General features: G+C 42.2%; 2 protein-coding genes across 5 annotated transcripts; both read left to right on the plus strand.

The window, feature by feature from the left end:
- The first annotated feature begins 25615 nt into the window (after nt 1-25615).
- Nucleotides 25616-186811, plus strand: RAPGEF5 (Rap guanine nucleotide exchange factor 5). Of its 2 annotated transcripts, XM_064444448.1 has the most exons (26): nt 25616-26069; nt 54732-54782; nt 55936-56042; nt 57069-57190; nt 58544-58712; nt 64266-64332; nt 71870-71918; nt 87730-87806; nt 93474-93599; nt 120172-120278; nt 120618-120706; nt 149604-149682; nt 151782-151926; nt 153633-153730; nt 154489-154519; nt 155472-155550; nt 158606-158755; nt 161421-161518; nt 163309-163431; nt 164659-164837; nt 168156-168246; nt 170648-170698; nt 171809-171896; nt 175164-175228; nt 179678-179732; nt 183078-186811. In XM_064444448.1, exons 1-26 carry the CDS (start codon nt 25863-25865, stop codon nt 183194-183196), a joined length of 2622 nt encoding a protein of 873 aa, XP_064300518.1. In that variant the 5' UTR covers nt 25616-25862; the 3' UTR covers nt 183197-186811. The 2 variants fall into 2 exon arrangements, with proteins under 2 accessions (XP_064300518.1, XP_064300519.1); XM_064444449.1 differs by lacking the exon at nt 93474-93599.
- Nucleotides 186812-243105: 56294 nt separating this feature from the next.
- Nucleotides 243106-263160, plus strand: CDCA7L (cell division cycle associated 7 like). 3 transcript variants are annotated; one of them, XM_064444452.1, is made up of 9 exons: nt 243106-243216; nt 253214-253351; nt 253795-254154; nt 256030-256104; nt 257576-257761; nt 259222-259356; nt 260203-260352; nt 261705-261841; nt 262196-263160. In XM_064444452.1, exons 1-9 carry the CDS (start codon nt 243112-243114, stop codon nt 262224-262226), a joined length of 1317 nt encoding a protein of 438 aa, XP_064300522.1. In that variant the 5' UTR covers nt 243106-243111; the 3' UTR covers nt 262227-263160. The 3 variants fall into 3 exon arrangements, with proteins under 3 accessions (XP_064300522.1, XP_064300521.1, XP_064300520.1); XM_064444451.1 differs by lacking the exon at nt 243106-243216 and adding an exon at nt 249742-249852 and having other exon boundaries at nt 259225-259356; XM_064444450.1 differs by lacking the exon at nt 243106-243216 and adding an exon at nt 249746-249852.
- Nucleotides 263161-288358: the final 25198 nt, after the last annotated feature.

The raw sequence follows: 288358 nt of genomic DNA on the forward strand, positions 1-288358 counted from the left end.
TCTTGAACGATCTGTTCCTTCACAACAGGAGGAAGCGATTGCTTTGACTGCTGTAAAAAAATATATCTGGTGCAAAGTATTTTGGGGGTAGCATTTTGATTAGAGACAACCAAAATGGATGAACTGGTTTAAAAATGAAAGTGGCGGATGTAGGTGTAATTACTTCTCCCTTTTCTTTGATGTGAAGATATTTAAATGTATATCTCATCCAGCTGGAACTGACCTGGGGACGTTCAGATGAGGGTTACTAATGTAGTGCTGCCTCTTTTAAGTCTAGCAATACCTGTAGTGACACAGCCATGGCTCAGCATCAGCATTCTCTCTTTAAACACGCCTGTTTTCAGGTATTTATGTAACTGCTGCTGGAATTTCCTCCTGACTGGTTGACGCTTGTCAGATCTGTTGAAACCATTTCAGCAAATCAGGAGAAAAAATGTTTTCTGTTGCCTAGAATGGAAAAGTCTTTTTTAAGTCTTTTTTTTTGTTGTTTGTTTAAGAGGAAAATTGAGAACCGTTATGACTGAAAAGGTTGCCCAGAGAAGCTGCGGAATCTCTGTCACTGATGGTTTTTAAGACCTGGATGGGCAAAACCATAAGAAACCTCAACAGGAGGTTGTCTAGGTGCCTCCCAAGGTCTCTTCCAGCCTCAGTGGTTCTGTAATTTATGAACTGTGAATCTTGGCCATTGATGGCAATGTGCTTTTGCAAACTTATTTTAAAAATACAGCACTGGGGATAATGATGCCTGCTCCAGATTGGCCGTATGCAAATGCTTGAGGTGAGATGGGATATTTATTTGCAACGGCCACTCCCTGTTGAAAGGAGCTGGGTCTTGATGGCAGTGCTGTACATCTGTCAAAGAAATACCACCATGCTGTTTACTGTGAGTACATAGTGCACGTGTACATTGCAGTACACCTCTACAATACAGACTCATAAAGCATGCTCTTAGGAGAGTAATGTTCCTTTAGGCATTATCTGATCTCATACCAATTTGATAAACTCTGTGAGATCTTCTCCCCATCCCTCCAGCAGAGCCTGCAGAGTGCCACAGAAGTGGCCGGGAAATTTTCTCAATGGGCAAAGTTCTACTTTTTCAGAAGTGTATCCGTGTTTGCCACGATTCAATTTGTCAAAAGCTGTAATAAACACTAAATGGCATGGTGGCTATTTACTAGGTAGTATGCAGAGCGAGATAGTGAAAGCCATGCACACAAAAGGAGAAGGCTGCTGTTCAAGCCAGTATGTAGCTGCATATGTACCAAGTGTCAATGCTGAGGTTAGTGGTTTGGCGTCAAATCTTAGTTACCTCATCTCCCTCTCAAACACCTTCCTCCCAGAGTGATGTTTGACTGTCCACCAGGAATAAGTAGTATGGAGGAAAAGCTTGTGTTTCTCTGTGCCCATGTTCCCATTGCAGGGTATCCTACTGGCTTCTTGGCTCCAGCTTCTTTGGAAAGGTGTCATCTTTCTAGTGATGGCTGCCACCTGCTAGTGATTGCTGCTGGAACAGTCGCTCTCCGAGCACCCCTGCAACCAAGATTTCATTTTGATGCATGTTCCTGCCATGTCTGCCTATGATTAAAGCTGAGCAGCCAGTTAGAGGATCAGCAAAAGCCGGTGAATGCCAGTGCTGTAATATTCATTTGCCTGCATTAAATAATACAATAATTTTGGATAGGTGAACCTTCTCCCGTTTACTTGACACAGCATCAGTATTGGCTCAGTTCTGCTGTTGTCACCTTCCAATGTGATTCTGTGCCATGAGAAATTATGCAGTCAGGTCCGCAGAGTATGGCCTCAGCAACAGATATTTGCAAGACTGGGTCCAAACTAAACTATATAAATTCTCTTCTGTTTCTTCACTTCCTCTCTCAAACGCCTTTCCCACCACTACTTCTTCCTATGTGTACCTTTATTAAGACAGCCAATGTTTTCTCCCATATTGTGGTATTCTAATATTTCTTTATTCTATTCTGGTTCTTATGCCGCCCACATCAGTATGGTGTCTAACTATCACATACAGATCTGAGGGGAAAAGATTGGAAAAAAAAAAAGAGAGAGAGAAACAGCCCTGGTAATTAACATTCCTCTAGTGATGGAAGGGAGAGAAATTGTTCTGTTAGCATTCAATTTTTGAAAAGCACTCAGTGTAAAGGTTTTGGGAGGAACTTTCTAAATACTTTGCTTAATAAAGTGGCAATTATGTGAAAATGAGAATAGACAATGATTGCAGAGACAATGGAAAGTGATTTCTGGAAAAAAATAACAACCTACTGTGCAAACTCAAGTCCTCTAACATCAAAGAGAGAATGGCATCGATGCAGCATTGATAAACTACACTCAAGGAAGGTAAAATACTAGGTAATGGCCATCTGCTAGTCACTGTAGATTAAAAGATACATTTTTGTTGTCTTTTGAAGTTGGAACAGAAATAAAGAGGTTTTACTGAACAAGATTATAGGAAAGGACATTCCAGATAGTGAGCCCTTAATCTGGTAGATATGGAAATCAAAAGACATATGGGGGGCTATCCATCTATCTGCCTATATGTATGGTAGTCATTACTCAGCTCTGCAGTTGGAGTTTGGGGTAAATTGGCATGAGAAGATGAGAATGGAGGATGACTGTGGGAAGCAGCTATGGCATGTAGCTGCCCAAAATGCTATCCAAAATCCGCCAACAAAGGCAGTTCTTCGTTGTTAATTTTCAGAGAAGGAAATGAGATTGCAGTGATTGGATAGTAGCTGGTAACCATGTAGACGAGATTAAAACAAATTGTAATTCAAGATATTCAGTGCCATTTCTAATGGCTTTTCTTGTGTCTTATTGTAATATTCCAAATAAACATAGACAGAAAAAAAGGGAGGAAACATCTTTTTTCTCAATACAAACTTCTCCTACAACTCCTACAATTATCAGCAGCAAAACAAATATTTCAGTAGCACCTAGAAAGCATGAATAAACTTTGAGCTTAGCTCTGTATTTCAGTACAGCCTTCACAAGAACATCCAGTACTGATACACTTTACCATTTACTTCTGAACACAGAGAAACAGGCTAAAATAAAATAGGATACAGAATGTATAAAGACAGCACAGGCAGAAATGTAGCATACTGCAACACGATGTTGAAAATATTTTTATCGTAGCTCTACCTCTAGGTCTTTAAAAAAACCACCAAACCCTCTAGTGCATTTTTTTTCCTTAAATTTGTATTTAAAAAACTGATTAGAGTCAATGACTTCTGGTTCAGACAAAAGGAACTGGAAGAGAAAAACCATCATACATAAAAGAATATGGGGTATTACCTTTTCAGTTTTAATAACCTCACTGGCAGCTGCAAGAAGCAATGACAAAAAATTATTCTAAGTGCAATTTATATCTCATATCTGATGCCAGGTAAAAACAAAGCAACAACTGAGACAGTAAAACACGCCAGGTTAAAGTATAAGGAAATGAGGGCTTTTCCCTGCTCTACCCTTGAGTCTATAATTGGAGTTTATACCTAAATGATACAATGAATGGTGCATTAGAGGTAGCATGGGTATTTAGAAAACTCAAAAACATGTAGGGAAGAATTCCACACTGGAAGTGTACAGTAAAGCAAGATCTGACTGAACAGAGCCAGGCTTGCCTGCACAGAGATAAAAACAAATATTTGGATGATGGTACTGCAGCTTTTGCATTATTAAACATACCTACCATTTAGAAAAAAAAAATCTCTTCCATGTTGGAGGAGTCTGTTCTTCCTAGGGAATCCAGCTGAGATTACTTCAATGTCTTCCTTGAATCTTGTTAGGGCAGATTTTTCTGTTACTATTGTTTGCAGTGAGCATGGGATGTTATGCTGTGGAGGGGGTAGACGTATCCTTTGAAGCCTCCTTTTTTGTTGTTTTTGGGCTTGAGGGGGTTGCTTTGAAGACTGGTGCTAATACGTCTCTGAGCACGCACCCTTGTGAGCTGCATTGATCCAAGTTAGTCTTGCCTGGGCTATATGAATGTCAACAACTTAAGAAAAGAATGAAGCAATTCTTTCAACCCTCAGACCTCTGCACAAGGGTGAGGAACTGCAGAGATGCCTCCTATGGTATAGAAGATATTGTGCAAGAGGGAGGATTTGGGGGAACAAGGTAGTACTTGTAATATCCTCTGCCTCATGGTTAGTGGAGGGGTCCTGTGCTGGCAACAAAGTGGCTGGAGAGAAGCAAGACAGCTGAGTAAGAAAAGAGCATGCCTGACATCAGAGAATCCACGTCTCCGTGGCTGGGCAAATTGGTGCATGTCCATGAACTATCTCATGTCAAAATCCCCACATGTCATTGAGCATGAGATGAGTACACTGGAGGGCTGAGGGAAGGCCAGGGAGCGCTCATCTGAGGAAGACAGTCGTACCTTCCCAGGGGCACTTCCACGTGCTCCCTGTGGGAGAGTGCTGGCATGCAGCTGCGTCCCTGGGCAACCCAGTGATGTTGACCTTGGCTACCCTGGCTGGCTTACTTCCCACCTTGGCTTGAGATTTGGATTGCTTAACTATCCCCATGCTACCACATGCCTGCTGCAGGTCAGGCGACATAGCGTGGGCATAAGAACTCTACAGGGACTATGTATAGGGGCCTTATGGATCTCAAGAGCTCCATGTTTTCTACCCTTACAGGCCTGTAGGGACCTTCAGGTCCTGTGGTCCATGAGGAGACAGCATAAAAACACTAACACCAATTCTCTTTCCCTTCTGTATTTCATCCCCCGCATATCCAGCCCAAACACCAGGTGCAGCAGGGAGCACTCTGCCCTAACTGCAGAATTATTTCCTTCTGCCATTAAAAGAAATTTTAATGCACAGCAAGCTCCATTGAAGTGCAAGTGAAGGGCCCATTTCATAAAAGATTTAGGCACTGTCTCGGTGCATACTTTTGATTTGTACAGCAGGGAGCTTGCACTTGGGAAGAAAAAGGGTTGGGGGTAGGACTTTTCTTTAAATGACAGCTTTTTTTTTTCTCATTCATTTTGAATTCAAAAGCCCAAATATATTTTCTCTCTCTCTAGCCTTGATTTATGACCTTATAAAAATGAGATAGAATCAGCCCAGAAAGAAACAAAGGTTAGGTCTTCCCAGAGCCTGAAGCCTTTGTGTAAGTCCCTGAAGAGCAGCTGTGCAAATTACATTTGCTGCTATCAGATGAAGTGGAGACAGAGAGTAGTTTTTCTAGCAGGATCTGGACAAGATTCCATTTTATTTTGTCATTTTGAATGCAGGTTTGATTTTGTTTGCTGGTAATCACCGCCTTTAATGTTACCTTGCTAAAAATGGCTATTGCAGGAGAACTTACATCAATATGATATCAGTTACAAGCAGAAAGAGAAACATCCTGTTTATGTGAATGTCCCTAACAAAAGGAGTCAAGATCTAAACAGATAGAAGAGAATGCCGGTAACCATGAAACAAGCTACATGCCAGATGTTAGTCATGTTGCTTAGAGCACTACTAGAAGTTGATCAGATATTATGTTGATGAGTGCAGCTTGTGAACCTGTAGAGAAGGAAAGCAGTAGCTGTCATTTGCATGATTAAAGGCTCATGTCGTACTTCTACATTAAATTATAAATAATTTCATTTTACCTGATTGTATTAATTAAAAGGTTACATTTTAAGGCATTCACTTTCCTTTCTTTACAAATTCATACAAAGCATTTTAAAGAGTCACAGAATCACAAAAAAATTTAGGATGAAAGGGACTTCTGGGGGTTGTCTGATCCTAGCTCCAGCTCAGAGCAGGACCAGGTTCAAAGTTATATCAAGTTGTTCAGAGCCTTGTCTAGTTAATTTTGGGTATCTTTATGGAGACCACACATTTTTTCCAGACAACATCTTCCACCGCTTAACCACCTTCACAGTGCAGTTGTTTTCCTTCCATGTGGCCAGAAATTCCCTTAATGAAACTTGTGTCTATTGCCTCTTTTCCCTTTGCTGTGCACCTCTGAAAAGAATCTGGCCCCATCTTCTCTGCAATCCCTCAAAGGCCCTGGCAGGCTGCTCTTAGGTCCCACGGAAGCCGTCTCTTTTCCAGTCTGAGCAAGGCCCATTCCCTCGGCCTTGCCTCACTGGGCAAGTGCTCCAGCCTCAGTCATCTTGGTGACCCTCTGCTCAGCTCACTCCTGTTTTTTGATCTCATTGCTGTACAGGGAGATGTATAACTGGACACAGTGGCTCCACAAACACCAAGGAGAAAAAACTGTTTTCATTCCACATGCTGACTATATTGGTTTGACCTGTGCATTTGCTGAGAGTGCCCTCCATCCCACCATCCGGATTGCTGATGAAGATATTTAACAGTGCCAGCATAGGTATCACATTCATAACCAGATGTTAATTATATTGACTGTTGAACATTGTCTTTTGAACCCGATGGTCCAGATTCTCATCCATCTTGTATCAGTTATTTCTGAACTACACATAAATTCTGCTGCTGCTTCTCTCTCCTATGATGGAGATAATTTGGAGCAGAATATTCAGGACTTGCAGAATTTAACCAGCTGTCTGAATAAAATTAAATTCTGATTATTCAGCCTGCTTTCCATTGTAAGACTCTTTCGAAAGTAGCTGTGTTTCTCAAAGACTGATAGGAGTTTATTTTTCTTGTTTAAATCTCCTTTGGCTTTCCAGAAATCTTTGAGGAAGTGGAGTGTGGGAAAGACTAAGGCCTAAAGTGAAGGGACTGAAGCCAAGACAGCAAAGTATGGATTTGTACAGGGATAGGGCCTGTATTGTCACAAATGTATTTGTAGCTAGTAGTTGTGTGGTCTAAATGAAAAAATTTTATTCTGTGAACCCCAAATTTAAAAAACAGTGTTTCATGGGAGCTTTTGGAATGTCAGTTTTCTGTTTCAAGTAGCTTTATAACTTTCTGAAACTGCTGAGAGCTGAGATGGACCACATGCTTCCAAGGTTCACAGTTCATGACATGGTGAGATTTCACTGTTTTGACCAGCCCAAGGTAACGGATGTGTCTTATGCCTCACTGCTCGAAGCAGCATTGATGGGTAGTTCTTAATCCCTGTTTTTTAATGTACTGTGATCTCATAATAATAATGAACAGCTCTTTGGGCTCTTTATTGCCTGGCATGTAACAGTGGAAATTTCCAAACTATACCAAGGTGACAGTTAAGCCTGTACTAAGACGTGGCGAGGACAGTAAGTTGTAGTAGCCACATTGCATCCTATTGACTGTTTGAGGGTGCGGGCACCTTCATGGTGGTTTAAACTAACACATTTTACTTTGCAATTGGGGCATGCCAAGAACATGCACATAGTCAGTTACTGTGATTCAGCTAATGGACTGCCTGTGCCATGGGAACTCGGTTGTTTTTAGCCTAGTGCCTCTGTCCATACCATTTTTTATATAAAGCTTTGCCCTGGAGAGCCTTTAATAAAAATGCTTATCATGGAGATTAATTGATGCTAATGACATAACCTGGGTTGATGCATATGTAAAAGGTAGTGTGTTTATATAGTCTGTAGACATTTTGTAGGGCCAGTAACGGGTAGACTGCTCAATGATTTAGAGATATCACTGCAAAAGTTACTTTCTTAATACGATTGCAGATGTGTATAGAGGTGTGTATATGAATTTATATAAAGGGACATGCCAAAAAGAGCCAAGTAAGAGTAAATAAAATCTAAGACACTTCGAGGTGCATATGTTGTGTGCGTACATCTGTGCATTACTAGTGTGTTTATTGCACATTTTTCTCAGAAACTTCAGCCTCAAGAGCAAAGGTAAGGTGACATTGTAGTCCAGCATGCTTTTCTAAATGTCTGTCAATGGAGGGTTAGATTTTAACTCTTTGCCCTCTTCAGATTCTTTTGAATACAAACCAGTTCCTGGTTGGGCTGTTTAAAATATGCATTAAAAAGTCACGTTCATTTTGGTGATTCATTTGTAAAACTTCAGGTGAAGGAAACAACAGCCTGTAAAGATTTTCCCCCAAGAAAGTTTATGTGACGGGTTAGAAAACTATTTCCTGTATCGACCAAAGCCTTCTGCATGGCTGAGTGCGAAAATTGCAGCAGGCACACTGCGCTGAATCCCGCACTGGCGTTTTACTACTGCCCCTATATTCACTAGAGCAGGCAAATGGAGAACACCGTGAACTGGGTTTTTGAAATGTAGAATTCAATCTTTCAGAAAGCAAAACACCACCAACAAAAGACAGTGATTTTGCTTTATGCCACCTAGGAGCAGAGAGTGAGCATAGGCTCAATCATTCAGAAAGCCAAGGCAGCCCCGCATTGTTCTGCTCCTGATTTTGTCAGTGAGATGTGAAACAGTCATATTGTCGTTGATACAGAAAAAAATTAAGTAGTCTATCCATAATGACCTTGAGGGCCTGCTCTGCTGCTGAAATAGTCTGTCCAGTCTGTTGTTTCTTCTCCTGAGCCTCATGCTGGAATAAGACAGGAGAATGACGAGGGTGTGGGATGAGGGGACACAGTCATTGCCAGCAGCGTGGGAGTCTCAGCAGCTTTTGAGTGCCTCCTGGGCCCCTGCCTACACCAGCACAAACCAGTGTTGCACGGCTGTGAGAAGAGAGTGGCATCACATTTCTGGAGAGCAGCCTGTAGAGTTGCCCCAAAGTTGTACAGCATTGGATATGCTGGAAAACGGCTACAAAGAAGAACACAGCCTGAGTTTTATGACTGAAGGACTAGCCACTGAAGTCAGTAGATGGTGAACATGAGGCAAATCTTTTGTAATGCTGAATTTTGCCGTGGGACAGGAGAAAAGAAATGAAGCATGGGGAGATATGTTTGTTTTTGTCCAGAACTCCTGGTTATTTGTTTACACCTTATCAGAAATAAAAGAGAAACTCCAGTAAAAGCAAATCAAATGAAGCCACTTGAAACATTTGCCTTGGAGGACAAGTTGTCGGAGAAATAGGGAAGACGGTTGTGATGATTCCAAATGTTCCATGAAATGAACAATACTCAGGAAATCAGAGAAGCTGGAATCCCTCACACAGATGCGTGCCAGAGACAAAAGCATTGTTATAACAGCTGAAATCTGTTTCTACAGGCCCCACTGAGTGGGGCATAAGTATGTACTTAAGCATATCCCAAGCCAGCAAGGCACAGAAGGGTGGGCTGAAGTTCCAGCTGTGCTGCTGATTGCGTGTTGCAGTGTTACCATTCTCACTACATCCACAAACAGATTTGCTCTGCTTCAATGTTCCTCTGCTATATCAAAAGTAATTATGTGAAGGTGACAAACCTGAACTTGAACATGGCTCTAGGTTATCTTAAACTAACAAAGGCAAAGACAGATATTCACACTGTCTGATTCTATGCATCTATTTAAATGCCCTGAGAGATGTACTAGTATCCATATCTTTTCCTTTGGACATGCACGGAAGTCGGGCTCTCAGCCTTACCTGTTCTGAATCACATTTTAATTAGATGACTCAAATGCTTGTTATAAATGTCTTTCTAAAGAGCAAAGTTTTAACTGTGAGCATCATAATGTGTTGGAATCCATTTCAAAAGTAATTTCAATTTGTCAACACTTGCAGTCTTTCAGCTGAGCGTGGATGTTCGTAAATACATATGTTCCCCCTCCGCTTATGCGGGGTTCTTACACTGCAAACTGCCTTGCACATTCTCGCAATGTGCTGAGCAAATTGAGTCGTGTCCATGGTTATGTGTGCTCCTCCTGAGCACCCCTCTCCTGATGAAAAGGTAAGTACCTGCACGAGGTGTGCACAGGTTGATGACATGTTACATCAGGTGGCCGAACTGCAGGAGCTGAGGCAGAGATAGACAGGTGGTTTCAGAATCATGTTCCTGTGGCAGACATCTCTGAGAATGAGGCACTGTGGACCCTGGTGACTCACGGAAGCAGGATTCCACATCAGCCTGCACCCTCCACCATCACAATCAGAAACAGATATGAAGACTTAACGACCGACGACACCCATGAGCAAGGTCTGCAAAGTCCCCTGCAAGGGGAAACCATACCAGCAACATACAGTGGACATCGTAAAAAGAAACGACAAGTGCTTGTGGTGGGTGACTCTCTGTTGAAGGGTACTGAGGCACCCATCTGCCGACCTGACAGGGAGTCACAAGAGGTATGCTGCCTTCCAGGAGCCAAGGTTCGAGACGTGGCCAAGAGGGTGCCACAACTTATCAGTAGAACAGACTACTATCCACTACTACTATTTCATGTAGGCATGAATGACACTGAGAGCCGTAACCTGGGTAAAATCAAGGAAGACTTTGGAGCCCTGGGGGAGCAAGTGAAAAACATTGGTGCCCAAATGATCTTCTTTTCCATTTTGCCAGCTCGAGGGAAGGGAGCATCCAGAAACAGGCGCATAATGTATATCAACTCCTGACTACGTGGCTGGTGCCGCTGTGAGGGGTTTGGCTTTTATGACAGCGGGGTGTTCTTCAATGACTACAACATGCTAGGGAGGGATGGAATCCACCTGTCTAAAAGGGGTAAGGGAATCTTCACCAGTAAGCTGGCTAACTCGGTGAGGTGGGCTTTAAACTGAAGGACTTGGGGGGTGGGATCAGTTGCGAAAATGCTCACACCAGCATGTCCAACGGGGGAGTAAGTCAGGCCAAGTAGTGTGGTGACAAATGTTCCTTAGCTGTCTCCCAAGAGGTGAAACAGAAGAGTAATCACCTCAAGTGTATGTATACAAATGCACACATTCTAGGTAACAAACAGGAGGAAGTGGAGCTCCATGCCCACTCAGAAAGGTATGACATCATAGGAGTAACTGAAACATGGTGGGACAACTCAGATGACTGTGGAATCACAATGAACAGTTACAGGCTCTTTCATAAGGACAAGCAGGGTAGAAAAGGCGGAGGAGTTGCACTGTACATTAAGGAAAACCTTGAATGTATCGAAGTCAGCTACAGTGATTGCAACTGCTCCTATCGAATGCCTCTGGGTTAAAGTCAAAGGGATCATCTGCAAGCAGGACCTCACTGTGGGCATCTGCTATCGACCTCCTAAACACAATGATGATGCCGCTGAAGCGATACTTGGGGCACTAAAGCAAGCTTCTGGCCAACAGACCCTGGTCCTGATGGGCGACTTCAACTACGCAGACATCTGCTAGAAGAACAATCCGGCAGCTCGCATGTCATCCACCAAGTTCCTGGAATGTATAGAGGATTGTTTCCTGATACAAATGTTAGATGTGCCAACCAGGAATGAGGCACTGCTGGACTTGCTATTCACAAACCGAGAAAACCTGCTCTGTAATAGCTCGGTTAGTGATAGCCTTGACTGCAGTGACTACAATATTGTGGAGTTGGGGATCCTGCTGAGTGTGCTGAAGGTCAGCTCTAAGACAAGGGTTCTGGATTTTAGAAGAGCAAACTTCAGTTCACTCAGGACTCAATTGGGAGGAATTAGATGGGAAGCTTCCATGGAAGACAAAGGAGCTAGTGAGTGCTGGGAGTTCTTCAAGAACTCTCTATTGGAAGCACAAAGCCAATTTATCCCCTACAAAGGAAAGGGAAGTAAGCAGAGCAAGAGGCCCCCATGGCTCAACCATGACCTCCTGAGTCTACTCAAATCCAAAAGGGAAGCACACCAGAGATGGAGAAGTGGAGGATTATCCATCAAGAGCTACAAAGGCATTACCAGAGCATGCAAAGATGCAGTTAGAAAAGCAAAAGCCCAGCTCAAATTGAAACTGGCTGTAGACATAAAAAATAACAAGAAAGGGTTCTTCAGGTATGTCAACCATAAGCAGAAAAAGAAGGAAGACATAGGCCCACTGTTAAATGGAAAAGAAGAATCAATCACCAATGATGCAGAAAAGGCAGAGGTCCTCAACACTTTCTTCACCTCTGTCTTTATCAGCACTGTAGGGTCCCAGGCTTTGGGAACGAAATTGCCGATTGATCCAAACACCAAACCACCATCAGTGAAGGAAGATTTAGTACATGAATTACTACAGGAGCTTGACCCCCACAAATCAATGGGCCCTGACGCCATCCACCCGAGGGTGTTGACAGAGCTGGCTGACATCATCGCAGGGCCACTCTCCATAATCTTTGAGAAGTCATGGAGAACGGGGGATGTCCCAGAGGACTGGAGGAAGGCAAATGTTACCCCTAGCTACAAGAAGGGCTCGAGGGAGGATCCAGGTAACTATAGGCCCATCGCTCTTACTTCAATCCCTGGGAAAGTTACGGAACGAATCCTCCTGGGGGCCATCACAAGTCAAATGAAGCACGTGATTGAGAAAAGCCAACATGGCTTCACTTAGGGCAGATCGTGCATGACAAACCTGGTGGCCTTCTATGACAGAGTGACTTGCCTGGTTGACATGGGGCGGGTGGTGGACATTGTCTACCTGGACTTCTCCAAGGCCTTTGATACAGTCCCCCACAGTCTCCTCCTGGAGAAATTGATGCGTTATGGCCTAGACAAGTGGTCTGTGCAGCGCGTGGGGAACTGGCTGACAGGCTGCACCCAAAGGGTGGTGGTAAATAGCTCCTTTTCCAAGTGGCAACCTGTCACTAGTGGAGTCCCTCAGGGATCAACATTGGGCCCAATGTTATTCAATATCTTTAAAAGTGATCTGGATAACGGGATCAAGTGTAGCCTGATGAAGTTTGCAGGTGACACCAAATTCAGTGGGGAAGTAGACACCCCAGAAGGGAGAGCTGCTCTGCAGGGAGATCTGGATAGGCTGGAAGAGTTGGCCAGCAAGAACCTTATGAAGTACAACAAGAACAAGTGTAAGATCATGCACCTGGGAAAACATAATCCGGGAGTGCAGCACAGACTGGGATCCACCTGGCTGGAGAGCAGCTCTGTGGAAAGGGACCTGGGGGTCCTGGTGGACAGAAATCTCAACATGAGCGAACAGTGTGCTGCTGCGGCCAAGAAGGCCAACAGGATGCTGGGTTGCATCAAAAAGGGCATTGCCAGCAGAGAGAAAGAAGACATTATCCCACTCTACTCAGCGCTTGCCAGGCCACACCTGGAGTACTGTGTACAGTTCTGGTCCCTGCTATACAAAAAGGATGTGGACAGGCTGGAAGGGGTCCAGAGAAGGGCCGCCAAGATGATCAAAGGACGGGGAAGCTGCCATATGAGGATAGGCTGGGAGAACTGGGTTTGTTCAGCCTTGAGAAAAGGAGGCTCAGAGGGGATCTCATCACATGTGCCAGTACTTAAGGGGTAGCTACAAAGAAGATGGAGACTCCCTTTTTACAAGGAGTCACATGGAGAGGACAAGGGGGAATGGACACAAATTGCTCTTGGGGAGATTCCAATTGGACACAAGCGGAAAATTTTTCACATTGAGGAGAGTCAACCATTGGAATAATCTCCCCAGGAAAGTGGTTAACCTGGACACGTTGGACACCTTCAGGAGTCGTCTGGTCACGGTGCTGGGCCATCTTGTTTAGACTGCACTCTTCCTAGAAAGGTTGGACTAGATGATCCCTGAGGTCCCTTCCAACCTGTGATTCTGTGACTGTGTGCAAAAGGGTGGCTTCTTGTGGTAGCAAAGTTTGGCATGCTTGTGATAGCCTGCATTTCTGAGAAGATACTTGGCAGTATTTTACAGTAATTGCAATTTCCTGCCAACATATACTGGATGCTATAGTCAGATGAGGGATGATCATGAGGGATGATCAAGGCATGATTTACTAAAACCAGATTCTAATCTACCAGGGACAAGTTTCCTAGACAGCCAGGAATGACTGTTAGATGATGTTATGCACGGTCTTGATTTCAGAAAGGTCATACAAGTGACTTTCCAAGTAACAACTTGGACCTTAAGTCCTGGTTTTCCAACGGCTATATTGAGTGATTGCTTGTAGATGTTGAAAAAGAGCTGTGTGAAAGTTTGTGATAAAGCTGCAGTTTTCGCTCATTACTTTTTGAGTGCCCTGCTGCAGAAAGAGGTCAGACCATTTCATATTGTTACCCTGGACCTTGTGTTTCCTCTCAGGAAAAGGAACCGCATCCCCGAGACAGCATGAAATGCTTTAGGCAGTTCCAGGGGAGTGAATAAGGTTGTTTTCTGTCTAGCCACTGACTAGAGAAGATTTTGCATCTACTAAAGTGCTTTTGCATCCGAGTCCTGGATCTGAATACAGACATTAAGCTTCAATTATACAAGGCTACACTTCATCTTTGGTTATTTTATTTGTGAGCTTACTTAGGAATAGAGAGGACAAGTGTTGACCATAGTCAATAGCAGGCTGTTGTTACCCATGCATTTGAGACACTTTGAATGCCAAATTGTGTCTTTGAAGATGAGAGCCTTCTCCTGTGGGTTCCGTGTCAGCTATTTTTGTCAAGTGGCACCTGCTTACCATGATGGAGGAAAAGCAACTGTTGTATTCAGAGCTCTTCGTTCCTGACCCCTCCTCAGCATGTAAAACTTTGTGCTGGTTGAAGGTAATGGGCACTGGCAGCCTTGGTGAACTGCTGGGTACAGTGGTCTTCTTTTACGGTGCCTTGCATTTCTGGTGCTTGTTTGATCACAAGATCTATCTGTTCAGAACTGATTAAATCATCTGTGAATCACAGGAAGGCTTGGGGTGAGATTTGGCAGGATCAGTGGAGGAAAGTGGGCAGGAAGGTTTTGTGGGAGTGTGGGACAGCCTCAGCTTTTATTTTCTGCCACTTGGCACTCATGTTTCATGCCTCTGACAGGGGAACACATGCGGTGCCAGAAAGCTAGGGAGGCATGTGTGGGTGATAGGAAGACAGGGCCATATGGTAGTCAGTGTGCTGACTGTCAGTGGTGTCAGTAGTAATATCCCACAAGCCCCTCACGTTTTCCTCCAGGGAAGAGGACATTTGCATTTTAGCAAACCTTGGTGGTTGTTGAAGTATCTGTAGTCAAGTCAGAGGCTCTGGACTTACAGCTGATGTCCTAATGAAATGATGGTCTGTCAATGCGATGGTTGTGATCTCCATAATATTGATAGCTGGGCTGGCAGGCAGCACCTGACTAGCTACTTGGCCAGACATTATCCGCTGCTTCTCTCCCCCGTTGTGCTTACTCACTGCGAGCAGCTGGAAAACGTGGTGAGTCCAACCAGCATCCTCAGACTAAGCACTGTTTATTCATCCACAGGAACACAGCCTCCAGAGAACAGGTTGAACAACAAATGGCCTGTTTGTATATGGCGTTTCTGAAAGTTAGTGTTTTCCCTATAACTTAGCTAGGACAAAGGTTTCAGCCCCAGAGATTGTTTTGCAGACCCTACCAAACAGATTTACAGTCAGGTATATATAATTTTCTTGTGATGCACCAAAAGATAAAGCCTGTTTATTTAATTAAGGCATGTAATTGATATCCAACACAATGAACGTGTAAGGCATGTATAGTATATGTTTACCTGAGAGGTTCGTTAACATTGGCTGAAGTTATTCAAACACTTTTTTTTTTTTTGCATAAACAAGCCAACAACTGATATACTGATAAACTGCCAGTCACAGGTATTGTGCAATGTATACGAGATCAATACACTCTTGTTAGATATAACAAACTTCTTTGCATATGGATTTGTATTATGGAATGCTAAGTGACAGTGGATTTTGGACTTTGCAAAGAAAAAAGATAAATCAACCAGCAATATAGATGGATTCTGCTCTTAACATAAATCTGTGCAGCTTTTGGTAAGAATTTAATGACAGGTGGAGCAGGCCTATAAAGTCCACTTTTTAAATTCCTTGTACTGTATGTGATCAATCTGCATTGCTGTGGATAATGTAAATGTTCCCTCCTGGCTTAGTTACATTTTATGCCCATTTTGCGGAAGTGTGAATGAAAACCCAGTGCAAAATTTAGGTGTCTGCAGTGCAGCTGCCTAGCTTTCAGCTGCTAGCCTTAATTCACTTTATAGTCAGTGGAGAAAAAATATAATTTTTATGACATGTTTCATCCAAAACACAGTGATTGAATCCAAATCTACAAACTCCCATTTTTCTCTATTGCAGGAAAGAGGGGGCTGGGTGATCGGTTAACATGTAGGTAACTGTAGATAAACAAAACCCAAAGGTAAAGAATCTATGTGAGAAATGTGTTTCATTCCACTTTTGTCCACTTTGAAATGCATTTGTTTGGTCTTTAATGAGATCCGGTGTGCTTTGAAGTTCTCAGAGTAAGAAGTTCTCAGGCATCCTCCAAATTGGCTCAGTTTTTTCAGTGGAGCTCACAGGACAAATTGTCTGATTTTACATGATCCATTTAGTTGTAATAACTTCCCATTCAAAGAGCATTCTTACTTGCCGAAATAGAATTTTTCATTAATTAATCAGTATCAGTACTTACCGACTGGCAGCACCAGTGAAGGCTAATAGGAAGATGTTCTTAGTTTGTAATACAAGTCTAATATAAGCTTAGAGGGACTTACTATATTTCATCCTATTTTCATCAGCCTTCTCCAGCCACTTACATTCCCCTTTTCCCAGGTGCCTTTCATTATCTTGTTGAAAAAGTGTGGGAAGGGAGACAATTGAACCTTTCAAAGATTCACAAGAGATATTTAGTCTCCTTTTCTAACAAGTCAGAAGCACAAAACAATACTAGAAATAGAGTCACTGCAAGCCAGTAGAAGTAGCTTACTAGTCCATTAGTTTATTATTATCAGAAAGCTGCCTAGGTCTTAATGAAAAAGGAAGTCAGCCTCCCTGAGATAAATGCAGTTTGGCAAGAATTGGGAAGCAGAAACTCAAATATATGATTAAGTATTTTTCTGTTTCCTTCTTTAATATCTGTTGAGGTTTTTTTTAGAATCGCTGCTGAGGACGATGTTTAGAAATAAGTGCCTAGCCATAAACATCTGACTATGTTGAGGCAGTCACATATAAGGTTGGGGCAATGATGTATGTCTTTATTATTACCTTAAAGGTTTGACTGTTAATTGCAATGTGGGATGCTGGGCTGGCTTTCAAGTTATGTTCTTCACAAATTGTGCTGCAAATGAGTAAAAATACTGGAAGAAAAGGGAAGAATTGCTATTGTCTAACCACAACAGTCTAGGCAGGCTGCCATAAGAGTATTACTGAAGCTCTAATTCAAAAATTAGTCTCAGCTACGAATGTATGAGTTTAGCCAAGTCCTCTAGTTGGCAGAATGTCTGTCTTAGATTTCCTTTGATACATGCTGTTGTTTGGGCTGTTAGCTTAATACATCATTAGATACTTTAGGAATTGCTTGTCTGTAAGTTAATATGTTCAATACCAACTTGTTAATTAGATTAATTTGGTTTGGCATTTTGTTAGAAATAGTGTAACGTTTATCTGACCTTATAATTTTATTTCATTACAGTTACAGATATAACATTGTTATACATGGTAGTGTACCCAAGTCTCAGAAAACACTGTAAATGTCTTGCAGGCAGAGTACAAAAAAGGTCTTTTTCCAGGGCTTCAGTGAGGGGGAACAGTTTTTTCTCATGGGCAAGTAAAATTCATCTTATGCCTTTCTCATGCGTAGGTCCAGAAGAATGCTGTGCACTTTCTGGGACCCTTCTCCGGCAGGTTTTGCATAGCTGCTGATGCAACTTGTCAGGGGACTGGAACATGGGTGACATGGGTGTCCTGCTTTACAGTGCTGGGTGCTCCCAGGTGACCTAAACACATTTCAGACAGCTAAATGCATGCACACCGCAGAGCTAGTACTGTTCTCTCATACAAGTACACCTGGCAAGATCAAAAATCATAAACATTTTCCATCTCTAGAGGTAGCCAAGGGTCTCACTGAAACCCACCCCTTTTTACAAGCCAGCATCCATCACCTTCCATAGATGGTGTCTACTGGACCCACCAGTTTACACCCTACAGTAAACTGGTCTGCTCTCCCAATTTCTTTAACTCCCCAACTCCTGTTGCCTTTCAGAAGTCTCCAGGGATGTCTGTAAGCAGTTAGAGGAGGCTGAAGGGGGAAGAGATTGGGGTAGGCAGGACACAGCCAATTTCTTCTATCCTCCAGGTGTGCCGGTTATCTCAGCACAGGGAAAGCTGTTTTGGTGAGCCCTCTCCTTCCCTGCCCCTGCTGTCTACTAGTTCCTTGAATGGGTCATTACAAAAATAATGCCAATATTGCTTTGATCATGTCTTTCCACAGACCCTTTGAACAGTTGTCCCAGAGGACAACTGAACAGTCTGGAATCCCAGGAGGGCTGCTGGAGTGAGACTTGAGAGCTCATCAAGCTGTAACTGTGGACACAGAGTTGAAAATGCCCTTGTGTCGGTCCATTCAAAAGCCATTTACTAGATCATAGTCACATGTTCACTTCAAGAGCATTTGGCCTTCCTGCAGTGACAGATGTGGAAGACAACATCTCTCCCTGGCCTTTGGCTTATGCCAGAAGACTTGCTGGAGTGACCCCTCCCTGCTCTACCAATGCCCCAAAGTAGAGGACAAACCCATCTGGATTTCTCTACAGCCTTATTACCTCTGCTGGTGCTAATCTGGCTGTACTTGACTACCTCTGCCAGGAGATGTTATCCTTAACAAAACCAGAGAAACCTATCTAGTCACTGAGCAAACCCTGCACCATCCCTCATACAGCGGAGACTCTCTTCTGAACCCCCGATCAGACGTGATTTTCTCTTCCAGTCATCTGCCTCGCTGTTCCTGTTCAACAGCTGTGGTGCTTTTATTCAGCAGGACAAATCAGGCACATTTAAAACAAAACAAAAGCCAGAACACAATACAAACAAACCAAATTAAAGAAAATGTTTTAAAGCATTTCATTACTCACAAGATGTTGTGAGATGGTTTTATGTTTAAAATGGTAATATTATTTCTGGCAATCGGTCTCATGCTATTCTTTTGTTGATTTTTCCAACCTCTCAAGAAATTGGAATGAAAATATTTTACTGGGTTTACTATCCCTGGGAAAAGCTTGTCAACATGGATCCAGGTTCATGCTGAAAACTCAAAATATTTGGCATGTGGTTTTGTATTTTCCCTTCATCAAAGAGAATATGTGGGGCTAAGGCCTGTTCCCATGGAGGCAGCAAGAGATACTGAGGCTGTACTTAAAACAAAAGGAGACCTTGCACAATTGTGTGCATATATATGCAAATATCTCTTTTTGCAAATGTACTATAATCATATTAGAAAGCCATTACTGTTACATTATAGTAGCTTGGTCATATGAAAGCTGAGTGGATGCTGTAGGGATGTATATGCTATAGAAACATGTATGGGTGTGTAATATATCACAGTTCTGTAGTGGTTCTGTGAGCAGGGGGATCAATGAAGCCTGATTTTCTATGGATTTGTGTCTTGAGGTTGAGACCCTATCTGGATTTTATAAGGTCTCATATGAAATGCTGCACTTTTTACCTTGGTGAAGCATTAACCACAGCTTTTAACTGGCTGCCTATTTTCAGAATACTTTTAAGGACTTAATAGTTTTTGGATTTCAATACCTCTGTCAAATGTGCTTGACAAGCTTAAGTGTTTGAAGTTACACAGAGAGGTCTCGGATGTACAAAGCGGGACTACAGTGTCTTAAACCCAGTTTCTACAAAATCAGGCTAAAGCATCCTCACACTTACACATATGGAGAAGAAACATAAAATATGAATTAAAACAGAAAACATGAATTTAAACATAAATACAGAATTTAACAGCTAAGAAAGAAATTATAATTATGCAGAAAAACCATCAATCACAGAGGGGAGATTTTCCATTGACTTTCAGCGAGAATTTAGCACCTAATTCCAATTTGTCTCTTTCAAAATCTCTTACACAATCTCTTCTGTACATGTATATGTACAGAACATGTACATGTTCTCACACTGAACATTTAAAAAAAAAAAATCATGCGTATGCCCATGTGCCTGGTGGAAAAGGAACTTGAATTTTGGTTGCAGCTGTCAGAAAAACTTCCTGATTCCATGGGTCCATTTATGTGTTTCTTTTTTAATTTTTAATTAAAAGATATTGATTTGTCATTTTGAGATTCGTGTTTAGTTAAAGAAAGAAAGAAAAAAAAAAGAAATACTGAACAAACTCCACTGAAGATCTTATTGGCTTTGGAGTTTAATTTTGGCCTGTAAGAGAAAGAGCAATAGCTCAATGACAACATTGTTTTGACAGAAAAGGCCAGACATGAGACCTTTAAGAGTTTTAATTTCCCTGAGGGGTCATAAGGTCCCCTGCTTCTAAGTATCTTAAAAAGACAAATCAAACTGAAGAGTTGAGTCGGGTTCATTAGCTCTGGCAAATCACAATTGCCACAGCAAATGCATTCTTCCTTGGATTTGTATTAAAGCGAAAGTTTTGCCAAGCACCAAACAATGCTTTTGGCTGTATTTACATTAGTTTTGCCCCTGTCGTCATGGCCCAGTGAGTCTTAAAAAGGACCAAATGACAAAAGGAAATGCAAAAAGAGATCCATCTAGGATTACAAACCTCCCACTAAACACACCCCCCTCCCACCCATCCTCTGACCAGTGCCCCAGTTCCGCTTCAGACAACAGCAGGAGCAAAACCAGTGGCTCAGGATGCTCCTGAGCTCTGTCATCTCTGAGTGCTGCAGAGTCAAAAGCAGGGACCATGTCCTGATTCCCTGGCAGGACATGGGCTGAGTGGCCCATTTGAAAATGCCTTGATTTCTGAAGCCTGGAAGAGGTGCTGGGGGCAGAGGGGCAGGTGGCTGTTGGCATGACGCAGGGGCAGAAAGGGTCAGTGCTAAAGTGAAGATGTTCACAGGCCATCAACAGAATACTGGGGGTTGAATTAATAAAGGTGGCTTCAGCCATTCCAGCTGAGTCACACAAATCATGAAACTACTTGAAATATTTCACCTACTCATATATCTCCTTTATCTTTCACCTCTTCCCTCTTTTTTGTAGTTATTCTTCTGTTCCACTGTCTTTCAAGTCACACCCTGCGCTGATCTCCTGCTTCCCTGTGCCCTGTTCCCATTTTGGTATCTTTCTGCTACATTTTGTAGGCCTTTCACATCTCGGGAATGCTGCAAGCAGCGCTTCTGAGCTTAAGTCACTGAATATTTGTTCTGTGTGATGACACAATACTAAACCAGCTGGAAATTTTTCTTGCAAAAAGAAAAAGACGTGAGAAACTAAATCAATGACTTTAAAAAAAAGTATGCGTGACCCACATATATCCTCTGGATGTATGTGGCACTGATAATCAATTTACACTATTTATATCTGCAGCCAGTTGGTGATCTCCAACATTTAAAATGCAACTGAGATCCCATTCTTTGATCAGGTGGAAGGGAGCTAACAATTCAAAAGCCTAAAGCCAGTAATTCAGTCAAACGATCCCTAGCAGCTCTGAGGGTGAACAGATTGGTTTTGTTTTGAAGTTGGATGAACCGAAGATGACTTTCCAGAGCAGAAGAAGGTGAGAGCTGCCCAGACTTCTGCAGTGTGCGTCTCCAGCCACAACATGGTGCTTGGATGGTCACCTGACACATTTGCGTTGTGGCTAAAGTGACAAGGGGCATGCATGTCCCTTCTCGGAACTGGGGAAATGTGCCCCAAAACTCCTTTGAAACACCAAAGTGGCAGGATGAAGCAAAGCTTTCCCCCAGCCCTTCTAATTTACTGCATGTGGTGCATTTAAAGCCAGAAATAAAAATCTGCCAGGCCAGTCTATCCCATGTCAGGGGCCTGAGAACTGGCAGGGTCTCAGAGCATGACAGAGACAGTCTGTGATTTGTATGCGTTGGGCCTGGAGTAACATTTGGCAAAGTTTGCAGGATACGATTCTTGTGAGAGCACAGGGTAAGTGCTGCAGAAGGGGACCTCCTTTGAGGTTCATCCAGATGTGGTACAGGGAGACGGGCAGCGCACAGCTTGCCTCCTCCTGCATGGGAGAAGAGGTATTATGAAGAAAAACCTGCTTGCTTGCTTCCTGAAGAGATGGGATGAAATAAATCCGTTCAGTTTCTGAAAGCGTAGAAAAGCATCGCCCTGCTCCCCGTCCCCACTCCAGCAGGACTGCCTGGGGAAGGGGAAGTGATGTTTGACTGGTTGTACAGCAGGTGTTGGTGCTTTGGAAAAAACGTGCTTTCTTCTGACCGCCTTCTGCCAGGTCAGGGAGAGCAAATATTCAAAAAGGACTGCTGCAAGCAGCTGGCTTGGGATCGCTGCCTGCTGATGGCTTCCTCACATCTGGCTCCTGCACCCCAGTACTCCCCAGATCTGCCCCTGCACTACCTATCTTTTCTTCATGCAGGGAAATCCAAAGCGGCATCTATCAGTTATTCTGAAAGTAAAGAACTCCTAATACTTTAAGTCCAAAATGAGCGTTTATTATGCTTTGTCAGGAAATGTCTGATGCCAGATAACTTTTTTTTGCAATGATCTACTTAAAAACTGATATGAAACACATACAGGCATGAAACAACTTGTATTGGTTTTACTGCATTTCTTTTGGTTGTGCTACACCACATAAGAAAAACAAACACATTCAAAAAAGCAGACACTCCCAGGCCCCACATCTATAAAGTTGCAGTAAAGTTGCTTAGGTCTCCAGACTCCATCCTGTACCCATTTAAACATACGTTTCCTATACTTTTAAACATACGTGTTCCTATATTTAGATGAAGTCTCTTGCAAGCGAGAGAATAAACCCTTGTCCAGACTCTACACTGGCAAGCATATGCAAACCTAGATTTCTTGGTAGAAGCACTGGAGGGAGTTATCTCCTTGGATTTGCTTTATATCGGAACAAATTAAAAGTATATAGTCTGGAGAACTAGAAGTTCCCCTGTGCCTGCACATGGTCAGTGGATCTGATATCCCTTCTGCATTACTGCTGGTGCCTGCAAAGGGCAGGAATCTGCAGTCAGCTGGGGGCCAAACCTGCCGTGAATAGGGACCCCGTTCCTGTAGAGCCTCGCTCTCCCTTCAGAGATGGTTCGCTGAAAGCAAGATACTCTGCCCACAACATTTTGGGCGGAACACACGGTTGTTTTTTTTTAATAAAAGTGTTTTGCCAACCACTTTCTGACCAGATCTAATTTTGCTCTCCTCCCCGCCCCCTTCCTGTGAGGAAAAAGAACAGGTATCAGGCTCATTCACCAAGCTGAACCTTCTGTGACTTCACAAAAAACAACCAATGTAAGAATTTTAAACAATTCCTATCACTATCTTCCTCCAAACTGGAATGATCCAAACTATAACTAGAAAGACCTAACTACTACCTACTCCATTTTCTTGACAATTGTTAGTCCAAATTATGTTATCTGGCAGCTGATTATTTTTAAACACACTGCAGAGCTTATTTATTTCTCTTTCAACACTGTTCACAAATTATACTCTGTTAAAAAAACAAACAAGAAATTCTGAGCACTGGCATAATTTTACCCTTTCTTAACATAATCAAAGTACTTCTGGTTAAACCCCAGCCTGTCATACAAAGTCACACTTTATTGAGTTGTCTTACTGCTGTTCGTATTGTAGCAGCGCCTAAAGACTCGGACAAAGAACATGGTCCTTTTGTAAAGCCCGTAGACTAAGGATCCATTATTCTTTTGGGTGCAGATATACCTTTCCTCATAATTACATCCTGAGCTGTGACAAAGTGGCTGCCAGGCAACACAGCTGTCAAAACCACATTGCAGGGCAGTCGGAGAGCACAAATCAAGTGAAATAATGGAGATGTTTGGGACACGAGGCATTGCACAGAACAGCCAGTGCTCTTCGTGTTCCTCATGTCTGATTATGCAGCATAGCCTTGGCTAAAGCATCTTTATGGCATAATCCCACTTGCCCTTGCAAAAGGGCTGGTGGTGATGTTGCCAACATGGGCCCACATATCTCCCTGGTGTTTTGGGGTTGAGGGGTCTGCAGCACACTTTTCCTCTGAGTTAGGACTGTCACATTCCCATCACTTTTGTGTCTTTTGTGTCAGCAATAGGCATCATGCGATTGGCCATATCGTTCCACTAAAACAGCTGATTCTTAACACTTGACTTTTCAGATTTGGCTCATGTAATGGGCAATGATTGTTGGTACCAGCAGGAAGGATGTGGCTGGAGCAAACCCTGTGCTTTTCACGGGTACCTGGGTTGGGCCCAGCTTGCGCTGCTCATGAAGTCACGCGTACAGGATGCAGTTAGGCTGATTTAATGACAGATGACTGCTGAAAGGAGCAGTTCTGCTTTCCCTCACTTCCAGCCTTCCTCACTTCCTCACTTACGGCCTTCCTCGATCCTGCGGCTGTGTGGTCACAAGGCAGATCAATTCAGCTGCCTGGCCAATGGAAAATCAATTATTTTTTGAGGTGTTATTTTTCCACCAGTTTGATCAGCTGACTAACGTCAGATGGTTACCAGATCCCACGTAAGGGGTGTGAAGGGAGTACATTTCCATGGCTCGTAGGCAGGATCACCATTTTGCAACAGCCTGCTGTCAGGTCAGTGTAGCTGAAACGCCAGGCTACTGCTGCTACATGCAGGGGACAGATAACCCAATGTCACACTGATGCTGGAAGGGCCCGTTCTGCATTTTGGCACCCCGCCACAGATCGGGCGCCTATGCCACCTCCCTCTCACTGAGGGTGCCTCTGTGATTCCAGAGAAGTTGGTTTAGGGAGGATATCAGTGAGGAAAAATTTGTTCACTTTTTTGCAAGGTTAGTTTCACGGTGAAGCCAGTTGCCTGCAGGGCTGGATGAGTACTAGGGTCAGTCCCTGAAACCAACGGGACCTCTTGGTTGAGACAGGGTAACAGCTTTCCAAAATGTGCCTGTGAGATTGGCTTAACTTACAATGTCATTTACCAAGACATTTAGGCACTGGTGAATTTAACTGGGAAGAGCAGGCCAGCCTTATCTGTAGCTTGAGGCAGAAGATGTATGTCAGGGGAGACACACCTTACATCCAGTTCTCTGATTCAAACAGATGAGATGAGTCTGGCAGAGAGGAAGCAATGCCTGCACCACTGAGGTAGAAAAGCCAGACTCCAGGGACTCAAGGCCCCCGTAATTCAAGGTACTTAATTCTAGACACGTGCCTTGTCCTTCTTCCTTACATAAAGAGTAAATCCTTACATAAAGAGTAAAGGAACTGGTTTCTGGCATTGAGGGTTCACCTCCAGGGATTACCAGAATGACTGGAAGCAAGTCATTCACCTGAGATGAACTGCTCAGGGTCAATGCTGATAGGGAGAACAAAACACCTCACTGTGTCGAGAATCTGCTGGGAAGGGCGCACGGAAGCTCTTCTTCCCGTTGAGCCATAAACAAGCCCTGGGGATCACAGGGTGTCGCGGGCAGGGGGGGACCCTGGGAAGCCCCCAGCCCAGGCAGCCTCAGCTCGGGGACTCTTCCAGCCTGGCCTTGACAACCCCCAGGCGCGGGCAGAGGCCGCCCAGCCCCCGGAGGAGCCTGACCTCCTCTCGCCTCAGCTCGGACCCGCCGCCTCTTTCCCGCGTCCCCCCCGCGGGTGCGGGGTCCGTGCTGGGCGCAGCCCACCGGCAGAGGTGGGGACAGCGCTCGGGCGGCGGTCCCCGAGCGCAAAGGAGTTAACAGGACTTTCTGCCTCTTCCCGCCCGCGCCTCCTCCACCCTCCTCATTACCTGCACTTTATCACTGCCGGAGCCGCGGGGCGGGAGAGGTGGAGGGGCCGGCGGGGCTTCCTGCGCCGCCCGGGGCTGCCCGCGGCGGCGGGGCCGCGGCGTGCGGGGGCCGGGGAAGGTGTGCGAGCGGTGTGTGCGAGCGCCCGCCGCCCTCTGCCTCCTGCCTGCGTGCGCTGCCTGCTGCCTGCCTGCCTGCCTGTGGGTGGGAGCGGGGCTGGGGCGACGCGAGGGGAAGGCGGGCGGGCAGAGCGGGCGAGCGCGTGTGCGCGCCGCAGCCCGGCAGGGATGCGGCATGGCCGTGGGCTCCGTGAAGATGCCGTCGCCGTGTGAGGGCGCGGAGCTGGCCCGCAGCTGGAGTCCCGGCGGCGGAGCCCACGAGCCGCCGCCGCCGGTGCAGCTGCGGCAGAAGCTGCGGGAGCTGCCGGCGCTGCTGCGGAGCGGGCTGACCCTGCGGAGGAAGAGCGCTGCTGCCGCCGCCGCCGCCGCCGCCGGCGGCCGGGTGAGTGAGGAGTGAGTGAGCCGGCGGGCGGCCCGGGGCAGCGCCCCCCCCCCTCCGGGGCCGCCCCCGCCCTGCCCGCCCGGCGGCGGTGCCCGGGGCAGGCGGAGCGACTCCGGCCGGGCCGCGGTGGAGGGGGTGTGTGGGGGGGCGGGCCGCGGGGTCCCGGCGCAGGCCCCCCGCGGGGGGCGGGAGGGCGGCGGGGCGGCACCTCGGCGGCACCAGGGGCGGGGGTGCCCGCAGGCCGGCCCCGGGCTCGGCCCGCCTCTGCCACCTCCGGTAAAAAATGAAATCCCAGCCCGGGTGAGCGGGCGTCCCCCTCCCCGTCTCTGGGTTCCTCCTGTGGCTCCGCTCATCCCTCCTTTCCCCCCCTCCATGTGGCAGAACTTGTGTGGGCCAGTGCATGCTCTCGTCTGTCAGGAGATGCTGCGCAGGTGTGCTCCGACGCTTGTGCCAACGCGTGTTAAAGCCGTGAGCTTCAACGTGCACCCATGTCTTTGAAGCTAAGAGGCCTTTCTGGGCGTGCTGTAACCCCCAGTCTTGCGGGCCTCCAGAGACTGAGGCTGTGGGGTCACGCGGGTGTCGTGGAGATCCCTAGCCAAATTTCACTCAGGTTCACTCATTTTTGGAAAGGCTGGTGGCACAGGGGTGGTTTGGTAGGAAGCAGCACCCTGGCAAAGCACGGTGTGATGCTGCTGCAGCTGGGAACCGCAGTGGTGAGCGGCTGCTCATGCCTTCAATGTCTCCCAGTTGTGACTGGAGCCGTATCCTGGGGGTGGGACTGATGTCAGGTCGTGGCAAAATTTACTTGCAGGCCAAAACTGGACTGACACCCATCATCTGAGTAGTTGAAATGAAGGAGCTGGGTTTACCTACGCGGAGTTGGGTTTGTCTACGTGGAGAATCAAGCGAGCTGCCTTGTGGTTTTGGTGCACTGGTAAATGCCTGTGTAGGGAGTCAGTGCGGAGCAATCGGCATGATGTGTGTTTGTACCCTCATCAACTTTGCAGTACTTTACCCGTGTAAATGAATGAATTCTCTGCACGGGGAAGTTCTGGTTAAATACAGTAGGGTGTGAATTTAAAACCAGACTTCCTGGGTGAATGGTCTGTTCTAAGATACGTGTGCAAAGAAGATAAACAGGATTTAGTATATGAATTTACAGCAGAAGAGCTATTTCTGAGTAACATTTTGATTCAAAGTTCTGTTCTAGATAAGCTTATTTCCTCAAGTGAACTTAACCCACTGAATAAAGACTAGTCTGTATGGAGGTGCCTAATGATTTTTATTGTTCAGGTGAAATTGTAATCCACTTGACAAGTGTCCATAAGAAAACAGACCTAAGAGGATTCGTACGATTTAAAATAGCCAAGTCCTGCTCTGCCCTAACAGAATGTTTACAACAGATATTTATCTCCCAGTGAAGATTAGGCCTTTTCTGAATTTAGTTTAATTTGTTCCACTTTAAAAGCATACTAGAAGTATGCTTTGGAGTTCCGCTCCAAAGAAGTGGAGTAAGTGAGGAGTGTCGAGGTAAGAAGCAGTGCAAAACCGCTGCCGGTGACAATGCTGGTTTGTAGGCGGGTCTGAAGTACTGTTCTAGCACAACAAATTCATGATGATTCAGGGAGACACCATGCAGAGCAGGCTCAGGTTTATCCTCACGGTTATTCCTCGCTGCTGCTGAAAGCATTTGACAAGTGAGTGGTACAACAGTTACTCTGTAAATGTTTGGAGTGGGTGAATTAACACCTGGGTGAGAAGCCTGGGTAGCTCCTGGGTCATGCAGCTCCTCAGTTGTGCTTGCTGAAGCCTTGGTCCCGTCTTGCTTCATGCAGTCCCAGCTGAGGCTCTGCCTGTCTTTACTGATGTGCCGCACTACGGCCCAGCAAACGCAGCGTGACAGATTTAGTGGCGATGTCATCTTCGGCTTCGCCTTCCAATTCCCTGTGGGTCATCCTGCAAAGTTTTTCTTGAACTGTCTGTCCTGGTAGGAAGAAGGCTGGAGGGAGGATGGTGAGTTTATAAGTTTGGAGTCAATGCAGCAGATCTTGTGGGTGATGCTGCGCGGAGATCCTGTATGGCTCCAGCAAGACCTTCTGGCTGGTCACTTGGTCCTGTGTGGAGAATGGGACTGCTGTGCTCTGCTGCCGCTGGGTTTGCAGGGATTCTCCTGCAGCTGGAATTATTCAGCAGTGCAGGTGCCTAGTGGGGTGTTCTGAGGCGCAAGTCATGCTAGGAGTCCAGTAGTGGTGTTAATGTCACTTGTTCCCTTTGGAAACAAAGTGGACGCTTGGGGTGAATGGAGGGTCTCTCCCACATGTGTGATTCTCCAGGGAGCAGTCTGGCTCAGTTAGTAGTGCCCCGTGTTGATTCCTGTCCACTCCGTGCATGTGCCTTTTCCCCCCAGAAATGGAATTTTAGGGGCATGACCCTTTTCACATATTTCTATTTAATGTGGCAAATAACTTCAACCCTGAAAATGACAGTATTTGGGGGAGAGAGAAGGGTTGTGTTAGAATAATGAAATGCAGCATTTTTTAATACTTTCCCTTTTAACATGACTCTTAAATTTAAAAAAGCCTTAAAATAAGGTTGGAGGAAGGTCGAGTAACACAAATATGAAACACTCATTCCTTTGTTTCACCTCAACAAAACATTTCAAGTTAAACCAAAGTTAATTTTTGGAGGGTTTTGCTTGCTTATGAAATCTCCATTCCCTCTATTCCTTTGTAAAAAAAATTTAGTCTGATCTTCCTCTCCAGTGACTTTTGCTTTGTGCTTTTTTGTTTGTTCAAATGCCAAGCCAAGAGTCTTATTTGTCCAGCTGGTTTCATCAGGAATGTTGCTCACTTAGGTGAGCTGTTTTCAAGTAAATGTTGACCAGCTGAAATTCTGGCTTGTTTCATTTCCTAGAAAAATACTATGACCCCTGAGCAGGGGGCTTGTCTCTGATGCTGACTTGCTGAGAGACCGCCTGTAGTGCATTTTGCTTCCTCATCTATAAACCAGGGGTAATCTGTGTGCATGCATGATTGGGGACTATGGATAATAAAATATAACGCGTTAAGGGTGTTATAATTGTTTTAAGGATGTACTTCACTGCATGCTGTTCAAATACTTCCTGTGGTGTGGCGGGGAGGAAAGCATTGCATAGTAGAGCGTAGTATACAAAAAATGGAATAAATTCTGCAAACCAGTACAGGGTGGAATAATTTTTTTTAAATTGGTTTGGGCTTCTCAGTCCTTGGCCCTTGGCACTAGACTGTTTGATATCAGATAAAACTAACCTCCACTTCCTTTGCTAGGGAAGCCCAATGTTGTTTTTTTTTTTTTTAAAGCTCCTGAACTTTGAACTGGATGTTGGCCTTGTCCCTGATGGTGGTTTTTCTTAAATTCAGTCTTAGGGCAGGTGCAGCACAGATGTCTGAGACGGCACTGGGGGTTAAGCTGCAGTTGCACAGTAAGCTGTGAGGTGTGGGTTTTACTCCTCATCATCTGCTCAGTGCTTCTTTGTTTCTGCTGGATAAAGCAGCAGAAAATGTTCCAATCTTTTGCTGTGGTAGTTGTGTGTGTATCTGTGTGTGTGTGTCAGAGCTTGTGCAGAGGCAGAGGAGGGATCTGTTGTGGTGGATTGCTGTACCCTGTGGAACTGTTCCCCTCTGCCATGGGCTTTATCAAAATCTTTGGAAAGTGGGACCCTTCTGTTTCCTAGTTTGCCTCCTTGAGGTATGTTAAGTGCACATGTAGTAGGCATGAGTATTTTCGTTATGAAGTATCTTTGCTGTTCTTCCTGGTGCTTGCCAAAGATGCCTTTCTTTTCTCCCCTTTTTCTTGTAATTAGTGGTGAAATACGGGTCCCTGCCCCTGGAAGCAACAGGAACAGCGGTGGCAAGCTCCTGCACGCACATCAGTGCAGCAGTCACTCCATCATGCCAAAAATCCTTTTCACAACACTCGGTTGGACTCAATGGAGCTAATGCCCCTCCTGGCAGAGCAGGTGAAGCTCTGAGAAGTTGGAGGAGGAATTACTTTGCACACATACACAGACACATAGACATTTTTAATGACCTTCTCTGCTTTGTAGGTTCACAAAGTACCGTTGTTATACGTGAGCATGGATGTTGCTCTTTGTCACAGTAGTGGAGCTGGAAAACCTTTTGGACATCATGGTGTCAAACCCTATTACTCTGATATTATGAAAGATCTTGATGGCCTGTACCAACCTTCACCATGGGACATGCCTTTGGCTTGCTGGAGGTTGAAGAGATACCATGACTATTTTCTTTTCTGAGACTCTGTAATGACTTGTGCGGTTTCTAGAGGTTTTTGGCCAGACAAATGTTCTCAGACTGTCTTTTCCTTAGCTCTGTTTTGAGTGACAACTTTGCTGTATGTGTATGTCAGGGTGTAAACTGACTGTAGGATTATAGGTAGAAAATAAATCATGGGAGTTAAGATATGGACACTAAAAGTTTACATGATTTCAGAGTGAGACTGGAGAAGTTCATAGAAGAGAAATATATTGAACATACATAATCCTCATCAGGCACAGAAGGTTCCTGAGCTGAAAATAGCTGGAGGGTTGGAGCATATTAGAGATATCTATCATATATTCTGGCAGTGGCAGTTGTCATGCTGTTGGAGACAACTTTTGTTTGGCACAGGGAAAAAAATAAAATTATATGCAATCTGTTTTAATTAAACGAAGCATCCGAACCTCTCAATCTATGTTTTGCTGAACTTTTATTCATTTCGTGTAAGAAGCTTTCAGTTGCTTATGTCATTCAAGTTACTTTCCTCTACTCAGTTAATCCTGGGATAGGGGAAGCCATACTGTTGTAGATGAGGTTTTGCCAGGACATTAGAAGTTCGTTGCTGGAAATACTCAGAATTTCCAGTGCTTCTTTCCATGGCTACATTATGTTGGTAGCTAATAGATACATTTTGTTTGAGCCGAGCATATAGATCTACCTTTTAGTCAGGTGATCTTCTTACCAACGGCTGACATTTATAGCAGTCTGTATTCTTGTTGGCAGCTCCTCATCTTAGTAGTGCCTGAATGACCTTGTCTTTCATGCTGCTGGATTACACTTTTTTCCTAATATTCTAGTCCTCGAAGTCACCTAATCTTCCTGTAGACCATTCTGTTTACATTTGTTGTGACAATGCCATCAACATGTTTCATTAGGACCTTTATGTTCATTTGACCAGTGTTGGTAAAGACAAGAGAAGAAAAAAGTCAAGAGAACAATTGCTCTGGTACCTTTGTTTATATATACTATAGAGGCTTTAATTTTGGTGTTTCTCCTGCATTAAAAAGATGCAGCGTTGTGTTACGTAGATGCTGTACTGGCTGAAATCAGCGCACAAAAATGCTGGATTGGCTCAGTGAAACAAAAGTTTTGCTGTCAGAAGTATTATCAAGTAGGCTGATTGATATTGGTGACATTTTGCTTTAAAGCCTGCTGTGGAGGTTCTACTCAGTAACTTAATACTGCCATCACTTTGGCAGTTATTATGTGACTAGAAATAGTCATGGTAAGTAGTCTTGAATTTTTCCTATTGTAATCAGGCTTATTATGTATTCCTGTTAAATGTATTTGATTAAGATAATTGTCTTTCACAGTATCCTTTAACTTGTCAGGTCTGTGACTGGTGACACATGAAATGTTGAGTAATGAGTAAAATAGCTTAGCGACAGTGACCACGGTAGCTGATGGGGAATTTCATTGTCTCTTGTGTTTATTTGCATAATAATTTGTTTCATAGTCAGTGTTCAGTGAATTACTAAATTGAGAATACTTAATTAGCCCATGCGTTATGACATCTGAGAAATTATGCCTGGGTTTGATTAGCTACAGTTGAATGAAATGGAAGGCTAAGGCTAACCCATTCTTCTGCCCTAGGAAGTAACCTAATAACTTTTGCAGAATGCAGAGTTATTTTTCTCCCCGAGGCTGGGGATTAGTCTGATTGCCAGGGTGATGCCCACTGCCTGTGGTCTTACGCTGGCACTGGGTGTGAGGCTGGCAATGCCTGGACTGACATCTCAGCTGCTTGCTAGCATCCCTGGGAAAGCCCAGGTGCAACACTAGCAGGTGCTGCTGGCAACGCATGGGGAAGAGGTGCCATCATGTGGCTCGTGCTCATGGAAGCTGCATAAAATAGACATCGACCCTGTGACACAGAAAATGCAGTAACTTGCGCTAAGCTATGGGACAGGTTCTGCATTTCCTTTGTCTATTTTGGCCAGAGTGTATCCTGATAAATCCCGCTTTGACCTACAGTCAGCTGCTAAGAAACATGGTCTTGTCTTTAATCCCTTGCCCACACTGCAAACGAAGCTGAAAACTTGAGTTAATTTTGCCCACTCTCAGTCTTTAAATGCTGCTTTTCTTGTGTTAGTAATAACACCTTCATTTAGGGACTCCGAAAGAAAATATCGATCAGCCCTGCACGTTTTTGTAATTCTGGTTGAACAAGAATCTCACTACTTTCACTTTTGGCTTTGCTCCTATTTCTAAGGGACATAGCCTGCAGAGCCTCAGATGTGGTGCTGCCGTGTGTGGCTTGGAAACCTATCAAGGAAATCTACGTAGGAAATAATATCAACGCCATAGTAATTAAAAGGAATGTATCTCAGTATTTGCAAAATTTCTGCTAGTGTTACATCTTGATCAAAGGCTCCATTTAAATGTGAGCTGATTGTCCCCTTAGTTGTGTATTTAAAGTGGAATAAACAAAATTCACTTTGTGGAATTGTATATATAAATTTGCTTGGTTGCAAACCTGCATTATTGGTTAATTCACGCTAGATTTCCCAGCCGCTAGGATGAATGAACAAGCACTGCACTGTACAATTATGACAGACTCCTTTAAGGTTTGTATTCAGCTGTTGCTACTCGTGTGGCCCCAGTGGTGTGAATTCCATTTGTGCCATGAGGAAATTGCAAAACAAGCTGTGCATTTTTATGCTGATGAAAACGCTGAAAATAGGAGGCGATAGGTTTTTAAAGGCAAGCAGGATATGCCATCTTTTCAACTTACTACAATAACTTTCCATTAATTAAAACAGATGTTTTATCCTAAATATGTAACAATTAATTCACATATGGGAAAGGAAGTTGCTTTTTCTTTATACTTATACTATGTAACTTATTGAATATAACTTTATAGCGATAACTGAATAAGCAAGCTATATAGTACAGCTGAAGTGCTCCTGTCCACCCATGGTTTCCGACCTCTTCCCAGGCGGGTTATGGGTGTAACATCCAGTGCATGAAGCGATGGGGTTCAGCAAACTGACTTTTGGTCTGGCTCTGTTCAACTACTCAAGATCCCAGACGGGTCTTACAGCGATCCTGTGCCTGATCACCAGGCACCCAGGTCTGGTCACACAGTTGTGTCTTTGGGAAGTGAGCCATCTTCTATTAGGCGTCCATGTTAATGCTTAGAAAAAGAGCCTTAGTGTTGGTTGGGGCTCAGTATGGTGCTGCAGGACTGAAAATAAAATGGGATGCCTTTTAATTCTGGACAGAGTGAGAGTGCTCTGTTCTTCTGTAGACTCTCAGGGCTGGCTTAGCTGGGCCATCTGTACATTGCTGTGCTCTTTGTGCACAAATTCTGAAACCTCTTTTTCCCCAAGTCAAGCTGCCTGGCAGATCCTGTAGGGTACATCTACATGCATCCATTTCAGTGGAATATTTTAGGTTGCTTTTCGGTATCTGCTGTATAAACTCCATCCATATGACACCTTTTGATTTAAACATTTTTCATTATGTCTGTGCTTTTGGCAAAAGTTTAAGGATAAAAATGAAGTCATTGGGCTGTAAAGTTGAAAGCCATGGAAGCAGGATCTGGATTTTTTCAAGTTCCAGGTGTAAAAGGCAGTAGCTATTCATAACTGACACGATGTCTTTTATCTCAGTTAACTTATGGTTTGACTTGGGTTAGTCTGACCTTGTAAAATGATCTGCTTATGGCTGTTGTATTAAGCTAGGGTAAATTATTAATATTTAAATACTATTGTATACAGTTTATTCTGATTAATTCCTTTTTCACAAGATATTTTCCTGGAGAGGACACAGCAGGCTAACTGATTAAAAGTCAAGATACTTTTTATACTGCAAAAAGAAAATATTCTGCTGATTGAGGGGAAGAAAACTCTTCAGTCTATATAAATACCAGTAGAGCTGTATTCATAGCATCAGTAATAATTTTTTGCCTTCAGTTTTAGAACTGAATTAAACCATTAAATCTTAAAATGATGGATGATTTTTTTGTTTGCCTTTTTTAAAAGATTAATTGTGCAGAATGCAACTTTCTTTTTCTCCTTGATTTAGGGGGTGTGTGGGATGTGTCACATTTCTTTCCTTGCTTCCTGAAACGCATACCTAAGTATTTATATGGCTGAGATACACATGGGCTACGTGAGCAGTAAGGAAAGAAATAGAAGAGGCTCTCCAACAGTCTTGTTGCTTAATTATGGAGTAGGTTTTATATGTGTGTGCTTTATTGTGATCTGCTTGTAACTTTTCCCGCAGCTGGCCCTTCTGAGCATCTCTGCAGGTTGCGTGTCAGCATCATCACTGGGAGTAGCCCCAAGCAAGGGCCTGTGGCTGCTTGCAGTGATACTACAGGCCAAAGCAATGTATGTCAAACCATGCCCTTCATGTTACAGTAGACGGTATGCCATCTGCAGGTCAGTACTGAGGAGCAGTAAGCCAGAGAAGTCCTGCATTTTAGATTAAGTTGTGTCATGTCTGTCCCATCCATCGTTGTGTGTGTCCCCCCCAAAAAAACCCCAAAAACAAAAAAACCCACAACCAAACAAAAAAGAAAACCAACCAAAAAAAAACCCTCCAACAGAAAACTGAGGTCCAGACCACTTGTGAGCATCAAGAATTTATGATATTGGCTGGGGTAAGGAGCGGGAGGGAGAGCAGGTGTTTGGGTTTTATTTGTGTTTTGTTTGTTTGTTTTTTTTTAAGATGATAAGCATTTCATTGTGGTTTTCTGGCCAAGTTCTGGCCGAGAGATTTAGACTCAGTGATCCTAAACCACTTTGTAATTTCAGATGCATGTGGTAATCACTTGCTGTCATAGACTGCTACTGCACACTGTCAAGCAGATGCTCCATTTCATCCCATAGGTGAATGCGCTTCAGTGACGCATAAATTGATTTTTAAAATATGGAAAGAAGGGGAGAAAAACAAAGCACATGCATGCTTAGCTCTGAAAGTCGCAAAGCTGTTGTTTACTGGATGGCAGAAAGAATGAGCTAAAAGAATCCCTTAGATATGGTCTGGGTCCCAGCTTGTGTACAATCCAGCGCTTTGTTGCGGTTTGTCGTTTCTGCAGTGCCCGAAGCCTCTTGGCAGTGAAAGCAAATCTGGGGGTGTGGGCTGCGAGTCTGCTGCTGAATCTGTGTTGCAGGATGAGCTGAGATTTGTGGCGTTTGTTAAGGAAGGCCAAACTCATGGGAGAGGCAAGTTCTAAAGGAACAAAAGTGGAATCTAGTAGTTAGCTGCTAAAGAAGAAAGGTGAGGACGCAGCACATCCCAAGCTTAAGTGTGTTTTGGCTTAAGAAGGATAAATTGAAACATCTGTCAGTGCTAGTATGGACTTATGCAGGGGAATTCTCTGAAGTAGTCTTCCTCAGCATTTGGTGGGAAAAAAATTAGTTAGGATAAAAAATTCTAATAATCCTGCTAGATTAATTGAAAACTTAACCAGATTTTAACTTCTGTTCACAAAGAATGGCATAATCATGTCCAAAAATGAAACACGGATACTTAAAAAACTTACACCACACATGCCGGCACACACACACATAAGACGGCATGTCACTGGAAGACTGTTTACAAATGATTAGCAGACCCATTCTTTTTATTCCTCAGTATCCACATGTATGAAAGAGATTGATAAAACTGGTCAGCCTGTTAGAGCATAGTTATTAATAAATATTGTCTTTCTAATTGTCTTTGACAGCAATTGCTGGAATAAAATACATAAAATGCCAAAATAATAATGGTAGTTAAATTGATGCCTCTTTATTTATATTTTTATTATTGTGTTGAAGGATACAAAGAGGAACATTCAGCAGATATTTAATTTCTTGTTTTATCTCATTAAACAGACAGTCTCCAAACAAACGAGTTTCAGATTAGTTTTACCAAAGCTATTTATCTAATTATGGCTTTTACTGCACTTGAATGAATGGCTGCAAATCAATAGGTCTCTTAGGTTGCCAGGACATGCATTAAAACTGGTGAGCCTCCAAGCTCACCATTTTTTTTTCCATTGAGGTATCTGTCCTCAGTTTGTACAGTGTATGCATAAACTGAGAATTTATCCGAAGTCCTGTTTAAAAAGTCCCATTTTTGAGTTGATAATTTGCAATTCATTGCGGCAATAAATATTTACATTATACTGGTAGAGGTTTTATTAAGAAAAAACAAAAACATTTTTTCAGGGGAAGCTAATGTAGATACAAATCATGTTGTAGTGGGTCAAGATTATGGTTCATCTAGTCCTATATCTATAAGTTTTAAGGCTGATCTAACAGGTAACTGTTTTAGCCACAGATATCAAGTTTCTTGTGCTTTCAAGAGAGTGTGTGGGCAAATGTTGTATAGTCTGCCTTCCACTCTGTTTTTTTTTTTTCTGGTTTCAAATAGCCAGAGATACCTTATACTCTGATGCTTGGAGATTGTTACCGTCAATCATTGCAGTTATAGCTTTTCATGTTGCTCATATACAAATACAGCCTTTTAATGATTCTGGCTAGTATTTTGGCTTCAGACTAATTTTGGAACTCACGTTTACAGAGCTTGTGTGTGGGGCTTGGTGATAATGACTTTACAAGAGAAGGAAAAATATGTCTTGGTTTATTCTGTTGTTAATTAAAGCATTCCTTTTTGATCAGTTTTGAATATCCCACCTTTAATTTCAGTGACCCTTCTGTTGTTCTTACGAGGCAGGGAACTTCCATCTTCTGTACAGTTAGTTTTTATGTATTCTTTTATACAGCTGTTTTTTAAAGCAAGCAATCCCAGTCTCTCTAGATGACTCTTTCCATGCTGTAATTATTTTTGTTACCTTGTTTTGAACTCTATCTGGTTTTGCAGTGTCCCTTTGAACTTGTGATGGCTTGTGCCGAATGTAATATTCTAGATGAGACTGCACTGCTGATTTATATAAATCATGCAATTTCCTCCCTCTCTCCATCATGTAGGCTTTTCATCCTAGCAATTTGCTATCTTTTTAGAGTTCCTGGTGGCACAGATTAGTTCTTCACTGAAATGTCTTCACAGCCATTCAGGTTGCTTTCTTTAAGTTGATGTAGTTAATTTAAAACCATGTTAAGTTGTCAGCATTTTTTCCTTCCAATGGGTGTTACTTTGCATTTGACATGGATAAACATAGTTTAACATGGAGTTGTCCACTCACCTACCTTGACTAGGTCCATCTGAAGTTGTTATAGATTTCTGATTATGACTAACCAAAATCGTATATGGAAAATTTGCTTGTCTTGATACTGACATCACAAATATGTTTTATTAAACAGCAATCATCCTAGGATATAACGTTGGGACATCTTCGTATTTTCGTTGTCTTAATGGGAACAGCCTATTTAACCCTCTTCTTGTCCTTCATCACTTTGCTATTGCTTGATCATTTACAGAGTTTTTCCTCTCCAAGAAAGACTGCTTTAGCTTCTTTAGAGGAGTTCTGTGTGTTAGGGTGAGTCTGTGCTATGTCTGTTGAAGTTGGAGGTACAACTGTAGAGTATTGCTGCGTGGATGGTCTCTGAACATACAGGAAAACCGGCTAAAACCATGCCAGTCTTGACCTTGTTACAGCATACTGTGTCAAAGGCTTTCCTGTTCTTGTAAGAAATATAAGAATAATCCTGACTGGTGAAGCTCCTGTTCAGTAGGTGGGCATTGTTTGGAAAGCTCTACACAGACTAGTCACCAACAGCTTTGTCAAATAATCTCTGAGCAGGGCTTTGCAAGAGTATCACTTGGCTCTGCTACTATCAGTTTTTTATTTAAAAACAGCAGTGATAGAGTATGTTTGTTAAGAAGTAGCTACCTGTCCAATACATCAAAGAAGAAAGACCAGTGAGGGGAAGAGAGTCTTTTGTTCTTATTTATTTATTTATTTTAATTAAAAAAAAAAAATCTGCTTATGCAACTTTACAGCAGAACTGCTGCTAGGAACAAAACTATCTACAGGCATATCACCAAAGATTTTTGAAGAATGTCACGTTACAGACAACTGCTCTCTGATTTTGTAAAGCTCTTTATTAAAGACAGGGACAGAAAATGTCCCTGTAGTGGACTTCTGTGTTTAAACACCAAAGTGTAGCCAGCAGAGCAACACTACCATTAAATCAAAGTTGTGGTCTTATTAAAAACCGTTAAAAAATTCAAACTTATGCTCTTTGAGAATCCATTTATTGTGACTGTAGAAAAGGACTATTTCAGTTGCTTATTAATAGCAAAGCATGTTACAGGAAATTTATGGCAGGTTGGTGGGAGTGGGTAAGGCAACATTACATTCTTCCATTCTGTAAATAAAAATAATTCCAAAGAAGCTATCCAGGGACAATAATATTTTTTTTTAATAAACCTGAGTTGAAAACGGTCCCCTCCCACTGAAGAGCTAATGGTAAATTTTGTGAGACCTCCCAAACTAGAAACCTGATTTTTGATTTTTTAATTTGAGTTGAGTAAGAAAACAGATTGAATCTTCATCCCTTGCTTTAGCATTTCTTGGTGTTATCTGACTTTTAGAAACAAAGCCAAATACTGAGGGTCTGTGAGTCATCTTCTTTTCAGACTGAGCCAACTCCAGTTTCAGTATGTGTATGCTTGTTTCCTTATACTGTGACTTTTTGCCTCCTAAGTTAGTCATTGTTATCTCTTGGCACAAGTGGAGAAGCTAAAAACATCAACAAGCATGAGGCACGCTAGAAACATGCAAACAAACCTCCAATGGAATCTTCCAAACCCCAGAGCGTTCCCGTCGCCATTGCTTTGCTGTCCATGAACCCATCTGATCTTTTGATCATATCCTGGTGGAGGGAGCAGGGAGGTCAATTCCAAGGCAAGGGTTTACTGTCAAGGATGGGTGTCCTAGAGGCCCTGTCCAGCTAATCTCTGCTCGTGTGGCCAGTGCCCACAAGACATTATGTCATTGCATAGATAAAAGGCAGCATATATGTAGAGGTGAAAAAACTTCTGTTAACCTTTTTGCGAGCTTTGCTTTTTGAAAGTCTCTGTGTATCTGTGTACCAAGAAGGTGGTGAAAGTCTGCTTAATTTTGCTACAGTTATTTTTGGCACTTGAGAGGTGACCAAATAGATATGTTACCCCATAGGCTTAGGCTGGCTTAGGTGAAATTGGTGAAGCCTATGTGGTTGGTTTGTGGTAGTGGTTCCACTGAGACAAGGGCTGTTTTGAAGTAATCTCTAAAAAGCTGGCATTGGAAAGGATGGAGCAGTAAGCAAGTTGATTGGGGTGAGAATCAGCTGGTTTTTGGAGACAGTGTATCTCAAAATGAAGGTCTCTTACTGTAAGTGGCAATTTGCCATCAATCTGCCCTAGTGCCAGAGTTCAACTGATGGTTCGGGTGTCCCTGCTGCAGAATGGGTTATCAAGCACGAGGGGCTTTTGAGACTGTCATGGCAAAGGGGTTGGAAGAGTCTGAACAGGTATTACCTACTTTGATAGGGCATCCAGGCTGGCCTAGGCTTCCGTGGTGAATTGATGAGGGCAGACTGAGCATCACAGCGGACTGCTAGGAGGTCACCGACATCTTGCTCTCCGTTAGTGTTTATAGAAACACAGGTGGAGTATCTCTGTAGTGTCTGACAGATCAGTCACTGCAGTGAGGAATACTGCAGTATATTAATCTTTTATATAATTTTTCTTCCCTGATTTCAGCCTAAATTCTCTTATTAATTACCATCTTCCATGGGCATATTGCTTGAACCAGCTTTTAAAGGCAGCAGTTCCCCATCTCTCCCCCGCTTTCCTTGCTCTCTCCTGCCTCCTGCTTTGTGTAGGTCAGAAAACATTTGCTGACTGAAAACTATATTTATTACTGACTTTTAAATCTGGGTGGGTTGGTAACCAGGATACAGTGGGCAAGTGGAAGGAGGATAACAGCATGTTGAAGTGATCAGTGTTGCAAGCATTGTCTATGATGCAGAATATTAAAGAGGAAGAAAGTTAATTCTCTTTGCCCCTCGACCTGAAAAAATGTGGTCAGTCTTCACCTCAGGTGCTTTTTTTCCCATGGGACAAAACAGCCCTTCAAGGATCTTGGGGTGAAGACTCAATCTGGTGAAGCAGAAGAAGGTAGCTCAGTTCTACGTTGCTGCTTTATGTGGATATGTACTGGAGGATCTTGGAAGAGCACTGGACAGTGGTGTGTCTGGTAGGGCAAGGAGAATGCAGCTCTAAGCACAGGGAATGTGTGAGCTGCTGCTCAGTCTGATGGTCAGGTGTACCTCAAATGTACTTCTCTTAGCACCGGCTGCCAGGCCTGACTGTCCTCAGGTGGTGGAAATGTGACCCTGTAGAAAGTCAGTGGTGTGTGAGTCCTTTCCTCTGATTGTACTACGGCATCAGCAGACCGTTCTGCTGGCTCTTGGAGGTTTGAGGATATGCTCAGCTGTACTTCGGCTGTGAGTAATGCAGAGGCTATTCTACTTTTCTTTTACACGCCCTGGTTCCCACAACTGATAAGCGTGCTTATGTTCACATTGTGTTTTTCTGCTTCTCTCTTATGTGTTCTAATGAGTATTTCCTTTAAAAGTTATAGTGCTACCACTGCTGTCTTCAGTGAGGGATAAAATACTCGTCTGAGTGCAGTCTATGGTTTTTGCCTCATGTACGTTTGAAACAGCCTTAGAAAGTTCATCCACCATTATGGCTGAGCACTTAGCATGAGCTTCTGACATACATTTTCTGGACTATCTCCATACCCAGTGGATGTCTGGCCCATTACACAGTACGATAAGTAAGCCCTCAACAGTTCCTCTGGAGGAGTAATCTTCCTTACAGCACCTGATGTACACAGATCTTGTTGAAATCACGGAGAACTCAGTCTCTTTGTCAAGATGCATCTGACACAGGCATGTATGTTCAACTTCGTAACACACAATTCATCTCAGATCCCTGCAGTGCTGTAATACTATGGACTTCTTTTTTCCACTGCACAAGTTTTTCATGCTAATTTAGACTCTAGTACTATTTTTTTTCTAATGTGCTTTGGAATATGGGAATGAGATTGACTAGGATATAGACATCATATGGTGGGACTTCTGTTGGGATGCAGAACTAGATAATAGTTGCAAATGCAATTAAAGGTTAATTAATTCAGATAATTTAATCAGATGTAAAAATAGAAAAATCTAATCCTTTCGCTCTCAAATTGTGGCTTTTTTTCCCTGTTTAAAGAATAGTACATTTCTTGTAAAGGGAAAAAAAAAAAGTGTCTTTATATTGGTTTAAAAGACTTCTAATGCATATAAGGAATGAAGCAAAGGGATAAAAACTTTATGCTTTAAATACCAGGTCTAGTTTTGCTGGAGGGTCTTTTTTTGAGGGCTGGGAAATTACAAGGATTAATGACTTCATGTGGGACAAGAGACTGATGTGGGACCAACTGAAGGAAGGTTGGTTGGTTGGTTGGTTGGTTTGTTTATTTAGTTAGTTAGGCTGCCTAAAATAGTTTTTTCAACTATACTTTATCAATAAAAAGTTTAGTGCAACACAGTTTAATATTTCCCTTTTCTATGAATTTGAGTAGGGTGTCATCACAGAGGGAGTTAATCTCACAAGAGTAGCTTGTCAAATTTTGTGGCTTTTTGCTTAAACTGACTTTGGTTGAACATCTGATTCTAAGCCTGAGGAGAGGTGCAGGGATCACCTGTGCAGGCCTTGTCTGATCTCAGCCATCCTGTCTTAAAAATAAATTATGAATGTGGAGAACCTTTATAAGGACCAGTACTATTCATGATGTTTTCAAATGTCTCTTGCTGGAGCAAGGTCCTACCCTTCAAAACTGTAGATCAAAATGAGAAAACTCCCTGGTACCAGCTGGAAAATACCAAGAGAGAAAGAAATCCTCAGCCCTCACACAGAGGAATCAAACTTCCACAGCAGTAGGAAAAAGGACTTGTAGACTTAACTGAATTTAGATGGGGTAAATCTACAGCAGATAAATTCAGAATAATGCAGCATAGACATGATGTGACATATCCATCTGCTTTAATAGTAACTGTGTTCACACAATTGTTACGAATAAAGAATGGAAATAAAGATATATATCCGAAGAAAGGCAGGTAATTAAAATTAAGGGTGAAGAATTTCAGTAAAGAAATCTGCCTCTTTAGGGCAGAAGTCTTGCTTAACTTCAAAGGCTGTGGTGTTCTTTTCTTGAACCTATGTCCACGAGGGAGGTTCCCATCTAAAGATGCCTGAACTGTTTCTATGACATTATGGCAGTGCACATCTTTTACTTTCTTAATAGCTTAATCTGCATAAAGTATGTCATTTATATTATTTGTTTAAGATGCTATCTTACTAAGTAAGACTTCTATCTGTTAGATACTTGGCACTTGGGCTGTTTTCCCATGTCCAAAGATTTACAAGACTCATCTGTGTCTTGCATCTGTGATATTTTCTGATTCTGTAACTTCTCAGTCTAGTGAAAGCTAAATTTACCTAAGCTGTTTTAGTGGTTGTTTGTATATGTTAAACTCCTGTTTGTATTCTAATCCTATTCCATATCTAATGGTTATTGCTCACTACCTTGCATGTTACTCTGCTCAGTCATCAGGATTGAACAATAGACGTGCAGGGGTTTCTGGCACACCGGCAGAGACTTCTGAACTGCCTTGTTTTTCTAAGACCCTCCCTATCTCAGAGGTAACAAACCTCCCTTTGCAGATGGAGTGCACTTCAGTTTTCATTTGTTCCTGCTTCAACAGCCAGACCAAAGGTTTTCAAGCACAAAGAAGATGTTATCAGGGTTAGTGTGATCCCGTTCTGCAGGCTGTTTGAAGGTGTTGGTAGTGGAGCTCCAAGTAGTGCTGAGGCTCTGCTGAGAGCAGGTGAGGAGTTCCTGGATCTACTTTGCTGAGGAATTGCTTGTGTGATCAAGGGAACAATTTTTTTCTTTCCTTGCATATTGAGTGCCTTTTAAGCTCTCGGTACAGTGAGGCCTTGACTGCTTCATGAAACTAAAATAGTTAAACTTCAATATTTTTTTTTTTCTATAAAAAAGTAAATTACAGCTCTTCTTCTGGAAGTGGTTAAGAACTCCCACTATTCAGTCCGTAGTAGGTTGGCACAGGCTTGTGCCAAGAGCTACTGTCAATGAACTTAATAGTGTTCCCAAGAGAGCACGTAACGGAGTGCTGCCAACACAAACAACGGTGCTGTGGATTCTCAAACTGTTAAGGCTGTAATGCAAGCTTCTTTAAACAGAGCTTGTTCACCTAGCTTGGAGGCTGCTCCTGCTCTCTGGAAACCTCAGAAGCAAGAAAAGCACAAGTCAGCAGTTTATGATTTGCTTTGTTTTAAATGTGCTATAGGTATTTGAACTTAGAGTGGGGCTACCCTGGCTATATGGCTTGCGTGCTTCTAGCCCTTAGCTGATATCTGGTCTTTTCCAGTAAGTCTCAAAGTGCTTTGCAGAGCAGAGTGGCCATCATTGTTCCTATTGTGCCAGAAGGGAAATGACCTGCTGAAGGGAAATGACTTGCTGAAGGTTGTGACCGCACCGGGTTCAGGACTAAAACTAAGGTACAGTGAACAGACTGGTGTTTGTTCCGTGTGTCAGTTGGTCTCTGCAAAATCAGAAAATCAGTTTCTCAGAAAGAAAGTGTAAAGAATTTCAACATCTTGCACTTGAAAAGAGTAACTGTGCTCTAATTCTAGGAATAAGGTTTGAGAAATTACTGGATGACCTACCTTTTGTGCAGACAGTGGTAAAAGTGGAGCTCTCTGAGAGCAAGGACATTAAAGAAAAGGGGCATTAAAAACATACCTTTGCACACTTGTAAAGCAATTAATGGACTATTTGTGTTCAGCTCATGCAAAAAAAAAAAGTTGCCAGAAATATAGGCATTTTTCAAACAGTAAACTAAACTGATGCAATTTACTGCAAGGTATTCTCATAAATCATAATCAAAGCATTGAATTTTAAGTTTGTCTTTTTGTACTTGAAACACTAAATATACTTTTGTTATTGAAATCTATAAAACTGGTGCTTTATTTGCAAATCGCTTCTGAATAAATTAAGATTTGAATGGATTTTCTTGTTCAATAATATGTATACTTTGTATTGACATTTTTAGCTACTTATTGTCAGCATCCTTCACAGGCTATTTGCTGAATATTTGCTAATATTTGAAATTTTGTTCCTGCCATCTGTGTTCACTGAAATAGTTGCAGCAATATTGGATATTTTTTCCCTTCTGCTGCTTGTTACAATTCTTGTGGCAGAGGTGAGCATCCTTGCAGGAGGGTCATGGGGACAGCTCACAAGAAGGCTTCTGAGCCTGTACTGGCTGTACCAGTATTATCTGCAGTAATGTTGACAGCAGAGGTACCTCAGCTCCTCAGCAGTTGAGACCTGGCACGTTGGGTAATGTGATGGGGAGAAGTTTTGGTGAAAGGCTAACATGAAAATGTGGGGTTTTAAGAGCTTTAAGAGCCTTTTTTAAACACAGGATGCATCTATGCTCTGCAGCTTCGCAGACTTTTTTCCCATGCCTGATGCAGCTGGTTGGAGGAGCCGGATTGTGTCTGGGAATGATGGAGCAGGAGAGAATTACGGAATAATTTGGGTTTGAAGGGACCTCCTGGAGGTTGTCTGATCCAGCTCCTGGTCTGAGCAGGGCTAACTTCAAAGACAGAGCAGTTGTGCAGGGTCTTGTCTGGTCAAGTTCTGAAAACTCCGGGAAGGAGACTGCACAGCCTGGGCATTAGTTCTTGTGCTTGACACACAATTTCCCTGTGAAATTCAGTTTTACTAATGCATGCTTGTGCATCAAGCTACTTGGCTTGCAGAATGTCTTTGCCAAGTTGATGTGCCATCCTGCTTGCTTTTTTTTTTTTTTATTTGGAAATGTGTTGTGAGAAGGTATTTTGCTGGCAACACAAGAAATGTGCCAACAGGGGTGCTTTGAAAAGCTTTTAATGAAGCAGACACTCCGCATTTTCCTACTCCTGATCTCTCTTTTCACTGTTTTGTTGATGTCTTCATTTAGATCTATCAGAAGAGAAATGGCAACCTGTCACTGGGAACATCTTTTTAATTATAGTGTGAAATATCCAGTGCTCATTCTTTTGAAAGCTCCAAATAATATATTATTAAATTAAGACTTGCATCATTAGAAATATTAATTGTTGCATAAAATTTTAATAATCACCAAAAAACCCCACCCACCTGCTCTTGTGTGCTACCCTCCAGATCAAAACCAAACCAGATGCTGACGGCCAGGAACACAACGGTATATTACAAAGACCATCTACTGTATTTATTAGGTGCTGAGTTTTAAAGATAAATAAATGCAGAGGTATTGTTACATTTTTACTGTGACGGTCTGTACAGTGCCTATGTTGTACTGAAAAAAAAAAAGGAGGATTCTGCTTTCCTGTGAAATGTTGCTGACAGCCAGGAAGATTTTAAGGTAGCATTAGGAAAGGTACGGCTGAAACGGCAAACTAGAGCACAAATGTTGCAGTAAAGTTAGGTTAATGAAGGAACATGAATAGTCAATTAAGTGTACACTGCATGTTTTTGTTACATAAAGCGTGATAAAAAGCAGTAAAATTCTGTTTCTTTCCTCTTCATATTTAATGACCTCTCATAGCAAACATTATATTAGCGTGAGTTTAAAATGTCCATAACGTTTTTGTAAAAAAGAGAATACTTGTTTAAGCTCTGTTTCTATATTGTAAACTATGGCTGTAGCCCATGCAGTCTACAATTGATCTATGGATTTAAATGAGATGGGATTTCTGGTTCACTTAAACTGATGCACTTACGTGGAGGTGGGAGGTGAAGTTCCTCATTACTGACACCTTTGAATTTTGTCTGGTCACTTTTTTGTGGGCCTTGTTAACTTCATTTTTATGTTGACAGAGCAGAGACGCTGAGGATTTATGCCATCATTCCTTGGATACTTTTAATTCAGCATAAATAAGTGCTTCCTCTGAGCACAGCTGTCCCTTCCTGCCTCCCTCCCTCCACATTCCACTGTTTTTGCCTGTGCCCCTGCTGCCCGCTTTGCTAGCGATCATGTTTGTATGGCTCCCCAGGGACCTGGTGGAGGGAAATAATCTGGGTTAAAATGAATTGGTGTTTAATGAGACAGTTTGATGCTATCAGTCCTTCAGCTTGGTTCAGGACGTGGCTTCACAGACACGCGTGGAAGCACAAAGCAGAAGGGTGGTGCGGATGGGAAGGTGAAGCAGGAGGCGTAGGGAGGACACCACCTGCTTGTCAGCAGCCTCCTTTTACAGTACTTTATTCTAGTTGTGGAAATGCATCAGCAGCAGCAAAGTGGCCGTCTCCTTTTTTCCTAAGAAAGATAAAGTTTCTCTAACCCAGGCATCCCTGTCTGCCAATTCACCACTCCTCCCTTTCTCCCGAACTGAGTTGGCTTCCATGTCAGGGTGCTGCAGCCTTATTTGAGGCACAGGATACAGACAGAGGAGGTTCAGGCCTGAGTTGGTGCCTTCCTGAAGCTGGATTTATCCAGGGCTTTTCTGCCATGGTAGGACTGGGAAGAGGGAGGAGAGCAACCACCCAGTCCTGCCATGTTGCCTTCTGTGATACTCTTTTCTACTCTTAACTTCTTTTGGGTAAAGAAAAGGCCATTGCAAACAAAATCCGCTTTTGCACACTAAATTATGCTCCTTGTTAAGCTATGGAGACTTCCAAAATGGCTGGCTTATGCCAGATTAACTAAAAAAGAATTTTGTTTGAAGCATAACCCCATTCAGCCATATTTAGTTTGGTAAGGTACTGGAAGATACAGAAGTATTTCTAAACCTATTGCTTTCCTGACTGTTGTAATCTCAGAAATAAGTCTTTAAACATAAAGAGCGCTGCTTTTCTTTATAAAAAGCAACCCTTTTCTTCACAGATCCCTTTTTCTTTTTTTGGGGGTGGTGAGAACGAACCATGAGTTGTTATTTCACAAAAGGGAAAACCACTTGTTCAGATTCATTGCATGTTCTTTTTATACAGACAACAGGTGAGAAGACACTTTTCTGTTTCCTTTCACTAATGACCCATCTGGGTTTCACCAGAAAGAGACCAGGCTCACCTGGGAACCCTGCATTGCAAGCTCTGCTGAATCCAGATTTATCTTTTTACAGCTTTTGACCTTTTTATGCTACACCTAAGTATATGAGGTTTAAGATGATCAGGGGAAGATCTTTCCCTTATAAAGAAGATCCTTTATAAGGACTTTTATATTTAATCTTAAATGAATATTAATGGGGAGAACTGTTCCATTGGTTGTTCTTTGTTACCCATGAATTCTGACAGCAGGTTTCAAGAGGAGCAGTGGGGGGAGGTAGTTTGTTATGAATATTATTTGGCAAAAAGTCAGGCCTATTCTATGGTTTCATATGAATGATATCTGCTGAAAGTCAGCTAGCTTCCCAACCAACTCTGCTTGCTGTGCCTTAGCAACCACAAGGAAAAATCTGCTGCCACATGGAAACGGATTGGGATTCATGACAACACTCCCTATATCCAGCCGCCCTCAAACAGCGGTAGCATTTCAGCTAGTAAGCACAGCACCCATGTCTTATTTCTGCTTAAAACTCCTGTAATTTAGACAGCAGCAAGCGATGACAAATACAAAAAATTCAAAGGCAGCAAGGTGATAAGCTAAATTGTTCAGTAATTTTCTCTCCCTTCCCCCATGCCTTGCCTGGCATGAGCAAGGTCTGGGAATAAATGAGTATTTACTCCTGCAGAAATTGCTGCCTTCTTGTGTTGCAGGTTGAGGAGGGTGTGTCGGGCAGGTACAGCCCAGCTTTGTTCCAGGATTCATGTTCAGATCAGTGCTGGAGTGGAAACTCTCTAATTACTATAGCTGCTGGCTTTTACCAACTCTGGCAAATCTTTTTGAAGGAAAAACGCACAGGGTTCCATCAGTTGTAACAGTTGCAGTAGTTTCTATTGCTGTTATGGCATTATCATTGTCATGGTTCCTAATGAGAGAAAGAAATCTGTCTAGGAAAAAAAATATAATTACTTTTTGATTTGTGCGTGGAGTGGGAGAGAAGCTGGAGGGAAATTAAGTAAATACCCCTGGTGGATTTTTTTTTTTTTTAATTTTTCCTGAGCCGCAGTGTGGTTAGAGTTGAATGATTAGTAAAGAGAGAAAAGCACAAACAGGTGATTGTTTTTGAGAGTGAATTTCGATTCAGCTTTATCTGTGATCGTTTTCCATACGCTGCCTCTCATGGTTAGAACATGAGAAGTTTCCAGCACAAATACTTGTGAAAGTGTATTTTAGGCTTGGATGCTTAAATGCTTGTTGGAAATCTGTCTGAATATATAATTTCCTTTGTGGTCACATTAGCCAATTTAGGATTCAGGTGTTGAGTAGTTGCAGAAATCCCCCTGTCAGTGAATAGAAACAATCTCATTACCAGGTATCTGTGCTACACCATGTGCATTTCAAAATGAGATATTTTTTTTTCAGGCTATTTATATTTAGGGAATAAATATAGATAGATATTTATATTGCACCTGATAGAGTGCAACACTGAAGCGTTTGCTTAATTTTAAATATACTGAGTAATCCAATTAGGAATGCACAAGCGCTATACTGAATTCATTAGGGACATAGCGGTAGTGCCCTGCAACTATGAACAATTGTTTTCTTATTTTGAACACAAAATAGTTCCTAGAACTGCTCAGCAGTGTGGAGTTGAGCATGGGCATGTTTGCAAATTAAGCCCTGATCAAACAGACAAATATTGATTAGTGCGTTGTAAACTGAAAACAGATAAAGTTTGATTGTGCATTGCAAACTCTTATTGTGGCATTATGCTTAGTTTTTGGTAATGCAACCAGTTAAAAACGTCGTTATTTGAAAAACCTGAAGTGGGAGCTTAAAGAATTTGCTGGGGGGGAAGAGCCCGAATTCTGTCTTTTTTCTTTTAGTTTTAATAGAAATCCCGCTGTAAAAGATTTAGAAAAAGAAATAATCTTGATTAACAAAAAAAATTCTTCCCTATTTTTGTCAAAGATTATTTTTTTCTTTCTAACTGCACAGCAATATCAGAAGACCTTAGAAGAAAGGCAAAACACTTGTGTCCCCTATTTGAAATGATTATTTTCCTACAATTTCTATGGCCTCTTCTGTAGCGTTACAGCATGACTTCTAGTGCAGACAGGTTGCTGGCTGCTACCACTGTACTAAATCCCAGCTGAGGAAAGCACTTCAACTGGAACTCCAAGCACTCTTGCTTTGTTTCTTTCTGAGCATGATGGTGATTAAATTGCTAGCAGATGTATGGAGCATTGCTGATGCTACCGCAACTGCAGTGCTGGCAATGGCAGAAATATCAGCAGTTGTTGGAACAGCTTGGGCAGGAGGCAAAGCACAAGCAACTTGTAGGCAAGTCATCCTCTGAAGTTGAGATGAGGCCAAAGCAAAATCCCAGATCTAAAAATGAGGAGAAAATTCAAATGTCTCTCTAAAAGGTGTGACTGAAAGCATGCTCTACAGTACCTTTAGCCCTTGGTTAGAACATAAACCAGGTTGTAGTAAATGTATAGGGACTTGCTATATTGGAGCTGAGTAAGAACTAAGCATCTTACAGTAAGATACAGCTTGATTTTTCCAATGAAGACCAAAATGTGCCTTCATTAGACATTTTACTTGTGTAGTATGTCATGGGGGAGTTCCATTCCAAACTTCTCAAAAATCAGTTTGTGCTCATATTTTAATATATTACCATCAATATCTTTGCATGCTTAGCTTTAAATAATGGCAGAGATTCTCAACTTGTTAAAAATAATTGTCCAGTTGAAGCAATACTAATTTAAACCCAGATATAGACCTTGCATAGTAGTATCAGTCGTTGAATTAGCTACTGCTTTTAGAAATCTAGCTGGAATATTTGATTCTTTGGCTAATAATTCCATGAGCTGGTCATATGGATTGTAAAGAAGTTTTTTTGTTGTGGTTGTTTTAAATGACTTGCTGGTCACTTTATTCTAATTCTTCTGTTCTTTTAACACAATTGCTCTACTCCCTGCATTTCTATTGGTTTAAATACATACCACAGCAAACTCCTTTATGATTTTTCCCAATTGCAGACTAAATTACTGGTGGTTTATTCAGATTTGGATCCTACCAGTCCTATTCCAGAACCTTCTGGGCCACCTGTCCCAACTGTCCTCTCCTGTCACATGCAAGTTGTGTCCCCAAGCTAGGATGCCATCCCTGTGCCACGTTGCTGATCGCAGAGCCCAAGGCACCAGCTCCCTGCCTGTTTTTTTTTCCTGCATCCCCAGCAGGGAAGCTGAAGCCAGCTATGCACACCTACTCATGTACAATGGGAGAGCCCTCCTGGAGGACACCCAGTGCTCTGGATCTGTTCCACGTATGGTCTTCTGTCCTAGGATCATATGTGCTGCCACATCCTCATCTCTTCCCTAAAACGTGGCTTGGCAAAGCTTCTCTTCCAGCTGGTGAAGGGGGACACTGAGGTGGCGGTGCCTGGAAAGCGGCACTTGGCGTGGGCAGCAATAGCTGTTCCAAGATAGTTTTCATGAGAAATGAGTTGTTTGCCTGATGGCTAATGAATTTACTTTAAAAGAACATTTTGGCTCATTCTAAGAGTTATTTGCAAATGTATTTTGAATTGGGGGTGTGTGTGTCAAAATAATTTTGGAGGAGCAGCCCGTATTTACCAAATACCTTCAGTGAGGAGTGGTGCTTTTCCCACACAGCAGCCCGAATGTTGGGGTTGTCAAAGCCTGGACGCCCGACCCACTCCCTCTTCTTCCTCTCTCTGGAAGAGGACTGCCCAGTTTGTCCCCAACAGCCAGAGTCGAGTCTGCTGAACAGAGGCGTGCTCAGTAGCACAAGACTAAGGGATTTTGTGCTAGGTAAATATTTATTGAGACAAGTTTAAAAAAAAAAAAAAAGGAAGGAAAAGAAAAGAGAATCTAGCTTGGTAGCTAGGACATAGACTCCTAAAATTTGATATGAATCTCAGCCTAACTGCAGTGAGTGTTTCAACATTACACAGGCTGCACTAGCATCAACAGGAAAGATAATTTTTTTTTCTATTCTAGAATGCCACTTCCACTTTTTTTATTTTCTCCTATGCAATTGCCATTTTCTTATATTTGTAGAAGTTTCCTTTGTGTAGGTTCCTGCATAGCAGGCTAAATGTACTCTCCTGGGCTCTCCATTGTTTTATGCTATCCAAGCTGATATGGTTTCAGGCTGCCACCAACAGAAGCTGTTGTCCTGTCTTCCCTTCTCTCATTTCAGGGCTGTGAATTGCTTCTTTCTCCCCTGCACCAGAGCTAGCACTGTGTGGTTTGAAGATAAACTAGAAGATCATTTTTTTTTTTTCTTCCACTAGTTTTCAGCCTCAGTCACCTTTTGCAGACTTCTTGGAATTCCTTCCTAATATCTAATCTAAATCTACCCTCTTTCAGTTTAAAACCATTACTCCTCATCCTATCACTACATTCCCTGATAAAGAGTTCCTCCCCATCTTTCCTGTAGGCCCTCTTTATGTACTGGAAGGCTGCTCTAAGGTCTCCTCTGAGCCTTCTCTTCTCCAGGCTGAATGACTCCAACTCTCACAGCCTGTTGTCATAGGGGAGGAACTCCAGCCCTTGATCATCTTCGTTGCCCTCCTCTGGACCCACTCGAGCAGGTCCACATCTTTCTTATGCCGGAGGCCCCAGAGATGGATTCAGTACCCCAGGTGGGGTCTCACCAGAGCTGAGCAGAGGGGGAGAATCGCCTCCCTCATCCTGCTGGCCACACTTGATTTGATGCAGCCCAGGGTGCAATTGGCTGTTTGCACTGTGCCAGCTCATATTCAGTTTTTCATCCACCAGTACCCCCAAGTCCTTCTATGCAGGGCTGCTGTCAGTCCACTCATCACCCAGCCTGTATCTATGTTTGGGATTGCCCTGACCCAGGTGCAGGACTTTACACTTGGCCTTGTTGAACTTCATGAGGTTTGCATGGGCCCACCTCTCAAGCCTGTCAAGATCCTTCTGAGTGGCATCCCGTTCTTCTAGAGTATCAGTTATACCACTCAGGTTGGTGTCGTCTGCAAACTTACTGAGGGTGCACTCAATCCGATTTGTCCATGTCCCCGACAAAGATGATAAATAATACTGGTCCCAGACCCCTGAGGAATGCCACTTGTCACTGGTCTCCACCTGGACATCAAGCTGTTGACTTTAACTCTTTGACTGCGACCATCCAGCCAATTCCTTATCCACTGAGTGATCTATCTGTCAAATCCATGTGCCTCCATTTTAGACACAAGGACGTGTGTGGGACAGTATGAAATGCTTTGTACAAGTCCAGCTAAATGACATCAGTCGCTCATCCCTTATCCACCAATGCTATAATCTCATTGTAGAAGGCCACCAAATTTGTCCTTTTTGTTGAGTTTGGTCTTATGCTGTCATGTAACTGTACCCTGCGGTAGCAGTATTTTCTCTGGCTGAGGCTTAGCCATCTTCTGAATGGTGGGGACCGGGCCAGTATAATGTGAGGGGCTGCAGTTCCCACCAGTATTGCTGGAATTAGCTCACTGATGATAATGTTGTTATTGCCAGCCTGGGAGTGGAGCGGGGAGGGGGAAAATCAATGTATGAGCTTTGACCATGCTGCTGCAGTGAGTGAGGCTTGCTGAATGAAAGACTTGGACAGAAACCAAGTGAAGTGGTGGTATGTAGGGCTGCTGCAGAATTGAGGTGTTAGTGGCATGCCAGCTAGGAGGAGTAAGTAGGATCTGAGGCAATGTTGCACTCTTATGGCATCTTTGTTGGGTATAGAAGAGGGGAATTAAGCTTTTATGTTACAGTATTTCCATATGGAGCTAGTGTTACCCATGAAACTACACTAACATTTGTGATGAGCGTGGAAGTACCCTACACCCAGGAAGTACAGCGTTAGATGCTTCTGTGGTTCCTTGTCATTTCCGTTTCTAAAAATACAGTAACAAGAATATAAGGGGGGGAAAAAGCAGGTGGCATTACTGAAATATGGGTTCTGTAATTCTTACAGGGTATGAAGGGTGATTTTTTTTTTTTTTTATGATTACAATATACCAACTGTGCATTGGATCCTTCCCAAAGTCAAGGAATTAATTATGCTGCCTACAAGTTGGAATATGTGAGGGAGCACCACACAGTCCTCCCATTGTGCTGCCAGTGCACCTGCACAACATCTTCTGTTCTGCTTCCAGACTTCTTTTAGGCAATGTTTATTTTTGCCTTGTGTGGCTTGTAGTAAGGCAGAAGTTGCTGGTAAGCATCGGAGTAGACAACGTCTTGTCTTTTAACACTGGCAAGATATGGAAGTATCATGGTGACTAAAGGTGGGGTAACCTGACTCTTGTAGAGGTGTTTATCCTGTCTCTGTTTGCCTTCCAGAGTTCTTGTTCATTATTTATTTTATAACTAGATCCCCAATCTTTATTTAGCAGCGATAAGGTTTTGGCATTTGCATTTCTCTGCTGTGAAGAGTTATGTGTCATTTTCCTTTCTACCTCCTCAAATATGAATCCTCTCTAATTTCATGAGTGATCGGTTATTCTCATGTTACATAAAACAGAGCACAGAAAGTCTGTCTTTTCTCTGTGCCATTTCATTGTTTTGTGTAATTGCATTACGTCTCCTGTAATCTCTTCTTTGTAAGGTAAATAGTCACAGTCTTTTCTGTCTCTTCTCATATTAAAATTTATCCAAATCCTTTATTATTCCTGCTACTATTATTGTCTGATTGCCCTTTAACACTGGAGGATCCAATTTTTGATATGCTGTCACCAGTGCAGCATGTGGCACAGCAGAGATAATGCTGATCTACATTACAGCAATGTACTTGCCTCCCTGCTAAACACCATTTTATTCCTCATTTATCCTAATATTTTTTTAACTATGGTTAAGAATTTAATTTAGAAGAGTGGTCTTCCTTGAGAAGTGTTCTGTGACCTTGAGGTGTCTTTATTGAATTGATAAAGTTTGCTTTAAGAGGTCTTAGAGCATGTGTAATTACATTTTCTCCCTCTAACACAAGCTGCTTTTAATGTTGAGCTCATCATGATACTGTCTTTTCACCTAACTTTTTTTAGGTCTATCTTGAAATTCTTCACTGTCATATCTGGTCTCTCCTCACCCAAATAATTGTGTGTTTTCTACAGACTTTGCCACCTCATTGTTCATCTTTTCCAGATCAAGAATAAATATAGTAAGCAGCACAGATGTGAAAAAAAAATTGTTTGGAGACTTTAGTTAGACTACTCAGATGATTTGATAAATTCTTTTAGTTTTGTTCTGTTTTGTTTGGTTGTTTTTTTTTTTAAACAAAAGCTCTACCAAATTCTCTTACAGACCCTGTCCAGAAGAATTTCAAATCCATATTTGGAAGCTCCTTCGAACAAGGTACTTGTCAAGCTTCTTTTTTAATTCCATGTCATTAAACAACATATTAAGAATCTTTTTGCTTTAGTTCAACCTGTTAATCATTGCTCTGAAAATACTTGTGAATGTGGCCTGCAGTTAAATCCAGTTAACAAGTTATAATTTATGTGTGTTAGAAATTGTCTACTTCTGTTACTGAATTTGTAAACTGAATTGTTGTGAATTCTGATGTCCACGTGCTTCCCAACCATTGAAATGATTGAAACTGTTCAGCTTGCTTTTGCAATATTTGAGAGCTGTTTTTGCATCTCACAAGACTTTCCTGTCTCAGGACTATTTTATGTTCCTTGACAGATTCCTAAACATAGGAAACAAGCAAACAAAAAAAGGTGAAACCACAGCATTGTTTTTCTTTCAAGTTAGTTATTCGTGTTACTGATGTGTTTTGTTGGGACAGTGAGGAAAGATCACAACAGAAGCCTGAGTTAAATTCATCAGTAACAAGTGGTATACGGAGTCCAGGTGGAACATGGTTTTATGGAAAATGGAGTCGGGTCTTGTTTTGATAGACATATCTGCAGCCTTGAGGTGCAAAGTAGAAATCAGGTGTGGGGGAAGTCAGAGGGGTGTTCGTTCTGAGAGACCACATCCTTCTGGCAAGGTATGGATGAAACGACCTGTAGCTATCATAGGATTACCTCCAAAGTTTCTAAACAAAAAGAAAAAAAAAAAAAGCCTATGAAATGGTGTTTCCATGTGTATGTTAGACTTGTATTAAATTATTAAACCCAAATACATATGGAATAATGCTTAATTTTAATGGTATTTGTGCAGTTTTGCAATGGTTAATATAGCCTTTTTGCTTTGCTAGGATAACACTTGTTTTCATTTGAACTTGTCTGTTGTTCAAAGGTAAAGCTGACAGTAAAACCTCTGCTTTTCTATGGCAGCAAATGTAAAAGTAGTCCAGCTCATGGGGGCATCTGCAACCCAGGATACAACTGGGTATGGCAGAAGTTGGGGTGCATTTCCTATGAGGCTTTGACTGCTTGCTTGTCATTTAGCTGGGGGGAAGGCATTGCTCAGAGGGAGGGAGCGGACAGTGGCAAGGCAATTTACTAGAGCAGGAGTAAATCCCTGTTTGTCACAGTTTTCAATTTCTCTTTTCATTCAGATTTATGGAGAAAGTTCTTCCTGTGCTGGGAGAGCTCTCAGGAATATTTTTACTCTACAAGCATCTGACCTGATTAAAGACAGGGTATACCTTACTGGCATTTGCAGGTAACCTGAGATCATTCATTTTAATCAACTGGACGGGCTTTATTTGCATTTGTCTCTGGCCTGATTTGACAAGAGAGTAAATCCTGAGAGTGAGATTTTGTGTGTTACTAAGAATAGAAAATATTAATTAAAAAAAAAATCTTTAAAATCTCATGTATTTTAATATCTTTCCTTATGTTACTTTGTCAGTTGTCAGAAAGCAGCGGTGGCCGGATTGTATGTCTGTTAATTTAATTGCTTATGATTTCATATACAATGTGATTGTCTGTTATTTTGTTGAAAAGAAAGAGTATTAAATTCAGCCCTGGTCTGGAGTTATAAAAGAGATTAATTGGATTCCTAAGATTTAGTTACACAGTGATTTTTGCATGTAATTTGTGGAATATTTTTGTAATGAAGCGATTTGCTATTTGTGTTGCATTACAGCATAAATACTTCCTCCTATCTTCAATTATGCCAGAATGTGCAGATCTCTATTATAGCACTATTCATTCGTATCCGTATTTAAGAAAAAGCCACAAGTTCTTTTTTTTTTTTTAAGATTTAAAAAGATAAGTTTACCAATAATGTGAAAGATGAAGTCCATCCTAGAGCAGCGCTCAAGATCTTACACATATATTGTGTAGCTGCATTGCTTATGCCTATGCTCAGAAAGGAAATAAAATCCTGAGGCTAAAAGCTGGATTTTATTTAGCTCTTGTACATCTTTGGATGACTGTCTGTGTGCAGCACAAGCTGATAAAAATATTATGTATTGTAAAATGTGCCACATGAGTTAGGTATGTAAGGGAACTTACTCATCTAACAGGAGTTCCCTTGTTGTAACTAGTGTCGTCCCTTGACACTTGCCAGAATAATTTCTTCCCTTGAAATGAATAAGATTACAAAAATTAGTGATTGAGACAAAGGGTTTGCCCTGCTGAACAAAAGGATTCACTTTTAATAGCTTAAAAAATAGCTCTTTATTATAAAAGAGCATTTTTAACATTCCTGTAGTGCAAGAAATGATGTCTTGCTTATTTTCAGGAGGAGCTGTGTTGGATCGGAACTGGTAGACTGGCTTTTGGAGCAGTGCCCTTTTGTTAAGTGCAGATCTACAGCAGTTGGAGTGTGGCAGCTCCTCCTGGATATGGGCATTATATTATCAGGTCAGTTGTGATAGTACTACTAGTGTGAGGAAGGCTATCAGTTTCTTCTGCATAGCATAAGATGCATGTTTTTGATGGGAGGGGAAGGAGGGAAAGAAAAAAAATGCAGACTGATCCATTTTTCTTGACAGATGTTTATTTTACTATCTCTTTGGTAGGGTCGCCTCCGTGACCTTTCATTTCATAAATACCAAAGATGAATCTCTCTTTTTTTAGGCAATTCCTTCCTTTTGCTTTTGCAAATGTAATTGCCTGTTGCCAAGTTGCAGACAGCGTGCGTGTCTTTTCCAGCCTATTTTTTTTCTTCTGAAGCTCTTTTAGGTTTTTCACAAGACAGCAGCTGCTTAGTCAGTGCAGATCGTGGCTTTGCCAGATGTCTTCTCTAGCTGTTAGTGATTTTTCCCTTCCTCTCTCTGTTTTTCATAGTTTTAGATTACAACAGACAGAGAGGATTCAGATCCTTGAGATGGTGGTGATGCCAGGTTCTATCTGGCTGTCCTCACCTTCCCCACCAAATTCAGGGGTTTGGTCCAGCTAATGTGGTTGGCAATAATAACACTGGTAACCAACCTCTGGAAATCTGATGGACTTTACTTTGTAGCTCAGACTACTTGGGTAGCTCAACTCGGAGCGTACCCCGCCCTGGGGTTTGTGCTAGACACTTAACTTTCCCCCTTGTGAAAAGGTGAGGCATTATGGAAGGCTTCTGCTTATGTACACTGACAGTATACCTAAAGGTTTTTTTCTGCTCCAGTTGCACTGACAGTATGTCTGATCATGCAGCCTCAACAAGGGCTGAATGACTCTTTTGGCTTTGGACCTCATCCTTGGATGCCAGTTCAATCCTGGTTATTCCAGGGAAGATGACAGCTGTTGTACTGGCACATCATTTTACCCAGGTCTAGACTACAAATCCAGTAGCTCTGAACTTGAGGAGAAGCTGGGATTAGAATGGGATGCATCCCCATTATTGAAATTTGCTTACTAGTGCCTGGCCATTAGTGAGAACAGATTAGAAGTTAATAGAAGTCAAGGCTCAGAAATCTGATAAGTGGAAGGTTTTTATCCCCTAATTCTGAACAGATTCCAGAATTGATTAAATACTCAGCAGTCTTAATGCTTGAATTTCAGGAGCCTGGAGATCTTCAAATTGAGGGTTTGGGGTTGTCCTGTTTAGGTGCACTGAGTTAATATGAGAGGGCAGGATTGCTTCTATGCTGAGTTTGTGAGCCTTTTGCCCTGTGTGGTGGTGCAACTCAGCATTAGTCAGGTGCAATACAGAATGTGGTGGGGAGACAGAACCTTTACATGGTGAAGGTTTAAAGTCTATCTAATGTTGTTTTTTTCTAACAGTGGACAGACAACTCTATTTTCGAGACACTTATGCTTTCTACCAGTTCTCAGCGGATGAATGTACTTACCTTTTCTGTGAATTTGAGAAAGAAGAAGGATGGAAGAATGGAGTAAAGCTTCTGCTTCAACTACTGCCATTGTCTCCTCCCAGGATTGACATGTGTAATCTGTAAGTGTGCGTATACAGCTGTTTGAAACTTCTGCTCACTCCTTTGTAAGTGGGTGGCTTATAATGACACTGTTTCCACCCAAATCACTGTGCAAATGAGCCAGCTTTCTTTTCAGGGTTGACAAGCTTTGTAGAGGTGGGCTTTTCATCTGACAAAGTCAGCGTGGGTAGATAATGGAAGGCACTCGACTTGGGGTTTTTGTTGTATTGTAGTTCTTATGCACTAGCTTGCTGACTCTGGTGACTCTGGCTTGCTATGCTACCTGAGCAAATGGCTTTATTATTTTTTTGGTCTCCTCTTACATTTGGAGGTTTGGAATGAATTTGGCAGCAGGCGCGGTGTCGCGGTGTGGAGCTAATTGACTAGCAGATCAGATGCCCTTGTGCTGTGTCAGGATCAGCTATCAGATGGATAGAGAGGATGGGTAGAAATGTCGTGGCTTCAGTCTTCAGATTTTAGTTTGCTACTTACTGCATGTTTGCCAGAGCTCTGTAGTCTCATGTTATTATTCCTTTTTCAGAATATGCCTTTTAAGAGTTTTGCTTCCTATATGTGTCCTCTTTCACCTGACTACTGGATGTTATCATACCCTCTGCACTGATACAGCTGTGCTCTAAACGTTGCCTATTGAGAGCAGCTAGAAGAAAACCATAGTTATTTGTGGCACAGTGAGAAGCTAAAATATAGGAAAAAGGTGTCAGTGAGAGGTCTGGAGGCTCGTGACCCCTCGTGCCTTAGCAAATCTGCAGGAGCTGGCCTGGACAGACAAGTTGGGTTAAATCCTTTCATTGTCCTTAGCATGATGAGTCCTCAAACCTGATACTTACATTGTGGAGAACTATTACTCTGCAGTACTAGGATTTATTCTCTTTGGTGTCAAAGACAAAACTTTCTTCTATAATTACTTTCCTTCTCTACATATTAGATTTCAAAACCACTTTCTCTCAAATAAATGACCAATGGAAGTATTTTAAAGGAGCACAAAGCAAAAAGTCCCTCTAAGTTGTCTCAAGCCCAGCTTCTTAAATTCAGACACGTTGAGCTGGTAGACAAAGATCTCAGTAATTTCTCTACATGGCTCAGGGCAGAAACTTGATTCCTTCCCCTGTTGCTGACTGCCCTCGCCAACTAGAAATTGGGAGTTCTGAAGTGGGGATTCCCTTGAAAATGCATTTATTTGGTCAGCCTGAGTGAGCGTAGCCAGGTGACAAGGACCCCAAACTAGCTAGAGCAGGGGACTGAATGTGATCATCTAAGCAGATTATTTATGTGAGAGAACACCTTTGAATATTTTTGCAAATAAGAAATACTTGTCTTCTAGCCTACTCTGGTGCTAAGCAGTTTGGCTATCCCTTAGTATCAGGGTGGTTTCATCTTGATTTCAGTGGGAATTGGGGTTTTCCTCATTATCTCTGCAAATCAGGCCACTTTTCATGGTTCATGACTACTTGAACAAAGGCTTTGAATCAAAAGCAGATAGGTCATATTGATGTGTTACGTGAAGGAGGCTGGGTAGGAAAATGGATTGAAGACTTCTTAGGTTCAAGTTAAAAATGCGTCCTGCATGCTAACCTTGGCCGGAGAGTGCCACTATTTTACAGTCTGCTTTGCGGTTTTATCATTCCAGTGCAACTGTCACTTCTAGCGGAGGATGATCCCTGTCATATGAATGGAACGATTATTCATTAATGTACATTTCCAGCTCCTTCCTGCTCACATTATTCAAATTTTAGTTGAAGCTGGATTCCTTTTGGGAATATTGTCACTGAAGAATTATTTTCTGGAGGTTTTACCTGTCAGATTGTGAGGGTGCTTTTTGAAAAAAAAAATATATTGAAGGAATCAAATTTTAAATAATGGTATATGCTCGAGGGATTGTGATATTAAAGGGAAAGGAGGCTTTTCCAGGTTCAAAATTCTCCATGCTTGATGCAAATAATACACTGCTAAAACACAATCTGAAAGGGAACAGATGTGATGAGGTGTTTGTTAAAGTTATCTGACCAGGTTAATTAAACCCATATATTCTTTTTCATGAAGAAAGGGGGCAATTCTAAAAAGTCTTCCCTGCAGTGAGTGTTTCTTTTCTTAAATATATAAGCTCTTTTGCATACCATTAGAATCATAGTCTTTCTTGTAATTTAATATTTTTATGTTTATTTTTCTTAGTTTTTCTCATAGTTTGCATTAATTCTGTACGTACACCAGGTTAAAGTCTTACCTTATGAATTAGATTCCTTGCTTTTGATGAAATCAGAAGCAACTGCCTACTTGTCCGATGTTGCCTTCTGCTGCATGTCTCCTGGTGGTCCCAGGAGCCAGATGGGCTCTGTCTCCTCCGCAGATGGTGGGCAGCAGCCTTGCACTTGCCTGGACTTCTGGGTCCATCAGTGGGTCTCTATGGAGCACCATGGATCTGCTCTCCCAGAAGAAGTCAGTAGACCTGAGCAGACAGAACAGCTCTGGGGACCTTCTTCTGCAGTTCTTGGGGAAAACCCTATTAAATAAATGTGGCCCAGTCTCGACTTGCTGTACAGATTTTTTGATGGCTTGTATTTGTTTCTGGTCAGTATTAGCAGTGTTTCCAAATAACACCATAGTAAGTTCTACACAGAACACTATCTTCAGAAGCCTGAGCTGTGCTTACGGCTCCTGAATAAATGCTTCCTGCTGCATTTTGACCTTGGCAAATTCCCTACATTAAACATAACATTGGTGGGAGTCTATCATGGAAAACAAGATGGAACATGGCAGGTTTTTAGCAGCTCACACTAAATTGAAGGTGTATGTTATGTGTATTCCACAGGACCGAGCCCCTGTAAATGTTGTCCAATGGGATGGGACTGATGCAGAGGCCTCTTGGGGTCATTAAACACACTATGTTAATCACAACCAATTCTACCTGAATAGAAAAGAAGTGAATATTGCAATAGCCTGGGAACAAAAGATCTGTATTGAAAGCTGTGCCATGGACTTCCTTACAGCCTTGAGCAATCATTTAGGCTCTCATCCAATGCCTCCTGAATTGTTTTCCAGTGACTGCAATGGCTTTGTATCAGGTGTTTAATCTTTGTGTGATTCTATTTCCTTCTTTATAAATGGGGGTGATTATAACAACATCTAATTCCCAGAACCACTGGGTAGATTCAGTGAACATTTCAAGAATGCATTGGGTACCTTAGACTATTGAACTGTATCCCATAATATTTTTTTAATTACTTGAAAAGATATTAACGGGTTTTTTTTTCTTTATCTCATGTTGCTTGTTATTTTCTTCTCAGAAGCGTTACACTATGTTCTGTATCTTCTGTCCTGAAATAATTTACATTTTATTAATTTCAGAAAAGTAACCATTCTTAAAAGTAATTTGTTTTGAATGCAAATAGCCAGGGTGGGATATTCATTTAGTTACTGCTTTATGGAGTCCCTGGGAAGCTTTTGTAAAAATCAAGCAGCTCTCAGGTATCCATGGGTCTTCTATTGGCATTGTAGGTGGATTGTAAAGCCAGCGTAGAGACATATGTAATGGCTCTACATTGGCCAGCTGAGGTCCAGGCCGAGGGCCATGGATGTATCATATTCTTTCCTCCCTCAGTGGGTTGGGAAGCACTGTAGTTGCTTTCATGTGGTGTACAGTAATAATTATGCTGGACCTGACTTGCCTGCATGCAGATCGAGGGCAAGCATCCCTGCATCTCGCTCTGCTTAACACACTGCTGACCCCGTGGACCACAGAGCTGCATAAGCGTTAGGCGTGTTTGCCTGGGCTTTGTAGCTCCTGTTTGGTACCAGCCCTACTCGGTCTTAGCTGACCCCTTTTGAAAAAAATAAGGTGATATCTGTCCTGAATCGGTTCCTCAGTATCCATTATGTCTTACTTTTTTTCCATTAGCCTGGGTATCATACTCTTCCTTTCTGATTCTGGAGAGCTGACTATAATTTTTAGTATATTGTTGGTTTCAGGAGTACTTGATGCTCATATGCAGATGAATACCGGGAATATTTTAAAATAGAAGATGAAGTGATAAAGGTCCAAGATGGAAATAGCTATGCTATATGCTGTTCTGGCTTTATTGATTGCATCTGTGGCTGTGTCTACCAAGCTGCTATCTTTTGTCTCCAGTTTAGAAGAATCAGGTCCTAGCCTGGTTCTGAGAGATCAGATGTGTAGGGAAACGTAGACATCTAAAATGGTCAATCATTTTAACCTCATTCCAAATTATAAAGAGAAAGACTCAGTAAATCAGTCTTTGTAAATGAAACTACATTCATTTGTTTCTTTTGGGCTGTTTATAACACATAAAACGTTAAATCACATTTTTCTTTGAATAGGAAAGGCAGTTGTGAAAATAATTGCGATTTCTAATATGAATTACCATTTTGGTTTGAAATTGCTTGCCCCAGGATGAATGCATGTGTCATTCCGTGCTTTCTGACCCTAATTTTTTAATCAGGGAAAGAAATTTTTGGACATGGGATGTAGAATCACAATATACCAGCTGCATATTCCAGACATGTTGTCAGCTCTCTCCCTAAACACATTAAGGTATATGAGCAATTAAATAATTTTGTCAAAGACAGAAGCTTCTAATAATACCTGGGATTTATGTTTATTACAGCAGCTGGAGTTTTGCGTATCTGCTCGGTTTGCTGGCATGCCACACTTCTTCAATACCATGAAAAGTAAAGATCTCAAGGGAATTTTCTTGTTTTTCCTCTCATAGTAATAACCCTATTATATTGGTATCTTTCTTCTGATTATCAATAAACCTGCCAGAAGGCTTGCAGATGTTTTGGTTATGGGAATTAGACTGTTTTAAAGAAAAACACAGTCCCAACCCACGCTGTCCACAGCAGCTTTTGCGTGGCGTTTTCCACATGGGCCAGACTTCTGTGACAGTTACCAGAAGGGTTCTTCCTGCACTGCCCTGCTTTTGCAAAGACTCATTAGGTGTCTCTGTCTTGTGAGTAACTGTCAAGACAACCTAACAGTGTTCTTGGCCATTGCTTTAGTTTGCTAATTTATGGCTTCTTACATGTATTATTTTCATTTTCACCTATTTTTTTAAAATATCAAACTTCATGTATCACATAAAGATTTTGATGTTGTCTGCTTTTATCTATGTGAGTTTGCATTTCCTGGGTGTTGTTCCACACCTTAGCAAAGCTGGGTGGTGGGCAGATGGAAAACTCTTTGCTCTGTTGATGGAGTATGTTTTTAGCAGAGCAAAATACGCATTCAGATAAGCAACTCTGAGCTACAAGGGTCCTGCATTCTTCAGTTCTTCATGATATTTTTATAGCTGAAGAATTCTCTCACTGTTTTACATTAGTCCAATCAAAAGACTTCTTGACAGCAAGGGGCAAAGGGGTGTACTCTGTTGTTACTGACACAATTAATTATTGACATGTTGCAGTCATCGTTTTGATGTGGAATCTCAAAAGCCCTTTTACATTAGTGCCTGTGGCTACACAGTTCCTTGCTTTCAAGGAATCAAAAGATGTTGAAACAGAATGAAAGAAATAATAAAATCTTATTTTTATTTTTTAAGGCCTGATCAAAAAATAGAAGATACGGCGGAAACCAATGCTGAAATTCTTGCTCGTCTCACTTCTGCGGTAAGGTCACTGCATCAAAGTTTGTATTGATCATGTTTGAAATGTTGTCGTGTTTTGGATCCTTTCAAATTGAAGACTTAGTGAACAGGTGTTTGTAATGCAAAGTACTTTTTTTGTCTCTGAAAGGAGGAGGCTTTACTGAGGTCTTAGTGTGCAATTCCAAAGCGGTTAAAACCAGATGGATTAAAACCAAACAGACAGGACTTCAGAAGGTTAAGCTAGATTCACTTGATCTAATGTAATCTGTACGATGGTACAGAGTGCACCCTCAGCAACGTTGCATATGATGCAAAACTGGGAGGAATGGTTGATACACCAGATGGGTGTGCTGCCATTCAGAGGGACCTTGACAGGTTGAAGAGATGGGTCAACAGGAATCTCACAAAGCTCAACAAAGGGCAATGCAAGGTCCTGCATCTGGGAGAAATAACTTCATGCACCTCTACAGCCTGGGAACTGACTGACTGAAAAGCAGCTTTGCAGAAAAGGACCTGTGGGTCCTGGTGGACAGCAGGTTGAACATGAGTCAGAAACATGCCCTTGTGGCAAAGAAAGCCAACTGCTTCCTGGGCTGCATTAGTAAGAGTGTTACCCTCAGGCTAAGGGAGGTGATCGTTCCCCTCTACTCAGCAGTGATGTGACACATCTGGAGTATTGGGTCCAGTTCTGAACTCCCAGTACAAGAGGTACATGGTCGTACAGGCACGTATGCGAATGACCCTGAAGATGATCAGGAGAGTAGAGTATCTGACTTACAAGGAGAGGCTCCAAGAACTGGGAGTTGAGCTTGGAGAACCGAAGGCTATGGGAAGATGTTATCGATGTGTATAAATACATGATGGAAGGGAATAAAGGAGACAGAGCCAGGCTTTTCTTGGTGACAGGTTAAGAACCAGTGGCACAAACTGAAATTCAAAAATTCTACTTAAATATAAGAAAAAAACTTATTTACCATGAGGGTGATCAAACAGGAGAACAGGTTACCTGGGGAGGTGGTGGAGTCTCTATCCTTGGAGATGTTCAGAAGTCAGCTGGACATGGGCCTGAGCAACCTGCTCTAGCTGACCCTGCTTTTCAGCAGGGGTTTGGATCAGATGACCTCCAGAGGTGCCTTCCTACCTCAACCATTCTGTGAATGTATGGTTCTGTGAACATCACACCTAAATCATGGTATCAGCAAAACATGGAATTATCCTAGTTCTGTTTCGGATATGAGAAAGTACGGAGATGAAAGTGAACCAAGCAGGGTGAAGTTGTAATGAAAAAGACATGAGGATAAGAGCTATTTGAAGTAAAATGAATAAAGTACTATGTTGAAATTGCTGAAAAATGGAAGGGAAGGAGAATTCATGCTATCTTTTGTAAAGACATTTTATAACGTGTTTGGAAAGCCAGTGGTTCTGCATGCTCAATCTTATCCAAAAATAATATAAAATGTATGACATTAGAAACTGTGTTTTAGAATAAGACATTGTGTTTTAAAATTGGTTTTTTTTTTTTTATTTTGTCTGTACTCAAATTCCTTGTTTTCGCTACCTTTTTTCCTAACTGGTAATGAAAGAACCCAGAACCTCAGTATCCTCCATTTTTAGTTCGTAGAGAGAAGAAAAACATCAAATACTTTTTGCAAAGTTATATCTCTTTATAAACCCACAAAATGATCAACTTTATAAAATGTTGCCAATATCCCTCAAACCTTCACCTCTCAAAGGAAGCACTCAATAAAACAAAGTGTCTTTCTGAGTTTAAGAACTGGATCTAACTGTTGCTGGATACACTTGAGTAAAATGCATATCCTTAAATATGTGAGGAATTGACAGTGAGTTAAAAAAAAAAAGCTTCACATCTAGCTTGCAAGGTCAAACCTTTGAACTACATCCTGCATGATTCCAGCAGCAGGGCACACGGACAGTGGTGGTTTGGTGTTTTGTTTTTTTTTTAAAATGTACCATTTTATTGCTGTAGCTAACTAGTGAAAGAAAAATTAGGCAGTTGTATCTCCAGATGGCCTGAGATTGCCATGGTGGTGTCAAAAAGACTGATCTTTTCTCCTGCATTTTCTGATTTTCCACAAAACTGTGTAGGCTCTCTGTAACAATTTTCTAGTCTAACCCTGGAGAAAAGACATAAGGCCAGAGCAAAATACTCCAAAAATTAACATCTGTATATGAACTTCTCCCTCTTATCCTTGCAGAATATTGCTTTTCCTCCATACAGTAGACTAGGACTGTGAGTTTATGGAGAGCCTTTAAGTGTCCCAAGGAAATTTGAACCCTCAGCTTGCACCACTCTGCAGAGGGCTGGACTCGCCAGGATACAGCGTCTCTTTTTAAAATTTTTTTTTTTTTTTTTTCTGCCAGCCTCACAAATTGTATGGAAAAGAGTCCTGTGAGCAAGAGCTGGGAACTAAAAGTGAAGGTATTAGCCGTGACTGGAAATGTGTACGCACTGTCTTGCTTTTTGGCTCACTGAATGTTTACATATTTTTGTACAGAATCAAACAAGTCTTTCTTGAAGAATTCATAATTCAGAATCCTGTTCACAATATTCTTCAGACCAGTGTTTCAGAACTGGAGAAAAAAAAAACCAAACCAAACCTTACTTCCAGCCCAGCACTAAAGCAGTCAGGGATTAGAGTTGACTTTTTTTGTACATTTCTAGGTTTGGAGGTTCAAATCCCATTGGTGTTGATAGTACCACCCTCTCTTCTGCTTTTCTTTTTGCTTTTCTTGTAATGGAATAAAACATTCTGTGTCAGGTCAGAAGGATAATTCTGCATCAGCTTTTCTTTTTTGGGGGATTAAATTCCCAAATTTTCAAACCTAAACTGGTTGTGAAGGTCCAGCCCAAGCAACATCGGAGGAATCTGTTCCGAAAGCACAGGAAAAACTGTAAGCGTGCATGCATGTAAAGTCTAATGATATATTTCTGTAACTCTATAAAAGCTATTGTTGTTGCAGAGGGTGGAACTCACCTCACCTAAATATAAGTGGCCATAAGGCAGGCATCTACATCTGAGCTAGCTTCCCCAGGCAGTCCTGAGAGCCAGGGAGCAGAAACAAGCACTTTTAGGATGCTGAATGAATGATTCATTTTGAAAGTCTACTTTAGGGAAAAACAGTCATACCTTAGGCTCTGCTGGTAAGGTATGCACTCTCTATGAAGGGTTTATAGAGTGACTAGCACAAACACAGGCATCTGTACAAGTTTGATGAATTCCTCTCTCCACCTCTTTTTCTTTACTGTAGCCTGACTTTCTTTGTTGGTCTTTCTCTTATAACTTATTCCCTACTGCTTTTTGTTACCAGGTGTTGCTTCTCTTCTAGAGTTCTACTTTTCACATTCAGTGCACAATTTGTGACTAGTTAGGGAAACGTACTCTTGGTTTTAAACAACGGTTATGGAGATTGTAGAATAAAATAGCAACAGCTGTGGTGAATGATGCCAAGGCAGAAGGGCAGTGGGGAAATACTACAGAGGCTTCTTTATCATCTTAACTTGTGCATAATGTATGGAATACACCTCTTTTAAGAGCAGAGTCAGATACAAAAGATAAGAAACTACCTTGTTGGGTGTCTCACTTTTTCTTTATGCTTTATTCTATGATGGAAGAAGCAGAGTCAGTCAAGATAATTGAATGGAGCCTATTGAATTATATGTTCATATCATATGCTCCATTACGACGAGGCACTGACAACACCATCAAACTTAAATTATAAAGGCAGCTGACATGCAAGCAGTGCAAAGTGCCATTTGAAATATGTTTGCATCAGATAATCTTTTTGGTCATGAATTTTTAAGAAAATGCAATGATTACTGCTGGGTTTAAAGAAGCATTCTGGAGCAGTCATGCATCCAACGTCATGTCCTAAAGAGCAGCTTCATATTCAATGTCTTGTCTGCTAAAACCGGAGCACAGTGGGATGGCTATGAGTGTTTCCATTGCAAAGCTCTTACCTTACTTTGTGATGGACAGAAGAGAATATCAGATGTTAATGCAGTGTATCTGGGAAATACAGTTTTCTGGTACTACTTTTATTTGGAGTCCATCAAACAATCATTACTTAAGATGCAGAAATATGATCTAGAGTCTTTTATTTTTTAAAACCCTCCTGTTTAGAGCTTTTTGTTGCAGGATTACACTTTGAAGTTCTGTAAGGATTGCCACTTTGTGTCTAGGTCTGAAGTCCTATTTGGCACATTGGTATCTAGAATACTGTTTCACAGAAGACTACTATAGGCACAAAAAAGAGAGGGTAAAAAAGTAGATGTGGTATGCATCGTCTACTAGATGCACAACTCTGCCTTCTATGTCCAGATTCATGGATAAGAAAAGAACAGTAGTTGTCATTTACTTTTGAAAAATCTCTACCTCTGTCCTTTGAAGATGAGAAAAGTCACTATATAAATATGACATTTGTATTTAATCAAGCAGAAGTATATGTGGGTACCACTCTCTGCACACTCTTGCTCTTTCACACTGCAAAAAGAAAACTCATTAAGATGTGGTAACATGCCAGCAACACACTCGAAATGTTCTCTTTCAGACTTCCATAATGTTTCTGTAAAAACTGTGTGGTAAGCTGGCCTTTAAACTGCATCAGTTTTGACATCTGAAAAGCTACTCAAAATGGGATACTATTTAGATGGCATTAGCTTTGTAGTGGCAAGCTATACGTATAAACCAATTTTTTGTATTTAATATCTCAATTTATTGTGGTAGGCATAGCTCTTGTTTGAACGTGTATTTTACTTTGAGTCCACATTATTATCTTCAATGTGATGTGCAGCTATCGATTTTGTCAAACAAGCAGTAACTGAAATCCTATTAGGAAGAAGTATGATAATGTGTAGCACGTGTGCAGTGAGGAATGAATGTTGTACACCGATTTCCATCAGTGTAGTGATGCATAGGAATTGCACGTCCAGCAGAGATGTCGAGTACATTTACGTTAAAACAGAGAAAAGCATATAGATTATAAAACCTGGGGACACCAGGCAAATCCAGCAGGATGCTCAGCAGTACCAATTCTTTGTGATCTGATTGAGTCTTATGAGAGGGGGCTCAGACCGTAAGGATGAAACTCATCGATGAAGGAATGTTTGCTTAATATTAAGACTAGAGGAACACCTCTTTTTTTCCTCCTGCTTTATCTGAACAATTTTGCTCAGATTAAGTAATATGCCACTTGTATTCCTGGTACACAGCAAACAATTAGATATTTTCCATAACATAGACAAAACACAGAAAAACAGCCTTTTTATTGCCTGCGATTTTAGCACTGTCTTTCAAGCTTGAAAAGTGTCACCTTCTAAGCAAAACTGATACTGCAAATATAACCGCAGGATGCCACAATGCTGCTTTTTCTTCTGAGAAGATGGGTTTTTCTTTACAGTCAGAGATCTACATTTTTCAATTGTTTGATTGGGTTTATTGGTATGTTTACAACTGTCACAGATTGTAGTGTCTCCTAAGGCTCATCTTGAGATAATGTATTTATTAAATGCTAAAAGATAAAGATGATACATCAGTGCACTGCTTTTTACTGTCAGTAACCTGAGAAAATAGACCAGGATTGGGACATCGACATTGGTACCCGCTGCTAAGTTTAATGATGGGAGAGGGTCTGACCAGTTTAGCCATCAAGAGTCGTGGTGATGTAATTCAGAAATATCTTGGGCTTTTATTGAGAATCCTACTCTAACTCTGGATAGCTTGTATTTATTATATCTAGAGTATATTAATTGCTGCAAGCAAGCAAGTACACAAGTTGTTTTTTCACAGAACTGTTCTTTCCCATCTTACTTGCAGTTTATGCTTACATTAACCATGATTAACGGTTCTCTAGACATGGGAATGAGTGTACAGGAAGGAAGGGAAGGTAATACTGCCAGCTTGCACAATTGTGCTGGAAACAGGATGACGTTTAAGAAAACTGTGGCACTGCCTTAATATTTTCCTGCTTGGAGTGGCAGAAAACTCTGTCCCTCTCAGTGGGGCAGCATCAAGGAGTAGAAAAGATCCTTCTATCTTGCAAGGACAGCAAAAAAAAATGCTCTCTGGTCCTTTACCACAAGGGAAGGAAAGATGCAAGCAGAGGAAGGATGTGGCCTCTGGTATGACTGCCTTTTGCCACATGTAGCATGTACTGCTGGGTGGCTGCTGAGTATCTGGTCAGTGGATGCTGGAGTTACCATTGTACTGAGATGTCCTCAGTGATTTTGTCTTTCTGCTCAGACCAATATAACATTAACTATTCTTGTTTCACTTTTTCAAACTTTTCTTCAGAGTTGTGAGAGTGGGATGCTGACAGTTGTTAGTAATGGTGTTACTTTGGGGATCCTTCATGGGCTTTGTGCCGTTTTCCATATTCATACCACATGTCTTGTGAATGGTGTTCTCAGACACTCGATGTGACAACTCCCACTGCAGAATAGCCTTGAGCTCTGCATAGGCCTGTTAGACAAGATGGCTAGCATGCAGTGCAGGAAAGTTTCTACAGAGAGGTAAGATAATCCCTAGAAAAACAGTTGGAAAGTCCCATCATATTTTTTTTTTCTAAAGACAGGCTGTCTTGGGAAAATTAGGGAATTGGAAGAAGCTGAGGGGTGTACAGAAGATTCTGAGAGAGTAGATGGGGCAGAGGAAGGGAAGAACTGAGGTGTATGCAGGGGAGAGTGTCTGGAGAGCTGTATGGCAAGTGCAGGGCACTTGAAGCAGCTACAATGGGACAGACAATGGCAGTGAGGAAACATGAAGCATAAAAATAATGCATAATACAGAATTTTACTGATAGGAAAAGACCTATGGAGAGAAGTGGCTGTAGAGTTGAAGTGGCTAAAGGGACAGTAGCTGGTCATGTAGAGATTATAGGGAAAATACAAAGGATGCAGAGATGAGAGGCTGAGGAAGGGAGCTGGCTAGCATGGCAAGGCTGTTTCATCACAGACTAGTGAGATAGCCTGTAAATCTGGAAATCAGATAGCTCTTACTTTTGCATGTTCATCTCAAGCTAAATTTTGGTCCTGAAAGGCTCAGCTGTGCTATTAGGAGAGGTCGTTTCCTCCTGAAAGCTCCAAAAAGCAAATGCCAATTATATAAGGGAACCTCAGCCAAACCTCAGTATGGAAGAACTTGCTGGCATCACACAATAAATCCAGCATTACAGTATGCTCAGCAGAGGCAAAATAAACGTTTAACAAGGAAAGGAAGAGGCTTCGAGTGTGTGCTTGTGAAAGAGATATGCTGTGCAAATAAATTACAAGTTGGGCTACTGAATTGCCCTCTCCCTAAGGAATGTGCAGTATTTACATGAAATTAAGGTGAAAAAAAAATTGTTTTTACAGAATTCCCAGCTGAAAATGAAATAGATTTGCTAGGAAAAGTGACTGTAGTTTCAAAACCAAGTACCTGCATAATTCCATGTGCAGTTGACTGCTCCAAAGGATTGATAGCTGGTATCTAACCAGGGTTGCATTTTGTTTTGTTTGACTGTGCTAGTAACTATAACCATCCTTTCCTTTCCTTGTATTTTAGGTACAGAGAGAACTGGCTGCTGTCATTGCCTTGAAAGCAAGGAAGTCAGGTGAGTCAGGCTGGACTTTAGAGGGGCTTTTGTAATGCTGTTCCCTTTTGTCATTTATTGAAATATTTGAATTGTCATTGCTGTCTTCTTAACATGGGGAAGCAAAGATAGCAGACCTTGCTCCTCTCTCAGTGGAGAATCTGTGTATATAGCACAGTGCAATTACTGTCAAGCTTCGCTTCCCCTAGCTCGTCACGTCTAATGACCCAGCTGATAAAATCGGAGTGTTACAGTTGGATGTGAACTTGGGTCTCTTTCTGGCCAAAATCACTGCTTTCTCTGGTCTTTCACTTTATAAGAGAAGCTTATGTCTTTATTTGACTTACATTTAAGACAAATAAGTTTATAATTTTCCTGTGTTTTCTTTTATGGCCCAGTATCTCATGCCATCTTTGCCGTGTTTTACCTGCCCAGTCAGGTGCATTTCTTTATGCTAAATCAAAAGGACAACGTCATGAATGAAGACGTTCTTTCCTGGAGACTTGTCTGTACATCCATATAGTTATAGAGGCAAGTCCCTGTTATCAGGGTAGTAGAAGGGGAAAGACAAATGGATAATAGAAAGTGTCTAGCAGTATAAGCTTTTACAGCAAATGCTGGTGATACAGTGCAAAGGCACTGAAATATGTGGTCATCTCAGCCCTGTCAGGGTTTGGTAGCACAGCCGCTTTCAGAAGGTATCTGCGTTGCTCAGCTGGAGTGGAAGCAAGGGAGCTGTATTTCCTGCGCAGTGCGCAGGAACTAACAAGACCTACTTGGCCAGACCTGGCTCTATACAGCGTTAACTCTCTGGTGTCTTCACGTGCAGTGCAGTTAATCTGCAGCAAGGGCAAACTGAGAGTTGAATGTATTTCTAGAGTAAAACAGAGGTGGTGGTGTCTTAAATTATTGGCATGTTCCCAAAGCCATAGAGGTCTTTGGGAGCATTTTCACTCAGCATTTCTTGTGATCTTCAGCAATTTTGCTAGAAACTGAGGTTACAGATCTTGCACTTTTTGAGCTGCTTTCTGACCTGTTAATAATATTGCATCATAATATCTGTATCTGTCTCTCTGTGGCTTGCAACTACAGCACAGACATTATTACACACAACACACACACTACACACAACACGGTATCTTAAACTGCAGGCACCAAGACGATGTGGCTGGCATACCTGCAAATATTTTCTTGTGAAAATGTTAAGTATTACAAAAATATTCTAGACACAGTTTGATGCCTTTTTGTCTGGAAATAGAAGTACCCATAGATTATATCCACAGTCATCTGTAAATGTAATCTGCAGAAAATAAACACAAATTCAAGTGTGAATTCAGACCTAAGTTGCTTCTGTGTAATAGCTTTGCTTCTGAAACTGCTGTATTAGTATACAGTGTTAACACCCCTCAGCTGCTTGCCCTTACCCGGTATCACCCCCATCCCACCTGAATTATAATGGCTGAACATGGAAATGATTCTGCTCTGGTTCAGCACAGAGAAAAACAGGCTGTTTTAAGGAAGGGCTCAAGGTAACCTTTTGTTTTGCTGTAAAATGAGCTAAGAGCATGGTACAGTGTACTGTTTTACTTAGTGCTTATATACAGTTCTAAGAAATTTCTTTCCCAGCTTCTCAGCAGTTGTATTGGCAAATATTACTACTGCTACTGGCAATAAATAAAAACCTCCATTCTCCAAAAGAGTTGATTTTAACCTGAATTAGCCTCTCATTTCCTTTCAGCGGATGGCTACATAAACAATTTTGTCAGTAGAAGGTGGGATGGGGCTTGGATTAGGAATGAGCTGCAGGAGATGAAAATGGGAAAGAAGGATAACTCTTGGACTCTCCTTTATACTAATGTAATTGCAACCGACATTGAGCAGGTTAGAAATAGTTTAGTTAAAAATCACAAAGCTCCCTATAGAGCTTTGAAGTGCTGACCAGCCTTTCCTAATACATTAATGTAAACACTTAAAATATCAGTTTAGATCTGAACAAAAGATACCTCTTTAGTCAGTTTAACTAGTGCATGCTTGTTGTTGAAATTTGCATTTCTTTATGCCTCATCTTGGACAACTGTAAAAAATGGCTACATGATCAGGCATAACTGTAAGGTTTAATTTAAGTTAATGCCTTTACTACAGTAGGAGCAGAGTAAATTAGGGTGGTTGATTATTATGCTTTTTTATTTTATTGCTGATGGTTAAATTCACAGCGTAGCAGTTACTGTTGGCAATCAAGCTATGGTATGCTGTGCCTGGCGAAGTGAAGCATATTTCAGAGAAAGTACTTCTGGAGCTAAAAGCCACAATATCTTTCAAAGATATTGTTCTTCTAACCCTCTCCAAGACTCCGTATAATTCCAGGAAATAAACCAACAAAGATCAGACAAAGAGCTTATTTTGGCATGAAAAGAGTGGAACATGGCTATTGGGCCAGCTGCCCTGGGTGGCTTCCAGGCTGGTGTGAACGGCGTGGGTGTCTGGCTCATCCACCCTGGGATTCATGAGTTTGGAGCGCAGGCGATGGGCACAGTCCTAACCTGCTGGCTGGGACCGGCCTGCAGTGGGTAATGGGTTCATTAACCAAAAGCTTTCCTAGAGATCGGCAGCCCAAAAGCCAAAGCTGCTGTGCAGAAGTTCCTGCACTGTTTTTGATGCTTTGGTGGTTTTTAAATTACACCGTTTCAAAATATTTCCTCTAGATAGCTGGTTAGCGCTACCAGTTAAAACAAGGCGGGGACGGGGGAAGAGTATTCTTGCTTAATGCAAGGACTGTGTAATTTGTTCCTGAATTACTTTAATTTCTGGATATACCTCTGCCCTTAGAGAGGCACTTCACAGTGATTTAATTGTGCTAGAAAAACTGTCTGATTAAAGCTTTCATGTTACATGCCTAGGACTGTTGTAGTAATTACTGGGTTATATTGCATGGGAAGTGCTATACAAGCCCACAAACACCACAGGTCCCTCTGCAAGATGTGAAGAGGGTCCAACTAGGATGGTTTGCCATGCTTGGAGGGGGGAAATATTGCCTTTGGTTACCTGGGTGAAACGGTTTATTTTTGTTTAAATGAAGCTTGGGTTTGCTACCTAGTATATGTATATAAGAAGTAGTAATTACAACTATTTCAGTTCTTGGGCCAGAATGGCTGCCTCAGAGATTTAAACACTGTATCTACTGACAAAATGCTTTGAAAACCAGGGTAGAGACCTGAGCCTGCTGTGGGGTAGGGCAGAGTATCAAACTCTTGCTAGTACAGGATCTGACTTGATGGAGAATGTCAGCTACCAGAAAATAAAAAGTCAGTAGGGTGTGTGGGAGAATGCCTTTCCCCAAGAGGTGGTGTTCTGGTTTTATTGTGGGGTAAAAGAATATGAGAAGCACATAAAACTGACAGATGGCTGAAGGAAAAATGCAGAACCTGAAAAATGAAAACCTTCTGTGCTGTGGAAAAAAAGCTCTGTTTTCATATTTCAGATGTGTACTGCAAGTATACCATTCTGATAGCAAGGCATAAGCTGTTAGAGGGGTACTTGAGAGCCCTCATGCAGAGGGACCTCAGCATTTTCAGCTTCTTCACATATAAAACTAAAAAAAGGGTAAAATTAACGTCTGTAATCCTGAAGCTTTGATGGACCTCAGTAACACTGTTGACTAGAAAGCACGTTTATATTTCATTAGAATAAAGCTCTCATGATAAAGGTGACCTAAGAGGAGCACTTCTCTGTGGCTTATAAAAATGCATTAAAATTGTTCTTGCTTAACCTTAGAAATAAATATATTAAATGCTGTCTTCCTTGGTTTGGTAAAAGGTCTTGGGGAAGCAAGTAACTGATGGCTTCCACAAATGTGCTGAAACATAACAGAAATGCAGCCTCCCGACTGAAGGTTTACAGGGGTTGGCATTTATCTCAATTGCTTGTCATGGCTCATGACATGTTTCTTATGTGTTAGAGGTGGTAGCTAAAACAAGGATAAAAGCAGCAAATAGCCTAAGGCTGGAGGCTTTAGCTGGTGGCGTAACTACGCAGGTACATCTGAACTGATCAAAATCTGTCAGGTAGATGCTCTGAACTGGTGGTGATCCCATCCACAAACAAGATGCCTTGCATCTCTGTGCATGAACCTAGCTGCACCCCATGGCATCAGTGAGCAAATTCCTTTAACTTTATATATAAAGGAATTTCTATAACTTTATTCATGCAAAGGGCCATTAGTAAAATCATGGCTCTGGTCTTTGTGTTTCTGAATACAGGGGCTAATTAAGACAATAGCTGACAGAGTATCAGTGATGTGGGAAGAGGGTGACTGCAGCTTCTCCCCAGGCATTGCCGAAGCAGCGGCAGGGCTGTGGATGTTTCTCCCTCCCACTGGGAAGGGCAGGGCAGCCACAAAAGCCCTGGCACTTGTGTGTGGTTTTGCTCCCTCGTAAGAAAGATATTCAGGTTTCCACAACATAGTTAGATACTTTTTAGTCATGCCATTCTTAAATTGACAAGTTCTATTAATTTTTTTAAATGGGTCATTTACATTTTACTTATAATAAATATGACTTTTGCAACATATTAACTTTTTATATTTGAGATCTTCTGGATTACCTCTGCCCTATTCTGACATATACGTATCCATATCCACCCTTCCCCTTTTCTTTTGTATTGCTTCTGTCAGGACTTAACTGCCTATGGTATTTGCCTAGTATTTATATTTTAGGGCAGACATTACAATATTAAACAGTCACTGGGGCTTGAGCTTTGTGGACATGAATGAAAAACAAGCTGTGAACAGCTATTCCTCTTCCCAGCCACTGCGCCACCTCTACAGCACTGCTGTCAGAGCTGATTGCATGACTTGACTCGAACACACTCCAGGCAATGTCAGCCCCGTTAAAAACATGAGAACAGCCAGGCTGGGTCAGGTTAAAAGTCCATCCAGCTCTGATCCTACTGTGAGTGATGAGTAGGGGGATGCTTAGAGCAGAGAAACAGAGCAAGTACAAACAGTCCTTCTGGTGTGCATACTCAGCATCTACCAGTCTGTGCTAGAGGGATTTTGCTGTACCCACGCTGTTGTGTTAGGCAGCCCTTGGTGGGCCTTTTCTCCATTAATTTATCAAATTGCTTTTTCAGCCTGCTTATACTCCTGACCTTCATGTGAAAGTGTATTTGTTCTTGTTCGTTTTAAACACATTCCCTCACTCTGTTGTAATACAGTTCTTTGGTGACAGAAAGTGGTGAATAATCCATTCCTAGTTCATTGTCATACTATTCAGGACCTTGTGCACCTCTGTCATACCTCTGTGAGTTGTGACATTTCCAGACTTAATCGCTAGTCTGTCCTCATAGCAAATCTATTCCATTAAATCTCATCATCTTTGCCACATCTCCTATATTACTTTTGAGATGGGGCAGCCAGAGCAGCATGCAGTACTGCAGCAGCATGTGCTGGAGTTGGCACAAAGTGAGGGTGGCAGCTTCTTATCAGGGTGGGGAGGTGGAGGGATGTGGGAAGGAGCCCAAGTAAGACCCTTTTGGCAGCATTAAGCTGTTTTATCAGCTTAGTTAACTCAGGAAGCTGCATCTTTTACCATTCAGACCTTTTCCCCAAGTAGCACAGATCCTTGTGAGACTTCTTGGTAACTTTACTCCACAATAATTAGCAAAAACGTTGTCATTTGGTGCTCCATGAATGCCCTATGTTATGTCCTTAGTTTTATTTACTTGTGTAGTTTTTATATAGACCATGAAAATCACTGTGAATTCAAATTAGATTTGTGCACATACTTGAAAAATGAGGTTACAAATACATGATCAAAGGTCATTCAAGAATGGAGCAATTCAGTATTGTGCTTAAATCTTGAACCTATTAAGTACCTTTTGAATTTACAGATTTTGTAAACAAGCAGATATACAATATCTCTGGTGTAAAATATGTGCAGTTTATTATGGCTTATTTTATGCCACTGAAAAAGGGCATAAAGAGGGATGAAAAACTTGCTCCTGTTTACAGAATAAAGTGGCATTCATGTGCCAGGCAGGTGTGCAGAAAAATTGAGAAAGTCTGAAGGGTGTGAAAAGGTTATATCAGTAGGATCTTACTGCTTTTCTATGTCCCCTTATGTCTCTTTTCAGTGGGTTTATTTAACTGACTTGAGTAAGACCTTGTTTCATTACAACTTTTAATTCTTCCAACCATCCACTTCTTTAAAACAAGGGTCAAACTTAGCAAAATGTGTGGAATAAGAGTTATACTGCAAGTGTTACTAATAGCATTCATCCTGGAGAAATGGCTGCTCAAAGTAAAGGTGCAGGAGTGTCATGCTTCTGGTAGGTCTCAGTAACTTCATCTTTACTTTTTCTCAGCCAGTTGAAACACATTCAAAATAAAAATTGCACCTGAAAACATGCCTAGGAATATTTTAAAAGTTATGTTGTGCGCTTTAAGGATTTCATGCCTTGAAGTAAGGGAGGTAATCATGTTGCCTTCTTTAAGTGATCCTTTTTAAACACTTTATGCCTTATTGAAAGGAATGCCCACGCCTAGGGACCAATGTCTTGTTGCATCCCTTGGGATTCTTCCATTACTCCTGAGATCATTCATACCAAGAAACAGGCAGTGCTTCAGAAGGGTATGATCAGACCCCTTCTAGCCCTCGGGCATGGCGCTCATTGTATTGGCTGGTCGGGAACACTGCACAACACACATAATCAGAGCTCTGCTGTGCTGTGGCTGAATCGGTGACCACCTGCTTTGAGCCCACCGTGGGCAATGATGGGGGTGGGAAGTGGCCTGGGCAACATCAGTGAACAGACTACAGAGTTATGCTCACCAGTCTTAGTGTATTCAACGGCTGGTGTAAAGCTGAATGGACTCTGAGTCTGGAAAAAGAAGGAAAAGGGCTCTAAAGAGCTCTCTGGTGGAATTACGTTGAGAGAGATTTTGGCAGCTCATGGTCTGGTTTTTGCAGTTGTTGCAGAACTTCAGGTGTAGTTCTTTCTGTGTGATCTATAAGGCACTTGTATAGAATAAATGAGCAATGCAGGAGAGCTGTGTAGGTGACAGATGTTTTGCACATATGCAAAAAGATATTGTACGGTAAGGTTGGAAAGACAGCAACTGTGCAAAAAAACCCCCCAATTCCCGGGTGAATGTTTTGTTTCCAGTGCTTTGGGAGAGGCATTTACAGAGGGTTCACAGAATTTATTTATTCAGTCTCGTCTTTGTTTCCTGCTTCTTTCCTGGCCGTGCCCAGAGGATGTTTCCATGGAATAGAGAGCAGTGTTTCATTTTGCACCAGCCTGCTCAGCGACTGCCCGTACCTCCTTGTTTGATCATTTCTCAGCAGTCATTTTCCCTGTGCCTGCTGATCATGTAATGGGCCCTTCTCCACCCTTCCAACATCTTGTTTCAGGCAACACTGCTACAGATACCTTCACTGCCACTTGTTTTTTTAAAATTTGAAATACCATGCGCATAAGAATGAATGTCTAAAAGCACTGGGTAAAAGTTAAAGCTTTCTGCGTTCAGCTGTTGAATGGTTTTCTTTGAGCTGCTGTTGCTACAAAGAACATTGCTTTTGTGTGTTCCTGTAGTGAACCTACAGCGTTTGCAACTCATTTTCCACTTTTCTCCTTGATAAAAAATGATTCGAGTTCATATATTCGCAAAATCGGGGTAAAATGTGGCTTTTCCTTTGTACGTATCACAAAGTGCCAGGCATTGAAAACCAAACCTCCCCTGGCCACATGAATCACATGAATCCCTTGTTTAGCCAGAGGTGTTTTACAAATTATGTTCTTCTAATGCACCACCACCTTGGATGAAATATGGGCCTTCAAACCTAGATGAAAGGCTTCAGTTCTGATAAATAAAATAAACAGAACATCCTAACAAAACCAGTTGTACAATACTGTGGAAGGAATAGCAGCAAAGGCTCCTGGCCATTATCAGACTGAGTTGGGAAATAGCAGTGGGTTTATTTGGTACGCTCATTTTTTAATTTACAGTGGCTATATAATATAGACAGGCCTGAGTCTCGTTTAAACTGAGTTTTGTCCTTCCTGTGGTCATGCAGATGCAGTGGAAAGGAGCAGTGCCTCAATGGTATGTGGATCAGCAGGACCAAATCTACATCTGTTAGCCTCCTTTCTTACCACACTGGCTTTGCTCTGTTTAGATTGCGGATTCCTACCCTTGCTGTTATCTGTTCATTTGATAAACTCTGCAATGAGAGGAAATGTTTTTGCATCATTTTTGGGAGTCCTGTTTCCTATTTGAGATCTGAGAAATGGCTTGTAGCACTAGGACCCTTGGGAACTTATTTTTCTACGTGGAAACTAGATCAGCATAATGAGTACCCTCTGTGCAAATTCAATATTAGTTCTACACCTAAGGTCAAGCAGAAGTTAATGACCATTTTTTACATACAGAAATCAGTTACGAAACCAACATTACATTTCATGCTTTTGTCATTTTCAAATGAAATAAAATGCTGGAGTAATTTATATTAAATTGGTTTAAACTACAAAGCATAAATATAATGAATTCCAGATTAGTCTTTGAGAGAAAATGGCATCATTGTCACTTGTGCAGTAGTTCATTTCCCCATTCACCTTTATTCCATCCCGTGCTTGCTGTGCTTTTTTAGATACAAAGGTGCTGAACAATGCTGTAAACGGGAGCCTGTCTTTAATAATTTTTGCATTTTCTTTGTTTCTTTAATTAGCTGATTTACTCAGCTGATTGCACAGCTGTCTGGGCAACACCCCCGAGGGGCCTGCCAACTGTTTCAGAGATACGTAGTGTACTCAGTGAAGGGAAATCTGTACAATAATTTGCATATATATATGCAGAAATAGTGGAAAGGAATAAGAAAGCTCAAAGGCAATTTTTGTATTGCTAATAAAAGGAAACATGTTAAGGATGAGCTTAAAGAGCTTTCTTTTTTCAGTAATTTCTGGGAAAAGATTACAGTTTCATGGTAAATAAGGAACCAATTCTCAGTTGGAGGGTTTTATTCCTGGCATTATCACTGCCTCTTATATGTAGCTTTTGGGGATTTCAGAGGTATTCAGTGATTGTTGGGTTTTCCCCTTTAATTTGGAAATAGGACTTGGAAAATACAGGAGTATGCATGAGGACCTGGTCTGGCTTAAAATGGTCCCCAAATCTGAGGTTGGTAAAGCATTTACTTGCTGCTCATCTTCCTTTCCACTGCTCAGCGCTAGTGCCTTATGTAAGCTAGAGGTTTTGGTGTTTAGTTTCCCCAGTGGTATCAGTATGAGCTATTCATTTTTTTCCCACTCTGATAAATTAATAAGCATCAGCAAACATTATAGCACTGTCAAACAGCTCAGAGCTGCCATAGTAACCAGCCTCTCTAGAGCTTGCTGTATACCCTCCACAAAGAATAACAAGAGATACCACAAGCTCCATTGTTCAAAATAACAATAAAGTTTTCAAAAATCATGAAATTAGCTTAGAATTATGTGATTATTTTTTAAAATGCTTTTTTGCTGTTTGTTTCATGTTAGCAACTTCCTTTGGGGAAAAAAAAAAAAAACCAGAAAAGAAACATGCCTCTCAAACAACTTGGGATATAAGAAGAATGCTAGAAGTTGTGAGCTTTCCAGCAGCTGACGATAAATCAACTGGTGCAGGCTGCTGGCAATTCAGAGCACTGGAGCCTTCCCTTGGGGAATATTCTTGTAGATTCCTGAGGTCTTTTCAACAGTGACGGTTTGATGGGGACAGAACAACAGGCTATAACCATCCTGCAGGGATGAGACAGTGAAAATCTGTTGGCTTGTCAAATAAACAAAGTTCTGTGGTGAAGAGCCTACTTCTGAACAACTTCCAAGGTGGTATCCTATCTGTAGAGGGCATGTAGGTGCCTTTTGCTTACTGGCTAGAGAAAAGAGATGCATATATGAATTTTGATCACACAGTACTGAAAGACTGAAATCTTACAAAGGGCAGAGTGGTTTGATGTTCTAGGATGTTAGCACGTTAAAGAACAATACTAGATAATAAATGAACACCCTCATTTGGAAGGAACATGAAAACATGAGGGACGTAGCCCAAGGGGTGACTGACCTTTGCATGGTGAGCACAACTGCCTCTGGAGCAGCTGTGGGGACAGTGAACTCCTGGCCGTGCACAGGCTGGGCCACTGAGCCTGGCAGTGTTTGCGCAGCTGGAGTCCGGCGCGCTAAGCAAGTTTGGTCTTGGGAGCAGCGCAGGGCAGAGCAGAGGCAAACTGTATGTCTGCCAAGGGCAGCGTTTATGGGCTCCCCATCCCCAAAAGGCAGGCAATTCTGGTCCTGCAGTTGGACTTCACAGCAAGGGCTGAAGCTGGAGTTGTGTGGCACAAGGGGGTCTGGGAGCAACACCGGCTTGCAGGGTGCCCTGTCCCCTGCCCTACCTGCTGCCTGGGGGCTCTGTTCTCGATCAAGTCATCAAACCCAGCCAGGTTAAAAGTAATCCTTTGCCAATCCACAAACCCCAGATGCTTTACAGTAGTACAGAGAGGGAACAGCAAATACAGGGGGTGCAGGACAGGCAGCAGTGATGGGGAGCTAAGCTCGCTTTCTATCCTAGAATGGCCGTGTGGGTGCCACCCAGAGCGAGTTGTGTGTCCCTGCCTGCTGTTCGGCAGGAAAATGGTTAACTGTGATGGCAGTCCTCTCTTAAGCATTTAAATAATTAGCTTTCAAAGTTAACACTCTATTAAGCCAAAGGGAGGAAGTTCACACCTCTCCTGGTGTTATTGTTCCAGTCTGGCTGGCTGCAGCAGCAGAATGACGCTAGTGGCTCGGTTTGTGTTGGGAAGGTTATCTTTGCAGCCAGGAGTAGAAAGAAGAAACTTCATTTATAGAAAAGGAAGAAAGCACAATACAGCAAAGCCTCTGGGAAGATTGCAAGGCAGCGGGTTCCAGGAGATGGTTTATGTATAGATTAATTTTTCAACTGTCCTTGCCACTTTCAGTTGGGTAAAAGATTCTGCTATTTTGAATAGGACAAAGTATTAAAATGAAATAATTTGCATTGTATTATGTGACTTTTAAAAATCTTACTCATCAAAAAAATTAATTTACCTTCAGTTTGGGGCCGTACAGAACAGCTTATTGTGGAGGTGCTGCTCTGTGGGTAACGGTGACACCTTTGGCAGGATCCTTCCATAGGCAGGAGAAGGTCCATAGTGCTGCAGGTGGCTGTTGTGACCCTCGTATGTGCCAGTCTGTCTAGCTAAGGTGAGCCGTTTAGCATGCTCTGTGCTGGTGAGAAAGCCAAATCCCATCCAATGGCTTAAATCTACTTTAAACTTTGTAGTGTGGCAGTCAGAGCAGGGGAGCACTGTTGGTCAGTAATGGTGACACAAAGGATGCGCTTGGTTTCAGCGTGAGCGATGGTTACGTTCTTTTTCCCTTCACCCCCACCCTATGTGATGGCTGATTCTGCTGAGATAGCTAGTACAAAATGATATAATTTTGTTTTTTATTTCTTTGTTATTTTTTCTACTGATTTAATAAGCTGAAATGGGATTACTAAAGGACAAGACTCTCCCCCACAAGAATTCTCTGTTCCAACATTAGTTTATAGAAGAATCTGCTAGCAAAATCTCAGCTCTGGCCCGTGGGGGCACAAAGAACTCAGATCAGATGATGGCCCTTGTGATCCTTAAGTGACCATAAAAAAAATCAACATCCTGAACTCCCTAGGCTAATTTGCAAATGGACACATTTGAACTGCACATTAGCAAGCTAATGCTCGTTTAACATCTTTTTCTTACATTCAGGATGATCTCTCCTCCAAAGGAGGAAAAATGCTGCAAGTACAAAAAGGAATTAGTCACTATATATTTGTTTGCATTTTTTTTTTCTGTCACAGGTCTCAAGCCTGAATCCAAACATAACATTAAATAGATACACATAGATCAGGGTAAACCACCTTTGCCTTTCCCTGGTGTTGCTGCTTTGTGAAACGTGCTGCGGTATTTGTACCAAGGAGAAAAGCTGGGTTTATGCTAGCAGAGAAGGAAGTGTTTGGCCCAGCTCCAAAGTTCACAACTTTTTTGTGTGTACATATTACAATTTCAGGGAACTGTCCCAGAATCAACACTCGCCTGGGAAATACTTTCCCATCCCACCCTAACCTTCCGCTCACTTTTCCTACAGTTGAATTTGCAACATCAAGCCTTTTTATTAAAAAATGAAAGACCAACTGACAGTAGGTGGGAAATTATCCTTGTGTTCTTTTTATTTTGTGATAGAACTTGTATTGCATGCACAAGAGTCCATGAAGCAGCACCTGGGCCAATTCAAGGGGTGTCTGTGGGTTGTCAAGGCGTTAGGAGACACACTGTGTATAGAAATACAGCAATTGGTTGCTTCTCTGTGTGTGATGACCCCTGTGAATGTAAATTTCTGAATGCACTGGAATATTTGAGATTTGTGTTTTTTCTGTATTTTATAGACAAAACACATAGTCATATTTTCATACAGAAACCAAGAAAATATAATTAAGAGTTGTTATTTGTCCGTGTGGCCACTTTAGCCTTCAAGGGTCTACAATCTTGAGATGGTAGGATTCCCTGGGTATTGCTCCCTGGGTGTAGTTAAAGGGGTTGAAATTGTGGCTAGTTCTTATGTGTTTGGATAAGAGGCAGAGAGGACACAAAAATCAAGTTTATGATGGAAATTTCATGAAAAAGGGGCTGGTTGCTCCCTCTCTCCCAAGAGGGCTGCGAGAACGTCAGTGTGAGGTCTGGGATTTTTTCTTTTCCTTAAAGAAAATATTTACTGGTTCTTTTCTACATTCCTTACACAGTCTAAACAACATTGAAGCCAAGGAGAGCTGGGTTTGGATTATGAACTTTTTCAGCTTTTTTAGAGTTGAGCTGTGAAATTGCTCATAAAAACAGCTTTTTTTTTTTTAAGCTGTTCACTTAAAGTACGTCTAAACCGAGGTTGATTTCTCATCATCTTTAAAATTGCTCATACACCAAGTATATCTGGATCCATTGGGATTGTGGACACATACCCTCTTTCTCTTTGTGCTAGGTAAACCATGCTACTGCCCTCAGCCCAGGGTGTTTGCTGCTTGTCACTAGCAGCTCCCCAGCCAGATACTGTCCCTTCGCTAATCTGCCAGCCCAGCCAGGATAGCAACAGCGTGCTGCTCCTTGATGGTCCACCTGTTTACTTTGGTTGAAGATGCTCTGGGGTGCTCACCCTGGCACCAGGCAGGGAATGGGAGACTTGTAATAGAGGCTGGTGACAAGAAGCCAGTTGGCAGCCACTAACCTTTTCCCCTGGCACATCTGTTTGCAGAGCGCCCGTCTGCTCAGACTTGTTGGAAAAGCTGGCTGGATCAATGTAAATCATTTAAATCTGGACCTGTGGCCTTGTTACTAGCGAGGTGCCACTCCTTTAAATGCCATGATTAATATCCAGTGTCTGTGGGGATATTTTGCCCATCAGTGGCTACGGCAAATTGATTTTAGGAGAAATCACAAAATTGAAAGGAGAGTTGAGGAAATGTTGTGTTTCTGCTAACACAGCCACAGACTTAAATGATTTGCAATTGCTCAAACAACCATTTTTTAGCATTCATTAATGCCTTCTGTCGTTGCAACGTTCTCAGCTCATGCCGTTTGTCCTGAATGCTTTGTGTCCCCTGACGCGTCAGTGGGTAGAACAGGGTCATGCAGGTGTGGGAGCGTGCAGGAGGGTGAGGCAGCTCTTGGGGAGGAAGGCTGGGAGGCAGGTTACAAGGGAAGGGACTGCACAGAACCCCCAGCCTGGTTGGATGGAGTAGGTTGCCTTGGGAAACCCTGACCTGCCCTAGGAAAGCAGGGGCCATGCAGGGCTCTTGAGGCAATCACTCTGGTTGCTGCTTCGTTGGGACCTGGGCCAGAGATATGCCACAATGTCCCGAGCGTGTTTTGGCTTTGCCTACCTTTAAATGCTGCTGTGATTTAACCCCCATTACACATGCTTTCTGTTCTAGCTATAGATTGATGCTGCATTTTCAGCATTCATCTTGAATTTCAGAGGTTGGCTGATAAAGTGATGTCAGCAAACCCACTAGTGAAAATTTATACCAGACCTCTGTTTTCCTTTGATAATGGATTAAAAAAGATCCCTGAATGAAACAAACTATATTGACAAAATGACTTTGTTTTTCCCCTTTTATAATTACATTTTTTTTGATAGCATAACTGTGAGGGAGGAAAGAAGAATTATACCCTATATGGCATAGCAGTATCAGCAGAAATCCTGCAGTATGAAGAAAATAAATCCCTATGCTTTATTTTAAAGGTCAAGAACAGCATAAAGTTACTTTTCTTTTAAGTTGCTGGATGCTGCCTAAAGGTTAGGCTGTTCTTTGTGTGCAGCAGACCCAGAGCACCCACGCAGACACACCAGGCTCCTGGCTCACGTTACATGTATAGCTCAGCCATGGTAACCTGGTTGTATGTCTAAAGATTCAGGCTGAGTTTTGAGGAGAGCTTAGGTGAGGGTGGCTGATCATGGCAGTACTGCTACCTCTACAGTCGATCTGTTCATCAGTCAAATCCTGGGCTGCCTCAGCTCACAGACGTAGCTTTAAGGCAAAACAGAACTGGTGATCCTTGTCTGAAAATACAGTGCTGTGAGCTGCGGCAGTTCAGGTGCAGCCTGACAACCAGCCCTGGTTCTCAGCAGTGAAGGAGAGAGGAGGTTGACAGGAGGAAGCACACAGGCTGAATCCTCCTGCCCATCCATCAGAGCCATGAACCTGGTGTTGTTCAGGAAATGGATTTGCCGGCTCTACTGCTCCAAGGACCCTTTTGTTTTCACAACTGCTATGGCTACACTGGCAAATCATTTGATGTGTACACAAGATCGATACTTGAGTGTGGTGCTTGCAAGTAAATGAGTATGGTGTAAGGTAAAGTCACTTCTCATGTGTTTCATCAGGTCTGACCCTCCTAACCTGCCATGTGTCACATTTCAGAATGGCTGAGGGAGGGCTTAATGTCCCACTGAAATACAGCGGGTAGGGGTGTTGACTGGAAGGGTATCTTGGGTTATAGCTAGTAAAACTACCTATAGATATAGCTGTTTGCAATACGGAAGTCTGATGTGTGTCTTCAAAAGTGGTCCTTGTTTCTTTAGCTAGGTAAACTTATAACTCTGGTTTCCCCCCATCCAAAGCTTACATATTTGATCCAAACCTTTTTTTCTTTAAAGTCTGGAAAAACTCGTTGGTGCTAAACAATGATAATCGAGTTAAGTTACTGGTTTCTCTTACTGTGCCAGCAGTAAATAACCTCCAATAGAACATCTTCTGCTACCATTCATTTCCAGAGATGACTTCCATGGTTAGTGGTGGTGTTTAAGACTGAGGTCACTTTGCTTGCAAAGAATTTTCCAAGGCTAATGTTAGGGATAAATCTGCTTATTTTGTTTAGTCTGAATTGACCTTCTGCAATATAATGAAAATAAAGGGGTATCTGATTTTTTTATTCTTTGAGTCATCAGATCTTGTTATAATGTATGGAAAAGTGGAGTTTCCTTAAATGTCACCATTTTGTCAGGATTAACAGTAGCAAGAATGTAACTATTTAGTACTGCATTTTACTGCCTACCCTAGTTAGGATTTGTCCAAACCCAATAAGGTATACCTTACAGGTTTTGTCCAAAACCACTTGATGAATTAACTAGAAAGCTAAACTTGGAATGAGGTTTCTTGAATGGTCATCCTATTTGATCTGAGCTGGGCTATGCTGCTTTGCTGCTGCTTGTGATTTGAACCTGCCTGCTTCCAATACATTCTCTCTTATTTCAGCAATTCATCAAAATGAAGAAAACAGCAGTCAAGAAATAAGAGGACTAGAAGAGCTCAAGGACACCTCTGATACTCAGGTAAATGTGCAAGATTAATGGCATCTCAGGGACTTTTTCAGATCTACAAGTTGAAGGATCTGCTTTCAATAGCTCTGGGAAATGGATTTTCCTCGATGTTCTGCACAGGGAGCCTGTAAGAAGGAGAAAGTCTGCTGGATCTTGTCTTACTTGACTATTTAGAATAAGATTGATGATTACCCTGGGAATTAATCCCATGATGTTGAAATCGGACAGCATTCTTAAACTATCTCCCTGCTCTTTTTAGATAATACACATAGCATGTACCAGATGTGAAAATAAAATGAGATGTTTTAGGAGGCAAGGGCATGTGACATTTTGATTGGATTTTAATCACTGTAAGTAGACATGCAATGAAATAAGGATATTTATTAGTCACTTGAGTGTAAGCAACAACCTTTTTCTTTCCTTCCCTAACAGGCCTCATTTACAACTAAAGCATATTTCTAGATATTGCTCAGCAGAAACTTAACTGCATTTTGGAATATTTTTATTGTGGAATTGCTTACCCTTTTTAATTCTGTGAAACTTTTTTGATTAATGTCCAGTTTGTTCAATCATTCAGTTTGTGCATTCAAACTGTGCAAGTGTAACTATCTTTCTCATTATATGGGTACTGATTATTGCTTTTAATTTAAAATTGATTCCTCCCAGTCTTGACCGTTTTTTTTTCTTCTATTCCTCTTGAAAATCCTATGTTTCCCACCAGTTGCCACCTTTTCTCCTTCCTACATACGCAACGTGCAGTTCCCATCTCTAATTTATCCCCTAACACCTTGCCCTCTAAAAAGCTGTGTGCGAGAAAGCAGGATTTGCATTGGTGTCTGTGAACAAGCCCAGCTGAAGGGGTACAAGCCACGTAGCCAAGTTAGCAGTACCTATATCTTTCTAAAGGTAGGGGCTGTCTTGACCACATAGAGCCCAGGAGGGGCTGTAGGCAGCTCTGGCAGCAGACCTGGGCCATGGCAGACACCTGGAGAATGCAGGCAGAAGAGTTGGGGACCGCGCAGATATGCCTACTGCATCAGTGTGTACATGGGCTTTTCTAGCACACTCTGAAGAGTAATGCTTGAGCAAGATGTTCAGAAATAGCCTGCTCTTTTCTTAATTGCACACAATTTCAAATCTATTTTTAAAAAAGTGTAGTAGGAGCCCTAATGTGTGAAAATTTAGTTACCTGACTTTGATTCCTAATTCACATCAGTGTGAGGTTGAGGACCAGTCTTCTAGAGCTCAGCTGCGCATTATGGAGCTATAGAAAACACCCAGGGGGAAATGCTGACCTCACTGCACAAAAAAATCTGCCTTTCTGTTTTCTTTTTTGGGTTTCTTATATGCTCAGTTCTACTTGATTGTTGTAGTTATTATTTATTGAAAATGTTTGTTCACATTTATGTCAGAGATGTAAAAAGAAAGACTACAACGTGTGCTTAAAGTTCCTAATGTGTCAGCTAATAAGATTACATGGGCAGATTATACAAAACCCAGCAGAACTGATTATTGGGATATTGATTTGCTCAGCTTTTGTTTGGCTGGAAACCAGCTTCTAAAATTTGAAATAATTTGAAACACATTTAAAATTAAACGATGATTAAGTAAGCAGTTAACAAAAGTGTTCAAGTGCCCAACTGGGAGGAGAGCAGGGGCGTTATCAAAGCAGCTGTTGCTCCAGTTTGTTCGTCAGCACCATAAAAATGACATCCTGCAAACACTGAATGCAGTTGGGTCTAAGGGTGTGAATGATTTTTTTTTTTTTTTTTTTGCTTTAGTGAGACTCTGCATGTGGCTGGAGCAAAGCAAATGATCTTTTGAGGCAGTGGTGTATGGTTTTAAGTTTTCAGGTTGATCAAAGGTGAAGCCTGTAATAATTATGTTGTTTTCACCAGACATAGAAGGAGACAGAGGTACAGTGGAAAAAAACCAAACCACCACAAACCTCTTCTGTTAGCAGGATTGAAGGGTGTGGTGCCTGATCTAAACACCGCTCTGCAGCGTGGAGGCTTGACTTACATTGGAGTTAGTTGACAAGACTGGTAAAAGTGTGGAAAAAATTCAGTTTTTAAAAGTGAGCGCACTGTAAACAATGTCAATAATGTAAATAAGAAATCCCATCCTGTCTGCCTAGGGCAGTCTTAATTCACCTCCATGTCACTGCTAGCATATTTATTTATGGCCTTTGCAGAGGAAATACTTTCCAATGGATGTGCCGAAACAGAAAATGTGCTGTCAGCATCTTTGCTTTTCCAGCCTCAGTAGTGACTAATTTATTTTTCTTCCATTAAACTTTTTAATTTCATTTCAAATATTGCATAAACACCTTTAATTATAGTAATTTTGTGCCATGAATGGTAGTAAAGTCTTACTATAAAGCTCCTACGTTCTTTTATCATTCATTAAATTAAAGCCAGTTAAAATATGCAGCTTTGTGATTTTCACCTTCACATAAGTTAGTACTTGTATCTCTGTTGGTGCATATGATTTAGAGGACTAAGCACCAACATTTGGGCATGTGGGATTTTGGAGGGTGTGTGCCTGCACAAAATACAAATCGAAATTGCACTTTGCAAGTAGGGCAGCTTGCCTTTTACCCTTTTGCCTAACAGCTTCAAAGGCATCGCTTGAAAATTAAATTTATATTGACAAGTGAAAATGACCAGTAATAAGAGACTCTTAACAATATCTTCCCAACCAGCTTTTAGAAGCTGTCATCAATTAATTAGTTAGTTGACCTGGATGCTTTCTTATAAGGATTTAGCAGAAAGGTTTATAGTGGAAAGTCAGCATAATTGAGAAAATCAGAATTAAAAGTAAGGGAGTCGTACTTTTTTTCTTAGTTATGAAAAAGCATGTTTAACCTTTTGTATTTCAAGTGCATTCTTTATTCCCAGAGGTAAGCATGTACACTTAACTTGATAATACCTTAGCCCTCTCAGAAAATTCTTAGTTGACCTTTAATCCTCTGGAAACCCAATAAAATAAATATTTTTTTTCATGTTCTCTGTAATTCTTTAAGTTAAAGAATAGTTGGGGAGGAGGGGACATGTTAAAATGTAAGATTTCTTCTTAGTGGTTATTTGAAACAGGACAATATGACTCTTCAATGAAATCGACAGTTTGAATCCAGATGGTATTCTTGCCAGGCTTGTATCTAGAGTTACTTTTTCCCTGGGGTGCTCATCAGTGCAGAAAACAATAGTATGCTCTATCTGAACACAGGGTGAGGGGGGAAAGAGAGCGAGGCCCATGTGTTCAGAAAGTTGTCTTTCTCTGGTATGTTTCTTCCACTTGAACATGCTGAAACCAGTTGGTTCCCCCCAAGAGTGAAACCCCGCTCCCTCAGCTTAAAAAAATAGTGGTTTTAACCATTGGGCTTTGCTTCATACACAAGATCAATAAATATTTGTTCAGCAGAGTGAACACTTTATTTCTGTCAATGTCCATCTTACATTTGAAGTACAGGGACTTGTAATCTTCTATGCCACTCATAGGTCATGGTCTGACTTGGCTGGGCACAACATGAAGGTGGGAAAAGTTCCTCCACAGTAGTAAGATCCCAGATCCAGAGAGGCTGTTAATCTTTATAGTCCTATAAGCCTGATTAGTCCCAGAGCCCTAATAGGCCATAACCCTTTGAGTTGTCCTTAGCCTACAAGCCTGGGGGGATTACTGCACCCAGATGTTATACTCTCTGCTAGAAGCATCCTGAAGCCATGAAATAAGCAGGTTTGGCTCTAGCTGAGGTCCTTAAGCCATCAAAGTGTCGTGAAGCACAGACATCTCACCTCAGCCAAGTTTGTGACAATTGCCTACGTTTCCTGTGTAAATTACTGGAAAAAAGGACGAATTTTAGGAAACAACTCATCTGACTGTTTTTAAATGTCTATTGTAGAGTAAAAAAAAAATTTAAGTACCTCTTTTTCTCTACTGATTATAAAGACAGCCAGGACAACTAGTTCATTATATTCTTCCATATTTGATAAAATCAGTCTCAGTCCTGATCTGCAGGTGATAACAGTGTGTCAGAACTGGTTTATAAATCCATGTCCTTGATTTAGAAGATCAGGAGCTAATCTCATAGAAAATATAAGGATCTTCAGGTTAAGCACTGCAATTCCTTGTTTTCTTGGTGGATTTGTGACCTTCGAACCAGTGTGTAGGTTCCTTATGTGGGAAAGCTGGGTGCCTCAGGAGGCCGGGGACTTAGCATAGGACATGCACAGCACAGGCTGCGTCTGAAATTCTTTCCTTCTTCAGAGCACAAGTGCCTGATGCAGGCTTGTGAGGAGATGCCTTCATCCAGACTGGAGGAACGTAGGCACGTAAAAATTTCTTTCAAATAACTTGCTAAGGATGACTCTTCGGATTTGGTCGTGGAACCTATTTTTTTTCTATCAGCGTTAAAGCACTTACTCAGAAAGTGGATTTGTTACCCTCCTCAGCTGAAGAAACCTTAACCCACATTTTCCTCTTTCTTGGAGAAAAGAGCAGACTGTAGGATGATTTGGGTGGGCACTCTTACACCTTCAGCTGTCATGGGCAGGGGTTTCTCAAGGCCGAAGGAGTGAAGCCTGCATGGCACTACGGGTTAGTGATCAAGGCATCCCTGGCTTGACTCACTAGAAGTTTTATGTATTTTGGAGTAGATAACAATTCAGTTAAACTCCAGATGAACAGTAGGAAGAAAAGGGTGGAGGAAGTGAGGGAAAAAGGTTTATTTGCAGATTGTCTTTAAAGTCATATGGTGGTACAGTATCCACGCCACATGCTTGGCCCTCCCAGGGCATATGCTGTTCCCATCAGGAAACATCTGGGCTAATAAAAGCTGTGCAGTATCACCAAGCCAGGACTCAGTTATGCAGAGGCTGTGTCCATGACCAAATTATGGACAGTGATGTTAGTCACTGACTTTGCAGGGAGCAATTTAGCCCTCATCGGCTAACTTTGTGATGGGTCTGGTATGTCTGTGTGTAAGCGTGAATCTGTCTTTATATATATGGCATTGTTATAACACAACCAGTGCTGAATGTTGTGACAGAACACTATCAGCATAGCTTGAATAACTGGCAGAATATTAGTCAAAAAAATAGTTCTAACATAGTTTTTAAAGCAAGCCTCATTTTTTTTCCCTAAACAAAGTCAGGAGATATTGCTTCGTTATTTACAGAATAAATAAATGTGGCGCAACTGTCTTCTGACTCTTGTGGCTTGCATACGTGAAAAATGGTTGGAGCTGGAGCAGGGGGAGTTGTAGCCTGTTATTTTTAGGAGTGCCTTGTGTTGCGCTTCATTCTTTTTCCAGGGCTGTTCCTGGCTAACTTTCCCATGAGTTTTTAACCTCTTGCTCTTGTTCTCTTATGTAACAGGAAACAGGCTGACAGGAACAAATAAAACACAGCGTATCTGATAGTCACACTCAGAGGAGCGGTTGATTTAGTTAGCCCTGCCTTCATTCCTCCAAAGTAGATACATTTGGAGATTTGGATGTGCCTCAGCTCCTCTCCAGTTGTCTCCCAGGAAGCAGAGACTTGTTTGTGTTCAGCAAGTGGCACCGAAGTACCGCAAATATGAGAAAACTGATGTGTTTCTTTTAAGGTTGAAATTTGTGGCGGTGTCATGTCCTGGGATTGTGGATTTAAGTATCTGTTTGCTCTTTCTCCCACCCTTAAGGCAGGGGTTTTGTGCAAGCTTCAGGGAAGAGATGACATCGGACGGATTGAGCTGGTCCAGAAGCTGGCGAGAGAAAACTGCCAGTTTTTGCAGGCGGACAGAAAACCACCGGAGAAGGCAGAGCAAGTAAAGACATTTCTTGTTTGGGTTTTTTGTTTCTTTCTGGTAGGGGAGGGAGATTTAGGTCACAAAACTGAAATAGCAAAGCTGATGGTCAGAATCCAGGGCACACATTAGTCATGGAGCTGTAGCTGCTCTCCTCTGGCATTTACGTTTCTCTGAAGTGCGTTCAGTTCAATAATTGTCAACACACTTAAATTATTATGTTGTCATTAGCTGTCAGTTACTGTACTAATATCTTACAACCATGGGAAGTAGCAGATGATTTCAGGATGCTTTCTACCAAATTGTTGTTAGTGATTCTGAATTATTTGGTTTTTAGGGTGTATTTAAATAATGTATAAGGTATATAAGTGCTTCATGGACTTAGTTTCAATTGTCTTAAAATTACTTTGCTGCTGGTATATTTGGATGCAAGTATTGGCTGGAGCTTTTCAGAATGAATTAAAAAGAATGGTCTGGGTACAGAATTCAGCAGTTTCTTTTAAAAATTTGTGTTTTCAACCAAAGGTTACACTGAAGAAAGCATTATGTTTCATGCTTCTGAAAGCACTTACACAGTTGTTAATAACTGAATTGAAAATGCACTAAAACTTGACTGCTCTGCTTATAGCACAATATATCCTAATTTTGTTCTCCTGGTAAAGATTTCTATTCTGATTGCATATTCATCTAAAGGTGCCCAGGATAATAACTGCAAGAAACAACAAAAATCCTACCTAGTCCTCATGTGTCTTCTTATAATGTATATGTAATTTATTCCATTTTCTGCTCACTGGACAGTAGAAAAAAGGCATGTGCTTTAGAAAAGAAATACTTTTCAGCTCATCAGCAAGCTCATTCCTACTGAAGTAAGGCTGCACAAAAGAAAAGAGAAAGATGAAATCTTATTTCAGAGCTTCATGCTGTTCTGTTCAGCAGCATATAAAGTCTAGTCTGGTGTGGTTAAATATGTAATTGTATCAGTAGGTGTGCACGAGGGAGGAGGATAATTAGCCAGGCTCAAATCCCTGAGATTGAATTGTTCCTCTGCTGATCTGCTAGCCATGGACATCTGGCAGAATTTCCATATATCTTTAAACTGTATCAACAAAGCACAATTAAAAGTTTAGGTGCTTAAGTAAAGAAGATTTTAAGCCAGGGAAGGTTTGTAATTGTGTTTCAGGATTTGGAAGACAGATTACAGATGCTGTGGGCGTAGGGGAGAGGGGAATGTCAGGACTGATGCTCCAAAAATTCAGTGGATAGTTTTGCTGCTTAATCTGGTCATTGCAAAGGGTGATGTGGTGTCAGCTGCAGCTCTGTAGCTCCACAGATTACAGTACAGTTCCAAAAATGGAAAGGAAAACTGCTCAGCTTTTCTTCTCCTTTGAAAAGTATGGTACTTAGCAATTGCTGCCTTTTAGGAGATGAGTGACTTCAGTGTAGCAGGAGCTAGAGCAAACTGCTCATACCCATACTGAGTGGTACAATGCAGCAGTTACTGCTCTTGGGCATGGATGTGCCTTTAGACCTAGGAGGTGGCAGGAAAGAGGCATGTCGCCTGAGAGACTGCAGAAGCACAGGTTATTCCTCATGTGCCCTTTATGTCTGGGCAGGGCGTGTCTTACAGGTAGTGCTGGCAGTAACGTTATGGTGTGCTCCCCCCACCTTGTTCTGCACATTGCTGGTTGTTGTAGGGTGGGGGGTGATGTGGCTCTTCCCTACAGTTCAGGCGGCCCATGCCCAGATGTAAGAGAGACCTGCAGTCCTCAGTGCGGGTGTATTTGCTAATCCTCCATCCAGTCTACTGATTTCAGTAGGAATAGTCACCAAGGAGGCATTACTGGACATGGGCAAGGTATGTCGCAGGGTTCTCAGTTTAGCTGACTCAGGTAATTTACTTTCACTGGAAAAAAACCACACTTTGCTGTGGTGGGGGCAGTGGGTTGCATACGTTCAGGAAGATGTGAGCTTCCATCCCTTCCTCTCCCTCCCTTCCTCCCTTGTGGCCCGAGAGCTGCTCTGGCGCATGTGCAGGTGGCAGGATCTGGCTGGCTGGGCAGGGTTCGCTGCTCCGGGCAGCTGTTCCCTCTCTTCTCTGAGGAGAAAAGTAGCAGGCTGGATTGCAGTGAGTAATGCTCAGATGCGGGCTTTCAGACCTTCCCGTCTCATCCTGCTGCTACAGAAGTGATGGCAGATTCATTGGCATCGGCTTACTGCCCAGTCCCTTGTGCTCACTGTAAATGTTAGAGGAACAACATGTTCAGGGTGTGGTGTCCTTACAAAATGATAAGTAGCGTGTCCATCTTTCGTTTTATTTTTTTTTAGTTTTAAAAGCATAGCTTACTCTTACATTACTTTCTTAGAAACACAGGGTAATGGGCGCTTGATGTAGCCAGTAAAATGGAGCAGCTCTGCGTGTTCTCCACAGGAACCTCATTTCTCAGCAAGTATCCCTGTGCTAAAGCTTTCACCAGCTTTCCCTCCTGGGGAGCTCAAACTGCGCTTTCACGGATGATCTGCCTTCCTCAAAGGGATGGCCTTCGGTCTGTAAATGAGACGTATGAACACCCTGCCAGGCTCCTCTCTTTGCCTTTCAAGAGCCAGCTATCTGGGCTGGCCTCCTGGCGCCCACGTCAAAGCAGAAATGGTGGTGGTTGGCGGGGCTGTGCATTTCAATCAGCCTGGGTCAGTGTTGCTGTTCAAAGCTGGGGGCTTTGTAGCCCTCCTGGAAGTAAAACTGCTCTTCCCAAGATGGCCAAGGCGAATTTTTGCCCAAAGTGGAGTTCTGGTTTGTTCTCCTCTAAGAATATGCAAAAAGAAAAAGCAACCTGAACACAGGTTAGAATTGTGCGTATGCATACTTCTGATCTACATGTGCTACGACCCACCCGTGCAAAAATGTCAGGGCAATGGAGTGGTGGCTCCCCTGTTGCTACCTCCCCACTGTGTTTCTAAAGCAGGTCTCTTCACCCTAGAACCTCACTTGGTTTTCCAGCTTTAACAGCAAACACAAATGTAGTATGACTGGGTTTTGCCGATTCTTGTACTTTGTTTTGAAGGAAGAGCTCTCAGCTTAAGTGAAGAATTGAGTACCCAATGAACCCAATAGCTTTTTTCTTACACAGCGAGGGAGGTGTGGAGCTGCCTGGGGAAATGACCCTCTCTCTGTCTGTAGCATTTTGAACGCGATGGGGAGCGGTAACGGTGCTCACAGACTTGTAGAGGAAAACAAAACCTAAATTATAGTGATTTTTTTCCCTATTCCCACTTGCTAATGTGTTAGAATAAGGTTCTTAATTAAGGCACTGAACCTACCATATGTGTTAGGTTTCCTAAAACTTCAGTTTTGCTAATGAGTAGAAAGTAAATAGTAGTAAATAAGCTTCTAAATAGGCAGGTAAGATTCTTCTCTGTGCTCTTGCATTCCTACAATGAGATTCAACGTATTGATAAATAAATAAAATGAAATGCTTATCTAAAATGCACTGAATTTATTTTAATATCAGATGTGGGCTAGAGTGAAAACAACTATGCAAGCTTGCAGTTCTAATTTTATCATTACAGGCAAACCACACTCACGAGCCTAGGGAAATGTAAAACTTGGCATTTGTATTTTTGTGTTATTAAAATATTTCCTTCCCTTAAAACAATTGCTTTGACAGATAACAGATTAAAAATCTATATTGAAATATTCAGCTATAATATGAGCCTGCTTTTCTGAGAAGTTTGCTTACTGTTAGCATTAATTATAATATAGAAAGCAAGCTCTGCATGTAAAGCCATTTGAAGTAATTTGTCATAACTTTTTTTGCTCAAGCATACTTTTGAGCCATTTGCACTAAATCGTATTTTTTTGGAACTCCATTTAAGCAACTACAGGCTCAATTAAATAATGCCTTTTTAATAGATGCGATACTGTTTGTACAGTATTTCCAGTTATTATTTCAATGAAGCATTGCACTGATTGAGAAAATCACGTCTGTTTATAGCGTCATTGTCTTAGCAAAATCATAAAAGTGCTTTTCACCTTAGCAACGTGAGGAAAATATTCTTTAGATTATGCTACTGTTTTCATAGTCAGATCAACTGAATAAGGTTTCTACAGATTGACACTAATGTTCAAAGGAAATTTAAGATTTTCTGTGTGTTCATTAGAGAACTAAACAGTATGAATTCATTTCTTCAACTATATAAATTATATTCTAGGCTGGGGCTCTTCCAGTACTTCCATGCATCAGTGGAGAGGGGAATGTTTCCTAAATCCACATCTACAGATTAATGTGTATATTCATTAGAGTTACATACTGTTTAAAAGTATATGAGTGCATACAGCGTGAATGTATTGATTCTGTGACTTAGCCAGTTCGAGATGAAAGATTTATATTGTAGAGGGACAGGTATGTTTTCAGAAGGACAACAGATACTGAAGAACAGTTTTGTTAATTTACTGGGTACTAACTTGTGTGATCAGTGGTCTCATTAAGAAGACAGATGATTTGCTCATTGGAGCAGGTTAGTGGTTGGGCTGAAGCTGTTAAAAGGCTTACAAAAGAAGATTAACGATTTAGAGCCTCAGGTTGTATAGATTACTCACGACTGAGGAATTTCTTGAGGAAATTCCAGCCATGACACGTCAAGGTTATTTTAGGGTGCATGTACCTGTCCAGCTGGGCGCCTGCAACGAGACAAAAATGAATGTCAGGACATGTCCAGAGCTGCAGTTTTTGTTAACTTGACAAAGCCATGGCCTTGCGCTGATGTACTGTTGAATTGATGGTCAGTAATCAGGCCTCCGATGGAAAAATACTCTTTAATAAAAACGATGACGTCAAATGACATCTGAATGCAGTCAGTGACTAAAATCTGTGGTTTACTTTTTTAAAAAAGTCATCGCTGCTTTTGTTGTATCTGCCCTAGCTGGGACAGACCTAGGTAGCTTTTACTGCTTTTGGCTTTGGGATGCTATTCTGCATCTCTTGCAGAACTGTGGATCAAGTGGACTTAACAACTATAGCACAGTCAAAGTTTTTGAAGAAACTTTCATGGCTTGAATAGCCATGAGATGGTATAGATGTCTGAAGTCATTGAAACAGAATCGATTTAGCACATCAGCACAGGAGTTTGCTATTTCCCTTCCTACCTCTTAGATCTGCCAGTGTTAGCAGAGAGCACTGTACCAGGGTAAGATGATAGTTTGCAATTTCTGCTTAGTCTTCAACTACAAGCCAATCAAAAAAATGAGTCTATCAGTGAGGTTGTCAGTTTATAGCTCTGTGTTGAGTAAGAGTAAATAATGAAGAGGTAGGTACATGCTTGCTGTGGGGGTAACGTGAAGTTCAAGTCTCTGGTCTGAATCAGGAGGAACAAGGACTTGAATCTAGTTCTGTCATGTTCCGAAGAGAGTGTCCTATTCCAGACGGTCAATCTTTCATCTGCTGGAACGAATGCATAGCCCCAGGTGATCACCTGTTCTTCATAAGCCAACCTCTTTATCTTTTGAGAAGAAAAGACCTCTGCAGGTCCTAGGACTTTTTCAGTGCAGAACAGGCATCTTTTTGAAATAGAAAAAGTTTGTCAGAGATAAGGATCCCCCTGTGCAGATGTAGGACTGCTTTGGCTGCTAGGAAAAGCCTTGTTTGTGTCTCATGACACTTTTGTTAAAATAATAAGAAAAGTATTTTTATTTACTGTATACTTTTAAGAGTACTTACTATTCCTTTTGTTGAGTCTATTTAATGTGGCCAGAGTTTTGGAGGAGAATGCCTTCTTGCCAGGAGTGCAAAATAACGGTGAGATTATATGGTCCTCCTTCCTGTAAGAATAAAGCACTTGAGAGGAGTCATGCTTATGCTCACATGTTGTGAGCACAATATAGGAACATGTTGAGTGGGAAGCTCACTCTTTTCCTTTGAGTTGTTATATATTCCCATAATACTTTCTTTCCTCCAGATGCTTGGCCTAGTGTTAAAAGAAAAGAAAGCCTAATTTGCTCCTCTTTGATTTATTCTGTAACATTAAACTACTTTGTATAGAAGGAAATTCCACGGGCACATTTTGCATGCTGGGCTTTCTTTGGTGTGGAACAGTGACTCATTCTTGTGTGGGACAATACCTTAGCTACTGGGCTGAAAGGGGTAAAAAGGGCACGTGGCACTTAGCAGGCTAAAACCTGGGAGCCAGAACACTGAATTTTTATTTTTGACTCTATCAGTTATTTAACATGTAACCTCCTTCAAATCACGTTACTTCTCTGCACCTTTGTTTACCCAGATATAAAATGGGGTCTTAAACATGTAGGACCTTGAAGGGGTGCTATAAAACCTGCAGTCGTTAATGAATGTTGATTAATTGCTTTGGGATCCTTGAGAGGTGGTTTGGAGATCCCAGCAAGCTGGAAGTGGGTTGGACTTTGAACTGCTGAGGGCGAGGGGGGGCATATTTTTAAAAAACATGAGCAGACTTGTGGCAAGGCCAAGCAGCTTCAGTCACTTTGCAGTCTTTGGGTCCTCGGCCATCGCTTCCACAGCGGTGTCGTTGGCAGCATCCCTGCCCCAACTGCTTGTCCCTATCCCTGGGGTGCCCCATGTTGTGCTGCTCTGTGAAGACACACAGGGAAAAATCCAGCTGAAAAAGGAAATAAATACACCTTTCTTGTGGGGTTATTTTCCAGCTGGATCAGTTTCCCTCATGGTATAGGGATATATGGGTATGGGGTAGGAACAAGACGTAGTGTCAGGGCTGACCCTTGCTGGCAAAAGCTATTCTGCTGATGACAGTGAAACACAGCCTTCCTCCTTTATTCCCCAAAGCCTTGTGACTTACCAAATCCAGAAACTGCGCGGGATCAAATTAAATGTTCTTGTGTTTTTTTGGTTGGTATAATTTTGATCTAGATCCTGTGCTTCACCATGTGGCTTCATGAAGGCTTACATACACAAAGAAGGGGGTGAATGATGAGTGGGGGTCAGCATCCAGGAGCAGGGAGAGGACAGGATGCTCTTTTTTTGTGGACAGTGGAACTACACAGTTCCTGGTAGCACCAACACTGAAAACATTGTTCCTTGGTTCTGCCTTCTGCCCCATTTATCAATGTGAAAAAGCAGAGAAACCCTCCAAAAGCTTTCATGAGCAGGTTGTCACTGCCCTCTACTTCTGTGTTTCTCTGCAGATTTTGAACCGCTTACCTGTTTATGTTTCTAGACTGTCCAAAGGCTTACATAAAATAAATCTATCACTTTCTCCCTTTAGAGAAGTAGAAATTACCAGTTTATGAATTCCAAGCACCTGCTCTAATGTTTTCTAGCTTTAAATTTACACCTCTGTCCCTCTCTTTGTACGATCAATACATTTTATGACATTCTGAACTTTCTTTTCTCCATTTTTCTGGTTTATGACATTGATAAACTCCCAGTTATGCTGATAATACAGTGCCTGTATCCTGCCATCTACTTCTGTGCAGTTACTTCTGTGCTTGTGCTGATAACTCTGAATACCAGAAGTGCCTGGATCTCTCTGTCAAGTTACGGACTTTGTTATCTAAATTCGTGAAGATTAAAAAGAAAAGTTGGTAATGCTTTGAATATGCACCATGCAAACTTAAGTCAGAAATTCCAAGCAGTTTCTGAAATACAGGAGAAGTAATTTTGTCCTTCACCTTTTGTGGTGCAGATCTTTTAAGTCATTCATTGTTTTACTAGATTTTTCTCCTGGAATCGAAACCAATCAAGGACATCTGGCTTTGGCTCATAATGTGGGCCTGGCTAAGAGGAAATAGCCTAGATAACTGGAAAACTTTGTTGATAAGCCAGAAGCCGATGGCTGTCCACCACATCATCCTCTTTGGAAGTTGTCTGAGATTTGGTAGCCTGTTCAGAGATCAGAGTCATGTAAAAAGGATTCAGTGCTTCAGGTCTCCCTTTTTTTTTCTTATTTTTTCTCCTATGCTCCTGAGTAAGTTCAGGAAGAATCTTCAGTTTCATTGAAGTAGAGATTTGAGCCATTAATGCATAAGATACATGGCTGGCGTCGTTAAACAGGTGAATGTGTTTCTACTTGTCAAGCTTTGCTCCTCCTTGCACCAGAGCAAATTCTGTAGTAAGATCTGCACTGTATGCTAAGGTCAGTGTGCTTCCAGTGGCAGGATGCTCTGGAGTCAGTGAGGATGCCTTTGATTTCAGGTGCTGCTGTGCTGGCACTACAACCCTCCCCAACTGCCAGAGCAACCTAGCTTTCTTCAGAGATCTGACAGCCTGTATCAGGACCTCACTGGAATAAATGCCACCAGCATTCGTTGTCATTTGTTCTGCAGGCAGACTCTGGAGACCACCTGGAGCATCATGGTGTGAAGACTCAGCCTTTCCCTTACATTCAGCTGCCTGCCCTGTACCAGAGTCAGGCTATCTGCACTGAGGGCTTTTTGGAAAATGGGCAGCTGTGAAGTGTCTATCTCTGCCTACATTACTGAAGTCACCTCCACAGCAAGAAAGGAAGAACAAATTGACTTTGTATTTTTTTGCAGGCTTCTTTTTTTTCCATGATTTATTTTAATCATGAGACATCCCTTAAATCTCCAAATGTCTTTTTGCTATGGCCATTCTGTCGCTCACCCTGCCTGCATTTTAAAGCTTAATTCAGCTCCTGCTGATGTTAATAGGTATATTTTGGTGAAAGCAGGGTATAGCCCTTAGGGTCCAATGGTTCTGTTGCACCGTAGCCTTGAAGGTGGTGGCACTTTGCAAGATGTGCTTGACACATGGTCACCTGTGGAGAATGCTGATTTGGTAGCAGTTAATACACCACTTGCATTCATTTTTCCTGGTTGTATGTGGCAGCTCAAAGAGCAAAGGAATGAAAGCCCAGGCGATTAGTGGTATTCTTGCTGACTGTCTTCCTCTAAATCAAAGCAGGTATTCCCCTCTCCTTCCTCGATTAGTGTTCCTACCGCTGTGTGCAGCACCTCCTATATTCTAATTCACAGCACGTGAAAATGAGGTCTCAAGTGCATATGCATGGATTTCATTTTAACTACCCAGTGAAAAGTTTTAATTAGATGTTTCATGTGGAAACATGAAACAGGGTTTGAAATTAGCAATGACCTTGCGGCTTTCCTTGAATATATTTTCTGGTACCATGTGGCAGGCAGTTCCCAGCTTTTTTTGTCAGCGGCTGGAACGTGCGCATCTGAGCTGGGAGCACCAGCAGTTGCTCATTGCAGGAAAAAGTACTTTAGCCTCATTTGGTGGCTGGGAATATAATAGAATGACCTAACTCAGGAAGATCATGAATAGCAGCTGGTATTTCCTGTAACAGCTTGCTGGAGATCAAACCTTAGATGGATTTCCAAACTCTGAACTAGGGTAAGCCCTGAACAGGGGGTGATGCTGAACTACACAGCCTTGTTTGATCAAGGGAAAGGCACGTAGCTCACATCCCGTGTTGGTTGTGCTGTGCATCAGCTCTGTCCCCTGCCAGCCTGGCTGACACTGCTGTCTTACCTGGAGTGGCTGGACTCAGAGCTCCATTCCTTAATTCATCTCCATTTTCTCTGGGAGGTGAGGGGAGTAGACCTGTGCATGCTCTATCAGGAGCAGTGTTTCTACTTAGCCCAGTGCTGAGAGGAACAAAGGAGAACCTGCACTTTTGGTGGAGTAGGAGACAAGCACAGAATGTGAATATGCATCATGTTTTTGCTTTGCAATACCACAGTCTCATCCCTTTTTAGAGGCATCGATATTTATCACATGAATACAGTATCAGCGTAGGCCTTTTTGCCAAATGCTTTCGGCATTGCAAGCAGGGGATTATTCACCACAGGAACCTTTAAAACTTATATGTGGATGCAACTACAGTTACATTGATTTAGTGTTTGCAAAATATGCTGTTTGGCCATATTTAGCAGGTTAATAGAAAGAATTGATGTGGTCAGGGTCAGGGGAGAAGACAATAATCAGAGCTGGCTGGAGAGAAGAGGCCAGAATTTCAGTTGTCACATGCAAAGCCTGGTTGTTCAAGTTAAAAACCAGACACATTCAGGCCTGGATTTCCTTGTGTAGATGGTACATGGCTGGAAAGTGTGCCGACACTCAGTGTTGTCTCCTCATGCGTGAAACCTGAATCTTTTCAGTGTCATCAACACATTGATTCAGTCTGTCTAAATAATCTGTCAGTCTGTACAAAGTACCTATAGCGAGCTCATCATTGGGCTATATTGATTTCTTTTTGGTTTCCTAGATTTTATGAACTTGTGTAAAAGAAGCACGTGGCTTCTAAACAAAACTCCCTTTGCAGTGAGTTCTTTACTCCTCTTCCCCACAGGGGCAGAAGCAGAAATTAAGCCTGAGCCTGCCTGCTTTATCATTGCCATTGCATGTTTTTCCAGAGTATTTTGAGCAGTGCCCAGTGCCCCACTGGGAACCATCAAATCCTGCACATTGCAGGTGATGGCATCCTGCATCTGGGGCCTTTCTCAGGATTTCACCAAGGATATGGCAGAATCCTCCTCCGAGAAACTTGGGGTGCTGGTGGTCCCCCAGTTCTCATTCTGTGGAGATACGTGCCTTTGTGCTTGTGCTGTATGGTTTTATTTACTCATTCGTTAAACAGACTGCAAACCATGCTAAAAGCAAAGCTGATTGCTTACAAGGGCTACTTATGGAACCTTTTTTCACAGTGTAAAAATAACCAGTCATTTATGCACAGTCTCAGTTGGTAACATAAAGAAGCTGCTTTCTCCTGGTGACCCATCTGTTCTGACACTCCTCTCCTCCTCCTCTCTTCAGATTGCATCAGGTTTTCATCTAGCAGTTTCCTTTCAATCTCCTTTTCAGTTCTTCAGACCAAAACCTGAATTCCAGGCATCCCATCTAAGACCTGTACAAATTTCTGTGCCCCTACCTCGGGGATGTCAGGGCTGTGAATGTCACCTTTCCCCTGCTTTTCATGCAGTGCCTGCTGATGGAAAAAGTGATGGACACAGGCTGTCTCTTCACTGGGTTATCTTGCACGTAACTCTTTGTAGGTACCATAGCTGCCTCCCTGCAGAGGAAGGGTGGGTGGTGGAGTTCAGGTGTCAGACGGGACCTTTGGAGCTCCTTGTCCTGTGCAGGCTTCCTCCGAGACCTTGGGCTAATGACTGAACATCTCTGTGTCCCAGATCCTCATTTGTATGTGGAAGTGCTGCCTCCCTGGTTTGAGGAGCATTGCGAACTTAGGCTTTCAGGGTGCTCTCCCACACGGATGTGGTGTTTGAGTGGTTAGGGTATACTGGCTAGCTGAAGGATGCTACCGATAGGTTAAAGCAGCTTCCCTTTTAAAGTCTGAACGGATTGCTTCAGGTAACAGATTTTTAATGTGGAACCCCCAAATCAGGTACTTTAATGTTTGGTTGATTTTTGGTTTTGTTTGGGTTTAATTTCATTTTAGACATTTCCTTGTAGGAACCTACGCAGGAACTAAAGAAACTGGTTCCAATTTTACAACAGAGCTGTGGGTATCTGTGCTAATTTGTGTGGGATCTGCAGCCATCCGTAGAATGGAGTTACTCTGTTCTTGCACTGGGTGGCCGTATGCTCCCTGTAATTCGTCTGTTCTCACTCTCCCACCCTCAGCTGTCACAGACACACATATATACATACAGATATGACTGTCTCTTCCCTAGTGCAAAACTTACTTTTGTACTAAGTAGGGAAAAAGGCTACAATTCCACTACACCATTTTCCTTTTCAGCTGCTGTAGCAATGCAGTTAAATTGTGTTTAATATTTACTAGTTAATCAATTGACACACGCTGTTTTCATTGCAGTGACATGTAAATAGTAATTATTTGCATTAGACAAAAGCTATACAATAAATATTGCATATAACTGTTGTTTTAAAATGCTGCCAGTTTTTAATTTGTGTGATATTCAGTATGTATTAAGGATCCTCTAAGAATAGAAACAGTGAAAAAAAAATTAGCAATGTACTGATTTAATTATGGTAGAAATTCATGTCTTACCTGCTGTAAGAAGAAATAAAGGTTTAGCATTCCAGCAGAAATGTCAACAAGCTGTAAAAGTTGCTTGACCATTATAATGTGAAAATTAACTATAAAATCATAAGCATTTGCAATTTTCCTTGTAATTCATTAATGCTGCGGTTTCCAGTATTCCAGTGCTCTCGTGAATGGAAAAGGTCTGCATCAAATGGTCGGGCGCCCAGCCTGCTTAAAAAAAATCCGATTGATTAAGATCTTATAATACTTCCCATTCTGGGGATTCTTCATTTGGGCAATTTTCCTAATGCAGCATGACATGTAATATCAATATGCCCATATAAGTTTTGCTTTTATAACAAATAATTTGTTCCAATCCTTTTCACTTTTTCCCCCTCTGATTTGCCGTGCACACGTTAAGTGCTTGCTACAGCAAAACTTGTTTGCTTTCCTACCTTAGACAATATATTTAATGAACTTTATCAGCATTGCATTGTTAAGGGCAAGGATCTAGGAGGTAGCTCTAAATAGACTAGGGCTTTTAAGAAAATTAAAGCCCCGAAGAGTTGCTTCATCATGGGAAATCACTGCCAAATGTCGTGTGAGCTCTTGCTTTCCTGGCACACACAATGTAGAGAAACATTTTCATTTTTAGCATCTTAACATTCAGCTTTTTTACTTCTATGACTTTACCACTTTTTAGTGTATGAATATTTTCCATTGAAATGTATTGTTATGAATTTGCTTATATTGAAGTAACGATTGAGATAATATAGAGATATACATAATTAGAGGCTTATATCATGCTGTACAGAAACATCTTAATCAGATCAAATAAAAAACTGCATTTTCTTTTCAGCATAGTCTAATTTTTAATAAGCTAAAGCTTAAATCTGATGAATTGGCAATGATTTTGTGATTTGATATTCAGAAAGAATGTGTCCTGAATACCAAATGAATGAAAGTTACTGTGGACTATCATTGCTGCGTTTTTTATTTTGACCTTGAAAACTGGGTTAGTTTAGTATTTTCCACATTGCTGACCTTGAAACACAATAATTGGAAAAACAGTGCAGAAGGTTAGCAGTGCTTTTACTTCAGTTATCATGGGGGAACAGTTTGAAGTTTATGGGGGTGGAGGGGAATTGTCTTCAAGATCTTCAGATAGCCTGAAAGTTCTGGTGATGACAGCACTTTAAATTATCATTATCCTAAAAATGTCATTATGTGCCAGTGAAGCCTCACATAGCTAAAAGGAAAGGTGACTGGGGAATGGGTTTAAGTAATGTCAGGAGGATGGGGATGCCTGAGAAGCTGCTAACCAAACCCTTTGGTTGCTGTGCAAACACATCCTCCTGCATCGTGGATATGTGTCCTCACAAAATATCCTCAGGCGCAGCATTGTTTTGGTAGGTCAGGTGAGTAACTATGTGTAAAGATTATACTTCTTATGTCAGTAAATGCTCATGAGCCTAAGGTCTTGTCCCTCTCTTTGCTGGTTGTTAACAGGCAGCCACTGCACCAGTACTGAATAAGGGCAGATAAAGAAACACGCTTTGCATAGGGAGAGTTTCTTTTGGAATAGATAGAGGTATAAGACAGAAACAACAGGGGTTTTTTGTTTTTACTGAGTGGGTAGTTACACTGTAAAATGCACATTCATTACTTACACTGGGGAAAAAAAAATCCTAACAATCTTCAGGAACATTAGACTGTGATCACTTGCATTTTAAGGGAACAGAGGAAAATGTAAGCAACTTCTGCCTAGGATCATCTGAAAATTATAATTCATTTTATGAAAAATCTAATAGAAACCTCATATTTTAGATACCCAGGATTTTAAAGACTTTTTTTCCCCGTCAAATCATTGTGGTCTCTGTGTTTCTGATTGCAGTCTCCTAATCCTTCAATGCCTATGTTGAAATTCAAGGCATCGTAAGGCACAAGTCCTCCTGACCTAGTGCTGTGGTTATGATGATGCATAAAATAAATCATTGCAATTACTGAGGCAGTCTCAAGCACTTAGTAACTCAGGCAATTGCTTCTTGAAACATGACTGAACTGAAGAAAGGATCATTAGTTATTTCCCTGGAGTACTTGGTATTGTAACCCTCTCCACAGGGTTCTATTAGGGACTTAAGACCTGGCCATTTGTTCACACACCTCATTTTATCTTTCCTTTACTCAAATGCTCTGTGACAGCTGATGAATTCCAGAGCATGTCTCTCTTTCACCTACGGCATCTCCTTACCTGTCAAAGTTCAGGTCAAATAGCAAATGACCAACCAGGTGGGAATGAACAGCCCAGCAATGACAAAGTAAACAGGTTTAAGAAGTCATTACCGGAAGGACTTAAGAGATAGGGTGACTTTCTAAGACATATGACATAAAAATAATTTCCTGAGTAAGGAGGAAGTTGGTTAGATGAGATCTCAAGGTTATACACAAAAAGAGTATAAAGCTGTAGAAAGCTATATAACTTGTATAAAGCTATGAAGGTCAGGAAGGAATCAAAGCCAGAAATGGGGGAAGGGAGGTCAGGATCTGAGATACATGAGATACATCATAGGTGTTGGCAGTGTCTGAGTAGTCTGTACTATGCTGTCTGATGGTAATGGGATGTGGTGTGAGGAGAAGAATGGGATCAGGAGAAGATATATGCCAGTGGACATTTGTATCCCCAAGCGGAGCCTGTGCGTACCACTGTGCGTACAGTGTGATATCAGAAGCTGGCAAGTGACATCATGGTGTGGCTCACTATTTCTCCCTATAGATAACACCACTTCCAGTTGCTCAGGAGGTCAAGAAGGAGGAGATATGTTGAGGGAGGAGAAAGGGAATGATTCAATGGAGATTACTTGGTCATCTGGTGTTGATGCTGCTCCTGGTGGTGAATGAAAAGGATGGAGAAGGGAGCCTCGTGTGGGCGCAATAGTGGCGGGAGAAGAAGAACTAGAAAAGGGCAGCAAGACGGTACAGTCAAAGCCCAGTGGCTGATGGATGTTTGACCCTTTATGGATGGGACTGGCAGTAGAGCAATATGGTTTGAGCGTGTTGTTCCGGAGAGAGTTGTCTTCATTAAGAGCAGGGAGGTGGGGAGGCCCTCTCAGGGAGAGGTTGTATGTTAGCTGCTGATAATATCTGAGCCCGGCAAGACATGCAGCAGCGTGGTTCAGGGCTGATTCAAGGGTAGATCAGATGTCCTTGTGCTGGGGGTGGCAACATCCATCAGAAGGGTGGGGCAGATGGCTGGAGGCGGTAACAGCTCCAGCTGCCCCAGTGCGATGTGCTGCTGCACGTCTGGCAGCTCTTCATGCTGTCAGGAAGACTTTTTTTTCTAGTGCTGTTGTGAATGGTCTTCTGGTGCTGAGGTACAAAGTGAGTTTGAGAGGTACACTGTCATTTGTAAGGTTTCACAGTCTTGACTTAGGCGAATCCTAGAAAAACATTCAATATGTGATGTTTTTTTTTCCCCAGTATTTCTTCCTATTCTAACGATAGATCTGGTTAAAATACCCCACAAAAAAAATAACATTTTTGGATTACTTCCATCAACTTCTTGTAGAAGAGACAGTGAAATCCGGACTATGCGACACTTCTGCGCATATTCCTCCACAAAGGAACCATTCTGTGCGGAGGAGGACACATGCGCGCACGGATGAATGTTTACTCAAGATGCCTTGCGTCTCACTGCAGATACCATGTGATTTACCAGTTGCCATAGTAACGATGCATTTTTCATTCCATAACTTGAATAAATGTTGAGATTGCCCTTCATATAACTAACTTACCTCCCTCCTAAATTTGGGCATGATTGTATTATCTAAAGAAAGCAGAAATGAAACTCCTGACATTCATACTGAAATAAATTTTTAGGGCATATAGTTAGTTAAGAAGCAGGCACGTGATTCAGTCTGAAACAATAACTTAATATGTAACAATATTAAGTATTAATATTAATAGTAAGTATTAATAGTAAGTATTAAGTATCAATAGTAAATATGTTATTTAAAATAATAAAATGGGAGCAATATAAAATGTTAGTTCATAATGTGGTGACTGGCATTGTGTATTTTTCTGTAATTTTTATTGTATGTGACACTGGTTTCCTTCAATACATAAAAAATTAATTAAATTTATCATATTATAGTATTATTCTTTACATAGGCATGCAAAAGCACTTTTCTTCTTTTCTTTGTCATAATTTTGCAATAAAATTTCTTTCTTTCTTGTGTTTCTACTTCCACTTTTGAATGAATTATGGCTGACAACAGCTGGTTAATTGTTAACCTGCTCTTTCCCACCCCCATTCTTCTTTTCTTTTTTTACTTTTGCTAAATGTGGACAACAAACCTTGTACCAAAGAACAACAAAAAAAAAGCCTTTAATTTGCCTCTGTGCATGTAACATTAGAAAAAAAGCATCTTGTATAGAACCATCCCAATTTTTCTCATTTCTGTAGTAGACTATTTGTCGCCATCAGTGAGCATTTTATCCTGCAAAATGAATGCAGAATCAAATCTCCTGCTATTAGATGAAAGGCGTGAGCTTTATTTTTCCTTCTAACTCCTTTTTCTTTTCTTTTTGGCAGCCTTATTGCATGCTCTACGCATTACTCTCTACTTAGGATACATTATCAATTCTGCGAGTGATTAGTGGCTTATCTATTTTTGAATGATTTAGATGCATGAATTAATTGGCAAGAAAAGAACTGTTAGAAAGTATTAGTAAAAAGGCTGGTCATTTCATGCTATTTTGGAGGGAGTTAAAGCCATCATCCGAACGCAAGATAATTATAGTTGTAGTGATTCACCACACTATATCTTAACTTAGCTGAAAACAACCACCAAAACACAGCATATATATTCTACTTTGTGACTTCTACTGTTCAGCTAGAAGTTAAATAAATTGGTTTTATTTTAAATGTTAGCTTTGGATCTTTTTTTACTCCCTTACTCAGTGCTTTTTCACACTTGCTGTTAGAAGCCTGTGTTAAATGCCAGTGAGTTTGAGAGAGTTTGGTTCTGGAGATTCTGAGAATGAGCTCGAGCTTTATATAGTATTCTTGGTTTTAGAGCTTATCTTAAGCCTTTTGCAACGCCAGAAGCAGTTCCTGGCCTTTGCTGAGTACTCTCTCAGGAAAAATCAGTTGCATTCTTCTGTGAGCATAGTGCTTCAACAAAAAAGATATATGCCTTACAGTGATAAATTTCATGAGAAGCACCTCAGTTTAACAGACAAGTTTTAGTCTTCCTAGTTTGGAATTGTCATTTATAATCTGGATAGTGTATATATTTAATTTTAATTTTTTTTAATCAGAGTAATGGCACTGTCAGCATTGAGAGTGCTATGGACATAAGGCAAGAGACAAAGGTTTCTCTGGCAGACAGTGAGTGGATAAATCAGGTTTTTAAAATAATATTTTACTTCACACCAAGTATGAATTGGAGTGAAAGGCAAAGAAAGGGATCAGCAATCTTGTCTGTTTGACTTAGAAGTTGTATGTATCCAGCACTGGTAATCAGAGCAATATAAGGCTGACAGTGTCATATATCCATCTCTCTTCCATTCCTTCAGGAGACCTTATTTATCACTATGTCCATTATAAAGGTTGTAAGGTCTTTGTACACATGTCCTTACCATGGTGAATATTAGTCTATGTTAATAAATTAAATCAGTTAATGTTAGTGAGCTATATCCTGCAGCTTTCATTCTTGTGTGAAAGCAGTATGGGGGCTGCCATAGAAGCCAAGTTCCAGCCCTGTTGGATATTAATCAAGTTGTTATCTAGTTCCCCTCATATCCCAGTAATTTCTTGAATTTCACCCTTCTGATGTTAAGATTATTCTCGAGTATAACTTCTGTATATCCAGCAATCATCTTCTGTTCTTCTTTCCCTGAGGCATATGGCAATAGTAGTATGTGTTATCAGTCCTAGGATATCTGGGTTAAGTCTGTGGTCCTCAAATCCTCAGCAGTCCTCCCTGCTTCCTGGCCAAGACATAAATCCTGCAGTTCTAATATAATTTCCCTCATGCTTGACACTGCCACTAAGGTTTGATCCACTGCCACTGACATCACTGGAGGACACTCTTTGGTAGCTGGCGGATTGAACTGTTGCTTCATCTACATATGTAAGGGAGATGCCTCTGGCGCTTGAGTTTTGTCCTATAGAAACTACATTCTTGGGGTGAAAAAAGTTTCCATTCTGATTCTGGTGAAAATAATACAGTTGCAAAACTCTCTTAGGGCAAATATACAGATTTAATTTTCCTGCAACTTATGGTAGAAACCTTGGGACCCGGACCTTCAGACTGTAGCTCCAAGCCCAATGAGATCCCAGAGGGCAGGGGATGTGGAAGCCCTGCCACCCTGGGGCAGGCAGTATGTGCAGGCAGTGGGGGGAGCCCAGCAGGCTGCTTTCTGTTCAAAATGACATGTTCTGGCACTGTTTCAGTTGCAATGAATCGGCATTTTTTCAGTAGAAAAAAAAGTTGTCCTGGAAAATTTCCAACCGGCTCCACATCCCACCATACTGATTGCAAGCCCACTGGAAGGGATGGTTGGCACCTGCCCTTTTTGTTCTACAGCCACATTAATTTGCCCTGGTGTGGTACAGGTTTTTCTACAAATACACATCCTCCAGGACTGCAATTCTACCATATCCCGGTATTTCTGAAGTAAGTGCTGCCCTGCCAGCTGTGAGAGAATGATAAGAATATTAATACTGTTCTCAAGTCTTTTGTCTCTCTCTCCCTACTCCCTCCTCCATTCTTTCCCCACCACTTTTGTATGGTTACAGAGAGAAGTTCTCCTAGGTTGTCCTTGCCAAGGTGGCACCTCTCTGTCAGGCCTGTCAAACTTATCTACTAACAGCTATGAAGAGCATGTGCTCCAAGAAAGGGAAAATCGCAATACATAGCCTTCAGTTGTCTTAAAAAGACATTTTTCATTGACCGACAGAGAGTTGTGGAGTGTTAAGGTTATGATATCATTACTTCAGTGGCTGTGACACCAGTAATGGGTTTTTTTGTGTTATTTTAGAAAGTGTGCCCTTTTTCCCTGTGTTACACATATTGCCTCCTTTCATTAAAGCCTGATCCATAAAAGCACTCTCGCCTTAAATGATTATATTTGGAGGTAACTGGGGGCCAGTCAGGGGTGTGGACAATTCGGTCTTGATTTAGAGCATTTCTTGTCACTACCCTGCTGTGAAATGCCATGTGATGCTCCTCTTCTCTCGCTCCTTTTGTCTTTCTTGAACTACACAGATTTTTCATGTGTTTTAAGTGGCATGGGCAACAAAACCCCAACCTTGCTCATGATGGGACCACCACTTGGGAACATCACGCGACAGAGTTGTTTTTTGCCCGAGGACCCTACCACAGCCTTTCTGCTCACATAAGGACTCCCGTCTAGCAGTGCCCTATTCCCATGAGCGGTTTCTTTCTTCTTAGTAATAGGGAAAGCAGAAATAATCCTACTCTCAGCAGTTTTGGGATTACAGGCAAAAATTGAGCTCCTTGATGTATGACTGTGTAGGGATATTAATCTTTTCCCTGATGCCTGTTGTCTGTCATCTCTGTCTTACCAGCACTGTCCTTTTGACCCCTCTACAAGGGTAACTTGTTATTAACATTGCCTTTGCTTGCAGATACTTGGTATGCAGATGACAGCATCAACAGTTTTTCTAAAAGGGCTTATTCTGTGCATTATCAGATGTGATATTCAGAATTGGTTTCAGCAACAAAGGATTTTAATAATTATTTTTTTTTGTGGTGTGGCTTGTGCTCATTTTACCACCATTTGCAAAGCTGATAAATTCATAGGAGGTTGTGTTGAGCCGAATGTCAGCTCTTTGTCGTGCATCTCTGAGACAGATAGCTCAGCATGAGACCACTGGGAAGCTTTGGTGCGACGCCTGGATGACCATTGTTGGGAGAGGTGGTGGTTGAACCATTTAAAGCATTTTATGGTTTTATAGACTGGTCAGAAGTTGCTGAGAGCCAAAAGGAGGTCACTGTATAAGCCATTTTAATTTTTCATCAGTGGATTTCTGTTTATCCCGGTATACTATGGATTAGTGCATGCTTATGAAAGTAGACTTAACAACTGCAGAGGTATTAGAGTACAAAGAAGAACTGGAGAAAAGTTCATGAGACAAGAAAAATCATAAAATGTAATATTAATATGCCACAGGCAGTATTTTATGGTGAAATAAAATAATACAGCCTATGTGAGAAATTTTTTTTTGATTCTTAAGAATTGTCAGCTGAAAAGCTGCCGTTGATGTTCTTGCAGTCCTGTAAGGTAATTTTTCCCTTGTAATTTGGAAAAAGGAGTGATCATGCAACTGACTACGAAATACGCAGTCCCATTTAAAACATTTTGTGCTGTGGTATTTTAAGTAGAGGTAGAATAGCAGCTATTTTTTATTTTTGTCTTTCTAGAATAAAGAGAGGGTAATCACTGCAGAAAAAAATACCATTTTCCTTGGTTCAGCTGTGCTAGTGACTTTGAAATGCTTTTCTCCTGCTGTAGTTGAAAGTCAGTGAAGCCCATTAATACAGATTTTGGTCTCTCTCAAAACTGTGTGAAATACAGTAACATATTCTGAGATGGATTATCCCCAGAGATCAGAGATATTGTCGTCCATCTCCACTTTAATTGTGCTGCATTCATTTCCATTTTCTTGTCAAATAAAGAGGAATAGCCTGTAAAGAATAGGGTCATTTTTGTACATCTATTTGTACTTTGGTGACTTTAAACCTAATTCTGCAGTTTCCACAAGAACAGATTCCAAGGAAAAACAGAGTGAAGTGTAAGCAGGCAATCATCTTTACTCTTTGATAAATGCTGTCTGAAAGAGTGTCTCTTACAGGAGAAGCTGTTAATAGAATGTTGTTAGGATTTTTAACTTTCATTTTGTAATATAAATGTGTTTGTATTTTATAGCTAGGACTCATCTCATTGTCTATTACTAGCATTGGCAAATGCCGCACACTGTAAGACTTCATTTTCAGTTGCTTCTAAGAGTTGTTGCATCTTAACTGTTTATTCTGAAAGGTATCTGCCTTAGCCTATTTAATTTTTAAAATGAAAAATACAGGTAGACAGTTCAAAAGCTGCTAAGAGTAAGGTTAGAGGTATATACTGTTTTGCTATGTGTAAAAAAATTCTGGCAGTAATTCTCTGAAACACTCTTATGTCCTTACATTTCTGAAGTGGGACCTGAAATCCCTTTGGGGAGGAGTTTTTGGTTTTTTGCCATCTTCATAAATACCTCCCCAAATCTGGCCTGAGGTAGAGGCCAAAAATTGCAGCTTGTATATGCTCTGTAAAGAGTTTCTAGAGCTTTGCAGGTTAATAGTTGAAGGATCAGTAAGCTCTGAGCATGCTTCAGCCTGAGCTGCAAAGAGTTTTCTTTACAGCTGTACCTCTTGGCTGTTACGTCCAGGATCTGCTTGTACGATGTAATGAGGCTGGACAGAGCTCTGAGCTAAAGCAGCTGTAACTCTATAACTTTTGCCGAGTCCAAGCCAGTTTTCAGTGGGCAGGTTTGGGGACCTCAGTGTCACACTGTGGAGGAAGGCGCTTCCAGCCTTTGCAGTGGGTACAGCACGGTCCCAACAGACAAGGACGTTTTGTCTCAGCTTTGACCCAGTCCCAGAGAAGGCCTCAACATATGCTGGACAAGGCAGAGCTGTAGGGATGAGCAGGACATATTAAAAAAAAAAAAGGGGGGGGGGGGGGGGGGGAGTGTTTTATTCAAAGCAGCTAAATTAAAGAATACCAGTCAGTGGTTACCAGTTTCATACTTGATCTTTCCATCTTAATCATGTCCTTGAAATTCTTCTTTTGCATGGGTAATATGCACCAGGGATTGATTATGACATCCAAACAAAAATATACCTGCCCAGGAAAACAATCAGTCTTCTGAAACGAGGATCTTGTTATTTTGTGGCTTCTGTCCTGCTCAGTCACCTGTTTGAGCACCTTCCTTGCACTGCAGCGGAAGCCTGTCTACACTTGTGCTTCTGAGCCCCCTTCCAGCCTCTGCTCTTGTATTTCACACCTCCTACATGGAAATATTCCCATGTGTGTAGGGAAGCTCCATGGATTCACTGTTGGGGAAAGCGGTCTCCTCGTCAGAACAAAAACAGCCCCGGGAATCCTTCGTGTATGACACTTCCTGTACCTCTCAAGGGCATGCCCTGGCACCAGCATCAAAAGTCATAGAGGCAGAAGTGATGAGCATCTGATTGCATCAAGGCAGTTTTATGAAATTATGCTATGAAAACAAAATGTTCCTACCCTCCATAATTCCTAGAGGAGGCAATTCCTTTGTTATTTAATGTGATTTTGAAGCAGATAGCCTGTGTAAAGTTTGCTTTGTTGCATGTTGCCCAAAGAAGATTCTCTTTGCGTTTGTGTGGTGGTTTGGCAGCAGGAAAATCCGTCTGCAGACTGAATTTTCAATGCTTCATTAAGTTTATAGGTGCCTTTATTCAGGTTATCTCTTAATTGCTGTATTACTTCATTACCCATTGAAACCGACAATGTGGGAGCCTCTCTGCATCTGGGCTTTGCTGGGGTAGCTCTGGGTCAGGTCCCTTTTTTTTTTAAAAAAAGCAGGCAGAGAATTATTGAAGGGAAGTTCTGTCAATGGGAAGTGGTGTTCCAGTCTAACAGGCACTTTAGTAATGGGTAAAATAAAAAAATAGATCTTTGCACAAGTGTCCTGTCCTATGGAGGAATGATGTGAAAATGCACTTTCTTTTCAGTGAAGCAGGTATCTCAATATCCTGTGTCTGTTGCAGAGCATACCGGGTTTTTTTTCTGTTAGAAAGCTGTTAGAAAATAGAGCATCTTTTCAACTTAATTTCTAGCAGTGGACGTTTCTTGTAGGAAGAGGGGAGGCAGCACATTCTGGGTGTTGGTTCCTTTTTTAATTGATTAAAAGGCCAAACTCAGAAATTCAAGGGACACAGAAATATGTCTGACTGATACCAAAGTTATCAGTTGTTTCAATAAGATCCAGATCCAGAGATCGGATTTTTCCCTGCCAATTGCAAATAACCCAGAAACCTAACATCTTCCATAAGAAAGCCATCAGGCTGTGGCTGTTTTCAACACTACCGTATGTACCTCTGCTTTCTTCTGCCTTGGTGGTAGTTCAGAGGGTCATATTCCTACTCATGCAAAGCGTAACCTGCACAAGTTAAGGCCCGCTAAGCAAGGACTTCCAGCTGTTTCATTCCTATAAGCATATAAATATTTATACCACCCCAGGGTTCCTTTCATGCTGAAAATAAAGGTAGCACTTGTCTGCTGTTAAAATATATTACCCAGGAGATAAATGGCTTATCTTAGTGTTAGGAAGATGGATGAGAGGAGTGGAAAATTGACCATAATACCAGTCAAAAGATCCACTGAGTCCAGAGGGCCTTACTGTTTTCTTGAAACTACTGCTGGGAAGTGACGTAGAGGTTGATAGCGCTGTGTTTAACTATTAAGAGATGATTAATTAAAAGCCGTAATAAATGTGAAATGTAATGGTTGACACACACACAGCGCTTCATGGACACTAGCTAAATTTCCTAATATCGTTAATCTGCACTAGGGATTGAGTGTAACATCCAAGCAGGATGCAAATGGTGCTTTTGAAGGGAGAACTGAGGGAGAGCCTACCCAAGTGACTTGCTCGAGGCCACATGTGGTGAGACAGCGATTAACCTCTACAGCACCTCTGGTGCTCTACCCACTCCTGTCCCACCTCTGTGAAAGCACAAATCCAAATGTATTCTGACCCAGGCTGCTGGGAGTCACTTCCCACCCTCTGTCTGCACCGGAGGAAAGTAAATGTCAAATAGGCAGCGCGGGGAGCTCAAACTCAGGTGCCAGTGTAGCGTCAGCAGAGTTTGAACTGTGATTCTGCTACTGATCTGCAGCACGACCCTGCGGTTGCCCCTCTGCCCCAGTTCATCTGCCCGGCCATAAAATGAGAGAGACGGTAATGCTGAGCCACTGTGCTCCTGCCTGGTCAGTGCAGGTTGCTTAAGCAAGGTCTGCATGAGGGTCTGAAGAAGTGCTGGGAGGCTTCATTGTCAATTGGTGGTATGATAGAAGGTCTCCTGAGTCAGTCTGCTGAATTTTAGGGACTCAGCTAGGGTGCTGCCTTGCTCCTCAGTACGTGCTCCTGTCACCTGGGGCCCCCTGCGTCCTCTTCCTCATCTGCCCCTGGATTTAGATGGAGCATGTTGAGAGCAGCCTGGTTTTCTTCCAGCGAGAATTATTCCATGGACCATTCAAGATTCCGATAAAGGAAGCACGCCTTGACGTCATTTTAGAGTAATATCTGCAGTGAAATCAGAACTTGTAGAAATTGGGAAAATACATAGGATTTGTCTTTGTGCTTTCCTTTGTTCAGGTTAATTGTTGTTGCTTGTGGTATGATTAAAGGGTCTGACTGAACGCAAAAATACATCATGCATAAGTGGGATTTTAATGAAATAACAATCCTTCCCTTAAAGTGAAATAGTTTTTAATAGAAGATGGCAAAATAAAGAAATTCACTATCCCTCACCTTTTTTTGGAAGTAATTATTATAGGTAGTCAAAATCCAAACTGAACCTGATTGGCCTTGGTTTTGCACAATTGCTGTCTTTCCTGATGAAACACATTGATTTTTCTCTTCCTTGAAATTCATAAAATAGGCAAGGACAAGAGGAAGGGCCCTATGAAAATCTCACCATTGGGGCACTTTATGCAGTTAATTTGCATAAAATTACCCAAAAGGTTTTCTGAATATGTTTCTGCTTGGTGAGGTGCTGAAGGGGGTTACAGTGTCTTCCAGAACAACCATTATTAATGTCATTTAGTATGAGAGCTCTTTTGCCCTCCCAGTGCTCCCTGTTGACTTGCTGCCAGCTGCTTGTGTATGCAGTGTATACGGGTACGCTTAAAATCCATGTCCATATATGTGGGAATAGATGGTTGGTAAAAATACAGCACCATGCATAACATATATGCCCCATATGTGCTGCAGTTTGGAATGTCAGCGAGCACAAGGAAAAGAGTGTCAGGGCTCTCGTAGAGGATGCCAGAGAAAAGACAGAGAAATTGAGAGATTTATTGGTTTGGATAAACCTCCCCGTTACTGAATTGCTTTAATGCTGCACCTGTTTCTTTTTCTTCTTCTTTTGCTGCTTCTTTCATTGCAGCTTTTCAAATACGTAGGCAACAAAAAACCACGGCCAGTGAAATGGAAGATTACAATTATGCATCAGTATTCCTGTAACGCGGCTGCTCAGTAATGTCCCCTGGGAGTGTTACAATGAATATCTGACATTAATTGCCTCGGTACCTGTACGTTTGACCTTGCAGAAATTTCATAGATCAATTCTACATGTTGTTTACTGATAAAGAAAACTTCTTCAGGGCAGGGACTGCATCTTTGGACATGCCTGCACCACAGTGACAACCAGAAGCAGCGATCAGACTCAACTGGGTTTTGGAATAAGAAATAAAATAATAGCAAGAGGGATCATAAAGTGGTTTCTCTCCTTTGTTTTGCCAAGATCTGTTCCTCAGCAATTTTTAGCCCACTTGAGGTCTTTGTCACTGCTGGATACTGAACACTCAATTCACAAATGCTGTTTTTTCTTCTTCGAGTAGTCTGCGTATTGCCTTCGTACGTGTGTTTGACATACTGAACGATATAACTAAACCAGGTCAGAATTAGAGGAACAGCACCCACTGGATGTACTTGCATTGAAACAGCTGCCTCTTTTGTGTCGCTCACCCTCCATTGACTGGATCTGCCAGGAGGATCTCGCGGGGGGCTGTGAGCAGCCCTTTGGCAGTCGCCCTGTTTCAATGCGCCCTGCTCAGTCAGCAGCAAACCCTCATCTCCTGCGCTGCTCCGTCAGCGGGCTTTAGCTGCTCTCTGGATGCGGGCTGCGTGTGCAGAAATGGATGATTGTTCAGCTCCCTTCCGTTTAAGGGAGCCGAGAGGGAGAAAGTCAGTGTCCAAATTGTAGCGTGGCCGAGATTTACGCTAGGGGTGGTTGATATCCCTAAGTCGGGATAACATGGACACTGGGCTTAACTTTCTGTGGGGGTGCTTGCTTCCCAAGTTAAAAAGTTGTTGAAAAGAAGGGAGATTTGTACACAGAGCATTGTCAGAGATGCTCAGGGGCATACCTTGCATGCCTGTCCCACTGGTTTTATTGCCATTGTTGAAGTACAGGAGAGAAGCTTTACAGAAGGTGTATTCTGCTGCGTATTACTGGAGTGCTGGGGGGCGCTTGCCGCTTTCCCACTATTGTTACCTGCCCCCCTCTTTATCTGACCGGCTGGAAATTAAGCAAGCCATCACCTCGGGGACACGGAAACCCTCACTGCACACCACCCCACATCCCCCCCCCCCCACTCCCGCGAATTAAAATCCAACACACGATGCCAAGCGCCGCTCACAAAGGGGAGCCCGTTCCTTCCCTCCCCTCTGCCCCCTCCTCGATTCAGAGCCCCGGCAGCGGGACCCTCCCGTGCGGGGCAGCAGCCCCCGGCCCCGGGCGGGCACTGACCGCGCTCCCCCTCTCGCTCTCTCCCCTGCGCGCAGAAGGCGGACGATGGAGGCGGCGGCGAGCGGGCGCGGGAGGAGGCCGGCGCAGCGCTGGTGCTGCGGAAGGTGTGGTCACGCAGCCCGGCCCCCGAGCGGCGCGGGAGGTAAGGCTTCCGCGGCTCCGGGAGCGCGGCGGGGCTGGGCCGGCCGGGCCGGCATCGGCGGAGGCGGCGGCGGGAGCGGGGCGGCCCCCGGCTGGGCGATGGCCCCCGGGGGGCGCGCCTAGGGGGGGGCGGCGCGGCGCGGCGGGAGCGGGACGCTATGGGGAGCGGCGGGGTGCGGGTGCCCGAGGCGCTGGCGGGCCGCGGCGGGGAGCGGCCGCTGCCCACCTTCGACGTGCCTTACTTCAAGTACATCGACGAAGAGGACGAGGAGGACGAGTGGAGCAGCCGCTCGCAGTCCTCCACCGAGGATGACTCCGGGGACTCTCTGCTTTCCGACAGATACGTGGTGGTGTCGGGGACGCCGGAGAAGATTTTGGAGCATCTGCTCAGCGACCTGCACCTGGAAGCCGCCCAGGACAAAGAGACGGGTAAGGAGCGAGCCTGGCGGGGAGGCGGCGGCCGGGAAGAGGGAGAGCTCCCGGTGCCCGTCCCGGTGCCGGTCCCGGCAGAGCGGGGCGCGGCGGGGGTCGCTCCCGGGCACCCCCGGCCGCAAGCCGGCTGCCAGCCTGATGCTCAACCCGGGGCATCGTGGGGAGGGAGCGGCGAGCCTGCGGCCGCCGGGGGGTGGCGGAGCGGGGCGCCCGGCCTGGGGCAGGCGTGCCGGCGGTGAGCGAGGCCGCTCAGCAGCCGCCTACTTAGAGCAAGTTGAGCCTTTTTTATATCGGGCTTTCGCTGCTGCCCGGGTAGCGCAGGCTGCGGCGTGCAGCAGCACCCCGTCTTTTCAGACGGAGACTGCCGCTCCCCGTAGCCTGCAGCTGTTATTATATTGATCATGATACTTGCTGTGCGCTTCAGCCTCCTGGCTAACTACTCGTTTTGCCACCACCCCGGTACTTTGGCACATCTTCTGTTTCATAAGCACGGCTTATAAATTTCCTCACAACCCAGGCACTGCGTATAGCCTGACGCTGTACTTGTGTGTCTTCAACCAGAGACTGTCATTTGTTCCAGCCTAGAGCAATTATTATATTGATCGGGCTACTTGACATGCAGTTTAATTTTCAGCTGTATCTCTTGGCTATATGCACAGCTTGCTGTCACCAAGAGCTCCTGGGGTAGTTCATCAGAAGTGCCTGCGATTTATAGATAGTTTTAATGAAAGCAGCCAGGCTGGTGGGACTTTCGGAGGTCCCGAATGCTGAAGAGCTGAGGAAGGCAGCTGGCTGTAAACGGAGCTCTGCATTTCATCGTTCCCAATAGGGTGAAAACGCATACTCCTCCTGCCTGTATGTATCTCTCTCTACAAATGAGATTACTGAGAATAAACACACTAATCCTTTTACGTGACTGAAAATATAAATAACATCTGTGATTCCCAGAGGAACGTCAGGACTGGGTTCTCGGAACAAGCCATTAGTTTAATGTGGGACAATAGGCATCTTCCTAGTGCTGATGTGTGAATGCCCTGAAGAAACATACAGAATGTCTGCTGGTGATATTATTACGGTATTCCTAGTGCTGCTTTTGTCTGCCTAGAGATTAACATTTAGTGCAGAGAGGGGCTGCGATTGTTTTCCTTCCACAGATGCCCTCAGACTAGTTCTGGGTGTAATTTACTTGAGCCAGCTCTTAGGCAGTGTAGTGAGGGTCCTTCCTTGGCCCTTTAAGGTCAAATGTTAGATCCAGAATAAGTTTCCCCATTAACATTTATCATATGTAGATTGAGGGATGTTAGCTGCCCATCTTCATAGTCTGCTTTATCTTGTTTTGTAAGCTCACAATCTTGCTGGAAAAGAATGAGATTTTCACTAGTGATATGCATCATATTTTAGTGTTTGTAAGGACAAAGCACCCTGTACATAAAACATTAGAAGCTGTGTACATTCTCACGTGTACTACCTTTTCTTTCTTTTCTCTTTGCTTTCCCTCCCATCACCAGGAGGCTGTTCATAAGCCTGTGCTTATTGTTATAGAGAGGGGCTGCTAAACTGCTCTCAAAACAAATGCTAAACCACTACTTGCTTGGTCGTTAGCAGATGGTAATGCATTTAAAGGTTGATTGGCTTCCCCTCACCTCTTCTGCCTTATCCTACCTCCTTTTAGAAAGAAACAATTAGCTCTGCCCTGTAGCTGGGGTTAACTGGATCCTAGGGACAGAACAAAGTAGCTGTGGCTTCAGTTTTTTGCCATCACAAAGAGGCATGTTAAACGTGGCCCAGCGGCCCTCCGCTTCCTCAAGGGTAGTTCATCATATACTGTTTTCTTCTGACTTCATTAATCTGGTAATGTAGAACTTAATCAAAATAAAAGACTTTGGGAGTTATGTTTCCCAGTGTTTTATGTGGCTGATGCCCCTGTAATGGCTTTGATTTGAGTCTGTTTTGCAGACTCGGTGGCATTTGGCATGAGGAAGTACGGGATATCAACTGTACATATGGACACTTTGTTTGTGCACCTGAAGGCTTCATTCTGCTGTTTGTGTGCTTGGATTTGCTGTTCTTTGTATTTTTTGTAGTTCTAGTCTGGCCCATCTCAGAGGACGGTCGAGTTGCAGAGTCCCGCAGGCTTGTGTTTTACCCGGCATAACTTTACGGAACATAAAAGGATGATGTTGTTGTACCCAGCTGCTGCTCCTGCTGTCGGTTTGCCAGTTCCAGGATGACTTCCTTGGCCTCTTGTTTTCCCTGCAGCCCCCAACCCGGTTTGCTTATTTGTATCTGTAAAGAACATGAGAAAGAGCTGTTCTTACATATGCTGGTGCGCAGGGGGCTGTTGTTCTCTTTGACCCTTTGCACTGCTTCCCAAGGAGGGATGCTCCGCATGTTTTCATTCCCACCCTTTGTATAGCAGATCATAACTGCAGTCCTCTGTGGTCATTAAAAAAAAAAATCCACTGTCTCCTGGGGCTGGCGTGGTCATGGGGCACTGCTTTTTATAAACATTGACATGGCTGAATGGTGTGCCATATATTGCTCCCAGCCATCCTCTACTTTCTAGCCGAAGTCAGGAGGTACCGCTCACAGCTGGCAGAGTAAAGGGAAGCTTTGGGGCTGGGCTGGAATAAATTGAACTGGGGTCCAGCCCAGGCCTCAGGGCACCACCCTTCAGCTGCTGCTAAACCTGTAGCGAGATACTTTAAACACTCTGCTGCGGCATGCTGTTCTATAAAAGATAGGTGGGGACACCTCTTACCCAACCTGAAGAAGAGTCCCAGCATCTGTGATGTGGCTGAACACATTATAGCAACTGAGGACACTAAAGGGGACATTGCAACGTGCACAGCTAGACTAGTCTGTTGCTCAGATGACTTCTGTAGGCAAGGGTGTCTTGAAAGCCTGAGGTCTGCAAGACTCTTTAAACTTAGGTACTTAATAACAGTTTAATGATTGAGGTTTTTTTGTGATGACTAAGTCAGAGAATATATGTGAGTTCTTGCGGCATCATCTTAAATCAGGGCTTGCCAGTAACAAAGTCTTGCCAGCCTTCCATCTCAAAGGGAGAAAGTTTTCATCTTGCTGAATTACGAGAACCTGTAATATACCAACCCCCAAGAGGACTGTTCTTGTTTCCAGCCATCTCATGTAGGAAATCTTAAATTTCTGTAATGAACAACTTTTCTGAGCCATCTCTATGGTTGTTGGAGTCACTGAGGGGTGTCTGCTGAATGCATACTTTAGGGGGAAGTTTGACGTTTTAAGAATTGAACAGAGCGAGACACTTCAAATATGTCAATATCCAGGCAGAAAATGCAAGGCATACCTCCTGGGCCAATCCTCGTCAAGGATGGGGATTTGAACAAATAATCTCCAAGAGGCTAAATCTTAGTGTCTCAGGATCTCTAATCTCTTTCCACTACATTTCTTTCAAAATTGCTGTCCTTTTCTACAAAAGCTTTTATCCAGAGAAAGACATGCTGCTAGTGCCTCAGAAATAACATTCAATTCAATCACTGCAAGGCAAGATGGTATGTTTGAAGAGAAACCAGTCAGAGGACACTCCAAAGACTAGATCATGTTTGGCAGCCTCTGGAGTGACACAGTGGACATCACATACACTGCTACTTCTCGGGGCCGGCCTGGATCCCTGAGACCATTTCCTTCAGGTCACTGGGCCACCGCTCTCAGGCAGCTTAAGCATAACATTGCTGAAGCAGAACATAATCTTCCTCATCACATCTGATGACACTGAGTTCTTTACCTCCCTACTGTGGGTTACATTTTATGGAATGAGTAGGGAGAAGAGTAGAATGATTTGTGAAGGTCTTTGAGAACAAGAAGCAGTGAGAAATGGAGATCTGGAGAAAGGATGTGGGGAATGGTAAGACTGGACCAATGTGATGGTGTCGGTCTTAACTGATCTATCTTTTTGGTGGACTGGGTGAAGGAGATTGTGGAAAGGGATTGTGACACTTCTGTTAGGCTATCGCAGAAGTTAGCGTAGAAAATGGTGAAAGGGCTAACAGCACAGAAAAAGGGACGAATCCTCATGATGTAGCTAAAACAGATGCAGAAAGGTGTAAGTACGGTCTGGATTTCTCAGGAATAGGAAAAGAAAGGAGTAATGACCTTTGTACCATGCTGTGTCACCTTATCTGGGACTGTGCATGATCCTTGGATTAGTGGGAACTCTCCCATCACACACAAACAGTTTTAGCTTTAGCATCATAACGTAGCATCTGGAAGGTGTCTTCAGACTGTGTCCATTTGTCCTTGGAGTCTATTCTGTTTCTACACTTGCACCAATGGTGCTGCATTGATGTTGGGTAGTGGCACCCTCTGAGGAGCTGTATGTGACCTTTTGGGAGAATGGTTCTTCCTTGCATGAGCTGATTCTAGTCAGCAAAGAAGGGATGCAGCTCTGCCTGTTCGAGGTGTTGTCTTTTGTTTAATAATCAAAGGAAAAAAAGCCTGAGTGATTTTTGATATTTTTTGTTTGTTTCTTAGCTCTAAAGGATATTGTTGGGACTCTTGCTCACTGTGCTTTATTACTTTATTACTGATGAGTAAAAGGTGTCTAAGAAAGTGTGCTCCTGTGACTGCTGCACAATCAACATGAGTGTATCTGATGCATGTGGACTGAGGTCAAGGAGAATAAGTATTTGCCCAATGCTTTGTAATCCTGTCTTCCAGCTTTTAGGAATAAATCCCTTCCTCTTACCATCATTTTGAGGGATTTTGTAAACTTTTCACTAAAGTTTTAGGGAAACTTGGTGAACTGAGTTGGCCAAATGCATATTGCTGCCATGCCCATAGGATAAGAATATGAGTTTAGCAGAGTGCATGGGGTAACATCAGTGTAAGAATAGCAGAAAAGCTAGAATAATTATTTAACTCAGTGTTCACTGTGAGACAACCTGGGGAGGTTCTTGCACAGGACCATGGCTTCATGCAGCATGAGTCTAAGCTGTCTCAAATGGGAGTGTCAGTAGAAGTAGGCTTAGAATAAATCAATAAAATGAATAGTAACAAATCACCAGGATCATATGTTACTCCCCAAAGACTTCTAAAGGAACTCAGATATGAACTGCTGAACTTCTAACCGTCATGTGTAATCTGTCGTATAAATCAGCTTCATTGGCAGAGGAAGGTGGAAAATGTGATGCCAATTAGAAGAAATGGTTCTATTTGGGGAACATCTAAGCAATAAGGTTGTTATTTTACCAGTACATTATTCCAGCATAAACTGCGCCGCAGTCAAGCAGCTCAGCCACTCATTCCTGGCACTGCACTGATCCCTCTGTGCCTCTGTCGCCTGTTGTGTGATTCTGTAGCAGACACAGGGAAAGGGTAGCAGGGAGCGGGAGACACACAGGTGAGGACCGCAGGAGGGAAGGACTGGTGCCTTTAGCAGCTAAACTTGCTTGCAGGACTTTGATTAGATGCAAAACTGGCGCATGAAGTTATGACTTTGGGAAATTGGGTGGCAGTACAGTAAAAGTAGAAGGAAGAAATGCATGCAGAAATATTGTACTGAGGGAAAGGAAATGTTTTTGGTTTTTGTTTGGGTTTGTTTTTTTTTTCCAGAAATAAGTCAGATCTTGTGTATCCTGTAGAGCTGTTAAAGATTTGAAGGTGTATGAGGGTATATATGGTCTGGTCTGCCTATATCTTATATTTGTATTTCCAGAATGCTTTTGATAAAGTTCCTTGCCAAAAATCCTTAGAGAAATTTAAAGATTCTTTTGATATGGACCGATGATGACTTAAGAGAGAAAATGAAAGGTTAGAGTAAATTGTCAGTGTTTAAAATAGAGAGAAGTCTCCAGTGAAGAGTGGGGTGCTGCTGAATGTGGGATGAAAACTGAGGTAACAGCATGCGCCAATAATATTAAATGGTTGAGGGTCTAATGATAAATGAAGCCATGACTTCACCTTCGGTGGCCATGCAAGATCATGTTCTTGTACACCCTATTATCCCCACCTCTGACTGCTTGTTTGAGGTGTTGTGTTGTCCTGTTATACTGGCAAACTTTACTTGGATGTCTCTGCAAGTTGAGTTAGATCAGGAAGCTGATCCAGCTCAAAAATAACCTCATGAAAGTAGAATGGGCCAGTGGAGGACTGGGAAAATGAGTTGGGAGTGGGCCCCCTCAAACCAGCCCTGTGGCTGAAGAAAGTTGAAAGGAATAAAAATCTGCGTGACTGCGTGATAAAATTGCAGATGAGACCCAAGTTTGAAAAATGCAAAGTAATGCATTTTCTAACATGGAGAAAAGGAAATCATATTCTTCCTATTCAGTGGAGGTGCTGAATTTGCTAATATGCAGAAAATAGGTCTTTGGAGATAGTGTGGATAGTTCTTGGAAATTTTTGGTCAGCTTTGATCAAAAAGGCAAACAGTACTTAGGACAATTAGGACAGAAGGCAAGTAAGAACCATGGTTATACCATTGTATAACTGTGTAATATCGTATGTATAATATGGTTCCTTCTTCTCCCCAGGTCAGAAAGGTTGTAAATGAACTTTAAAAAGCTTGAAAAGGGCAGCAAGGGTGATAGGAAGTGTAGACTAAATACATCTAAGAGTAAATAATCTAGGTCTGGTCATCATAGAAAAGCAATTTCTCTAAAGGGGGCATAATGTGGTCTATGAGACTATGAATTGTGTGGGGAAGGTGAGTATGGAAAAACTATTGATTGTTTCCCATAATGCAGGAAGTGTTTTGTAACACAGTAAAATTATTTGGTTTATAACTAATAAAGAGAAGTTTTTTTCTGATATGATGCACAGCTAAACTGCGAAACTCATTGTTGTGAGGATTTTGTGGAAGCCAAAGATTGGAAGGGTTTAAAAACAAATTTAGGCAAAATCCTGGCAAAAACTCTCACTGCAGTGATGTCAACACAACTTCCCATTTGGAAAGTCTACATTGCCAGCTGCTGGAAGCTAGGAGGGTACATCAGAGAAAGATAACTCTCTATTTGTCTCTTAGGTTTTTTTCTTCCCCTGGGCATCCTCTGTTGGCCCTTGTCAAAGACCTCGTTCCATTCTATGGGAATCTTTGATCTGAGCCAGTATATCACATGCACTGCATTGCAGTGTGGGAACAATAATCAGAATCTAAGGTTATAAGATCATAGTTCCCTCAGGTAGGACAACTGAGCAAGTTACCAGTTCAGCTGGCAACAGAGAGTGAACAGTTTTCTGCTGAATGGCTTTGCAAACAGCGTGGTGGGGCCTGGAGCTGAGACAAGAGAGGCAGGAGTCCTGGGGAAAGCACGAGGTTGGGACCAAGGCTGTCGGCAGTGACACTGGCTTCACATGGGAAGATCTGACATCCTTCAGTTGTCCTCCTGTTCATTGCCACATAGCCCCTTCTCCTCTGCTATACTTGGTTTGACCTTGTGCCAAGTAGATGTATCTCAGGAAAGTCTATCTTTTTTCCTTTGGTAGGCTTATTTTCTGTCCCATTAGTGAGCTCAGTCAGCTTTCAGAGGGATTGCTGTGTCTAGGATTCACTACAGACAGTGTGTCACATGCTGCAGTGGCTAAGCTAATGGGAAATGCCAGCGAAGGGAATATGTCTAAGATGCTGTCTCCTAGCAGGAGCTCAGACAGTTATTTCTGGGAAATAAGGAGCCTGAAAAACATCTGAATGGGTTTTTTTGTGTTTTTTTTTCCTCTTCTTTTCTTCACTTGGGCACTAAAGCTTGTTTAGGGCAAACTTTTGGAAAGGCAGAGTCTAGGGATGCTGCTTCTGGATTGTCTTGCCATTATATCCAATGGCTGGGCAACTAAAGGCAGCATGGGGAATGTTGAACATCCTTAGTGATCAGGACTCTCTCTGTAAATACTGATGGTATCTTTTCAGTTCATCACCACAAACAGTTTTCATGGTGAAAGCACGCCTAGCATAGTAGACCCTTTCAAGAAGGGAAAGGAACTGAGGTAGCCGTCAGACAAACGTGGTTTTCACTATGCCCAGGAGAACCTAGAGCACCCTTTTGGCACCTCCAACACCTAAATAATTTTTTTGTACTCTGTGCCAGAATACCTTGGCACGATGGTAGGGCCCAAAATGTTTAATGTGGTTTGTGTTTGAGTTAAATTTGCAGAAGAAAAAGCTACCCACTATATATGATGGTCAATTAGATCATAGTAATCTTAGTTTCTCAGTCTTTTCTCTGCAATTCTGTTGTTCATTATAGCTAGTTGTCACCTTTTGCTATGTGAGAAATTGATAAGGAGCTGTCATGAAAGCCTAGTGTGAAACCATTTATTATGAAGATGTGCACTCTAGACAAGATGAGGTTTTGATCATCTTAGGGGTTTAAGTAGAAAGGAATTGGGAAGTGCAGGTCTAGCAGAGGAACTTTTTTAGGGGTGAAGATCAATAATTTTCATCTGACAGTGAAAATGTCAGATGAATGTCTCTTAATTCTTTTTTTTTTTCAATGTCGTAAAAGGCAGGATGTGTTAATTTGTACTGCAAAATAGGCTTGGGTGGTGTAAAGGTTTTGATGAGGCACCTATGAGGCAAGTTGTTGTGACACTGGGAATTTGGTAAGGCTTCTGGAAAACCAGTGTGACCCTAAAGAGTTTTAATCAGTTATTTGCGATACTTTCCCCCTAATGACACTGAAAGTCTAAGTGATACGAATGAATTGTCAAACCAGTGGAACAGGTATTTCAAATATATGAAAGGATATATGGTCGCATAGATCTCTGAATTAACAAATGCATGAAGTAGCTGAGATTATAGAGAGCCATGTTTGTGTATTTGAGAAATACTTCTTTAGAACTTTTTTCATAACAGGGCTTTTGATAATTGCTGATTATCTTGTGTTCTTAAGCCAAGAAGTGAGTATGGAAAGGATAAAAAGATCTGGAAAGGTTCTGTTTTTTAAAAATGCTTGTACTGTAGCGATAAAAGAGTAGTAGAGGTTGCCTCTCAGTTTCTGCCTTAGTCTGAATCCTTTTCTACTCACCTGAGTATGGCTGGTCAGCATCAAATTTAGCACAAATAACTAGTGTTTCCATGTCTGGTGGCTAGGGCTGAGGGCCGTAAAGGCAAAAAGGAAAACTGAGTCACTGCACAGTGGTGGTGCCAAAGGGATCTCTTTTGTCAAGGGAAATATCATCTTAGGAGTATGCGAGCCACTTGTGTTGATTCCCTGTCTGGCTTAAACACTACACTGGAGGCTGAGTCAGTTCCACAGCTGCAGGTTTGCAGACAAAGCAGGCCAGATCCCTTCTGTTGCAACTAATGTCATATGTGAGCCGTAAGAAGGTCAGAGGCAAAGGAAGTCAACGTTTATTGGGGCTTAGCAAAAAGTCATAGCCAAACTCTGAAGTGAGTCTGAACTGTGGTAACTCTTACTGACTTATTTCTGCTGGAGATCAATTCCCCTGCAGCAGTGGGGTCAAACCACTAAATGTGAAATGTATGAAGGGAGAGGACAAGCCCTGCTGTGAAGGTGACACAACTCTGTAGATCCTCTCAGCCCCAGATACAGCCCTATCTTCATGTTTTCCCAGAATGTAGCTCATAAAGCATTGAAGCTGACTAATAATAAAACATAGGGTTATCTCAAAGCTGGTGTTTCTACTAGAGAAAAAGTGAGACGTGATTTGTAAGAGTAGCACAACAGCAGCAACAGATAGTTTGTGGGTTGGCAGGTCAGTTAACTGAGAGTAGGAGCTGGAAATGCAAAACTGAAATATCAGTGTTACTGCTTCTTATGAAGTGTCTGCGCGTCCTGTTCCTTCAGCGGGAGCCACAGACCATGCAGTCCTTCAGGAACCCAGCCATGATGCCCTTCGCCACAGGTCTCCCATCTTCCCTGGGTTTTCCTCACCCTCACCACTTAGTGTTGTTCTCCTTCCTGTCCTTCTTAAGGCTTTTTACTGTTAAACCCTGACCTGCAGACTGTTGAAACACTCTCTTCAGTACCCTCTTCTTATGTTCTTCCACAACGCAGGGGTTCACCACCTGCTGACGTAAGTGGGGGTGCTCGTCTGTTAAGACTCCTGTGTTGCTATTAGCACTTAGTGAGATGGCTGTTAAGTCGGAAGCTCATTCTCAGAATACAGCAAAGCACTCCTTCTCAAGAGCCGACTCTCTGTAATGTTATAAAACTTGGACATGGTGCTCTGAAATTCAGATTTCTTTGGAAGGAAGCTTTCACAGGATGGGGGAATTTTTATGTAAGAATGTTGAAAACATAAAACTGTGTCTTGACGTACTTGCTGCATCTTTGAGTCCAAGAATACAGTTCACGCACTGTCTTCAGGGTTTGAGTTCCAGTGTTTCCAGAGCTCGAAGTTGCTGTAATACAATGATTTTTTTGTGAGATTAACATTTTCTGAGAAATATAAAGAGCGTGTTCATTCCCCGCCCACAGGGTGGAAGGATGGATTCACTGAAGACCTGTGCTTTGAGGTTGTGTATTAAGAATCTGAAAGGAATCTGTTCTTCAAAGCTGCTTTTTTCCCCTTGTGAACTAAATTTACTCTCATGCTGTTAATTCCTCCTTCCCCCGCAATCCTTCTCAACGTGCCCCAAGTTCAAACGGTTTCACGGTATTATGAAAGTGGCAGCCTTGGTCTTTTTGTGAGCAGGAGAGGGTCTGGTGTTGGCTATAGCCAAACTGCAATTATCATTACTTTGCTAAGCTCCCTGTTATGCTGCCTGTTACTACCGTTAGGTGATACTTTGTTGTACAGTGTGCTGATGCAATCGTTTTCTTTCCCACCTTACCATTTTCTGTAAATCCCTGTGCTCAGAGGACACCCAGGGAAATTAAAAACAAAAAGCCACAATCCAAGACCTATTTGTGAACTATAAATTGGAATAGACTTCTGGCTATTTCCCGATATGTAGTGCCTGATGAGACTTTCTGCGAGCTCTTAAGATCTCCCTTAATAGCTGCCAGCCCTGGGCTGCATTACAGTACCAAATGCCTCTGCTTGTCATGGAGTTGCATAAATGCTGTTGCTTGAGAAAGCCTGTCTGGCGTTGGCAAACTGGTGCCAACACACTCCAGATTATCAAGTGCGGCGGAGCTCGGCTCTGCCTTGCCCTAATGCTGGCTGCTGCCTTTTCTAGTGTATCCAAGGAAAAAAAGAGAGGAAAGAGCAGCTGTGGCAGCAGCTACTGAAGGCCAGATTTGCGGTGTGCTGGGTGAGGTTGGCAGGGGAGTCTGCTGTGGTTTATGTTATCTTGCTGGGTTTCGATATTAGTGGGCAAGTCAGAAGGTCAGATGGTAGATGTAGGAATAGATGGTTGTAGTAGGAATGCTTTTGTGAAAGCAGAGGTGCCTGTCTAAAAAGGAGATAATGGAGCAGAATGCACTTGGCATAAATTCATAAGCTTTGTGCATTAACTGCAGTTGGTAAGCTCATAATACAGGCTTTAAACTGCTGTTGCTTTTTTAGAAGGAAAGGCTTGATCCAGTTTGGTATCAGTTGGGGTGTATAACACCTTTTAGGAGAGTCTATTTAGTTGGCATTGGAGACAATCTCTTTTTTTTTTTTTTTTTTAAGTCAATTTTGATCCTCTCAGAGGTTGAAATGGGAGTAGAATTACAGCACTTTGATAGCCAAAGGTTTCTCGTGAGATGCCAGTTACCCTTACGGAGTATAGCTGGTTCTGGCAGAAACAGCTTTTCAGAATAGCATTAGTTACTGCAATAAAGTAAATTGCTTGTCCCATCTTTTAGACAAGGTGAAAAATACCAATGTGAGTTGTAGCTGTGGTAGCAGTTTGCATAGCGGTCTCCTGAGCCAGGCTGAGATGAGATAACCTTGTCTCAGATCAGAAATGCTTGTGAGATCCTTCTGAAACCAAATCAGTACCTTCCCTCTGAAGTGAAAATGTGATGGCTAGTTTTCAAGGACACTGAGGGCAAAAAAATTGGAGGGCGGGAGGACGGGGGAAACAGATCAATGTAGATAAAGTAGCAGTGTTGATGGATCTAAATTTAATGGAAGCTAATAATAAAAAACTTAGTCTTTCTTGTGACAACATTTGGGATGAATTGTGATTTTATTCCTTTGCTTGAACTTGAGTTTTAATGGAGACACAAATTGCCAGAATCAGGGATGTAATCATGGAAAAATCATGCTGTCTGACTTGGGACTGCTAGAGGCCTTTATACCTCACCTTTCACTGCTTCTCAATTTCTTTCCATTTTTTTCTGTACCCTGCATCCCCCTCCTGCCGTTATCCCTCCTCCTCCTCCTGCCCACAAGGCTCTACAATTCCCTAAGCAGCCTTTCTTTAACCCTCCCCACCCCCATTTCTTAGGATTTAGGGCTTGTTGACCTCTTTAGGAACCACTGCAGCTAAAACCAGAAAGCCAGATACTGGTTTTGTTCTTTCCCAGTCGTGAATTCAGAGCCCTGGCATCAATACAATAATGAAACCCTTGTTGGGTTTCGTTCCCCACCCCAATAGGAGCCTTGTCCATGGGATTTTGTTTGTTGTTACTGTTAGTACATCATGGGGGATGCACAGCCACAAGCTGGAAGCAAACAAACAGCAGCGAAAAACAACCACAAACAAATAGCATTTGTCAGATCCCTGTTGTCAAGAGGTTTTCATTCAAAGTCTTAAAGCAGCAGTGAGCATGCAGCATTGCCCCAAAGCATGGAAACCACCAATAACAGGCAAATGCAAACATTTTGCCTATTAGGGTGTCTACAGCTTCTCTTCTTACTGTTGCACTGCTGTCTGTAGAGAGGACTCTGTACCGTGCAGGTGGAAAATTTCCGTCCTGGTATGTGCCAGCAAGGAGTGGCAGGGAGGCAACAACTGGATGATTTAGAAATTAAGCACACGCACATGCACCCCACTTCCCGGCAGATGAAACGCCTCCTCACCTCCACCTTCAGCTGCATGGAGACGAACAAAGAGGCTGCACAGGGGCAGCTGAGTAATTCTAATTTAGGAGGGGCAAACAGAGACCTCTGGCCTGCTTGAGCCCAGCCTGACTGTGAGGGAGCACCCTGGCCATGCTGCAGGCTCCTCACTGTCCTCTCCCCGCTACCCAGAGAAGGGATGTCCCCCCAGGCAGGGCCTGGGAAGCAAAGGGGTGCTGTCGGGTCCCTCCTTGCTCTCCTTGTGACAGTGGTGTGGGCCTTGGGCCACACACAGCTTGCAAATGCTTTGAAGACAGTGTCTGCTGGCGCTGTGTGCTCTGCCCAGTGGGGCTGCTTGGTGGGCAGGGAGCCCTTCCCCAGGGCAATGTGAGACCCTGCGGAGCCATTGCTATCGTGGGGTCACCCTGAACCCCTGAGGTTTGCTGAGGGCAGAAGCCCCAAAGCACACACATGGGGATTTTGGGACATGGTCAGTCAGGAAACCTGGGCATGTTGGGCAAGCTAAGTCTAAACCTGTAGGCAGGGGAGGGTCTCTGCCAGCTGAAGCTGTGCTTCTCTCATGTGATCCCCAGACCTTCAGTGCTCTCCCAAATATTTCTCTTCTGTTGCAAAGCAGCAAGAAAGCATTTCCCTGAGGTCTGTCCTGGTGCGGTGTGATGGGATTGAGGCAAATTTTGTTACAGTCTGCAGCGTGATGGCCCATCTCTCTAGGCAAAAGTTCCAGCAGATCTTATGGGTTGTTTGTGCAGCTTATGTAAATATTTTCAACAGGTTTTTTTTCTTTGATGTGTGCATACAGATTGTGTTAGTGTTAATGAGAATCTGATCTCCCTTCTTGGTGAGGGTTTTCACATGCGGATGGGCCGTAGGGCATTGGATTTAACATCGCAGTTTAAAGGATTGGAAAATTGTTCAGGGAATCGAGGTTAGTGAGATGCAATTTGGGAAGTTACAACTATGTTCTTGATTACAAGAAAGGATAAACCTTTAATAACAATTTTCTAAACGTGTCTAAAAAACATGAAAATGCCATCAGCTTTGCAAGAAACTGCTGTATTGGGTTTTGTTGACAAATGGAGAGCATTCAGATCCTCCTAGAGGTCATGTAGGTCTGGGATGAGGGAGTTTATAGCAAAAGGCAGGAGTGGTTGACTGAAGTGCTGCTATTTGTAGTGTTAGCAAGAAGGCCAGCTCCTCTTCTGAACCTGTGTGACTTAGGGGAGTCCTGGCTATGAGTCAGGGCAGAGAGACTAGGTAAGTTTGTCATTAGACCATATACAAGCTCCGCTGAGGTCAATGTTTGTCAGGATTTTGTGTTCCCTACTGCAGGGAATGGCAGGTCTGTAAAATCAAGCTCCAAACTCAACAAAAAAAAAAACAACAAAAGGCAGCTTTTGTATTTATCTTAAAATAATTAGATGATGTTAACAGGTTTGGGATATTCTCATTTCAGATGGGAAGTAAATGCACCACTTCCCCTGCTAATCTGTGAAACCAGAGATTCACAGCATTCGGCTTGACTATTCATGATTTATTTACTTTTAAAAATTCAGACATAGGCATGTGTGTGATGATTTATTCCTCCTTGTAATTGGATACAGTGATTAAATGAGCTTGCATATTATACTTCATTGTCCTTCTGGGATGTGGGCTGCTGTGTCTTTAAAACAGCAGCTCCTAATAGAATTGATTCCAGCTCCTGTATATTTACTGTAATCGGTGATGTGTTTCTAAAAACTGATTTGGAAAATTGCTTTTAAATATATGTTCTTATATAGGAAGTATTTAGCTAGCTGGAGAGTGGTACGTAATTCTCAGAGTCTTCCTTTAAGATGCGCTGACAGGCACTTTTTAGTAAAAATAAATATATGCTCGCTGTTTTGTAACCTGAAAGAAGCTATAGGTAGTGTTACACGAAGCAGAAGTGTTTACCAGCCTGCAGCCACAGGCAAGTGATTGCAGTCTGTTTAAGGAGACTGTCATCATGTAATTGATGATTTTCCATAGACTAGCCAGGGATGATATAGAAAGGATACTGCTTCTTAGTATGGAAAAAAAAAATTTAAAATGGATTTTTATTATCGGCCTTAATGACTAACTGAATAAGCAAAGCAGTTTAATGAAAAAAGCCTTATTTACAGAAACAAATGCAGAAAGATAATGAGTTACCATTTTACATCTCTACAGGCGTTCAGAAGCCACACTGTCTGTGACTGGTGCTATGCAAACACAAAGTAAGAGACAGTGCTCTGCCCTGGGAATTTGTAGGGTCCACTAAGAGAAGACCCAGCAACCTGGTGCAGCAGGGAGATGGGGAAAGCAGTGATGGGAAGCCTTATTAGAGAAACTGGGTATGGACACAGTTTGCAGAATTTTAAATACGGAGGATATCTCGGTGATGCTAGTAGTCCCAGTTTTGAGATTGTATCTTTTAATCAAAAAACCCCAGTCCTACCAGCAGCAGCTTGAGGCACTATCGCTACGTATCCTTTGGCTGAGTTATTTTATGTCTACAAACATAGCTGTGCTTACACGGCAGCCTTTACTTCAATGAGACAATAATTTGTCTCTCTCTTTCTTCTACAGATGCACTTACTCCCGTTACTTATAGGGATATGGTGTCTTTGAGAATTTGCTGTCCTGTCTCAATTTTGGTTGAAAATTGTCAGCAGATTCGAAGGTTACAGGGATAAGGGAGAGCAAGACTTGCAGACAGTTGCAAAAGCTATTTTCCTTTGGGCAACAAGAAAGAAAAAGAAATTCTGAAGGAGAGTAGAAAGTATGCTGCTTTTAGCCTATCTCATTTGAAAAAGGTTTGGAAATATGATAGGGAAAAGTGATTTGCAGTGGGGTCACCCTCTGAATCTCACATTTCGTGGTTTTGGCCTTACTGGCAGGAGGTGAAATGCACTAGTATTGTCTGTGTGGGACTGCAGAGAGGTGAGCAGAACTGGAGTGAGGACACTGGGTTTGTACTCTCAGCCTCGGTAGGTGCCTCCACCTCAGCTAGTGCAGTCTCTGGGCCTGGGTCTGCCTCCCTTTTGCTGTACAAGGGAAAAATAAAGCTTGTGTGTTTTGCAAAAACCATGCTGGCATTTATGACTGAAAAAAGCTATGAAGATGAAAGGTGGCAGCAAGCACTAGCACAGCCAGATGATGTTATGTATAGTGGTGAAACATGGATATGGAGCAGATGAGCCAAGAGGCCTGGTTTAATACAGTATCCTACCTGTTACTGCAGTTCATGATTTTTACATTTATCCTGAACACTGCATTGGATTCACTTAAGCTTGTGCAGAAAGGTATGGTTTACATCTTGGCCAAGGCGATTCCTCTCTGCTCCATGGAAGCCCAAGGAACAGCTGGCAGTGTTGATGAAGGGGTAAAAGCTGAAGAATTTCCCCACATCTCTTCCATTAGATGCTTTACAGTTAGTGCATGAAAGACACAGTATCTTGTAAGACTTGGAAAAGAAAGATACCGAAGAAGAAAGCTGGGCTATACCAGTCCAAAGTTATATATACAAGAGTTGTGCTCTGGGTGTATTTTATGTGACTAAATCAATAAATAGCACTAAAAATATGAAATAATGGCAAAAGTAAATATACACCTTTAGAAAATTACCCCACTGGGCTTTCATCCAGTAATTGCTTAATATCCCTGCTTTATTTAACTGAAATAAGCAAGGCCATCAAATAAAATCCCCGAGTAATTACGGTACAGCTGAATCAAGGATCTAACGCTTAAAAGTGTAACATTGAACTACTGTGTATTGCAATCAGCACAAGGTCTTTGCACAAGAACACAGTTCTGCTGCCACAGGGAATTGTGCCCATGCAGGAATTTTAATACTCACAAGCAGGTGAACTCCAGATAATGTCTGTTCCTTGTGTCTTACCCTTGTATGATCTTTAAACCATGCAAGCAAGAACCTTTATTTCTTTCATTCTGCTGTCAGTACTGGGTTGTACTGACAAACCCAATAGTTTCAAGATGTTCTTAATACATACACAGACTATGTACAAGGCATTTTTTTTATTGCTGTCTTCCATTAAGTTGTAATTACAAGGAGAAAAGCTGTCTTTAATTACATGTTAACCTGTCATTGGAGTGATTTGGGTGTCTCGGTATAGCAAGTGCAATTTCAGGTTCATAATTTAAGGGCATATATCATGTAAATAAGTCTACAATTAATATAATATTGTGTTTTAACACCACTGTCATGAAACACATTAAGTTTTTTTGGAACCCATTCACCACATGAGGAGGCAAAATGCAGCTGCCATATGAGTTCTCCGACGCTTGTTGTTCTGGTTTTATGCTGTGAAGCTGTGCTTCACTGCCACGGGGGGGAAGGTAGGTGTGAGCAGTGCAAGATGCAAGTATGGCCCTGTTTTGGTTTTCGAATTCTTTAAGGTGTAGTGTCCCTCCTGACCACTCACCCCTCACCCCACCTACCCCACCCCCCCAGTGCAAGGAGGTCTCTGCTGTGTTTTATAGGTGTTTAGATTTTGCATTTGTTATTTCAGAGGTATCTGAGCAGTCTGTGCCCATCAGCCTAAAGTATTGTACACCCTGGGGCAAAACGTTGGTAGTGGCATCCTTCAGCACTGCACCGAGATTCCAGTATGCTAAAGACTGTCGGGTCTTCTGTGGGGTTTGCAAGATCTGTTCCCTCCTCCTCCTTGTCCCCTGCCCAGCAGAGCCTGTAACACATCGCAGCTGTGTCGTGCCTTTGCTGGGCCTTTCGCCTCCATATGTCAGAAGGTGTTGGCAAGTGAGTCGCTGCTTTTGAGGTTACATGACAGTGAGGCACAGCTGCAAACCCTAACCTAGTCTGTGCGACCCGATACAGCAAAACTGTCCTGTGACTTGACCCAGTGCATTGCTATTTCACATTCTGGAAGAAGTCAGTGGTCTGTCCGTTAGTCTAGTGCATGCTATTGCCATCTTATGCGGAGATTTGGACCAAATCCAACAGTTCTTGCTCAGATGAAAATGTCATCATTCCCTTTGTAGGCAGTTCTGCCAAATCTACAGAAGCCAGGAGCATTATGCCAGTGGAGGCTTTGTCGTGCTAGGCTTCCCTGAAGAGTCGCTGTGATTTACTGCACATGCTCCAGTGCCACATGTTGGGGAGCTTGCACTGCTTAGCATATTTATGATAATTTGGCTCCCAGGGGCAAACAAGTTTCTACTTATATCTCCTTCCCTGGGCCGAAGCACAAAGAGATTTCCCCTTGCTGCTTTGTAGGGGGAAAAGAATAGATCAAAGCTTCTTGCTAAACACTTTTAAAAATACACAGTGTGGATCTGTACATTTCTGTTCCCTTAAGGGACCTATCCTTCCAGTTGGTATGGAAAGCAGTTAGCAGCAGGTGCTGGGGATAACACTGCGTGCTGAAGTGTAGGTATTGCACCTGACCTGCAGAGCTTTAGATGTGGCATTGCCACATGTAGTTAGACATGTCCTGTATCCATATTATGTACTGGTATGGAATGTATTCTGGTCACTATACTGTAGTTGTCATAATCTGCTGCACTGGATATTGTCCAAATACAGTGGATTTTGGAGCCTGTCATTAGGTACTGAAGTTAAAATTGATTGGGCTAATAGTCTTAACTTATCATGTATTGGAAAACACTGCCAATTAAGATTTTTTTTTAATATATACAGATGTTATTTTTGGGTTGCAAACATAAAATTTGGGTTCATGCCCTAGTGAGGCCACATCTGGAGTACTGTGTCCAGTTTTGGGCCCCCCAGTTTAAGGACAGGGAACTGCTTGAGCAAGTCCAACAGAGAGCTACAAAGATAGTCAGGGGACTGGAGCATCTCCCTTATGAGGAAAGGCTGAGAAACTTGGGTTTGTTCAGCCTGGAGAAGTCTGAGGGGGATTTCATCAATACCTATAAATATCTAAAGGGTGGGTGTCAGGATGATGGGACTAGGCTCTTTTCGGTGGTGCCCAGTGACAGGACAAGGGGCAACGGGCACAAGCTGGAACACAGGAAGTTCCACCTCAGGATGAGAAAAAACTTCTTTCCTGTGAGGGTGCCAGAGCAGTGGAACAGGCTGCCCAGGGAGGTTGTGGGGTCTCCTTCCCTGGAGACATTCAAAACCTGCCTGGATGCATTCCTGTGCCCCCTGCTCTAGGTGTGCCTGCTCAAGCAGGGGGGTTGGACAAGATGATCTCCAGAGGTCCCTTCCAACCCCGTGATTCTGTGATATTCTCAGAAATTTCACTGAAAGTAGGCTCTTTTAAAATATCACAAATTGAAGACCCAAACCTGAAGAACTCAATCTTTTTTTTTTGAAGATAGGATATTCTTATATTTATATACAATGTTAGATTTGAAGGTTACTGTTTCCTAGGAGCAGATTTTCCAATTCAGCGGTGAGAAAGACATGCTGAACTTGAAACTTGGCTCTTCTTCAATGCCATATGAGTGTTGGATAGCAAAGGTTAAAAAAATGAAGATTAAGTAAATTTTCCTTTATATTAACTTCCTGAAAGTTGAACGTTTAGTCTAATTTTAGAGTTTCCTTTAGATTCAAGTATCTGTTGGACATGGGAAAAGGCTTGAGCAGCTACGAGCACCTCATAACCCACTTGGTAGGACCCACTTGGTCAGACCAGGCTTGCAGTGGCAGAGGGGGCAGGTGACGCAGCCTTTTTCGTGTGTGCTGCTGTCTGTTGCTGGAGTACATCTGTGCTGCCACCAGGTCTAAGTGGTCCTGCTGAGGCAGTGACAGCTCTTGCTGGCACCTGGAATTTGCGTCATTGAGGAGTCCAGGCTGGAGAGCATTGCATCTCATTGGGTGCCTGGAGAAGAGGATGAGGCAGGGATGCAAAGAAGTGCAAGTGCAAGGCAGAAGCAGAAAAGTAGAAACTTGCATTTGCTCACACGACTTTCACTGAGACATGCTGGTGACTGTGGGGTGTCGGGCAGTGTGCCCGCTGGGGGTGAAAACCTGTGAGGGCAGACCAGCAGCATGCTGTGCTGTTACTGCTGCATGCCTGTCTCTTCTGCCCCGTAAGGCAGCTGGACCTGGGCAGAAGCATGAAAGGGAATCATTAAATGTTTTATCCTCCATCCGGCTGCTCCGGGCAATCCTGGCCTGGCTGGCTTATTTTAAAAAAATCAATGGAGAGAGAGGATGGGTTTTTCTTCTAAAGTACTTCGGGAGGTGCCTGATGCGAACAAGGAGTAGTCTTCTGCAGTGGGGCTCATGTGAGGACTTCATGTTAAAATACCTCAGTTTATTGTCAGGTGACATTTCACTGCATAGAAAGCTGTAGTTGCAGTAGTCAAAGGCTTTTTTTAACAGAAAGTAGCAATATCTTAGGATGACTGCTGTAGGCAGTACTTCTAATATTTCAAAATGTATAAGGTGTAGTGGATTTGTCCAATAATTTCAAATAACCCTGGCCATTATAGCTGCACATTAATCACGAGGGCTCCCTCCTACCTGGGGAAAAAAAAAGAGCTTCAGATTTCTATGTGGAAAAATTAGTGCCTCATTAAAGCTAGACAAGTTTGACATTTGCTCTCTGCCTGTGGTTTCAGGGCTTTTTGTCCCTCAAACAAAATATGAAACTGCTCCAATACATGTGATAGCAGCAACTGGAATGCAACTTTAGGAGGATCTTTGACCTTACCAGACAGAATGTGTTTGATTCATTCTGCAGATGTTAAAATACTGCCAGAAATCTCTGGGAGATGACCTTAGAAATTATTCCTTATTCAGATTTTTGTGCTCTAATAAAAGTTCTAGTTGTACAGGTTAAATATCTTGCCCTTACGTATTTTCTTTTTCTAACCTAATGCCAGAAATAAATGGCTTGCTCTTTATTCCTTTGGGCATTGATTTCTTGGTGCTTCAGTGGTTAGATGACATAACTACTATAATTGTTTTAATACATTAGCAGCAAATTATATATTGATGTTCTTTTTTCCATTGACCTTTTTTTCTCGACATAATTTTCATTTTTTGCTTCATGCTGTGTCCATGGTGGCATAGCATTTTTAGAGGATTTGATTTTTGGATTAAGGGCTAATCCTGCAAGGTCCTGAGCACCATTGCCATCTGCTGAAGTCAAGGGAGATCTGGGACTGCTCAGCACCCTCTCAGATGTGAGCAATATCTTGCTAGATCAAATAGTAATGATAGCAGTTTGCATTTACTGTTTGTACTCGGAGACATCCTGACATTTTTACTAAATTGCTGTGGAATTACAGATTATTGAGAAACTCCTATCTTTGAAAAGAGTTGCCCTCAAATCGTTTTTCCATTTCTGCAGAACAAGCAATTTTCTGATTAGAACTACAACTGGCTGGACATGCATTTGCATTGCTGAAAGGTTTCAGAGCATTGCATAGTGTTATGTGAACCAAAACATGAAAAAATTCTACATGTAGCAGTGTCTGCCTTGAGGTGTGATTATAATTTTTCTTATTTTACAGAAAGGAGCAAGAGGGATGACAAGAATTATTTACAACAATTATTTTAAGAGCTTTCAGCACTGAGAGGCTGAAAAACTTGAAAATGCTGTGCTGTAGCCCTCATTTAGTTTAATTTGAACTCAGTGAGTGAATATTTAAAATAGCAAAAAATGTCTGTTCCCTATAGAATAGTAAGTAATCAGCATCCATTTTACTCAGGCACAGGGAGCTCATCTGCCTGTTTGCCCAGCTGTAACCCCATCTCATAGGGCTGCGCTTCTTGATGATGGTGAGAAACCCAAGTTTTAACTATTTCTGCGCAGTTATGGTATTGTTAACCCCCTCAGTGAATATTTTCTGTAAAAAAAATTATCTCCAGTATGTGCTTTGAAGTCATAAGGTGCATTAGCATTATGGAGGCCAGCTTTTCAGTCATACACAGGACGATAAAAACCCCAAAGGACTCAGTTGGTTTGGGGTCCCCCCCCCAGATATACTCTGGAGGATGAGCCTTACTAAATATTAAAGAGAAGTGGCTGGTCCTGCGAGGTGGGGATGATGCAGTGGATGTAAATGAGAGCAAGTTTTGAAATTTTTGGTGACTTTTAAATTCGTAATTCTGGCTAATACTGGTAAGTGTATTAAGGTAAGGGGGTGTCAGGAGCTGACCATGTGGTCATCCCATCATCTTTGCTGTAATCACAAATGGGAAATGGCATAGCTAAAGAGTTTTAGAATTTGTTGTACGTTATTTAAAATACATTTATTTCTTTCTTCATCTTTGTGTTTCTCAAACAGCCCCCCCGCCCCTCCCCCCAAACTCCAAAGATGTCTTGTTATTGCACGAAACTCAGATTTTGCACTGATGGTTGAAAAATGCACATGTAACCCCCATTCACATTTCATGCTGCTGCTGCCCACAAATACATTATATTCAGGTTCTAACATGCTTCAGGATGAAGATCTTATGATCTCTCCTTCTATTTGCTATGTTTCTGAAAGATAAATTGAGCAGTAAGGTCATTTAGCAATTTCCTCAGCTTGGAAATCAAAGAGTTGAGAGAGTAATGTTTTTAATTCAGTACATGAGTTTTCATACTTTTGCTCAGTTTAGTTCTCTCAGAGTGAAAACCACAATTGCTGTGTAACAGGGTAAGGGTTGCTGAAGTGACAGAACAAAATTGCCACAAGAGTAGTTTTAACCTATGAGTTAACTGTGAATTGCAGTAGCTTATTCATTCAAGCATCTCTTTTTTTTTCTTCTCCCCCCCCCCCCCCCCCCAATCTCCGTACAGGTTTGGTCTCCTCCAGCAAATCCTCAGACAAAGCTGAATAGCTACTTTGCATAAAGTGGAAAAAGACTTGCATTCCAGTACTTTATCTATATTTTCTTATAATCCGATTTAGTGTGGAATACAAGTCTAAAAAACCCTTAAATCTTTCTGTAATTCTTGCACAGCCATTCACAATGGATTTGTACAGTGCAAAGTGGAAGAGATTTGTGTTCATAATGGTGATAAGTTAAAACAACTCATCTGGGTTGTTTTTTTCTTTCATTGCAGTTTAAGTTTATTATTAGTACCCTCTCCTCAACTAACAGTATGTGATACAATCTGCAGATAAAGGAATATAGGGTCTATATGTTTATACTCCTCTCTATAGTTACCTTTTGTAAACCATTTAATTATAAGCAAAAAGATTTCTGCATTGCATATTTAAAATCCTGTTGGCCTTCTTGTTTTGCATAGCTTTATTTTTTCTTAACATTTCAATAAGCATGTAATGGCAAAGAAAGAACATGGAAACAGAAATGCTATAGAGTGGGAAGAACAGGGTGTGCAAAGTTGCCCTGTAAAGTCTGATATGAAAAAGAGAATGTTTCTTGGTCACCTCATCAATCACAGTTTGCCACTAGAAGTTGGAGGACTTGTTTGGCTTTTTTCACCTTTTCCACCCCAATTTCCCCCCCCCCCCCCCCCCGGTAGCCATTGAGAAACAGCAAAAGCTGCTGAGGATGTAACAGGGTGATCAGAAAGCCAGGACAAACTGGAATTTGTCTTCAAGTTACCTCTTCTTGTGGGTATAAAGGGATTAATGACTCAGTGCTGGCATTAGGCATGGTTATATCTGGCTTAGCTGGACAGGGTGTCTAATGTTAGCGATAGAGCAATAGGTATATTCTGAATACAGTTTGAGCTATTGAACATGTTTGTAATGTAAATGTGTATACAGTATTGTTTCAGCTGTGATGGTCTAAAGACACTGGTTGGTGCACATGCATACTAGTAAATAATGTGTGGACATATAAATTGCTAGGTGGGTAGTTAGGTGTATCTCTCTCTAATGCTGGAATATTTCCCTACTTTTCCTTCTTTACTCATTTTGCATGACAGCTGAACTGAAATATTTGCTTTCAAAAACTGTCCTCAAATACATTTAATCAAAAGATTTTGATTTTTACTCCATTTGACAAAGGCATTTCCTTTAGATTAAGTCTCTTTTCATGTTCAGGTAACAGGTTTTTAATGTGAGACTGCTCCACTGATGTCTTGTACCAATGTGGTAGTTTAAGAAAACACTCAAATTTGAGAAGACCTTACAGGTGTTAGATGTGGCAACACCACGAAGTGTACTGCCTGCATGATTTGTTAAATGTGCATTGCGGACGATTTCTGGCTACAGTCTGTCCTAAGGCTTAGTGATTGATACCCTGCCTAGAGAAGGAAGGTGGAGAAGGGAGAAAAAAACCTGTTGTTTGAAAAATCAAATTTGGTGTGTGAACCCATGTGAGAAATGTGTTCTGCCCTCCTGGCCTTAAAAATATGCCCTCACGTTGAGTTAAGGTTTGTAGTTGTCCTCTTGGAGAGAAAGGGTATGATCTGGTTAGAGAGGTGAGTGGGCACATGGAAATCGGCAGGAAATCCTCTGGATTTTTTAAGTACATGGGAATATATGCTGTGTTGGTTGTGCAAATATATGACTATTTGTTGCCTCTGGGACTCTAGGTCCCCCTTCCACACCGAATACACCATCGTTGCCACTGGCTGTCATCACCTTCTATATGCAATACAGTAGCAAGTTCTCTTGTAGACGTATTGCTGGGTCCTTTAGTTACCAGCTGAAAGCAAATGTTCCCTGGGTAATTCGCATGGGTCAGAACATCCCATGTCTATATACTGCTTTTTTCATCCTTCAGCCACCCTGAATGAATCTTACAGAAGGACTTGGATATCACAGAAAGATGGGAAGAGCAGCACTTAGTGCTCCTGGTAAAGGTGGTGCCGCCCACGCTGCCTTATTTCACCTGGGGAAAGGAGGGGATACACTCAGCCTGTGAGAAACTGTCTCAGCAGAAGCTGGTGTGAATTGATTATTCAATAACAGACAAGCACAGTGCCTGCTTTTTTATTATTTTTATGCCTATGGTACTCACACACATTCAGTGCGGCGAGATTAGTGCCTCAGGCTACCCCCAAAGAGCTGCAAGAGCAGGAGCCCATTGAACTCGTGCTGGTTCTGTTGCAAGTCTTAATGAAGCTTTAAAATGCTTGAAATTGTCTTTGAAATGAAATATTCCGTAGCTGCAAGCTAACGGCATACTTTGTAATAATTGCTTAGCCAAATAAAGGAAAATTGTGAGGAACAAAGAAAAATTAGATAGATGGCTGGAAGAAAATGATTAAATAAAAAATTCATGAAGAAGAGAAATTTTAAAAAAAGCATAGCATAGCATCACAGGCTTTTGCACAAAGACTTCCCTTCCAATGGGAGTTTTTCTTTTCCAACTATTAGTGCGCATTTGGTTCTCCCTGTTTGCTAAAAATACTAGAAAAACTTTTCTGTGGTAATGATGGGGAAAGTGGTCACAAATTTATGCAGAAACTGGGACACAGAGTAAAATTTAAAAGCAGAGGTATGCATTTCACTGCCATTCTGAGTGGGGGTATGGTGCACTATAAATAATTAATGGTTTGACTGGAATTGCCTGTTCTATTTTTAACTCTTAAATCAACTGTGACTAAGCAGAAGAACCCCAGAAAGACTTCTGTTCGTAATTAGCAGCCCAACTTCTACCCGTAGAGCCCTCCCTCATCCAAATTTACTGCTCTTAGTGGCTGTTAGTAACACAGAATGAAAAATTTGCTGTGAATAAATTCTCTTATCCTTAGCCTTTCTCTCTGTTTTCAGGTTAAGACCAGCAAATCGTTATTTGTGGACAGGTATTAATGTCCGAAATCATCTGAGGAGTGTGCAGTTGTTTGTTTTGAACAAATTATTTTTGAAGAATCAGTACACCCTCAGGTTTTGTGTCCTTGCTGTGGCATAAAAAGCCATTCTGAAATAATTTTAAATTACAGTTCATTTAGGAAGAAAAGACAGAAGATGGTTTCGGTGAACAGTAGGACTTCAGGGAAATATCTACAAGCCAGTGCAGGCATTTTAAAATATGAATATTACTGTAAAGTTTTTCGGTGATGTCTGGTAATAGATATTTAATCTAGGAAAAGCACTTTCATTGCTTACTTGTTAAAGTAATTTAATGGATGAGTGATGCTATTAATGGACCACATGTAGAATCCAGACTTTTGTTCCAAACATTCCTTTAGGGTTTACATTTCTAAACAAGTTCAGAGGCAATTTGAAGAGACCTAGCCTATATACAAGCTATGTGAATCATCATTTGTGAACTTGTCCTTTTCCTCTTCGCATTTCCTCTGCATTTGGAAGAAAAGGGAAACCAGTATATACATATGTGCAGCATTACGTCAGCTGAGTGATATGCCTTGTTTTGAGAAGGTTGTTAGAAGCCAGAGACTGAACAGATAGATGTACGATTGAGCATGCAGAGAGAGGGAGATAAACATAGAGCTTAAAAACAGTTACAAGCTGTCTGAACCAACATATAGTTTTAATCTTCCCTTTGTTATTTTTTTTTGAGAGAGAATTGCATTAGTAATATCTGTAGCATAGTTCTTGCAAAAAGTTTAAGAAAAAAACCCAAAAACCTCAAATCATAGCAAAACTGGCCTTTCCTCCCACCCCAGCGCTTCGGGGAGCTGGAATAATTGAAGATGGACATCTGTGATCAGGTATTAAAAATAAACTTCTAAATTGGTATTTTAACACCAGTTAGTAAGATAAAATCACGCTATAGAAAATTGGGGAGATAATCTGTTGTAAGTGTATCTTTGATTTCTTGAGGTTCACTGCACAGTCACATAGTTTAGTCAAGAGCTAAAATGTGGTTGTTGACTCCAAGAGCAGCAGTTTCCAAATAAATGTTTGTGAAACCTCCAACTTTAATAGCTGCATTGTATCATCCAAAAGATGTGCAACAGAATGAATAGATGACCTTTCAGATAGAGAACAAGCTGTTCACAATGTCTTTTCATTTACTGAGACAAAATATTCTTTTTATGCAGAGATAATACTTTCCACCGTTTTTAACAATGTTGGTGAAATATAAAGAATTTAGTTGTTTTGTTTCTGAATGCAAGGGGTTTAACTATGCATCTTCAGATCAGGACTCTTTCTAGACCAGCTGTGTTAAATGCATTGATCTAGCTAGATCTATTTGTCTTTTTTAAAGACAATGGAAGGATTTTGAATCCCGTGCTCACAGGGTGGGATGTCATTAGCTATCCATCCATGTGATATCCACGTGATATCTGGCTTTGAAGGATATATGGATGAATTCTTATTGCCATCCTATACTGCAACTATGGGGTCAATGATACACTGACAAGGAGGTCCAAGGCAGCTGTAACTGAAATTGGTCTAAATTATTGTGAAATTGCAGCCTTGGCGTGAAAAGCTGCTGGCATGCCCTCAGTTGCACATGCGTAGACAAGCACTAGCTTGGACTGGAACAGATCACGAACAGATAGTGAGAAAATCAGGATAAGGAAATCAGGGCTCAGCCTTATCTTTTTAATTCTTTCTAATTTTTCAGCCCTTAGTCTTTACAGTTGTAAATCCATCACTTCAATCACAACTGGATAGCGGGTACTATCTAGTAACGCTAACTAGTAACTAACTAGTTATACTGGTAGAGCATTTTTTGCTCTACAGTATAACCGGTATTACTTCGGTTGTCATTCAGCCTCTGTCCATGTGCCTGTTCCCATCTGAAAAACCAGGGGGTGCAAACCTGTTTTCTTATTAAAGGGAATGCAGTATATCTGCTGGAATTCATAGAAACACAGTGAACAGGATCTCCTCAAAACTTGAAGAAGATCTTACTACTTTGGGAAGAAAAAACCAAAAACCTGAACACAAACATTTTTATTTTGGGGTTAAAAAGACCAATATAATTCTCTTGTCTACTTGCAGAAAACTAAAGATTTTGGGTTTTGTGAACCAAAAGCAAATTCATTCCTAGATCATACATCTTATAGGAGTAATTGACTAAAATTGGAAGCAAATTTGTTTGAGTTGTAGAAAAATTTCAGTTGGAAGGGATCTGTGAAGGCATCTGGTCCAACCCCAGCTCGAAGCAGGTCCAGTAAGACCAGGATGCTCAGAGCTTTGCTCAGGCAAGCCCTGAATATTCCTGATGTTGGAGATTCTGCAGTCTGTCTAGGCAACCTGTCCCAGTGGTTGACCCTCCTTATAGGAGGAAAAAAAATCCCTTCTATCTAGACAAATTTTCCTTTGTTGCAATTCTTGTCATTTTGCTGCACACCTCTGGGAAAAGTCTGACATGATCTTATCTCTACTGTGCCGTTGGCTTTTTGAAGACCACCACAAGATTACCCTCAAGCCCTCTCATCCTAGGGCAAACCCACTCCTTTCAGCCTCCCTGCTGTAAAGGTTTAGAAAAATCCTAAAACTAGCATGGCATGGGAATGAGGAATGAGAAAGATACACCGAGATCTGAACTGGCGGTGCTTTCATCAGTTGTAGCAGCCTGAGGTGCTGCGAGTGCAGTGGGTGGAGATGGTCTGGCTGGAAGTACCTACCTTCAGCCCATTTTTGTAACACTGATAGAAACTGGGTGGAAAAAAAAAACAACTTCCATAATGTAATTAAGTAAACCTTAGGGAAAACTTCTCAGCACTTAAATGATGCCCACAAGACTAACCAGCTAAAATTTTTAGTCTATTTATTTCATGGTTCTCAACTACTGTGCATAGATGTTAATCACAGTACATGGCAATCACAGTTTTCTCTCTCCTATTACTAAAAGCTTTTCTTCTGAATTTCCAGAACAACATAGCTGGTGGAAGGGTTGCTTTGCATACAGCAGAGCAAATCAGGGTGGTGGTGTTCATGATAAGGACTCTTTTTTCTTGGTTTCTGAACTGTGGCTTATTTTGTGCATATTCATGCTTGGTTCTTTGAGAACTGGGAATGTGTGTGTTAAATAAAGGAACTGATCTTTGCAGTGACGACATATTGTTAACTGGTTGAAGCTTAGTTTGGTGTATTCTGTATGCTTTGGACCATTTTGGGGGTGTGTGTGTCCTATTCCTGCCATGCACACTAACAGGAGTAGATACTCTCTTCTTCCTCTCAATAACGTATAGTTGGGCTTTTTTGTCTTCCTCTGCAGAAACTCTCCTGGATGACTTCCTTCTCACGTACACAGTCTTCATGACGACTGATGACTTGTGCCAGGCACTTCTGAGGCAATATCCTTTTATTAAGTGTTGTATTAGCTAGGGTCACACAGTTATACCTAGGTTTATATATTGTCAAGCCTTATATCAATTGCAGTAAATTGCATGCCTGGGATAATTAGTTTTGCTCTTTGCATATGGATATTATTGAAGTACAACCCCGCATCGTTATTTTGAGGTTGCATGTAAGAAGGGTGAGGAAGGAGAACAATTATCTAATATTTTCTATGGCATGCTTAGAAGGTGGACTGCACCTGGGGTTTTGGCATCACACCACAAGAAATACACGAACAAATAGGAGAAACTACAGAAGAGAGCAACGGGAATTATCAATATTCTAGAAAAAAAAGACCTACAAAGGAGGATTGAAAGTATTGGGATTGTTTTACTAGAAAAGGAAAACTATAAATAGGACAATCTTTCAGGTAGGAAAGAGGAAGGGAAGAATCTGTTCCCATATCAATGCCAGATGGGACAAGAAGCAGTGAGATTAAATTGCTGTAAGACAGTTTCATGTTAGATACTAGGATTTTTTTTATATATTAGGAAAAGAAACACTGGGGTGGAAAATGTATGAGGCAGTAGAATCTTAGATATTGGAGACTATTAGGAAGAAGAAACTAGAAAATATATTCCAAGGATAATATAGGTTATACTTGAGCCTCTCTTAGGGTCGTCTAGTTAGGGTGGACTTGGATGGACTGGCTTAGCTGATCTTTCAAGGTCTCTTCTTCTCCAGTCCAATTTTCATAAGGTTTTACGATACTTGGAATTCAATTCAAATCTGTAGCTTCCCAAAGTTCAGGTTCTATTGTTTTCTAAACTCAAATAGGTGTGGAGGAAGAGATTCAAACTGGAAAGATTAAATTGAAATTTGGGTATAAGTTCCCTTTATTGGCATGTGCCTGTAAACATATATAGAGATACGTACATTCACCTATTAAAACATTTAGAATTTGCGTAGCTGAGGAATCACTAAACAGAAAATTCCTGCTCTAAAGTTGAATGTACAAAGCTAAAGCTGCCTCTGAATAAACCTGTATCCAAAACATACACATTCGTGTATGTACATACTTAATTCACAAGAATGCTTGAAAGATGTATTGAAACAGATGCCTAACTCTGTGCAATCTTACATCTGCTGGTTTTGTTTAAAGATATATAAACCTTTAAAACTGTTACAAAATAACATGTATAATGGGATTAAAACCTATTCAGACCATATGTTAATTCTTAGAATACCTGTATCTATGTAATACATTTCAGAATATGCGAAGAGAAAAAATTAAGAATAAGAATTTTACAATCTCTGCTCCTTTTATCATGGGATGCAGTATATAAGTCTAACCCATTCTGAGATAAAATAAATTTTTTTCTTGCGTTTCCCGTTACTTCCACAGGCTATGGAGTATTGTTTGAATTATCTTGTATTATAAAATAAACTTGCTTTTCTCTTTTTTGTCTTTTCTTTTTTTCCTCTGTATCTTTTGTGGTGAAAACATCATCTTTTCACCTAATAAAAGAAAGAATAGCAAAGGAACAGTACCGATGTACAAAGTGGGTATCTTCTGTCATTCGGTGTTTCTGCTTTGTGAACAGAGGACAATGGTGGAAATGGATTCTTTCACCTTCTTATTTATTTTAATAGTGTTATTTCTGCAGATAGTGTAATTTGCCCAGGGAAAAAGAAACTGACTTCCTCTGCCTGGGTTTTTTGTTGTTGTTAATGATGCATTGTCCTCCTTCCCGCAGACATTCACGTTGGCATCTGTGTGGAGGACAAAGGTTTGTTCCCAGTTCTGCAGAAAAGATATGACTCAACATTGTATAATTCCTTTTGAATTGATTTAGCTTTTATAGACTTGCCTCTCTAATCTATAAAGGAAAAAAAACCCTGTTGGCACAGGGGATGAACTGACATTCCTGTTACTGAGCATTTCATTCCAAAGAGTTGATGAAACTCCTATAGCTCCAGACAGGATAAAACATTCAAAACTGAGCGATGTAGTAACAAACCTTTCATTAGCCAATGAGACAATTGCAAAATCTTTTCCGTGACTTAATTTGAAGCTTCAGTGAAACCATAGTATTTGTTCCTTAACCTAGTGTACCTATTGTGCTAAGAACCACCAAGGGAAGGAAGATGACTCTGATGTATCCTGTAGGAAACGAAAAGTCTTGCATTTGGTGTCTCAGTGGACTTCTCTCTACAAAGACTGGTTACACGAAGATGAGCATTTAAAACAGTTTTTAAAGGTATTGAAACACTTTCTTATGCATTTCAGCGCTGTTTAATTATCATACTGTGTCTAAAAAGCCCCAACAGCAAAATCTAAAAGCATAATTTTTCATAGTTAAATTTTCCCCATAAAATCTATAATATAAAATTATTTACATGTGTCTTCCTTGAATGCCTTAGAGACAGCCAGTTTTAACAGAAAGCCTGTAATGTCAATACATTCAATGTTAAAAACATTACTTTCCGATATGAAAAAGAGAGTTTTGAGGTCATTGTAAGAGATGCTACTTTGACTGAAGAGTGAAATGCTATTCCACAGTGTTTGTCAGGTGCACATGGAGAGCAGCACAGCTTTATGTACTTTTAATAAATAAAATGATGTCCTTACTTATTAGCAAGGATGTTCCGATCTTTCTGAATGAGTTCCAAAAGCTTTTATAATTCTCTTGTAAATTTGCAAATAGCCCTGTCATCACTGACCGAGACCCATCTGGTGGTTGACTTTTTTGATTTGTTTTTTTGTTTGTTTGTTCCACCTGATGGTTGAAAGACAAAGGGATGAAACATTGAACTAAATTTCAAGAAAGTCTTGAGCTTCCTTTTTTATTTTTATTTTTATTTATTATGTTTTTTTTGGAGTAGGACACACTGCAAATGGAAGCAGAGACCTTAGGATTTTTGCTGTTTGGTACTAGATGGGTAGTGCTGTACTGGAAAGGGGACATCATTCCCGCTGTCACATAGTTACACGGTGTTTACCTATCTTGATGCTGGGCTTTTTTTTCTGGCCATGGAGGTGTGTGACTGTGTATTGCCACAGAATTTCTCTGCTCGAGGCTTCTGTGCAGTATTAAGCAGAAGTAACTTGAATGATAGTTGAAGTTATACATGCAAAAACAATATATAGGATAATAAGTCAGAATCATTCATGCTGAAGTTTATGAATGTAGGATTGTTAATTGGGCTAAAGCAAACCTGATGACTCGGCTTATACATATGATTGTCATTTTCTTGGAAGGGAAAGAGAAGCAGCTGTGCAGGTTCTGAAAAAGTATAGAGAAAACATTTCCTACAATTTCGGTCATGAAAGCTGATTCAAGTTATTTACCTCTTAGCTGAGGTAGTATCTTTTACATTTAACTGAAGTTCCTGATTGATGATATTCAGACAGTGCCTCCCCCAAAAATAAGAAGTAGGGTTTGTTTATTTATTGATTGATTGGTTTACAACTAGGAGTATGTTGTTATTTGTTTGAGACAGACATCAACTTGATTTAAAATGCATGCAAATGTGAGGAGAAGCGAAGGAGACCATCCTCCATGTTAAAAGTCTCAGTCAAATGAACCTATTTGTTATCATTTTGGATAAGTGATGAAGGTGTGGCGTGTTCTTATGCTTCAGAATGTGTTGCTCTGATCTAACCCACATTTCATGTAACAGCCACAGGTGCTGTTTTAGATCTTCCTGTTTGTAGACTAGTGAGCATCAACATTTTGCCCTCTCACTTGGTGATGACACAAAGAGTGTTTCGCCAAAGGCAAGGTGAATATTGACCAGCATGGAAATCTAGACAGGAACATTCTCTTCTTATGGGTCTTGCATGAATATAACGATGAAATTTGTTTCAGTAGGTTAGTGCCTGAATTGATTTAGACCACTGATGTGATGCCTTAGATTTATGTTTCAGTTATCAGGTTTTTGCAGACACTGTTTTATTTTGTAGACGATATACAGGAATGTGTTAGATGATGTGTATGAATATCCCATTCTTGAGAAGGAACTGAAAGAATTTCAGAAGATACTTGGGATGCACCGTCGTCAGTAAGTATTCATTATATTTGTGATCAAGTCTCCTTTTATTTAGAGTGCAATTTATTTCTGTTGTCATCTTGCTGTAATTCAGTAAAGCAATGAGTGATACAAGCACTATATTTATTTTTACAAATAATCTCCTCTTTAAACTAAAACTAGATTATTCAATCTTCTCTGATATTTGTTGGGTGGTGTGTGTGGTTCAGCAGTCAACCCCATCGTTTCTGATTGGGATGACTTGCAAATAGAGGGATACTTTATGGAAAAGCTGGCAAAATGTCCTTCGGAAGCTGCAGTTTGTGGCTTCAGATGGTACATTCATTCTCATTCTGTCTCTGCAATCTACAGTACTGAGAAGCAAATCTCTTTTGCAATAGTCATCTCAGGGTTAGTATTTTACTAATAATTTTGCCATTGGTAAAAGATACTTCCTTGGCATGGTTTTCCAACAAATGAGGTTTGTTTCTGTGGTTTGGCCATTGGGGAAGTGGAGAGAGCTGTGTCCCTGAGGGTGACCCTGACTGCTCACGCTGGGGGGGGCCCGCACTGTGTGTTCTCCAGCAGCTCACAGGTTGGCAGCATTGCTTTTCACTACATCAGTTGTGCAAGTCACAGAGAAGTTTTCTGGCTGAGCCAGGTGCCCTTAGCTTTCCCTGAAGGAGCTCTGCAGTCATTCTTTCCAATGTTATAAGCTTTGTAGTGGCTAAAACTTCCTTTTCCTAATGTTTGGCTGAAAAGAATAATTTGGATTTTCCTTTTTGTTTCAGCACTGTAGATGAGTATTCACCTCACCGAAAGGTAACGCAAACCTGATTGTTGCTGGTTGCTAGATAACTTACCATCTCAATTTCTTCCCCTGTGCCCACTTCCCTCTCTTTTCTTGGCTTCTCAATTGAAAGTGACTGGTGGCCGAAAACATGACAGGATACATCAGTGAGGTTGGACCTGCAATGTTGCTGAAGGAATTTTTCTTTTCCTGCCAGCACAGCCTGGATATCAGCTTCATGAGCTAACCTGCAGTGGCTGTGACAGTATTAACATCTTAACAAGATGCTCTGAGATGTCAAAATTCAGGAGAGGCCTGGGAGCACGTCCCCACCGGGCTGGAGAGACGTAGCAACCTGGGCAAACCAGGCTGAGCACAGGCGTTGCCTATTGATGTCAAGTAGACAGAGCAAAGGGAGGATTTGTTGTGGCAGGGACAGAGAAGGAAAGGGAGGAACATGAATCTGTCTCTTTAACTGGAGGGAGAAGATGCAGCCAGAGAAAGCTGGCATACAGACTGCACAGAGGTGAATTGCTGTGGTCGTCAAATTTACTGGACTGAAGCTGAAGTGTGTAATAAGCTTAAAATGTTACTGCAGAAACGTGGAAGGGGGAATATGAGATTGTAGCTAAACTGCTAAATAGGCTGATTCATAAGTATAGGAAATGTATATAAGAATATGTGTGTAAGAAATGGGCTCTGAACATGGTTACAGAGAACCTTGGACTGCACAGGCTACTTAGCCTCGGCATATCCCGTTTCCTTCAAAATCCCCACCTTGGCCATTATTTATTAAGGCAACTCCTAGTTTACTGATCCAAGAAAGGGTGGGTGGATTTCCTATAAAGAAACCTTTTTGGCCAGACGTATGGGCTGAATGCTATGTTCTGTGAATTACTGCTTTGTAAAGGGTAGGGATGCAGAGAGTCACTGTTGTCTCTTTTTTTTTTTCCCCTCTTTCTTTCTTCTCCCACTCCCTCACAGAACAAAACCTTTTTCCACCAGTTCAGTCTAAAGGAGAACTGGCTACAGCACAGAGGAACCATGAACGAAACAGAAGAAAGTAAGTATGATTGAAAGAGTGGAGGAAAAACTCCAAAACTGCAAAATTGTTTCTCAAGGGCTGCCTATAATGTAAATTTTTTTTAACTGACATGCAGCTTCTGAACGAGACCTTAGGGCCACAAAAGAAGAAAGATTTGACTGTGTAAGGTAACCTTCCTGCCTCCTACTTTGCAGGGGTTCAACAGTGACATGGTATCTCAAGGGCTTTTTGCCCCAGTCTGGTTCCTCCAGCAGCCCTGTAGCAGAGCTGTGTACCTCCCAGGAGTGCTGGCAGCCCACCCACCAGGCGTTTTTCCTGTTCCATTTCATGCTCTCAGTCTCTTGACGTAGATCTTGGTTGCAAAAGGTGAATGAATAAGGCTGTCACATGAAATGGGCCAGGATCTGCTAACTCTGGGAACCCGCCTTATTCCTTCTCGCCTCGAAAATGCCTCTGCGTGGAGTGCAAGGTGCCACTTCACTTTAATGTCAACCGTTTCAAAATGCAATTTCCCTTCATCACTACTAATGCAGTAACACAGTGAGGCTGTCACCCTCCAGTGATGCCTGTATGAGGAAGGAGGCAGAGAGGAGGATAACATCGTGTACACAAGCAGAGAACAGGCAGAAGGACCTCCTAACTGGAAGTCTTGTCCTTTGACGATATATCTTTGTTTCTCACCGGGAACAAAACTCCGGAAGTTCACGTGGAGTCAGGATATTTTTAGTGCTCATTTGTGACAGAATAAAAACTGAGCTTATTCACTGCCAAGTCTTTCTGCGCAATATGTGCTGCTGATAAATATCCTCTTTCCGTGCTTCAAATATAAGTTTGTTTGAGATTTATGTTACCAAGGCTGCTTCTAAAAATGTCATTGCTGGATGAGAACTCCCACACTCATTCTTCTTCTTAAAAAGTTGGACATAGCTTGTGGGTGAATGGGGAGGGAAACCACTGGCACCAGAGAGGGGACAGACTGCGTGGCTGTCGGGACAGGAAGGGCAGGACCCAGCAAGGCCTGCCCTGACTGGGTTAAATTGCTTTTATCGCACTGCTTGAGAGCATGAGCCATGGAAGATGATGGGATCGAGGGAATGAAATATCAAAAGTGGAGTTGGGGAGAGGTGAGACAGGTGCTGAGTGTGGACATCTAAGTTGGTGTGGTGGAGTGCTGCCAGCTGATAGCACGTGTGGAGGATGGGTCTGTCCAAGCCACACCATGCCACTTGACCGGAGGCATTTGATGCCCTAACGTAAGCATTGCCAGGGCAACTTGCAACCCATGGCCACTTCCTCCCACTGGCATTCCCTCCTGCACCTCACAGAGGAGCAGCACAGGCTCCTGGAAGCGACAGCATGGTCCATGGCAATAGATACCACAGGCAGAACATTGGAAAGGTGCACGGGGGAACAGGCTTTGGGAGAATCAGTATGATGGTTGTTCCTGAGGACCTGACCTGTAGATTGGTTTATTTCAGTGCTAAACAAAGGATATGCCAATAGCCTAGTGATAAATTATCATATTGCTGTCATCTTCCCCTCCCCAATGACAGAGAGGAGGAGATTTCAAACAAATTCACTGTCAGCAAGTTGTGTTGCACTCTGCATATGGAGTCCAAATATTCTTGTCAGGTTTTTTAAAATTTATTTTTCTACCTAGTAATTTACAGTGCATTTTGATAGCTCTATCTTTTCATGAGTTATATGCATTCTGAAGAGAGATTCTGCCATAGGTTGAGCATCTGATTTACTGTCTCTCAGCAGAGACAGGTTAAGAAAAAATTATAAAATCAAATTACTTTTCTTCCCCAAGGTTAAATGCTAAGTTCCTCCTTCCTTCTCATCGTCATTTTTTTCTTTACTACAACACACAAAAAAAAGATATTCATGAGCATAGAGTTCTTAGCTGCTTCTGGCATGGTCTCATTTAATGAAAGTGCCCTGAAGCCATGAAGATTTGTAGGACAAGCAAAGAGGTATTTCTACATACAACTGTCAATGGAAATAATTTAAAATATACAGCATTTCTGGAGAAGAAAAGTTTTGTCTTACACTGACATGGTAGCAGCCTGTCTGCAATAAGAAGTACTAGAGTAGAAAGAAATGGAAAGTTCAATCAAGCACTGAAGTGAGTATGAAACCAAGAGTTGTGGCAGTTCTTATTATCAGATGTTGTAATTTTTGAAGTATTTATGCAAGTCTGCAGCTCTGTTTTTTCCCTTTTAAGTGTGGCAGCTGTATTTCAAAGAACTGGCTACAGCAAACTAGGCAAAAGATGTAAACCTAAAATTCTGGCAAGCAGAGAGAGCATACATCCAGCATACGTCCCTTTTTGTAGCAAAAACAGTACTGCCTGAGCTGACCACAGCATTACTGCTGGGAATCTCCCTCTCAGAGCCTAAACAACTCGTAGACCCGCAGTGGAAGTGATGAGACCATGGAATTTCTCCAAACTAGTCCCTTTTATGTGTGCTGCTAGTGATGCAGGGAAAGAGTTGTCAGAACTAATTGCATTGCTGTTCAAGAAACCTCTGCTGGTGCTAAAATACCCTGGCACTACAAGTAGTTAAGATGTCTAGACAGATAAGCTAGTGGGAGTGGTTGAAGACAGGGAGCGCTGTAAAGCCTCCTGTTCCAGGTGGAAATGGAGGTCCAAAATAATTACTGCAGCAGATAAGAAATATGCTGAAAGGGTGGTGATTTATCTGAACCTAAAGTAAGGTGAGAAAAGATGGCAACAGGTGAGTTTGCAAAGAAGATAGGCAGTAGAGGAGTTTGTCCGTGACAAATCCTCATGGGAGGAAGTGTCAGATAGGTATCGCTGAAAAGCAGCCATGAGGATCTCTGTTTCCATCCGTTTGGCCTTCTCATTTCCCAGGGTGAGGAGGTGGGAAGGGGGAAATGGTGATGTTTATGTTCATGTCCCTGTAGGTCAGGGTGCAGCAGCCGCCCTTCCTGCAGCCGCAGCAGCCAGACAGCCGAGGCATTGCCGTGGTCGGGTCTGCGAGATTCTCCCCTGCTCTGTTCAGGTGTCTCTGCCTACTGCTGAGTGTGTCTTTCTTTCTTTGTGCAGTTTTCTGCCGTGTGTATTTAACAGAGCACTCCTATGTCAGTGTGAAAGTTCAAGTATCCACTTCAGCTCAGGAGATACTGAAGATTGTAGCAGAAAAGATCCAGTACCCAGAGGAGGAGTTGGCACTGGTGACAGTCACGTTCTCTGGCGGTAAATAACTTCCCTTCATCTGATTACTTACCTTTTAGTGCATCATGGAAGAGAGGGCTGACATTTTCTGGTGCAAGGATATAGCTGTTCCTGTGCGGGCCCACAGCTGGATGACCACGGGAACAATGAGGAGCTGCTTCCCAGAGAGTCGTTTCCATGGCAACAGCTCATTCTTGGGTACCGTGGGATACAGCATCTCCTTGCTGGGAAGGGAGCGCAAAGGACCCTGTCTCCAGCAGTGCTGCAAGATTTTATTTTTCCCCCAGAGATAAATCTCCTACTTATGCATTAAAATTAATTTGGAAGGCCACAAGGCATGGTTTGCTTTAAAAATATAAAAGGGGATAACAAGTACTGTGTGCGTAGTTGTTTCCTTATTTATGGCATGGGTAATGAATATTCTCCAGCAGAAAGGAGGGAGACATGTATTTGCCCAGATGAGATACTGAGAGCAATCAAAGCAATATTTTGTAGCAGTCTTGCTTACAACTGACATTTTTTGCTTATTTAGTATTTCTCATTGAACAGAAAGGCTTATTGTCTTTTTTTTTTAAGGAAGACGATGGGCTGATATTAGGGATCGGCCAAACCCCCAGGATTTGCTTTTGTGTCTGTCAGGTCTCAAGGTCTTCCATCAGATTGTTTTTCTCGTTGTGGTGCCTTTTGACTCTTAGGGAATATAAAGGAAGCAACTGAACTTTGTGCACAGAAATGCCAAGCTGGATCTACAAAAAAAGGTCTAAGAGTTCAGAATACCTTGGCCATATTCTCAGATAACGTTGGTGTCGATCCCCTGGGACAAAGGATGCACCCTTAAAGATATGGCACTCATTCTTCTTTTTCAGTCTAGTTAAATGAAATATAGACAAATGCTGGGTTGTTCTGTTTATTTATTTGATTCAGAAGTGGAAGGTCACATTTTTCTCCCCCATGCTGAGCTCAGTTAAACAACCATTTTTCCGCAGGGCGTCAGTGTGGGTGGCAGGGAGACGGTGCCCTGCCCCGGCTGTCGAGAGCCTGGGCACGGAGCAGCCACACGGGAGCATTGCACGTAGGCGTCCTGGCCAGCTGGGTTACATCATTTGCAGGCACGCTCCTTTTACCCTTGTGTGTGCCCAAACTTGCCTCCAGTGCGTTTTGCAGCACTGCAAAATCACTGTGCTGCTCTTGTTTTTCAGGTCTTGTGCTCCTGTTGAAGAGCACGGCAAGTTTTGCTCTGATAGCAATAAATCTGGCGCTAACTGCCTGCTTAGCTAAAGAAAACCAACAATTCATAAATAACTAAACACACTATTATCTCTAGACCACATTTGTTCCCAAGAAAGCTACAGAATAGGAGTGGTTGCCACTTGGCGGTTCAATAAGAAACAATAATTAAAATGGAGGTACAATAGGACTGTCGTTTGTACATGACCATTATAACCCAAAAATGTTATTTAGTCATGTTGCCTGAATTAATTGGAGATACCACAATTTCAGTATCCTTGTACGTATGCATTGGTACTCCTCTGCTGCGAGCAACAAACACCAGCCTGCCACACATTCTTTTTTTCCCTTATTTGCATGACGCGACTGTCATCTGCCATCCTCTTGGAGAACATGTTTTTATTGTACTCCTGAAATGAGTAAGCAAGCTCTTTCTATTCAAAATTACCTTGAAAAAAAACACTGGTAGTTCAACATAAATGTGTCTGGTGTCAGTGTGAGCATGGATAAGAGGGAAAACAGACAGTTTGAAATGGTGTTTGGCTCTCAGACGACTCCTGGTCCTATTCCTCCCTCATGGGCAATGAAAAGTCCAAGGTAGCTCTCAACACGCTTGTAGTGCTTTTGGGTCTACACAAATACAGTCACAGTAATCAACTCGTGTGTCAGGTCTCCAGAAGATTACTTGGAACCTGCAGGAAGAGACAGTTTTCCTAGGATGGTTTTTAAGTTGGGTTCTGGGTTTTGCTGCATTTTTCTCCCCACCTTTCTCTGGTACATCCAAGAATGTTGAGAGCTGAACCAGTTCTCTGGAATGGAGAAAAAAAAAGTTCCTTGTTCTTTGCTGTCAGTTTGGTGTGTCCTGCTTTTTACTCAATTGTTTCCTAAATTAATTACTCTAGGTCTAGAGGAATTTCTGTACATACCATACTATCAAGGACTCTTCAGCTTTGCTCCATGAGGTGAATTTCATGGTGTTGTGATCCTTTCAACTACTTTTCCTGCTGAATGGTCATGTCTGATGACTTCTCCACCCCTGCTTTTGTCTGCCAGTGACATGTAACAGCTTAGTCTCTGGCGGCCAAGACACTTCGCTCTAACAAAAGCCACTACATTTACAGTAGACACACTAAATTGAAATGAAATGTTCTATAATGCCTAGGAGATTAGACTAGCTGATTGAAGGGTTTCTTTCTGCTCTATCCTATGTGAAGTCCAAGTTGAAAGCAGATGCTGGAAGTTTTTGTGCTCTAGTCCAGCATCAGAGACAGCTCACCTTTATTGCGCCTGAATAGTGCAGAGATGATGATCCCATGTTTGGCATACCCATAGGGGCTGGGTTTGACGCTTAGTTAAATTCTAAACTGATGTGGCTTTACAAATATATTTGTAATGTTTTCGTCATACTTAGATACAGCTTTTACTCTTTCTGAAGCTTCTGTGTTTTGTTTTCTAACAGAAAAACATGAACTACAACCAAATGACTTGGCGATCTCAAAATCTTTTGAGTCATCCAGTCGTATGTTTGTCTACCGAAAAGATCTGACTGATTCTTTGGTAAGGATGTGTATTGTATACTTTCCATTTTTGATTTGTCTGACTCCAGATCGAGGACTTACTATTCCTGTCAGAGGGCTTTTTCAATACAGAAATTATTTTTTGCTTCCTCAGTAAAGCTTACTGAGCTGCTCTATACCTGAAAAAAAGAATCTTGCATTAACAGCAGTTATTTGACTGAACAGTAATGGAATTTCTTCATCTATTTCAAATAGACCAAAGGTTCTGTACAGCTTAAATCTTTCAATCTACATCAGCCTGGGAAAGCTGACTTGTGCTTGTACAGGACTGGACAGGATGAGGATTATTCAGGGCCCATGTGACTTTTTTGTTCCCCCACAGCCCCCCCACCCCACCCCTTGTGCCTCTGTAACAATTAATATGGCTGGTACATAATCATACAAGGTGATGGACAAACTCCATGGAATTACTACATGTAGAAATAGATGTTGTGCGAGTTCTACCAAAACTAATGGACTTCAGTGTGATGCCAGTGTTGTGGCAGTGCATGGTCAGTTTACCACTGGCAATATATGCCAGCCACATCTTCTCTTCCCTTCATCTGTCTGTCTGTCCCTCCATCCCCTCACTGGTGCGGGGGGGCGGCGGCGGGGGGGAGCGGGTCTCATTCCCTGTGTCATCAGAAACTGGGATTGCAAACTTTCTCTCCCCCTGTGATTTCCCAAAACCTCAGTGAGGCAGGAACAGTCAGGTGCTCAAAAAATTGTTTCAGTAGCTTTCTGCTAATTATGCATATGTTTTGAAGAAAGCACAGGGACAGTCTCGCGGCTGACTTTTACATGTTGTCAGTACCACTAGGATCTGTGCATTCATGCGAGGGATGAGAAATGTCTATTTACATTTTGTTGGATCAGTATGCCCCGAAGAGCTGACATGCCGCTATCATTGTAGTCTGTCATCCCCATTATCTCCAGCATTCTAGCCACCTCTAAAAATGCGAATATTAAGGGAAGGTTTCCAGTGCGGACAGGTGACAGCCAATCTAGCTTCATTAGTTACGTAATAAAAATCACAAAACTTGCAGTAACTGTCAGAAATATAGCACCGAAGTAATGGCTTAACAGATAAGACTAATCTTTCATCTTGGCAGATGGTTCATGTGCCAGGTTTCAGTCTGATGAAGTAAAAAAACCCAAGAGAAACGCAAACCATTGAAAACTCAAGCTAATAATGGAAATTTCAAATGACCCTTAATACCAGCAGTACCAGTGTACACCACAGTAGTGTGCTAAGTAACTTTCATGAAGTTACGCAGTGTTTTACTGGTTGTTGGCGATTACATTTGGAGTAAATTAATCATGAAATGGATGGATTTATGTTATTTGTAAAGGTGGATTGGTGGGCAAGTTGTGTGTATTTATTCTAAATCCGGTGTGTTTACAGAATGATTCTTTTATCTTACAATACAAAAATTTCATGGTGTCTTAATTCAGATTCTATTTTCTGATGGCTTCAGGGATTTTATTTTCATTATGCTGTCAGCTTGGTCAGTGTTTTATACTCAAGGGTTAGAGAAAGAGAGACAGAGAGGCAGGCCTAATCCAATAGGAAGTCATTGATCCTATTGACCCATTTCCTTTTTCAAGCTATTTATTAAATAGGCTATAACTCCTTGATTTTGATTAGTGGGGGATAAAAACCCCTCAGAGTGCACTTAGGGAAGATTGCCTACTCAGCTCTGTTTTGTACCTTGGTCCAGTAGCTGTTTCATTGCAGAACTTTTGGCATTTGCTCAGGACTTTTTTTTTTGCTCTTGGCTATTGATTCAGAATCCATTTGCTGAAAATGAGGAATTGCAGCAAAGGTCTGTGAGAATTTTGGGAATCAACACCTGGGATCTTGCCTTAGAACTTACAAACTTTGACTGGAGCCTCTTCAATGCAATTCATGAGGTAAGATGCACCATGTCCACTTCCAGGTATATTATTCTAATGCAGCGTTGAGCCATTATGATTTCCTGATATGGCACCAGCATTTTGGAGCATCAGTATTCCTTGGTGCTCAGTTCATCATCATGTGACAGTATGATTTGGCAGCTCTCAGTAGTGGTGACACTGAATCAGGTCCAAGAGATGTGTTGCAATCCTTGATACTGGAAGAAATTGTTAAAGGTTTGTAACTTCCCTTTGCTAGTGCATCTCGTATGTTCCCTGTATACCTGGTGGGTTTTATTGAAATTTGCCTCAAGAGAGTAAAAAGTCATGATTATTCTCTAAAAACTGTCTGTGTGAATGTGTGATATATGCAGAATGTCCTTTGCACTCAGTAATGTTCCAATAAATATAGGACTCCGCAAATAGGTGTCCTTGATACCACGTTAACCGCAACAGAATTCACAATTTCAGCAATTTAGATGGTAACATTACTGTTCTTGTTAGGCTTCAGTGAGATAAATACTGGGCAGGCTTTATAAAATGGGATAATGGCCCACTTCAGTGCCCATTGGGTTGGTTCAATGACATTGATAGGTTCTGGCGTGAGCTGCTGAGTAAAATACACAGTTAACAGTACAAAATGTCGCTTGAAAACATCATTCACTGAAAAGCATGGTGACTTTCTGAGAAAATGAACGGGAAATTCCCTTGCTTCTCATCAGATGCTTTACTTGATCTTTCACTTCAGGTTCTTTTATTCAGGTTAGACACTTTAAATCTAGAGCTGGTCAAGTAGGGTGGTTTTTTTTTTCACAGAAATCAATACCCGCACCTCTGTTCCTGAGAACTTGGCTATTTTTAGGAAGAAGTTTGAATGGAAATTTTTCACATTCTGCAATGGTCTGATATGGTTGCTTTTTCATACTGGAACAGAAGTGATGGAATACAGAAAGAGAGAAATTGTTTATGTCCTATACCTGGCTGTAGCCAGAAGTGGAACTGCAGGAAATCTCACAAGAAAAGCGCATCTTGTAGCACTTCCAGTCCACCTGCCTACTGTAATAAGCCTCCAGACTTTGCTAAGCCAAACTTGGACCCTGAATCATTTGTGAAGGGTTCATGGATAATGAAAAAATAACCATCTGTAGCCAAGTCTTGTTTCCAAAATATACTTCTAAATAATTTATAAATCATTTACATTTAAATTGCTTTTATATCCCTAATAATGTTGTCAATGTCTTCCAGCAAGAGCTGATATACTTCACGTTCAGCAGACAGGGCAGTGCTGAAAACACAGAGAATCTCAGCCTTCTGCTTCAAAGGTGCAACGAGGTCCAGCTTTGGGTTGCCACTGAGATACTCCTTTGCAGCCAGCTCTGCAAACGTGTACAGCTACTCAAAAAGTTCATCAAGATTGCTGCCCAGTAAGTTACTAAAGCTACAAAAAAATCCTTGAATTCGCATGCTTTATTTGGTGGGAAAGGCAAAGTAGGTGCAAGAGCAAAGAAAGAAAACCAGTTTGTCTTCCTATGTTTTAGCAGTGTAGTAAGCATACCTAGATAAAATTAACACCAACGAACGCTGGCCAAACCTAGACGTGGTGGACCATGTGCTGCTCAAATCTTCCCCGGCAGCTTAGCAGCTGCGTCTGCAGCATCAGCTGCAAAATCTCTGATGGTGCAGAGATATCTCCTTTATTAGCAGAGATAACCAGAGGACCATTTTTTTGAGCATCAACAGGGTTATTAATCAAAGACTATACTGAAATCAGAAAACTCTGTTATAACCTACAAAGTGTCCTACCTCTAAGGAGAAACTGGCTGTTTCTCCTGTGAGTGAGCTGTTGCCCCGTGTTGTCCTCTCTGGAGTAGTCTCTTATTTATTGGAGCGGGGGTTCTTCATTAGTTAGATTTGATGGTCTGTTCTTGCACTACTCCTAAATAGTGCTGGCATTTATTCTATGCCCTGGAACAAAGTGCAAATATATGCTATACACAGAGAGTTCTTTTCTCTGTAGTCACTCTTATTTTAGTAACCAAGGGAATGGAGCAATTTAAATATGCGCAACCATTTTCTTTGCCTCTCTCTCCACTTGTTAGTCTTCTGCAATATTTGAATATGCATGTTCATGGAAAATGTATAATTTGTTCCCTTCATCGACTGGGTTGATTTAATTTGCAAAGCACTTACATGGAAAGGACTGTTCTCTACTGAAGCAGTGCCTTTGGTGAAATGAATTCTTCTAATCTAGTGTAACTCATAAACGTGATTTGATTTAGTTTGCAAGTTGTATTGTATCCAGTAATATGTTCATTTTCTGCCTTATCTTAATGACCATTCATTTTCTGCCTTAACTTAATGACCAAGTTTGGTCCAATTACGTCAAAAACGGTTGGTTCTGTGTGCCTTGCTTGTACCACAATAGCATTAATTTGCATTCCAAGAAAAGTTTCATGTCTGTCCCACATGAATAGGGATATATTTGTCACCAGAGTAAAATCTTGCTCTATTTGAATTAATTCCATCTCTGTTAAGTGAAAAGCCGAAGTTGTGGAGACTAAATACAGTTGTCAGTAAACAATAGAGAGGCTCTCCCAGTACATTGCCGAAGCACCCATCATCGTAGCCTGTAGATTTTTTAATAATGGATACGCAAATAAGTAAGTGTGTAGTTTGATTGGGATTTTTTTTTAATCAGAAAAGCTGCTTTCTGAAAGAAGCCATTATCATATCTCATCAGTTCTGGAAGAGTTGATGAAAGAGGAACAATTAGGGTGGAGGGGTGGCGTGCTAAGCAGAGGAGTGCATCATGAGGCGCAAACCAAGCAGCCCTGCTATTTTATTTATGACTAAGTCAGAAATGTAGGGAGCTGTGAGCAGCTCTGGGTGCTCCCTGTTCTCTGCTCCCAGATTCAGCCAGGAATCTGTGTCTCTGACTTTCAGCTTGTCAGGAAAGCACCAGGACTAAGATCTGAAGAAGCTGGAAGACTTACACAGTGTGCCAATACATAAAGGAGAGACAGAGTTTTTGAAACATGAATACCTACACTTCTGTTGATGAGCTAGTCTAAAACAAAAAACAAGTGTTTTGATAGAGAAAATTAATTAGCATGTTGTTAGAAATTAACATCCTGAGGAGTTACAGAAACAGGTCAACGTAAGGTTAGAATAAATGGATTAAACAGCAGCCTTCTTGCTTCCCAAGCGGAGGCCGACCGTGAAAGATGTACCATCTCTCTACAGTTCTTTGCGAGGAACGGGCCCATCCAATAGACCGTTCATCCAAGCTGTGCTGAACACCTTTCTTGTTTTGGAATTAATTACCTTTGGGAGCTGCCTGACTTTAATGATGAAAGGAGTCTAAGCAACAAAGTTAGGATTAACTTTAAGACAGCTGAAGTGAAGTGAGAAACACTGTCTCAAGATAGTACACAGTGATGAGTGAAAGCTTTATAAAACTTGTAACAAATGCTGCCTGTTTCCAGTCTAAGGCCTTGGCACATACTTTTCCCTGATGATAATTCCCAGTGAAGGCAGTGGATTCACTTGTACTTAAAATTATCTTAAAAGAGGATTCTCTGTCACTCACATACACACACATATGTTTATAGTGGTCTTCAAGTATCTGCAAGAGAAAGTGGCATTTTTTTGTTTGAAAAGGACTCGATATTTCAGGATTTCAAATTTCCTAATGGACTAGGAATAAGCAGGGTCTGATTGTATATAGTAAAATGTCAAAAAAATAGAGGTATCAAGCAAATTCCATAGGGACCTGTATTGGAGCCAGTGCTAACTGCAACTGATTTATAGGGATATGTAAATTGAACATTAATCAGATTTTCAGACAATAAAAATGATGAGGGATTGCAAATACATTGGAAGAGAGGAAAAAAAGAATGATCTAAGGAGTCTGGTGGCATGTGCAAACAACAGTAGGGTAAGATTTAATTTAGATAGATGTAAAGTAATTCAGCTAGGGAATGCTAATACTGAGCTGAAGAAATAAATGCATGATTGTAAAGAACAGTACTGTGACAAAGGTCCTTGGGTGATAATAGATGACAAATTAAAGGCAAGGACAAAGTGGGATGCTGTTCCAAATAAAAAATTTTACATTTGCTTTATATTTGCATAGGAGAAAGGTGTAAGAACTTAGAGCCAAAACAGTAATTATGTTTCTCCTTCCCTGTCCACTGTCTCACAACATCTCCTTGATAGGAAGGAAATGCATGAGAGAAAAGTTAAAATAAATTACAAAGAATTCAAGGAAGGATAATAACAATATGGAAAAGCAGATTGCAGGCCATGGCCACAAAGAGAAATTGAAGGAACCAATAATGTACAATTTACAGAAAGAGATGAAAAAGGGGATGAAAATATTTGTAATACAACAGAATAGAGGTCAGGGATTTTTCTGTATGGTAAAGGACAGCTGAGAGTAACTTGAACATTGAAAAGGGAAAATTACTTTTGACAGCAGAGGGAAGAAAAAACAAACCTGCCAACAACAGGGTTGATGAGGCAGTGGAACGTTTGCTAAAAAACTTCTTAGAGACCCCATCACCTAGACTGCAGGTGGTCATGAGAGGACATTTAATGAGTTCATTATGTGGAAGATGACTGTATGTTAGTGCTGAGAGTTGAAATGGGACTTAGTAACCTAGGATACCTGTGCATTCTATTTATCTCTGATTCTGAGTGCAAAAATTCAGAATACGGCATTCATATTTTTTATTCCACAGCTGTAAAGCCCAAAGAAATCTGAATTCATTCTTTGCTATTGTTATGGGTCTCAACACTGCATCTGTCAGCCGGCTGTCTCAGACCTGGGAGGTAAGACACATCTTTGTATCTTTTAGACTCTGTCAAAACCATTTCTCACAAAGGTTGTATACTGGTGAATTACCTTTTCTTTCTAATTATTGGTTTTTCATGCTGAAATCAAACAGGGAGCAAGTGTCAGTAGAGAAACTTTGCTGTGACCTGAAACCTTAGATACACAGCTATTCAGATAAAACTAAATGTGTCCTTCCAGAGCTTTTAAATAAGGACAAAGCAAGGAGATCTTAAGCTCTTAAAAAAAAAAAAAAAGTCAGGTAAATGATCCTAGCATTAAAATAGATGTCAGAATAGGAAGTTTTATAAAGGTGGCTCCAAACAAGCCATACCTTATTATGGAATAATTTCATTGTAAAGAAATACAGAGTAGAAATAAACCCTCTTTAATCCGCCTTTGTCAGCTCTTTTGTAGCTGCTCATCTTGAACAACAAAGTTAAGAAATGGGCCATGAATAAGGAGCGTACTGGAGAACAGAGATTTTCTGCTAAAGATGCTACCAGTTCCTAGACAGATCGTGGGATGTTTAGAGAAGGGTCCCACTGGGATCTGTGCTTATATTGTGGTTTTGTTTTTCCCATCCAAGTATTGAGTGGTAGTATCTGCAAGCTTACTATATCTGCTGATGAACCAAAAATTGGGGAAGGAATAATTTAGTGTGATGGGGTGAAGCTTCATCCCTCCCCCATGTCCCCAACACCAAAGTGGGCAGTACTCAAAAAAGAGCCATCTGTAATACAAAGTGATGGAGAATGCCTGTGATCTCCTGCCTTGGAGATAATCTTGAGCACCAACAGGTGAAACCAAATAGCCATCAGAGACTTACAAACCAATCTGACCTTGTCCAGAACAAAGCCTTCCCCTTTAGCTGAAATCACGCATATGGAAACATTGCTGCCTGTGTCAGTGGCTTTGGCACTCCGAGAAACAAGGGCAGTGACTGCTTCTGCAGGGAGGAGTTTACAGGGACTCAGGCAAGGAGGAGCTATCTTTAAATAACAGGTAAAGCAAAAAATTTAGGAAAAAAAATACATATGGGAGGGCTACGATACAGAAACCCTTTGTCTCTCCTATTTTTAAAATGCCTCACCCGCTGGGAAACATTTGCCCCTGCCTGCTCTTATGGGTTGCCTTCCTCCCATTTCTCTGGGCTTTGATAGCCGAGTGGAAGGGACTAAGTATTGTATCAAAGGCACTCGGCAGCGTTGGTGTAGATCTCTCCCGCACAGAAACATGCAGAAGTCAGCTGTGTGATGGGACCTCTGGAGATCATGCGCTGCTAGTGGACTTCTCTCAGGAAGAGCAGAATATATTCCTTGTCGGAGAAGGAGTGCATCTGCACTCCTTGCATCTTTACACATATTTGCACATATTTACATCTGTGCACATATTTGCATCTGTAAATATGTCACATTTCTGTGTGTAAAATATTTATGTAGTCACATGCATTTTTTTATTTGTAAAACTTCACTGCACTAGAAATTTCAAAAGCAAAAAGTTGTTTGCATTAGTAATGTGACTTCTAGAAAGTAGAGCAATGTTTATATATTAATTATAATCACTTACACATGTAAATGAAGCCACCTAAATTTAAGCAAACCATTTGACACTAAATGATATTGGTTCTGCACTTGAATTCTTAAATAAGTAGTATGCTCTCAAGCATATTCTTCTGCTTTTTTTTACCACAGTATGCCGTGTTTTAATGAGCCTAACTTTCTCTGATTGAAGATACTAAAAATTTGCAATTGCAATTCCATGTTCAGTTATTTTAGCACTTTAATCATACAGCACATCCACTTAATCTTAATTGTTCTAAATCTGTGTTCTCTTGGTAGTGTCATTGTGGCTGTCAGGGTGTAAGGACAAAGGCAAGGGAGGATTTGTATTAAGAGGGGTATCTTAATAGACTAACTAGTATGCTTGGAAAAAATAGACAGGCTTTAAGGTCCACACACTGTTCTTTAAGTCTGAAATACCAGCAGCAAAATTCAAACTGAAGAACAATTGTGTTTTAGGGGAAGGCTGATCACAACAAATGATTTAATCTGGATGTGATTACAGCCTGTGTTATTGCTTCTAACTTGATACAGGTATTAAGGTAAATGCAGCAGACATGGAAGCTAGGGAAGAAAATACAACAGCTGTTAACAAGCAGTTTCCATAAAAGAAGGATGCAGGTCCCCGAGGCAAGGCTGCAGATCTGGTGCCTCACTGGCATCACACGGAATGTGGTCTGTAATTAGGGCTCTTGTAGCTGAGGAGCGGAGGTTAAGAGTGGCCTGTTGGTACTTACAGCAGGTGCTTCACACACAGCAGTCTCATGGAAAAAAATGCCTCAGCATTTTTCTGCCTAAATCAGCTTTCGTTTTTTTTTCTCTCTTTTTCCCACTTCAGAAAATTCCCGGGAAGTTCAAGAAACTTTTCACTGAACTTGAAAGTTTGACAGTAAGTACAGTGTTGACAGCAGAATAGCATTGCTTGTCTTTACCTGTGTTCCGTCTTCCTAATTTATTTGGAGGCTGCCTGTCATTATTGTCTGGAGCTGGAACTTGTCATGTCAGGTCTGTGATTTGCCAAAGGCCATGCAGCCCCCCCAGAGCTTAGAGGTGGTCTCCAAACATGAAAAGGAGAAAGGCTGTATTCCTGACAGCTGGAGGAAGGGCAGAGAGAGGCAGATGTAGTGGCAGTTCCCCAGCATCAATTTGGAAGCCGTTCTTTTGCTATGGTGGTTAATCAGCCTTTATCCAAAGCAATGTGCTGCGGACCAGGAGAATGGGAGGACAGTTCAAGTTTGGAGGAAAACAAAGAAAAAAATCAAAATCTGAGGCTAAGGGTCTTTGTCACCATTATCAAAGCTGAATAAACAAGTGTTTCCTCTAGCTGTCATGGAAGTGGGTGCATGGTGAGATCACTGCCTGGCGCAGGGAACATGAGATCCAGCCTTTAATGGTTGTCACGCTTCTCTGCTTGGAGTCCTGTATAAGTTAATGTGTTTTCAAGATCATGTGTGAGCTGGTGTACAAAAATGTTCATTTATATAGGAAATCGAGATGACTTTTTGAATTACTTAACACCACTGAAACATACTCTGTTATTTTCTTTGAAAATGTCCAATATGCTCCATTGACCTGAGAGCAGGTTTTGTTGGGATTTTTGTTGTTGTTGTTTTTTTTTTTTTGGAGGGGGGGGATGTTAAGAAATTAATCAGCAATACATTCTGGGATACATTTTGTGCTAGATAGTAAGCTGAAGAGATTTTGCTAATAGAAATTTGTGGCAAAATTACAGAGCAGTCCCAGTGAATCTATTCTGCAGCTTACTCCCATTTTAGCACTGCTTCATCTAGAGGAATGTAATTGCTTTTGTTCTGTTCACTGTTTATGTTTCCTGTTCAGTTTAGTAAGTCACCTAGCTTAGAAAACCTTTATCTACCTCGTTTCCTGAAGAAACCTTTTATATCTAAATCATGTTCAGATCATAAGCCCGTAATGGATTTAGAATTGCTCTTTTTATAGCCTATTGATTTTTCTCTCTATTACCCAAATGGTTTTGTAGGACCCTTCTCTGAATCACAAAGCTTACAGAGATGCATTCAAGAAAATGAAATCTCCGAAAATCCCCTTCATGCCCTTACTTCTGAAAGGTAATGTTAAAGCTTGGCTGCTCTTCTTCTTTCTGGCTAATTAAAATAAGCGGAAGGTTATTCTTCCTTCATGTGGCCTTATGATAAGTATGTGGCAGATGTAGGGATATCTGCAAGGTAGCGCTTAGTCTGGATAAGAAACAGCTGCCTTTTAGGACAAGGGGAAGATGGCAATTTTCACACAGGTTTTCAAACTTCACTACCTTCCCATCAGGTGTGGGCAGAGGAGTGTGCTATTGCTTTGGCCACATCCTCTTTGGTGGAAGAGCGAGACCTTGCAAGCCTCTGAACAGGCTGCCCAGCGGTGCTGGGTGCACCTGCACAAGCAGCCTCAGCCACGCTGCTGGTGTGATGTGCTCGCCCTGCCTCGCCGGGGTGGAACTACCTGCTGTCATCCTGAGGGTGGAACCTGTCCCATCTGTCAGTTCTCTTATAGGACTGAAAGAGATTTTTAAAAAACCTTGGTATTAAAAAAAAAAAATTAGAAATATTAAAAACTAAAACTACTTGCTTAACGCCGTGAGCTGGGCAGCCAATTAAGTGGCAGGTATTTAAAATATTCCATTGTCCTGAGGTCATAAATTATTAATTTCCATGTCTTTGAACATGGCAAATTCATTTGATTATTCCTGTATTCCAAAAGTGTTCTCTTTAGGCTGTTTATTCCAACCTGCTGCTGCTGCGAGTTTAAAATGTTTGAAGACAGTTCTCCAGATCAGTCGGTGACAGTTTGGGAGCCATCAGGCACTTCCCCTCTTTGCACACATCAAAGGAGTTTGCATTAATTCAGTTGGATACAATTATCAAGGCTTCAAAATCAATATTTTTTAAGTGTTCTCAAGTATGTCTTGCCTGCAAACAAAAGCAGGAAACATAAACAAGTAACTTGTAACAGTGATGTTTGTGCAGCACTGCAATATGGTGTATAAGACCGTGCACGTAAAGAGAATGTATTTGGGATAGCAAGGATACTTTACAAAATAATACAGTGATTTTCTTCAATACAGTGATCCTTAAGGAGATGTTGCCAAGGTTGGTAATTCCCAAAGTATCACACAGTACATAGGACTTCATTCCGTGTCGCGCATGTTTGTATTAATGTTATTTCCAAGACCAATAAAATAAGCATTGATAGCATAGAACTCTCAGTAACAGCAAATTGCTGTCTTTCAACATGAGAGGATCAAAAGTAGTTTCAAGAAAAAACTGCAAATCATTAATAACCTTTTTTTAATTATGAAAAGAACTTTAAAGTGTCCTTTTAAACTTAATTAAATTTCAATGTGGAGCTCTCTTAGAGCACACATACACAGCTTTTGGAAATCAGGCAGATTTTTCAAACGTAATAAAATACTGTGATGTACCCTTACAACATAGTTCAGATGCAATTTTCTGCTCCACTGAATTTATCTAGACTCTTAGTTGTTGGCTGCAAAGGAAATTTCTGTTCCTTCTACCTCAGAGATACACACATTGCTGTCATTGACTCAAAGAGCTGTGTGGAAATTTCTGTTTCCAGTATATGTTTTTCATCAGAAGTGATGGACGGGTTTTAACTGCAATGATACAGAGTCAAATAATGGTTGTGTCCTGACGCTGTGTCCTTTCCCTCTCCCTTTTCCTGGGTTCCCCAAAGCACACCAGAGAGGAGGTCCCACTCCCTCCTTTCCCCCTGACTTTTAGGATGCTGCCTAGGGGAAGAGAAGGTACTGGAGGCATGCCCAGCAGATGCCATGCCTGCCCCATTTGCTCAGGAGTGCTGGCTGGCATCCTGCATGGCCAGCCAGAGGCAGACCCCAGCCCAGCGCCCTGGGGGTGCAGGACCTCTCCATCACACCTCATGCACAACTCTGCCTAATGAGTCCCAGCATGTGATGTGGTTAACATTTCCAGTCTAAGCAATTGCAAAATGCCTCTCAGGCACAGAGCGAGTCTTTGAAACAAAAGGAAATAAATCAGGTTGACTGTTTTGGAGGAGGATGAAGGGGGGCAAGGTGTGAAAAGCAGCCCACAGTCTCAGCTGCAGGCTCCCAGTCCTAAAATCCCCTGAAACTAGGGGGACCAAGTGGGCATCAGGGAGTCCTACAGATGAGCACAGGAGAAATGCTGAGATGCACAGTTACACAGGTGGGTTGGAGGTTGGCACCTCTGCTGAGTGGGAGACGTTGCCCATTTACTGTGTGCTGTTTGTCTGCTGGCAGACACAGCTGTGACTTTTAAGAAGCAATGGTATCGGAGTGCTGTCTCTTTATAAAAATGCGATCTCCTCCTGGTACTCCTGGGTACCCGCACATCCAGGAGAGAGCTGATGGGGGGCATGGTGTGGTGCTCCTGCTGCTACTTCCAGTGACCCAGAGGATGCACTGTTGGAGGCAGAGCTTCGGTCCCCACGGAGAGTCTGTCTATGTCCTTGGTACTTCATGACAAAGATAGGTCTTACTTTGTGTCCTACTATGCATTATAAAAATGGAGAAAATGACCTCAAGTTACTGTTTTAATTGTAATCTTAATTTAGCAACATGTGCTTTGCCTGATATTCCCCTCTCTCCAGCTCATTACACTGTGTTCAGTTCCCTTCCTGGAGCCAAATATAGACCTTTTCCTTTTCCTCTCACTGACCTTTTTGGTTGCCTTTGCAAATTCTTTCCAACAACATTGTGTAGAAGTGTTTTTTCCCTAGCCATAATGCTAATTTCACGGCTTTGAACTCCAGTTCGGTGGCTTGTGTTTGATTTCCCCAGCTGGCCACTGCTGTAGCCTGTATCTCTGTGGGGGACTTCAGAGTCATTGTGTCCCACAGAGAGGAAGGGATGTCAGAGCTGAGTGCAGTGCCTGGTAGCCTGTCCCCATGGAGCTCTGGGCTTAGGGACCAGCCAGCCCCAGCCTGGGCACAGCCCTCGATGCCGCAGGGTGGGGACAGCAGGCATGCCGTGCAGGGCTATCCCTCTGGATGCCTCTGCCTGCTCCCAGCCATCCTCCGTATGATATATATGCACCCCAGAAGTAACACAGACCAGGTTTAATAAGAAATCTGTGCTCCCACTTGAAAATGCTTCTGTTACGATGTGTACATTATGTTGCTATCTGATAATCTCTGCACATCATCATTGCACCAGGCTTTTGTTCCACTGTTACAAGGTATTGTGTCAATCCTTAATGGGATGTTTTCCTCTTTTTTTTCTTTTTGTTACTGCTTAGTCATTTTATTTCTTTGTATTAAACAACAAAGTTGTGAAAAATAATTATTTTTCCTTTATTTTTTTTCAGATGTAACATTTATCCACGAGGGAAATAAAACCTTTCTGGATAACCTTGTTAATTTTGAAAAGCTGGTAAGCTAATTTCATTCTTCCTGTTTTTCAGAGATTCATGTTTTCTTCGCTTTCCCTTCCTTATCTTGTAAGACTAAAAAGTTTTCTTCTTGCTGAATCAAGAGGAAGTACACAGCAGTAAAAAAGAGTGCACAGAGTAAAGGAGCCAACAGTTTATCTCCCCTGCCCATCCTCCGCTCCTCTCACTTCTCATTCCTTCCTGCCCTACTTCTGTAATAAATGGCTAAGCCAGTGATAGCCAGCGTCACTGCCACACACAGTCCGCTCTTCCCCACCACCCTTCCCAGTGAGATCTGTTCCTTTGCACCACGTTGTGGACTATTTCTCCTCAGTTAAGTTCTCCTCCTTCAGCTTTCTCTGAATTATATTCTTTTTTCTCAAGGCACTAAAGAAAATGTTTCTCCAGTTTCTCACTTGCCACTGGTATTCTAATTCCTTTCTTTACTGATAACATTTTCGTAGCAGTGATAGCTACAGTTTATATATCTGAACAGTGGTGGAGTGGAGAAACTGATTTTTTTTTGTGGATTTTGTTTTTGTTTGGGATTTGGGGTGGGTTTTTTTTTGTTTGTTTGTTTTGTTTTTGTTTGGAATTTTTTGTTGGCCTGGAGTATTTGCTCAAGAAACCAAAATGTTCTTCCCGATTGCTCCAGATATGCCATGGGACTGTTACTCCAGACGGCTGTGCCTGCTCAGTTGTCCCCAACTATTTTCTCCATGTGTTTACACATTTTTGAGAATCAACGTGCAAAGATGGAGTTATTAATGAACCAGATGTTGAACTTATTTTCACATCCTATCGTAACGTGCATTGTCTTTCAACTTGCAAGCAGATGTAGACTTTGACTTCTGAACCTGAGGCCCTCTTCTTGTGTTTTGTGTTTGATTTCCGTACCTTTTCTTGTTGCAGAGTTTACAAGAACACTGATTTGCATTTAATGAAAGGTTTTCTTGTCCCAAGTCCATTAACTGTTTGACCTTTAGGTGTTTGCATAAAACTCATTAGCATGTTCTTCTTCATTGCCCCTTGGAAGTACATCCAATTAACATGTAAATTAGACTGGCCCATGATGCACAATAATTGTTACTAAAATCCCCCCCACTGGCCCATGTATTTATTTAGTGAATATGTAGGATTTGATTCGCGCTGTGGCTTTAGCCAGACCTTGTTAGTTTGTTTGGTTGTTGTTTAATCCTGTATGTGTTTAATGTATGCTGGGCTTGCTCGGTAAGATTTCCTATCCTTGCTGTCACCACTGTGTCTCCAGAGGCAGTGGGAGCTTTGCTAATTGACTTCAGTGAGCCAGGATTTCACCTTTTCCATGCAAATGGATAATGGGCATTTTAAATGGGAAGGGAGCGTCTGAGGTGATGGTGGTGGGGTGAGGGTTGTTCAAACTGACACTTCCTTCAAATTATTAGTCAGATCACGCCCTCGGGAACCACTGTCTTATGGAGCCCTGCACACATATGAATGCAGGCAATGGCGCAAGCTTAGGAAGTGGGGCTTAGGAGAGATTTAAATGAGTGTAGTGGAAACTCAGGCATTACACGTATTGCACAGCTTCATCTGGATGCTAAGGTGTTTAGTGGGTTGAAATTACTAACAAGATGCATCACACATGATCATATATATATCAGTTCATGTTTCTTTTGTAATTATAAGGGCTTTATCCAAAGGAAGAACGTATTCCTTGTTTTTTTTTATACTGTGCTGAACACTTTCTGGCCTCTGCTGAGAAAAATTAAGATTGACATTGACTCCTGCTTGGTTTGGATCAAGCCACTGAACCTCACCTGCAAATTTGCTGTTGCATAAAAAGAAGAAAAGAATTATTCTACCATAGCAGATTACTTGTTGGGGAAGGAACTTACTGTCATAAATGCATAGAATTTCTACTTATGAATTTCAAAGCAAAGATGGCTTTGAAAAGATGTCTCCGTTTGGATCAGTATTTTAAAATATTTCATTTCTGCATTAAGCACCTGACCTGAAGGAGGACTCGTCAGTCTGAACCATTGTTTTTTCCAACTATATCAGTTGGTTTAAAAAAACATCTCTCCCCGCAATCCCTACTTCCTTCATGTTCTTAGATCATCATGGCCACAACAATCCTACCGTGACTGAACTTGATTTGACATGACGTGATTGCGGTGAAGAGAAAGTTAATTCAAAACATAAAGAAGAGAATTTGCAAAGAAGAAAATTAAATTATCTTTTTTCTCAGGAATGTTGCCCAGTTTTAGCAAAAGTTCAAGGGATTGCAGCAGTTTATTTAACTCCATGTTTGGTAAACTCTAGTCTAGAGTAGTGTTTGATCACATTTTAGTATGATACTCACTTCTTCGACTAAATCTGAAGGAATAAATGAAAATATCGTTTTACACTGTTGTATCTCAAGGTATTTCCATGGTGTTTACTGAACTGCTTCACTTAAAACGTGGCTTTTTCAGGTTTTTTCCTCCAGTCAGCCATCACCTATATCTTAGCAATGACATCTTAGCCACACTCCAGCAAACTCTAATACAGGTCAATGGCCATTACCTTTTTAGATAACACCTTCTGACCAGTGCCTTCAGCTGTAAGGGCTGTGTACATGCAGCTGAGGATTCTCAACCCCCACCCCCAAATATCTGTGCAATTCCCAAGCCTGAGTTTTTGTTGTGCCTCTGTTAAAGGAGTGCTAATGACCCTAGGTATCCCGTGGGCCAAAAAGCCCCAAGAAATGGGTGTTACTCATCACACTAACAATATGCAAGCACCTGTTTAAACAGTCAGGAAATAGCATTTGCTTTGCAGATGAAATAGCTGGTTTTCTGTTTTATAATTGGATGCCAGAGAATTGTAAATGGGTGGAGAGAAATGCCTGATTAGGCTAATAAAGGAGGGAGATTTGGGATTCTGCTTTAAGAGTGTGTTACACAAAGAAGTTCTTCCCTCACCTGGGCATCCCCTTCAGAAGTCAGTAGTCTTGGGATGGACCCCCACACTGACTGACTGCAAAGGAGAAACAGCAAAGTATGACAGGGTGTGTGATAATGGGGTCTCTCTTCTAAAAGCCTGGTTCAAAGGGTATCAGCCAGAAAACATCACAGCAGCAGCACTGGTGGAAGCTGTAGCTCTCCCAGTACTCATACGGTTGACCATGAAATCTAGGATATCTCATTAGAACTTCATTATAATCAGCGCAAGCACATCAGCACAAGAGATTGCGTGATTTCATGGCAAATGAAGCACGTCAGGTAACAAAAAAAAATTATTTTGATTCACTGATGAAAAGAATATGAAGTTTCCATTAAATGTGCTGATCTTCTTGTGATGAGCTTCTCTGTGGAGGACCCTTGCAAGCCACTCTCTGGGTGTTGAGAGATGAGCTCTTCTGCGTCATTCTTGTCTTAAACATACTTTGCTCAAGACCGTTAATCCTTTCCACCTGATTATTTAAGAGGGAGATGTGACAAGAACACCAGCTGTTTGCATGAGCTATTACATCATTACTGCTAACTGCAATTCGCTTAAATTAGTTACTAGATTTGGTGAAGAGTTGCCAAATCCAGTATGCTTTCACCTTTATACCAAAGAAGCAGTCAAATAAAGGAAAAAGGTAATGCCTCAACAACTTCATGGGCAATATTTAGTGAAAATGAGTACACTCCACTGATTGATAGTGAACAATTTCAGTTTTCAGAAGTTGAAGACCTGAGCCTTAATGAGAAACCAAACTTGAACCTTTTATTTCCTCTGCTTAATCTAAGTGAACATCCAATATTGCTGTTAGCACTAGCTTTTCTTAAAATAGTATAGCTACAGTATAGTCTTATTTGCAACATGTCTGTGGGTACGCCAGGGTGCTTGCTCTGCAGCGTTTAGGCTGTGGGTTGTTGTTTTTGTGTTGGTTATCATACTGGAGAAAGCAGCCTAGCTGATACTGGTGCCTGATTGGGCTAGTCGTTATACAAGTATACGTTAAGGTATAGTCTGTGCCACAAAGGGCCTTACAGTCTAATTAGACAACACATGGAGACAGAAGGAGAGATTGCAGACTACCGAATGCCCTGGGTAATGCACTAAAGCCAGGGGTTGGACCCAGAAGCACCCACCCAGACCACAAGACTTCCCTACCATAGGCTTTCATTTTAATAAAAGTTGCAGGAACAAAAATAAGCCGTTGTTTGGCAACTTTTTTATTACCGTTTTCCATGGGCTCTTAGGGAGTTGTTCTCATTTAATCTGTGTGATATAAATAAGGACCTAGACTAACCTTGTTTCATCATACGTTATCACTAAGACAAAGAGCAAAGTCTGTCTCCTGCTGTCTTCATTTTTTACCTTACTACAGTTGCTTTTTGCTGTACAGTGTAGGGCAAGGAGATTTTTTTTTCAGGCTTTTCTAAAGACAGAATCCATCTCAGATTTTTGCACTGATGTTTTATATCTTGTCTTTGCAGCACATGATTGCAGATACTGTTCGGTCATTGAGACATTGCAGAAATAACCAGTTTGGTGAGTAGGCAAAATTTGCTACTTATTTTGCCTTTATACAGCCTTGGGGCTTTTTTTTTTTCTGCTTTCTTTCCACTTGCTCAGGTTTATTACAGCAGCAAAACGTGGGTGACAATTATTGAACCAATTGGCAAGAGGGGCTGTCATTGTTGGAAGGTCAACATAGTTGGATGAAGTTTTACTTTACAAAATGTTTGTAGAAACAGCTGCTGAATTTTTAATAGAGTATTTTCTTGCAAAAATTATCACCTTTTCAAAATACTGCATAAAATCTGTGCCATTTGCACTTAATAATGGAGGCCTCTGATGCACACTGTTGTTTCTCACTTTCCCAGCTATAACCGAGTTACCTCAGTCTCCCACTAGTCTGTGTTTTGGTAATGGATTTGCAGCTGTCTTGGCTTCCAGTAGCTAAAAGATGGTATTAATCACCACAGCTTTTCACTTGGTTTTTCACCAATAGCAATTGTTTGCTTAGTTTGGGCTCTTAAGGACATTTCACAAACTGGTAGGAGTCTTGAAGAGGCTAAGATCCTGTGGGTTTCATGAAAGTAGTTGACTAGGTAGAAAAGAGGAGAGTGTCCTAGTACCCCTGCTAGGGGAAGCCTGCAAATACAGCTCTGCCTGGTTTAGACACTGAAGGGAACAGTTACGAGTGCCTCAGCCATACGAAAGGCACTTTCTTTGGGTTTCCACCTTATGAGCCACCATGGAATCCAACCCTAAGGGACCATGCCAGAAGATCCCAGCTTGCTTTGTTCTGGTGCTCACAGGGAAGAAACCTTGGTTTTCTCCTTCTCAGCATTTCTTATTTTCTGCGGAGAGGTTAAACACAGGAAGGGGACAAGCACAACACTACTTTAGGAAGTGGTTTGAGTTTTTAAGCCAAACACATTAAACATGTCATTTATTGAGGCCACTAAAACCTCTTTTCCAAAGAGAAGTTCAGAACTGTGCTGTAGCCTTGGGGAAAAAGAGTCTGAACTGTTTCTTTTTTCCAGCTGAATTTTCAGCAGCTGTCATCATGGACTCCAGTAAAAAGAAAAAAAATAATGATTTTGTGTATAAATACATGTACCTTGGAGAATGATAAGTTCTGCTGAGAGTTTTGCTGAACATTTGATCTGTAGAATTACCTTGTGTATGTAGTCTTTTTTAAACAAAGGCTGCTTACTATTATGGTTCTTGTTTTATTTTGAGTTATATATATGATGCGGGGAGAGGGAGAAGGTTGTGCTTTTTGGTTTTATTCTGTTAAACCAGATACTAAAGGAAATATTGATAAATCCAAACCATGCCTCTGTAAGGTAGAATGTTTCTTATTTGCCATTATAACATGTAGCATTGGTTCCTGTTCATTATGTGTATTTTGGTTTTTTGCAGTTTCTCTGCAAATCTTTCATCTCATTTTTGCCTTTTTTTTTTCCAAGTGCTTTTGTAAGTGTTGCAACATAAATCCAAGGTTAATACCTGAGATTTATCATATAATCTGGTAGTCTGAAGTGCATGATTGTTATTTTATTTTACCACAGACTTGATTTATCGTGAAGCTGGCATTGAAAAAGCAGCTTATACAGACATCCCTGTAGGCACTCCTCCCACCCCCCACCCCCACCCCCTTAAATTCATTTAGGCATGAAATGAATTCACTGAATATTTATTGAGACTTTATGGACAGTTTCCTTTTCTGGTGGGCTTGTTTTGCTCTCAGAAATATGAATCTTTCTACTGCATCAACTCTCAGCTTGGCCTAAGAGCAGCAGGCATCTCACTGTAGGAAAGAATTCAAACAAAACTAAGCAAGGAATATTATTGTTGTTTATGAACTGTATTACATGCAGTAAGCTTGCAGGCTGAAGTCTTGAAGGATTAGAAACTGGTTAGGTTCCAAGCAAGACTGAAATGCCTTTTTAATGGAATTAATATTTTTATATCCTAAATCCTGAAAACAAATAATAGCGTTTCCAAACCTGGGCAAAGCAGCCTGAACAAATAATATAATTCAAGCTTTTGTCATTTCAGGTGTTAATGAGAAATACAAATGTTTTTCAGTACATTCAGCACAGCTGCTGGGATCCTATTCCCTCAGAATGGAAAGGTCATCTCTGTATCCCAACGCACATTTATCACATTGTCCTCTTCTCTCCCACATTTCTCAAGTCAAATAGCTGCTCAGAAATGGCTCCTGAAAATAGCTGCCTGGGAGCCCCTTTAGCAGCTACACGCAGACCTGGCTGCGTTGACATCCCATGTTACCTACACAGCGTCATAAAGCGCTCCTCAAAATCAAGTGGGGTGGTCAGTTCCTGAAAAGCTTCTGTAGCCGGAGAGCATGGCAAAAAGGATGTAATGAAACAAAGGAGAGGGAGGGAGCATGTGAGTTAAGCTGATTGGTTCAGGGAATTTTGAGAGGTTTTCTTTTTTAATTTATGGTAATGTTATTAAAAATTCCTTGAGGACATGGAGTAGAACGGAGCTCTCCAACCTTTGCTTGTTTGTCAGCAGTCAGCAACGTGTGGAAAACCTGTCTTATTGCTTTCTCTGCCTGTCTTGATGGGTCTTGTGGCCATGGGCTTAGCTTTCCCTTTTCCACTTCTGCTGGCCACCAGCCATGCTGGAGGGTTTCACAAGCAGCAAGTTCCCACAGGCCAATGTGGGGCGTAAAGCTTGTAACAGAAAACATCTGCTATTCAAGCCACCCTTCAATTTGTCTGTTACAAAGCTAATTCCTCCTGCTGTGTAAACTCCCATGAAATGAGAGCATGACTCTCGTCTCTGTTACTAGATCAGAAATCAAAAGCATAACAGATCAAAACATGGGGGCCTGTCAGAGCAGCTTTGAAGAGCTTTTGTACCCATCTGCTGCGCTGTCACCTTTCACCTGCTCTGAAGGAGATGATTCGGGGGCCTACTGTCTTGTGTACTTGTGTTAGGGTTGTTTAAAAGTTACAGGCTGGATCGCCCGCCCCTGCTCAAGGTCCCGTTGTGCTGCCAGAATGGCACAAAGGAAACCTTGCGCCACCCTTATAAGGGACAGACCACCTGTACTGCCAGCAGGAGTAAATCTTCCGCTTGGGAAGAGTCAGCTTCTTGCAATCCGCTTGTCCCTCCTTTGTGCATGCTGGCTGCCCAGGACTGCCTGCTTCTTTCTTTCTTCTCCCCTTTTCTGTATCTAGCTGTTACCTCATGCACTGCAGTTAAACAGCAAGTCCTTTGGATAGCTGGTTGCTTTTCTGTGACTGTCCAGCACCTGGCAGGCTGGCATACCAGGGACTTGGTAACGCACGGACAGACAAGCAGACAAGGCATGGCTTTCTGATCCATCCCCTTTCTCCTGTCTTGCAGGCAATGAAGTTCCTTCAAAAGAGCATCACGAGCTGAAGCCATACGTCCATCACCTGCATGTCATCGACAACCAGCAAGCTCTGTTTGAGCTTTCTCACAGGATAGAGCCGCGAGTGTGAGCATACACAGCTTCATATAACCTTGTAACTGCAGCACTTTGAATTAAGTGAATGTTTATGCCAAGCATGTTGCTTCCCTATATAAGAACAGTTTACTGAGTTTTATCAGTAGCTCACACAACATGCACAGAAAAATCAGGCAAGAGCCAGCAAAGGAGCTGCTCACAGAGTTGCAGGTCAAGCTTGGTGCCATCCCTGCTGGTCACCGGGACAGGAGGGAGCAGAGCAGCATCCTTTGAGCTCAGGAGCTTGGTTTCTGTGAAAATATTGTTTGGTCCAGTGTAGCTTTCAATGCAGATTCTGCCAGTATTAGAATGAAAGGAAACGTCGTGTTACAGCAGCAAAACATTTCAACAAGCAACATGCCGCAAAGGGAATTGATTCTCAGTTCACCACAGTATGTACCTCACTAATTCAAGGCTGCCAAAGTATTGTTGCCAAAAATACCGTGCAATCCATGCAGCTCCCCTGAGTCCACCGGAGTATCTTACTGAGATAAGTGCGGACAACCAGGAGTGGGAATATAAAAACACAGCACACTGGATGAAACTCAAGAGTGCATCGTGATACGGAGCTCAGCAGTAAACAGTTCACACTGTTATGGCCCCTTAAGAATCTGCTTTATAAAACACACTCTTGAAAGAGCCAATCCACTTTTGTTGCAGTTTATGGACGCAATTGTTTGTACACTGAAAACATGTTATTTTCTTCCTTTTCAGTTATCTCAGATTTAGCACCAGCTCCTGCAGTTAACATGTTATAAATTATTATAGCAGGAGCTTTGTTTTCTGCTTGGATTACAGCCTCTTTGGTGTCTATTCAGAGGCAATGTCTAGATCCACCTACGTTCCTAACTCACCTCCTGGAAACACTGATTCAGCAGGTAAAACTTCACCTAACTTGCACAAGCTTCTAGTTTTTAAAGAACAAAAGGGTACACCTTACAGGGTACCAGTGTAATTACCTGCGTACACAGGGGGCTCTCAGCATCAGGGCCCCTTTACTGCTTCTGTCCCTCTCACACCCCTTCCCTAGCCCATTCTTGTGTAGCTAAAAGTACTACTTCTGGGCATGTACTGAGGCAGCATTTCTAAAGTCTTGTCTACAGTTGACCTACATCTAAGCTACGGTGATGGTGGTGCTCTGGTTTTCAGTGCTAAGAAGTTGCCCTGAAATAGTCTAGTGAATACCACAGGCAATGTGCAGTGTGCTACGCTGTCTGGCACGTGTTTGTGCAGTGACTCACGGTAACGGTCCCTTTGCAGAGCAGGGTGGACATTGCATTGCTTTCCCATTTCTGTTGTATGTTTTCCACATGACGAAGGCTTTGAAGAAAATGCTCCTATACTGATATGTGGGAATACTGAAGTAGCATGCTCTTCATCATTGTGTTATCTCTGGTTTAAAGGGATTAAAAAAAAGCAGCTTTAACAAGTAGTCTCTGGGGGAATCTGTAGAATGCGTTTGGTTTTCCCATCTGTGATATATTGTATAGATCTATTGTAAAGGAAACAGATGTTTCAAAAATGTATTTGCTTGTACTTTGTTATTATCAAATACTATATGATTTTTTTTTTTAAGAAAAAAAATCTTCTTTTTACCCAGTAAAAAGAAAAAAAAAATAAACTCTTGCTGGCCATGGAGTAAAAATTTCCTATGTTCTTCCGTAGATGTGACTGAACATATTGTAAATAACTCTTTTCTGCAAACAGACCAAAACTGTTCAGATGAGGATACTAGCTGCGTTGGGCTCATTTTTGAAGTGTGAGAACACAAACCAGATACAATTTGCTGCTTGTGTTATTGTAGTCCTTCCTCTGGCTACAGCGCTCGCCAAATCCCCACCCTAGACGCATTACCTGGGTGGTTTGCTGGTTTTTGAGCTCCCCCTTGTGAAATCTTTTTACTGTGGCATTCTTTTTAGGAGCCTGTATGTAGACCAGCCTGCATGCTTTAGCTCGTGTGGTGTAACACTCTAGTCCACAAGTTGTTCTCTTGAAATCTGTGGGAGAGGGAGCATGAGAAGGTATTCAGGGTGAGAAGGTGGGCCTGTTTCTCAGTTCACTGCATTTGGCTCTGTTTTGGTAATTACTGCTGATGAAGCAGCAGTGGTGCCAGAGGAGTTTAAAAGACAAGGAAATGAAGTTGGGGAGAGAAACAAAAAAGAAAACAGAAGTAGAAAGATGACTCTGTGCTCAGGCTTTGATTTGAAAGCATGCTAGAACCACCTTGAAGGCTCCTCACTCTGCCAGCTCAAACTGGTTGAAGTAGATGGATGTGTTAACTTGTACTATTAGGCTTCAAGCCAGCTGAGGTATTGGCAGTCTACACTGCTCTAACTATACTAAATCAAATGTTGTCTACCCCTTGCAGCTGGCATAAAGTCAGTTTGAAGGCACACAGCCAGCATTAACCTCGTTATCTATGTTGTGACTAATGAGGCTACTGTTTAAAACTTTACAAACTAGTTTTCATAGTGGCCCGTATGATTAGGATGTAACTGTCTGGTCTGAGGGGCCAACTTGGATGCATCAATTTCGCATTGAAAATATGGATATTATAACTGTTACCATAAAGGAAAGGCAAATAGTCCAAATCTGTAGCTAGTATGTCTAATAAAAAAAGGCCTATCAGAGTCTTAATTCAACAGGTGAAGCACTGCAGAGCTGGGCTGCAGACTGGCAAGCAGTTTGAAGGCGTGGTGGTTGGAAGAACTGGAAATAAACCCTGTGAAAGAGAGGGGGACGCTACACAGCCTGGTCCAGCACTGGTGACACTGTGTCATTTTTAAATCGTTCAATAGCGCAATTTGTTACATAGGATAAAATCCATTAATCTTATAAATTCAGTTTATCACAATCACACCTGGGGTTAAATACTCTGCATCTTTTCCTTAGTAGCTAGGAGGAGTAATTAGAACAAAGGAAAAAGCTGGGTCACTTCATATTTCTTTGATGTGGGATTTTGCTGCATCAAATTTAGATGCTTCTATGACACATCTTTTTGATTCCAGCCCCATCTTAGATAGAAATAAGTTACATTTGCATGACAGTGGCCAAAAAATAAGTTATCAGAACTAATAAGATGTGCTGCTGTAAAGTTACAAAGAAAGGTGTAAATACTGAACATTTTAGCAGAGTAATATTTATTTACATAGCCTATTTATTGTCATCTTATTACACTATTAAGAAATACTGGGATGAAGTCAATGAGCTGAGGTAAGAACACCTGCCTGTTCCATTCTCTCTGAGTGCCATAATGCTGTCAGCTTGCATTAAAAGTAATAAAATAGAAAACCCCAAATCAAGGTATTTACCTAACTTCTCAGGGACTACAGCTGGTAGTTATCCACCGTTACGAGACCTGGTATATATGAAATAATTTGATTTAACAGAATCAATGTTGCCAATGTTTTCCTTTTCATACTTCATGCTTGTCTGCCTCTGTACATATTATTGTGTTGTGTATTTATGAGAGCTAGTAAGCAATAATTTATATGTCAAAATGGCCAAGCAATACAAGGTTAAAACTTGTAGAAGCAACTGTTACATTTATCTTGCATTTTCCAGTGTTTTTTAATATTGCTTTTCAAAATATAAAAACTACCTTAATGAATTCTGGGCTCTGTGCCTTCATGCCTGTCACACATACTTATTGTTCCTAACTGGAATATTTTACGCTCATTCAGTTCCAGAAACCCTTGCTGTGTTTGCAAGGTGGATGCAGACCAGCATTGCGCCTGGTTAGAGGCTCGGGAGCCTGACCCCCTTCAGAGCTGAACATTCATCTGCGGTCAGGCAGTTGCAGAAGCAGAGATGATGTTAATGGGGTCTCAGCTGTGCCTTATCACAGCACAGTCTAAGAGGGGCCTGGAGCCACCATGAAAAGTCCCTGTGGGAGAAGGGAGGAGTAAATCTATCTTCATAGCCTCTGGAGTCTGCTTATCAGCACTTGATCCTCTTACTGAGGACAGCCAATGCTTTCCCCTTTCATCATCCCTGCCAGTGCGGTTTCCTCTCTCTCCTCTCGGCTGGTCTGCAGTGGGGAAGGCAGAGCCCGTGATGGGCTGCGAGTGTGCTGTAATGCAGCTGAGGCTTGTCCTGTCCTTCCATCCCTTCCACTTGCAAACGCTGTGAACCACTAAACCTGGCTATTTCACACAGAAGTACTTATAGCATGATGTCTTTTCAAAGTGCTTTACAAATAGGCGGTACTTAATCCTCGAAGTGCCTGCACTTTGAATAGCCATAAGCCTGACCTACAAAGTGTTTGTGCCAGTGTTAATATACAGGTGAATTTTAACTGGAAAAATTGAAAACGGTACAAGCTCTAATTGTTGACAGAGCTCTGTAATGATGTTTAAAGATACTTTACAGCCAGAAATCCTTTTGCAGACCCAGCTGTGTAAGCTGAGGAATTTGTGTTCCCAGTTGTTCATCAGCGTCCCCTTTATTGGAGATCATTGCTCCCCACAGTGTAGCCCAGAAGAAGACGACCTGGGGAGTGTTGCCTAACCTTTTGAGGTTAGTCAGCTGAATTACTTCAGGCTGCATGGAAGCAGCTAACTTTGCACTGAAGGGCTCTCCTTCCATCCATCAGCCTTGCTGGGAGGTTGTTGCAGGAAGCTAGAGTGACAATACCTTTAAGATGATTTGCAAATGGGAGGGTGTAGGGCTGAGGAGAGCTGCCCCTGCAGCTCTAGCTGTGCTACCAGAGCCACAAGAAGAGGCTGAGGCACTCAGCAGCTGATCTCCAAATGTCCCTTCAGACTGTCTTGCTGAACTATTCCGACAAGGGCTCCTCCATTCTTGTCAACTAAAGACACCTTTAGTGGCAGAGAGCTGCAACTTAAGCTGCTCAATGCGCTCTCTGCATTTTCACTGAAGTTAAAAGGGTAGAGAGGCCTGTGATGAGCTGTTACTGCAGGAGCTGTGTGAAGATGAGAGGCAGCAGGTGGGGGCAGTTTGCTCTGGGCCCAGCACAGCTCTCTGTGCAGAGTGGGACTGACCTGTACGGGGACAACTGCTCTACCCTATATAGAGGTTACTCCCTCCTCCCAGTGGAAAAACACCCACTCAGCCTGAAAAACAAACCTCCCATATATTTACTGTGTTTCACATCCCAGTGGGCTTTTATGCCCCACAGAGCATCTGCCCTGGAATCCTGCTCTCGTGGTGGTGGCAGCCAAAATAGACACACAGCAAAATCTGAAGAAGGTAAGTCTTCCTCTGCCTCTAAGTACTGTCTACCTCTACACCTACAATGACCACCGTTTCACACCGGAGAGTTGTGCGATGGCACCCTACGTCCCTGGTTACAATGCTATGAAACACCTGTAGCTGTATCAGTTAACTGGAGTGCAGTTAATATAAACTCCAGAGACTGAGGAGGCCTGCAGAGGTGGGACAAATGAACAATTTCTGAAGCAAGGAGAGAAGTGTTCTCCTCTGCATTCCCTCTTGTCTGGAAGAAGGTCAGTGGATTTCATAAGACCTTTGTAAATGTCCGTAAAGCCTAGCAAAAGTGAGCTTGAGCCTTGGGGCCTTTCAGAGGTCAAGGAACACCAAGGATACAGTCTGCACACTTTCTTTTAACTTTCATTGCCCATTGCAATGGGTGATGTTTCTGGTAAGCAGTTGTAGCGGTTTGTCCCCCCAGGAGGTCTGTACTGCCTCTTATTTGTAAAGGCACCAGGATCTTTGCACAGAACATCTCATACTCTTTGCAAATCCACGCATGTTGGGAACTGGCTGGGATTCAGCATGTTTTTTCCATCCCTCTCCTATCCCAGGCAGACTATGGAAGGAGGAAATGGGGCACCATCTTGAAAGCCTTGGAAAGCTTCTTTTCCTCTGAAGTGTGTGCTGACCCTTTCCAGGTCCCACTTCCTCAGGACAGAGGCAATTCTTTGTCCTTACCTCCCCACTGAGAAAAAAGCAATCCTAGAGAAACCACGCTGTTAAACCCCAGGAAGAACCTCATTTTTGGGTCAAGAGAGAGGAGAGCCATTCAGGAGGTCACATAAACCCAGCAGATGAGAGGGAAGCTCTTCATTTGTGTTCTGTGTGTGGGACTGATTGATTGCACCTGGATATTTGCCTGTTTAAGTTATTACTTGGCAGGGAGAGGAGGATAGTGCTGGGTTTGTGTGTGAGATGGACTGTTTGTGGGCTGGCTTTAGTGCTCTGTATGGTCCTGATGCCATTAGTTCCTCTCCACAAGGTTTCAGCTCTTGTCTTTCTAGTAAGGAGTCAGAGCAGCCCTAGGGGTGCTAAGAAATAGTGAATCAACATAGTTTAGAATTAAATTTGATTGGAAAGCCAAATTTACTTTACCCTTTTTAGCATGAAAATATGGATTTAGTAGTGTAAGTTTAGAGAAGCAAGGTGTTTTTAAGCAGAACCAGATGAGCTAAACCACACTGAAGGACAGTCACTGGGGTAGCCTGCCTTGAATAGAAGGATCTTAAATGATGGTTTGTGCAAGGAAATGAGTTATACATTGTGTGGTCTTTGGACCAGATTTTCTTGTGGAAAGTTGTCAGGGATTCTAAAAATGGTTAGCAATGGCAAACAGCCTCTTCGTAAGTCACAATAATTAGGCGTGAGGTAAATGGCACTGCAACAGCAACCAACCAACCAACCAACCAACCAACAAAAAAAAGGAAATAGAAGGAAAGGAAAAGTCCTGCCATAGACTCTGCTGAGTGCAGAGCTGCCTCTGCAGGTGAATGGGTTAGACAGGAGTATTACTTAGCAGGGAGAAGTGGCAGCGGCAGAACTCACTCATTTAACCTAAGTGGCGAAGTGCCCCTTGAGAGAGGTACTGTCAGCTGTGACAGATGGCTTGAAAACGCAGAGCTGTGGTTTGCTGGAGGGGAATTTACCAGTAAATGTAAATAGGGATGATTCAGACCTAGAAATGGCAAAGGATGGTGAAGATCAAACCCCAGATCAAGTGCCTCCCTGGTAAGGTACACAGGATTTTGACAAATGCTTGTGAGAGGTCTCTGTGACGCTAGGTGAAGGTTTGTGTTGCTTCATAAGCACTAAGCTGTTACTGAAGTCGCACGGCCCCGATTCCTGCATGAGCTTGCGCCCAGCCAAGTGTGTCCATTGATGGGGGTGACTGTGGTATAGACAAGTGTCTACTGAGTAATTTGGCTCAGCAGCTCCAGGTGACAGTCCTTCAGCCACAAATCCCTCAAAAGTTTGAAGTCTTCAAGTTATGTCAAACAGCTTGGAAAAACTTCCATCAAAACAAGGCCAGCTGCTGCCAGAAGGGTGTCCCTGTCATTCATGTGTGAAGTCAAGTTGACCTATTGATTTGTGTTGGCTTTTAAAAACTCTGGATCCTCAGCCTGATAGCAGATGCTTGAGTCCCTGTCTATGCTACAAAACTAAACGTACTCTCCAAATCCAATTTGAAACACTGAATAACTGCAAACTTCTTTATCTGCTACCAATGCTGGACTTCATACAACGCTTGTACCTGTGGTCATGGCACAGCACCAGAAAAGGGCCAAGCAGAGCTGCTGGGTGTTGGGTGCCCTGTCATGCTTATAGGGATGAAAACTGTGTGGCTGGTGCCAGCTGCTGGCATTGACCTTGGCTTGAGGCTACAGCTACGTGCTCCAGCTTCAGAGCACGTTGTTGATTGGAGGCCACTTTTTAAGTCCAAGTAGATGATGATGTGATAGTAGGAGCTAGAAGAGAGGCATAAGACAAGACTGGGAATGAATTGAACAAGTCCAACATAGCAGAGGAAGAACAGGGGAAGACAGTTAGGGGAAAATAACATGCAAATCTGAAGAAAATTCACGTGTCTGAAATACATTTAGGCACTGTTGTTTAGTGCTTATTTGATGACGTTTACTTCATTTTAAGTGAGGTAATTCACTTTACTTTTAAATAAGAGTTTCTGCTGAAGAGTATAATGTAGTTTAGCCAATCAAATTTGATTTTGTGCTTTTGCTAACTTGATTTATTCTTCAGAGCAATTTGAGTGACTCCAGGGAACTTGGTCTGGCTTTATACAAGTGCAAATGAGGAAAGACTTAGGCTAAATGTTAAGATTTCAGAGGACAGTGAGAGAGAGCAACATGGCAAAGGTAGGTATCATTTCCCAGAAATAACTAGACAAGAAACTGCTGGAGCCATGTGTTACTAAAAGACAGGCAGAGTTCTGGTGGGGGGCGTCTCTGCAAAGAGCACATCACCATTTCGACGAAGCAAAGGGCTCGGTTGACTATGGTTGGTTGCAGCAAAAGCTGCTGCCAGCTAGAACAAACTTTTCTAACAGTTCACTTGCTCTTAGCAATGTCTTCCATTTTGAAAGCTCAGATACCATTGACATCTAGTGGTGAAATCCTGTGGCCAGAGAGCCAGTTTATTGCATCAAAACTGCCTGTGTGACCTCAAGGGACTGCAGGACATAATGCAGCAGTGAGAGGCTTCTCTGTCATCTGCGTGGTCCACTGACCCCAGTTTATTAGATTTGTTGACTCAGATTCCTGTTTAAGTGGACTGATGGGATTATCTGTTCAGCCTTTTTGTGCATGTTTCCCCATGGATTTAGTTTTCAGGCTTTATGATGAGAGTGCACATTCACTTAGGACAGATGCTAATGGGAATAAAGACTGCTGCCTTCTCATCTGTCAGTAGCCCCTGGAGTCAGCGTCTCATCCAAAGCTGTTGGCTGCAGTGTGAGCATTTGGTCTGGGGCAGCTTCTCCAAACACACCACAGAGTTGTCTGGGTGCATTTGACAAAAGCAAGCAAATCCCCTGTCTGCCGGGTTAGTGGCATGAGGCTGAATTCACTGTTTAATTGAAGGAGTGGTTTTGTGAGCCTCAGGAGCAGGTTTTCTCTGGAAGGTGCTGTTGTACAGGTGCTCCTGGCAGTCTTGGTGATAATTTGTGGTTATGTTCACCCAATCTTTGAAAAGGAGAAGAGCTGAGCAACTTAAACTGCTCTGTGTAGTAGTGCTGGGCTTTGATCCCAAATACCATATGTTGCAAATGAATTGAACTATGAAAGGAAAACAGGTTGCTCCTGAGCTTAGAGCCTTCAAACATTGCTGTCATCAGAGCATGAGGCAAGGCTGTGCAGATGTGCCACGTGGTTTACCCCGGAGCAGGCACAGGGCACTGTGCTGCACCTGGGGAAGGGGTTTTGGGGCTGGACTGCTCTCCCTGTGTCATTATGGGTCATGTCCTCTTCACCCTGGGCAAACCACCCCGAATTCCCCATATCTGCACTACCTCCATGTGCCAGCTGGGTGAGGGACCTAGCACAGCTGGGGCCTGCTGGCTGGAGCTGCCACATGCTGTCACAGGGAAGCTGCAAACAGATAAGACGGGAGCATTTGGTAGTCAGCTGTGTTGTAAGTTGCTGGTTGATAAGCCAGTGACTGTTAAAAGGAACAAAATTCAGAAAGGCTGAAAATGTCTGCTGTTGGTCAGGGACAGCTGCAGGCTGTAGGGACTCTGGCAAAAGTCAAAACTAATCAGATTTTGATGTAACTTGGTGAGTAGCATGGCTGTAAATTTGTCACATACATATCATATAGCTGTAAAGAAGCATCTGAAAGAGTTAAGATATAGCTGTTTGATAAACTGTGCATACTCAGCAAAAGGCTCCAAACAACTAATATGGAAGTACTTTAGGAAATACCTTCATGATGAGCTGACTTCAGCTGTGGGCTGGGACTAGGAAGAGCCCCAGTCAATCATTCCCACCACTGCATTGATGCAGCTGCTCCTGAGCCTGCATGCTAAGCCTGGTCATGAATCTGGGAAATGTTCACATCCAAGGCAAACCTCCTCTACATAATAAACCTCATATTTGAGATACACACACATCTTGCTAATTATACTTTATCCTGTTACTGGGCCTAATGCATGCAGTTCACTCCGAGTCTCCCTAGAGACTTGTTGGTGTGATATTGTGACTATGGTCACAATGATAGTCACTGATCAGTCTGGGGTGATAAAGGGCTGTTACCACTTGCTCTTCCATAGACACTGGAATAAGAGTGCTTATGAACAGCAGCTGAAAGAAATGTCAGTAATACTTGTTCATTTAGTGCCACTCAGATGAATCTGAAGGCACATAGAAAATACTAACCAGTTAAAGTCACCAGGAGGAAGAGAAGAGTTGCTGTCCCTGTTTCACAGACACTTCTGAAAGAGAGAGTATCGGCCAAGGTCATGCAGAGCTAGGACACCATCCAGATTGATTTTTCACTCATACTTGAGCACTTCCAGACCATTGGAGCTTCTCCCACACTTGCTTACTAAACCAATTATACACTGAACAAAAGTCAATGAATGCAAAAGAAGTGAGAGCCCGGCAGAGACAACTGGGAGCCGGAGCACAGCAGGGCACAGAGCACTCATCACTGCTCATCCCAGCCGGCAGCACATGGCCTCCTCGTCTCCAGACAATCACCCAATTTTCCGCTTGGCACAGCAGCCGTGGCGTTGCTTGTACGGGCTGTTTACTCTGTGCACTTTGAGGCTTTTCATACTTTATTTTGAGGAAACCGGCATGACTTGGAAGATCTTCCCCTCTGGGGTAGAGACCCCCATCTCAAGCAGGGTGTCCATCCCAGCTGGTGAACTTTCCACAGCTGCTCATCCTCTGCAGCCCCTTCTGCTCCCTCTGGCTGGCTGCTGCCTGCTCAAGAAGCGTCCTCTGGGAAACTGAACTTGTTTTATGAGCAGGGAAGGTGACTTACACAGAGGTAGATGGCGCAGGGTGTGTTTTGGAAGCTAGAGAAAGGTGCAGCACCTTTCTCAGATTCCTCGGAGCAATCTGCTTTGGTAGATAGGGAGCCCCCTCTTTCTGGGGGCTCTTTCTGCTGTGGGAGCCTCCTCGCTGGCTGCAGGCAGGCATGTCCCCAGTCTGCTACCTGACATCTTTCTCAATGGCCTGTTGTTACTGGTAGTTTATTCCCTGGGTCTCTTACTCTGCAAAACAGCAACTATCTCGTAATGGTTTGGGCTATATCAGTATTTAATTTATTGGTTTTAATTTTCCCATGAATCTCTTCATTGAAAGAAGGGGGCTTATGTTTGTATTCAGTATCTTGCAGTATCTCGGGCTGAATTCCAGCAAGAGCATACTGTGACCAAAAACCAGACAGCTTGACCTAGAAAATTATGTCCTGTCTTGTGTACAGGATTGCACCATCAGTTGATTGACAGATGAGGGAACTATGAGACTGCTTTTGAGCTTTGTTCTCCTTTATGCCAGCAGTCACTTCTGGAGTTACAGGCAGTACTTGTGGGAGCAAGAATTTGCTGCTGATAAAATTGAGGGTAGAAAAGCAGCATTTTTAAACCCAGTTTCTGAAGAAAAATGTCTTGTTTGCTTGTCCTGTATTATCCCTTGTTAGCTTTCTAGGTATGGGAGACAGTATTGACTAAATCTGGAAGACTAATGAAAGGCTCAGAAATATCTGCCTGTGAGAGAACTCAGAGTGCAGCTGGGAGAGATGAGGGGGAGTCAAGCAGGATGGTGCAGCACCGCTCCTCATCCCCATGGCGCTCTGTGGCCAGCAGGAAGCCAGCTCTGGCCTGATGCACGTTGGCTCTCGCCCGACTGAAATTTTGCAGGTCATAGGAATCAGCACATGGGCATGTTTGAGCAAGCTACCATTGGTACACCTTGCTTTTCATCCTGGAGGTTTAATGTCTGGTGGTGCTAGCAAGGCATTGATCCAGGGTCATAATCTAGTTCCTGCTTTTACCACCCTAAGCAAGTAATTTTTGCTCAAGTTCATTTGTTCCACAACATAGTCCTTTCCTCGTGCCTTTTTTCAGTCCTGCCTTTTTGTACACCCTGCAAAGAGGTTGAATTTTCTCTTAGTGTCACAGGCAGGAGACTGACCGTTTGTGAGCTCTGTGCATGATACTGATACCCTAGTGTTACTGCTGCCCCATTCCTAACCAATTACTACCAGTAAAGCAAGTGTCATTTTAGATATTTAACTGGCTGCTGGTGGTGTAGTTTTTGTTTGATTCCTTGCTTTTTAGGTCTTCAGCTCTAGTATGGAGGAGAGAGCAGGAACAGAATTTGAACATCAGTCTTAATTCTATCCTGGATATTTTAACAGGTAAAGACCAATGCTTGACTACCTTACAGCATCTTTTCTGAAGCTTACTTAAGGAGTATAAGCAAAGTGCTTCAGGACTCCCAAAAGGAAGGAGCCACGGAGGTCATAACTCTTGTTTGGCCAACCAAGACAATTTGAATATATCAGGATGGCACCAATCTGAGGCAGAACTGCTGTTACACAAAGCAGATGATAGTACAAATGTACTTTACGACATACACATATTGGCTTGGCTTTTAATTGATAAAGAGATGTTTCTAGCTGGAGCAGGTTGGGAAGGAATCAGATCAAGTTTCCTGTCTTGATTTCAAATACATAATGTGGAAGTGAGCTCAAGTAATGTGAACAGTTGGCTCCGTTGGGTAGTGGTTTGGTTTGTGGTTGGTTGGTTTGTTTGTTTGTTTTGTTTCGTTGGGTTGTTGTTTTTTTTTGCTTGCTTGTTTGTTTCTTTTTACAAAAAGGAAACAGGCAGAAAAAAATCTCAGCTCAGCGTCGGTGGGTGGAAGCGGGTGCCACCTAGGGGCCCCTGTCCTTGAGACAGGACTATATAAGCCAAAGTTTCCACTAGCTTGGAGCTGACAATGCATTTCAGCTGCTCTCAGCTTGGCAAGAGCAGTCCCAAAAATGGATGACACCTGTTCAATACTCAGCCCTCTATCACATGGGAGAGAGGCATGCAATATAGAGAGACATGCTGTCAAAAGGTGTGGGCACATATGTCCGATCCCTGGGAGATCTCAGCTAAGCTCCCCGTCTGAAAACCACGTGGATCAGTATTTACTATTTCCTTAATCTGGCTGCAAAAGGAAGGAGTGGCAAGGAACTGGACCAGACTTTTCTCTTTCTCCGTTCAGTAGCAGGGTCTTGGTATTGAACGGCCCATTTCTCTCCAGGAAGGGTTGTCCTCACCTCTTGTTTCTACGGCCTGGCTTCACATTTGCTTTGCTGAAAGCATGTGGAGAGCCAAAAATAATTTGTGGGTGAGGTGAGTGTCTATGGCAGAATTTGATTTGGGGAAGTGGCATAATCGTAATCTTAGTTCATTTGAAGCAAAATTGCTGGAACAAACGTATTGTATCAAATATAAAACTATCGCAACACTAGTGGCAGGGATGACTTTGGGTTGTAATGATTAAACTAGAAGTGTATATCATCACAGTAAGACATGGGCATTTGGCATCCTGGGCTATTCCTCAGCAATCGCAGCAGAAGCTATTTTAGGCTCTTGTTATTTGTGTACATTAATGATTTTCCCTGGTCTAATGCTGTGAGCAAGAAGTAGGGCATTCTTCAGAGAGGCATGATATTTGGGGTATTTGTGATAACCAGAGTGATATGTCTGAATAGCATCAGCCAGCAGGTTATTGATGGCTGCTAAACATGTTCCCAGGATCACATTTGTTCTCAGGAGCTTCTGTACTCCCACGGCCCATGTTGTGATCAAAGCATTCCCAAGCATAGGCGTGCTGGACGTGGCAGAAGAGTGCAGATAACACGTTATAATGAGGGTCACACTCTTTCCAACATACTTTTTATTGGCACCAGGTTAAGGCAGAGATTTCCTTTTATTACCAGAAATTAAGGTTAGATTCTTCGAGATTACACACACTTGATTAATCTTCTTTTACAAGGAAATGAAGTGAAGAAGTAACCTGTGATATTTGTCTGTATGTACAGTTAAATTCTGTGATAGGAAATATTTAATCTTGTGCTTAATATGGGATGGTCTGTTGCTGAATGAGAATGAAAAAGGATTCATTTTCTGAAGCGACTCGCAGCGTGCTGAACACTGGTGGGGAATTCGTCAAACAGAACAGCACAACAACGACACCTTCTGTAAAACACTAGAAATGTCTTATCGTTTCAGCTTCTGCCCTTGGAAATTTCTAACCTATATGGTGGCAGAGAGCTGCTCACGCAGCTTCTGAAGCTGGCGTCTCTGCAGAGAAGTGGCTTCCCTACTGGGCTGTGCAAATGCATCCCAGGCTGACAGGTCACAAGCTGCAGCTTGACAGTAACGGGAAGTCTTCTGCAAAAAGATTAGAAACGTGAAAACCCTTTTGGCAATCCTATTCCACCTTTTTTCCTGCTTGCCCAAATGAGTGGAAAGCTGAGTTCCTTACCTGAATGGCTTCAGGTTCACGTCAGTGTGCATGAAGGCCCCAGCCCTATGTTAGGGGTGCTTTTAGTCCACCTGTTAAAAATATTCCACTACATCATATTTCCTAAATTAATTTGTTAAAAGGAGAGAGCACAAGAGGGAGCCAGACTCTGCATCCTGGTAAGGCTCTTGGCTGTGTGTGGGATGAGGCAGGGGGAGCCTGGGGCTTTGCCCTGTGCTCTGAGCTCTTTCTATATTTGCTCAGAGACTCCAGCCTGAGGTGCACAAAGACCTATGGACACCAGGTCAAGCCTTCAGGGCTCCCCAGCCTCCGGTGGCACCCAGGAACTTGGACTGCAAAGTCAAATCTCACGTCTTTCCCTCTGACATCAAGGGAAGTGCCAGAGTAGTGTCCCACTCAGGCCAGGCAAGCTGCAAGGAGGTGGCAGATGGCTTTGATCTCCTTCCTGTTGAGGAGGAAACACAACCCAAATCTTTGGTTTTGTCCCTCTGGTCACTATATCCTCATGGTGCAGGTGTAAGGTGGAGAGCACTGGCACTGCTGGATCAGGTTTACTAATTTGAAGAAAGGAGTACAGGTGCTGCGGGGGATTTGGGGTGGCAGTAGCGCTTGCTCTTCAGCAGGGTGCCCGAGAGCTGCTGGTGTGTGGGCAGAGGAGGCTTGAGTCTGAGCCCTCTGACCCCTGGTCTGCATGCTCTGGAGCTGCCCATCCCAGTGCCTGGAGCTCCTGTCACCCTGCCTAGGCAGCCAGCATGGCAGCCAGCACTGATTTGGGAGGCAAACCCTAAGTTTTAAGCATCTGGGATTTTTACTGGCACCAATTTTAGCTGATGTGCCTCAAATAACTCTTGCAGAGTTGGGATTTGAATTTCTGCACCCTGAGCCTCAGGCCAGTGTCTTTACCACAGGTCAGCCCTTTGGCTGCAGTGCTGTGTCCTGAAATAATCCTCTGCGGCCTCTGCTTTCTACTAAGGCATCATGCAAGTCCTTATCTGCCACTTAGCCACTTTGCTGGGTTACTGAAAAGAACATGAAGAGCTCTGTTTATGAGTGGAAAATCAACCAGATTCCTTCACATTTGGGGCAGTAGATTCTGATAAGATATCGTGATGTTCAATCAAGGGTTTAATACTTTCACAGCTGCCTACAGGATGTTACAGGGTGAATACACCCCAGGGCACAATACGAGGTGGCTGTACAATGGGACCGCAGGGTGTATAATCCTGTGTACAGAACCCTTACCATGCAGCTCTTTCACCACACAGGCTGGGTAGGCGTCGGAGCGGCAAAGGCAGCTCTGCTCTGTTAACACCATTTCTCCCATCCGAAACATGCCAGAAGGTTTAGACCAGAGTCTCTAAAACTTCTTGCAAGTCAGCAGGTTCTTATTTCTAAGAGAGCAAAACTAAGAACTCAAGCTCTGCTCTACATCATATATCCTCAGGATTTTTTTTCTGTGTAACTTGGCTGACTAGAGCAGTGTTAGCTCAGACTTTTTTCCTGTTTACTTTCAGATAATCCTCCTGAAACTGATAGATTCCCACGATTAAAATGTAGAATATTTAATAATTTTATTAATATATATTAGAATTCTTAAAGACACTGCTCCATTGTGACCCAGGTAAATGAATGTCACTTCACACATCAGGTGGCATTAGTCAGATTTTACCTTTGTCTCCGTGACCTGCCCTCCCTTGAGTGTACCAGGTATGATAAAGATTAAACTGAAAGAAAACTGAGAAGAAAGCATTATTTGAATAGTATGTCATGTTTGGCATATCAGATGCAATGTCAGGTGAAAGTTACTGTGGTGGCTGCCATCTGAAATTCAATATGGCATTAGGTTTAAATGCCAATCCATATAGATTTGTGTACGTGAGTTAAGTTGCTGGCCAAGTCTCTGTTGACATCAGTGACACATCTGTATTTCAGTGCCTTTTGAATTTTACCCTTTCACTGCAGAAATCTAGTTTTTGAAACTTAGCCTCTTCCCATCCCTTGCCTACACAGCCCACGCACCCAGCCCATTGCCCCCGAGGTTCCTGGTTTCCCACTGCCAGTGGTGGATGCCAGGCCATCCCTGAGGGCAGGCAAGGTCTTGGGCAGCAGGTCCCACACATCCTTGGCCTCAGACAGTAGTGTGAAGATCTTTTCTGGCACATTCTGTTTGCTTTGTTGTGTAGTCATGGTGGCCCGCCGTTGAGAAACATTGGTGATATTGCATGCTGCCTTGCTGACAAGAATAAAATCCCATTTTGGGCTAAGCAACGTCTATCACGTTCTGAAATTTCCTTGAGGTACACTATATTTACACCTAGATGGGTATCTACCCCCTTTCCTAATCTGGCACACACAGGCGCTTGCACATCTCTTATCTTAATAAGGAACGGGCAAGCTATTCACAGGGGCCCAGCCAGGTCAGCCACTGGGGCTTTTTGTTGGTGCTCCACAGGGTGCCTCGTTGCTCAGCAGGGATAGGCATCCACTCAGCAACACAACCTATAGTACGCAGTGTCACCTAAAAAAGAGCATTAATTAAAGGGTGTCAGGAGACAAAAAAAGAAAGGGTATTTTTTTTAGGGGAGGGGGAAAACAAAGAAAATAATTTTTTTAAGGAGGAAGAAATAAAGACATATTTTGCTGGCACCTCTAATTTTTGGAGGGAATTTTCCTTTTAGAATTGCATGTCTAACCTTCTGCCCATTTCCACGCAATTTGGCAGGGCAATGTTTGCAGACAACACTTAAAATCAAACTGCTGCTTCTAGTTTATTTTCCATACTTAATACAGTGCAAATCCTGTTACATGCTTCACGATCTGACCTGCTACTGTCTACAAATGTCACAGACTGGCGGTAGGAAGATGCAATGGTATTTAAGTAAAATTATGGCTGTTTTCAGCAAAGATGATTGATAAGATGCTATGATACAAAAACCTGCAATATATATACACATGTATACATCTTCAAGGGAAAAAAAGAATGAAATTAAACAAGTGCTTGCTTTTTTTACAGTGCCATGAACCAGTTTTACACAGCGCAGCAAGTTTGCTAAAGAAGAGTAACAGTTCTACAAAATAGATTATCTGCTAGTAAACCAGAAAGCCAAAATTCCTGGGATTAACTACTGCTCTGAGCAGTGACAAATGTCCTCTGCACTGAATTACTCGGTGGGGCTGTGTACATCTCATATAACTGAGCTATAAGGGCAGCCCTCCGGATGCCCTTCCCCTGCCTTTGGGGGAGGAGGGCAACAGGGGAAGAGCTGTTTTCCTCTTACTGGTTTTTCTTTTCCTTCCCTCATCTGCATGTTGGTGCCTCTCATGCCTCCCTGAAACAGATTTTTGAAAAGAGGTTCCAAGATGTTCTGTGGGAGTGCATTGGGATCGCAACCACTTTCTGCATTTCTTTCAAAACTTCTCAGGTTATTTTCTTGTTCCTGCTTCCAAGAGTTTCACTTTAACAAAATACCTACAATACTGACTAGCTGGGTTAAAGGTAAGCAGCAGTGCTACCTTTTACCTGTAGTTTCTGCATGAAGACATAGTTTCCTTAATAACTGTGGCTGCAAATTTCAGTGCTGACAACAGGTGCAAGTCAGGTTTGTATGAGGAAAATACAATTACTTTGGGTAAAATCCACTTCTTTCCATTTCCCCCTGTCGTGGTTTAACCCCAGCCAGCAGCTAAGCCCCATGCAGCTGCTGGCTCACTCGCTCCCCCAGCCATGGGATGGGGGAGAGAATCAGAAGAGTGAAAGTGAGAAAACTTGTGGGTTGAGATAAAGACAGTTTAACAGGCAAAGCAAAAGCTGCGCATGCAAGCAAAGCAAAACAAGGCATTGATTCACTGCTTCCCATGGTTACTTGGGAAGACAAATGCCATCACTTCAAATGTCCCCCCCATTCCTTCTTCTTCCCACAGCTTTATATGCTGAGCATGATGTCATATGGTAGGGAATATCCCTTGGGTCAGCTGGGGTCAGCTGTCCTGGCTGTGCCCCCTCCCAACTCCTTGGGCACTCCCAGCCCACTTGCTGGTGGGGTGGGGTGAGAGGCAGAAAAGGCCTTGACTCTGTGTAAGCGCTGCTCAGCAATAACAAAAACACCTCTTTGTTATCAACACTGTTTCAGCACAAATCCAAACCATATCCACATACTGGCTACTATGAAGAAAAATAACTCTACCCCAGCCAAAACCAGTGCACACCCCAACCCCACCATTATAAAACCACTGAGATGCTGAATACTAATTTCTTTGTTAAACACATTGTTCTGTGAACAGTGAAATTAATGAAACCTGCCTTTCAGTTAATTAAATTGGCAATTTCTATGTTAATTTCTATACTTTAAAACCCTTCACGTCCACTAAAACAGAGCCTGCTTCTTTCCCCCATACCCCATTTTATTCTCAACTTCTCTCCCCTCTGTCCTTGGCTCTGATTCTTCCCCCATCAGCCTCCCACATTGCTCAGCACCCTCAGCTCTTTGCTGATGGCCATCAGGCTACATCCATCATGACTCACCCCTAGCTGGGCATGAGCTGGCCAGGCTGCCTGGCTGGACTTGGGCCAGGACAAACCCGATGGACAGCGGGGTGGACCTCACTTGTCTGTTTTTCAAGGGAAGAAGAAAGATACTAACTTGGGTCTCTCCCTTCTCTCCAGCTGCAACTTTTCAAAAAATGTACGAGAAATTTATATGTCAAGTTCAATTGCATTGAAGAATTAACAAGTTAAAAGTGGGGGATTGAGTGGTAAATCAATAATGTGATTACATCCTTTCTTTAGACCACCAGGCTGAAATGGCTTGGGAAGCCCAAGCCCTTCACACACATTAGTGTGTGAAGTGCACTTGGAGAACTTCTGGTGGCATACTGACTGAAGAAAAGAAGTGAGTAAATTGGCGGGAGGGGGGCGGGGGGTAATTGGCAATGTGAGACATTGGTAATGTAAGGAAAGCCAAAGGGAAATAGGAGTCCTGAAAAAAAAACCTGAGATTGAAAAGTAGTGGCACAAAGGATGGGAGAGGAACTCGGTCTTCCTCCAGACAGGCAGCAGAAAGGTGTACATGCATTTGAAGCTGTCTTTCAGACTGAAGCGACTCCACACACTCTTTAGGTGTCAGTACTTTCCCAAGAGAAATCAAAGCCAGGAGGCAGTTTCTGGGAGGAAAAATGAATACAAATGTATGTACAAATCCATTTTTATTAATTTCTAAAAGCATGTTTTGAGCCTTTCAAAATTCATGCCATGCTTCACAGAGAAATTGTGAATGATAAAGCTCCACATAACACTCATGGAAGTGCATTTGTGGAGTCATTCCTTTTTTCTCCCCAGATGGCAGCCCTGGTAAAAGTATATCTCTTGGGTATAGCACTGAGCTTTTTATTAGTGGCTTAGAAATATGATGGTGAGACATCTGGCACTGTGAGGGGGTGGAAGAAATGTGAGCTGTACATTGGGCAGAGACAGGGTCTTCCTGGGATTTGCGTCTGTGTTAAAATATTTCTGCTTTTTCCGTTTCGTTGCCTCCCATGTGAGGTACCGGGGCTCAGGAGGCTCCTTGAATCAGGATTTGGGCTGTGACGGCTGGCTAAGCTGTATTCACACAAACAGCTGGCCCTTCTGAGCTCTGGTATCAGAAAAGCAGATTTTTAGTATCTATTTGGTGAAACAGCCCCAGATCAGACTGTGAGCAGAGCAGAGTGCATGCTGCTTTCACAAGCGAACTCGGGCTGTGTTGGCTACTTACAGACCCACAGTCAGGTGTGGCTGGCTTTGAAACCTGTTTCCTTCATAGGGACCCAGGTTGTGTCCTATGCAGCCTGTGATCGAAGTGGGCAATGGGTTGGGAATAACTGAGGTTTTCATCTCCGTTTCCCCTGAGAATTTGGGGGCAATTTTGAAGAATTCTTCCGGCATTGCTAACAAGTCCTGTTTATAACGATTTTGGGGAAGAAATCTTTTAATTCAAGCACTTTTTTGGCTGGCTGGAGGAGACACATGTGAAGTTCCCTGTTGAACTCACCATAAAAGGGGAATGTCTTCTGCGTTGGCCAGGCTAATTTTCATCTTTGAACCCCCTTGCATAGACAGACAGCATATATTAAGATAAGTGAGTCAAGTAACCTGACTTCCCCTTAGCTGTTTACAGGATTAGTGCATTAGTAACTCTATGACAACCTGTACCATAGTAGCTCTGCATTCAAAGCCTCCTAAAAACTTCTGTGGGGACTGAAAGACTTCATAACAGTTACGAACAAGTGACATGGCATTCCCAGTCCCAGCTATACAGTCTGTTTTGCTCCTTTTTCAACCTTCTTGCTTATAACCTCAGCTTTGTACAGGACACTCCAGGGATGCTTGTACAAAACTGCTTATAAATAAAGGTAGTTCCATATTTCATTAGGGTAGGTGAAAGTGCTGAAGGCGTCATGCCAAATGGACAGGAGTGGGTGAAGCTGGAAAGGTTGAAAGCTTGTCTACTAAAACTGCAATTTATTACTTACACAACTTGATGTTGGTAGGGCTTTCCCAGAAAATATTTCTTTAAACCCTAAACCCCCCAAATGTTTCACATTACACGTGTTTATTAGTAATAAAAAAAACGAAGAAAGTGTAGCAGACCTCTTTATGCACTTAATTATGTAGCTGATGCAAGTTTCCTTAATTTCCAAATCTAATCTGCATAGATACAAAGATCACAGAACAATCTGGAGACTTGTTCTTTAACCAAGGGAAAAAAAATCAACAAAGGGAGTAATTAAACCACAAAAAGTATATACAAATAAGATAGTATCTGACAGAAAGCCATGGGGGGCATCTTCCTTTGTAATTCTTTTTTAAATGGCAGTATTTAAAAGAGAAGAGAGAAAGAAACAAAAGTCACTAAGACATATCTGAGCATTGATTTCTAGTTTGCAGTAGCTAGGGAGGTTTTTTTTAAAAATTTGTACCTTGTGCTGTCCTATTTTACCATTCTTTTGTCTTCAAATCTACTCTGTAAAACATTTGAAAGATTCTTCAGAGCTGCCAGATATGGAAAAGGTGCACCATTAATGTGTCCTGCAACTTCCCCACCTGCTCTGTAAATCTGTACTAGCTGCCAATAAATGTCTAGATAAACATGTATTCAAATAAGCACTAAATTATATTAAATAGCATATGGCCCCCTATGAAATCCCATATTTGCTGCAATTGGGATAAGCACGCCTTTATTTTCTCTGAAGAAAAAGGATCTTAGCGAGACATCCTGTGGAAGAGGCTTCTGGGTTATGGAATGGCAAGGGTAAAATGCAGTAGAAACAGGCAATATATTTGTTCCTCTATGTTGCAATGACTTAAACAGTGAACTGCAACCCTGGGGGTGTGTGTGTGTGTGTGTGTGAAATCGTTGCAGAAATATTTAATTCCTGAAAGGCATCTTTGCAAACTTAGGTACCATGTGGAAATTGTAGTACTAGAGTGACATTAATAAACAGGACCAAATCAGTATGTCCTTAGCTCATGTGGAGACTACGGATATAATACATATAATACTGATAAATATATGATATATAATACTGATATAATGCAGTAAGCCACGATATGATAGAAACAAAGGAGGCCTTTCCTACTCTTAGGCATGCAATAATTTATGCCAGTGAAGGCACTGTTTTAAATTTCTGTAGAAGAATAGTAGCAAGGTATCTCACAAGTGTAAAATTAATGGATTAAAATGTCATTGGCTGGATTTTGTGTTGATTTTATCTGACATTTGGAACAGTACATGGTGACCAGTAGCTTAAGCAGCCCTTTGAACTAGAGTAAGTTTTCCAGAAATTAATTAGTGAAATTGATGTAAGATTTGTTAGTGGTCCACAGTCTTCAATAGATCATTCCAATTGTTAGTTATCCCAGCTGCAAAATCCATACTCTAAATGTGTTGAGTTTCCACTTCCAGCTTTTAGGTTTTATTATCATCTTTGATTGCTAGTTTATTACCACTGTTCTATAGGGCATTGGATGTGTTTGGGAGAGAGAAATTAATGGATGATTGTTAAATGCATAGAAACAACATAAGGCCCAGAAAAGTCCCTGAACTAAAAATAGACTTCAGAGAGAAGTGTCATAATTTTGCTCTGTCCTCATACCCTCTTTTCCAGCCATCCACGTCTGGTGCTGTTGGAGAGGTGATATATAGCTGAACTGATGTTTGTTTTGATCCATTCTGGCTGTTCTTGTTGTTGTCCCATAGGTATTTACAGGTTTTGTTAAGTAACACATTAGTTTTTTTATCTGTTTTGGTCTTTGAATATGTAGATGGTGTCCTCTGGCAGATTTCACTGCAGGGCACTTGTTCGATCCTTGTGAATGCATCAGTTGGGTCTTGAATTGTAGAAGAACTGTAGGTGTTGTTTCAGTAAGAAAAACAATATAACTTTTCTCCAGCTATGTGACAGCCCTCTCTTGGTATACACAAAGGTCATGTTAGCCTTTTGCCAATGGTAGTATGCTCGGAAGACACATACTTTTTCACTGTCCACCAGGACTCCAAGATTTTACCCTAAGTTAGTGTTTTGCCAGAGCAGGTCCCCATTCAGTAAAGACATACTGCATATTTTGTTTCCAGATTTATAAATACAAATGCAAATTCCTTGCTTGTGCCGGTTCCAAAACCACTCAAACTGCTCTGTCTCCATGAGCGCAACCTTGTACTATATTTGTAACAGAAGGATGGTGTGGAAGGTGGTCATCCACTATGATTGGCAAAAAGTACCACCTGCTCCCGCTTTGTGTTTTTGTCTGATAGGTGATTGATCCATAAGTATTCATGACCCTCCATCTCTGAACTGTCAATGACTCAGAAACCCATAAAGCTACTTTGACATAGAAGGTCAAAAGAAGGTCTCCTTTGACTGATCCTTGTTAAGAATTGGTTTTTACATTCTAATTATGCAAATATTTCCATGAGGTTTGGGAAATACCTGTGGGGTGACGTTTATGCTGAGAGGTGAACGAGTCCAGTTCTTTCTTATCTAGGCTCCTACAAAGAGTACATGAGCAACTTAATAAATTCTTCTCACACCTCCTCATTAACTATGTTTGTAAATTCTCAAAATCTCAATTTGAGTGAAGTGTTCATCTATGTTCTGCCTTTTACCATGCTTTTGGATTTTCTTCATTTATTTACCTTAAAAAATTAGACTGGTTTGAGATTTTTTATTCTTGTGGGTTTTTTTCAGCTCCAAAAATATTTTTGAGTAAAGGACTGAAATAGTGTCTTCTTTTAGGACAGAAGGTCCTTTAGGCCTATGCTGAAGAAGTTCATATAATAAGCTCAGAGGTCCTTTTTGTTACCTTGTCAATGAGAATCAAACAGCTTGTGACTGAGCTGGCATGTAACCACGACAAAAGTAAAACAGTTGAACTAGCCAGTCAGGAGATGGCTTTAGCCTTTTTCAAATATTAGCAAAATTTTAATGACAGCAGGTGAAATTATTTTTGTACCTTTGACTTTACTACAGGTAGGCAGCAAATTTTATACTATTTTTTCATACAACTGTTAAATACTTTAAATATGAAATATTTTAATGCTAGTATTGCTGAGAAAAATATCTCATTAAAGTCAGTGAAATACGTTTTGGGCAGAGAGAAAAGAAAAAATTAAGTTCTGCTTTTGCATATGTACGTCTTCCCACTATAGCTATCAGAGAGAATTTTGCGTAGATCGGTAAGAACCCTACTTGTTCAGGCAAGCAAGTGCCCCTGCAATGATGCACAAATATGCATCTTTGGGGGACTTTAGTTAAAGAGCTGTGTATTCTGTCTTGATAAGCATTGTGTATGTTATGTATGTTTTGGGCTTGGTAATCCACTAGTCATTTCTGTGATCCATACAAACAAAATACCCAAACCAATAAGGTAACTAAACCTTTAATTACTGTAATGTATGTACTGAGCATTTCTCCTCCTCCCTACTTCCCTTTGCCCAAACCATCCTTAGTTCCCCTGGGCATCGTCTACTATCTAAAGCATCGAATCCATCACAGTGCACTTAAATGGCTGCAGGAAATTTGTTTTACAAGGCTGGTTTTAACTGAACTACCTGCTGTGCACCACATTGCTACTGTTTGTGAAATGAATGATGGGAAAAGCAAGTCTGTGATTTCATTTGTTCAGACCGATTAGTCACACGTTGCATATGGTATCATTTGCTTGTCACTTAATGACTGACCAGCCTGCCTGAATCATTAGTGCGGCAGTGCAATGAAAGGAAGACATAAACATAATGATGAGCTCAAGGAAGTGGAGTGCTGTTTTACCTAAAAGAAATGGTGCGCAGAAATCCAGCACAGCTGCAGGTGCTCCGACGACAATGTGGGAAGCAGTTAGCTTCCAATTTAGCAGAAAATTAAGAGCGAAAAAACTGTTATTTGTGAGAGAAGATACTCATGGCAAGCAATCATCCATGCTCTATATCCACAAGATGAGCATTCAGCTGTCTTTGTCGTGACTTAAAACAATTGGTATCTTGGGCTGCATTCAACACCAGATTGGTGCTTATTATCTGCAGTTTATTCTTTCTTGGGATATTTTGTAAGCTCCCCCCCCCCCTTTATTTTATGGTTAATTTGCTTGCTTGAATGTAAAGCCATTTAAGCTGAAAAATCTGGATTGCGGTTCATCATTGTGCCAGTGCTCTGAGCTGTGTGATGCAACATAATTGGCAATTTTCAAATTCATAATCCATTTTGTTTCATGCATACACACACACACACCCTGCCACTCCATCTCTTCAAATTGGTAAAAAAAGCAAGATTAGAGCATGCAAATTCCTTCAGTCAAATAACAGAAATTAACAAGAGGCATGTATGTATAAGGTTAAATAATAAAATCTCACAAGCCAAGAGAACATCATTCCCAAAGAAGAACTAGTTTTACCTTCCAAAAACTTGAAAGAATTCGTGGATCTGTAGTACCCTCATCCTTAGCCAGGCAAAGCTTCTGCCAGCTTCAGCAGAGCTTCACATTGCGCAAAAATACTGGAAAATCTGAAGTTTTTAATTATGTCATTTTTAGTGATTTTGGTAGGAGGCTACTGAGAAAAAATGTGTTGGAGGGAGGGACTGGAACCTTGCATTGAAAAGGAAAATGCAATCTTTTCTTGAATGCATGGCTGTTTATGCTGATGCATATTGCTATTTGTTCAGCAGAACTTGAAATTCACTTTTTGTAACTGATGATAAAATGCAATTCAGGCCCAGAGTCCTTCTGTAAAAGAATTTTGTTTCTCCTGTCTGTTTCATATCTGGCCTTTGTTCCTAGAGATGCGTTCAGTTCTCTGCACTTGCTTACAGGACTCGGAGGCCAAGGGTGTTTCTGTGTCTCACCGTCTTACCATAACATACAGCACTGGCAGGGTTGGTTATTTTTTTTTAAGCTTTATTGTTTCAAGAGTAACTTGGGTTTCTACAATAAACTCTGTCCTGCCTGAGCTTGTGATTTTACTACTTCCTTGTGCTCCCTTCTCACCAGCTGGCCACAGCCAATGTTCAGCTCCACTCTATTTCCCCCCAGCTAATGGCCAGCCACCTCGCCTGCCAACTCAGCCTGCGATCTGCTGATTCCTCTCCACCCGTTTCCAACACTCCTGTCAGCATGCAGCCTCTACTTCATTAAGCATATTCTCTGGTTTATCAGCAGTGAAGGATTCTTTATGATGATGGGACAGAAATGATGTTAGTCCACCGACCGTTTGAACCCCAGGAGATGCCAGACCTCTGGATTTGCCATGTTGCACCTACTTGGGAAGGGATCACCCTGAACCATTTTCCTCCTAGATCTCTGGTCACCCCAGTATGAAAACCTTCATACCCAAGAAGGTTAATTTCACCTAAAATTGATAGCAGCATTATAAATTTTGAGTAAAAATTTTTCAGTGGGTATCATAAATCCATACGTCCCATGTTTGAAGACTTACAGAGTTTCTCTGTTCTGCTCAGTTCAAATTCACTAAGCCTATGTACTCTGATTTTCTCTGTTTCCTGGCAATCTGCCATGCTGTTCTTCAATGGGAAGGTGCTGCAGCCTTCAGACAAGTTATCTCATGTGAAAGATGACTACAGTGACTAGCTCATGTCTTTCAAAAGCTGAGCACTCAGAGGCAAATGGAAAGTTAGCAATTACTAGGAAAGGAACCAAGAATGAAACAGAAACCATCATTTTTCTGCTCTGCAAACTACAGATGTGCTTCTACTTTGAGCACCATTTGGCTACCTAGTTGGTCCAACATAGACAGGGCAACAGAAGGCGTAGAGAAGGGCAACAAAAATCCCAGACTTGAGACCATGATTTCCATCTTGGAAAAGAGACACCAGGGTGGAAAACGAGAGACCCATATGATCATAAACGGTGCAGATTACTCTGATTTTCTCACCATACAGGAGCAATGTCAAACAGGACTTTTAAAACAAATAAAAGGCAGTACATGTCCACCTGGCACATGGAGCTGTTTTCCAGTAGTTGCTGTGGAAGTCGAAGCAGGGATATTAATGAAAAAGGAGAGTCTCGTGTGTTCATTTTGATTTGCAGGACATGAGGGATGTGAGTAATCACAGCCTCCCTAGCGAATTTCAGCTTCTTGCTTTACTTGCTATGTGAAGAACTTTTGCATATCCTTTTGCAAATGCTTGCGACTGGTTGTGTCTCTAACTGGCCATAGAGCAGCATCTCACTAACATGGCATTGAGACAGGAAAAAAATGCAGCATCACATTCAGAAACAGCTCGGTTATCCAAATTTAATGAAAAAATTGCTTTACAACAATGTTGGAAGTCTGCCTTTGAGACAGGCATTCGTAAGTACTGCAAGGTGAATTCTATAAAATCTGGCTAACTGAACAGTTGTTTAACCCAAATGTTATAATTGTAAAAGTTGTAAAATATTTAATAGAAGCTGGCTCGTGTTGAGTTTGTGAGTTTCATCTATTCAGATGGTGAGGTGCAGTCTCTGCATCCTAATTGGCGGCAACAAACTCACACTGACAGCTGCCTGTGTATAATGACTCATATTTAAGAAATGGTTTTACAGTTGATTTATTTACTCATTGAATTGAGAATATCTCTGGTGGCAGAGTTCCTTTTAAAAAAACAGTTTCTTTAAAAAAAGCAGTGGACTAAGCAAAAGAAACATTGCAGGATTTACAGAGAATCTTCAAAAGCCTCATGACAGACCCTCCTAATGTCCTCGACCACTTTTTTTTGGTCACCAAACTTCAGGTAGGAAGCAACCTGCACACTCCCCACAAAAAAACCCTATATGGAATCAAAGAGAGGGAAAAAAGTCATTATGACTTGACATTAAGAATTTGACTTTCAGAGAGAGTGACAAAGGAACTTGTAGGTGTTAGAAATACCACTTACTGGTTAGATAGGCTAGCTGCAACGTTTGGACATGTATTTCTGGAGTTTGATTACAGGGCTTAGCCTCTGGAATCGAGGTACATTAATGTAGACACAGACACGCTGGAACTAACTGGCTGGTTTTCAGCTCAGTTTCTCCGGAATCAGAAAGAAGAGAAAAACTGTGTGAATATGAAAATTAAACTAATACAAAATAGGTAATTAGGTTTTGAAGTTCATTAAAATAGGACAGAAAAAGGGGCTTTAAAAAAACAATAGGGTGGGATGAAGAAATGGAAAGCAAGGGATGTGTAAAGGAAAAAACACAATTGGTAACAAACTAAATAGGGAAACATTGTAATTTCTCTTAATTTCAATTGCTGTGACTAAAATAATGAAAAGTCATAGTCTTTTTATCAAAATGAAAATGTTAGCATTCAGCAAAATTTGAGCTATCTGGTGGAAAAGGAAATTTTCTTTCAGTATGGTTTTTAACTTGTTTTTACTTTCCTAACCAAGGAACTGTGAATGACATTCTTTTCCCCTAACAGCAAGTAGTAGCAAAATAGCTTCAGATCACCTTTCAGTATATTACATATCACCCCATAACCCATCCTCCTCTCACATTTAGACAAAGAAACAAGTAAAACCAGGGTGTACATCCAGAGCCTTGTTTTTCTTTTATTTACTTGAATTCAGAAAAAAGTCATACAGAGACTAACACTGCAAGCCAGCATGGGGACCAAACAAAAACTGGAAAAAACAATTATACTGCTGCTGCTGGCACTCCTGTACAATGCTCAAATTGCATGGTTGTCAGTGCTTCCTGCCACATTTCGTTTTTTTATAAGCCACTTCTTTTTTCAGCTAAAAGCATTAGTATATTTTGCATCTACTCCGTATTCTGTACCATTGTAATTGAAATCTTTAGAAAAAAAATAGGTATTTGAATAAATCTCTTAAGCATTGAAAGTACTATACAATAGGAATTCATTGCAGAAGTACTTCTATATCCAGTCTAATTCTATAGCTACATGGATATCTCCTACTGGGTAGCTCAGGGAAGTCTCAGTCCACCAGACACTGGGTAAAATGCCAGCATCACTGAAGCTATTCACTCCATAACACAGGAAAGTCCTTAATAATCATGCAGTCTGGTCAGTAAGCAGTCCACCAGAGAACCTGTGCAGCACCAACTGTTTACGACCAAGATGCCTGGAGGCAAGTGAGCCATTCTGCTGGTGGAGCCAAAATGTCCATGCAGTGCCATCTGGAGGAACAAGGTAGTCCACAGAGATGGAGTGATCATTAATTGTGACTGTTATTATTTCAGAAATCTAAATGAACAATATGAAAAAGCTAGGAGATGAAAAAGGACTGTCTAGCAGGGTGTGGTTGTCCATCCATATGACTGAAACTAGAGCAAGAAGAAATACTAGATTTGTCTGGGACACTGGGATACTTTGTTAGATATCGGAAGAGAGTTCTCCATGTCTGATAAAACACCCCTTAAGACATTTCCCTTTTGCCTATGTCAGTGTGAAGGCTGAAGCCGCTTACTCATTTCTCAGGACTGTCTTTATGCCTGGGTTACAGCTACAGAGCCCAGGAGCGGGACTGTCACACTCTCTCCCTCCTGAGCTATTGTGCTTTGTACAAACCAGTCATGAAAAACACAGAGGCGTGTGGTGCTCTCCCCCAGGGTCCTTTCCTGGGCAACGGGACAACTGTATTTCGGTGCCTGCACTCCACCTGGTAGGTGACAAGAAACACAAACTATACCGCTGTAGCAGGTCACACTAACACATGCCTTAATGTTCCTGATAATAATGCATAACAAGCATAGCCTCCAGAAATAAAGCCCCAAACCACAAAACCCCTGCTCTTCCAAACTACACAGCCTTATGCCACAGGTAATGGAGCTGGAAGCCAAATCAACAGCTGTCTCTGTTCTATACATAAAAATGTTCTTAAATTCATTTTTTAAAAATTACAAATATAAATGTATTTTTTTCAAAGTGGTACAAAATGTAACAGAGTTTGCACACTTCCAGAATACCTTACAGCGTAGTGGTTAAGGCACAAGGATGAGAGAGGAGGGGGAAAATCCCAGAGAGATAAGAACGGGATTAAACTTGAGTTGCCTTTATTCTGGGGTTAGTGCACCAGTGACTGAGCTCCTGAGAAAACAGGAGATGTTGTTTCCTCCTCTTTTGTGAATCCAGCCCTTCTTTTCTTTCAGAAGCAACCAAGATTTTTCATTAAGAATCAAAAGGAATGTTTGCAGTCAGGTGAATTTTTGGTTTGTTTGTTTCAGTGAGAGGAAAATAAGAAAGTTTGATCCAAGCAGAAATAATCTATTTGCACAGTCTCAATCCTGTATTTGTTCAGCTGAATTAGTTTACCTTTCTCTTAAACAACTCCAGGAGTCAGCCTATACATCCACTGTGGTGAAAACTAAAATGGTGTAGTGGCAGAAAAGAAAGTTCAATCAGCACAGGAACCCTTTCTGTGCTGCAGAGCAATAGTATCCTTGTCCTCCTCTGCAGCCACATTCTCTCCATTTTCACATGCAGAGTTACAGCAAAGGAATTGAGAGGAAAAAAGGTTGCCCCTGCTGTGGCAAAGAAAAGTCAAACAAGGCTCTGGGAAAGAATAGTAGTTCCAAGAGGGGGTTTTTCCCGCAGAGTAAATTGTTTGTAGGAATCCCATGGTTTCATTGTAATGGTCCCCAAGGCAGCACCCTTCCTGGTGGCTTGCTGCTGTGAAGCAGCCTAGCAGGAAAGTGAGGGTTGCAAGGTGTGGTGAGATAAGCAGTCATTAAACTCCCTAGCTCTTGCTCATTAGTCAGAGCTATGCTGACCTACCAAGACCTTCTTCTCTAGCTGTCTAAAATCTCACCTTTAAGAATGTGTTGAAAGAAAAATCTCCCTCCTTCCTTCCTCCTTAACAGGGTTTTAAAGTCACAAAATATCAGAGAAAAAGTGTTTATTCTGCTCTGATGCAGCTGCCTTGTGCAGCATCAACATTGATTTGGATACCAGAGTGTCTTCATCTCCTGCTTGGGCCCTGCAGGCGTCAGCCCGAGTCTAATTCTACCTGTATTTGAAGGACCATAAATTCGAGTTAGCTTTTACATCTATGAAGCTACTCTAGATTTAAAGTAGGGCCTCTTGGGGAAGACCATAATGACAGGTCTTTTATTCCCTGTTGTAGATCCTAAGTGATGAGCTGCAGGCTTTGTGGAGGGCAAGGTGTCCTAGTGAGAACGGCTGGGGCTCGGGAAACCTCACTTCTGTGCAAAGCTCTGCCACCAGCCTTCCAGGGGTCTGGTTAGTGCACTGTCATGTGGCACCACTTCTGGAAATAACAATACTCATCTCTTCTCTGAGGATTTTTGAGGTCTAGGTGCAAAAATCGTATTATGCAGGTGTTGCTAATAGTATGTGAAGTTAGGTGGAAAATGTGAATATTATTAGTAAGAACTTCAATGTAAATGCTGGTCTTCTGTCTGGTTTTAACCTTCATGTCAGATGCCAAGGTGGAGGAAGAAAAAAAAATTAACTAATGTATTAAATGAAGTAAATTTAGTTTACCAACATATTTAGTTATAGTTACAGTTACATATCTATCACATGTAGATATATTGTCTGTCTATCTAACTATCTATCTATCTATCTGTCTGTCTGTCTATCTATCTATCTATCTATCTATCTATCTATCTATCTATCTATCTATCTATCTATCTATCATGTAGTTCATATATCTATCATGTAGTTATATATCTACAGTTACATTACCTTGGTTTGGTGGAGGTCTGCAGTAGTAACAATATTGTTTCAAGAAGCATATATTATGCAGCAGGAATATAAAGAATTAGACTTGACAGATGAATTAAAAATTACCTATGAAATAACTTACAAGTGAGTTGTCTTCCATTTGACTAGATGAAAACACCTAAAAGTTGCACTGAACTGAAAGAAGAATTAGTAAAGTTGCTAAAACTTCTGAGGACAACAAAGGATGAGGGTGCCTGTGAAGCAGTAGTGCAAAGGATCATTTGAAATTGATACTGATACATCAAACACTATATGTGTCGTAATAGATGGCACACCAAATGTATTTGATGTGAATGTAGGGTTAATAAAAGTATTTGAAAAAGCATTTGGACAGCCATTTTTGGCATTTCATTACAATGGCATCAACAAGCACTGGGAATGAAAATAATTGAGCAAAGCTTGAAGAAATGGGAAAATTGCAACAAAAATAGTAAACTCGTGCACTAAGCAATCGCCATTTCCAAATACATTGGAAATAACCAATTTGCTGTATTCTGGATTGGTGAAACAAAACAGTGCATGGTGGTTTAGCTACTGGTGTGCAGCTTCATATGGCATTTGTTATTTGGAGAAAGAGAGATTGTACATGACCTCCAAAAATCAGAATAATCCACAACCCCCTCATCAGCAAAGGCTTATGGCCTAATGGTTTTGTTTATTTTGTTTTCCATTTGAAACACATTCTAAACTTCTCAGGGAAATATAGATTTCTGTGTACTGATTAACTTCCCAATACCCAAGCTGCTTTTAGGAAGCACAGAGTATTTCAGGACAGTGTTAACACTAACAGAAAATTTTAAAGGATAATAGATTCTTTAATTCAGCGTTTTACAACAGACTTAATTAGTTTTGAAGGCAGGTAATCTAGTTTACTACAAATCTAAGCACAATTGATTCAAAACATTTCAGAGCTTCTTTCTACTGAACACCTACAAGAAAAACATGTCTTCAATTTTAAGTCAAGTTCAGTCTGGAAAACAAAATAATCAAATTCAGTAAACAAAAACAAGTGAGCTGAGAACTGGATTAGGAATTCTTGAACGTGAAGTAACCACCAGTGGTTAATAGGGTCAATCTTGAAAATAAAATAAAATTCAGGGCCTGAAAACACTTGACTACTTGCTCAAAGACAATAAGATTTTTACAATTACATATGTCATTTTTTGCAGAGCAACGTATACCCAAGAACTTCTCTTCACCTATGCAGTACATTAAATTTGACACAAAAACCTTTCACAACTGAAATGTGTGTGGTATATGCTGTACCAAAAACAGTCAAGATCAAGCCAACAATTACAATCCCTCCCACAGAAATGTGAAATAGAAAAATATTGTCAGCGAGGGAGGGAGCATTGGTCTTACAGCATCTGTGGATGTGTGCACTAACTGCGAGAGCAAAACAGTTGCCATTTGTCAGGACCAAACCCAGTTGCACCAGTATTACCTGTAGGCAGGTGAACCTGCACTCCTAAGGGACACCCTGATCAGTGACGTGTGGTTTACGGCCCTACAAGTGCTCTATGTTCTCCTGCCACAGGCTCTCCCTGTCAGTCAGGCTGGGTGGTCCTCCCAGGACAACTCTGTTCCCCCAGTCTGGTGGTTGGCATGAGCCTAACGCCCAGCTCCCACCCAGTACAGTCATCAGGGTGAAAGACCTGTCAACTGAAGCTATGTTCACTGAGTCCCCTGAGACGAGTCACCCATCTTGGGAAGGGTTCCCAGATCCTACAGCCCAGCAGAGAAAGCAGGGATGCCACAGAGAACAAATGTGGTGGAGGCAAAGCCAATTCACCTACGCTATACAGCTGAGCACGGTAATTACAGACGTGGTATACAGCATGCTTGTTTATTTGCTGCTTTATATCACACGCTGTATAATAGCCCTCAGGAATCCATTCTGCCCCTAATTCAGTCTTAATTAAGATTATGCCTTTACCTGGGTAAACAGCCAAAAAAAGTTGAGAAGGGTGGGTGGAATAAATAATTAACACAGTATATTAAGCCATTGCCTCAAGTAGTATCAGTCAAACTCCTCATACATCTAAAACTTTTGAGTGGCTATGAAAGAAAATTTAATTTAGTAGGATTTTGCTCTGGGTATGGAATTGGATTAGTCTGACTCTCAACCCAATTAAACTAATGCTTATGGCAACAAAGCATAGGTAGGCAAATGTGTGTGTGCATGGACCTCTTGGTGCCTTCTGACCAAGTCTGGCTCCAAGCAGTTGTCTGTTTCTTAAAGATGCTGTTACTTATTTTTTAGATCATTCAGAAAATGGATTTACAGCAAAAATCAGGTAGTAATTCTCAGATGTTGAACACACCTGCTGGTCTCTTCCTGGTGGGTGATAATGAATAAAGCAGATAAGGCAGCACAGATTCAGACTCACAAGCTGGAGCAATCTCAAACATCATGTCCATTTATGGCCCTGAAGTCATCCACAGCTTTATCTTTGGTGGTGTTTCTGTTATTAGATGACAAATAAAATAAAAATTATAAAATTGCTTAAGAAAAAGAGGATACGTCTTTTTTTTTAGCTACAGCATGGCTCTTCCACTTAAAGGAAGAAAAAAGAAAAAACCCAGTACATGTTCATGCAAAGGTGTTTATATAATTCATTGTGCAGCACAGGGTACTTGTATCTGAGGGTGTGGTTTGGCTTTCAGGCAAGCAAATAGCATAAACAAACACTCGTTTCAGCTCGGTGGGGCTATGAGGAGATGTTTCAGAGATATTTGGCTAGATCTTTTTTCTGGAAAAATGAATCACTATATTTTATTTTTTTTTTATCCCATAGTCCCTGTTTTATTTGGGATGATAATAATGATGTATCAGTTTGTAATTACAGATCGGAGAAGGTGTTGTATCATGGAAAGAGCATCATGTCATGCACTGCTCCACTCTCTTCTGTAGCTCATGGGACTATCATGTAGTCCCAGTTGTAGCTATGGGATGATGCAGCTTTGCTGTGACTAGTGACCATGTAGTCACTACATGGGGCTTTGCGACTCCAGCTAATGCTGGGGACAGGCGTAGTGCTGGCCAGCTGGGTAATTCTGACAATGGAAACCTGCATGAAGCAAGAGATCCTGGAAAATCTTTATCTCCAGGTATTTTTTCCAGCGGTCTTTGTTTTACTTCCTTTATGTCACCATTTCCTTTCCACAGTGACAGTCAGAGGCACATAACCTGTCATTATGTTTTGAGGCCATTAAAGCATTTTCAGCAGTATTAGGCAAATCTACCTATGAACAGTGACTTTATTGACCAGAAAAATGGTTTCTAGGGAAACCTCTTCTCTGTTCAAAAGAGAGAGAAGAAAAACATGCTGTTCATTAGAATAGCTGACAGCAGGCCTGCCACAGGTGAGGGTCTCCTGTGCATTTCCCTTACCACCTTCCTTCTCGGAGGGCGGCTAGGGGCAGGGAGACAGAGCCTTTCCAAAGACCGTGTATGGTTTGAGGGTATAACCCTCAGCCGAGGCATGCTCCATGATGGCTATTTAAAGAGCTGCCACCTTGAACGCAATCCTCTCTGAAAGTTTTTTAAATACAAGTCTTTTCAACAGTGATGAAAAAGAGAGAAAAAAAGAACAGATAGCAGCATACAACTACAACCCATTTACAAAGATTTGACAGTGGATTCAGTAACTACCTTCAGGCCTCTTTAATAGTTTCTATTTGGATGGCTAAGCAACCTTCCAAAGGAATAGGATAACATATTGTCCCTCCTGCTTCCTTACCCGGTTCCTCTCCGCCCTTATCCCCAGTCAAACAGCTTTTGCTGCGTATCACTGTGTCCACGAGGGAAGGTACAATGGGGTGAGAGGTGCTTTGTGCCCAAGCCTCCCTAGAACTTGGGCACCCAGCTGATGCCTCTGAGCGCGCCTGTCTATGCCTAATGCTCTCTGCTTCTGGGTGTATGCCAGTACTGTAGACTCCATGAGAATTCCTTTTTGCTATGCCTTTGCATATGGTCTAGCATGGTGACACTGGCCTTAGTAGTGCTCAGTACCATCCTAATGGCAGTAATTCCTAATTGCAAGTTCCACACAAGGTCCATTGCCTGGATGGCCCTGCAAGCCCCCTTCTCTCCTCTATGGCGTGCAGATCACGGCAGTGAGCACAAAACATGTTGGCTTTTCAGCCCTTGGACTTGATGAGTAAAACCACACTCCTTGACAGGACAGAATATTTTGTATTTTTCTAGCCAGTCGTGGCAACAGGACTCTGCCCAAAACTCTGCTGGCTAAAAGTAAGTAGAGCGTTGTCTTCCCTCTGCAGTCAACTTTCTGTACCAGGGACAAAAGACATGTATGAGAGGCAAACACACAGCCCCTGTGTTCTTAATATCTCCTCCCGCCCATGTAGTACCAGCAGCCTTCCCCAGGAGCTTTTACTACTGAATGGAAACAGTAGCTGAGGACAGACCTGTGGTTGAGGACGTGGAGTCTACAGAGAAGCTGAGGTCAGTCCCTAGCACTGCCACTCCTCTTCTGATTAGTTTTCACAAGTCCCAGTCCCAGTGCTCATCTTGGCTGAGCGGGATGGGAGTTGCAGCAACCTGTGGGCTGCAGCATGGGGCTCTCCCCAAACCCATCTCTCCAGCGATGCAGAGGAAGCCTCCCCAGGCAGAGGCATGACCGTAATATCTCCCAGCTTTTGGATTTGAAGGTCAAGGAGACCTTCAGCCTTATGAGCAGCGAGGATCTGTGGCAGACCCCGGGGGCTGTGGGGCTGCACAGCCGGGCCTAGGCAGGGGCAGAGCTTGAGCACACCAAAAGCAGGCAGGGCTGCAGCTTTGCTAGGAGGTGGCAGAAATCAGTGACCCACAAAGTCCTTCCCAGATGCATGGTGCCCCCCCCATACCAGAAACCTAAAAGCCCTGGGGCTTTTCAGCCACGATCAGATGGGTGAGTTAAGGACTGCTAAGTAATTCCCACCCCATTTAGCTTGAGAGAGATTAAATTATGTTTCTTACTTTATTTTAATGTATTTAATGTTTATTTCTATATGTGCATGAGTACTTAATTTAGCATAATTATTGAGATGAATTGCAGCTAACATTACAAGAAAATTGTAACTTGTCATAAAACAAGTGGGCCATATTGTAACAGAGCTGTTACCACACAGAAATGCTCTGCTAGAATAACTTAATAACACAAATAAATCCACACTCCCCAACATGATACTTCTTTGGGGATTTGATTAATTACTAGGAAGCAAAATGGCTAACAAAGTAGTATATATAAAAATATCTTCTCACATCAATAAGATTGTAAATTTTAACTCTATTGCATGACAGCAAGTGTAAGCAAGAATTACACACAATGCAACGAGCTGAATTAATTAATATGCTTAGGGCTTTTGTTGCTAGAAATACTTTGCTCTGTATTATAATCAGCCATTGTAACTCCGCTCAGCTGCAATTTAGGTTTCTCCTCACAGTTTAATAAGTGACAGACGAACGTTTGTGGCAACAAGAGCTTCAACAATGTGCATCTTCACAGCTTTCCCCACATGTTTGAGGCCTGACCTTCAAGATCCAGCATCTTTTCCCCGTGGTAGGCAGCTCCGGATAAAGTTGCTGCTTTCAACCCTTTTCCAGTTCTGATCCCTGCCTACTGCCGCCTGGTCCTGCTTGCCCTTAGTCCCTGTGGTGTGCTCCCAAGTACAGTTTAGCCACCAAGGTATGTCTCCTCATGGAGTCTAAGAAACCAGAAGTACTGAGCATGTTGTTGAGGTGTAGGGAAAAATTTCCTACACATATATCCCTACAGGGACTGGCTTACAAACAGGCAGGAAAATCTCAAGCAGAATCTGGAAATTCAGCCCCAATCTCCTCAGTGCCAGCCAACTGCTTGAATCATGAAGCCCATCTTTCTTCCTCTCACCTAGCAGGAATGGAAGATGAAAGGTCATGCTACTGCTTTGACTCCTTAACCAACATGTGTTGGAAAATTATGCTGATGTAAAAGTCATGCAACCACACAGCTGTGTTTTTCCAGCTGGATTATGATTCAAATCAACCCAGGGCATTAGTGACAAAGATTTGTTATCAAATGGTTATTTCTTCAGAGCTTCAAGTGACTTCAGTCACTAAGAATAGACGGGCCTGTGAACGTTAAGGAGATAACCAGAGCATGAATGCAGAGGGGTTTCTTGACTGGCTGCTAAGAATTACTTGTAGCAATATGATAATTTTTCTTAACACTAAATGTAGTTCTGAATAAAAGTTTTGTCATCAAACACTCAAAAACCATTTCTTAGGCACCAAAAATCATGAACTTGTCTTAAAAGCCATGAATTTAGAAACAAAATATCCGTTGAGCTTTTGTATTTCCTTTCTGCTTTGAAAATGTGGCTTTAATTTAGTCACAGTTTCAATCTTTTCTCCCCACAAAGGAGGGCTGGAAGTTTACTTTTTTTGTTTAAATAAGGGGTTTACAGTGCAATCACATTAAGCTATTGAGCTGCTACATGAAACAGGTTTCTGTTATAGAATAAACACCGAAATCCACACAAAGACGAAATAAGAATTAATGGAACAGGCACAAGTCGCACAATATAACTTTTTTTTTCTGTCACCAGTATGACTACAGGCCTACTGCTTTTTTTTTTAGATTTTTGTCTTTTTTCTTTTGTGGGCTGATTGTCCCTGTTGGTGAACTGGGACAAGCACACAAGTCTGTGCTTTTTGCCAGGACACTTGCAAAAAGTCTCCAACACTTTTGCCAGAATAAAGGCTGGATGATATGTAGTAGCCACCCAAATTTGCCACTCGAGGCTTTGCCACTGGGTGCAGCTCTCTGTGGGCTGTGATCGTGCCCCTGAAGTTTCTGCAGACAGGGCTGCCATGGAGTCATTAGACCCAGACATTTGTCCAAGCCGTGGAGGATGCCAGAGCTCTGCTTTGGCACTCTATTGCATGGGCATCTGGTCCTAGTGTTGCTAAGTGGCTGATTTCACCAAGCCAGTCATGTGTCTCCACATCATTCATTTAGTCCAGAAGTGGAGAAGGATAAAAAAAGCATTTTATAGCAAAAAAAATTACTATTATGGGAAACACAATCTCCCCATTCAGAAGCCTTTGTGTTAATGTAGGAAAGCCAGCTATGTGATTAAAAAGATATTTTAAATTAGCTACCTTTTATTTCCTGCACCTCTGCTGTTAGGTTTTTTGTCTCCATATGTCTAGCCAAAGTTGCTGGAAAACACATTTTAGGAATGCATCTCCAGCTTCATTTCATGAGTGCTTGATTTTGCACCCAAGCTGAAAAAACCACTGAGGTTCATACTGAATTTCACCTTTATGTGGTGGATGCATACACAAGCTTAATGCTGTATGTATCAGTCTTCAAACAGGTTTAATGAAATGGCTGCTTAAGCTGACTATTTCTACCGCAGCTGTGCTTTCCGCTCCAGCTAGCCTCCGGGCACAGCAATGCACAGTACAACAGTACTTGCCCCAAAGTGTTTTCAAGCTTCATAGACAAGGCAGAGAGAAGTAGTATGATCCTTGTTTCCAGCATCAGGGCCCAGGGCTGATTTGCACTGAGCAAACTAGAGCTAAAACTCATGTCTCATACCTCCTAGGCTGGATCTCTGATTTTGTACTACCGTACTAACTAGAACTCTAAAAACCTCAATCCATTGCTGCCAGGAAGAAAAAGCACATTGTATCATAAAAGATCAACTCTATCAACCCTGATGGGGGTTTGATCTTTCAAGGCAAACCAAAAGAGACACAAAATGGCAATGCAGCTTAGGCAACTGCATGTAGGAAAGGGCTTCTGCATTTAGCCTTTTGGGGGTCTGAGAATTACGTCATTATACATTTTACCTACATGTGATAAGAAAAAAAGGAATCACAGGTGACATTGGGGTGAATTTCTTTTTCTGTATTTTTTGGTGTTTTCTGCCTTTTGAGGTCCATTGGATATTCAAGGAATTTGTACCTTGAATTTGTACCTGAAAAAATACGTAGCATATTGAAAGTCTTCCATTGTAAGACATAACTTCACTGATGCTTGTTTTCAAAGAAGGGCTGATTTTCATGAGAACTAATAAATAGTGACAACTCAGCAAGACTCAAGTCAGATGACCTCATGGAAAAAATGCAGCGTTTCATGAATTAGGATAGTTCCTCTACTGTACACAAGACTGGCTACTGCAACAGATCCCAAAATATAGACAGCCCTCTGCCAGTGTTATAACATGAGCAAAAGCTTAAGAAAAGACAATGAGATCACCAGCTTTGCTGGAAGAGTGAACTGATCCATAAGAATTTTGACCTAACACAAAAAACTGCTGGCACTCCTTGTCAACATATTAAGTTCTTCCACCCAGCCCCTACTCTTCAGTGCTCTGCTCAAGTCAAATTCAAATTCATGGGATTTCATCTTCAAGGCACTTACTAGCTTGGAGGTCACCCCAAAGTTCAGGACTGTCTTTGACAATTCCTGAGATCCAAATGACATTTCTTTTATAAGGGTGAAGTCCACAGTACAGAGATTGGGACAAATCTTTCTCAGCTGCAGGTGTGAAACCATGTAAAGACCTCCCAAAGACCATCCCACAATGTTGCACTGCAAAGTTCTTGGACGAGGATAAAAAAGAACAAGTAAATGAAGGTGACAATCATGTATCAAGTTCAGCCTTCAAACTTCATAGCAATGTGCTTGGGTAAGGGGACAATGGGTCTTTATAAGAATCTGTGAAGCATAAACTACAAGCACTGTGAAGCAGCATGGGCTGAAAGCTTCGTGGATTTCACTGGTCATGTGTCTCAAGTCTAACTCATGCTCAATTCAGCATATGCTCCCTGGTCATATGTGGCTTGCCCCCAGTTTATAGGTGTAGAGCCAGCTCTGTTCTCTCAGTCTCCAAACTGGCTCCAGAGTCCTTTCTTCACATACACAGGAGTCAGCAGTTCTCCAGTCTCACATTAGTCAAACATTCACCCCTCCAGGCATGACCAAATTCTGGAGGCTGTTTTTGTTCCTTTGAGCATCCAAGGCCAGGAGAGCAAATACCCTGCCCTCACCTCAGATCATATTATAATTTTTCTCTAGAGGTAAGATGTGTGTAGGAAAAGAATTGAGCAACAGGAGCCTGGACCTGTCAGTCAATGGTGAAGTTTTGCAGCCCCCACACAGATTATGTGACAGGTTCTCCACAGTTTCAGTAGGGAATACCCATACTTCAAGCAGTCATCCTTTTTGCCATAGGTTGGGAGACAGGGAGAGCTTCATCCTCTTATTATCCCACTAAAATTCTCTTGACCTTATGTATGCTTCTTGAACCTTTCCCAGTAACATCCCACAAGTGTTTGAAGAGAGATTTGTCAGGATATTTTTTTTAGTTCTTGTTTCTTTTCACCAATAGCTCTCTTTAAACTATATGAGGGTCTTCATGCCACACAAACCAAGATCTTCACTTCAGAGCAGTTTCTGACCAGCACTTCCATATCAGCTATGGCTATGTGTCAGCAAAGCACTACCAGGAATTCAATGCTAGCCTTACACTGTCAGAGTCACTGATTCACTTGCATGCCTTTGGTATTTGGTGTTGGATATTGTTAAAAAAGAGATGCTTTACACCTCTTTGGACACTTGTGAAGTTGCAGATGAGATTTGAGGTCCAGCAGAATAAGGTAGAGTATGACAGAATCTGCTCTGCATCATCAGTCATGAAAAAGGAGGACTCAAGTTAAAGCCAGACAAATGCATTGCTAGAGCTTCCAAAGAAAAGTATTTCAGTCATGTTCTCTGAGCTGGAAGGATATCAAACCAACTTCTAAAGCAGCAACTTTTGCACAGACCTGTCTTAAGCTAAAAGAAAATGTGTGGTATTGTGGTGTGATTTGAGGAGTTTACATTACACCTTGCAGAGCATATCATGCCTCTAAGATAGGCTCCTTTAAAAAACCCAGACAACAACCACCCAATCCCCCCAAACATTCTAGCACCCTGACAGCAAGATTCTGCCTTGGTAAAAATAAGCAACTCATTTCTAATGTAAGAACGCTGGTGTATGTAAATAAAAGGATAGCTGGTGAGATGAAGTAACCAAACGTATCTGCAGCTTTGCTGATGGGAGGAAGGAGACAAGTTTCACAGGCCAAAATTACCATCCAAGCAATACACAAGTGTTTGAAAACCAAGCCTGAACTAACGTCCTATCTACTGATTTTGCTGCTTCAGTAATCTTTAAAGTCAAAACCAAAATCCAAGCCCTAGGCTGGCCTTCACCTCTGGCTCTCTGCACTACTGTTTCCTCCCTGCCATTACACTAAGCTGCCCTTCCCTTGTCCCCCAACACCAGTCTGCATCAAAAAGACAAGCTGGTTACCCTTCACTGAGCTTTCACAGCCACAGGTGTCTGTCAGACATGCTCTGGCTGCAGTGAGCTGGGTGAAGAGGCCCAAGTTGTAAGAAAAAAAAACCACAAGCCCTTTGAAGCCCTCTGCTTTTAGAAGCAGTTAGACTGAAACAGGATGTTTGTCTGGTCTCAGGGCATGCTGGCAGCAGCAATCGCTGTCTTGTTTCCAAAACTTACGCTGAAACTGTGCTGAGATGAGTTGGGCTGAAGGCAGGAGAAGAATCTGCCCCCAGTAATGAAGAACTGAATGGGCAGAAGATCAAGAGATATAATTTGAACATAGTGTGGAAAGGAGAGAAAGATGAAAAAAAGCTGCTACCCAGATTTTAAAAGTCCTTCTGACTCCAAATAAGTGGGTTATAGTCATGCCAACGAGTGTGTCCCACACTACACTTTTAATCCTTGTAGTCAACAGTGACTTATTCACGGGTGCAGAGATGCTCATGATGACTCTAGGCAAACCAGCCTGTGTCCAGCCAGACCCATCAGCTTATGTCTGAGACTGCTGTGCAAATGCCACGGTGCTAGTGCTGAAGCCAGCAGTCACCTGCAGTTGTGTGGCATCAAGCCCAAGGTAAGAAGTTTTGCCAGTGCTTGGGCATGGCAGGGCAGCTCAGTGCAGCATCAGCACTGGCTGGGATGGAGCTACATGGCCATCGTTGCTTTGCAATCCTGCTTCTGAGAAGGGTCTTTAGCCTGGGGTCAGCACAGAAGTCATGGAGCTCGGCTGGTCCAGGACCCATGCTGATTCTGTGCCTCTGCCTGAACCAAAAAAGCATGAGCTGTATGGGAAAGGATGAGGAGCATCACACAAGTTGCTGCAACAGCAACTCAGATCTGTTGTATTATCCAGGTTACCTGATTTTTCCTCACTCCCTCACTCTCCCAGAGAGGTAGCAGAAAGGTAACCTGATCAAGCTGAGATGCTGCTCTCTGAGCTGCTCAGTTTTATTCCTGGTTGGCGCCAGTCCCTCTACCCTTCTTTTTCTCCCCTCTGCTCACTAGTTGCTCAGAGAAAGAAGCCTTTGCTGAAGCCAGCTTTAAAAAGCTAGTGCCAACCTGGTTTTGCTTTGAGCCTAAATGAGCAAATGAATAATATGGTTACACAAAACTGGCTGGGTGCCATCAGTCACGCAGTAGCATGGTTGTCTGGCACCCTGCAAAATTGGCAACGGTGACTGGAAAAAATAATAAAAAGACATTTATATTTTTATTATGGCGAGATCAGCTGAATAACATCCTGGTGATGTACCATAATGCCTTGGCTGTAAGAGGAAAGCAGAAAGGTCTAGACTATCATGAAAAAGAATTAAAGCATATTAGTATTCAGCAACCAGGACAATACTGAGGCAAACAAACAAAAGCTATCTACACCTTTAAGATATGATCCTTTCTCTCCCTCTTTTTTCAATATTAATTTCTTCCTTACTTGTCCCAGCTGTTACCTACAGCAATAGTGGAGCATTCTGGGTTTTACTTTGGTCACTTAGAGTGCTGAATTCTTCATCACATGTCAACAGCTAACACAGTATGTGGCAATGAAAGCATGAAGTTTAGGAGTATGTTCTGTTATTCCAACTGGAGATACTTCAGAGCAAGAAGACATGCAGGCTCAGGTTTTTAAAAACAAATCTCGTTTGAGGTAAAATTAATTCCAAAAGGCCCTGAGGCTCCTTGGTGTGGGAATGATGCGTAGCCACAGATGAGCTGCTACTGGCCTTGGATGAGCCAGAAGTCAGATTTAAGAATTCCTCACCAGCAAAAGTCCCCTGGGTTTTCCAGGCTGAAAGGCCAAGGCTTTGGCTGCTGCTTTCCCCGAATAGGGCACTGCCATGCACCTGAACCCATGTTAGCTGTTGGCTCCTTCCCCTCTCCATTACTAAGGAAGAGAGGGATGGTTGGGGGAGCTGGGTTCCTCTTTACGCTGCTGGAGCTTCATCCCTTTTCCAACAGTTTGAAAGTGGAGGCAAAAGTCCACACTCCAAAGTATGGGTGGGGGGTGGGGGGGCTTCTTCTTGGGCATTTTTGCCCAAGGAGATGTGTCCTGCATTGCACTTTCCTCTTAAAGGTCCCAGTCTTGGTACACACCTCAACATTCAGAGCTATTACAGTTTGAGTGGTGTGTGGGCGGGAGCATCACCTACCTGAATTCATTATTCCTCTTGATAAGGTGGCTGTAAGGCAACTGGTGAGATATAAGGTCAGGCTGAAGGAATGAAACGAAGGAGGAGGAGGGAATGGTAGCCGACATCTTTGTATTTTTATTACGTTGCGCAGCTGATGCTCTTCGATCTTAATGCTGTTGATCTGCCTTTGTCTTTTTAAACTGTAAATTCTTCAAAGTGGGGCTTATTCTTCATTCTCTGCGTGTAAAGGGGATACATATTTTGCCTAAATAGCATGTATGATACAGAGGAATACGAAGAGTCTTTAAGAGTATCCAGTCTTCCCTGCCTCAATATTATCCGCATTTCTGTAAAACAGAATGATCTTCATTCCTTGTCGTAAGCTGTAGAGTTGTCCTACACATTTTGTTCCAGGACTTACCTTAGACATCACTGCATTTGCACATACAGACATTTTGCAGATTACAAAATGCCAAATTCTGCTTTTTTTAAATCTTTCATGAGAAGTAAAAATCTCTCTGTGCTACCTAGAAGTGCATGGAAACCTCTACCTTGGGCCCCAAAATATAGAACTAAGATTGATATTTAAAAATGGAAAAGTGTATGGGGAAATCTAAATCAGAACAGATAGGAAGAAAGGGTTAATTGCCACAAAGACCAGCATAATCCTGACCACATTGATTGTAGTAAGGTTTTCATTAGCAAACAATTAGCAACACCTACACCAAATAAAATGAATTTCTAAACAACAGGTAGTAATAACAAAATACGATCCTTAGCCAAGAGTCATTAGAAGGTAGAGAAGGATTATCCATAAAGAGAGGATTAGAAAAAAGAGAAACCCCTGATGTAGCAAAGGAAGCCCCAGCAGGCCAGCTGGCTAAATTGAGGTAATAATCCTGCATTTCTTCAAAGAAATAATAAAAGTAAAAAGAAAGATCAAAGCCAATAAAAGAACCCCTTCACATGATACAGTGTGCTATGGATAAATCCATGTGCCTTTTTAACAATCGTTTCTAACAGGCAAACAAAGAAGAATCAGCAGTAGGGTTCAGTAATAGTTAAAGAGACCCAGGAACTGATAATGCCAGTTTTATACCTGTGTAACTCTGCTGGCTTCTTGATTTATACCAATATAAGTAGGAGGAGAATTTGGACCCATATGGTACAGTACAGTGTGCTATAGGACAAATTGTGGCTCACTGCTTCTCTGACTGCGGGGAGGCAGACAGAATGAACTAATAGGTCTCTCTCGTTTTCTGGGATGTTTTGTTTTTCCTTAGGAATGTTTTAGATCCCAGTTATTTTCTTGCCTTCGTACTAACCATTGTTCCATCTACTTAGCACTGGGAAGAACAGGGTGAAAGTTTGCCTAGTTTGACCAATACTTGAAGGCTTTCCATCCTTTCCCAAAGCAGCATTGCTATGGCAACAGGTAACTCAGAGGGTGGGGAGAAGTAGCTTATGGACCAGTGCCCAGGTACGATGGACCTCTTCTCTCTGTAACCAAAACTCTCAGCCCCAGCTAGGATGGCTTAGCCAGATTTTCAGCATGGATGCCCCCGCCCCTAGAAACATTCAAGGTCAGGTTGGCCGGGGCTCTGAGCAACCCGATCTAGCTGAAGATGTACCTGCTCACCGCAGGGGGGTTGGACTAGATGACCCATAAAGGTCCCTTCCAACCCAAACCATCTATAAATTAGACCCCAGTGGTCTGCTCTGGGCCTAGCTCGCCTCTCGCTTTCGCAGGACCCGTTCGAGCAAACCCCGCTGGTTTACACCAGCGCACGGCAGAGGAGTTCAGCTGTGGGGTTTTTCCGGCTGAGCACCTCAGATCCAAGGCTTCCTCATGCGAGTTCCAGTGAAGCCCTGGCGAACCCAGCCTGCTCGCCCCGGGAGCGCCTCGGGTGCCGGCCGGTCCCGCACCCTGCCGTTTCCAGCACCGCCGAGGCCCGGGACGTGCCCCTGGGCCGGTTTGTGCCCGGCGCTCCCCGGCACCCACCGAGCCCCTCGGCCTCTGGCGGGCCGGTTCCCCTCACACCGAGTGCTCCGGCAGCGGCGGCAGGCTCTGGCCGACCCGCCCACCTCCCGAAACGCGGGCCAGACCCTGCTCTCCGGGATTCTTCCAGGAGATGGCGCCATTGCAGCGCCCAACGGCCGCCGCCCCCGCGGGCTCCCCCCACCCCCCGCAGCGAGCAGAAAGCGGGAGACCCCCGGAAACCTTGCTTGTCTTTTTCCTCCCCCCTGGGAGGTTTTTTTCAGGTGAGTGTGAGGGCCCAAGCGGTGAAGCAAAAGGACATCTTGTCCTGCGTGGTGAGGACAAGTTTACGTGGGGGCTCCTGAGAGGGAGGTTTCATGGGGAAAAGGCTAAGGCATGTCTGTGCAAAACATAGTTGAAGTCTCCGGGTTTTGTACCACACCTCCCACATGTGGCTTTGACCTAGAAAAGCATGTTTGTATCTGACATAAATCACTCCACAAGGCATGAGGAGGACGAATGGATTGTCTCCCACCCCATGATATCCTCCCAGCTGTGTCTGCATGTGTCTTCTTTCCATAGTGTCCTCAATCACCTGGCGGTATCTGAGACAGAAGAAGCAGCTTAAGACATTGTTGTCTCTGCCTGCTTGTTACTGTCAGTGCTGGAGGCTGTCATCCCAGCAGCCGCCGTCGCAGATCCTGCGTGTGCTCCTGCCCTGGTCCAGGGCAGAGTCAGCCTCATCACCTGCAGCAGCTTATGTGAGCTGGGAAGGACTGCAACTATTGCAGTATCTCACCTGTGGGAAAACACCTTCTGAACAAAAGGTGGGAAATGAAGAGCTACCAATAAAGCCTCTCAAAGCACTCACGTGCAAGCCTATGCCTCACTGGACACCTGTGTCTTCTGTTAGTGGCACTAACTCTGCACGAGTGTATGCTCAGATTTAGGAAAACATCTACCAGATTCCTTCAGCTTCTACTGTACCAGAATTGCAGGAGACTTTCAGCTTCACCTGCTCTCACAGCTCTAGTTTTCAATGAGGGACTAAATGAACAAGAAGTGCTAGAGGGAACAAGTCACCTCAGTATCCTGGGTTGATTGGCAGCATAGAGAACTGCAAAACTGCACTCTAGAAACATGCAGGTTACTAATGCTCGAGTCAAAACGGGGCCCTTGTCCTATTACAGAACTTGGGCCACGTCCTCAGAGCCAAGAGGATGCAATGCTCAGCTGTCAAACCCTGTGGTCCCATAAAGAACAGCCATCACTGTAGTAGCGATGCCATGTGTCCTTTGTGTGCCCAGTGACCCACAAGCACAACAGCCATGCCAAGAAGAGCCTACCCATCCTCTCCTGGCCCACCTGAGACCCTCACTGAAACCTCCTCCAAATGGAGTGTCTTTTTACCGCCCCGTTCATGTGCATGGAAGAAGAGGACATCATAGGGAATGAGCAACGCCACCCTCAGCAAAAAGCTTAGGCACAGTCTTGACAAGACAAAACTTCCTGAAGATTTCCTCCCACTCTGCTCCCTCCTATGGTTTCTCCTCTAGGAGGGGGCAGCCAGGCCCATTATTTATTTAACTCCAGATTGCTCAAAAAAGAGGTTTCAGCTGACTGTATAAAGAAAAGCAGGTTTCATTACCTCTAGTGCTTCACATTTCAGAGGAGCTTGTATTATTACGCAGTTTGAATTGTTTGACAATATAATTATTATTATTACTCCATAATGTACACTAACAGGTCTGGTGGTGAAAGGCTGTATATTAATGCACTGTAACTATGTTTCTCTGGAGGGGGTTAAACAAAACTGTAACTACGGTCAAAGCTATGCCTTTGCTAGAAACCAGACATACTCGCTTAAATTTTAATTACAAATTAATCAAACAAAAATATGGCACATTTTGCACTGGAGAGGTAAATGCTAATTTTGCAGCTAACCAAGAAATATCTAATATGGGAACTTTCTAATGCTAAAGGTTGCTGTAGTTTGCTTTTGAAAATACACCTGATAAGGAGTATCCTTGAATTAGAACCGAACACTAAAAATCAGGAAAGAATGGCATAGCCCAGTGAACTAATTTTTACACCTTCCCTCTTTCTGAAGGTTCAGATAATTTCCTGGCAAGGGCTCTTAAACCAATATTTTTTTCTTAGTAAAGACTGACAAGTTTCTGGAGCTCTTCTATAGCTGCACTAGTTTCTGGGAAGGAGAGATAAGCCCTCTCCTATTTGCCAAACAATGATAGCAAACAAAGCCATATTCTACTGGAATTAAAAGGCTTTAAAAAAACCGTGTTTTATTTGTTTGGCTTAAAGTAGTTGCCTGCTAGACCAAACACGCAGATACATTTCGCTCACATTTCTCTATAACCTGTGTTCCAGTGCGAAGTACAGGCATTAAAGTACAGGTACAGAACTGGTTTCAGGGTGACTGCTCTGTTTTTATCTATGAAAAGATTTGTGTGGTAATAATGCTGCACATATAGTATGCTAATAAGAGCCCTGAAGCTGTTCTTCCTACCTAGCCCCTGCCAGGGAGCAGCTTACAAAATGGCCATCTCTTGAGAGATGCAACACGAAGTTGTGGTGACTGCAATGCACCACCCCTTCTTCGGGGTTATCAAAGGCACATAAAACATGATGCTTCCTGAAAAGAAATGGTACCCTTCAACAGACTAGTGAAACTCACCCAGAAATGGGCAGGAGGTGGCAAACAGAGATGGTGGCTAGAATATCTGAGTCCAAGAGATGGCTGGTCAGATAGACTCTTGGAGGATCTCTGCCAAAATGCTAGTGAAACTTTACTTTTATCAACACACTTATGTTTAGGGCAATACAAATCGTCATGCCTCCTAGTCTATTCAATATCCTGCTAAAGGTACTTTTTGCTTCCCTACATTCAGCAGCAGGTTGCACACACACAACCCAGTTGTTCTGCTCCAGCAGAACTGTAGCTCATGCTGCTTTGGACTGTGCCCAACATCTTAGGCAGCCATGACATAGCTTTGCCACTGGGGACCACTTTGTGCCCTCACTGCTCAACAAGCTCTGCTGTAAATGCACCTTAGCACTGCAAAGACCAGAGGGAAAATGTATGCGCTAGTGATGGTTGCTCCATCACCTGCTTATTTTGAAGGAATCTTCCCTCCTGACAGGCCCTTCTGTGGGTGAGGACAATCCCAGTAGACAAATCTGAGTTTCCTCAAATCAGTTTTGCCAGTGCCAAGCCATCTTGAGGAGGTGTATTACTTCTGCTGTCACTGTCATGACCTCCTCTTTGCTGGAATGTGAGAACTCAGCTTCTCGGTCTGCCCAAGTCCCAGTTTCCCAGTCCAGCTGTTACCCTCCCAATGATGGAAGGAGAACTGCTGCCAAGAACCCGTGAGAGAAGAAGGGGAAGGGGCACTGGGCTGATGCATTACTGCGGGGGGGGGGGGGGGGGGGGGGGGGAGGTGATCAGTGGAGAGTGGAAGGAAAAACCAGCTAGGTCAGGCCAGCCCCCACTTTCTTCCCATCCTACCAAGGGAGAGAGCTAGTGTCTTGCCAGCCGTGCAGAGAAGGGCAAGCCAAGCTGGAACTGGACCGAAACTGCATAAGGAAAGGAGGGAAAGGCAGAGAGCTAGCGCTCATGCAAACCTGCCCCTGTTCTTGCAGCGTCTATGTGACTACAGGGAAATAGTCTCTCTTTTCTTTGTGTTTCTGCCTGTTTCCAAGGGAGGTAATATCTGAAAATAAATATTTTATGTCAGCCAAGTATTTGGGTTCCACGAAGATGGTAGAAGTGCTCACTCCTCAGCCATCACCTAGGTCCTAATTTTCTTCAAGCAGAATAAGTGCACAGCCTGTCCTGGAGACCAGCCAAGCCAGGCATTCCCACCCTTTTCATGGCATGCTTCCCCATGGAAAAATTTCTGTCTCTTGTTGCTGTTTGCTGTGGCACATTAGCAAAGGGTTCCTCTTCTGTCCTGAGGGATTTAGTGGATTTGGTGACTGATTTGCCACTTTTGTAACAGGAGCATCCCGAAAGAAATCTAAGTACAATGATCTATCTCTCCAAGTTCTGTCAATCAACCTGGAAATATGGTTTTTAGCTGTGTTGCCAGTTGCCTCGAGGCCTTACCTTGTTAGGCTCTGTTTAAACAGGTAGGAGGTATTGTTCCTGTCACGAGGAGCTCTCTAACCAACCTGACGTATGTAATGCTATAACACATAGGCAAAGCATGAGCCAACCACCAAGGATTCGAAACTGTTCTCTTCAGATTTCTGCTTGTGTTTTAATTTCCCTCAAACTGTTCTCCTTCCTGTCTGTTCCTCTCTACACTAGACTCAGCCAGTATCGGCTGCCTTATGAGTTGCTCCAAAATACACTCAGTGTAATATGTGTATCTATGGGAGAGTGATCACCGGGGATAACTGAGCATTATTAATATTGGAAAAAGGTGGGTAGTATCAAAAGGCTTTCCCTGTCCTGTGCATCCACCCCTTGTTCCTATGGGGGAAAACTTTGTGGTTTGAGAGCGTAAGTGAGATCACGACACCTCTTGAATCTGCAAATCTTCCTTGTTCTTATGGCATTCCTTATTCCATCTCCTCAGGGGAAGGGGTTGTATTCTTTTTTCAAACTGTGGGTGACAACAGCTCAACAGGAGACACAAGGAAGAGGGGATGCTACAACAGCACAGGGAGTCCTGGAACTGAGGTTTTGTCCCCCGGCAGTATGCAGAAGCTTCCGTCTGTTTGTGGGGGACATTGCCTTTCCCTCACCAATCCTTTGAACTCTACTTTTGGTGAGGACAGGTGAGAGGTGTGTACAGTTCACTTAATTCCAACCTTACCCTCCCCTGAAGCACGGGGCAAGCTTTATTTGTAATGAGTTCACTCCTGTATCAACGGGAAAAAAAAAAAAAAAGGATGTAACTTAACAAATGATATAAAGACACTTAAATATAGAGTACTCTCCTAATTATACGGTAGTATAAACCTGTCTCTCTCTAATAGATGTGCCTATAAGTCTTTGGACTAATGGATTAACTGTTTACATTTACTAAAGACAGGGTTTGATCCAGAGCATCTTTGCACTGATACAATGGAAAGGATAATTCTAGGTATCAATACATAAAAATAAAAAGAAAGGAGAGGGGTTATTCCTCTACTAGACTCTATTTTTACTTCTTTACTTTCTTGAGCCACAGCGCTATACTCTTTCCCATGAAAGCAATAAGATTTTGAAACTATTCTGGGAAGATGGTGTTGAAAACCCTTTTATGATGGGGTTCAATCAGCATATTAAAAGAAGGAGTATGACATGGTTAACTATAAAAGCATCCGGACATCTTCCCAAACTCTGCGCTTCTAGTGAAAGGCACTACATCTTTATAATTTTTCCTGTGTGTTGTTGAGAAGACTTATCTGCTTCTTTAGAAGCTGAAGCATGGATAAAGCCCAGGAAAAAAGCTCAGTCAAATAAGATAATTGCACTGGGGCACTCTCCAGCCCTGTGTTTGCAATCTGTGCTCCAGCCAGTGACAAAACATAGACAGATCCAACATAGGCAGTTGCGCCTATCAGACGCTGAGCACTGGCACGAGTCTCAGTGTCCCCAGTGACAAGGCGCAAGAGGTGGTGGCAAACACTTTTGCAGTGCTATGGCTCCAGCTGACTTTTCCTGAGGGAGGGTGTGTGGTTCCTGGCTGAGCTGGAGATGCAGGGAACACTCCTTGCTGACGGGAAAGCCCCTCACACCTCAGTCACAGACTGCGCTCTCAGCAAGACATGGGATGCCTGGCAATGAGCCTACACATTTTGCATGAGTAGATGGTACCTCTGGAGCTGCAGGAGGATCTTCTTTTGGCCCACACGGTTCTAACATACTCAGGTGGAAAAGGCCAGATGCTTGGCCAGATTGTTACGGGTCCCTGGCTAATTGGTTTGCAAGTGGTGAGGCACCTGCTAAACCCATAGTTATGGATGCTTGCTGGGGGGAGTTATTGCTTGGGGTCACTTGCAGGTGGCAAAAGGACAGCGTTCCCAAAATAATTGCAGGCTTTCTGTGAGCTGCAATGGGGAGACTGATGGCACACGGGAGCCCGTTATCTGCTACCCTCTGGAGTATGCCAGCAGGAAAGGACCTCGCTCAGATGCGGTACAGGTGTTGTCACAAGGTTAAGAGAAGTCTATGGACACTTACCCATCGGCAGCTTCCTAGTGACAAGAAATAATAGCTGAGATGCAGCTTCTTTGCATGCTAGCAGTCTTCTACCACTTATTTCTTTGGGGCATGATGATCAGCTTGAATTGCAGACATCTGGCTGAAGATTTTATGGTGCCCTGAGCAGATGTGTGGTGCGGGCAGAATGTCACTTGAGGATCCTGCCCAATCTATGGGAGGAAAAGAGGAAAGTGTTAGTGATGCTGCTTTTGTAGACCAGTGCCAGCAGGCTGTGAATGCACCTTGAGAATTTAGACTACATCCAGGAAGAATGGGGAATCAAGGCTCTTCCCACAAGACTGGACTATAGGGAGAAGTTGTGTTAGCACAAGTACTTCTTTTGTGCTATCTGCAAATTAATTTAGGAGGTGTATGAAAAGTTGGGTAAAGGCCAGAGTTTCTTACTACTGAGTATAGTCACCTTAGTCCCAGTTGCTAGAATTAAATGCGTGCCAGTAATAAAATGATTTCTCTAAGAGACTGCCTCTCACACACAGAGGCCTTTACTGAGGCACAGCCCAGCTGCCAGAAAATAAAACACAGGCAAATGGGCAAAAGCCATGCATTACCTAAGCTGTCGGAGACCTGGGACAGCAGAGTGCCATGGCCCATGGGGCAGTATTGCAGACTGTTCAGTATACTGGTCCCCCTTCTCTCCCGGTGGCAGGGGAAGCTGGGGGTCCCGGGAACCTCTCATCTCGCGCTGTCCCCTCTGCAACAGGGCAGTGCAGCGTATAGTGTGAGTTTCCAGCTGGCTGCCATAGCAAAATGGAAAGGTGGTTGCATGGGCAGGGCTAGGCTTGAATCCTCTTCAGATCTCCCAAGGGATGTGTCGCTTTGGCTGCCAGAGAGGAGGAGAGGCAAAGGCTGCAGGAGCCTATGCTCAGCTTCCGTGCTTCCATCTCCCAGTTCTCCTCACCTCCAGATCCGTGCTGCTGTGGCCCGATTTTCCAGCTTCAGTTTGTGCTTTGTCTAATCCACTCTGGCATGTTGTCTTGGCTCCTTTTCCTCCTGCTGCAAAGATTTAGTAAATGGCACACTGTTAGCAACTCCTGGTAATAAGTTAATTCCACTTTCAGTTTAGTGGCTGTGGAAAGCAATAAGACACAATATAATTTGGATTTTGGGGAGAATCCAGGTGGCACGATGCTCCATGTCACAGGAAGGCAAAACCCAACACTTTTACCTCATAGTGCTTTACACTTTTTCTTTGCCTCTTCTACCCTTGTGGCTCCAGACATCTATGATATACCTGATTATTCTATATTATTTAATGTGCAGTGCCATTCACAATACTACATTGCAGCTTGCATACTTTAGGTATTTTTCCTGTGTGACCTCCCAAAACAGGTCAGGAGAAGGAAAGGGGCAGATTTCAGAACGGAGACACTGCCACCTTCATCTGAAATTTAAACTGCCTGGATAGCAAAAAAATTCTTGCTTTTTCCTTTCTCCATATTCTCAGCACTAGTGTAGAGATGGGATATTCAGAGGAAAGCCCTCATAGGAAGTGCCCTGTATGTGATGCTGAAACATTCTGTTAGCTGCTAATAAGTGTGTCTAATATGGGTGGAAGCTGATGGGTCCACCAGCTGGATTCTAGGCATGCTAAAAAAAAGTCATTAAGTCTTTTACAGGTAAAACGAGCTAACACAGTGGAGTACACCTGCCAAAGTGTTGGCCATATGAAATGCTAGTGCAAAAAATTATCTCAGAGGAAAGAAGGGAGGCTTTCCCAGGAATTTGAATACAAACACAGGACTGAGACGTCGAGTGGTTTCAGTAGTAGAAAGCAGTGAGAACACATGGCCTGAATGGAAGCTAAAAGACAGAAAGTGAACTCTAGTTTTGGGTAGACAACTGGAGAGGGGCGTGGACTGGAACTGTGCAGAATAAAATAGTGTGGGTTTTTTTTTTCTTTTTCATGTTTTATTGCAGAAAAGAGTCTTTAAGTGCATTGTAGCTATACTGGAACGCAATGAAGAAATATCTAGCACATATCTTCATTTTCTACTTTTAAATGAAACAAGCTGTGATTCCCTGTGCTTTCAACTCATGGCTTAAATCATGCAGGCAATTTCTAAGGGAGATCCAGAAGCCCAGGAGAAAAACCCATTGAGTCAAGATGTGAGTTGAATAAACTCTCATGTCATGTTGTAGAAGTACTTGCAAAACTCAAATATTGACTAATATATTTGGAATTGAAACTGAATCTGAACTTGCCAAAAGCAATGAAAATAGCAGCCTGAAGCATCCCAAGAAGTAATGAAGGGTGACCTTTCGTAGAAGAGAAGAGCTGTAATGCAAAGGCTTTGTTTGGATACGAGAAGTCAGAGCAGATTTCTCTCCCAGCCTCAGATGCCAAAGTGGACTGGCAATTGGCAGTGACATAGCAGATTTTTAAAGGAAATTTATGCCAGGCAACCTTTGGTGAGTCTGGAGTTTGCTAATGACAATGATCTTCAGCAGGATTTACAGAACTCACAAATCAGCCTCAGAAAGAAATCAAAAGGATGACACAGGAGAAAGACTCGGGAAGTAAACCACCTAGAGAATGTGGATGAAATAGGGCATTGTCATATGTTGCCTTTTTTTAATCCATGGAAAGTAGGAGGAGAAAGGTCAGATGATCCTAGCTCATGGGATACAAAACAACACTTCCTCTGAAGGGAAAACCCAAAGCTCATTTCTCTGAAACAATAGTACTCATTTGTTCTAAATGAATGGCTGGGGAGGTGGGGAAGAGAAGGGCATTTCCCATATCCAGCTGAAATGGTCCTGCTCTGCTGATGCTGCAGAATTTACCCAAGGAGGAATTAGCTAAAACTAACACAGCCCCCTCACAGGCAGTTTGGAATAAGCCGTCCATCAGAGTGGGCTGAAGTACAGCTAACAATTTATAAAAACATGACACTTCCAAATATCAACAAGGAGTTTTAGGATGAATTAGTAAAGGATATAGCTGTTCACCTTGACCTGAGACTTGCAGAATTAGATCAAGAAAAGAATGCCAAGGATCCTCTCATAAATATGGAGTGTGGATTTTTTGCTGCTTGGACTGGAAAGTAAAATACCTTCTGTGAGGAAGACGGAAGCTGGTGTTCATCCATCTGGTAAGTACAGCTTGCTGTCTAATACATGTAATGGAAAGGGGGAGGGGACAGTAATTCTGGTTCATCTACTTTATGAAAGCCTGGAAACAAAATAGTGGTTTGCAATATTGTAAGGGGCTGAAAGAGTTAATGTCTCAAACATTGTTGTAAAGCGGGATGTAGCAAACTGCAGGCGGGAAATTGATGGAGACAGGGTGCTGGGGGCACGTTGGAGGATGTGCAGGCCCAGGTTCTGCTGGGCCTCACATAGCAACTTGCTGAGGTCATATAAATGTTGGGCTTATGACTGCCTGAAAGACCCCTCGTGACCACCCCTCACAATGGCTCCTGCGCAGAAGATCACAAAACTTCTGGAACAAGAACCATATAAGCTCACAGGAGGCATAACTGAAGGCGGGGCTTAGAATATAAAAGACATTACAACAAAGAGACTGATGCACGCCCACCACCAGAGGATTGTCATGTCTGTCGTCATCAGCGCTGGATCCAAGGGTGGTGATATCTCCCTGTTTCTCTCTCGCCCCTCGCCCCCCTCTCCTTGCTTTTCCTCTTCTTCTTCTTTTTCAAATACTCTTAATAAAATCCCCACCATCAACACTTTTCCATGTTTTCAAGTCTGAGTTGCCTTTTCAAGTTCAAGTTACTTCTGCATTGAAATAAAATGTTTAATTGATCATTTGGTGTCATTTCACCTTAATTTAGTCCGAGGGGATCATTAGAACCTTGGTCGCTCTCCCTCCTCCTCTCAGGTTAGGATGCAACAAATATGAAACAAGAAAATGAAATTTTCAGCAATGCAAACTTTATTGGTAACTCTTCCCCCCACCCCCACCAGGCTTTGCAGCTCTTTTAAGAGAACTCTGAGAGAACACGGGGAAGGCTTTCTCAGACAGCATTCAGGCTACTATTGCAAGAGAATATGCTGAGGCTTCAGTCTCAGATGATAGGGTGAGGTCACCCAAACTTTGACCTCAGCCTCACCTACAAGCCAATTTGTTGCAACAATCAGCGGGTGTGAGGAAAGGTTTTGAGATGGGTGGGTGGAAATCAAGGTAGTAGGAACATTTGTGCTTTTGTTGTTGTGCCGGGTACCACTGACACCCTGCCCTCAGAGCACAAACCTTCACCACCACCAGCATCTTCGGCAACATCTTCTGAAAATACTCTCCAAGTTGGCCTCAGGCAGTTTGGCAAACCACTAGTTTTTGTATATAAGTCAGGAGCACGTTTCTGGGGTTTGTTAACAGAATCCCTAATATTAAAAGCTGGGTTGAAGTTAAGGCAATTCGGTATCTGTAGCATTTTGTAGATACCTTCAAGAGAAGTATATTGTCCTGAGCACCATTCACATAACAATTGTGTGTGTATTCATACAGCTGTTAGAAGCTAAAACAGAAAATATCAAAGCACCAAAAATAGTGATGGAAGGTGCCAATGAGTTAATAGTCAGGGACACAGCTCCTGGACAAGCGTGACCACAAGTAAATCTCAGATTTGTTGTTTTCTTCTATACCTTCTGAGATGGTGATTTGCCCTGCACAGCAGAACAGATCTTAGCCTTTCTTTTTCACCTACTAGAGGATTTGCAGAGCAGGAAAAGAGGATTACAATTTCTCTCAGCAGAAAGTAATCCTTTTAAGTTAGGTATGTCAGCATTCATTGAGAAGTGTGGGAAAGTCCATGCTACTTAAAATGCCTGACAGGTCTCAGAGAAATGTGGTGGCAGGAAGATGGGGGCAAAGCCCCAGTCATGATTACAATGGCCCCCAAATTAGAGACTGCTGGAGGGAGCAGTGAAAACAGAGCTCAGAAGCAAGGATTTATTTTAATGTGTATCCACCTTGGTAAATTCACAGCATTAAAGTCCAGAGTTACAGCCTAGAGCGGTATTTGTTCATTTGAAACTAATGGCAAACTAATGCATTTACAAGGCCCCTTCATAGAGACGGGGTTCCCGTCCTGTAATTTTACTGTGCATCAGCATGTCAACAAGGTGGTCAACATAAACCGTTGGATCTGCTGATACACATTCCAAGCAGCTCATCATTCCTTCGGTATACATTCATTCTGTTCAGAAAGTTATAGTCTGATTATAATGGTCACACGGAGCCCAAGACAGAGCTTATTGTTACGAATTTAATCATATAGTTTAGGTGTCCAAAGACCTGGACCAAGACATTATCAGCAGCGCTCTCATGGGTTGATCAGCAAGGTCAGAAACTATTCTGGACCCAGATGCTGCAAAATAATTCAGGCTTAATATATATGGTTCAAGTTGAAGAGTACCTGGAATCCACCTGAACCTCATCTGAGCAGCTGATGAGAGCCTACTGACAAGGCAATAACACAAAAGCTATTGGGGGTTAGAAAACAAACTTTGAAGTAATGTGAAAAAAGGTAAAGAAAATGGGCAGGAATTCAGCAATGGAAAATCCACACTGGGAAGTATGTGAGGTAAAGTTGCAGACAAATTAAACTAAGGAAATTTTAAAAAGCCCACTTCTAATAGAGCAACATAAAGAGCAATAGCTGACACGAAGGGCTTGAAAATGCTGGGAAGGAGAAGGATTGTGGAAGTGCAAAGTGAAGTGGAAACTTAACAGAAAAAAGAGAAACAAAGCAACAAATTGCATAAAATAGCGCAAGATATTACTGGGCAGTTCACAATGTATTTGTAACAGCATAATGGCTGCACATCTCTATTGTAACGGAATGCAATTTTATTCACTCTAGTTTAGCACAGGACAGTCAAGACAGTCATTTCAAATCTGTTGCTCACAATCCAAGATCACATCTTGACAGCTTTTAACAAAGTGCTTCATAACGTAGACTGCTGGGGGCAAGTGAAAGAACCAAACCCAGGGTCAGCAGCGGAATACATAAAACACATATCTTTCAGGAACATATCACACAAGAGATCTTTCTTTCCTATTTTAAGAAGTCTGCATTTCAATTTTGCTGATATTATACATAATTCCTGCATTTTGTCTTCTACTGAATTCCATCCTCCCCACCTTATCCCCAAAGCTTCTTATTCCTGCAGCCTGAGTGACAACCACAGGTGCCTCTATAGGATATTGCAATGCAAACCAGTATTTAAATGGCTTGCTTTGGCTAAACGGTTCTTTGTTTGCATGTAACTACTTTCCTCCCATTCCCTTCTAACAAATACTCTCCATGTGGCTGGAATATAAAGGCTTGGAACTACTTAAAGGGGTAGCTCACCATGTGTTACACGGAGGATCAGATACAATCCTACACGGAGAGGCTCTTCTTCCACATTTTAGGGTGTCTGTTCAAAAGGGGGGCAGAAGACCATTTCTCATCTCTCCTTCACTTTCCTACAAAAACATCACTTTTCCCTGACTTTTATTTTAAGTCTATATTTACAGCACGGTATTTAAAATACCCGGGCAGGCCTGGGAACTCATTGTAGTTGGCAGATTGCACAATGCATTTTGGAGCTTTCCCCTAAATTAAAACATAAGTATAACATTTAATTCGATGGCATCCAGAAGGTATTAAGATAGTCAAAACAATCTGTATTTATTTTTAGCGTGGCGATTCACAACCGAGTTTGAAAGCAACCTACAGCGGAATGCAGTTGGTTCATCCGATTTGCTTTTATCAATGCAGAAACTATAAAGACAGTTACCATGGGTTTATTTCAGCCAGATTACGTGGGCGAGCAAATTTCTTGCTGTCCTGGTCCGATTATCCAGACTAGAGGGCTCGTGGAAGCTCACCCACATCCTGCTAGACAGAAACCTGGGTGTGGAACAGGCCCCCAGAGCCACCCCACTGGATCAGCCATCTGTGGGAACACGCCTCTGCTCAAGGGGCTGCTCTTCTCACTGAATTACTGAGTGATCATAAGATAAGGTGCCTCATCTCTTACCACCCCCCTCGATTAATAAAGGGACACATACAATGTTCTAAGTTTTTAATAAAAAATCAAACTTCTTAATTGAGGAATACAGTTATTCCAAGGAAAGTAAAAAAAGTTTTCATGTCTTTGTGTTCCTTTTTCTTCCTGCTAGCTGAAGAGTATAATAACATAAGAAATTTCTTGGAGGAAAAACGCTTTCAAAACTGATATATTCTCATTTCCCCAGTTTGCTTTTTCTGATTCGATTTACTTTCCATCATTCACAATATTTTGAAATTTGAACCCTTGACTTGCAGTTGAAGGAAAACAGCTCTGCTTCCCATCGTTTTCACCTTCAGATTTCACTTTGCAGCGTTAAGGGCACTTAAACCTGGGGGCAGCTCACACAAAGCATTTAAAGCCACACCAACTCCCATCTCTTTCTTTTTTTGGGAGTCTTCAAAAGGCTTACACTTCACACCTGTAACGCAGAAGTAAATATTTTGCATTATTTGGAGGATGGGGGCGTTCTCCCCTGACGCTTTTTGCAGTCTAACAGCCGCTGCCCCGCGAGGGGCGCCCGGGGAAGGGCCGAGGGCGCGGGGTGCCGGCGGGCCGTTACCCGCCCCCAGCCGCGCCACACGGGCTGCCCCGTCCCCGTCCCCATCCCGCCTTTCCCGCCGCCGCCGGGCGGCTCCACCCCGCCACCGCCCCCCGCTCCTCCCTCCTTCCTCCTCCTCCTCCCGCGGCAGCGCGGGTGGCTCCTCGCGCCATGGCGCGGCGAGGGCGGCGGCGGCGGCGGCGGCGCCGGGGGGCGGCGGCGGCGGGAGCGGCGGGCCCGGCGGCGGCGGCGGGAGCGGCGGCGAGGCGCGGCAAGGTGAGGCGGCCCGCCGGCTGCGCGGAGCGGGCGGGCGAGGCAGGGCCGCGGGGGGAGGGCGCCGGCCCGCCTGCTTTCCGCTCTCCCGGAGCAGCGGCGGCCTTTGTCCGTATCCCGCGGGACCGCGGCGGCGGCGCGGGGGGTCGGAGGAGCTGCCCGACAGCGACGGGCGGCTCTTCCGACCGCCCGCGCCGTGGATCCCCACTCGGTTACACCCGGCCCCGGCGGCCCGCGGCCCCGCTCCACGTGGCGAGGCGGCTCCGGGGTTGCAAAGCGCCGGGGAAGGGGGTGGAAACAGCCTTTGGGGCGCCCCTGAGGCGTTCGGCCCCGCGCTGGCTCCTGCAGCGTCCCTAATAAAGGCCGATGGGCTGCGCGTAGCTCCTCGGGGAGGAGCTTTGTTGATTAATTAGCCTCTGTAAGCCTGGGGATGCCACTTTTGAAATAGCTAACATATTTTTTTTTAATTCCGTTCTCTTTTTGTTGTTGTTGAAATGGTGCAATGCCACAAACACATATTTGAGTCGCCTGAATACATGTATTTATAAGGCTTTTAGGGACAAACGCCTCTGATCAGCGCATCCGACCCGGCGCGCTTGGATGCATCAGGCTGCTTGTGTGGTTCAGGTGTTGAAAGGTGGTATTGGTGAGTCTCCCAGGTGGTGGGAGGGAGGGAGGAGAGAGTCAGCATCCCTGTCAGCTCTTGGTGATGGAAGGGTAGGGAGTTCCATGGGTTTCTGTGGAACAGGAAGGTTGTAGAAATGCTGAAGCGTTTGTTATGACCTCTGACCTCAGGGGTTTTGTAAACCTTCCACCTCTGTATGGCCTCAGGCTCTCCATCGGCAGAGTGTAGGTAAGGGCACTGTGAAACAGTTTGGGAGAAACCTGATGGACAGGGCACAATGGACGCAAACGGCACTTACTTCTCACCTCTGGCGCTACAAGCAGAGGCTCTGACTGTCCGCTAGTCACCTTTCTACTGCACAGCTAAAAAGGTGTACGTCATGATTCTTTTAAGGCTCAGCAAAGGGAAGAAGGATGCGGTCTGTTCTCAGCTCTCCTGTTTCTCGTGGGAGCTTGTTTTCAGCTGAGCAAGGCCTTCTGCTGGCTCTTGCTCCTCTGTGTGACGCGCTGGTGAGCAGTGGGTTCAGTCCGGGCTGAGCCAGAAGGACCTGGTGGTGAAGGTTTCTCTGTCTCTGAAATCACGGGTCATCTGCTGACTGGTAAATTAGCTTGTGAGTGAGTACGTATGTGCCCCCGTTGAAGGCAATTGCCAAGGAAGTCAGCAGTACAAAATTGGTACTGCAGCTCCATTTCCCATCCCAGGGTCTAATTTAACAGGTCCTTGCACAGCAGTTTCAGTACACGGAGCTTGTTAAAGGGGTGCTGGCTGACAAAGCTTTTGCACCCAAAAGGCCTGGACGCTAGCAGTCCAGACACAAAGGGAGGACACGTTGCATTCCTGTGGCGTTGTACAGAAGTGTTTTGCTTGGAACACTAGGGCTCAGAGAGTAATTTGGCACTGCCACAGATGAAAGGGATGCTCTTGAATTATGCAGAATTGATTTAGAAATAGCTGTTACTACTGTTTGGATCAGCAAGAGATTAGATATTACAAAAGAAGAGATGGTAGCAGTTGACAGAGCATTTGGACTGTTCATATGCTGCCATGCTGGTATTCACATTATTATCACTGTTTTTGAAAATTAGGGGATAGTTTCCAAGTAGATGTTGCCTGTGGAAGGTAACATTTTAAGTGACTCACCATGTGATTATGATAGCTGGGAATTCTTCACTTTAGGATAAAGTAGCTTGATGGGTTTTAGTGTATTTATCAATTTAAATAAAGCAATATAGAAACCATACTCCGCTGTTCTGAAAATAGCTGAATTTACTAAAATTTCATGGACTACTTGGGTTTAGCAGTAGGTTGACTGGGATGAAAATGACCATAATTTTCTGTGGAGTTGGGGGAACCACCCTGAAAGTCCCAGGAGTTGTTGCTGTGACGGATTTACAGGCTCGGGCATAATCCATCTTCAGCTTCCGTATCCCTGCGAAGGTCGTAAAACTGCGTGATGGCTGCTCATTTTATCACTTGTTCCTTCTTTTCACTGAACACTTGTTTGCCTTTCGCCTTGGTGCCACTTGTGCCAGGAATATACTTCACCGCCCAGAAGGTTTCAGGTTTTTGTGCTCAGATGCTGTTGGGAAATTGCCAAGATCATCCGGGGTCTTCCTTGCCTTCCTAGATTTCATTGTTGCCCTTGAGTCTGAGGCTGATTGAATGGTGTTGACAGTCCTGTTGACCGTGTGTCTAGTTGTGTGATTTTTCTGCACCATAATACATGTCTCTGCCTCTCTCTGCCTTCCACATCTTTCATGTGTTTGTTTGATGCTTAAAATTAAGCTTTCATACAATGCCATTTGCCTTTATGATTCAGTGGAAAGACGAGGATTGTGACTTGTACATAGTTTTGGGTTTTTGGTTTGGCATCTCTCAGCTGGCTGGGGCCCTCTATTCTTGTAGCGCTGCCCATAATTGTCAGCCTTGGAGCGCTTCCCTGTTTGGTTTTGTTTCGGGGCTACAAGCCAAATCCAGTGCCTGTAACCCTTGGGTGGCTTGCCTTGGGTTTGCTGCCTAAGCCTGGGATAAGTCAAGAGGTTTTCCAGCGCAAGTTGAAGGTGTGACCTTGCACAAGTTTGGTTTTTGTGAGTATGTATTTGAGATTAAACTGGGATTGTTTTAGTTTGACTGAAATGAATAAGCAGCAAGTTTGAACATTACCAAAATTATCTGTCCTCTGCTTCAAATAGGAATGTCCATACATTGTGCAAACTTGAATGAGGGGAAAACAGCCCAACTGATTCTCCACCACCCATGATAGAAAGAAAAATAGAGAATAACGTCTAGCCCTGCTTTCTCACACAGTATGTTCTCCTGATACATCACGAAGAAGGGGTTAATGTGACCATTGGCAATGGAAGTGATAGGTACAAATACCTCTAAAAAAATGAAATATGGTGGCATAGAGATAACTGATGCTTCCCACCGAAGCTGAGTGTGTGTGTGCATGCAAGCATTCTCTCCTTGCAGCCTGCCAGGGCGCTGCCTGGCAGAAGGGCAGGTTGCATCTCTTTTGATATCAGGAAAGTTGCTTTTTCACTTGAGACGTGAGAATTCTTCCTGTTTACGTGGAAGGTAAAATATCTCACCTCAGGCTTTGGTTTTTCTCCTTGCCTAACGTGGCAGGTGGAATTCATGGAGATGGCGCTTAGAAAAATCGTGTTTTGACTGGTGGGGACCTCAGGTGTCTTCACTTTTCCCCGTCGCTTGTGTGGTGGGTGTGGGAGTGCTGCCAAAATAGGTCTGACATCCCTCCCGGCCTTGTTTTCCATTTTGTCCCTTGGCGGCAGGTCTGCCAGCCCTCACGGGCACACGTGAGCTGCGTGCTCCCGGTTCTGCAGGAGCGGCACCTCTCCCCCGTGCAGCCTGACAAATTCAGGTGTGCACCTGGGTGTACTGGTGGCGTTCCGTCAAATTTAGAGAAGGGGAAACTGGGAGATGCGACTGTCTTGAACTTTGGTCCTTTGGTGAAAAAAACATACTTAAGGTTGGCTGTTCTGGAAGTTGTTGGATTGTATGCTGTTAGTAGCAGGGAATGTTTTCTGCTGCTTCTGAAAAGTGCCTTGTGGGTGTTTCAAACAAGTAAGTGTATTTTATGTGCAAAAATAACTGAGCGGAATAGGTATAAAATTTCCTACTAGAAATGAGGCTTTGACTCTTTCAGCAGCTGTGAATTATTTCCAGCTTCTACTAGATTTTTCAGTACTTAGCTTTTTGTAATTGGTTAAAAGACAGTTTTTCTCACATCTCTCCAGCATTTCAGCAGACCATTGTGTCTGAACCTGTGGTTTTTTCATGTTGAAATATTTCCCCTGAGCAAGCTTGAAATGTTCATCACCTCTCTGCCTTCCTGCCTTTTTTAGAGGGTTAGTGGCAAAAAGATCCTCTCTTGAAGTGCCTGCATCTTTCAAGTGTTCAGAATAGATTAATATTTTGACATTTGTGTTTAGGCAAATATGTATTTTCTTTCTTGGTATACGCTACTTCATTGGCAGACTTAAAATGCTAGGCTCCGATGCCGATTGTAAATCAGTTTCTGAATGTATTTTAATTGAAAGTTAAAAATGGAAATGTCTGTGGCTTCCAGGACTACACAATAAATAATAGCAAACCAACCCATCGCAGCCGAGGTAGGCAGTATGCCTACCTTGTACGTGTCAGGTGTTCTCTGTTACTAACCTAAGCCCTTTCGGTCAAATGGGGGCTTACCAATGTCTGAATGGGATTCTTCAGTCAGGCTATGGGGAGAAAGTCACAGACTAAAAATCTTTAAAGTTCTGCAGTAAGTTACTTAAATCAGTACCTAAGTATTTGGGAGTGCATAAAGATCAAAAACCATCTTCTACTGGGAAAGGGTTGGTTTTTTTGCCTTTTGTTTTTCCTTTGTTCAAAATCAGTAATTACACCCCCATAACAGCTCCTCTGGTGCAGATGCAGAAGTAATAGATGAAGAACAAGAAATTAGTTAGGCATACAGTAATCACAGCAGTGGCTAACTCAGCTGTACAATAGCACAAGAACTAATGCAGCAGCCCCTGGAAGCAATTTATTCATAGCAATGAGCCTCACAGCTCCTTGTATGTTTTTCTATTAAAATGCATAATGCTTCATTTTTAGTGCTGCTCTGTACTGAGTGAATTCCGTCACAGCAATGGAGCTGGATTCTGGTGGTTTGTTTTAAGAGGTGGGTGAGAGGGAATATCCAAAGGGGTTCAAATGCAGACAGCCCGACTTCTGCAGCAGTGCATTGGGTTGTGCTGTTACGTGCCTGCAAGTTCAGAGGTGAATTCTGCTCTCGCCCAAGCAACAGTAAATCAGTTTTGCATCAGTCTCATCAGCTTTATAAAAGCAGAGCAAGAATAACATTAAGCCCATGTGTGCCCGTTACTGTAGCTTATTTCAGAGAGCAAAGCTTTGGTCAAGGTGCTGCTTGCTCTTCTAATGGAAGTGGAATTTTGTAAGTAAAACCGTTTTTGGAGAATGAGCCTACTTGGGGCCATTTGCCTTGGCACAAATAAATTTAAAAAAATAAATCAATATATGGGGCCCTGTATGAGCAACCTTGGATGTCTATGATGGCGGACAAAGACAGGCTGCGCTCGGTTCTGGAGTTCATCTCGGGGATGTTCTCTTGAACATTCAAGGCTGGAGACCTTTGGACGAGGAACTGGCCCCTCTCACCAGGCAGCTGTTGATCTCACATTCGTGAGAGTTGATGAGAGGAGCAGGAAACCCATGTGTGGCTTTAGCATGCAGCAAACAGCAGAGAGGCTTGCTTAGAGTAAGAGTAGTGTGTATGATGTGTACATGTGGTCCTGGGGACGTAGAAGATAAATGTCTGGGTGCTGGGGAGCGATGCAGAGGCTTTTATCCCCGAGCATTTCTGTGAATGGCAGAATGTTTTTGCAAATTATACTGGGATGTGTAAAATCGTGTTCTGAAACTTGGCAAAATGCCTTCTGCCTTGGTTTTGAAGGCTGAATCTGTTCATCCCATCCCTAAACACACCAAATCTTAAAGCAGCCAAGGGTGGAGCTGTCTGAAGGCTTTCTTACTGGCCTGTTAAATGGAGAGGCTTATCTGAAGTGCTTGGCGAAGTATGTGACCAGGGGGAATGGTTACCTCTGGTGGTACAAGTCTCCTGTGCTGGGACTGAGCTTCTTGAACTCTGAAGTTGTGACCTTGGTTACCTCAGAAAGTGCTGCTGCCTACCCTTGGGAGTGCTTCCTCCTGGAAGGCTCCATCGTGGGCTTCTAGCAAACAAGAAATGTTCTCAGATAAAATGGGTTTTTGTTTTCTTACCAAGCGTCCCTGAAAAAGCTCTGTTGCAGTACTGACAAAAGAGAATGAGTTGTATTGGTTTTATTTTTGGAGTTAGGTCTGTGTCTGATAAAATATGTTACAGTACTGTTGTCTGATCTAATGGTAAGGTGCTTTGTATTTGTTTAGCATTGCATTTTATTTGAAGGTCTGTGTGTTTCTTACCTCTGAGCCATCATTGCCCTGTAAGAGGAGGGGTGGTGGAGGGTTTCACTACAGGTAAAGGGTGCTCTGAGCACATTCTTGCAAAGAAGAGGCACACATGTATTTTTACATCTGAGAAGCACTGTTGTGTGGGGTTGAACACCCTGCATACTGCATCCCCTCCCTAGGCCCAAATCTGGAGTCTGTGTTTAGGAATTAAAACCGCCTGTGCAGAATTTCGTGGAGTTTAGCTAAACACGGTACAGTTTTGCATGCATAGCATATTTTGTGATACAAATTTGTACTTGCATAGGAGTATAAAAATAAGTTGTGATGTTGCCAATTTGAGTTTTCCTATTAAGTTGGCGTGTCTGACTCGTATCTTATGTCTCATTTTGAATCAGAAACAGATACCCAAGGAAGTAGCTGACATTTTTAATGCCCCTAGTGACAATGAAGATTTTCTGGGGTTCCAAGATGATGTTTCCATACAGAGGTTGTCAGAGGGCTGCTATGCTGGTTTTGAATCTCTGGAGTCAGGAAAAAAGGTAGGAACAGATTGCTGTGGACCAGTTATGCGCTTTCGATGCAGCAGCACTCTGAGATTGTGTCAAGGCTATATGAGCCATAACTAGCAGCAAAGCCCATAATCTGCAGTCCTCATATTAAAATAAATGTATACAAACTTGCTATCCTTTTTAGGTTCTGATGATTGCTTTTTAAAACTCTTTCATAGTGTAAGGAAAATAGATTTCATTAGAAGGTGAGTTAAGCGAAGTAGGTAAGTGAAGCAAGCAGCAGAGAGAGAATTACCATCCTGGGCTGGTGTGCTCTGGATGCGTAAGACAGTGGAAATGCATGGTGATAGATGGGTTTTGTGAGTATGCAGGCTTCAAGGTATTTCTTCCAGAAATTTATATCAGTGCTGTTTCTGCACTAATTTATATTAGTGCTTTTTCTGCACTAAAATTGCTTTTTTAGTGGTGGTGACCCACAGAAACCATCAGCTTCTGCTCTGATTGTGAGATTTGCTGGTTCTCTGCGCTCTTAATGATGAAGTAGCTTGGATCAGCATAATAATTTGATGTGTTTCATTCCCTGACTTGGTAGCTGGAGGTACCAGCTGAATTCACAAAAAAGGAAGAGAATGGGTATGCTGCCTTGGCTGCTGGAAAACTTAGTTTTTAGTCTTTTAGAAGCTTTTAATTATATACTGAATAGATTTGGGCTGATGTGCTAAAAGGTAGGCTTGTCAGCTGTGCTCTCAAAAGGGTCCCTCCATTCCATTAATTAAAAGATCGAAAATGTCTTTCCTCTTTTCCTCTATCAGGTCAGTAGCTGGTTAAGAGTTGCTGAAGACAAGAATTATGACTAGTGTTAGTGAAGGGAACAGACAGAACGAGTTATGTTCTGTTTCTGAGCCTTCATAGGCCTTCACAGGCAAATGGCCTCAGAGAAGCTTGCACAAAGTGCAGAAGCTGTTTGGCAGTAGAGCCTCACATCTGTGCTATGGAGAAAGACAGCAGCCTAAAAGTAATGAAATAAACTTGGTTGTAAATCACTTTGTCATCTTGTTGCTAGATGGTGGTACAGGTAACCTCAGAAAATCAGGAGGTAGCTTGCTCTTGTATCTGTGGCTTTGTGTGGAGCAGGAGGAAGGATCAATGAGAAGAGGCGGTGGTGGTGGAGAGAGAGCCTTGTGTGGGAGCCTGAGCTTCTGCTGCCTGCTTGAGGACTGCAGGCACCTTTATTTCTCTCTGCCTTGGTGTCCCAACTTGTGAGATGGAGATTATGATAACTATCTTTGCTGCAAAGTGTTTTAAAATCCTCTGATGAGAAATGCTGTGGAAGAGCTAGGTCCTGTTAATTTAACGTGTGTTACTGGGAATCCCAGTGAGACTTGTTCCAAATTTACAGCTGGCAGTACAGCCTTCCTCACCATTCCTGTGTTTCCCTTGGGCTGAGAATTATTTTGAATCTCCTTCAGTATTGAGTTTAACTCCTTTACTACTAAATGGTACAGTAAAAATACACCTTTTTTTTTTTTTTAATCCTGAGTTCTATGCCAAATACTACTGTCGCTGAGAAAGACCATAGGTACTTGTTGTGCAGGAAACTAGAAAGTTTGGTGTGAAGAGCAAAATGATCAGAAAAAAGCTGCAGTTGTTGGGAGAGGAGGCAAGGCAGCTGCCCTGCTGGGGTGGTGAATGGGAGGTCAGTGCATCAGATGTTCTCTTGGATGCTGATGTGCAAATGCATTGATAAGTGTTGACCTCTGCATGTTTGCTTTTCCTCAGGGTTTTCTGCAGTCCTGCTAACATGATCTCTGTGCTTCTGCTGAGCTTCAGCTGTTTCTCCTTTTCTCCTATAGGTATCCCTGATATGTATTTTACCTTGTGTAGACCGTTCTTCATAGGTGTAACAGCACAGCTCTAGGCGTGTTATTTTTAGTCACTTCAGCTAACAGCTTATTGCACACACACACCCCCCTTCATTGTGGAATTTCATGAAAACACAGAATGCATAAAAACTTCAGTTTTCCTCCAAGAAATGCAATTTAACTTCAAAGTAACTTCCCTATTGTGTTTGTTCCTTTCTCAAGCAGCTGCACTGCACCTATCAACAAAAGAATCAAGTAATTTGGCTTAGAGAAAACTCATTCCAATTACCCATAATAATTTGTAGGAGATGTTTAAGTGTAAAGAAACAGCATATGCAGTAGCTCCCTCCTCCCATTCCCCTGTAAGTTTTTCCACTCATCTATTGTATCTATTTTTCCACCAGATACTATCTTAATGTAAAGAAGTCTGTAATTAAAGTCAAGGAAGGGAGGGAATTGAAAGGAAGAATAAAGATACTTAGCAAGTGCATCATATGAAAGGTCATTTTTGTATCTCGCGTGGGAGGAAGAAACAGCAGAGGAAAATTGGGGAAACAAACTTAAGTGAGTGTTGCTGGCTTTCAAGAAGCAGGTGTGTTGTGAACATGGGTTACATTCCCATCATGAACGAGTCTTTCAGGAGACTAATGGGGACAGGTTGACAGACGGTCTTCTACTAATTCTGATTAGAAGTATGCAAATATATGTCCGATCTAGTAAATGCATTGTGTTTAATTGGTATGTAATGTGCATATTGTGAAGAGTGTTTTAATGGGATCATACGTTTATTTTTCATGGTCTGACTTTTTACTTCCTAGTCTGTAGGCAGAAATTTGGGATCTGTGTACCCTAGAACACATTTGAATGTTAAACTGTAGCGTTGAAACAGAGAGTTGAGCTGTTGGAAGGTGGAGGGATGTTAGTCGGCTGTTCAAAGCTCTGTCGGTTTCTGTTGGTATCTGTCACTTCAGTGATGGTGTAACAGCGTGAAAAGGAGCATACTCCATCTCCAGGGGCCTTGAATACTGCTGCAGTAAGCGCAGAGGAGGGTGTTATTTCTACTCCTAAGTGGAAAAAAAGGAGGTGTCTTTCTTACTGTGGTTGTGGTTTGTATTTTCTTCCATTCAAGGCTGTTTTGCTATATCCAGAAGAAAACATACAAAACAATGTGATAATTTACACGTAAGAAAACTGATCGTTTATTTTTATTGGGTAATAGTGAAGAAGAGGAGGAAGAGGTGAAGAAAGTTTCTTCCCTCAAATGAAGCAGCTCAGTTAAAGCCCTGTGTTTAAAATGAGGAAAAAAAAAAATCCTGCTAAGTGAAAATAACTCAGTGCTGAAACTCTGAATGTCTTTGGTTTTTTTACTTTTGACAGGCTTTGCCTGCAAATTGCTTTCACGGTATATGCCATCTAGTTGGTACCTGCTTGAACCTCAGACCTGTTTATTGTGACTGAGTGACTCTGTGACTGTTGTTTAGGCTCTCTATCTAACTGTCTCTCACAGCTACTGGCCGGTATTTTTACAGGGGGTTCGATTTCAGTCCGGATCCCTCACTGGAGAGCTGCAGAGGATTTTCACTGAAGACACTGACTCTGAAATGGAAGCGTTTGAAGGCTTCACTTCAAGCGAGGTGGATGTGAACATGAAAGGAGTTCTGGTGAAGGTAGTCCCCTACGCATGTTGTCGTCTTTTTTACTGTCTCCTCTGTGTAAACCTCGTGTTCTAGTAGGAGTATTTCTGATACACTGTGATGTTCTATATTGATGTTGAAGAAAAATACGTGTTATCTTAAAAGAGAAAAAAAGCTTTATTTAATGTAAAGTCACATATTAGAAATGAAAACTTCTTCCCCAGCTTGTAGACTGACTGTGCTGGGCAAGGTTGTTGCTCTGAACACAGCCATGTCTGTACCCCAGACAATATTAATATGTAGATTTTTTGTTCATCTCTGCACAGGGAGAAGTGAACTTTTAAAAATTTGTTGATTTAGGTGAATTTATGACAGTGCTTTCGGGTGGTGAGACTGCTGCCTAGAATTAGTGATTTAAAAATGACCTTTCTTGTGTCACAGCCAATAATGTAACATGGGATTCTTCCTGCCTCTAGGCGATGGAGTCGGACTTGAGTGATGAGGAACGTGATAATTTGTTGGGTAGTGAGGAAGAAGAGGAGGAAGAGGCGAAGAAGAAACTTTCCCCCAAGAGAAGAAGCTTTGGCCTTCGTGTTGCCTTGCAGTTTCCCACCAGGAAGTCGTCTGAGAAAAAAGTGCCTGAACAGGATTTTTCTAACTTACCTCTAAAGGACAGTGAATCCCTCACACCTCTTTCAAACGAAATAAGCTGTAAGCGGTGGGACAAACTAGAGGGCTCTGCTTCAGAGTCTGAAGAAGACATTAAAGAAACACAGGAGGAAGGTTCCAGTGCTCTGCTTAAGAGAGCCATAAATATTAAAGAAAATAAAGCCATGGTAAGACTTACGAGCAGTGCTTTGTTCTCTGACGTTTACATCTGAGTACTTAGCTTCAGCACACTTGAATTTTGGGGTCCCCACTGGTGCTGTGCTTGGACTTTTGGCAAATCTAATGGTGGTGTGTGTTTGAATTTTTCTGCCTGGTAAAACCCTAGGGGACCATCGACGCTCAGACATTTACCCATAAAATAGCCTTAAGTAGAACTAGTCTGCTCAAGTTTAAAACTAGAGTTGAACCAAGCATTTTGTTGAACCACGCCCAAGTTGCAGTCTTGCATTCAGAACATGTCAGAAAACCAGCTGGTCCCTTCAGGTGGTTCGTGGTGTCATTGGCACAAGAGTTTCTACTTTTCATTTGTGTCTGACAGATCTGCTGTAGTTACTGATTGGAAAGCCAGCTAAAAACTGCTAAGGATGATAAATGTAATTTTTCTGTTGTGTGGAATGTGATGTTTACAGTTACGCTTGGCTATATAGCTACTGAAAGCGTGGGTATGTGTGCGTGTAGGTGCGGAAAAGAGAGACACTGATCGTTTCCTAGTGCTTTTTCCTCTGTTGTCCAGAATGCCGCCAGCCCTCTTTAATTATCATGCTGCCATGCAAATCCAATTTGATGTTGGGTCCTCAGTGGCTCCTTCAGTTTTACTGTATTCCAGGAAAAGTTGCAGCTTCCAAGCAGTCTTGGGGCTCAAGTACACCTCTTGGGTGTGTGGGCCTGCAGCTCCCATGTAAAAATTTGCTTTAGTTTTGTACCCGTGCTTCTAATCTCTCTTGTATCCTCGCTTTTGTTGTATTGATCTTGCTGCTCTTCCACCCATCTCACCTTCCACTCTTTCTTGTAGTTCAACTGTTGTGAAATTCATTGGCATCCCAGTTGCAGCAGTGTAATGACATTAAATAGCTCCTAATAAATGCCACACCGAAGTTTTTACTGAAAAATGCTGTATCCAGCTTTTAATCTCGTGATTGGTGTGGCGGTCTCAGAGGCAGCTGGCAGCCTGGCTCATCCCCGCTATTGCTGGCTTTTCAGAGATAGTCTCATCCTGGCCTTCCCGAACAGGTCGGTGTTTTTTTTTTTAGACCTGTCAGCCACTGCTTCTGTTGAAATGTACTTCTGGGACGTCTCCTACGTGGTGCAGCAGGTTGTCCTCCTGAGGTGCTTCTGATGCTGCTTATGCCATCGTTAGGGGAACCGCCAGCGGGGCTCAGTTTTTTTACGACTTTGCGAATGAGCATGTACCCACGTCGCTGTGTGTATCTGCACAAAGCAATGGGTATGCAGCATTACTGGCTGTGGCTTGCAGCGTTTGTGAAACCAGCACTAGCTGTCGTGATTGAAAAAGGGATGTTCCTAGTCATTGCTGCTAAGGACTACTGAAAAACGACAGGCAGTTTGCCTGCTGCAATGTCACTGCTTAAGGCAATTCTATGAGTTCCCTAGCAAAAAGCACAGGTGTATCAGCAGTTGTTCAGTAAAATAGCCCACAGGGAACATCTTACAGTCTTCTGGCCGAGGACACCCTGTGTTCATTTTCTCTCTCCAGTCATATGAACTCTGAATTTCTTGTTATCGGTCACAGAGATCGTAACCATGTTGTAATGCGCTGCTTCAGTGCTGTTTCAATAAGATTGGCTGTAATTCTAGCTAATTCTAATTCCCAGTAAGAATTAATGGGAGCTGTGAAGTTAGTACTGCCTGCAGAGTTTTGCTCATTCAGGGGTAAATGAGTAATAAGCCCCACTTAAAGTGCCTCCAGAAAGGTTTAATGCACTGAAACGTTATGTATTTAGATATAATTTGGAGTGAAGAGTGGATGATAGGTGTTGCTTATTTGCAGTGAGTTTTCAATGCGGATTCACTGTTGATTTCAGCTTGACCAGCTGCTGGCAGAACTGAATTCCATACCCGACCTGTTCCCAGTAAAAACGCCCTCCTCGACGCCTTCGGTAAGTCTCCGGTACTGGCTAGAGGTGACAGTAATTTTTGCTAGATGTAGCATTAATGTGTTTCTTGATGAAACACTTTCACCAAGTTTGTTCTGGTTTTCTTTGGTTTTGGTTGCTTTATTTGTACATATTTGCTATTGGTCAGTATTTAAGTACCAGAGGTTATGTGAGGAAATGGAATTTTGTAAGATAATTTATGAAGAAATACGGAGACCAAGGTGAGATGCTTCTGTATCATTTTTGCCCCAGAAATGCTGTTGGGATACTAGACAAATGTCTGTGTACGTGGGAATGATGAAGAGTAGTTGCTTTCCTTTGGGTTTAGATTCTGTTAACTTCCCTCTTGCAGGCTTTTCTTTTAAAATCTACACTTCCCAGCAGAGCAATGCTGATGAAATTCAGGCACTTCAGCATGAACCTGGAATGACACAGTAGTTACTTCAACTGACTTTTCTTGGCTAGAAGCAGAGAACTGTCAACACCCCTAGGCTCTCTGTAGAGTCACTTTTTTTCCACGTGTATTATAAACTGAAGAGATTTGAGGAAAAACTGAAGGGTCGTGTCTTTGGGAAGCCCATGTAGAAATGCTGGTGTGGTGGTTGTCACGTGAAAAGGTGAAGCCAAATTATGCAGTCTTTGAAAGGCTGAAACCTTGCTAGCTCTAGTTAAATGCTTTTGAAACTTAAAAATTCTTTGAATACATACATAACCCTGCCACTTTTATTTAGTATCTTTACTTAAGGAGGGGGAGGGCATTGGGAGTATTCTAGTTCCCTTCTGCTTGGTTTTCGACTTCCAGCCTGTCTCCTTGTGAAGTGCTTTTCACTTCTTTTGAAGGAAGTAACTTAGAGTACAGTAGCAAGTAGACTTGCTTCCTACATCTTGTTTATCCTGTCAGATTTAGTAGACACCTTTATCGTAGGTGTCTATGCAGGACTTCTGTTGCATGAATTCAGTCATGCAGTAATTGGCAGGTGTGACAATATGAAAAGGGTATCTTGTGCCTCCTAGTAATTTCCAGATCTAGGAATCTGGAATTAGGAGATGAAACTTATTAATGCCCTTTCAATTAAAAAAAAATATAAAAGAAAATAAACTAGAAATCAGATTATTCCTTGAAGATATATTCAGTTTGTAGGAAAATCTGAACCTTTAGCCGCTGAAGAACAGAGAGAACTAGCTTCTACCTTAATGTGCCATACAAAAATTTTGGTATAGTTCTGTGATGTTAGCTGGAATAGAATTTGACTGTGAAAGTGGTGTCTTAAAAGGATCAAAAAGGTGTAGCATGTAGGTAGAACACTTAAGTATGCTAGAAGTTGGTAAGGTTTAGCTTAACAAATGAGTGGGAGAAGAACAGATTAATTCACGATAGTACAAGTGTGGTACAGACATTTTGAGATAATTTCTGGTGTTTAACAGTACATACTTAACTGAAAGGACAGTTACTGTAATCGTCTTCTCTTTCCAGAAACAGAAGAAAATCCCAAGGAGGACATTTTCTGAAGGCCAGATAGCACGTCGCATGAACCCAACCAGAAATGCTCGTCCACCAGAGAAATTTGCCTTGGAAAAGTTTACTATGTCGGCCGTTAGACTTGCAGAACAATTCCGTAGCTATAGTCAACAAAACCTCTTGAAGAAGAGACTCAGTGTGGTATTTGCCAGCCTTTGATATGTCCGATAGTGAGGGATTAGTAAACATTGATTTAAATTGTTGGCCAACAGTTAGAGCAGACATCACATCCTACAGAAAGTCAATGAGAACCTTTGGTCTGGGATTAGCTACAGAAGTCGTCTTCAGGCCTTCTTGCCTCATCTTGCACCCGTTAACTGGGCTTTATCTGTGTTGTCCAAAACATAACAAGGCGGTTTACTTATGGCCTTTATTTATTTATTATCTGAGAGTTATTAGAGTCCACAGTGTAGAAGGCCTTTGAGTGACAAGGCTGTGGGTCTGGTGGAGGTGACAAAGCAGATCATCTCTATTTTCAGGCTCAGGAAAAGTTAGCAAAAACCCCTCTCTGGAAATAGCAGAGGGAAGATAAAGAGGAGTTATAGCTGAACTGAGAATGAATAAAGGGAATCTGCACCAACAAACTGCTGATGTACTGGCTAGCCATTCAAAAGTTGCCCATTTTATTCTTCCCCATTTTTTAAAGTATGTTTTTCCCTCCCTTGGCTTATGGTGGTCTTTTGTCTTAGTTATATTCACTGTATAGCCTTTATGAGGAAGACACTTAAGTTTGTTTCTGTACATGGTAGTGGCCAGATCCCAGTTCTGCTTATAGGAATGAGTGCTGGGCATAGTTGAAGCATTATAGAGGGAACTTGGCTATTAAAGAATGTGGAGTGGCACTGAATGAGACCCTGAGCTGGTAAGCGAGTATTTTGGAGAGAACAGAGCTGATCTAGGGTGAAGGGCAAATTAGGTGTTAAGAGTGGGGTAGGTAGGTACGGATCAATTGAGATTTGTACATGAAATTTGAAATGTCCTGAGGGGCATGATGACAATCCATGGATTGCGGTCAAAGAGATTGATTGATATTTTGAAGGCAAAAAAGAGTGCTTAATAGTAAGTAGAGGACTCTTTTCAAGTAATAAACAGGATAATAATAAAGGGCTGGGTATGGCAGGGCTAACCTATAACTTCTGTAAAGGTTTTTTGCCAGGACATTACAGATTGTCATTGGAGAAAATAATTGGAGAGCATGCTAGGAGATCAAAGGAGCAAAGCATGGGAAGGCAGATGGTTATAGTTCCTTATTTTGAGAGGGAAGAAATGGAGTATGAAGAGTTACAGTGGAGGTGTGCAGGGAATGCAAAGAAAAGGAGGTAGCATTAAAACATGTTAAGAATTTGTGGCAATAGAAGTAGCAATGATGGGATGGGGAGGAAGAACTTAAATACTAGAGAAAAGATTAGGGAAGGGGGAGAGAGCGAGAGAAAGGCGGTGATGATTTAGAAACTCTATTCTGTGTTCTTCCAGTGGGCCCAGAGCCTGTAGTCTGACCCCACTAGACTGGATATGCATTATAAATGAAAGAATTTGTCACCAAGTGTGGTGACAGAGTCTTCATGACACCAGGCAAAAGGTGTTGAGATGAGTTTGTTTAGCAGGGGGAATGTGGAGTGCGCAAAAGGAGGAGATCATCAAAGTATTCATCTCACCGTCCAGTAGAAGATATTACTGAGGAGGACTTGGACAACATTGCAATCACTGTTAAAGACAAAATCTATGATAAAGTTCTAGTAAGTGGCTGCTATTTCCTTTAGTGTGTCCATTTTCTTGACATTGGAAGTCTCATAACAGTTCACCTGGTGTTTGCTGAAAGGTATGCTTTCCTGACGTTCTGGAGAGTGGAGCTTTGCATTACTGTATTACACAGGCGCAATTTGGAAGCTTTGCCGGTCTCCCGTGGGCTTGCCCATGCTGGTTGATATGCCCCACTGACTTCTTGCTTCTGCAAAGAAGTGCTTTCTTGCCATAGAGCTATTAAGTGGAATTTGCTATAGCTATGATTCACCATTGATAAGAGTCGCCATCTCATTCTCACTTAATGTAAACGTGGTGGTTGTACCAATAAATAATAGTGATCCCTGCTGCTCCTTGTACCCCTGGAAACGAAGTTTCTGTAGCGGTTGGGTAGTTTCTAGAGCTCTTGATAGAACTCGTCCTCCTTTCCTTCACTGGATTTGGCTATTAGTAAGTGTCATAAAGATCTAGATGATCAGTTTACTATATAGCTCATGCTTCATTGTATTTTCAGAGATGTCAGAAGGTCACTTTCTGAATAGTTTTAGCTTTTTCATAGATAGAGGAAAGGATCTGAACTGTGAATGAGGTTCATGTAGTTTGAGACTCTCAGTCCAGCTGAGGCTGGGCACTGCCTCTGTAAAAGCCGTAGCATCTCTCCAGGTATCTATATGATTTATTATAGTAACAGACCTTACAGTTCTTACTAAGCTTTTCATTGCTGAATTTGACTTTGGTCTGAAGTTTGGGCTTTGCTATCAGTAGATATATTAGGGAAGTCCAGCAACAAGCATTTAAGATGTCCTTCATATATACGTATTTATCATCCTTTCCAACTTTAGGGTAGTACTTGCCACCAGTGTCGACAAAAGACAATTGATACAAAGACAATCTGTCGCAACCAGGGCTGTGGAGGAGTAAGGGGGCAGTTTTGTGGACCATGTCTTCGAAATCGATACGGGGAAGATGTGAAATCGGCACTGCTTGATCCAGTAAGTATAATTTCTTGGGCTTGGAAAGAACGTGTAACAAATACAGTTTTGTTAGTAATCTGTGATGAGTAGATGCTCATGATAATGTGGTGTTCAAAGCTTTTTGCCGTGAGAAGATCTGTAGTACTGTTAGGATTGACACTGATCTTGCTGAAACTCAAGTGGAAGGTGCTGGACCTTCCAGCTTTGTGCTTTGAAGATCCACTTGCATACCAGGTAGTGGAGGGAAAGTCCAAGAGCTTTTAAGAAAAGCAGTCTGTCCCCATTCAGAAAAATGAACCATTTTATTAATACTCTTACGTAATGATAGCATGGCATGTAAAGCAGGTTCCTTGTTTTAAATTCGAAATTTTAAATATGAGAAAAAAGGAGACAGATACCTAGAAGTCTGAGGGTTGGTTCCCTTTTCTCTGTTTTCCCCCGAGGCGCTGAGCAAGGAGAGAACACAGGCTGCTGCCAGAGAATGAGGCGTGTGGCTACGCAAAGACCTCTCGGCTCAGCTCAGCGACCTCTCTGTGCTCAGCTTGTTTTGGGACCTCCTCCCTCACCTCTGCTTTAGAGATGGGCTTCAGGGCTTTTTCTGAAAGACAGTGAAGAACTAATGGTGCCAGTGTGCTGGCCGAGTGTGGCAATGGCTGCAATACTGTAATGCATGTCTATGTTCAGTTGCTAAGCAGCTGGAAGATGCCTGCCTTCATGTACATGCTGGGTAATTCAGTCTCAGGAATTCAGGCTATGCCAGCAGGCAGAGCCAAAGAAACTTGACAGAGTGGGTACTCATCTTTTTCTAGGGAGTTCACTATGGTCAGCCTAACATAGGATGACTTATCATTAGGCATTACAGATGCCTTTGGTCTATTTTAAATCAATACTGAACAATCTGAGCCTGAGTCTTCAGAGTAAGAGTATTCAAGCAAACAGGGTGATAGTTAATTTCTTTAATCCTGCAGAATTTGGAAAGTGTTAACAAGGTTGGTTGGCTGGCTGATTCAGGCTTTTAAAACCTTGCCCTGAAGGATCATGCGGTAAGGAAGTCATACTCTGATCTGAGCAACAGGAAGGTGAATACAGAATCATAGAATAGAATCATTAAGGTTGGAAAAGACCTCTAGGATCATCAAGTCCAACCGTTAACCCAACACTACCATGTCTCCTAAACCATGCCCTGAAGTGCCACATCTACACGATTTTTGAACACCTCCAGGGATGGTGACTCCACCGGCTCTGGGCAGCCTGTTCCAATGCCTGACCACTCTTTCAGTGAAGACATTTTTCCTAATATCCAACCTAAACCTTCCCTGACACAGCTTATGGTTTGCCTTTAACCCCCTCCCACATTCACCCCCTTGCAGGCCTGGATCTGTCCTCCTTGTCGCGGGGTGTGCAACTGCAGCTACTGCCGCCGGCGGGATGGGCGCTGTGCCACAGGCATGCTCATCCACTTGGCCAAGTTCTACGGCTACGACAATGTCAAGGAGTACCTGGAAAGGTGAGGGCCATGCCCCGCAGTTGTTCCTTTTCAAACTGTTGCAGCCCTTTAAATAATACTTGACTTTTGTGGCCTGGGGCAGTTCCTGGACCTATGCAAAAGAAGCCTCTTAGACTTGAGATTTCACCTAGGCTGAAATCGGCTGCATTAAATTGAATTGTAGTGTCTGTGTAAACAATTCATTTGCTTAAGAAAATGAATTGCTTTTCCCTGTTTTGAAATCAGTATTGATTGCTTCAGGCATAGTGAAGTGCTGTTTTGGAAGTTGTCATCTTCAGCAATGGAAATTATCTGTTTATGGGGAACCTGAGTTTCCTAAAAATCACTAACACTGTTTTCTCACATGTCTTCTAGTTTACAAAAACAACTGGCGGCTGACAATTGAGAACACTGAACTCAAGCTGAGCCTGCAACTGGTTAATACATTGACAAATTCTGACTTCAAAAGTTGTATTACTATATAAGATAGAATTGTAGAATATAGTATATGCATTTCTGTTTTGGAAACTTTTTGATTAATGTGGTCTTATGCGAAAGATCTCTCAGGAAAATGTTTTGGTAGAGAAATCTACATGCACAGACCTATGCGTTAAGTGAAATGGCACTTGAACCTTGAGTGTTTAATTTTTAATAGAGCTACAGAACCACATGATGGAGAAGTTGGTCAATTTGAGTGATATTTATATAATTGTGCAAGTTTGCAGAAAAGGTATCTAACAGCTACCTGTAAAGCATACCCTGTCTTTAAGGAAACAAAAAATCCCCTTGTGTTCCAACTTGATCATAAAGATTCAGTTTTCTAAGCCTTGTTTTCTGAACCTGCTCCTCCACCTGCAGTTTATGGAACTTGGCCCTGCAAAGAAGGAAAGGGTACTTTCATCTGAATGCCACTATATTCCAACCAAAGCTGATGCAACCTACCAGTGGGAGGATGATTTTTGTTCTATTCCGAAGTGCAATTAATCACTGAAACATGAAAGTGGAGAATGGAAGTTTTGTAAAAAAAAAAAAAAGAAAAAAAAAATTTAAACATCATCCCAATAAAGAATTGTTCACCAGCAGTTTTTGTGTGATGCACCTGCTGCCTGAACCAACTACCTTACAACAGCAAAACTGATTAACAGGTTTAAATCACAAAGTTCAGGATTAGTTTTTTTACACACAGTTTATACTTAGATGTTTTTTCATAAGTTCAACTAAGCTTTCAAACAAATTTGTTTAAATGCAACATGTTTGTATTGCAGTGTGATTATGCTAAAATTTTTGTAAGATACACACTTCATATTATGTAGAGAGAATAAAGAATAATCAAGAGTAGTTTGTGAGTCAAACTACACCCAGATGCTGATGTGTCCCCTTTACTTTCCCCGAGCTGGTGTAATGAAAGAATTCTTGCAGATCTGTAATCATTATGTGGTGAAACACACAAACACAACACTGGTGGATGAGGAAATAACAACATAGACCGCAAAGTGTTATACTAAGGATTGTGGTTTTGTGATGCAGATCTCCTGCTCCAGCTGGCTGAAAAATATTTGTCTCCTTTTGCTAAAACTACAAGGCAGACTGAGAAAGCAGCATGTGCTACCGAAAGCTTAGTACTAAACTGCCAAGAGTAAAGCTACTCCTGCCAGAACCCAGTTAGCTGGCATCTCCTGGGTTTTCAGACTAAAAGTCCAAATGTAAGTTGCCCCTCTGCTGCTTTTGGTTTTATAAACTGAATGTTCATAAATATCCTTAGTTTCCCTTTGATCCACTGGAATAGCCCTTACAAAAATGACAGGCATGGCTGGAGTCTGTTCCTTGAGCTGGACTTCAGCTACGGTCCCCAGCTGGATGTCCCACCTGCCACCTGCAATAAATGTAGGCACGTGGTTTACATGGTGCTCTGTAGTGCAAGACCAGAATAATTGGGGTTTAAACAATTGCTTGTTGCTAAATACTTAAAGCTGCATTTGAACATAGTTATTTAAATGCATGACATATAGCCAGTGATGAGGATACCAAGCTGGTATGAAATTTAAACTCACAGTTGGACCAACACCAACAATCTACCGCCATTGCTAAACTTCCTCAGTGCTGTTCATAGAGCACAACACTTTAGTCCAACTCCTGATGGAACTTGACTACCTGATGAAGAAAGTTAGAATCCCGGAACTAGGTTACTGAGATCAAGCCATTTAAGTTTTGACTTCCATGAAAAGCCCACAGATATAGGCTCCTCCTGTTGGTGGGTGGCCATAATCATCCTTGGTCTTTTTTCATAACACCTACAGTCAAGCACACCTTAGCCAAAGGCCAGTTGTTCTTGTGTGCTGTGCTCTGCATTACAGCTTTAAAAAAATAATACTGCAAATAATTCAATACCCAGACAGTAATTTTAATGCTGGAATTGTTAACGTGCCCCTGTTGGGCCTGTTGTGCACAAGCCTGAGACTGATGGGGGTTTGTTTTGGGGTTGGTCATGTCCTGTCCGCCCCCCCCCCCCCCTTGGCCATTAGTTGAAGTAAGGCAAAAAAGCTGCATGAATGCAGTTGTTTTGTTTGGAAATGAAACATTCTGCACAGTACAACAACAGCCCAACCCTCTGCTTAGCAGAGGCGCAAGGCTGCATTGCTGCCTGCACGCTAAGACACCACCTCTCTCCAGCCAAGTCCCTGTTCAGAACAAGCCGGTGCTAACAGCTAGTCTAGTGCGTGTGGTCCTTATGTCCCCACAGCCCTTGACGGGAACAAGCGCCCGGACGAGAAAGCTTGGAGACAGGCAGTAAAAGGAGTTAAAAAAAATACAGTTGGGTTTCTCTATGCCTGTGGCACAAAGCGAGCACCATTTTGTGACCGTGACATGAGCAACAGAGAGAAGAGGAGCAGCCTGCCAGCCCTCATGCTGCCATCCCCTTCTGCTTCCAAGTGCAGGGAGAAGCCCACCAGTGCCTGGGCTGCAAACACCCCCTGGGCCCCCGCTGCTCGTCTTCTCCAGGGAATGATGGCAGCCCGGCTGAAGTGTCCGGTGAGGAGCTCCTGGCCACCTTTCTGCTGGGCTAGGGAAGGATTATCTGAGTGCCATTGGTGGCTATGCAGAATTTGAGATACCCTGTTATCGGGCTGTCATGTGGCTTTGCTGTGGTCTTCAGCATAAATGCACGCATGTGTGCTGTGATCGTGGCAGGAGGTGAGACATCAATACACTGCTCAAGACTTTTCATCCCTGACTGTGGCAACAGCTACACCAAGAGGACTGGCAGACATTTATTTTTTCTACTTAGTCTGGTAACCGTTAATACTGAGGAGTAAACCAGAATGGTACCATGACATACGCACTGCATTGGTTAAATAAAAATGGCAGGAAAACTTGCACTCTTAACCTTTTTTAGACCATGAAATTCAGCTTTTTTTTTTCTGCACAGCCGCTTTGTCATCACGCTTCTGAGTAGACTGAAGATGTATTATTTGGGCTGTTTCCTCCTGCTTCCAGGAGATGGTTATTCTGACACCAGTTAGCCTACCCATAGGAGAAGAACGTGGACTAGATTTTAAAAATGGGACAGCTCACTGCTAGGAGTGCCTGTCACAGAGCAAGGTTGTTGGCAAATAGATTTTAAAGAGAACACATGATTAAACCCGAGACATTTCAGTCCTGGTTTTCCTGCCATTTTTGTAATTTCTTTACTTTGGTATTTGGCTTAGATATTTGGCTGTTTTTTTACATTTTTAAACTGTGCTTAACTCTCCAAACAGCATCACAAACGTAGCTAACACCAGTGGTGAAAAATAAATGTCTGGCAGTGAAAGGGTACGCCTGGGTCCTTATTGAACAAGCCAGAAAGCCGCACCACTGCTGGCAGCACAAGGTCCTGCATCCAGATCTCAAATTCTCCATATCACATACGTAAGATCAGTAACCCTAAAAGAAAGGCAGCAGTAGCTTCTGCCTTAATCTGTTTGTACTACTTTTTTAGATAAAATAAATTGCAGACTTTCAAGTGTAAGCGTCCTTCTGTCTACAGAGGAGGTACACGGCTGAAGTAACCAGAAACTGTAGGCTTACGTAAGCATAAGGTCATGGTTTTAGTGGAATCTATTCTTTTCCTGATGTAGGTATGTCCAAAATCAATCATAGAAAGGGATCAGCATGAGGCAGGTTGCTGGCAACAGAGAATGTGAGTATGCTCAATCCTGTAAAAATTGGGGGAGAAGCCTGAGCATCACCATTAGTCATGTTAACACACCTTCAGAAACTGCCAATAATTGGTAACAGTTGATGGCTTCTTAAATGCAAATTGTCTGATACCATCTTCAGTGGTGCATTTAAACTTCGAAAAGGCCAGAGCAAAGTACAAATCAGAAGGACAAGAGAGTCTGACAGAGACTCTGAATAATGGCATACTGCAGCAGCACACATTGCCACGAGATATCAGATGGGTTTCCAAAACCACTATTTTTTCTATACCTAACAGCCTGCAGGTGACTATTGCTGGTTGCAGGGTAGGGGAAAAGGAATCCTGAAAGATGCTGAACATTCCTAGCACTTGTGAGAAGTGAGGGGATGAAGCCTTGCTTTAGCAAAATGCTTAGCATTTATGCAAAACTCACTTCAAAGTAAAACTGACTTGCATTAAGACAATTTTTGGACAAAAAAAAAAAGAACAAAGCTGCTGGTTTTGGATCACTGGGATAGCTCTGTGCCTAGTAGCTGCATACTGTTACTGTGGCATACTTACTAGGGGGCAAGGCTGTATGTGGATGGATGTGCTAGTTTAGTCCATGTGTCTGGCACAGCATCTTAGAAGAGTGTGGACTGCAGCACTTCCATGTGAGGAGAAAACATCAACTCCCCCTTTGTTTGAAGAACAATAAAAAGCACACTGGCATCATAAAGAATAGCTATTCTTTCATTTCCAAAAAAGCAACAGAAAGCCCCAAAACACATAAGAGGAGCAACAGTACTGTTAATAAAAGAGTCACTTGCCCTCAGACTGAGGTCCAGCTGTTTAAGAGACCTACGGATCTCTGAAAGGAAGAGGTTCATCCTCTCACACTCTTGGAGGCAAACAAGGGCACAGGAGCTCCAGGCAGTATTCTTCTGCATGATTTCTGCCATACTAAACTCAGGAAGCATCTCCAGGACACTATCCAGGACATTCTTAACCTTTCCAGGCCAATACAAACAGAGCCATTAGAAATCACTGCAATTAACTCTTTGACCCTTCTACTTTCAAGTCTGATTTCTTCTCCAGGAAAGCACAAACATCCCATTTTCTTAGGCAGATAAAAACCAGACATGGTCCCCCACCTTTGCTCTCCAGCAACGGTATTGAGAGAAATGACTGCAAACCAGTTAACACTTAGCAGCTTCTATTTAGCTTTACATTTTCAAGAAACACTGACCCCAAAGCCCACCAACACATCGTCCCTGGGCTTGGGATGACTGCTGTTACAAGGATGTACCCTGAGATTGCCTGGGGTTTTTAGTCAAGCGTGATCAGTAGTTTGTATTTCTATAGTACCTAATAGTTTCTATCTCCCCCAGTCCTTACTGTGCAAAGTACAGCACAGGCACATGCACACACACGTCTCGCCCCCAAAAAAGGCCTCTCTCCCTCCCCGCAGGCCTGCTCCGGAACTGGGACAGAACACAACTGAAAAATAATAACAGTACTAATAAGCAGGAACTGAAATCGCAACATTAATGCAGCTCAGTTTCCCTTTCAGCCCTAGCTTTGGCAGAATTAGCGATGAATGGCATGTATAATTGTTCACACTCACTAAAGTGGACAGGGAAAACACAAGCTCCCCCTGGGAAATGAGGTGTTGTTTGGCTACTTGCATGCAGAGCTGTCATATTCCCTTCTGCAAAACCCCCATGATCTGTTGGTGGTAAGGGAATACAAAGAGTGCCCAGAGGAAAAGGAGGGTGTAAAGAAAGGGATGGAGAATTCCAGAACAAGAGTGGCAGTCATACGGCACTTAACTCTAGTAAAGATGAGAAGCTGAAGGCTCAGCCTCATGCCATACCAGTTTTTGAAGCATGTGGACATAGTTTCTCAGGTCTACACTGAGAAAGGAAGGTGCAGAAGACAGCAGGGTCTGATAACAGAACGAGCTGAGATTTCTGATTACATTTTCCTTTCCTGCTCATCCTTTATTCTTTTAGTGTATTAAGCACAGCACCAGTGCTGTTCCATGCTTAAAAACCCAGTCTTCCGCATTTTTCTGGAATCAGTTTGGCTGTACTAAGACATCTGGGTATCTGAGATACCTTGACTGGAACAGAACTACAGTCCCTCAGTTAACTCTATATTAAGTTACAAAGCATACCTTTGTATTAGGGTTGGTCCCTTCAACCCAGCTTCAGATAGCTTATAGGTATTAATGTTATTGTTCTGCTAAACTCTGGATTTGGTACGAGAGAGATGCTAAGGCTAAGAGATGGTCAGACAGCCTCCTTGCCCAGATTTCACCTCTTCAGACTACCAGAACACTAAAAATCCCTGAAAACCTCCTCCTCAGCTGCTGCTTGCAAGAGAAGTCTCTTGGAGCAGCCACATGGCTGCTGCTCAGATCAAGGGCCCAGGAAAGGGAAGAGTGGGAGAGCATTGTGCTTGGGAGCTCTTCCTGGAGACCCTACACATCACTGCCGAGATGTGCTGTGAACATGGCAGGAAGAAGCCAGGACCATGGGCTGGGAGGGACTTGATATGCTCAGCACAAATGGGGATGAGCAGGGAAGCTACACGAATGGGATTTATCACACAGGAGATGGAAACAAAGCACAGAGATTAAGACTAGACTCACCAGTTCAGCCAACTGTAACTTTTTTTAGTAAGCTAGTGTTGCTGTACTTGTTTATAAAAGCATACAAAAAAAGCAAGATAGAGTCATCCCTTGTTTCCCACCCCATGTTAAATTCACAGTGAAATAGAAACAGGCTGCGTAACAGGTTAGATGTTCCCCTGGTCCGAATTCCTTCCTAGTAGAGAACATAGCACAGGCTGGCACATTATCGTCGCTACTATTAACACTCAGCTGATCTTTGCTACTTTGGTGCACCCTTTTTTTTTCCTAGAAATGAACTCTCTTGCTGAAATAACACAGTAAGATGTATGCTCCAGATGTCATTAACAGCACCAAAATGCACAAGATAAAGAACTTTACCTTTTCCTCTGCAGACTGGACTGATCCTTCTTTGAATGAATTCATGGGTTGCATTTCCAAGAGTTTTGAAGAGATTATCTGACATTGCTGTCAAGTATCCCGTTGGCGTGCAGTCCATATAGTACAGGGCTTTCAGATGGAGGCGTTTCATCTATGTATTTATGGTATCCAGTATAATCCAGATTTGGTGGAGCCACGAAACCTGGTGCCACAGTCAGTTTCCCTTCAAGTTTCAGTAAAAGAATCAATAATGTTATTGATAATGCTGTTACCAGTTCTCAAAACATTCTTCTGCTCTACAAAGTTTCACAAATTTGCCCGGGAGTCTATGAAAATGACACCTATGTGTTCTGCTACAGTGGAACAGGGTTACCAAACTACTTTTTGCACAGTTACTATTTGTATACTTTCCCAACATTCCCATTTTCTGCAGTATTGAAATACTGTTGCTGCTTCCTTTTCCTTCACGAGGATGCTCTGAGTTTATTTTAAGGCTTGCCATTACTGAGGCGAGTGTATTTTAAGTACTGAATTTCTGCAAACCCTCAGTAGACAAGCAAGGATCATTATGCCATTTTGCAGATGAGAGTCTGAGACACACTGATAGTGTGTCACACAGGACACCTGCGGGAGAGGCAGGACCGGAGCCTCAATTTACCTGAACCCCCATCCTAACAATACATAAGCTACAACGTTAGTTCTGCTTGCTGTGTTGTTAACTGGGGGCTTTGCACAAATACACTGCACTCATTATAACCTTAAAGAGGTTCCAGGGAGTAAGAGGTCAATGAGACAAGTAAGTGGAGTGTGGAAATGGGACAACACACATCGGTATTTGTGCAAGTCTTAGCTTGCCAGAAACAGTGATCCCAATTTACTTTCCACAGAAGAGGTTGCCAGTTAGGACATTTCTTCACGTGTTGATGTCCCTTCCTTTCTCTTCTGCCCAGCTGTTAACACTCAGGAGCTGGAACAGAAGGGAAAACCTGGTACTCGTTCCATCTCTCCAAATGCCAGAGTCTTGCATGGGCTACTTCGGCCTCAGTGAGATAGACAGTGGCAATAATTTTCACAGCAGAAAAAGTTAAGGTCTCAATCAGCTGACTATTGAACCAAATACTATTAACTGCACCATTCCTACAGAACAGGCAGGCCCTACCCTGTCAGGATATTAAAGATAAGACTCACAACTTGGGAGCAAGTCAAGAATTAAGTAGATAGACAGCGGGTTTTGGTGAGATGTACTCTTGGTGGGCTGTCCTCCTACTGATGACAGGACAGAATAAAAGCTGTAGCAATCACATTTCTTTTCCAGGCTCCCCCGGCTCCTGCACTGAACAATTTCACTGGATTCAAAGAGTTTCTCTGAACTTATTGTCACAGAGCTGTCTGGGATTTAAACCAGACTTGCAAGCTGTTTTTGCTGAAAAATATTTCTGGCTCTAAGTGGTACTTTTCACGGGAGCTATTTCTTCCTAATGCAGGGTCCACTCCACAAAATCACAAGAAAGTTTAATGGCTTTTGGCATTTAGAACAGTCAACAACAAGCTGCTGCTCACAATAACACCAGTAAGCACTTATTTCTGAAGTCATTTTGGTTCTGCAACCAGCCATTTACCTGTGCCTGAACCTGCACCGCTAACCTCGCCCACAATAAGCTATGCCTTAAGATGCCACTTTGAAGTAGTGCCGAGGTTTTGTAAAAAAAAGCCCTGTTGTTCACCTCAAGTGGAAGATCAATTCTGTCAGACAATCTGTTCTTATCAGTCTCTCTGCTGGCACTTAAAATGGGTTTTACTGTATTCCTGGGAGTCATATACACAGAGGGAGGCTGTGGGTTACGGGGGCTCATAGCAGGAACTCACCACCCTTCTGTCCTTATGACAGATCCCAGATAAGGTATAGCCAAGCTGATATATAGTGGATTATTCTAACACACCTTGTGGAAGGAATTTATAGCCAAAAGAACTCATCAGCCGTGTGAATGTCTAAAAGAGAAGGTAATCTCCCCAGAGAACACAAAGTGCCAGCCGTGATGAAAGGCGTTGGCATCCTGTTTGCATTCATTTGGCTGACAGTCAATGAATGACTTTGTTTCTGCTGGTAATTGGGGTTCAAACATTTTCCAGTTATGGCAAAAAGCTTGGAAAGATATCTTGTTTTTTAAAATACAGCGGATCCACGCTCGGGGTTGGGTCCCTAAACTTTCCAAAGGCCATACAAATAGCAGTGATTCTCCTCAGGTTTCACCACCTATACTTATTTTACAATTATTTGAATGAAAGTTCAGGCTTGTGAAGGTTAATGGACTGCCTAAACTGGAAGCAGTAATTCTTTACTTATCCATAGGCTAGAGGCAGAGCCAGAGCTGCCAGGACGAGCTTCCCACCATGACCCTGTGACCTCAGCTGTCATTTGGAGAAATCAGCCTCCGTTGAGGTCAGGAGTACAGTGGTGTTTAGCCTTTCCATCTCCATGGCAACTTACTCTTGGGCATCTTCTTCCAAGCAGTTACTTCCAATTGCCTTCATCTGAGTGTGGCTCTTTGACATATGAAAACCCACTTGTTAGGGACCGAGGAGACACCAGTAAGCTCATCTCGCTCACGTCTGCAAGGCAGGCTTCAGCTGCATCGCAAAGGGGGAAAAGTGCACTTTCCCCAAGTTAGCCAGGCTCCACAAATGGCCTGCTCACACGTAACGTGCTAATTTTCTTTTTTTTTTCTCCCCCCCCCCCAATAAGCTTTTTGCCTTTGGACAATGAAAAATAACAAGAGTGGAAGGAGCACTTGAAAAATCTCTCTGCTGTTTTTAGCAAATTGCATACAATTGGTTCTCTAAAGTGACTGGAGAAGCAGCCACTTGGGTTTTTTTAAAATCTTTTTTTATATATATGCACACACACACACATAGATGTATATCTACATACACATTTTATATAAATGTATGTACATGAAAGCAGATTAAAGCAGTTTCCATGCAAGACTTTTTAGAACTAAAGTTAAAGCAACCTTTTCTTTTTGCATCCTCAAAAATCCTAAAATTTATTTCTGATTAGAAGTGACTTTGGCAATCTTGCACCTTGGACTCATGGATGCTCCACATACGCTGCTGTCCAGGACCAAAACTCAATAGTGAAATTTGCATAATTCAGTATATATCAGCTGCTGGTAATCTCACAAAGCTACAGAAACAGATGTGTGAGAGGGCGGTGGAAAATGAGAAACAGTCTTACAAACCGTTTCGCCTATTTTGGAAACAGGAAAACACAAGGAAGTATATAACTTTTCCATTCTATTATTTTTTCCAGAGAAGAAAACATACAAACAGCAAATGTAAGTTTTGAGGATAGTGCCATTCTGGACTGCTGTAACAGGTGAGACTATCATTACATTCGTTAAAGTGCAGTTCCATAAAGGATGCTTTCCTGTGCCCACCCAGACTTTCTAAACATCAGCACCTTAAAAGAGGATAGTTTTACTGGGAAAATGGAAACCTAAATGTACTGTCCCCTAATGTCATTAAGCTGGTTATACAGGCGGGGTTACAAAACACTGAATTGAAGTTGCCAAGTACGGGTGCTTGCAAAAGTATTTAAACAAGCAATATGCCAAGTCACAAACCCTTGCAGATAAAATCTGCTCATGATGAATCATTGTACTCATTATAAGTTGGAGAATTTACTCCCCCACAGCCAGACAAGACCTTGCTACAGGTGGGGCCGCATAGACAAGAACGCTTGTGGTCTTCTCCACAAGGCTCCAGTTCTGAAAGATGACTTTCTCTTAGGTTGAACGCACTATATACGTGTTCAAGAGCTTTAGGCATATATGAAAGTTCTTACTACAGGTGGGCTGAGGAATTCTTGCAGATATATACAGCAGAGCCTGCGGTCCCAGGCATCGGTGATGTGGCCACCGTACATGATCTCACCAAAGAGGTAACGCAAGTCTTCCCATGGAACCAACCAGGGGGAACAGAATGCATCACTGAATAAAACAAGACAGCTTTCTGAAGGACAAACCAAAGCTGCTCAGAATAAACGCTATTAAGAGAAACAAAAGAAATTCAGATACTTCCTTTCAGAAAGCTTCATGGTTATATATTTGCATTGCTGGGTTTTGTTTGTTTAGCAAATATCTACACTGAAATACAGATTTCTTTTATTTCAATCCAGTGAGAGGTATCTATAAATATCTGAGTAAAAATATCAAGTTTGTGACTAAAATTCAGTAACAGTGTAAAGTGCATCATCTGAGCCTTATGACATGTTTTCTACCTTATCCCTTATAAAAAGCTTTTAAGAGAAAAGTACATTTTCAGAACACCGCATGATATAAGAGAACATAACTCATTAACAAGCTTATGTATTTTCCCATACAGATTTTTAAAAACATAATCCTCATGAGTGACAGAAAGGTAACCTACTGTGCCTTTCTTAGAGGAGAAATAAAAAACTTGTATCTGATTGCAGTCTTTTATATCTCCTCACTAGGAAACACTCAGTAGCTGAAATTCTACATTATTTGAATTTGGGATGTATTCAAGACCTTCGGTAAAAATTGAATTAATCCCATTACTACCACATCACGAAAGCATTATGTTTATTGTAGCACTCTAATCGTAACGCCACTGTTATAGCATCTGATTAACAGTGGTAACACATTTTATTCAAGGAACTACTGTCTTTCTCTTTTATTTGGTTTCAGAGAGCTTGAAGCTTCTTTTTGCTACCCTTTAGTTTGCAAAATATGCCAGTTTGTGATGAAGCCTTCCCAGACAGGAACCTTTGCACCCTTGGGGGCAGTTTTTGCCTCCCAACAGTTCAAGTAAAAACTTAATTATAGGCTTTAAATATTGCATGATGTGACAGAACAGAACAAGTAAAATAGCTGCAGCTATTCCGGCCTGCTCGCTACAAGTTTATTTCAATTTGAATATGTGAAACTTTAATCCATCTTTCTTTTAAACTGGTGTGAAGAAATGAAAAAAGAAGAAGAAAAAAAAGGCCACTGGAATACAGCATGCAATGCTGCATGCTGGTGATGAGAAGCCTGAGGAGAGAATCCCTGTGAAAAACGCCAGCAACTTGGATTTAGAATGAAACATTCTTGCAGTTAGAATAAACCTGCTTTTCTCTTTGCTGGCAACAGAAACACATTTAACGTTTTTCTAATTTCATATATATATATCTCAAGAAATGGCTTTTCCCTTTGTCTTTAGAAGAGTATATCAATATTCTAACTCAATACAAGCTCATTCAGCTGCACGCTTCTGGGGACATTGATTACACCGGGATAATCAAAGCTTGTGATATAAAAGGGACATTTTTGCTAGTGTGAGAAAACAGAGGGGTTTGCATTAGAAATATTTTGGGCTGTCAGGTTTGCATAACTGTCACTGTACTCTATAAAAAATTGGTCTGTTGTACTCAAAAAACCACTGAGCAATGGCTATGGTGAGGCTGGAGTCCACATCCCACTCACAACATTGAACAACTCCATGAACACGTGTGTGGGGATCAGAAGGCAGAGGAGAAGAGTGGGACAATGAGGCAGGAACAGGCATCCTGCACTTCACCTGAGGAAACCTTAACTATCAGTTAGTATGGTGGAGTTTGTCTTAGCAATAGGAAAATGGGTTAAGTCAAACTGAGATGCAAGAAGATTAAATATCCACAGGGAAGCACCATAAACTGGTACAAGCGATGATGGAGTTAGGGCAATTTACACTAGCTGATGGACCAGCTGAAGTTTCCTAGTTTACGCTTTCTGGTTAATCTCTAATTATCTTAAACAAAATTGTCCCCAAATGATACTCATTTGGGAGATTTTATATATATATATATATATATACACACACACGTGCGCGCGCACACACATACACAGAGTCATATACATGTATACATACCTACAAAGTCATGTTTTAAAAAACTATCATATCTTTTCACCCTCCAATACTTATGTTAAAAAAAATGCTTTTAAAGCCCCAGGGTAATGAATCACTAACCAATAGAATGAGAAGGGCCAATAACCAATATTACCAAGAGGAGAGAAGAAATAATTCTTGCTCTTACAGACCTTTCTAGTCCTCCCTGCCACGAGAATCCTCCCTCTCGTTAATTAGCAAAATTAATTATCCAGCTTATGAATCGTGGTTTGAAAAGAGCAGAGCTTAAAGCAGCAAGATTTATTAGCAAAGAAAAGTAAGGGTTGGAATAAGCTGATTTTATAGACTTGTTTTCTAAATGGGAAGCATTATTAAATCATCACTATAAAATTAAGCAATTATTTCACTATGACACCAAGTACCACAGAAAGAAAAAAGAGTTTCATGTCCTATTAGCTAAAAAAAAGGTCAGTAGGGGTTAAAGAAAAAAGGAAAATTAATTTCTAAGAGTAAATACAAGTTGGCAGATATGGAGAAAACCGTATCTGTGACATTTCCCTCTCTTTTGTTCTTTATAAATATCTCTTAAATTTCTTTAAATTACTAAAATGGGAAGACCTATTCAGTACTATCCTGTATAATTCAGTAATAAATAATTATTGCTTTTATTTAGGCATTTCATATACAGAATATACACAATGACCTCAACTGAGTATTTAAACTGTACGAGTGTGAAATATGCTGCAGCTCAGAAACCAAATCACTCGTCCACCCTTAACTTTGACTCAAGGGGAACATTACTGAGAAAGTCACAACAAGGTGGCATCCTTAATACATAATAATGACACATGCAGGAAATGCACCATTATTTATACATGTGACGTGCTGTAAATTGCTTCCATCATCAGAACTAATTGTAGTGATTATTAATGCAGTGTTATGAACTGTCAGAATTGCTGTATGTAATTACATTTGTGCAAATGCTTCATTACCTGCCTAATGAATTTGGCATATATGCACATGTAAACCACTGTTTTTGTTAACATAATGAAGGGCATTTTTTTCCCCCCAAGCTACTGATGTGGAACTGGTTTGACCTATATTACAAAGTTCAAGCATCCACTGCCAGAAAACAAAAAACCCATAAATGCCCCCTGAACTGGTTTATTTTCGTACTCAGCAACAGCATCATATAATGCCAGCTACTTAAATAACAGCTTCAGAGAATGATTTGTATCCCCCTTATTCAGTAGAAACACCTGATTGAGTTTAAATCACCTTGGTGTGTGGTTACCTGACCACTGCTTCTTACCTTAGTAGTCTATAAATAGTTGCAGAGGAAGTGACCCAGGCGGTGAGATCTCTAGCACCGAATGCGTACCTTCCACTCCAGCCCTGAGGGCCAAACATCAGTCTCCCAGCAGTGCAAGTGTGAAAAGAACACAGAGAAAAAAGGATGCTTTTAAATTCTCCTTCTCTGGTACACAGGTCAAGGCTATCCTGTTAATAAAAAAAAAAAAAAAAGGGGAGGGGGGGAAACATTTCTCGAATTAAGAGCCGGCAGTGTTGTTGATAGCTGTGCCTGCCTCAGCTGCCAAAAGGGAGCACTCACAAGCCTGAAGTTTGAAGGAGAGCGAGAAACAGGTTTCTTAGTGATGAGTGACAGTATTTTTTGCAGTAATTCCCAGAAGCAAAGGTGTTGATGGTTATCTTTCTATTTCCAAATGTCCCTTAGGAAAGAGAACTGTTGTGCTACTGAAACCAATGAAAACAGAGATTTTAACTAGAACTTTATAAATATTACTCAGGTAACTGCTATAGTTTCTTAGTGTAAATCATCCGTAGACTTTATTCCAAGTAGAAAATTTGCCCGTTTAACATTTATTAAAAAAGCATACTATTCCTTCAAATTTTACACCGTTTCCCACAGAGTCATGTCTGAAATTGAAGTTTAATTTTTTTTTTTTGCCTCCTTTTTTATAGTGTTAATAGAAAATCTCAGCAAGAGGAGATTCTGTGCAGGGCTTCAGCTGGTTTTTAGATTACTGAGACAAACTATTTGGCATTTTCCTATAAAACCTGCAGAAATTTATTCTTCGTTCTCTGACAGTTTTCTATACTCCATCTTTTAGTTTAAGAAGTAATTGACATAACAAAATTACTTTTGGTACCCATAAAAACACGGATGTGTAGAAGGAACTTCAGAGGGATAAACTCTTGGCTGTCGAAAGGAAATAGGCCATCCTAAACTGAACAACAGGTAGTAAAGTCTTAGAAAAGGTGAAGGATTTTATGTCTGACAAAACCCGCCCTTAAGTCAGAATCTGGAGTTTAACCATGAAAAATACAACACAAGCTTTTATCCTGAAGAAAACCACAAAACATGACATTTATTCCACCTGGATTAAGCATGGTTTGATTTTCTTATTAATTTTTTTTGAATTAAAATACTTTAACCAGGAACATATTAAAGACAGTGTCTGTACAGCAATTTGTATTGAGCTGCAAACACACGTGGCTCAAAATAATAGGAAAGAAAAGAAAGTCTTCTAAAGTATCAAGCTTAGAAATTAGCTAATTAAAATACATATATATATTTTTCTTGAACAGAACACAGCCTGAAGTGGGACAACAATACATACAAATTGCCTTTATTAAAAACTTTGTCCAGCTTTTTCAGCTTTCCATTAAAAATATTATATGTTATTAAAAAAAAAGAATCAATTGCCCACAGCCCACAGCCATTCTTCCTTTCTCATAAGTATCTGTCTGAATCACCTCCTACCATCAAAATCAATCAATTTATAGCCAAGGTAGCTTTGACACGGCTCTTTTTGTGCATGGTTCTTTTCTTCTAGGCATTTTTTACCAGAGCTCCTTTTAAAAGAAACTCTTACCCTTTTCACATCCAAGCTCTGCCTTCGTGTGTCCTGTGCTCAAATAAATACATGCTAATACATTGCTGGAAGGCTAAAGTGTACAGTTACAGTTGCCTTTATCGTGGTCTGCTTTGCTGACATGAATAAGCTTGTTTCTCCAGCGTTTTCACAGCTGCAGGGAAGCTGACTTGCACTGAGCCCGAAGATCTGTCTACAAGTTCATCAGGGTAACAGACCGGGATAACTAGGGATCTGGAGGAAAGGGGCTATGCACGCCCAGTGACACCCCGGTCCTCCACATTCTCATGCCTTCTTTCTCCCACTACTTCTTCCCACCCACCACGCAGCTCCACAGAACCTCACATGCAGGGAAAGAGTGAAAGACAAAACAACAAGCGGCGTGTAACCCTTGCTCATGAATTCCTTTCTTTATGACTAACTGCAGGAATTCATACACAGGGTACTGAGCCATTGCCGGAACATCTGGGTACATAAATCCACTCTGCAGGAGAATGGACATGATAAAACCAAATGTAGAGCTGAGCAAAGTTAGCAAGTACCATCTTGAAAGATGTCTGACTTTAGTGCATGGACAGTTTTTTTCATAAGGCTGCACAGATGGGTGAAGCTGGTACGATAAATGCACTTCTCCCTATCTTTGTAAGCATACCTATGCAAGTCTAGATATATCTAGATATTTAATAATACAAGTGTACACATTATTGTCATGTGTTTCCCCCTGCACAACACTGCCGGGAAACATGGAGGCAGTACAGGGCACGGAGGGCTGGCACCCTGCAGCTGTCACGATAGTTTGGAAGCACAAAGATCCCAAAGTTCTGCTCTCCTACAAAGCCGTCATCAGCGTTATCACTTCTCCCCACAGGCGAAGGAGTAATTAAAAGAAATTAATGAAAAAAAAAGTACATCTCGCTTTTACCTGGTCAAAACTGTACAGTGCAGCATGTAAATTAGCCAGCATCTCTGTAGGAGGTTCACTGGTAATTTTAATTGAGTTTTCTGGTATTCCTTGAGGAATGATCTGCTCTTCTGGGGTTGGAGCTGGTTCAGCACTAAAGAAGACAAGGAAATTAAGATGACTTTCTTCACCGTATTGCTTAAGGGGTTCTTCCAAAGTTCCTAGCCACTTGGCTACTGGATGAATATTTGGTTGAAAAATAGCTAATATGTTTATTGGGAGAAAAGAAACGAGTTTGTTATCCTCAGTACATTGTTATTGTGTCTTTATAATAAAAAATAGCTAAGTTACTTAATTCAAAGCATCACTTTATTATTAAATGAATTGATAATGCAAAGAATAACCTTGAAGATTCTTAGCTACTATGCCATTTCTTGATATCCGTTGCAATGACATTAGGCTCTAAAGTTTCATGCCTTGATTTTGAAGCTAACAAAAATATTATAAACTTAGGGTGAAGTAGTCTGGGGGTGTGGTTGTTACCCTATGTAAAGATAATCATAACTCATCAGAGAACTTGGACTGTACTTAAATTCCCTGTAGAACTGGGACCTAAGTCAAACTACATCCAATGCACACCAGGAGCAAGACTGAAGAAGTGCTAGACAAAGAAAAATGTTTACAGCTATCCTACTACTTAAAAAATACATTTCATACCACTTCAGAGCCCAGTTGTCTTGATATATTGATTCTTAATATATTAAGATATTCTTATTGATATATTGATATATATTGATATATTGATTCCTAATATACTGATTCTTAATATATTAGGACAGTGGGAAGTCATTGATAGACTAAAGAAATTAGTTATAATGGAACAGTATGTGCCTCCAAAGCACCTACTGGTGAAATATGAGTATATCAAGATAAAGGTTGGCTGGGCTACACCTGCTTTCACTCCTCCATTACCCCACACTCTACTTTTTTGTTACGGAACTAGCATTTCAACTCATATTGCAGCTCAGCCCTACAGCTTCTCTCTGGCTCCTCACTAATGTGCCAGGAACTGCTGATTGCACTGGCTTCCACCTCCATGCAGTGCAAGAGGAACTGCAACTCCATACACGAGCCAAGGAATACAACATGTGAGTCACACTCTGGCTGCTGTATCGCTTTACCCCGAGACCTGCTGAGGGAATATTCCCAAATTGTCCCTTGACGTGGAAAAAGGAATAGGGAAGTGGAAAGAGAGGAAGACTTTCATATCACATTACTTGATAGTAGCTCAGCATTTTTATATAGGCTACATCCATCCACTGCAAAGCAGAAGTGATTCTAGCCTTAATATAATATAATAACAAAATAACCTTTTGATATATCAGATGTCTGAGTTTGAGCCACTAGAGTGACACTAGAGTTAAACCTGTTATCAAAAAATTTCAAGTCAGTCTTTCTTCTGCCAGTTTACCAAACACTGTGCCAATTGTTTTTGCTACCATTTTTGAGACTTTGCATTGATTAATCCTCAACGTACTTGTCCTACCTCTTGCTCTGGCACCTTCTGGACTTCCCTCATCTTCACCCCCGGCAGGAGTTTGGTAGTAAGAGCTTGACCTATCTCTTGCTGAGGTCAGTAAAAAACCTCCTCCCTGCTTCAAGGGCATAGGTCTGAAGGTAAGGCAATTTCTTAAGTATTTCCCAGGTTAGTCGGAATAGCAGGGTTTTAAAAATATATAATTATACATCCCCTAGCCTCCAACAAAATGCATAGTAAAATACTTAATCTTTTCACTCCTGTATTTTTTTAAAAACATAAATATATAGATATTTGGGCCAAACACCAGAAGACTGAAGCTTAAGAAGCACTGAGTACATCCAAATCCCACTAGCTCTAGCTGTCTTAGTATCATTTCAGATTTGGTCCAAAAATCTTTATTTAGTCCTTTTGGACTTTCCCCAATCCCCTGCTACCAAAAATCTTCGCAGCAAAATTGTCACCTCCCTCAGGAGCCAGGCATAACAGGCTGGAAAATGGATCAGCTCTCTAACACCAGAAGCCTCTCAGATGTTCTCCATTTATCTCGGTCGCTTCAGACACACAAAAATGCTGATTTAGGGCCTCTGCCATCTTCCATTTTCGCGCCCTGTCCTCAGAGCAACTCAGAACACCAAAATTCCCCTGAAAACCAACTTTGCTCTTTCCACCACAACAACATTTCTATGCTCACTAGCAGAAAAGCAGAGTTCAGACTAGTGCAACCAGCTTACTCGTGTGAAACCTGGTTAAATAATTCTTCCAGTTTCAGTGTCGACTGAGGGGTCGGTTTGTGTGTGTTTGCACAGTGCCTAGCACACCAAGGCCCCTCACTCATAAGTTTGTTTCAGCCAGCAGAGAACACTGAGTCCAGCCCATCTTTTCATTTGCTGCAGGCAACCTGGTTGACAGCCAAATGTGTACGTTGCTGAGGTTAAAATCAGGAGAGGAGGGAATCACCTGGTCTCCATGACCTCCTTAATACCAAGGCCTGGAACATGCATTTCTTGGCGGGCTTCAGGGCTAAGGGATTGTGACAAATGTCCATCGGCTATTTAGCATAAAACAGTGGGAGGGAAGCAGATTGTTTCAGTAGCATTAACAATTGCAGTGCTCCTGTCCGCTCTGTCATTGCGCCAGGAACCTCAGCTCGCCAGGGTATTGCACAGACCTTTTTGCCTGCTGTGGAGTGGGTTCTCAGTCCGTACAACGCTGGCCAAAGCTCCGCTGCTATCTCAGAAGAGCAGCACTCCAGGGCTAATTACACAGCTTCCCAAGGAGGAGTCAGACCCGTTTTATTGAAATCTCCATTATGGCCTGCTGAACAGAACAGGAGCTTTTAATTACGCAGGGGAAGTGTATGCCTGAGGGCAGTCCTACCTACTCACCAGAGGCTTTGTGTTTTATTTCTCCTGTTCCTCCTGGGAGGGTGAGGACAGTGTTCAGAAAAACATGACATACACTCTATTAATATGAAGTTTATCTTACTAAAATCAAAATCGAAATGGAACAAGATTGTTAGCTGTTTCAAACCTTTGCTGTAACCTACCATGTATTTTGTTTGTATTCTGGGAATATCCCTCCAGCTGAGGAGCCAGTCCCCACCAGTGGGGCTGCTTGACTCTCGTTTGGAGAAGAACCCGGTGGCCATGCCTGGCAGCCTTCTCGAGTGCCTCCTCTGCAACCATCTCCTGCCATTGTCCTAAAGAGATGTTATGAAATCTTCCAGAGTCTATAGTGAACTCAAGCTTTTTTGCCTGTAAAAGAAATGATTGGGGAAGGGTGAGTGACAAGGGGGTTGGAAGTAGGAAAATTAGCAGAGCAGAAAGGAAAAAGAATGATAATGCCCCCATTAATTTCACTATCACTTGTGCAATGCGTATTACTTCTTCTGAAGCACTTCACTAAACCCTTACAATTTCAACAAGCAAAATTGCGAGCTCTCAACAGTGGCCTTATTGCTGGTATTAGAAAGAGCCTGCAGAAATCTGTTCCCTTGGTTTTAAGATAATGAACCTTTTGACATTTTGATAGATGCTCGGCATTGTTACTGAGCTTTAGAAACTCTTATGGGGGGTACAGAGCAATTCCCTTATGAAAAAGGGAGCAACATGTGGTAGATATCACATCAGTTTTTTAACTGATTGGTTCAGTGGGTAAATGCACAAGCCTCTCACCTTGTGAGGCCTGAGTTTAAATTGAGCACAGTGAGGTCACAGCTGTATTAACCTGGTATTCTCACTATTGTCTGTGGGGAATAGCAATCCTAAGTATAAAGCCACAGAGCCCTGTACAATTGAATATAGTTTGTATAATGACCATTATTTAGTCACAGGGGGCATAAGATTACATGAGCATGGAGAAAATTGCCCTCTGGCCCTCATCTAGTCAAAAGGTAGAAAACAGTACAAAGGAAACTTGCATTATGCCAAGCAGAGGAATGCTTGGTCTAAAAATTTCTTCATACTGTAGTGCTTATGGCCTTACACTTTTCATCTACCCCATTTACCATGAATACAGTGGGGGTGGGAGAAACTTTAGAATTTGAATCTTCTGCTGAAAAGAAAACTTGCCCAACTTTCCCATAGTAATGTGTACTTCCTTGTAGTGACAGATGATTCCAGAAGGCTTTGTTCCATGTAGTAAAAATCCACCCATACACATATGTGTGTACAGGTACATACACACAAGCGTATAACCATCTATTGATTTATCTACATTTATAGCCCTGCATGATCCATTTCACTTTTGAACTCAATTTTTCTTTCTTTAGTGGGAGCACAGTTGAGTGATCCCTGCACCAGAAGCAAATAAGAGGCTTAGTGTCTCAATATCTTCAAATGCGTCTACTGGAGACAGAATGAAAAACACAGGAGTGGCTGGACTGCTCTCTTCATAGGATTTTGCTAAGTCCATCCGTGTGCTTTCCACATATCTTAAGCCAAGATTTTCCTCCACAAAGTTCCTATATATATGAAAAAACATGCACTAAACACCAAAAATGTTCCCTGATACAGGCTTCAAGCCCGCACTGTTCTCAGTCTTGAGTGGTTGACAGTGATGGTCTAACAGTTGCTTTATCAAAAAAATTGATGAAGTGAACTGAAGGCAAGAAGGGGAGGCAGGTGGTGAAGCAAGACAGAAGACAGTCATTCCCATTTCTCTGTGGGATAGGGGCCACATGACAGAAAAGAGCAACTTTTGAGTGAAAAGGACCTCAATAACCCAATCCAAGAACTCATTATATGCAGGCAATACTGCCGTGTGAAGCCAGGGCAGCTGGGCAGAATAAACACCCAGGACACAAAAACTAATTCTCAGAAGGCATGTAAATGGGTAAAAGCTGTGATGGTGGGGTGTGGAGGATCAGGTCTATGAGACCATCACTTGGGATCAAAATATTAAAACAGTACAAATGGAAAACAGCTGGGAGAAGACTGGTAAGCATCCAAAACTGAATCTTTCTTGGTATCACAGAATTTTAAAGAAGCAAGACCTGAAAAATTGTCCTCCTGTGGGGTTAGCTACCGGCCCTAATACCATAAAAAGAACTAACACTGAGAAATACACTTCTAGCTATTAACAACATAGCTAACTATATTTCCATTTATTAATGGGCACTCTCCTCAGGGTACCTATATGCAATCTAAAAGAAATCACAAACAGAGGTCTCCAAATATGCCGTGATAACACTACCTCTTCAAAAACTCTTCCCCAGCAGAATAGGCTGGGAAAGGCCACAGTCATTGATGTCAAATTCTGGTTGATCACCTAGTTTATAAGTTATTTGCCTGCCTCTTAAGATCTGAGTTTTCTCCACATTGACACATACAAGCCGCCCTCACATACACGTGCCCCGAAGGACGTATCCTCAGTTTTCATACCCAAGAACATATGTCATTCTGTCCGGACGGAGCACCCTCAGTATGATTAGTTTCTGAAGAGAGCTTTTGTTCATCTATTTCTGGGGGAGATTTTCTTTTTCTGGATATTCTGAGTCCACCCATTTCTTCCACCTCTTGGTGGATCCTTCAATAGCGTTATTCAGCCCCCTGAATAGATCCATCACTGCCATAGCCTGGAAACATGCCACAGACATAAATACAGATGATGTATCTTCTGTGTGAAGACTGAAAGGGGAAGACAAATTCTGATACTTTCAGGGTATGTAAAAAAACATAGCTTAACCAATTAGCAGGGAATCAGGACTTACCTTAAAACACTAAATTACATATAGATATATATGCATAATATTAGTTATAAGAGTTTACTTTGATCAGTATTGCCATACTGTTTCCTCCCTGTTAAATATCAAGGTATGACACACTGGAAACCTTGTATGGGACATTTACTATAGTAAGGAGTCGTAGGAAGATCAGAGTTATATTTCTAGGGGACTGGACAAATTATGGTAAAACAGAATTTCCTAACAAAGCATAGTATGTGATGTCTAAGGAAAAATACACTTAAGAAGCAAAGACAATTCCTCTTTGAAAGCATCACTAGTTCTACTAAAAATTATGGTGGAATGTATGACTTTATCTGAAATTGTCTAGTTGTAACATGCCTCCAGAAATAACATCAGAAGAGATTTAGAACTGAAAAGCAATTTTCCCAAGCTACCCTAATGGCACTCCATGACTGAGTAGTTAAGAAACCAACAGAACTCTTGTAAGTGTGTTCAGCTTTGAATTGAAGAAGGAAATCCAATTCAAGGAGTTCTGTCTCTTTACTTCTTAGAAGAACCTTGGCGGCACACAAAATTGAAAAAGGTCATCAGACTTGCTTCAGAGCCACTTCTGCCTTGAAATATTCACTGCTCAAAGTATTACTGAGTAGGGAGGTCAAAGCAACAACAATTCCTACGGCTGCATTTTCTAAAACTCTGATACAAGAATTTACAACTTGTTTTAACAATAATTTAAAATATTGATTTGAAATCTATAGCAAATGGAGCGATTCTTAAATATTAGTCACTAAAGAGTATGACAAACTTTTTCAAAACCATACCTACACACACAGAGAGCTGAACTTTCCTTTACCTGTTAAAAAAGATACCATGAAAACCAACCACCACCTGTCAGTCAAAACTTTTTGCAGAAACTATAACTGCTGTTCATTTATGTACTGAAAGACAATTTCACTCAAATTTTAAGATGAGCTAACCAACAACGGCAGTTGTTTAGCTTGAGGGACCATAAACAAACATCAAAATATAAGCCTTGCACACTGAAGTTAAGCTTACATAAACTGGGCCACAAATTATTTTATACAAATACTACCAAAAAAGTACAGATTTCTGAATCCCATTTAACTATCTCTAAGTATCCTTTTTATCTCTTGAAAGACAGAGAGAAGAACAAACAGTGCACAGCTTTTTCCGTCACCATTCTAATCCCTCTTCAGACTGCAAGTTGACACAAAGCTTTGGGAAATTTGCAAATCCTGAGTGGTTTTTGTTGTTGGGGTTTTTTTTGGTGGTTTTTGTGGGGTGGTTTTATACAGAATCAGTTCTGGCACATGAGCTGAATGTATACTGATGAAAACTCCTCAGTTTCTATGAGGGGTTTTTCTAGTTCTTTTATCACTTTAACCATATACAGTGGGAAGAAGAGACACTTTTGCCATGATACTATATATTCTTTTTCCTTTCTGATATAAATAGATCTTTCTCTCTCTATTGAAAACCCTCTTTCTTTCCATCTAAAAATATATTTAATAAATCAGAAGTTTATTGTGCCCTTTACTCTGGTTTCTGTCTACTCTGTAATTGTGATAGAGCTTGTTTTTCGGTTGCCATACAGATTTCCATTCTTCATGATCCATGCCAGTACCTCTGCTACAGAAAAGACAGAAGTTAAGCGGCCCAGAGCTAAAAACCAAGGTGATATGAATAAACCCATCTGCACCATGATGCAGAGAAATCATCACCAGTTTTCCTTCCCCCTTTTCTCTCCTTTCTCTTCCAGACATTTCTGTCTGCTTTTAACTCCTATTTATGCACTGTGTGAGTCATTCCTTTTTTCCTACCCTCCCCAAATGGCTTCCTCAATTTATAATTTTTTACCTTCTTCCCAAATTAGTGGTTTCTAGTTTAATTCCTACCTCTGTTACTGATCAGCTCTATGATACAACCTGGAGCAAGCTCTTCAGGGCAAAATCTGCCACCTGGTACAACTGAACCCTATTTTTTTTCCAGGGCTTACAGATAACTAAATTAAAGAAAAAATAACAGCCTGAATGTGATATGGATGTGTATTGTTTAGTGAATTCTTACTTTACATACCACATCAATTTCAATCCTAATTATCCCACCACAAGCAGCTAAGTTGTGCTATTTGTCCTCAGCATAGCTTCATAAAGTCATTGCAGCATTTTAAATGAAAAGAATTACAGAAAAGTGTCTTTGGAATTTTTGCCAATTATTATTGATATTGAAGCAGCAGTCACACTGTGTGAGAAACTGCACAGCCACAAGGTAACAAGATAACTTGCTTGGGCAGAGGCATCACCTTCTAGTGAAGAAAGAGCAAGCTCAGTAAATATCAGCATCACTGATCTGAGAATTTTACCCTCACATGAAAAGCTGTTTGGGCCAAGAAAATGAGCTTATACTTTGCAAAAAGTCCTTGGCTGTGAAATGAAAGGTTAAATATGTGGCAGCTTCTGTCAGGTTAGAGATATGACACTGAATATCCCCTGATTTTTCAGCCTGCTTAATTGCTTTGTGGAGAACTGCATTGAAGGCCTGAAAATAAGTACAATTATTTTCATTTATTTAATTTCAGAATTCTGTTTGTTTGCTTTTCTACACACAAGGTTTCTGACTGTAGGCTTCTAAGAAGAGCTGGCCTAAGCAGTCTAAAATGCAAGGCACTTCTGCCAAGAGGCTTTTGAGGAAACTTTCAGCAAACCAGGGGTGAGGGCTGCAAACAGCATTACTCTTCTGCTTCCTTACTTAACTCAGCAGGCAGAACCTCTCACTTAAGCAAGCTGGTAATTTTGCAGTGGGTGGTCTCCCTTCCTCATAGCATTAGACCATTTGGTAGATTTGCCACAGTGAATTTTTAATACAGAATACCTCAAAAGTCTTCTTACCTGACCCTGTGGGATGGCTTAACACAAGGAAGGTAAACTGTACTAGCACAGTCAGAAAACACTGTCAGAATGGAGGCAGCTGACAAAGAGACCCGTGAGAATGTACGGTGTTACAGACCAGCAGGAGATCACATCGTGTTCTCCTTTCCCAGACACACAGCCCTGCAAATGTAAACATCTGGTACAAGTAATAACTAATCTATTGAGCACCACTGCTGGAGGCAGAATTCTGTTTCTTGCACTTTGAAACCAAATCAGCAAGATAAATTTTGACCTTCAGTGAAAACTGGTAGATGGGGTTGATGTTGCCCAGACTACTGCTAACAAAGTAAAGAATGGATGCTCTTACAGCTGTTGGTCTGCAATGCTCTCTTGTCACATTAATCTGAGCTTCATTTTCTTTGGCTTCAGCTATCTATAGGATGACAGTTGTCTCATTTATATTTTAGTGCACCATGATTATCCCACAGAATTACCAAAACATTCCTATCCATACAAAAAAGAATATGGATATACTCTAGAATACTGACTTTATTTCAGACAGCAGCAAATATTTAAGGTAAGGTTCTTATCTCAGACAAACATTAGGCAATGACTGTTCTCTGCAGCAATATGCCAGTTCACTTGTGAAAACATGGCAATCGTATATTAATACATTTGTTCACATTTCATGCTGATATTTCTTTTCCAAGTACTAAATCAAGCACCCAAATCAAAATAAAAAAATTATTATGTGACAACTACATACCATAGATGTGAAACTGTGACTATGTGGGTGGACAGCAATTGCCAGACAGACAGGAACTGGACTATTCCCAGCTCATATCAATATTTCACTAAAAAAAATTAATAATACGTATTTTACAGGTGACTTTAAGCTGTTAAAAATAGTGTAACTGTTATTACCTTGTGCTGTATTTCTGCTGCAGTTGACTTTGGTGTTTCGAGTTTCTCTACAAGTTCACTGTCATCTAAGAAACTACTCTGGGCAGCTGACAGGCTGAGCAGCATGTCATCCTCCAGCTGCCTGAGCTCAGTCTT

This window comes from Phalacrocorax carbo, chromosome 2, assembly GCF_963921805.1.
Source record: "Phalacrocorax carbo chromosome 2, bPhaCar2.1, whole genome shotgun sequence".
Lineage (NCBI taxonomy): Eukaryota > Metazoa > Chordata > Aves > Suliformes > Phalacrocoracidae > Phalacrocorax > Phalacrocorax carbo.

Coding starts and splice junctions, on each gene's coding strand:
- RAPGEF5 (XM_064444448.1), top strand. CDS start 25,863: ATGGCCGTGGGCTCCGTGAAGATGCCGTCGCCGTGTGAGGGCGCGGAG. Junction 71,919..87,729: donor CTTGAAAGCAAGGAAGTCAG/GTGAGTCAGGCT, acceptor CTCTTATTTCAG/CAATTCATCAAAATGAAGAA. Junction 149,683..151,781: donor TGCCAGGCACTTCTGAGGCA/ATATCCTTTTAT, acceptor AACCTAGTGTAC/CTATTGTGCTAAGAACCACC.
- CDCA7L (XM_064444452.1), top strand. CDS start 243,112: ATGGCGCGGCGAGGGCGGCGGCGGCGGCGGCGGCGCCGGGGGGCGGCG. Junction 253,352..253,794: donor TGAAAGGAGTTCTGGTGAAG/GTAGTCCCCTAC, acceptor TCCTGCCTCTAG/GCGATGGAGTCGGACTTGAG. Junction 254,155..256,029: donor TTAAAGAAAATAAAGCCATG/GTAAGACTTACG, acceptor TGTTGATTTCAG/CTTGACCAGCTGCTGGCAGA.